Below are 288,358 nucleotides of genomic sequence, written 5' to 3' on the forward strand. Positions count from 1 at the left end.
ATTGTTATTCGCTCGCCGTTTCCTTCAGATGATCGTTCGATCTTTATGTATCGAGACACTACTACTGCTCTTGGTTGGTGCACATACTGCTCTGACCGGTAAAAATACGAGACGTAATACATACTACTAAAACATGAAAATATTTTAAAACAAAACAGACCTCTCAACCAAACATTTACCGTTTCTTGTAGGGGGGTTTCTTGTTTTCCTCCTACTTTCCCAGGGGTTTCTTGTTTTCCTCCTACTTTTACACGGGCCAACAATTACGAACGACCAACGCTTGGCAGGTTGGTTACTTAAGGTTGGGGAAGTGGGCTTACATTCGTGTTTGAAGCAAAACCAACGGGACCAATGTTTACACGTTTATCTATACTATTCGGACTGTGTTTCGATTCTGCTAATAAAATGCCTGGAGAGAGGATGGCTGGCCCGGATGCGACCAAATAGTTGATGCAATTTTTGGCCCTCCCGTATCTCGTCTGTGTGTGTATGTATGTAGGCGTTTCAGCGTGTGTTTGTGTATGTGTGTGTGTGTGTGTATGTGTGCTCTTCTCCGTGAGAGTTGTGTGGCCGGAAGTCTGTGGCTAGCTGTTGTATGCGGTATGCATTTGCTCGCTTCCGGTGGTTTGGATCACGCGTTCGGTTAAGCTCGACCCGGTGGTGGTGATCGCTTACAGTGGTCGGGTGAAGTTGGCCGGAAACATACCCCTCTCGGTTGAGCCTTCCTTCAATCCCATCAGCCAGCCTTCCTCCTGTAATTATAAATAAAAAACCAAATTTGTAAACCACCACACACACAACCAGTCGAGTTTAACCGTAGGCATTATTCGTACCTGATCTTCGGGATCCTCGTACTCAACCACGTTGATAATGTCGCCCACCTCGAAGCTCAGTTCGTCCACGTCCTCCCGGACGTACTTGTATGTAGCCTTCACGCGGTACAGGACACCTGCCGGTAGGTCTGTTGTCGTTGCACCTGCGGGTTGTGAATAGACGGATGGACCGAATTAATTGGCGATCCGAGGCTGGGTGCTTAAAATAAAGTATGATTTAACAGTCGACTGTTGCATTTATTTGGCTAAAAATAATCTTAACCTGCTTCAATTCAATTCAACTGACAATTGTCCAGTGAACAAACATCAAAACAATTTAACTAACCAAAAGCGGCATCACTGAGAAGGCATTAATTTCAATCGTTTTAAATGCTTGTTTTATACGATTGCAGCAAAAAAGTAAAAAGAGGCTTTTACTACTTTATATAATAATTATGCGCTTTTAAAGACGATGTTTTGGATAAAACACCATGAAGTGGATTTTGAATCATTCGTCCTTGTCTATTCTGATTAGAGAATGGAACATGAAACACAAATAAGCCACTCACAAGAACTAAGCTGCAACAAAAGTTGTTTGGTAACTTTTTTTTACTAGGTTTATAATAATCAATTTTATCATAAGAAATCTCGAATATTTATTATTAAACTGTTACAGACAATTTTTGTCTATTCCAAGTTGATTGGAAACCGAAACAATGCATAAAAATGCTAAACCAAACCAAAAACAATCCATAAACTCGTGTACAGTCAACCAAAATTAAAAATTATGCAACATAATTTAAAAATAGAGCTGAAAATAAGATAATGTTTTGTAAGTTTATATTGTATTTTAATGTAATGGGGTTTTTTTTAAAGCTGATGATGAAGCTAAGATGGATGATTGTGTTGACGGACAGCAAGACGTGGATTTTCGGAAGTCAAACGAGAAGAAAGGAAACCGATAGGGTGCCGATATATTAGCGGAATACGCAAGCATTCAAAAACACTGCAAACCAGAAAAAAAAAGAAATAATGAGGGAAATCAGGCCAAAAAGTGCACCACCAAATAAAACACTACAAACTCGTAGGTAAGACACACTAGCGAGCGGACATTAATAAAAATTCAACTGCGAGGCACGGCCCGGTACACTTACCGACCGGAATCTCATAGACGATATCCAGCTTTGTGTTAGTGTTATTATTAGTATTGTTAGCGAGAGGACACACTCGATAGCGATCGTGTAGTAGCTGCCGTTCAACGTTCCCCGCTGGGGTGCAGTGAGTAAGCGGATAGTTACGTTGGTTATTATTGATCAGACTGTTCAGAGTTGAATGATGCGGAGGGCGTACGAGCACCTTCGAGGGATCCGTTTCGACGCCTTTCGGACCACCGACGAACGGGTACGCTTGGTTGACCCACGGTGTCCCGGTGTCCTTTGCTGCTACCAGTCCACCGGTGGTGATGATGCCTTCGGATGATGAGGTTGAAGCTGGCTTAGATCCCACGGCCATGGGTACGATCGCCGGTGGTGTTTGGGTACCCTGGTCAACCCGGGCCACTCGCGATCCGCTTGCATGGGAAGCCGGCAGGCCGGTGGTGGTCAATGGCGACATGGGACCATAGGGAGCGTAGGATGAGGAACAGGAAGTGTTGGGCGGTGAAGCTGTCACGGGTGTTCGCACCGGTGCAGTTCGATACTGGTAGACCGGGGGAAGATTTTGGTGCGACCGGAGATAGTGCGAGTGATGGTGTGAATGGTGTGGATGATGATGGTGGTGATGATGCAGCGGCTGTGTAATGTCCGTCACCAATATCGAACCCAACCCATAACCCCCGGGGGGAAATGGCGGCAATGGTTAGAGCGAAGGAAGGAATGTTAAAGGGATAGTGGAAGGAAAAAAAAGACACAAACGCGCGTAGAAAACGCGGAAACGGTGTTACGAGATTAGTAACGGTGAGTTATTCAAAGATCCCAGACGGAAAGAGAGTGTGTGTATGCTTATTTACATTAGTATTACTTGTTTGCGAAACAGCTGCGCCCGCTGTAGGCGGCGTGGTGGTGGAAGGATCCGCAGCAGCGGCAGCATTAGCGGCATCAGCGATAGTAAGAGGTGCATCTTCACCGGCAGCAGCAGCAGCAGCGGCAGCGGTTGCCGTCTCGGACGCGCCAGTTTCCGGTATTCCCCGGGGCTGGCGCTTTTCACTACCGTTGCTGTTGCTGAAGCGACTCGCGTCCGGTTGCGATGATGGTTGATTAGTGCGTGGCTGCTGATGGGGAGGGTGAACCGTACCGTTTGTGAGTTCCGGCACTGCCGCTGCCGTTGCCGCCGTCGCCGCCGTCGCCGTAGTGGTCGTTCCCGTCGTTGACGGTGTGGATGTTAAACCGGGTGGTCCGTTTTCCGCAACACCGTTTGCGCCATTCACAACCGGACTAGATCCATCCTCGGACGGCGCTCGCTTCCCGTTAACGCTGGCGTTCCCGTTCGTCGTGACCCCTGTCGAAGCGACGGCGGCAGCAGCAGCGGCAGCCTTTACCATTTCCGTGTTCTGATACGAGGGCTCTTGCTCTTCCTCCGGTGCGACACGTTGCTGCTGCGGTGGCGTTCTCGGGGTTGCTTGCACATTTTGGGAGGTGTCTGCACGTGTGTCCCCCCCCCCGGTGGCAGCGGTGGCGGCGGTGTGTTGGATCAGTATAAGAACAAACACACACACACACATGTACACGTTACAAACACACGCAAATTCACACGCAATTGTGTTGGATCCGGTGTTTCGGCATACCGGATACGGAAAAAAGGTGAGCAACGCAGATTGCGCGGTGGGGCGGCGCGCGCGCGAAACAGAGCAAAAGAAAGAAAAAAGAAGAAGAAAAAAACATGTTGTCACACACGCATGCTTCCGCGGGATGTTGGTGGGGGATTGATGTTGTGGAGCCGTTCACTGCTGAAGAAGGTGCCCTGGAGAAGGGCACAGAGGATGCCAGGCGTTCGTCGTGTCCGTTTTGCTCAAACTGTGATAAGTTGGGAATTCGAGCGACAAGCAGCACGTTGCCGTAATTGTTTTTCGTTCCATACCATGAAGAAATCCTTATGCCTTGCAGTAATTTTTTGCCCCCAGTTCAATTCAATTCCATCAAAATAGGTTTAAGCATATATACATGTTGGGAGGACAAACGTTGTTTTCGACGCGGCGTACGTAATATGCACAAAACTTTTACAATTCAACACAAACAACACCAAATTGATTAATTGAATGTTAAATTGCAGAAAAAAAAAATTAAAAATAATCCAGAAATGCACTTTAAAACAACCCACATCATCGGTCCCAAGTCGAAAAGGAAGAACACAAGTTCAAAACCAACCAAACTACTAGCCAATAGTGTGCCGAAAATTAAAAAACAACCCACAAGTGTGCAGTTTACCTCTAATGTAATGTAAGAATAACAAAATAAATCGTGAGAAAAAAGGGAAAACCGATTTCGAAACTAAAAGAAAGCAGGCAATTTTTATTTACAGCTAAGCGGAATTCGATAAAAAAAGGAAAACATTTAAAAAAACAACAACGAGCGTAACATACGGAAAATGAGAGTGCAGTTATGAAAAAAAAGATGTTCTAACCAATGAAACGATTTCGAACATGAAACTCAATGGAATGAAAGAATAAGTATCTTTCAATTATAAAGATGCAAATCGACCACATTAACATTAACAAGAGGAACACACAAACCCCAAATTCAGCAGAGATGCTGAGTAAGGAAAATCCTACAACACGTCTTGTTTACTACCAGTTTTGTGTGTGTTTGTATGACTGTGCGTGTGTCTGGGATGGAAAAAAGTATAAGGATTTGATAAAGAAAGCTTTACGACACGAAGGAAAAGCCACAAATGAATTGATTGTCGAATGGTGGGTGAGGTTAACGGAATCCCGATGTGGTCATAGTTCGGCGTGCGATGATTTAATCGTTTGATGGGAACCAATGTGAACCGTTTAAATTTAGATAAGCCCAAACGAAACAAAAACCCAGGTGCTCGATGAAGGGGGCGGGCGGGACGGCAGGATAATGAAAAGCGTGTCACATGAATGGGGCACGAATCACATGAACGAGAAGGCGGATTTGGTTTTTGCTAGATGCATATATCAACTGATCACAGAAGGAAAACAGTCGGGAAGCACGATGAATTCTTCTCAACAGGACGACGTTGACACAACAACAACAAAAGTGGTTCGAAAACTGGTTGCTGGACGCAACAACGGGGTACAAATACTCACGTCCATTAGCATTGGCCGAACCGTTAGTGACATTGTTCACAATCGACAAATTGGCCTTCACTGGGGATTGCTGTGGGCTAGACGGATTCGAGTTAGCTAAAACGGAAAGGGTAATATTAGAAGAGAACAAAAACAGGTGTTACTACAAGACTCGGAAAGACAGGGTTCTGTGCGGGAATGGGTGTCCTTGCCCGCGTTCCTCCTCACTCCGACGTACCATTGATTTTCTTCAGCGTGTAGGAACCGCGCTGCGACTCGGTGGCCAGCTTGTCCACGATCGCCTCGAGGTCGGCGTACACCTTCGATGTTTCACTGTGGAACTGTTGCTCGCAGGCGAACAGCGTCTGCAAGTTCGTCACCAGGAACAGTATTCTCGAGTCGTACAGGGCCGGCAGTTCGTCGTGCAGCTCGGAATTCAGCATCTCGTATGTGCTCTTCGCTTCGTCGAGCTGTTCGCGGCCTCTGGTCACCTGAGTCGGAACAAACGACCCACCCCGTTAGTGGAATTGTTTTGGAATATTCCCAAGCCGCGAACTCGCGAACAAACCTACCTTCACATCATCCTTGCGCTTGGCGGCATTTGCTTGCAGGCTCTGGAACGAGTGCCGCTGGCTATCGTAGTCGACCAGCTTGCGGCCACGTTTGTCAATTTTTTTCTAAAACGAGAACGAATTCAAATTAGTAACAAAACCTTCACCGAAACTCCTTCGGCGTTTTTGTTTTACCTTCATTTCGGGAAACTGTAACGCGTAGGTGTCCAGCTGCTTGAGCACCTGATCGGCCAGCTTGTACGAGAACTGCTGGTACTGTGTGTCGATCACTTTGGTCTGACCATACAGCGCCTCCGAGCCGGTCCACTGGCTTTCGTATACTTCGGCTATGGCATCCATGAGGGTTTTCGAGGCACTTTGTACGGCTAAAAATATGAGAAAGCAGTTGTTGCATTAAGCCGGGCATGTTAAAGCACGATCGATAGATCGTAGATTCTTACTATTGAGTTAATTGATTTAAAACCTCGCGGACATTTTTTTAAGCTACTTTTTTATTTGGATCTGTAATAAGGATTCGTATCTCAAAAAAGCGAGTGAGTGAGTAAAAGTAAAGTTGCTAGTCGACACAGCGATTCGAATAGGAATTCAATCAATAAGGAATTCAAATCGCGATCAGAGATTTGAATCTCAATTAAAGAATCGAAACTCAACCAGAGATTTGAATCTCAATGAGGGATTCGAATCTCAAGTAAGGATTCGAAGCTTAAACGCGGTTTCGAGCTCAATAAATGTATTTGAAATTGAAATTAAACTAGAAAGATGTTGTTAATGTTTTTACCACGAAAATGAGAGCTTATCCGTTTATTTGGCATGCCTTTTCCGTTCATATACTGACTTCCCGAATTTCCTGATAAGGATTCAACTAGTAACTCCCTTATTCACAAGCAGGAGTACGAATCTCTACTTAGGACTCTAATCGCTGTGGCGATCTGCAAACCTTTTACTCACTCATTCGCTCCCTGTGAAGGTTTCAAATCTCCGTGCATTGAAGTCAAAATCTTGTAACTAATTTTTTACGGTTTAAATTGAATTTAGTTTTATTTTTAATTTTAATGGTACAGTCTAATTAAAATGTCTCAGAAAAGTTGTCAGCCTCATCACTAAAACCTACCACGAACGCATCTAATGTAGTTGGTGAATTCTTTCTGCAGCCGGGTGGCACAGGTGTGCTGTCGGTTGAAGTTTGTCAAATGCTCGTCGAAAATTTCATCTGCCGTTCGGTCAACTTTGCCAAGGTTTTGTAGGAGCTGGAAAGATAGGGAAGAAAAATAGATTAACATTAGCATCATTGGTACAGTTTCGGGGTTTTCGCCGGACGTTTCTCGCCAGTCGGCAGCATAACACCCGGGGGGTGAGTGACTCTAGCCCCTGGCTTGTCATCGGAAAATTCCTACCAGTTGGCAGCACAATCGTTTCGCGCACAGGTAGTGTTGGGCACATGTTTTGCTAAAAATATTACGCTCATCCGCGGCAGCATAAGCATTTGCGTGCGGCTTGTACTTTTCTCTTGTCTGTCGGCAAAAATCGCAACGAAACCGGGGGCCCGTGTTCGCGAAAAAGAAACCACGATCCGGCAGGCAGCAGCTTCGACAACGCCGAGTTACGAAGCCGGCATGCCAGCTGTATGTATGTGCGCTGATGAACATATGAAAGAATTTTTCATGAGTGGCCATTTTATGAGCCGCTGAGAAATGGGCCGAGTCGGGGTTTTTCGGCTTCTTCGGGGCATGGGCTCGCTAAATTTAGCCGCCCAAATTAATGGTGGTCCCATATGAATGAGATTCGGTGGTTTTGCACGCCGACGACGACGATCGCAAAAGAGATATCTTGGTAGATCCGGTGGTTTATGTAAAGATTTTTATTTCGTTGGTTTTTTTTATTCTCGAGAGAATGGACGTAGATTTTCGTTTTTTGATGTACCAACCGAAAAATGAATCATACGCATGCCGAGCTGCTGGCTAGTTGGCCAAGTAACGGTAGCCGGCAAAAAAGTTGTCTTAAAATTAATGAGCGATGAAAATAAAACATTTCCTGCTCAACGTGTGCGATTGTGCGTTCAAATTCAACTTTTTCGTCACAAACAAACAATCGAGCGAAGAAGAGTTTTGAGTATGCTTTCTCTCTTTGTACAGCGCTACGATTTTTTAAAGTTAATGATAACATTCATCTTTCAACACAATTATCAAGATAAGTGCTTCAAATATTGGAATAATTAATTTTCATAATATAATTATTGTTTTGACATGGAATATTCGTACATTGATCAAAAATTATCATCAAACAGATGATACAGAGAACTGTAAAGCAATAAAAAAAACAGTTTTCTCTTGTCAAACTGGTTTGTACAAATAAAACACTCTGACTTTACTTGGTTAGTAAATACATTTGTAGTTGTATTTTTTGTATGTGTTTTGATAGACATTAAAAGTAATGATGCCAAAGCTCTGCCGCACGGAATATGAAGCAAGCTAAAACTAAGCACCACGTGACCGTTAGTTTTTTCACTGCTCCACGTGACTTCCTCCAGTCACAGTTCTACGTTAGAAGCTACCACATAGAACGGGTGGATATAAGGTGTGCGGGATGCAAAGACGATAACCAGTTCAGCGTTTCAATGGAACTATCCACGATCAGTCACTGTGAAGGCTTTTAATGGGAAATCTTGTTAAAAGCAAAAAAAATGATACCCTTGGATATCGCACACGTATAAGAAGCTCGTCATTTAAGCGCCACTATCGCTTACTTCCAATGAAAAAACATCTCACAACCGCATCTTGCGGAACAAAGTTTCCGGGGATGAGATTCCCACACACCGTTAGGCGAATGTTTATTTAAGACAGGGGTCGCCAAATAACAGTCCGGCACAAGTGGTTTTCTAACTGGAGAGCTTTTAGTTTTGCTTTAAGAATTGCTATTATGTGTTAATATTTCTACTGCATTTTCTGCTTAAAATAAAGTGTTTAGGTTTTTGGAATAGTTATGTATTTCATGACCATTTTATTTTGGACGCCTCTTCGTCATACTGATCTGGTACATTTTATTAAAACAAAAATGAATTACTTTCTTGAACTCAAATTCTTTGAATTTTAACAGGAATATATTTTCAAAATTAACCATTATTTGTGAATAAATCATCACAAATATGTGTGAATAATAATAACTTTGTACGGAATTTGTAAGCTAATATATTTAAATCCCTTCCAAACATTGCCGACCCCTGGTCGAGGAGAACGAGCTTTTACTTGAAACCCGATGCACCGGTTGCACCATTCAGTCACACAAACACAAAGACGGAGAAGCGGAAATTACAGTGTCATGACCAACAGGACGGTAGAACAAACGACCACCAGCATCGAAGATGACGTTTGAAAAGCTGGTCAAATGATTCTCCAAATCTTTCGAAAATATTCACGTGAGCAACCAACCAGCACGAAATTCTCATCACCACCAAGATGTGAACGAACAAAACAAACTAAGCTCCCACCCCACGTTTACTTTCGCTCGAAAGCATCCGAGAATTCGATGCCGGTGGCGTGCTTCGGTGATCTATACGACCGATGGAAAGTTGGACATTTCGTTAGTAACGCTGCTTTGGGACACAGGTTTCCCCGTTCGCATATGTTTAACGGGAACCGGCACCGGGATGAAGGCACCGGTCGGAAGCAAAAGGTCTCCACGGCAGAGCGAAGGTAGGTCAGGCTTTATCGACTTTTCTGCCGAGGATTAGCGGAAAGAGATATGGATGGGAGATTGGTGGATACGCATTGCATTTTCTCCGACGGTTCCGATCTGCTGATGATGGATTGGATGAATAACATTTGCAAATTTTCTAACCATTTCCTAAAATTGAATAAATCTACCACGCACATGCCTTCGCTTTCCCGAAGTGGATGCTTATATTAACCCATGACGAATATGGAAATTATATACCAATTTACGGTCGTCTCTTATTCGCTGCCTTTTCCTACTTCTCCACCGTTAGCTTCCCCTGTTTTATCAATTCTTTTTCAGATTTGCAGGCTTTAAATTTATCTGCATACCTAATACCAGCGTGGTGGGGCAGTTGTTTACTGCGTACGCCATTTTGCGCGCCCGGCCACCGAATGTGGCGCAGCTGATAACCCACTTATATTTGCGTTCACCTTATTTTCCCGCTCGCTACACTTTCATACGATTTCGGGCCGCCAATTGGGTTTCCAACTTACACACCGCTACCATACTTTACCCTTGTTTGTTTTTTTTTTCCTCCGGTGAGGAATTGTTTGCAGAAACACTGCCGACATAATTACATTTCTACGGCTATATAAACATACATACACACGCACACACACATGCATGGGCGAAGGATTGTTTGCAAGTAAACACCACGACGACCCACATGTCCGCGCGTTCGGTTTGGTTCGATTGTTAGTTACACAACAATCTGCCGGTAGTTTTCTGGCATCACCAAATAGTAATCAGATAAAACAGCTGCCCATCCGTATAATAACTAGAAGCACATATACCATTGTTTTTTTTTACTTTGTTTCACAAAAGCGGAGGCAAAGGCGGAGGTGAGTGATGACAGTTTTGTTTTGGCAAAATGTCTATCCCGACCATGATAGCATGAACATCGATTAGGTACCGCGCTTGCAGGGAAGAGATAAAAACGCAGCGATATCCATCACATCAAATAGATTGCTGAGACAGTTGATAAGATATCGGTTATCCGTGGTGCGATATTTAAATTTACCTTGGCCTTTTATTTCGTACCTTTTCGTGAGGTTTCGTCTTGGTTACAAATAACGTGCATAAACTCTCGTATAAAGCGTAAAGGGCTTAGCGTAAACAATTTCCATATCAATGTAAAAAGAAAGCAATCCAAATCAAATTTTTTTATCATTTTCAAATCATATCACAGATACTACGTGCAAAAGGTGATATTTACAACGGGGCCAAACCGTTCATTCTAGTGTTGTAAATTTGATCGAAAATGAAACAAGTAATCTGATTCTTTGCATCATTATGAAGAAAATAGGTGAAAATAACACTATAATTTTAGTTACATTTTTATTCATTTGATCGTTTTCTCATGATCTATAAAAAAGTCTTATACGAACACGTGGTTTAAAGTTCTAGTTTACAGTTTATAAAACAAGCTAAGTTAATTAATGTAACACAAATACATTTTAGAAAATTTCTACTTCAACCTTTTATAAGTTTATCATTTTTAAATCGCTTATAAAAAAACAGTTATGGGGCTATTTTACTGAAACTTATTATTTTTAATAATTTTGATCTATGTCATCCTACAATACCAAACTCCAATGAGCTTTAAAGCATCTCTCAACCTAAAAAGAGGAAAACAAAAAACCGCGCATTAAAGTGTAATTAACAAACATGTTTTCCCATGCCCGTTAGTTCACCCACATGACCACTAAAAACCGGCTTGTGGCGTCTGTGTAGGAAGCACTGTACATACATACACCGTTCCGTCTCGTCCCGTCTGTTCTGTTTACCCGGTGAGCAAGTAGCGGAACCGTCAAACCGTAACGAACGGTTGCAACAGTTGTGGTTCGATTTTATGACTGCCCGCCATCAAAGAAACCAGTTCAACCGGTGCATCGAGCCCCGCAAGGCAGGGAAAACTATCTCCTATCTGCATGAAATCGAAAGTTCCATTCTGCCATCTACCTCTAAAGAAACTACTCTCGAAAGGCACTTCGAAAACGTATGACGATGAAAATCATGACCATCAGAAAATTGCAACTGCGATTGGTTCGCAGCTGGTCGGTGAAGGATTTTTCGCTTCCGTGTGTGCACGGAAAATGCATTAGGCTTCATCCTCGGCATTTCGCACGCGGCGAGTCGTGCAGGAAGCAAACGTGGTCATTTTTACGCTACTTCCCAATGACACCTTACGCCTCGACCTTACAGGCACGCGAATTGTTTTTCAACCACGCACAATGGTTTATTTTCAATGTCAAGATTTTTCCACTCGTGTGGTTCTGTTTGACAGACACCTCGGTCAAAGGCGTAAAGAATCATGCCCTGACCTAGCAAAAAACCAACCGATTTTCATACGTAAAACACAACGTACTTTGTTGATTTTTTGCTGAGCAAAACACCATTGTTGGGGTTTACATGTTTGCTTTATAATAGTTAGTGCAAGTGCTTCGTAGAGTCACTTTTGGGTTAAATAAATGTGGCGCGAAGAATGTCAACGACATGACTGCATTTTTACTTTCATAATACCATTGTGATGATTCGGCAAGGATATTCAAACAAAGCTCCCAACGGAATAAATGATGATGAAATATGTTGTTTAACACGTTGACTGGCAAGCGTTTGTATACACACATTTTTAATACACTCTTTTTTTATTAAAATGGTTCATATAGAGTATAAAACCGATGGTTTTCTACGGCTAGCTACCCAAAGAATTAGCTATTAATATTACTATAATTTTTATGTAGCATTTTCATTTATTTGTGGTATAAACACTTTTTAGAACTAATGACAACTGGTTATCAAAATTTGAAAGCCATGGCAGTCAACGTGTTAAGAAAATTAAACACACAGTATTTATGAACTAGCTACTAATGGAAAACTATATAAAGCATAAATCAAGTAAGTAGATTCGTGACCAAAGTAGCAAAATTAAATATAATTTCCTTGATTTATAAAAAAACGTCAGGTTCTGCAGAAATCCGTATTTAATTTTAACTCGTGTCTGCTTTTCAGCCCTTATCAGTTGAAGCCATGAGTAAAACAAAAATATTTTCAATGGCTGTCTTTCCCTTCGAAGTTGAAATTCTGTCACTGGGCGCTTGTTTTTACAAAGAAATAATCACAGCATTCGCCGGCGCATGCAGTTCCCGTTCGTGGACAAGGAATGTGAAAAATGTAAACTGTCCGTTCGGTTTTGCCTCCCCGAAGAAAGGTGGGACATAACTGCAAAACATAAACAAAAAGGAGATATCTACCCCGTATGCAGCGGATCAACAAGTACGTTTAACGACCCTTCGACCGTTCGTCGGTGACGGATTAATTAAGACAGAGTGCAGCGGCGGCCATAGTAAAAGCTGGCGGGTAAAGCGCCAAACAACGTCAACAAACGTAGTTTGCCGCCATTGGGGCAAAGAAAAGTTTGTAGTCAAAAAACAAAAAAGCCTTGAACCAACGACGTTCGACCAACGAACGAGGAGGCCGGCGAAGAAAGTTTGCCGTTTTGCGTGTGTACGTTGGCAAAGCCCTCTTCGGGACGCGTCGATAAGGGTTAGGTGAACAGGTTCGCCCCGTGGGGACACCCGCGGGAAGAGCCGGCCAACAGGAGAAAGTTTCCTCGCTAAACAGGCTCTCTGAATGGTTAGCCGTTTGCTGAAGGTGCGAGTCTCCCGACCTCAACCTCGCTGGGTTCCCGACGTTTTTGGCTCGCGTCAACACCGCGTCACGGTCAGGGGGATTTCTTTCCCTATTAGGACGAACGATGGTGGGTCTGCACCTTCCCCCTGCAGCCACTGCGCCTTTCCGACGACGGTTTCCATTTCATCCGAGGTGAAAGACCGCCCCGAAGACCCGAAATGGCACTGGCCGGAGCAAAGGCGGCTTGCTTGTTGGTTGGAGCCCTCCGGTACTGGAAACCGGCCTTTTCTGGAGACCTGCGTTTATTCCTTTTTCTACGCTCGAACCCGAACCCGAACCCGATTCGGCCGTAAACAGGTTTTTCTCGCTGCTTTTTTTTACCACTTGTATTTCGACCGGCCGGCGTTAACGACATTTCGATCTCGAGAAAATGGGATGTGTCCCATCGGATTGGAGAAAGGCACGAAGAAATATCTCCATACGGGATGAGTCGCTTCGGACAAGTTGTGCTGCGGTCTCGAAGTGGTCAGCGAACTCGCGAACGAGCGGTTCTTCGGTGTATGGCAGAAATTCCAATCCCCGAATCTGTTTCCGACAATCAGATACAATCAGCTGCGAGATGGGAAAAGTTTTGGAAAGATGGCTCAAAACTGACTGACATTTGTTTTGAGCAATATTCTATCAAAGGTTCAGAAAGTTGCAATGCTTCGAAATGTTTAAATTCGAAATGGTATCTTAAGTCGCGCGAAAAGGAATCAACACAGGCAGGAGATAGTAGAAAGCGAAAGACCGTGGAACAACATTCCACCGTTCACGATTTCTCCTCCGAAGGATACAAGGTTGCGCCACCGCCATTGCCACCGGTTTATGATCACGGGTTTTTATATCTTGCCCCCGGGAAGTGTCAAAACTGATGTTCAGTGCTCCAGAAAACACACTATGACGTCATATACGTGTTGGGAAACTCGGGAGCGAGAGTCCATCGGAGGCAAACTTCTAGCGCAATGTTGTACACACAACCGGGAAGTTAGGAAACGGTTGGTGCCGTAAATGGTTTATTTGTTTACTTTAAATTTAAGCACTGCAACGCAATGGGGGAACGAATGGGCGCTGGTAGGGAATGTTTTATTCGTCTTAAACTCAAACCAGATCAAAAGAGGTTTTAGACACTGACGACATTTAGAGTTATGTGCCTTGCTTTTTTCCCCCATTCAATAGCAAATGCCTCTCTGCTGCACCTGATTTCTGCTCTCTACGATTAAAGATAAATCTTAAACAGTGCGCCCGCGATTTCTACCGGGTATTGCCGCAACTTCGATTGGTTATTTTTCCATTTTTTTTTCCGCGGAAACCATTTCCGCGGATTTTGCGGCCCGAGATTGTAAAGTGATAAAACGTTGCACACGATTTTATCACGCCGATCTGGCATTTTACGACAAATCACTGCGCACGCTAGTTTGGCATGCTGCTATTTTGCTACGATTTCCGCCCACCGACCGAACCGAGGCCGGCTTCCTCTCTGCAATAAAAATGCTAGAGGATGACTTTTTTTCTGTGTGCCGTTGTTTTTTGTTATGTTTATGTCCTAACGCCAGTCCACACTCAGACGCCTTTGGTCGATTACGAGCTAAGCTCACTTGAGAAAGTGAATGTTTTATAATCTGAACCCATCCGGTGGTTTTTCTCTCCCCCCCTCTCCCACCGACCGGTTATTGGAGAGAAAATAAGTATCGTATCGCTTTCGATGAAAATCAACAATTCGCACAAAAATGGCACCATTGTGGGCAACGTGATTCGCGATCGAACGAATGCGAGGTAAACATACTGTTTCCAGTAGGAGTTCCCCGAGAGGGAAAAATGAACTTCCGATAGATATTGGAAATGATAAACATATTTTTGTTGTTCAAGTTCGAATATCATTGCATCCAGCGTTTTCACTGGAATTGAAGATGAAAAATGCTGAAATTATGATTTGGAATACGAGGAACTAATTGTAAATATCAAATGACAAACTCACAGCATAGATAATCCAATTCTCGTAAGCATAGCAATTAAACATAAAATAAGCAACAATGATTGGAAGTTGGCTTTTTACAGGATAGTTTTTTACCCGGACGATAAACGGAAGGAACGTGATGGTTTAAATGTTATTTTCAACGCTTGTGCTAACATGAGCAGAAAGTTAATTAAAAGTGTTCTCCCTATGTGAAACATTCCTCGTAAAATTATGACGCTTATGTTTGCATCTACAGTAATAAATGTATTTGTTTATTTATTTCTCACTCTTGAGTACATTTGTAGTAACTGAAATATGTCTTAACATATTTTTTATTCTTTTCCATTTTTAACACCGTTCACGTAGGTTTGTTATGAGATTACTTACATTTAAACAAGTTTAATTTAAACCCCAGATGGTCTGTACGAAACCTCTTGTGCGAAAGTAAACTCGCTGTGTTATACATTCCTTGTAAAATTATGACGCTTCTTGTGTTTGCATCTACAGTAATGAATGTTTTTGCTTATTTATTTCTCACTCTTGAGTAGATTTGTAGCAACTGAAACATGAGTTAACATATTTTTTATTCTTTACCATTTTTAACACCGCTCACGTAGGTTTGTTATGAGATTACTTACATTTAAACAAATTTGGTTTAAACTAATTAAACCCCCAGATGATCTTTATCAAGCCCCTCGTGTGAAAGCCAAACCCGAATAAGCTGGATCGGTTTTCCGTAACTCACGTCATCTCTGCGGGCCCCATATCTCCATTTCATGGGCACTATTGGTTTATTTATGTTTGCCACATTCAATATAATCAACGAAACGGGGGAGAAATACATGCAATCGAGGAAGTGGAAGGAAACATTTTTGGCTATGGTCAAATATTAAAAACCTGTCCAATACACAGGGGTTTTTTTTTTTTGCCGGTTTGTACCGAACGTAAGAAATTCGACGGGAAAGGCGCGTGAAGAAGGAAATAAACCTAAAACCACCAACTCGTCGATAGGCTCACTGTTTCGTTTTGTGATCGCGAATCATTTCGTGCAGCTTCTCATAACTTATGTGTGTGTGTGTAGGTTTAAAAGAAAATTGTTCGCAGTTTCAAAAAGGTGGATAACTAAACGAAGATAAAAGCAAACGCCAAGCACCGCAACGCAAAAGGTTTCAAAAACAGCAGGGTGAGTGAAAGTTGAACGGAAACGTTTGTTTTCGTGTGTTTTTTGAGCATCGAAATTGTTATGAAAAGCTGTGGAAACACAGTTTTCAAACGGGCGAACGCCGGTGCTATTTTTGGGAGGCTACGGATCGTATTTATCCGCCCATGAGTGGGTGTTGCCCTTTCCAGCTACCCTTCCATGGAATCTCTCCCGCAGCGCGCTTTCTTCCTCCTTCTCTGCATTCTTTATTTCTTCTAAAGACGCCAAATTAACCAGGTGAAGCTGATCGGTGCGCTTCAGGTAGCCGCGTTTCAGTCCAAAAGTGCATCGTCACGGCCTAACCTTGAGAGTGAAATCCGGAATCCACCCGCGTCTGAAGATATGGCGGGGAAAAAAAAGGGTCTACCGCTATGGTCTGGTAAATACTGTGTCTCGTCGTTCGGCATTTGGCGCACGTGGACCACCACTTCCTGCCCCTATTGGCCAACCCCGCCTGCGCTGTTCGGCAGCTACAGCTCGCCCTTCTCTCACGCCCCCAGCGTTATTATTGTTGTGGTCCGGGTTCGGGGGTACGTACCTTGGAGGCCCAAGTGCAGCTAAAACTGAAAAGAGCGGCATAAATGTTCCCGATGAGAAGGTGCGCACCGGTTCCCACCGGTTTGAAGGGGGAGGCTCATCGCGCTTTGCCGAAAGCTCCCCGGGTGCGCCGGGAGGGCGGATGATGCTCAACCACCGGAACATGGTAAACAAACCGAACGGAAAAAAAAGGTTTACGAACGCCGCCCGGCGGTTTCTCCGTGGCGTCGGGCGAAAGCGTAAGATGGAAAATGGAAGATGAACTCAAACGCCGTTAGGCTTATGCCTGCCCATCGGCGCGACTGCCCAGTGAGCATTATGGGAAAATTACACATCATAAGGCAGGTTGGTTGATTGTTTCCGAACGATTATCTTTAAATTTAATGTTCCAAATCGAAGCTTTTACGAACCGGGTTTTGAAGTATCCATTTCAACCCGGGCGGTATCGGTAGGGCACCGTCTGAAACTCGAACTAACAGCAATATCGCACGCATTTTGTGTGAGCGTATATTTAAAATTAAATTGTTTACACGATTTATGTGATGTTTCAAAATATAAAAAAGAAAGATGTCGTACACATGAATATATAAGCGATTCAGTTCAGATCGCTTCTAAAAACAAAAATGTATGCTTCAAACTCCATGCAAACAATTCGCTGACTCAGTATTTTCATTATCTAAATGCCGGAACGGATGAAAGAATTCGCAATAGGAAACATGTTGTCCAAGATACGACAACAAGAAGGACAGTACAAGAATGTGACAGGGGTTGGTGAAATAGTTGACAACTTTATCCGATGATTCAGCACCACCATTGGCAAGTGGTGAAAGTACAAGAGCATGACACAAGCAGGAAAAAGGTTGCGTACAAAGTTTTATCACATCGGATAGTTTTCGTTGATAGGGAAAATATTTGGGCAACAAACTTAAACTCCTAACACGAAACACGGCACTTTCGATGTTGGTGAATATTCGGAGTTTCTTAAGTCTCTCTCATCTTTTATCCTAACATTCGGAATACTTTCGCGAGGATACCACATTATTTCCAACCCTTCTCTAAACAACAAAAATCTCCAAACATGTAATATAAAAGGTCTTGTGTATGGATTAATTATTTATATGTATTTTCATATTGTAGTAAAAATATAATAAAATCTAAAAAAATATACTAAAACAATAAAGACACAACCGATTCGAACGAAAAGAGACATACTTCATTAACAAAAACGTTATAACTTGCATAAAATAACGACAAAAAAATATTTCAACTAGTTTATGTCAAATAGTTTTACTGTTCACAATTATTTTACTTTCTTGCTCCTGTTTATTTATAATTTGCAGAAACATCACATTGATAAAGCCACAATCGACGAAAAGTGCTTTAAAAATTCGTACTTTTCTGTACATGTTCCCTTGGGCCTCTCGAAAAGACATGACCTCCTCCGCTCCGTTCTGGTGACACACTTCAGTGCAAGATCTAGATTAACGGAGGGGTTCTTGACATCCACTCGCCACGACCATCCGACTCACGAAGGAGAGAGTTGCGTGTGACCCGAGGAGAAAGGTGAAAACTGCATCGAAGCTAAAAAAGCCCGCTGCACGCGAGCATAACACAATGGAATGGTAAGGGTTGTTCCGTTGGGTTTGGCATCGTCTTCGTAGCACCTTGCGTTCACGAAACATTCTTTCGTTTCCATCGCGTGTGGAAAAAGGACGACCGGTTGGAAGTCGGAGGATTGGTGGTGGTGTTCGAAAAACAATTGGTAGCAACATTTTTGCGAACGAAGGGTTTTTGATTAGCAAACAAATGCAGCCGGTTTCGTTTGATGTGTCACAAAAAAGTTGAAGGCGACGTTGAAGCACATCTTCCCCGCCCCCGGCGCCGGGTAGGGTGAGACAGTGGAGTGGAGGGGTTGAAAGCTTGAAATACTTTAAACTTTACCATCCAAACCATACCGGGTCTGGGATCGCGCCGGAGCAGCCAGTAGGAGTTGAGCGCGAAACAAACGACCCAAATTAGAACGTGGGAGAACCGGGTGACCCTGGCGCGGGTGCTTACGCGATAGGCAGCAATGGCAGCGCGGCTCGGGTCACCCTACAACCCACCGTAGGATTCAAGTGGCTGGCGCCAAGTCGAACGAAACTCCCACCATGCGATCGGAGCACAGACAAAAAACGCATTCCTTCATCTCACGACTAACCTTGCCGTGTATGTTGCACACAGGTTGTGGGGAGTCGATTGCATTCCATTCGGCATTTTTTTTTGTCTTGACAAACGCGTCGTGCAGAAAAAAAGGTGCAGGCAGCCTGAGATTCCATCGCAAACCAGAAACTAGACACTCAAACAAAGATTGTTTCCTGCTGTAACTACTTCTCGAAATGATAGATTAGAAGTATGCTAATACCTGTGCGACTTCTTGTACGTAGGTCTAAATATTACTATACTTATGAGTGTGTAATTCATAAAGTTTGTTTTTGTTCGTTGGTTAATGCATTTCATTGAAAAGAAATCCAGAATTTTATGTAACCAAAATTTAACTTCAAATGTTTATTACATCCTGAATCAAAAACTAAAAAATATGGCTGACGGACAATTAATCCAATTATACTGAAAAGCTTTTTTTATAAATTCTTCCAAGCTTCATATACCTAAGAAATCATGGAACTTCAAAGATACATGAACCTGCCGGTCATTGAAAAACGAAACCGAATCTTTACGGACCTTCAGAGATTCATGAACCCTAACCAAAGTTTCCGATTTACTGATACCACATAAAGATTCATTTTGACTCATGCATCATAATCGGAATTTTCTGAAATTCAAATTCGATTTGTTTAGTTTTCAAATATTAGTTTAGACCGTTACATACTCCAATACGTTACGTTACGTCATATACTTTGATTATTTTTGTAGAAGGCTAGAACCAGTTGACTCCAGAAGACTCTCTTCAGAGAAGATTTTCTAAACTCCAAACAATGTCCTTGAGCGGTCTTGACTACAAAGATGCTTTAGTGCTTCGTTCAATAGTCTGAAGATTTGAAGACCTTGTCACTCTTTGACTCATTTGTCGTCTCCCCTTACTCCTTCAATCTAATTTAGTACACACAGCTATCGGTTTTAAGTACATTCTTGATTTGCAACAATGTTCCCTCGGGTTGTCCTAATTCCTGCTGTATCTTCCAATCGAATTGGTTTTGAGCATCAACGCAGTTTCGTTCGTGCCATAGTATCGACTTTAATTTTAGCACATTCAACACTAATACCACATTCAAATACCGTAGACCGACTCCACTTCGTATTCTCGTAAGTATTCCCCTCGGACTGTAAACGACAGAACTGACAGAAGAAGCCACCGGGGTTCCCGCCCGTCTGTGCAGTGCGCCTCTCGAAATAGAACGGTTTGGTGTCTTCATCTACCAACCGGCAGAAGGATGTGTGCCGTAAATTGGTATGCCGAAGGTTACCACCATTCCTCCCACTTCCGCCGAACACCGCACCGGTGTATGTCGTGAGTTAGACCAACCTAAGTCCTATCCCTAGCTTCCATTCGGTCCCTCTGTCGAAGGGGGGACGTGCACGTGACTTTAGCTCGAAAACGGCGGGGACTGTGCGTCGAAAAGTGGCTGGGTGGCCCAGTACCCCCCCACCCACACACACACACAACCCGCGGCTACCATTTGGCGGTAGAGCTTCAGCTGTAGTTTCCTTGCGGCACGCAGTTCGAGGCACTCCATCCGAGCACATTAGCACTGGCTTTCTAATCTAATTTAGTGTCGAACTGAAACTGCAACTCCGCTGCGCTCAGGGGAACTGTTTGCGTGGATTTGGGGAGGTGTAATTATCTTCGAGTGGCGGCGGTGTGGCTTTTCGGGGTTATCCGGGGAATGCAGAGGCGGAAAGGTGCATGTTTAGCCGTTTGGGTTTTTTATGTCTTTCGTACGCAGTGAGTACTCCAATCTTAAGCCGCGGATTTCAGTCCACCGCCAAGGATTTGAAGAGGTCCATTACTCGACCATTTCATTGCAACCAGCTGTGCGGGATTAACTGCTGAAACCTTCAGCCGAGTACCTAGAAGTAGTTAAGCTGGATATTGGAAAACTAAAAGAGCCAAACGCTACTTTTCGAAAAGTATGTTTTGGATTGATTCCGTTTTGGGTTGCCCATTTTCCCAAGAATAACAACTTGAGTTGAAAAATCAAGCAAAACAATTAAGCCCCACCTGGGAAAGGTATCGATATTGAAATTAGTTCCGGTGCGTTGTGTAGCAACTTTCCCATGATGCAAACTAGAGACCTTCCTTCTCTTCCTTCTCCCTCCATCACTGCAGCCCCCTCGTAATGTGGAGTGTGACTTGCGGAATCCCTCGCTTCCCTCAAGGTGGTAATCCGAAATAAACCGAGCTTATTAGAAATTAAACTCCATTTCAATCTCTCTCTCTCGAAGGGTTGGTTCCTTCCTGCCTTCGGAAGAGGCAGCCCATCATTAGTCCACCGAAAAGCGGTCCGGCAAGATTACGTTACCCATTTCCTTGATCGTGTCTTTTTTTCTTTCTCTCCCCATCCAACGGCTCAACGTTGGCAAACGAAAGTACGCGAATTCGGACCGAACCACATGGACCCACATCTAGTTGCATACAAATGAGCAATTTTCCGAATGCGCGGCATCACAGTTCCGGACCGGTTCAGGTGCACATCACCCTGAGTTAAACTATCTTGATCCGGAAATGAAACTCGGTGACTCGGAGCGATCGTTCTGCGCCTCATGGTCGACCATGTGCTGGTGACGCGATTTGCAATGTATCTACGATCGAGTGGTTCGGTCATCGGCAGTTAGAAAGGCGTTGGAGTGTTGAACCTACACCCTCGGACCTTCTCCACTCCAATGTTTGCACTCTTCACACTTTGTTTTTGGCTTCATGGATCGTTAACTTTCGCTTTGGAAAGGGCGAGCAGCTGCCAACGTAGTTAAGCAAATGCAAATGCACGAGCAATTTGAATTAGTTCGTAATGTGACAGTTCAGTTTCAGTGACTCATGAATTCATTATAAAGTACTCCACGATATTTTGCCTTCTGATAGGAAACAAAAATAAGATATACAGATATACTATCCATTCAGTTTTGAATTTCGGTGGTGCTATTTGAAAATATAAAAAAGGTAGAAATCTACTTAAAATATTCAAAAAGATGGCAACCATGATAAGTTATATTCTCAGAGGTCGAGGGTTTTAATTTTCAAACACTATATTTATTTTTTTTTAAATATTAGTTTACCAATAGAATAAAATTTTATAAGGGACATACACAGGGAATTAAATTCAAAAACAAGCCTAAAGTTAGACATGGTTTTTTTCAAAAAATTAATATTCGACAAGATTGTTTAAAACATAAAATAAGATGAAATATATATCCAGCACAAATAACTTTTAGCTTTAATAAAAATACTTATAACGATTGAATATCCATTTAAAATTTTTCGTTTAACAATATATTTAACTTTCACAGCATTGCCTAATGTTTGACGAACTCTTATCTGAGGTAACAAGAACTGAAGCAATTACGCTGAGCAGATCGACATTTTCAACTACACCTGCCAGCCTTTCACCCTGCCATGTTACCCCATACACACCATTAAAACTCCGATTTGCCAATCGTTATTATCACTGTGAGCCGTCTAAAAAAAACAAGCCAATGTAAATGAAAAACAATCAACCACCCGCATTCTAACCCCAATGTGCAATTTCCGCTGCCGCCGAAGATCGAGACCGTCGAGATCACCAGGTGTATCGACCGCCCGGCAAACTTCACGGACGACTGAGCGGCAGATCGTGCCTCGAGCATCAGACTGCACCGACCACGTCGTGATGGATGTTGTCTGCGAGCGTTGGCACTTTTGGCACTTTCGACCGATCCGGCGGGCCAGAGATCGATCTGCGTGGCCCTCCGTCAACTCAGCCCGCCATCGCGCAAGGGAACTCGGAGGGCTTTAAACAGAATGAAGCAATCAATCGAACAGTCACGGTACCGAGAAGATGCTGCTCCCTCGACACGTACACACTGTGGCTTTGCCATTGTACACGCAGCGTGTTCGGCTTTCGGTCTGTGGCAACACTCTCTACACCTACCGCCGTCGCCTTGAAAAACTCTCCGAGGGAGTAACCGATCGATGATCGTACGGGGAAAAGTTCAACGGAACGACAAGATTTCGACAAGCGTAGAAAAAAAAACAACAGCTACAAATAAACACGTCAAATGGGAAACAAACCTGAGGATGGGAGGGAGTGAGGGTGGGAGGAAGGTAGATCGCGAATCGGTATCGTTATGAAAAGCGCTTGATTAACAGCACATAAACAACCGTACACGATGCTGCTGACTAACTGCTGGTGGTTTAGTGTTGAGTAACGCCACCGATCCGCATACACACGGGCCTTTTTCCCGCGCCGTTTCGGTTAATTGAGATGACCTGTGGATGGGGGGTGGGGTGTCGGCCCGGGTACTGCATGATGATCGAAATGCCCTTGCCGTAAGGGAAGTAAGGGAGGGTAACGGTGAGTGCGCGGTAATTGATCGGTACGGTCCCCGGGAAAAACGGAGGTGCGATATGAAAATGCATCGAAGTGATGGCGACGGATGTATGCATTATTTAAAATTTAGGACCCATCCCTCTCCCTCTTTCTCTCCTCATTATTTAGCCCCTATTACTTCACGTCTACTTCACTTTCTAATCCATCGAATTTATCGCGTACCAAATTGCCAATTTTCTAATTTGCCACCGAAAACTCTCCCAACGGAACGAAGGAGCACGTGCCTATTTCGGTGCGCCATAAAAGCAAACGTTTGGAAATAAAGGTTTTAATATTTAGACCCGTTTTCCAACCACGCAGTGCAATGACTTAAGAAAAAAAAACGTCCCCGTTGGAAGAATTGAATGGACTGAAGAACAGAACGCGACTTGACGCCACATCGGGATCGTACGCTTTTGAAGTTCAAATGATCAACCACCTACGCGATCACCAACCGACGGACGACGGGCATTAATTGACTGAAAAAAAAGGTGGACAAACGTACGAAAGCTGTTTTCACGTGGGCCTTCTTCGCATGCCCAAAAGTGAACAGTATTGGCCGAACCTCCGGGACACTACTTCAGCATCCAAAACGGGCATTGGTTCTGAAGAGGATGCCTCCGCATTGTCGTTTGTTTTTTGGCGTTGTTTGTCGGGGAGTTGTTTCTATCTAAAGTGTCATTTTTTATTAGATATTCGACCTCACATAGCTTTGGGTAGTAGATATATAGGAGCTATATCACTAGTATATTAAAAAGAAGATACGGAGGACTTGTTTGTTACTCCAACACGTTCACTTCTTTTGGGATCTTTTGTGTCCACAGTCACCTAAAACAAGAGGAACATTCTTCATACAAAAATCGTACCCGTGTTGCCGGTCCTTATGAGACCGTGCCGTTCCATGAAGACGGAGTGGACCCCCAAAGGTAACGTATTTCATAACACTGGCACACACATCGTTTCTCCTGGTACCAACCCCGGGTGTTATTGGCTGCCTACCGTTAGTCAGCGGCTTCTGATGCCTCCCTGACCTGGGCAGTTGGATCATTTGCGTTTTTGATGACGTGGGCCTTTGGCTCGTGGCATACACCACTTGTTGCGAGTGGCGGATCCTCCCAATCGGCAAAGTAGAATGGAAGTGCACGCACGTGACTTTACCGGAAACATGTCGTTCATTGCACCAACAAGTTGTTTAGGTAGTTTTTTTGCACGGTGGTTTGTTATTATCGTATTTTCGCGTGTATAACAGCTCCTTTTTCATCCACGATTATTCATCCGAAAAGAAGCGTTGGTGTGCTACACGAGAAGTTTATTTTTCTGTATCCAGTTCTGCAATCCTACTCGTTGAAAAATATCCTTTCGGGCGAGTTCTCTTTTCATAAATATCATTTGTAGAAAAAAACCCAATTATTTCTTGTGTTTAGCAGGCACGAAAGTGTTGCAAACTGTTGAAAAATGTAGAAAGCAAATTACATTTGAGTTTTTGTAAATTCTATATTATCTAAAACAGACTGCTAGTTAATTTACATTTAACAGGCATAAGGATGATTTATAGCTCTTTTCAATTTAAAGAAATTTTTGTCAACAATTTTGTAAGGTGATTGGGGAAAATATTTAAAAAAGAATTGTTACAACAAGCATGAGTGAAATTAGAAGTGGTTCAAAAGAGAATAGGGTAGTATTATTTATGTCTAAATATAGTAATTTGGTCCTTCGAGATTAATTGTATAGAAATAGAAAGGTAAGAATGTTTGGAATAAAAAATGTACTTAAACAAAATTAACAATTAAGCCTGCCATGTCAGATACAATTAAATACCTAGCATATCTAATTAAACGTTAGTGCAGATTCAGTTGTTGAATCTTGTTTTCCAATATCGTGCATCTTCCATAAGAATTTATCCGTTTTATCGTTGGTCATACAACAAATAACAAGCCACTCCCTCGATGCATTTGCACGGGGCAAAAAGCCACTGCAGCCGCTGGTGCAATCGGGTTGAATTCCCGAACACCCTTTCCCCTACACTCCTATCGAACGCCGACCGACACAACAGCTGAGCGAGCATCTCGGTGCCATAAGTTTTCATCTCCACGGTGCTCATCGTATCGAGTTGCCTGTATTCATCTCATCGTCCGCGCACGAAAGGTGAGAACACAGCAACATGATCACGACCGTAACATTTCACAAGCCCTCCACCACCACCGACACAACCACCACCTTCTAGGGATCTTGTCTCTTGACGCAAGGGGCACCGGCCAAACATCCATCTATTCGCCGATTGAAGAATGTCTGTCTGAAGTTCCCTCACTCAAGCTGCAAAAATCGCCCCCTTCCCGCAATCACCGGTAGCCATAGCAGGGGGCCATAAATCTAAGACAAATCTTCTGTCCTCAAGGTTAAACGCGATTCGGACGCACACTGAGGAGTGGAAAACACAACAGCGGCGCGTTCTTTCGTCGGCAACAACAGCAACTATGGGGGCGAAAACAAGTGTATCAAAACCGATTTACTTCGATACTGCTACTCAAGGTTTCTGCCTTGGCCAGTGGCGATACCGAGGGGTGACGTTTCCTCGGGGTCATTTGGGACTTTGGGGGAAAATATTACATTTTCCACTGCCATCGAAAGCCGTCCCCATGAGCAACTTGTTGCCAGGTTTTCTCGGGAAAATGACGATAGCCAACGAGAGAGGGCGAGGGAGAGACATCGGCACAGCCGCAAGGCTTTGAAGCACATATTTTTAGTCGAGTATGGTTTTTTCATACTTTTTTCTTCCATCCCACCAAAAACCACATACGCGTAGCGGGTCCTATCACAGCCAAAGCATATGCCCTCCCTTACGTCACCGTTCAATCCGAACCGACGAATGTTGTGGTTTCCCGCGGCAGCGAATGTCACGCGAAAATTTCAAATATCGAAAATATCTCCTCTGTCGCGGGATCGTAGAGAAGCATTGGTTGTGGTTTAGCTTTTTTCCTTCTCTCGTACTTCTTCAACAGTGGAGTTTTTATAACGTGCGTTCGTTTAACGGTTGCCACAAACACAATTTTCCTGCCAAAGGTTGAGTGTGTGTATGTCGAACGGTGATCTTAAAGACGCCAGGAAGGTCATTCCTTTTACAGTGAAGAATATTTAACACATCCACTGTTTCCTTTAGCTGAATTCTGTCATGACTGCATTTCGGGAGAGTATGTTGGAGCTGTTTTGTCGCTGAATCGTGTGTCTTACCTGAAAGAAAAAAGAGAAAAAAGGAATGTAAGCATAAATAAATTGAAAAATAAAATAAATGAAACCAGAACGTAGAATGAAAATTAGAAAAAGATCAGCGAGAAGCCCATTCGTATAAAATGTTCTCGGCAAACGACCATGAAAAAGCCCTTCAAACGGCCTGGCGGATCTAAACGATCGTCTCGTTTCAAATTTGGTTCTGCCTGTAACACGACACACGGTGTTACGTTAGGCGAAGACCGTGTGACGTCCGACATTCGGGTGACATTTATCAAGATAAGAATACGTTGTCGTCACAGCGTTCTATTGCCGCACAGAGTTCGGACGGAAAGGGTTTTAGTGCACAAATGTGATCTCGTGACTTTGCGCACCAAGTCCGTCCCCGTGGTGTTGGTTAGCAGATGTCTAAGTAGTGCCAGCTACTACACCGTACTAAACTGTTCGTTTGCATGATAGTATTGTGGGGGTAGGTAACACCTGACCCTTCATCTAACACGAGCGTAGGTACTTTCACGTACACGCCACGTCGAGTCGCAGGTTGTTATTTGATATTCAAAATTACCACTAGAACCCATTACCTCTAAAACTCACACTACCTGCGACGACATCCCCGGGGTGGGTACACTGACAAAGTTTTCCGGCTTCACAACGACCACCGTATGGCCCGACCAATTGCGCTAATTGGCCCCCAGGCCGTCGGTGAGTACGCTTAGGCCCTGCAACTACCTTATTGGAAACGGACGGATGGACGGACGGACGGACGGACAGCCGCACACGCTTTCTGTGCCCGTGCGCCATAATTTTCCATTCGCGAGTTCGAGACGGGATTATGTCACTGTTCCAGCGGTTGGAGATACGTCCGATAAACGTCGACGTACGTTGGCCCGAGACGAGGACAAACGAATTTGCACGTCGCCGCGCTGATAGCTCAATGTCGGGAGTTCAGTAAATTGACATGCTGGGTATGGCATATCTCTGTACATGTCCATGCATAGCTAACCATCGTGGGTTTGTGTGCGCGTTATACATCTCCTGTATTGCGAGTGTGTGACAACAGGTGATCTGAATTCGGTCGGTTCGCCAGTTATTTCTGTATTCGATCAAAAGCTTTACACAAAGCAGACATAACCCAGAAAAAAGGTTCATATGTCGATAAAATCATACATCATTTCATAACAAGTGATCGTTGGCTACATACGCGTAGCTGTCCCTATCGGAAACCAGCACTTGAAGAGATTTTGCATACTTAATCTCGTATGTTCAATTAGCACGCACATGTCAATGGATGTCGCATAAACGGTTTGCTACCAAGCGTGGCCCCGGGTTGTGTGATGCAACAGCCTCAACAGCCTGTGACCTGGGCATAGAATGTGAAATCAATGGTAAATATCGCGACGTTCTGCTAATATGAAGAAGTGCCGTTAGAGGATCTCGATACGAACATACCATCGTTCCCAATTTGTTGGGAAAGCGTTTGACGTGGTGTACCAACATTTGACTTTTTATTCAGCAATCAATGATTATATCAATAGTTTATATCACGTTTGATGATCGAAAGATTTTTAGTTCTCATTTCTGAAATGATACAAAAGACCCTAATATTTCATAAGGAATACTACCAGCATTGGTTCAGTTTTAGAAGACTTCCATTTGAAATTATCCAAAAAAATATGGAATAGTTCGTTCGTTAAGGATAGGCTATTATTGATTGGGAAATTTATGTAGATTTAAGTCGATGCTTAGTGCTCTAGTACTTGACTACAAGAAGTCTAAGGCCCAGAAATTAGTTCACCGTGACAATTCAAAGATAGCATGATCTTTTCGCAAAAGTTCAACCACCTGTGTATCATTTCTTTCCTTTTGGCCACTACTTTTGGCTTGACGTAGAATGTCGCCATTGTCTTTTCTACACTGTTCTTTTAACACGGAGTTCAGTTTTCGGTCGGAAGATCCTAACCCTGTTTTCTGGACCAATATCTTCCAGTCACGACTGGATGGACCGGTGACGACAAATGGCGTTTCGAATACCCGACCACGGTTAGGTGTCAACAAGCGGGCGAACTTGACACGCCGACAAACTTATCCACCGGTGAGAACTACACAACCGGAGCCGATAAGCGGAGCGTGATAATTATCTGTTCGTGATTTACGAAACGCGCCCTATCTCAATCCGCTTGGACGCGAGAAACCCCCGCTTCGTGACCATAGTCCACCCAGTCGGCTCCGGTGTGCGAAATGACACCGGAGCGAAAAGAAACCAATCTTTGTCCCGATTCTCCAGCCTCGGTTCATTATAACCTCCCAAGAAGCTCCTAAACCACGGACCAAAGTGTTTATTGACATCATTATGGCACATGGGAGATAAACAGTTCAATTATCATGCTCACAAGATGGACCGATTTTTATCACCCATCAAAAGGAAACCATGTTCGACCACGTTGGGTGGAGTATGTTCGCACATTCCAATCGTGCACACTCAGGAACTCGTGTTCCCGCGTAAAGCGTTGCTCCTTATCAAATAATGTTCCGCACAGTGTGTGCGACCCTCGCTCCCGAGCATACTACATATGATACTATCATGACTTGTGTTTTGCCTCTTTTACAATCGGTGACATGCGTCATGATAACATCACTCGGACGGTTGATCAGTGTCAAAGTCTTATCAGAGTTCCTCGAAACTTATGAATTACTTTACCTCCAAGGTACTAACTTAAAAGACATTCCCAAAGATTGGGTAAAGGGAAAATTTACCACCGAGTTCACCTATTCGGATGCACGCTGCTGCCTTCGTTAGGTCCAGGGTCCCCATTTTACCTACAAACAGGACCATTTGGCGTGAGCTAGGGTTCATGACTCCCAGGTGACTATAAACCCAAGACACCCGTTTAGCACTCGGTGATGCTGTGATGGCGTCATGCAAGTTAGCGATGTGTGTGCCGCCTGTGTGTCCCGATTGGGTGTGCTAAACACGACACCGCCGAAACCTGTCATCCGGTTTACTTCGACATTTTACAACCACATCCACGCCCCTCCTCGGTGGTAGTGCGCCATGAACTGGCGTTGAATAAAATTTAACAAAGCGTTGATTTAAAACACCAAAAAAAAAAATAAAAAAACGAGGAACGCAGAACATGATCACCAAAGCTTGAAGTATTCTTAATTCCATATCCATCGCGTCCCCATTGGATGTCCCACGCTTCGTGAACCACTTTGTTGTCGTTGAGTTGGAAGCTAAAAGTTGATTTTGCTTAGCGATGGGAGAGAATGGATTTTACTTCGGGTGGGTGAAGTAGAAGCTGTTGCGGTGCCATGGGGGACCCCATTTATGGTCTGCGGTCCAGACACGACACCCGGAGTTCGGTGGCGTTGTTGTTCCAGCCTGCCATGTGGATGACTTCCTCGATGACGTGACGCCTTCGCAGCAACGCCTTTTTGCAGGCGTAATTTGCGTATCGTAAAATGAACGCGGAAGGGTATCTTTACTAGGTTTTTGTTATCAGAATTCGATCTGATCAACCTCTAGCGACAGGAAGTGAGATTATTACCTTTTTTCTACAAAAACTAGTAACACTCCTATTTCTTATAGTACTCTAGATCGCATGTGGAACACTTAGTAACAGGGTGTACTTAGCTGTAAATGTGTGAATTACTCTCGAAAGGTATCTAATGACCCGCCAAGGGTTAGGAAGCAGGTCATAGAACACGCTAACTACTCCCAAAGCCACCGAGGACTTGCGGTATCTCCACAGTGGTGATTTCTTCATCAGCCGTAGCCACACCAAACCCGATCGTTACACCACGATCGCCCAACCTTGTGCAGCATCCTTATCGAGAGCGCAGGGCACACACACAATGGAAAGGGCTGTCCACAAACCCGGTGCAAAGCCCAACACCCATGCCAAGCCCTACTGACACGCTGCTATCAAATCGAACCGTTTAGCCTCACCCTTCCTGTGAAAGCTTACTTCGTGTCGCTAATTAAAGCGCCACGCTGCTGTCCTAATTATATTTCACATATTATCCATCCATCGTCAAGCGGCAAAAGCCGTCGAGAGGGGCCTGGGCCAATGCAGCAATGTGCCAACCCCGGGGGGGAGGAAGGGAAGAAATTAAAAACCGGGTCTCGGGGGGGGTGGTAAAACGAGAATAAAACCAACCCGCTAGGCAACGGCGAGGCGATAAATTCGAACGATATGAAAGCAAATCCTCGGTCCACGAGGGGCGAGGCGAGCGGGTGCCTTGCACAACCGAGCATCGGATCGTTTGTAACTCAACGGGCTAGGATGATGATGTGTGGTGGCCTTATTTTCCGATTCCGAAATCCACCGGCAGTTGCAGACGAATATTTTACAACAAAAGGCGACAAGTGCGAGATTAGACGAGAAGGAGAAAGAGAGTACTCTCAAACGACACTACCCACACGGGGGTTTGGTTGAAAAAAAAGGTAATAACAACAGTGGTTGGCAAAGTGTTTGTCCCCCAAAAAAAAAACATGTTTTGCTATATTCTTAGTTTGATCGATCGACCAAGGTGTGAAAAGAGAGATCTAGGTCTGCGATGAACATGACAAATCGTTCCCTTATGACACCATTTACAAGTCATAATTGATCTACATATGTCACAAGTGATCGGAAAGGTTTCGGGGGCCATAATATAAGTCATTTGAAAGTATTACAAGAAATGGTCATTGCATATTTTTAAAGGAACTTTTAATTTTTTTTGCGAAACTGGAGCTGCTTCTTATAGATTCTTATAACCTGAACTTTATTATTTTCAAATTCATGCTAATGTTAATAGTATTATTTTTACTCCTCTGCATCGATTTGGACCTTAAACTTCATGCACATTTTTGTATAAACTTTGAGTGTCATTTTGACTCCTCTGGACAGATTTGGACTGAACTAAGCATGGAAATACGTTCTTTACTTCCCATTCACAATATTTTTATGCCTATTCGTCATCTATCGTATCATGTTAGACTTGAGTTTTTAAATAAAGTGAAAACTTTGAGTGTCACTGTGACGATTTGGACTTTACTTAGCATATTCTTTACCTTCCGTTCTCTATTTACGTATCAATTAAATCTCGTCCGTATCTTACAGGCCTTGTTGTTTGCTAGAATCCAAATAAATTTTCCAAGTCGAAATGACCCCTTGGCGATGCTCTTAACGTAGAGTACGCCAACCACACTCGGAACTATTTGAATTGTAGTTCCCTCAAATCAGTGCTCACCTGATTATGTTGCATTTACTTCACTTTTTTTATTCTCGCCCCAGCCCCATGTTTACCAAGCAAACCTAATTACGGAGCTTATCTCCCCAGCGCAAGTCCATTCAACAGTTGTTGGCCAATACGAAAGGAATCCGATAACGTTGCAGAACTGAACTGCGCTGGCAATTTCCCGCGAGGAGGCTCCAGCAAGAATTTATGAATGGCTATAAAGATAAAATAAAATACCCCAAACTTAAGCCCGCTTTCCTTGGAACTTGGAACCGGCCGCGTTCCATTGCCAAAAAAGCAGCCACAACGTTTGAAGCGTTTGTGTACCAAATGTGTGTTGGCCACTCGCGATCGAAGTCACGAAGCGCAACCAAGATGGGCCATGGGACGACGAGAGCTGCTGATGCCGAAGCCGGTGCGTTGGCCGTTAAAAATATACCCTAGCGCCATGGTTGGTGGTGACATTCGTTGGCCACCGGCGGTTGTGCAGTGGCGTGCGGCTTTCCCGAAAACACATCACCAACCGAGACAAACCAACCAGGAGAAAGGAATATCGCTCGAAAGCGGGCACGGAAAAAAGACACAACGCCACGATCGTTTAACTGCAGAAACGCCTGACGCACACCGGAGATGCGAGCCAAGTGCGCCTGTACTCTCGGACGCACTTACGAACGCACAGGTTCTCGTGCACACAAAAACACACACATTAAGCTATTTAGTTTTTATCCTTGAGAGTGGAAAACCTCCGTCAACCCTAATCCGGGAGAAAGCGATGTTTCAACGCAAAAAAATAGAAGCAACGAAAAGGAGTTAAAACAAGAAGCGTGTCTCACGAGTCCGAGTCGTGGGACAAATAGGCAGAGATTCGTCCAAAATTAGAACTGCAATCCACGGTACGGTCGCACTCTCATTCTTATTCTCCGACACACACACACACACACGCACGCACATGGTGGCCAAGTCAAGAAGCTGGGTGATGTGTATTTTTCTTCCTTAGTTTCTCCTGCGATAGCTTTTCCCGTCACAGCATCGCGGGGCTCGCAGATTCTGCCTCGATCGAACGTGCTCAACGATCTCGGAGGTGATTTTCTTTTTTGTTTTTACCTCGCTGGTGAGTGGTTTTTTTTTGTTGCCGCGCTTCTACGGGGGAGGACTATTTATAGAGAAGGGAGAAGAGTTTTCCGTTCGAGTTTTCCACCCCACAGGTCCCTACCCGGTTCGGTTAGTGGTGATCGGCGTCAGCGGTGAAGCCTGATGTTGTATGGCTAATATTTCCGAAACGGCAGTTTGTATCACGGATGGTAAAGCCTCGGATAAGGGGATCAAATCGATAGTGTTATTACAACATTTAAGTAGGACGAAAAGCCGGTTGAATTAAACACTAAGAGAGTATGGTAATGTCATGTGAGGCAAAATGCTTCATGAAGCTGAAAAGGTTCATTTCGCTCACTACTTAAACGAAAAATTTCCCCAATTTGATTCCCTGCCCTATCTTCATCTACCAAAAAATACTAAAATGACATCAAAACTTAGAATGATTTCTGTAAATAATGATCTAAACAGGGCTATTTATCGAGACTTGATATTTTTTACAATTCAAAGTAGGCTATGTTAAGAAAGTTATAAAAATGTACTCCCAACGCGAAATAATAATCCTGTTTTGTTGCAGTGAATTTTACAACACATGTTTCAATGTGAAAAATAAAAAAAAAATTTATTAGCTGCGACATCCGTTCAATATTCGTTTAATACTTGAAACTTGATGCAATATTTTATTTTACAGCTTAATCTTTTGTAGGTAAATCTTACATGTTTTCAGATATCATAAACGATATCTTTTTTCTCTGTTACTAGTAAATCTTATTGTACAGCCGTGAAATTTACATAGGATGTGTCAGATATGGCAATGAACATATTCTATTACTTCATTTGGTTTTAAATGGGTTAATCTAGCTTAAAAAGGCAAGTGCATTTTACCCCTCCATCTTGCCATACTTTGCATTAACACTGAATGTTTAATTAGTAATAATTGCTGACAGTGTGTGTATCAATCACGCTAATATCCTTCACAAATGTTAATCTATACTCTTATGAAATAACTAAAACAAGCGTTATTCGTACAATTTACTCACGAAAAGGTAACAATTCTCACTTCGCGTGACTCAATCATACACAGATGTATCCCTATAATGCAGCCCATGCGTTTGTGCAGTTGTTCATATGCAATCTATAGAAACACCATTGACATTTTCTTTTCAACTTTGTCAAGTTTTAAAACACTAAATTAAGCTACTTTTGTTAATTATCTAATGGTGTAGAACATTTTATGTAAGTTTGTGAAATGTCCTTAACTTCCAGTTTACTGTTCTTTTTTTATGTTTTTATTTGAGAGACTTTGCGCCTTAAGGGCGACATTCGTGTCTAGTTTACAATCCTAATAAGTTACTGCCAGATGCTAATGCCTTATATTGAGCCATCTTAGAATCTGAACATGTAACTATACTACTTAATCAACAATCTTGTAGTTACAACATTAACAAGGCGTTGACCTCCGTCCAAAGGTAAAGACCGTTTTCACGATTTCCGATTATAAACAACTATTAGTCATTAGTCGGCACAAGAGAAAAAAAAGGCTTTCCATTTTTCTATTTCACAACCGCAGCCTCTCTTCTTGGGCATGTGGCCGGTCGTCGCCATCGCCGTCGTCGTCGTCGTGGCCGTTTCATTAGCCTTCCGCGATACCAGGTGGGTAGGAGGAGTGGGCCATCCCATATTCGGAAACCTAACCATACCGATCTAGGGCTAAGAAGATGGCGAAAGAGCGCACCAGCCCGATCCGAGCGATCCGATCATCATCTGACCAAGCTAAAAGCGACTGCAGGGCAGTCATAGTCAGAGTTTCTCTCAGGTGTACTCCGATCCCAGGCCATACGTGACGGCCTTGCGAGCATTTGCATTTGGCGCGTTGTGTGTGCGTGTGTAATGGAGTCGACCTCAAACGCCTACAACAAACGTCGAAAGCTTACTGCGTCATTTCGAGTCGGCGCTGCGAAGCACCAAAAGTGTTAAAAAGGCGCGTTCGGTCGGATAGTTTTTGTTTGCTAAAGGATCCGCGGAGCCTGTTTGAGATTTGTTTGTAGCAGTTGTTAAAAAAAAAACCTGCATAGCATCAACTCGCCTGGCGAACAAAGTAAAAATTAAAAGAACGCAAACAACTCCTGGACTTATACAGTCAAGTAAAGTGTATCACTTCCTGTGCGGCGTGGGTTCAAAACTCCATTGGCGAGATACGGATATATCCCCCTGTTATTGGTTATTGCCCTTGCATCAGAACACAAACAAAGGTGTCAAACAGAGGTGTTTGTGGAAAAGCACGAACCGTTTTGCTTGCCTTTACGACTCACCTAAATCCTAGAACTCCTGGAGTTCCCAATATTCTTATGCTTCTAAAGTTCTGGAGTTCCTAGAGATCAGGAGTTCTTAGAGTTCGGGAGTTCCTACTGATCTAGAAGCTTTCTTGATACATATGAATTGTAGGGATTACATGTTTGAACCGTATTAGTGGCTTATAGAAAATCTCATGCATGGACCATTTAAGAAATAGTTCGTTTAAGTTAATATGCATGCTTTTTAAATTTAATGCTGAAGAATGCTGATTTGATTTATTTATCTCTAATCGAATCAGTTACAAAAGAGTTTGTTTTGCTCCCACGCCTATCAACGGACAATGTAGTCTAAAATGAAATTACTCCACCGTTTAAGTACAAACTCTACGGTAAACATGAATGCTATTTCCTCTTTATACGTACGTCTTCAGTAACAATGTATTCGATAAATTGAATAAAGTGATCGCGGCGACAATGTCTGGCCCTCCGGGTAACGAAGTGCCGCTTTTCTTCGGCAAGAATGTTTCCAACCGGTCTCCTGCAACATTCACACCCCATTATGTTCTACTAATAGAGAAAAAAAACCTCTGCCAGACTGAAGGGCATGGCAGTTGTGTGCGTGTTTGTAGATGTCGGTCGCTGGCGGCGGATGCATCTAAAACGAAGCGTGCGGACCTAGAGCGTCTTTGGGTCGCGTCTTTGGCCGACGATTCGGACCACGGACCAACGAAACTCTCGCTCTCGACGACGGCACACACTGAGGCTTTGGTACGACTTTCTTTTCGAACCTCTTCCGGGCCTTTCCTTCGGGCGATCCAAAGATGCGCATACTTTCCAAACGGCGCTCGTGTCGCACCCTGACGAAGGTGCAATGAACGTAAGGCGTTCGTTATCGCTTTCGGAAATTGAATCACCCCCAAAATGACTGGGGCATTTGCGGATGCATGGACCGCGCGGTTGTGCAACGTAACAGTGAGGCGGCTCTAATGCACACTTGCTGGAGGATGGTATTACCTCGTGGCCAGACTGGGTAGTCATAAATGTTCATCGTATCGGTGGGAATATGGCCGTAACCAATTTAGTTGATAAACTTTTATAGGAGTAGGTTAGCAGTTTTGCTAAAATTTTACCATTTTAAAATAAACCATCTGCTTACATTTGTTTGTCTGAAAATTATATCCCTTTTGTATTTGTTTCATGCAAAAGTTTAACAAATTGAATTTCCATCCAAAACAAAATGCAAAAAATGTTTCGTTTAATGTATTTCTATTTTTTCAACAAAAATGTTTCAAAATGAAGTCTTGGGATTTTTAATAGGCACTTTTTGTGTGCACACTTTGCAAAATGTCTTTTTTAAGTTGTTTATACTACAAATCAGATGAACAATAATGTTCAAGATAACAGCATAGCTTCTGGTGAAAATGGAAGGCGATCTGGCCACGGTGCCCTCATCAGGTTTATCAATTGTTTTACGAAGCTTAGGGGTACACTTAACGCTGGTAAACTGAACTTTACAATACTTTTACCGACTGGAGGAAATTCTTGACATTTTTTCGGCACGTGGTTTTTTTCTGATTCCTTACACAATAACCTTTCCAGGGCTGTCAAATTTATCTAAATATTGTGATGTTAAAGATGAGAATGTATTTATTCAAATCTACTGCAAGAACTTGTCAAGCGCTCTGCGATGTGCTCAAAACTGTAGTAAGGTCAATATGCTTCGAAAATTGAAAACTGCTTTGAAGAGTTGCCTAAGTGCTTGATTGAAAGCCATCTAAAGAGGAAAATCGGCGTCGGAAATCGGATTGTAACCGCGTTGAAATAAATATGATCAATTGCTCAAGGGCAAGAGTAAAGAAAATCTATTTACGAAGAATTATATTTGTTGTCGCACACTTTCACATCGAATATTTCAATAGAAATAAATGTGTCTGTTAAACTCTATAGTACAGCCACCTCTTTTTTGATTAACGATTGAAAGCGTTTAACATCGGCCAAAATGACATAACATGTAACTTACGAGGTACTTAATGCGATTGTCCACCCTTCCATGTCCATCGGGGTTGGGACAACCGACCGAGAAAAACCCCAGACGGACGGCATGGGACGGGAACAAAAATCGTATCACGTCAGAGGCCATCCGCGCAGCCGGAAAGGTGTAGCTGTTCTATTTTCGGACACGTTGATCGGTCAACCGGCTGAAGCGGCGACCAGACGACAAACCCGACACACCGCAACGGGGGCCTCTCGTCCGCAACAGTGTGGCACGCACGTTAAGTCCGGCCGCCGTGAGAGATCGAAAAAAAAAATAGGCGGAATAACAGAATCTCCCCAAAGAGTCCTTCGAAATTAGAGACTTCGAAGAAACTGAACCTACGGCGGCCCCGGCCGATTTTTTGGCTCAGGATTTGGCCGCGAGTTCAAACGGAGACACACAGCAGAGACGCACACAACCGCACCACCGGACCGAGCCGGGTTCCTTAATTTAGAAAAACCAAACCTAATATCGCTTGCCAACCCCTCGGGGTCCCCCGGGGGAGCCAAGTGTCGCCGGGTTTTGAAGCTTGGCTTTGGGCAGCTTGAACATTGATTTCAAGACTGGTCGTGCTGCTGGGTGGCGAACAACCTACCTTTTCCTTCGCTCGGCCAGCGTGCTTCTGGACGGATTTTGCCAGCAAAATTCCTTTATTTTCTGCCATCTCGAATGCTGTTTCGCGCGGCGACGGTGGAGATATTGCTGTTGGCGGGTTGGAGGCTGTTTCGAATGATGTTCGTTTTATGGGTACGGTGCACTGTGTTGTCCTTTTCGAGATAGCTGCGATTCGGCTTCCGCTAACGAGGTTCAACTGCGCCTTTCACACACATTCACACACGAGACACATACACACACCCGCTTCCTCTTCCGGTTACCGGATGTCGTTCGGTAAGCTTTGATTTAAATAAAGAAAATAAATTATCAAAACATGAATATCCACAAACGAGACCACTTCTTTAATTATCCTCCTATTGCTCCTCCCAGGTATCCTTTCTCACCCTTCCACAAAATCAAGTTTTAGTGGATAATCACGTTCGAAGGGCGAAAAAAGGAATCAAAGGCACACTGAGATTGCTCGATTATGATATTATTAATGAATTTCATTTTTTGTTAAAGGTTTTTTTTCCGATCAAAGCAATCAGAATGTTTCATCACAGTGGCACTCGCACGGTAGGAAAAACAGAATCACAAACGCACTTTCACGCTTTTCCGAATGAATTGGCTTAACTTGTTGCCATTTTCAACGGGATGCAGCCACGCACGCACATACGAACGATGTTGAATAAGTTTTCCCTTCCCCTCGTTGTCAAGTTCGTAGAATTCCAGATGCAGCTGTTTATTTTTGTTTTGCTATTTTTCTTAGACACGCTTTTCCATCTCGTGCGCGGTACCGCGCCACCTACACACACACACAAAACGGGATTCGTAGTGTTGTGCACTACAATGGAACCCGCGTTTTTCTTAGTTCATTCATCCTGCTGGTCCACTTGTGCACTTCTGTTTCTGCGATGATGGAGGGAAACTGTATCGAAGAAGGAAATTGCATCGAATCGCAACCCCGTATGACGACCACACAAGGGTTCACTTTTGCCAGGTTGACCCGTTTTTCGCTGCGTGTAGCATTTTTCTACGCAAAGGAATGTGGTTGCGACCAGACAATTTTTTTTACAATTCCTGCCTCGTCTGGGTGTTTGAAGAACGGTGCACCGAAATGTGCCAAAAGTGGAGCAAACGGAAGGCTAATAATAATTATTATCACGGTAATCGTAGACACCACCCGCACACCCCTCGATCGCATACGCACTTTGTCAGCACAGCGGGGAGGATTGAACGGAGAAGAAGTGGTAAAACCCGAGAGCCCTATGCAAAGTAAACAGAAAACGCACTAATCGAATCGATTGTTGTAACGGAAGGGCAGCAACATGTACGAGATATATGGCTTAGGGTGGAACGAAAAAAGAAAAGAAAACAACCACACGCACAAGCTGTGAACGAATTCTGTTGGCAATGGGAAAATCTTTCTGAACAAATCAAAAACACACAACACAAAAAAGCGACTAGTACGGCAAGCTTACACGATGGAACGCCACTGACGGATAGCACGAAACTGAACGACGCGGTCTCGCGGTGACTTCGCGGAGCTTAATTCCCATCGCTGAAACCGCAGCTACACACAGCGCAATTGGCTGTCATTTCAGTGTCATTCGCAAGGTTGAGTCATCTCTGCTTTTCACGTCTCTATATCTTGGTTTTGTCAAGTCTAAAAATGTACAAATTTTGACGGTTTGAAAAGGTAGAATTTACGATTAATTTAGTTCCAGTAGATAAGAGTGTTCGTTAAAAATGCAAATTACTAATTGTTTCCCCTTTTTGAGTGGAATGATATGGTTGGTAGCAAGCGACCTACCATAATGTATTTTGTGGTTCAATGAATTCAATGTTGCAGAATTGAATTAATTTTTTTTTTTTAACAATTACATGATTGGGTAAAATCCCAAATGAAGCCCCCCCGGCGCCGCATCGTCATCATTTTTTCCACGTTTTCGCCTGAAAGTTATGCAATAGGTGGCACATCAATTCAGTTTGAATATTTGAACCGTTGATGTTCCGTTACAAGCTGTAATGATTTGAACTAATCGGTTAAACTGAGCAAGATGGACATCATAAACCAATGAGTCGGAGTGAAAAAATGAGTATGAAACGGCGGCGCGCCCGCAGCGAGCGTAGCGAGCGGACTGCGCTAGGTCTACCGAAAAAGGGAGTTTGTTATAAATTTGTGAAATAAGGGGGGCCCGTGGGCCCCCTTCATACCGCATCCCTAGGTTGATGGCGTAGCCGAATTTTCATACACTCATGCAAGTTATGCATGAGGGATATTATGTTGTACATCCTTTCCAGTATAATAATCATCTTTAATTTAACGAGATTTCAATTCAAACGGTTCACACAACGGCATTTGTTTCACCAATTGCATACCTTTAAGGTACATCTGCTCACAAATGGTGTAGCCACGACAGCGATTTTGGTGGGGGGGCTTCATTTGGGATTTTACCCATGATTGTTTTGGTATTACCAATTCCAACCAGCATCGCGCAGGTGTGCATAGTGTGTGCCAGGCTTTAGAATCGCTGTCAAAAGCCATTGTAATATAACCAAGGTTACTACAGATTTTTCGTTTTCGAACTAAAATCGGTTGAACCCAAAGTTGTTCCTGAAAAGAACGGTCTGTTTAAAATTTAATTTTGTCAATGTAAGATTTTTCCGGGCTTCCTAATGTGGTTAACCGAGCAATTCAATTAAATCACACCTCTGACTACGAGTTGACCATTAAAAAATGAATGAATAAATGAATTGGCAATAATCGATTCGCAGTCCCGCCGGTGTTGTTCCTGTGAAGGTCGTTGCTTAATCTTCATGTTTATCCTGTTATCTCATTGTTAATACTTTTAATCCTGATCCAGCACATGTTTTCTTTCAACTCTACGGTCACGTTTTAGATTATTCCGAAGTAAAACACACATCGTTATGATAGAAAATTTCTGTTTTGTTTTCTGATGATTTATTTAAACAAATATACTTAGTAATTGTAAATTTTGTTCCATGTTTGCGCACTCCTTCCGTGGTTTTTCACACTTATCAAACCCGGAATACTTGAAAGTTTTCCCCCTCGCATCCACCCTCATATTCTGATTACTTTATTTTGTTTCCTTCACAGGACCTGTCGATTCATTTCCTTTGTTTGCATGTGCTTACAATTGTTGTTCGTTCATATGTTGCACGTCACCGTCAACATATATTGCCATGTGATTGCATAAAGGGCACGTTTGGTTTCGTCCCTCGACAGAAACAAGCTTAAAATTGCATCAAAATACCAACTCTTACCAAATATTTCAACTTTTGATTGTACCTCCGAAGCAAACTTCGATGGTTCGGCCTTCAGCCAACTGACTCAGTTGGGCCTGAAAGTGTGTTTCGGGTTTTTTAAAAATGTTGTTCAAAATGATTTCCTCAACAAATGCAACAGGAATACATGCTTTCAGTAACGGAAAACGTTGCTTCATAGCGTACAGACACCAAAACACATTTGGAATTAATGTTTGGCATTTTAAGGCAAAACGAGTAACGTTAACAGTTGAACGGAAAGACGAAAATGATATCAGTCAAACATCCACGTTATCAATCGTATGCAAAGAAGACAAACGTATGTTTGCGAGAAAAGCAATGAGTAGCATTAGATCGAACTCGTTTTTCCACATAGAAAGAGAAAATAGATTGTTTTAGGAAATTCTCCAAACATTTCCACATGTTATACCACACTAATCCTATATCCTTTGCTTTGATTCTTTGATGTTTTGATCTGGCTTAAAATCCTATAACTAAGTTGTATTTAAGAACAAAATGATTTATAGATTAATTCTTTTATAAAAAATTAATACGATATAGATGTTTCACACCGGCACCCACCCAACCCTTCGGGCAAAATATCCTGCAATTCTCAATACCTATTAGCCGGCTGCCACACGGAAGCTACTGTACAGCATTTCCACCGTCGGTAGGAAAATGAAAAAAGGCGCCCGCTGTTTGTCGTACGGATCAATCTGGGATAAAAATGACTTCAACACGTCGCACATCTTAATCTCTTCATTGCCTGCACGCCCATTTCCTCCTGCTGCCACTACACGAGAGAAAGAATCATGTTGACTTTCAACCTGGTATATGAATGATCTAGCAGGCTTTGCTTACTGACTTGAATACTAACGAAAACCATTGCCTGAGTAAATGATCGTATGCTTACAAGGAAAGATTTAAAATTAAAATCTTCAACAAATAAGTTGGTCACACTTAGCAAAATAATAATAATAATAAAAATCATTGCTTCGAAACATTAACAGTAACATTTCATTGGGATTTTTATCGGGTGCTGTAGGTTTAAATTAATGCGTTTCTTTTATTTTTTGTCCCGTTCTAAATATTCAACAAGTGCATTTTGCTCGCATGGGTTTAATGTGTGTGTTTAAGCTGTTCAAATTGGTATCCTGGACGAATAAAAAAAAACAAATAAAATTAAAGGACCAAAACGTGGAACTAAGGTACAAACATAGACAAGAGATTGAAGAAAACAATAAAACCAAAAGAATGGACAAAACTTTCTTCTCATATGATGTGTCTTACATAAACGGAAATAACACTACAACATAAGGGTATTTAACGAATAATCCAGTAGTTCCTTTGCGGCTCCCCCTCCCACCCCAAATATTCAATCATTTGTGTTCCTCACGCATGTGCGAATGATTAAATGACCATTCACTCACCCCTCCCGCCTCTTCCCAGTCTCCTTACATGCGATTACAAAATATTCACAAATTCGAGGATAGAGTAGTTCCGCTCCGCTTTTCCGGTTTTTCACTCTCTCTCGTCGGTATCAGCAAACTGGTGAATTGTCGCAACGTTTCTATGTCCTACTGTATGTTTAAAGTTTTGTATTTCTTTCCTTCCTTACTCTTCTCCTCCAAGCTAGTCGGTTCAAAACGGAATAGTATTCTTTTGCTCCGCAAAGAACCATTTAAATGTATTGTTTGTATGGATGTTGTATCAGATTTGTTTGTTTGATGGGTTTTTTTCAAAGATGATTACACTGTCCTGTTGTTGGTAAAGAATGTACTGCATGAGGGTTTGGTTCTAATTTTGCAAACGATTTTGTTTTGGGGTGGTTGCCAGGAAATCATCTTAATGAATACCTCTCCTCCTCTCTCCCTTTCTCTCTCTTTCTGTGTGAGGGCAGGCGAAGCCCCCGTCTGCCTGTCCCGTATGTGTTGGTTTTGTGGCCGTGTCTCCCTCCTTTGTACCTCTCGTCGTCTTGTCCTCTACGATGCGTGGCTGTTTAACCATCGCTATCAGTGCCTTCGAACTTTCTCTTCTTTCCTCTGGTTTCCGATTCAGTAGCTGAAAAAACATAGATGGACACCATTAATATCCTACATTTGCTTTCATGCACTAGCTTTCATACCTTTCGCTTCGGAGTCTTCCTCGTCAGCGGCGGCGGCACTGGCTGCAGCTTCCGTCTCTGTTGTGGTGGTTGTTGTTGTTGTTGCTGCTGCAGCTGTGGCGGCGGTTGTTCCTGCCTCCGCTTCCGCCGGGGCATCTGCTGCCTCGGCCGCCTCATCGCCGTCCTCTCCATCTTCGCCGTCCTCGTCTTCATCATCCTCTTCCAAGCCGCTACCGTCACTATCCGGTCCGTCCTCACCATCGTTCGCACCGGCACCACCGCCATCCTCTTCGCCATCGTCTTCCTCATCCTCCGTGTCAAACTCGTCGTCTACGTCGTTGTTGTAATCACTCTCCACGCTCTTCCAGTCCTCCTGATCTTCCTCGAGGTTCTCATTGTACAGATACGCCAGTGAGACGTCATCCGATTCCTCGCACGAATCTTCCTCCTCCTCCGTGCCTGAGTCCGTATAGCGCGAAAGTGGGAAAGGAAGCAGAAAATATTTTAAATAGTACATCAATAGTTTAAAATAGGTGCCTGGCGACAATGGTTCGATATATTCTCTGCCCTCACTATTGTTGATGAACAAGCAAACAAACACACACGCACACCTGGAAAATTATCAATCACGGAACCTACTTCTGAAACACAGGATTATTATTGATCAGCAAGGCTGTTATCACTTTCAATGTTCATTATCGGATGTTCTTGAGGATCCTCTCCTCCCTCTTCGGGACCTTCACTGTCTTCCATACTATTTGCCTCCTCTAGCAATATCCCTTCCTCTAGAAGCGGCTGCTCTTGCCGATAATATAGCTGATTAATGAGAGCCAAGAGGGATGCAAATGAAAGAAGAAGTGACAGAAAAGAAACCGTGCTTCTTTCGTCCTGTTGCAGCTGCTGCCTCTGCTGGTCAAGGAGCGAATTTTCAGCCGCCTGTTTGCGTTGAATCTCCTCGTACAACTGATCGAGATCATCGTTATCGCCGGCCCGTTGTTGACCACCAACGGATGCAGAGGCAAGCATCGGTTCCTCTTCGGTAAGCTCGCGCTGGCCAAGGTTGGCATCAGTATCGGTGGTTCCATTACCACCCCCTGCCGCCAGCAGGGCAGCCTCTTGCGATCGTTTCTGTCGCACACGTGACTCGAATTGTTCCAGTTCGTCGAGATCAATTTCGATACCATTGATGGAGAACTGTGAGGGATGATGGTGCGGGTTGCGATCATCTGCAAACAGGGTGGGTTCGTGGCAGTTCGTTCTTTACAACATCCAGGTTTATTTCTAATATGGTGTGTGCCGTTTTGAGGCTTGCTTGCAATGGAAGATACCGACAAGGGGAAAGCGGTGGTAATGTGTAGGAACAGCTTAAAACAAACTCATTTGCAACGAGCATAAGGTACTTCATTGTTCTTTTAAAACGTTAAACAGATCGTATGACTGGTGGTCACATATTTACAAATATTTTAACTTGTTCGATACGTTAGAGAGCGTAGGAAATTGCGAACCTATCCGGGGCAATGAGGAAAAGCAACGTTTGATACCTACCAACACATTCATCGTCATCGGAAGGTGCTTCTGCGAAATCTTTATCAAACCTGTAACGAATGATACGAAATTAGTTAAACAATACACAACGAATAGAACTATTTATTGATAATGCAACCATGCTTACCCATCCAGATATGCCAGTGATGGTATCAGTTGGAAAATTTTGTCACGATAGTTCTCGATCAGTGTGACCTGATTGTTGAACAAGTCGAGCACTTCAAGATTCTGCAGATGCTTCAATGGCTGCAGTTCATCGAAATCTTTGATGCGATTTCCGGACAAATTCAGATGCGTCAGCTTCGGACTGCCTGTCAGGTTGGTCAGGCCATTGGATATTCTGTTGTCCGATAGTTCGAGCTTACGGAGGTTCGATAGCTTAGGGAAATTTTTCAGCGATACCAGCCCAACGTTGATAAGGCTGAGTGTTTCCAGTGCGGTTAAACTGTCCGTCAATCCTTCGATGTATGTACTCCGACAGTTGTCAAGGATGAGCTCTGTGATCTGGAAAGGAACACAATTTAGAAAAAGAAACATTTTAGCATCAGTTTGGAAAGTAGTTAAAACGAAAATTCGTTAAAGAAAGGTTTGTAAATCAACTGTACTACATTTTTTAAACAACTTTTAGTTTGAATTATCATAATGTACAAAGAAGAGATCATATGCTCGATCACAAAACATGATGGATATTTCTTATTCGATTTTATGCTTTGTTCCAAAACATGAATGAAAAGCTGAAACGATCTTACTAGGCTGATGCAAACCAAACATTTTTTAAATTTTAGTAATTACCGTTCTACTTCAACTTCTTCATAAAAACGAAGGTAGTTTCAAGCAAAAAAAGATCTAAAATTACATATTTCCATTTGCATGCATAAACCGTAACCGCCTGCCAACAATTATGAGCACGACATTGAAAATCATGTGCGCCAACTGACACGGCTAAGTGTGAGTGATTTGTTGTTGAAAAAACAAACCTATACACCTTCGTGCTGACCGGTACTGAAACTCGCACGCACACAGATTTACAAACGTGTGGTAGTATTTTTGTAGGTGTAGGTGCGACGGCCGTTTGTGTTAGTTACTATTGCAATGATCGATTTTCAACAAGTCCGTTAACTCGGATTAATGTTCAAGTTCCGTTCCAACGGATTAAAATTATAAATGTTAGTTGTTTAACTTCCGTTTCCAATAAAGTTCAGAGAGCTCCAGTTAATAAACTTTATAATATCTATAGTAAACTTCCAGTTTTTTTTCCATTACGAAAGTGACAAATTCGTAACAATAACGAAGTAAAATGAGGACCGCGAGTTTAAAGACGAATTAATAAAGATATAAACTAAGTACAGCATAAAGAGTTGCAGCAAATGAAAAACAAGGGCTAAGGATTTCAATTGTTTATCAATCAAATCTGAATTTTGATAAACTAATCAAACAAAGTGCAATAGAAAACACATCTAGCTTTGAGAAAAGCAAGCAATCCTTCATCCATAGAAAACTCGCCGAGTATATGTGAGCTACTCACTTGTACGCACACATCGATAAATGTTTTTTTTTTATAAATATGAAATCATACCACTCACGACTGAGAGGGACGAATGAATGTGTGCGCAAAGTACACGCCAGTCGCAACCAGGCGTTCACATGAGCAGGCTGTAGGTCCCCGAACAATTATGCAGGTGAAAATGTCCCAAACGCCAGTGCATTTCCGGCTGTGTGGCTTTTCCGTGAGGTCTAGAGGATCGACAAACGGTTCTTCGCCCGAATGCAATGGAGGTGCTACTATCCTGGTGCGAGTCCGTCTGGTTTAGTGATGCAAAAATGACAGTGCAAAACGCCACCGACCGAAGACCCCCGTAACGAGGTGAAAATCAAAGATGGCGGCATGGTTGAAAATTTTACAAAACCCTTCTCTCCGACCCTCTGCCGTGTTGCCCCTGCCCTAAGAGGACCACAAAAGATACTCTCACCAACACACACAAGCGCGCTCACACACACACACACGCGTGCTCGCACACATACACTCTCGCTGTTGGATCGTTGTGTGCGTCGACGGTATTGGTGTCGATGGTGAGGATGAGTTTGTGTATGAATCGAAACTTGTGTGCTATTGATGAGTCAACAGTCGGTGTGTGCGTGTGTTTGGAACGGTACGTCCGAGAGCGCGTTTGCTTTCGGAAAGTGCGTAGAATTTTCTTTGCCCAATAATTTTCGTTTTCGATCAAACGCCTTGCATGATATTGCTTATTTTAATTGATGGAATCTTGAATCTCTTCAATTTCAGTGCCTCCTGCGGTTGAAAAATTGAATCAAACAATGATCAACAGAGCACATGAAAACACACCATATGAGCGAATCGTTATCACGTACGCCAGTAGAGGTAAACCGCCGTGTTGGGCGTATGCGTGTGTGTACGCGAGCGTTTATGTTGCTTCGAAGACTGTGCTTCTTGAGCATACACACGAACAAAACAACTACACTGGCTCCCGCGCTTTCCCTTGACATTTCCTTCCACAAACTGCTCACAGAAAAGGCGCGCGGTACCCTTCCAATAGTATGAGTTTGCATGCATACAATTGATGGCAAAAAAAACTACTCGTTTGGTGGTCGCCCGTCGATCAAAGAGTTACTATTACGAAACGTCGTAATAGCGTGAAAATGGTACAAAATGACGCTTTCACGATCAGAATGAAGTTTTCACGGCAAACCATTCATCAAACGCAGCTTCCTCTGTTACGGCATTCGAAATTATGCAGCACACGGTTGGAAACCGGAAAAATTATATCAACGCTTACACCGAAAGAGCACGCGAGAGAGAAAAAGATATAGTGGGAGAGAGTTGTTCTTCGGAGGTGCAAGGATATAAGGGGCACAGTTTTTTTTTATTCTTTCTAATAACCACCTCGTTGAAGCAATATGGCGGAAGCCGGAAAGCGAAAATCATATCGATATTTACTAAAAGCTATCTTTCTTTTAGATCATGCGAAGATACTACGGCTTTGTTTGTAGTAAAATGTGGACACGGATGCGCACGGCTAGGAAATCAGCATTCCTTGAAAAGATGATAACAATCTTGTTGCATGCCACCGGGAACGGATCAAAGTAGACTGCTAAACATATTGCGATCGGGTTTCGATACCATTTTAATGTGGTCGCTTTGACTCACGAAACATCGGATGGAATATATCCAACGAACATGCAATACCCAAAACGACCTTCACAGTAGGATGAAACAGTTCATAAACAAACGAACCATCATGTTTCATGTTTTGCAATGACCTTTATAGATAAAGGTTGAGTTCCACGAGGGAAATGTACTTCAAAATTGAACAAACATCACCTACAGAAAACAACTGGTGGAAGGAAATGCTACAGTAGATTTTGCAAACCGAACGGAAGGTTAGGTAAAGGTTAGGAGCCATCTTCAGTAGGCCAATTCGTAAACAAAGGTGCACTAAAGAGAAAAAAACTACAATCTTACCTGATCATCCGAGCGGCCTCGTTTTTCCAACAGGATGCGTTTCTCCATTGTTTGTGAAGTGTTGGTTGTACGTTTGTAGAAACAAAAAACACCCTTTTTCCGTCGAACAGAACACACTTCCGCGTTCAAACACCGACCGGTAAGAAACCCGCGATTCGCACAGGACACCTCTCTTCGCTTCTAAAGTCTTGCGTCGGACTCGCGACCACGTTCCCGCTTGGAAAACGATTCCGATGTTTGTTGTTTTCCTTGCACCACCCGACCAGACTGGGTGCGATTGTTTCTGGATGCACTGAGATTGTTTTTCTGCTTGCCGTTAATGATGTTAAGCGCTTTCGCTAGAAAATCTTATCGGTATTCCGCCGTCACTACACTATGCACTCTCGCACTCTGCAGTTGGTCTGCTTTTGGCGCCTTCTCGCTCTCGTCGGCTGGTCAGCACTATGCTGCAAGAAGAGGCGCAGACGGGAGTGACATATACGTCTGTCTCTCTACAACACACCTTGGAGCATGGCATACACGCACGCACACGAGACCATGTAACGTGTCACACACATCTACAGCAGGCTACCCGCGGCTCTGAGGGACGGACCAGTCGCGTGTCGGATTTTTCGTGCTAATGGGAAGAAAAAAAAAGAACTATTTTCTAAAAATTGTCTCGATTATTATTACAATTAATGTCATTTTCCGTGCAATTGTGGCAGAAAAACATCTCGTAAAAATCGGTTTTGTTACCTATCACCTCGCGAGGACCTTAAAAAAAAACAAAACGGCTCATCAACGCCAACTAGAGCGATCCCGCCGATACAGTTGCCACCCCCTACCCACACCGCGAAGATCACACACACCCACTCTCCACTTGCGCCCTTACCTTCCGGCCCGTAGGCGATAGGATTCCTTTTTGGGGTTAGGATAGTCTCGCACTTGAGTTTTATTTTGTTACCATCTCCTCCGCTTCGATCGGCAAATAGCATGGAAACGGATGGTGTGGCTGCTTGTATGTGTCTGTGTGTGTTATGTTATGGGGATCTGCTTTATGCGTGCGGAGGAAAAAAAAAACGCGTCCCAATGATGGTCGGTTATCGGAAATGCACTCGTAGTAGAGGGGCACCTTTTTAGCAAACGAGAACGCGATAAAAAAAATTGAAAAATGAAAAAAAAAACACCGAACCCTTGCATCCCCGTGTGCATCGATTGCACCCCGCGCGGAAGAGATGAACACCGCACCGATTGCAGCCCGGGGGCTCGAAATGGAGGAAAATAAATCAAAACAGGCTGCGTGTGGTGGGCTCTAGGTTACGCAGCGTCTACTGTGTTGCCTATTTCGGACAACTTTGCGCTGGGATATGGTTGCCTTTTTTCGTGCCCTATCTGATGATTAGCGATTGGTGGTGGTTGGTTCGCGAACGCACTCTGTCGTGAACGTGTTTTCCTTGGCCACCATGCACACGGTTGTACGAACGAACGTACGCACGCACGCACGATTGCTGCCGTACCTACGTGTACTTACACTTCCGTCCAACGAATTTTGACCGGTTGCACTGGATGGGGACACACGGGAGAAAAAGACCGTTTGTTGTACCAACTATTCACCTGCTACGAAGTTCGAGTCACCTTTGGCAAAACGCACCTCTCTGTTTTCAAGAAACACTTCCAACGAATCACTTTTATTTGACGCGTCTTCTCTGCACGCCTTCAACTCGCGTGTGTTGTTCGTCGCTTGTGTGACTGAAAACGTTTGATTAATTTTTTCGATCACCTAAACTTGTACCTTCACTGCTGCTGCTGCTTCATCTGCTTCTCGAATAGTAGTATTTCATGAACGAATGCTTCTGGCACTACTACGACTGTTACCGTTCCGATGGGAACATGTTGTCTCGCTTGAACACCGCGCGGTGCAGCGGCTGTTGGACATAGTCCCGTCTCGCTTCGTCCACGGTGAAGATACGAGCGGTAACGTGTATTTCCACACCACCAAACGATTAACGAACACATGTTGCCCGGTGTATGACACGACGCGTCCGTACACACAGTGTATTGCAATGAAATAGCGCAAAATAGCTGTAAACGTACGCGTTCCTGCATTGCACTGGTGGTGGTGAGCTGCAGAAGCGGTGAGTGGTTTAAATGCGCGCGGAAGATGAGCTCCATCTTGCATACAAGTCGTTGAGGGTTTTCGTAACGATATCGCAGTGCAAAATGTTTGATAAATAGCGGAATACTACAAATTTAAAACATTTATTTGCATTAAGTGATCTGTTTGTGAACGACTTACACAGTACGAACGATATTAATCACATATATTATCAATTCGTCCTCAGGTTTTTGAGGTTACAACCATCGTCACAATAAACAAGGTATATAGAACAACTTGCAGCGCATGGACAGTGGTGGAAATAAGTACAATATATTGTAATATGTAATATGTAATATATTATAATATGCCGATTTTGGCGTCTAGATACTATTAATAAGTGCAAAAGCTCCGTGCTGACCTTAATCAACTGAATAAGAGCAATTCGCATAGGTACTAGTGATGTGCGCTCTGAGTGAGAATGAGTGAGTGATTCGAATCTAAATATTGAATGAACTATTTAAATCCTAACAGACAGTTTTTGTGACTCACTTTGATTTGAATCCTTAACTGGGATTCGAATCCCAAAAGAATGAACGAGTTGGTAAAAGAGTCGCTAGTCGCCATAGAGAATCGAATCCCAAGTTGTGATTCGAATCCCAAGTTGTGATTCGAATCCCAAGTTGTGATTTGAATCCCAGTTTGGGATCACTACATGGGCGACTAGCGACTCTTTTACCAACTCGTTCATTCTTTTGAGTTTCGAATCCCATATAGTGATTCCCAAACTGGGATTCGAATCACAACTTGGGATTCGAAACACAACTTGGGATTCGAATCACAACTTGGGATTCGAATCTCTATGGCGACTAGTGACTCTTTTACCCACTCGTTCATTCTTTTGGGATTCGAATCCCAGCTAAGGTTTCCAATCACCTCGAAGGTTAATAAACCATTTTACACGTTTTAAATCACAAAAGAGTGACTTAAATATTCGAATCATCGTTATGATTATTCACTCTGATTCAAATCTCTAGAAAGAGTTGTTATTCTCATCACTTATAGGTACCCACTTGCTATACGACATTTCGAAAGCATTTTGTATGGCGCTGCAACGAACCAAATATTTAATTCAATACATACTTTGTTCAATACATCATTTAATAAGACGTTACATTAAATAAAGTGTTTACCATATTCTCTTCACCTTCGAAAAATATTTCAATAAAGATTTATTATGAAATTTCCCAAATCCATTTCGGGTTTTAGATCACAAACAGATTTCTTAGAACTTTTAAAAAATAAATACAAATGATTTGAAAGAATCCAGCAATCTTTCCATGTTCCATGCACATTGCAAACTAAAAGAATCTCTTTGTAAAATGTTATAATGAGATGTTGTATCATTTTCGGTGGCTTACCTCATTTTTGTATTATTTAATCTGAAACCATGGTTGTCGTGTAACTCAAGCAAGGAATTAAAACACTAATTATAATGTTGGAAGCTGAATAACAATTTTTGGAATACTATATATTTAACCATAAAAACATCTGTCTCATTGTTTTTCTTAATAATTTTATACAAAACATTACAATGAAATTTTACATCGTTCGCATTTCTTTTTGTGTTCATTCAAGGTTTTAGCTGACTTAGTTTGCTCCGTATTCTCGAGGCTAAGAGGATGCTTCTATTCGTTTACGGTGCTACTCAACACACACCCGAAAGATACTACAAAACGGGTGCCTTAATTTATTTCGATTCTGCAGCTTTTGCGGATCTGCTATCGAGTGACTAATTGTTCTCTGCTTCGGCAAATCAAACAGCACTTTCCCGTCTCAGTATTATTCTGCATTCTTTTCTAAGGTTGCTACCAACGCCTGGTAAGGATAAGACAACTTTTTAAGTTTTATTTTCAAAGTTCCTCTTACATCCTTGTTCAATTATTCTTCGCGTCTCCCTTCGGGAAGCATACACTATCCTATCCCCTGTCTTCTGGTTGGTAGTTTCATAAAATGCGCTGTTCGGCAAGATTCTCGTCGGTAGATTCGTTCCATTTTGCTACAAAGATGTGATTTGAAGATTGTGTTCTGTTAATTACTAGATCTAGAAAACGGAGAGCAGACTAAAACCCAGATTCTAGTGTATGCAATTGGCTTCCTTTGTTTTGCTTTTTGGTTCCCTCGCGACCATTTAGATTGTGCGACGGAACAGGTATCCGTCATGTTTTGCTATGCATTTTTATTGTTTCATTGTTGAGTTCTCTTTGGGTTTTGTTTATTGAGCATTCAAGGTGCCTAGATTGAGCTTGTCGACTTATGTTTCAGCGTGGTACATTAAGTTCTATTTGAATATTTGAACCAATTTGCGTAATAGCCTAACGCTTCCGAACCGGTTTCCTCGCTAACCATTTTCACTGCTTTACCTTTCTCCTATTGAATTGAGTTCAGAAATGTCACTGACCGTGTTTTTATACTTTCTGTGTTCATACAAAATATTACCTGAAAATTTTTAGAATAAAACGGTTCTAAAAACTCGATTATTACGCGTCATAATAGCTTCATTCAGCGAAATTTGCTGCCTCGGCATGTTCGGCGTATTCCGCTAGAAAATTGATTCAATTTAAACACTTCTTTGCTGTCCGTTTCCACCGTTCCTCTTTTGGCACAATCTGAATGTGACGCTGCTGATCGAGTTCCGATTTTATTATTCTGAAATATTCACTATTGGCTTTGTGTAAGAGTGACAAAAAGAATTTTGTCGTAGTGTTTTGCAATCTGTATGTTTTATTTTCGAAAGTTAAAAGTCCACTTCGCGCCCGATGTGCACCAAATATTGCTGTTGTAACTCTTCGTAGCCTCTTTTCCTCTATATATTGTTTGCTAATCTTATTTTGCTGATGTTATATTGAACATGTTTCATAGTTTGGTTTAGTTGATTGTTTTTCTTTTAAGTCACAGTAGTGTACAGAGTTTGTGTTGTAGTGTGAGCGGCTTTCGAAACTATTGACAGCATAAATTCGTGTATTCCTTAGGACGTTCCTAACTCCTAATATGTTTGATTTTGCGCGTTCGATTTTTGATATCGTTCTTGAAATTGTGAGATTGCATTGCACTCGATTGTTTCAGCTTTCTGTATGCCCTGCGCGTCTTGTGCCCGTACAGAATACAAATGCTGGAGTTACGGAAAATGATAAAACACACTTGACAATAATTACGGCTTCGAGGCAAGGGTCCGTTTCTATGGCGCCACCATACACCCCTCGTGTTGATTGACCGTTGGAAGTTTCTCAGTAGTGTGTGTTTTCCCTGTTCGTTTGATCGCTAGATTTTTGTTTGTTTGCTTGTTTGTCTGTTTGTTTGTTTGTTTAGTTAATACTCATTATTCAACTGTTTTTTTTTAACATCTCACTTTCGTTTCTATTTTCTCTCCTTTTCTCCCAGATTAACTACGCAACTTTTGACATTTAGTGTGAGTTTGTGTCTAGTTTTCTTAACTAACAATTTGTTTATTTTTACGTTTAGCTTCATTCGCATACATTCACTGTTGCAAACCGGGTTAAATGTCCACTGCCACGAATTACATATCCATTAACGAGTCCTACATTATTTTTACAGTACTGTGCACTAATCCATAGCATCGTTTAGCTTATCAGTTTTTCCGGCGTTTTTTGTCTCTTTTATTTGTTTTGCTTTCGGTTTAGTTTATTGTGGGTGATTATTTTTACCAATTTTCTATTCGTCTCTGTCCGTGTTAGCTCTTCGTGTTAGTATGTTTGTTTTGATGGAGCTGTTTTTAGTGTTTAGTAAGACAAATTCTTACACGTTCATAATTGTTTGATGTAAGTGAGTACAGTAATGCAACTAAGAAATGTTCCGTTTTCTTGCCCATCGCCACTGTGCGTCCTACCGCCTTGTTTTGATTCTTTCAAAGGTATGGTTTGAATCAAACTTTTTGAGCCCTACAGCTGAGTGCGGAAATCATATGATCTGGTTCTCGTAACCACTCGCTATTGGATTAGGTTTGTCACACGTGGTTTTTCTATAGCGATATTTTACTCTCCCTCTTCGCTACACTCCGACGAGTGCGCAGTCCTACGACGTTATGCACTTTTCTTTCTTTCAATTTCCTATTACAATTTTAACTTACATTTGAGCTCGTTTCAACTAGTTTCAGTAAGGGTACCGGTATTCTCTTTCAGTCGGGTTCAAACGCCCCAGTTGATTGGTATGTCTGATTGTGTGTCAGTGTAAACGTGTGTCTGTTTTGAAGTGTTAGTTGCGTTGATTTGATTTTAAGTATGTTTGCTTTTTTTATTTTATCAATTCGTTACAAAAGGGTTTTCTTAGTTACTTCGACTTTTCTTATCGTTAGGTTAAATGGTATTATGCTCGCGTATGTAAAAAAAAATATTTTTCTGCTTTTAGTTGTATGCTTTAGTTTGTAGTTTTTGTTATTGAGCGTTTGTTACATGCTTTTATGCTGTGTTCTGCCTCGAAGTTACATAAAGTGTCTTACTATCTGCTGTCCGTGTGTGGAGCTGAATGTCAAACTTTATTTCTACTAATTACCCATACGACAGAGAAGGTTCAAACGCTCGGCCACGGTAATGTCTTTTTCTAGTGCCCCATTTTTCCTTCCCCATGCTTCGACATTCCCTGGTTCTAACCTATTAGCGGGTGCTACAAATAAACTGTGCGCGTTGGAAGATGTTGTTCAATTGAAATCCATACTAATAAAATCTGTACCGTACAAATGCGTCGCTGGTATCAGCTAACTCAGAGCTCTTCCACTACTTCTGTGCTTCCAGAAATTACGCAACTGTTGGAAACCTGGCGACACGAAGGCGTAAGGGAAAGAAGGCAAGGAAAGCAAGTGAAACCGTTTCAATTGAACTCGTGTATTATTTTGTACAACTTTTGATTTCATCCTGCACTGCTGCCCAGCCCGCAACACTCCCTCGCCAAGTTTGCTAGTTTAAGGCCAAGAAAGAAGCTTTATTAGGCTTTGTTTGTTTTGTTCGCTTTCCTACATTCGCTCGGGAGTACTCCTGCGCCTTCCCAAAGTCGCTTACCGTCTTGACAGTTGGATTGTTTTTTTTGTTTTCAGAGCCGCAGGACACTTTTGGTCTAAGAAGAAGAAGAAGAATATGAACAATACGGCAAACAACAAAAGCCGTAGAGGCTAGGAGGTCGCCGGTGTTTCCGCCGAATCGGGCTTGCACCGTTTTGCTAACCGCGAGCCCCACCTGGCCGGAAGCTCATGTCACAGGAAATTGATTTTTGTACACCGGGTCTGCGTGGTGGAGCTTGGTGAACTGCCCGCGGACAGTTTGTTTTGTCACTTTCGTGGACATGTTCGCTAATAGCTCCGCGGATGATCTGGCTACTGCCGGGAACTTTATTTTTGCGGTAGGTTTGCGGAGGTTAGGAAAGCAAATGCAGCACGCAGTTGGGAATGATGCCACATATTTATGCTACAAGTCCACAGGCAGACCATCAGACGGTTGTTTGTGATGGTGTTTATTGGAACCCAGGAAGAAGCTGCCCATGAAGGATGGACTGGTTTTATTTTTCATATCGTCCTTAATACTCCCGATGAAAATTGAGCATGCCTGAAATACTAAATAATCCAACATAATTCTAAAAGTGAAACCGTTTAAGGTCCAATATGGATTTAGTAGAAAAACAACGTAGTATACTTTTAATTAGATCAAGTAACGGAAAACGAAATAACAGTTAGATGATAACGGAAAAAAAGTGAACTAATTTAGCTTGCACCATCTCTTCAAGTAAAACAATGAAGGGACAAATAGAATTGATTAGTTTCTCTTAGATATCGGTTCTGCATTGGTTCTGGCTGTGTGAAAAGATCATAGACACATCATTACATGTGTGCTACAGTAGATAGGTATTCATATATTCTTATTTCAGAAAATTGGCTCGACGGCACAGTTCCGTTCTACCTCTTATTTTTTCTTCCTACGGACATCTTAGTTCCGAGAGACATGGATTCGAATTCTGTGTACGTGCAAGAAAAGATTCAATAAAGTAATGGACAGATCTACCGCGTCATAGAGAGAAAGTTGACTAATTCGAGGCATTTTTATTTCCTGGAAAATGTTTCCAGGGTGAAACTTTCTCCAACAAATGGTAAAGTTTGCGTGTGCGAGAAAGGAGATTGCGTTCGGCAACAGGTGTTACGGATAACTTCGTAGTGTGTGAATTCGATGAACATAGGTGTTGAAAGACTAAAGCACATTGATGTAAAAATAATTCCTAACGAAACACAAATCTCTGAAACAGGAAGTATAAAGCGAGATAGAAGAAAGAGAAGGATAAAAATCATCGATAATTTATACATAACACGAGAATTATATGCAGTTAAGTACTTACGAGAAAGAAAAAGGATAATCGAGAAAAAGAGGAGCATTATGGAAATTATGCGATAACCATGTGGCGGGATTTATGTTACGCCATGCCGACGTTACGCTAAGCATCAAACGTACGTCCTGTCAGTCCCGTGTTCGCGTTTTTTCTTTTTGCGTTGACTCAGATTGCGTCCTCGGTCAGGGATGGTGGTGGATTGGTTCGTGCGCCAATGTGTAGAAGATTTTCCAGATTTTTCTCATCATTTCTAGCTTTGCGAGATCCTCCTCTACGTTCACTCAGCGGCGGCGGGTGATAATTGGCGATTTCCAATTCAAATTAGCACCCAGCGCAACGGCCTAGGCTCTGTCCACGGCCTCTGTCTCTCGCACGGAGTTCGAAGTTGGAGCGTCGGACAAAGGATAACAATTTCTGGTCGATACTGGATAGACGACACGATAGGACACGCAGATATTGTCACGAGATATTGTCAAGCTTTGGGCAAAGCGATTCGGGCTGGCCATAAATTATTTGACCTCCCCCCGGTCGACCGAAAAATAAAGATTTAGCTTCATAAATATGCAACGGGTTTTCCCTTTCGGCGTCACAGCTCGAGCATGATCCGACGGGGGCTTTGGGCCGTTCCTGCCACTGACCTTCGAGACGAGAGCATGTACCGGGCACGGTCGCCGCTTTCCTGTTGCCAAAAAATATACATAATCACTATGGCACCGAGCTAACGCACACTTAGTCACATGCATGGGGGTCCTGCGGGTGGTGAAAATTTATCCTTTCCACTTTCCAGCAGTTCCGAGGTGACATTCCGGAACAAATGAAAGGACTTCTTCACAAGCGGGAGGAGGCATTCGTTCGAAAGGAGACAGATCGCAAGTAATGAAGTCATCGTTATTATGCTTCAGGTCTGGCATCTGACTGCACGCACATCGGGAAGCCCGTTTGGGGGCAGCACGCCGGGAAAAGTTTTCCAGTCCTCCAGGACGTCCCTGACATCAGCGACAACTGAGCGTCCCGTCGGGAGTAATGATGGATACACGTTCTTACGCCTTGTTTTTTGTCTTCTCATCCACACACCAGCATCATTATTCACCCGTTGGCGGCGAGAAAACTAGCGTAAAGTATCATTCACATTCCGACCTGACACCGTTCAGCTTTTTTTTTGTTGATGAACTTTGCGCAAAAGTTTCCGCCACAAATCGAAACGTCAAACCGCAGACCGTTCGTTGGGCGTTTTCTCTTCCAGTGAGACCAACTTTCTCGAGCTTGCCATAAGGGGTAATTACCATTTCCAAGGTTTGAGAAAGATCTTGAGGAGGCGAAAAATGAAATGTTAAATTATGAAAGTCATAAAGCTACTTGAATCACTTTAACGTTTTAATTCCGCTTCAAATATGAATCTTTTAACCAGTTTAAGAGAATTGCACATGTTTGAAAGAATGTTTCTTCTCATTAAAAAGGGTGTGCTCTCAGTTGTTATATTTAAACTAGGCCACTGGTATGGTTTTATACAATCACGCTACCACATTATATATATAGCTCGTTTTTAATAATCCATATTGTACGGGTTTAGCAGAAAAAATCGGACTTGAGATTTTTGATTTTATCAGATGCATATTTATTTTGATAGATAAACAAACTAAATTTTGTAAACCCGAAAAGGAGACTTTCAATTAGAAAAAAAATTAAATTCATTTGAATTTCTTAAGAAAGAATTATTTCTTTATTAGTTATTCTTAGAATAACATAAACACTTGCCGAGAAAATTGCGACAAAGCACTGACACTACCCGCTAAGTCTTAGCTAAAGGGCAGGTATTTTACTCGAGTGGGAAGAATTGACAAGATAAACATGGTAGCAGTGCGGATTTAAATGGTACTGTAGGATACCAATCAGCAATCTTTTACTGCAATGAAATAAAATCTGATCCTATATTTTAGTAATTTCGTGTACCGGCAATGAGCAATAATTTCATTCTGTCTATTGCTAAGAAATAATTGTTTGATTATTTTTTAAAATTATTCTTCTTTCCTTTCAAAGTTGTTTTCTTTTATTCTTAAACTACAGAATCGAGGTTTCGTAGTAACCGTTAATGGCTTTCATCAACAAGAAAACCAAACTTGTGTTACAATTATTTGTCCAGTCAACCAGTTATTAAAATTGGTTTCATCAACAAGAGAGACCTACCCCATGCAACGTTGAAATAAGTATTGCAATATGAGCAATGTTACTCAACTTTGCAAGAAATAGAAATGTCTTTCACTTCAAACATGCGTTGCACACATGCAACATGCACCAAAATAAAGGAGATTAAAACATAGAAGGATGAGGAACCAAACAGTTTAATCACATATTAAACTAAGATTTGACTCTACTGAAAACATTTCTACTTTAGTGTTAGTTGTTTTACCGTCAACCAGTCGGCACCGGACTACGGAGCTATTTGTTACTGTTTCACCTTGACCCATTGCGAACTGCGAACGCAATAATAAGCAGCATCATCAATCACGGTGTCCGAAAGATGCTCGAAAGAACAAAAAAGAAGACGTGCAAGAAAGCGAAGAAGCCACCAGAACGCGTATCCCGGTAGTTGGGGTGGAGGACGCACGCAGCAGCACGGTTTCCGGATAGCCGGAACTAGGCACGTCTACGATCGTTTCCGTTCACGGGACGTTCCGCCAAAGCCGCCCCCGGGATGGCAAGTTAATTTTCACTTACATCACGCCCAGCACGGCCCAGGGCCCGGTCCGAGCTCGAGGAATCGTGATCAATTTGCAAGTTTATGCCTTCTGCCAGTCCAGCGCCATCCGCACGGCATCATCATCGCCATCGTCATCGCTCCGGCGTCCGGCTGTTGAAAGTTGATGAAGCGGGCGATGATGTGCAAACGCCGGAAAAATGGGTAGGGTAGGGTCGGGCCCATAAAAAAAAAGTATCAAAAATAGCTAAGCCTGATGAGCTGTTTGCAGTGTGTCTGTGTGTGTGTGTCTACGTACTAAAAGCAAGTGACACCTGGGTGCCGAAAGGACACGGTACCGATGGACACAACTTTACATCGGGGAGGCTGGAAATTTATCCCGAGCGCTGATAGCGCACCCGGGCTACCCCATGCGACCATTATCATTTGCGAACCGTTTATCCGCATCTCCCACATCCTCCCCCCCCCCTCTCTATCAGGGGTAGGGAATAAATTGTCCCGACACCTGCGACATCCCGGCTGTCCGGTTTCGGTTTTGGGCTGGCTGGCTGGCCGACGAACAGGACTAGCCACCTTCCGGACCCTTCCGGAACAGATAAAAAAAGAAACATAACTAAAGTGGATAAATATGAATAGGTGAAAACTTTCCCGATGAACCCAATCTAAAACACCAACACCTTTAATGCTTGCAGGTGTGTCTGCTGGTGTGTACGTGTGTGTGTGCGTGTTTTTCTGTGCGTGAGTATAATGTTCTGGTCTACTCGGCTGCCCGAGCCAGCGGACGGTTCACAGCTGGCGCCGGTGAACGATATCGATGTGGAAGGCCAGCTCGTCCTCTTCGTCGGGGTGATGGGGAGATGAAACGGATCAGCCTAAGGACACGGGGAAGGAACGGCGCTGTGAAACTATGCTGACGCGTGGGAATGAAAGCGAAATGCATCCGGAACCGCAGTTGTTGGAGTAGAGTTAGGAAGGTGCTGCGTAGGGCGGGCATTATGGTTGGGCTTGTTTCAAATATTTGTCCATTACCGCGTGCGACAGTTGGGAAAAATCGAGTAAAGCGAATGTTGGTGGTCGAACTACGTGACGGAAGTGAAAAATTGGCTGACTTTTCAGTTTTATTTATCCACATTTTGGTGGCAATTGAAATGCCTCGGCCCTTTATACGAGCCGACGGGTGGATTATAAGTGTTGGGATGATTGTCACCTTTGATCACCCGATCTTTGCCCCGGACTGTATGCTCCCGCAGCTGTTTGAAATATTAAAAAAACTGTGGAGCTGGTAAATATAACCTCAAAAAGTGGTTTATAATAGCTCAAATGCGTCCCGAAAAAACCATTAGATTGTTTTACTAGTATGGAAAGGAACGCCATGCTCGGCAATGTTGAAAATTTATCGAAAGAGAATAAGCGAGCAAGTTTACCAGTACAACACAAACATTTTATCGTAAGTTTGACCCTTTTCCAGGCGATTTTTCAGCTTTGTCATATTGCATTTAAATTTTTTCGTTTACCGAAAGCGAAATGGGAAACTTTCAACCGAGTGGTAACTCATTGCATTGCCTCTCGGCGATACCCTCTTTTGTAATATTAAACTGATGGTTAAAGAAAAACCTTATTTTGCATTATTAGTAACAATACGGCTCAGGGTTGTTTGTTTTTCGCGCAGTGGCTCAACGCTCAACATATCAGCTACTATATATAACACACCACAAAGTTTTGCTTAAAAATTTCTTATACTTCTAGCAACAATTACTATCATCAACACAACAACATTTGTCTGCCTACCATACCGGCTGTATTTCTTTTTCTAATTCTCACATTGTTCTCCATCGCGTTTGCAGGGTATTTCATGTTTTTTTATGCCTTTGGATTATTCAAACTCATTCTGCTTGCTTATTCTGTGGTTTGCGCCTACGTCTAGCTACGTTGTGGTTATCGGTTGTGATTAGTTTGGCTTTGCCGCCGGTTTTTATTTTTGGATTAAAAATTGTAGGAATAAAAGTTGTAATTTAAAGTAACTAACATTGAGCAGCATTGTGTACTGTTTTTGTTAAATAAAAAAAAGGTTAGCGTTACAGTAATTTAGCTACTAAATGTCATTTTCTATCTGGTTATGATTATTTGAGCAACGTAAGTGAAGTGTTAATAGAAAATAGATAAAAAGTGAGGCTTAAGAATTTTTATAAATAAACAAAATAGCATGTTTTGTTCTAAAATATGATAGCAAGTGAACAAGGCAATTTCAGTGAATCATAAATCAATCCATTTGGACCAGCAGACTTCAATTGTGCTTGATGGGAGACATACACTATCCAAGGAACGTAAAATAAATAAATGCATATGGACGAATGAAATAAACGTAAATAAAACGTAATATCTGGAAAAAGAAATAAATAAATAAATGAGTTTCTATAATTAACGCATCGTGTAGAAAGAATGCTGGGCTGAGCAAAAGGACCAAATTTGAAACGAAATAACTTGACAACTTCGGGGCAACATTAAGTTTAGCCTGAAGAGAGTGCCCTCCGCCTCTACGAGTTTGTTGAGCTGTCGAGCACGACTGTAGTGATACCGGGAAAAAGCTTTCTAGCAGAACGACCCTCACAAAGCGCTTGTTCTTCGTAGCAGATTGCCGTGAATTCAATTTAGAAAAACATTCACCGGAGAGAAATTCCATCGATCAAATATTGAAGCTCTTTCTCAAGTTTGACTTTCGCTTTTGAAGCTATCGTGTTCTTTTAAAAGCATTCCATGAACTCATCTGACATTGTGTATCCAAAACTTAAGTAACAAGATGAGCGTCGGCCGTGAGCGGGAACTGTGTTTGAACGCTAGCATGGTGAACGCTGTCGGACGTGGGACTAATAAAATAGGGTGTATAGGGTGGGGGGGAGGACAAACAGTCGGCGGGAGGTATAAGGGAATCTTGGGCGAAACCAAAAACACCACAGGAAAATTCTCAAATTGAACACCGCTCAGCTTGATTAGTGACCAGCGACGAGCGCCGTGAATCTCTGCGAGTACTTGTCTCTACCGAGAATGCCGTTTTCCTATCACTGCCTGCATCTGGATCTGCCAGATTGGTGAAGCTGTTCGCCGACATTCCGTTGAGTGGACTTGCAGTGTACGTTTGCTGGCGACGATGCTGCTGCAGGCTGGCGATGACGAAGCAAACACAAACCGGCAGGGAACCGTTGGAGTTTCCCTGGTGGAGACTGTCCTCGGCTGACGGGCGGGGATGGGTGTCAGCGGAGTGGGTGAAGGCTTGCAGCGCGGGCGTTCCGCCGCATTTCGGGCCGAGCATAAATCGTTAAGGAATTTCATCGCCTCCAATCATCCGGTTGTACTCGGTGTAGTTTTTAATCATCTTCGCCCTGTCGAGGGACTCCCGCATGAGCCGTTCGTTCTCTTGGCGTACTGAAACGGAAATCGGAAAATGTAGATAATGTGTATAAGTCGGGGAGGACTAGGAGAAGAAGCACGGCAGAGCCGGCGTGAGTAAGTGTAGGGATGTAAATGATGGATAATAAAGGGATTGCCGATCGACGATAAATTGCACCGAGATTAAATACTAGAACCAATGGGAAACATACAAACTAGTTAAGACGATTAACCCTTGGAAACTTACAAGGAACACAAAGTAATGTTCAACAACAAATAAAACTTGAACGTTACAACTTGGACTAAGTACCCAAAATCGTAATAATGGTCGATCGGTTTTCGCTTTGAATATACATTTTTAATACTATTTAGTGGAACAATGTTTGATGGATTATTCTTTTTATCTTGAAAATAAACTTCAATGAAAATTTGAAGTTTAATTAGTCAAGTTGTAAAATACTTCCTTATTGTTCATACGAAGAGATTATTTTAATATTCAACATGTATTTTTGACCAGTAACTACACGAAACAATTATTGTTGGTTATAGAAAGGTTGTTGATGAACAAATTGTTCTTATTTCTAAATCCAAGACAGATTCCTTGTACTAGTGAAAATTTTGTTAAGTAAAAACACTAGTTAATGTGAACAAATTTCTTCATGTTTAAACTAATGGTTTTTTAAATTAAACAATAACTTATTCAACATCGAACATGAATAATTGTTGTTTTGCTGATGATTGACACTATAGTATGCTTTCAAGGGTTAGACAAGATTGATGGACAGCGTCTGCCGTGGTTGACCGAGAACTTACTGATTGCCCGATAAGTCTTTGTTTTGCGGGGGGAAAAATAAAACCTTTGCGCAAACAGTTTCGAACGGACAGTATTACGCCCGGAACAACACCAGCCGTGATAACGCTGTGTCAGACGTAGAGCAATAAGCATGCGTATCCCTAGCCCTGCCATAACCATTAGCTTGTGGTCGGCAAAGGAAGCGAAAGCGAAGGAGAGCTGCTGGTGTCTATCCACCGTTGCACATTGTTCCTTCACCGTGGCAAACATCGACGAAACACGACGATGCCAACCGGGTGCGTCTGATGATATCTGATAGAATCCTTTCGTAGTCCCAGCCATTGACGCACCGAGTCTACCGGGGACACTATTTCTCCCTGATAGGACCGCGTACGGAATGTTGTCTTGTTTATTGGATTGGATCAAACCAATATCAATCTTGTTCCTGCTTGCTTTCTTCTGCTCGAGGGTGAGAGGAATTTTTTATTTGTCATTTGGAACCCGAGAAAGACGGAAGTTCACATTGATCATGATCCTGTTTGCTAGTTAGCTTCACTAAGAAGTCCTTGCTGTCGCTGGTTAACACAAATTGACCCTTTCAAACACCCACTGGAATTTCTTTGATCTAACGGAGCTTCCCTGTAAGGTGATTTGATGCTATTAACTTTTCGATAATGAAGGTTTAGTCAAGTTTACTTCAGAGCAAATCAAAGGATTGTTGAATGATTTGTTTTTAGGAAAGGGAAGTTAAGATGATAACTTTCTGAATTTTTTTTTAAATTTATGTTTCAATTATTAATTTACAAATGTACACGTCACTTTAGAAACCAAACATCAAGGAACATAATAGATCTATAATCATCGCAATACTTATCACTTTCTTTTTACAGCTGCTTATCGTAAGCGTGCACAAAACGGGCCCTTACCTGAAAGAGAAAAAGACAGAGAAAACAATACAGTTACTATCCGATGTGCCGTTATTTATTGAGTAATCTTTATAGCATCAAGCAGCCTTTTGAAAGACAAGCTACCGATGATTGACTATTTTAAGATGGCCCCGTATTTTATGGCACAAAAGCAATTGATCGGGCACGTTAAACTCACATTAAGATAAGTTAAGCCGATGGGCGTAATAAAGAGGTCCCAAGCCAACGCGACAACGCCGTTTTATTTACGCGATTGCAAATCGCACAAATACGCTTGCGAGGCACAAGCAGTGTGGCAAAAGCGTCAAAATCTGGCCAGAAAAGCCCTTCGCCGGTGGAGTTGATTTACGAGATGAAGAGCCCTGGTTCTGCGAAGATCTTCTCCGGCCCTTGAAGTCTTTTGCTCTTACACAATCGCTCGCACCGGCAGAGCCATTAGGACGGTAAAGATGGCATTTTAATTTGAATTAAATCAGATTGCCTCGGAGGTTAATTTTTAGTCCCTCCAGGAGGGAGAAAGAAGGGAAAAGTTTGGGCAGCGTGCAGAAAGGGCTATTAGATCATAGAGATTTGATAGATCACAAATACACACGCATACACACACACATTCACACACATTCCGGTGTATGAGTATGACGCACTTTAACAACTGAGAAAGTAGGAAAAAAAAGGCAGCATTGAAAAGGGAAATACCAGCGCCCGGAGGGAAAACTCGTTTCCGTGCCATTTCGGTTTCGGTTTCGTCTTTGAACCCGGATCGAACCCGAACCCAAAGCAGCTGCGGAGCCGGGGTATCCCACACTGTCGCACCGTTGGTGTTGAAATTTAACGTTTCACGGGAAATACGAAACAATGGAATTACATGGAATTACCATTGCTTGTTTTATGGGGTTTGGCTGCCCTTACGTACGCCGTGCGGCGTAGCCCGTGTGTCGGTGCTGGTGCTGTGTGTTTCGTTCTTCCCCATAGGAAAAGGTTCCCCACACTCACTCCCCCCACCGCACACTACCCGCCGGTAGCAGTGCTCGTAAAATGTCAAAGACAGACGATGGTGCGATATTTTGGGTGCACTGGCAAGATTCATTCCCAGCGTTTGCTTTTTCTTTGCTCTCTTTCCATTATTCACCACCAACCTAGCGACCATTTCGTACACCCAACGCCAACCTTCCCGGTCGGAGCGTGGAGCAGGGGAGGAAAAAAAAAACTAACCTTCAAACAAAACAAAAACGGAACATTAAAAAAAAGGGATCCTTTCAGCGCTTCGGGTCTGGGAGGTCCGGAGCCGTCGGCCGGTGCCCTTTGGCTCGTAGCATATTTCCGAGGCGTAGTTCCCTCATGGTTATTTTATAATTCGCCCACCATCTCGACCCTGGGCGAGGGAGCTTCATTGCCTTGGGAATGACATAGCGTTCGGATGAAATGTATCGAGATTAACCGCCGAAATCGTACCATTATCGGACGCAACCTTGTCCCGGGCGGTTTCTTGAGTTTTTTAAGGGCCCGTCTGACGGCGGCGGTTGGAGGTGTTCGCTAGTATCTATTGGCAAGATTGAAAATGCTTGTACAATACATTGCGTTATTCTAGCAAATAGTCAACAAGAGGAAGAGAATGTGAAAACAAACATAGCATGAAAGTTTAAGTAACATTTGTAGAATAAAAAGATCTACTCCTTTTAAGATCAAATTCCATCCAGCTACTTTGTTTTCTAGGATTGGACTACAGAATATTCTCCATCAAGAATGGTGTAGTGTATTATACAGTTTTGCAAACAGAGTTTGTAACACGGACGAAAAGTACAGAGCGACAATAACGGAGACAAAAAATTATCGTGTGAGCTACCATGCGCCTCCATAACGTCTCGAATTTTGACTAATTTTCATAAAACCGAGAATTTTTCAATTTCGGTTTCCGAACCATTATTAGAATGAAAAAATGTTCATATTCGCATGAAATAAAGAGAAACAAAAATAGGAAGGGGTTTTGAAAAAATTCCCAACAGATACTGGGCGCCTCCATTTGCAGTAAGTAAGCTTGCAGGAAAGGAAATGACGAAACATCCTCGATAATAAAGGCTGCTATCATTTTAGTTTCCATTTATTGTTGAAAGAAAATAAAATTAAACATAACTTTCAACGACAGTTGGTAAGAAAAAAAATCTTGTAGGTATTTTTTTCTGAGCTCCCAAAAAGTACCATGCGCCTCCATTTGTTTTAGAGTAGGCTCAAAAGATGGTTAGTAAAAAATTCTGCATAAGAATGAAACCTAGTTTCCTCTCTCGCTATTCAGCTAATCTTTTTCCGTGATGGAGGTTTTTCATAGGAAATGGTTTTTGCCCGGAAAATTTTTGTCCGGAACAGTTCTCATGAACCACCATGCGCCTCCATTTGAAGAAATGCGTAAGTAGGCGTAGAGTTTACGAAAAACACATTTATATGATACAATACTCGTCAAGTAGGGAACACAAGGCGTGTGTTTGATGCGTTAAAGCAGCGTGTAGCAGCATAAATAGCACAATTTAGGACAGCTTTTTCTGTTGAAAAACTGGTAAATTTGGTATTTGAATATAAATATTTATGGACTGTATGCGAAGTAGTGAAAGCTTACCTTTGAAAACTGCCCCTCCTTATGCTATAACTAGTTTTGAGTTGCTTCTACGTACAAAAGGTTCTCCACTCTATCCACCATTCACGAGCGAGGTGCGTCTTTGTAGTGTGTTTGCACGAATACTTGCACAAAATTAATCAACGAATCAACGTCATCCCGTCATGCCCACACACACACGCACACAGTAACGGACGTACAAACTCCGCTCCGCACTCCGCCGGTTGGGGCGGGGTGGTTGTACGTGTTGTCATGTTTGTTCTGGTCAGTTGCTAACTTTGTTTGTTCGCTTGCTTCTCTCTGTTTAAGGCCACTGGCGTTGAAGAACTCGTATAATGTGACGATACAGTAGGACAGTGACGGGCACCGAGCTTTGCCGCGTGGGAGTGTTCGGTTCGGCGGAGGTTTTGTGGGTAGAATGTAGATCAACAGGTAGCGTTTCCCGGTCCTTCCCATCGTCACCGTGTGAGCTTATTACTAGCACCATTGCGATCTCGTATCTCTGTTCGTGCGCTTGATTGTTGTATCAAAAACCCTTTTCCTGCTAGCCGCATTGTTTGTAGCGAAGGGAAGCTGCCGCAGGATCGGAATCCAGAGGTGGTGGAAAGTAGAATGCTAAGCCTCCTCCATCACAAACACCAACAAGACAGTTCTGCATGCTGCTATCTCCCTCTTGACGCCTTGTCCTTTAACCATGCCATTACCTCGTTACATAGGATTCCGATCGAAAGATGAACATGAACCGATGGGGGGTATCGGGAAAGAGGGCGTTGAGAGGGGGGTGGCTATCAGTGTACAAAGGAATATCCGAGGCTTTGCACTTCCATTCCACAGAGGGAGCCAGGCGGTTTACGTCCAATAAAACATCCAAAACGAGCAGTATCGCCGGTGATCATCAACTTCATCGCTACGAAAACCCTCCAAAACACGGGGTTTATGCTTACGGGTTATCATTTTATATATATATATGTTGGTTAGTATATGTTATTTCACTTTGCTAGTTTGATGTTGGTTTGCGATTAAACTGGATGCTTTGCTTGTGTTTACTTTTCTTTTATGTTTAAATGTTTAACGGTTACTTTGAGTGACTTTATTTACTTGTTGCTTTGCTGTCGCGCTGTAGTTTAGGGGTTAGTTTGGTTGTGGTTTAAATATTTCTTTTTTTTACTGTACTTCGCACTAGCTGTACCTGGCCGCGTCTTCGCTGGCGTCGTTTGTCCCTCATAACTATATTCGTTTTGTTTTATGCCATTACTTTTAAAATGCTTCCGATTAATACGATATACTGGCTTATGGGATTCGTTTGTTCTTTTTTTTTTGTTTCCTTTGATGCTTCCTTTAAGTGTATCATGTTTTGCTTTGTTCTGGTTTAGTTTGATATTTACTTTTACATTATTTGTTTAGAGATTTATATTGTTTTGTTTTCTTTTTTGCATTACTCCTTTAACTTGTTTGTCTCTAAGTGTGTTTTAACATCGTTTCGCACTTCACTCGCTTTAGGTTAGCTCCGTTTGGCGCTCTACGCCGTTCGTGTGTCGCCAAACGGGAAGTTTATTCACAGGCCTTAGTAGAAGATTCACGCGTGCTAAGCTCCGGGTCTGCGTTATCGTGCCGCGACGTCCTTCGTTGCTGCTACCGGCGCGGCACCTTCACCCTCGTCGAACGTTCGAGTCAGTGCTGTTCGAGTCGAGGGGGGGAGGTGGGTGGCCCCGGTGGGAATGCTGGTGGTGATCGATGACGGTGCTCTCACCCGCGTTCGCTTCCGGGCCCTCCGTCGTCGTCGATTGTTGTGATTGTTTCTAAAAAAAGGTGGCCGCCCTCGCGCGTAACGTGCGTAACGCTTCGCCGGGGTCGTCCTTGGCACTTCGTTGGATATTGTTATGTTGCTGTTCCTGTTCCAGTTCCGCTCGCCGCTCGCCGGGCCGATCTTGCCATCGCCATCGCTGTCGCTGGAGTTTCCACCACCAGCGTTACCATTGCCACCATCGTCACCACCACCACCACCACCACCACCATCACCACCGCCACCAGTGTCCGGGTCGGTGGACACGTTACGGCGACGACGCCGCCGCCGACGACGACGGCGGCGACGCCGACTCGGACGCTACTAACTGTGCTGCTCGATCAGACAGATGACCGCGTCCCCGGCCCCGCCGCCGCCACTGGCCACGCCCCGCGCCTGCCAGCGGGAGACGGGCGCGTTCAGTGGCCGCGAGCGGCTGACGTTACCGCATCAATTGGCGCCGTTGTAGTGCTTGGGCGAGTCCTTCGACACCATGTAGGTCGGGATGGCGTGGATGGGCGTGTCGCGCGCGAACGTGTACTGCGTCTTGGTCTGGGCGGGCGACGAGCCGGCCGCACTGCCGGAGCTGGTGTGCGTGAGGGTGACCAGCACCGCCAGCACGCTCAGCAGCGCCAGCACGAGAAACACGCTCATCACGATGCAGACGATGCGCTTCCGCTTCTTGGACGACTCGGTGTCGTCGTCGAAGCTGCTGCCGGCCGCCAGCTTCTTGTCGGCGAACTTCCGCCGGCCCTTGCGCGACGCGTTCAGCGACTTCTGGCGGTTCATCTGGTACGTCTTCATGATCACGCCGTAGTTGATGTCCATGATGTCCATCGGGATGGGCGAGATGTCCGTCCGGCCGAGATCGTCCAGCATCAGGCTGGAGGACAGCTTGCGGGACGCCTTGTAGATCTTGTCCGCCTCCTCCGGCGTGAACGCCATGCTGTCCTTCCGGTACGGGCTGCCGGTGGCGCTTATGATGGCCGGCGGCGCCGGCGGCATCGCCGCCCCCTCCATGTCCACGATGAAGCTTTTCGACTTTTTCGCCTTGAAGTTGTCGCGCGCGTCCTGCCGCCCGTTCTTGTACCGCAGCGAGTACGACTTCTTCTGGTCGAAGATGGGCGACTTCTGCGGCTTGAAGCCGCCGTCGTCCATGAACGGCGGGTTGGGGCTGAGCAGGTGCGCCTTGTGCTGGATGAGCGTCCGCCGGAAGCTACCGCCCGCCCCCGGCAGCGCCTGGTCGAGGCTGGTCGTGCTCGCCGGGTACTTCTTGCTGTTCTGGCGCTGCATGAAGTCCGAGAACGATTCGCCCTTCTTGTCCGTGCGGCTGTTGCTGCGCGAGCGGTAGATCTCGTTCTCCAGCGACGCGTTCGCCGAGCTGAACTTCTTCGCCTCCCGCGGGCTCCGCTCCACCACCTCCGCCGGCATGTCCTCGCCGAGCGAGTGGAACTTCACCGAGTCCCGCCGCAGGAAGGCCGCGTTCCGCTTCTGGGGGTCGTTGAACGAGCGGTGCATGTGGCAGTTCCGCCGGTTGGTGCCAACGTTCGGTGAGTGGCTCCGGTAGCCGGCCGCCATCGCTGCCGCCGCCGCTGAGGCCGCCGCCGCCAGCTCCTCGTCATCGTCGTCGTCGTCGCCCGGACCGCTGCTCGCGCCCCCACCACTATCCTGCTTCACCAGGTACTCGCGCGGGTAGATGTGCGTGTGGCGGACGCTGCTGTGCCGGATGATCGGCGCGGCCACGATCTCGTCCGGGTTCGAGCCGCCGCTGTTGGTGCGCGAGTGGAACGAGGTCGCCTTCCGCAGCTGGTGCATCGAGGGCGAGTAGACGTGCAGCGTGTCCGAGCGGCGGAACTGCTTGCGCGCGATGCTCCACGGGTCCTCCACCTTCAGCGACGTCGGCGACGCCTCGCCGCGGAAAAACCCCTTGGAGGGGTCGGGCGAGTGCTTCGGCAGCGGGATCGGCGAGAGCCGCTCCACCTGCGGGCTGTGGTGCACGATCAGCCCGCTGGTGTCGAGCAGGATCGGGCTGCTGCCCCCACCGACCCCCTCGCGGCCCCCGCTGCCCCCTCCTCCACCACCGCTGCCGGCGCCGGGCGAGTAGTTGTCGATGCGCACCGACACCGTCCGGTCGGCCGTCTTCAGCTTGGGCGGGCGCTTCTTGCTGATCTCCAGCATGTCGAGGATGGCCGGGTCCTGGTGCGTGCTCGCCGACACCTTCGCCATGATGGCCGGCCGGCGCTGGGCCCACGAGCCGCTCCGCGCAACCGGGACGTGCTGCCCCCGGGGACTTCGACTGCGTATCGACGCTATCGCGCTGCCGTTGGCGTCGGCGCTGCTCAGCCGCACGCCGCTCCCTTAGAAACACACACACACACCCGCTCGCAAGCAAGCGATGGACTGGGGACCACCGAACCACCGGTGCAAGCGACACACGACCCCTTTTCACCAAGCGCCAACTTCCACACCGTGAAACCGGAAAACCTTCGCGCAAACGGACGTGCTTTTCTCTCTCTCTATCTCTCTCTCCCTCTCTTGCTTTTGCTTTCTCTCGCGCGGCCTGCAGCTCACAAGCGCCCTCTAGCGCACGGCTGTTGTACTGGTAGTATGGTGGCCGCGCCGGCACAAGCCCGAACGCCCAGCCGACCTGGTCCGTAGTGCGACGGCGTAACGGCGGCGTAACAACATCGGAGCACGACTGGGGCGCACGACCTGAACCGGTCGCTCATCTGGGCGGCTTCTCCTCCCGTGTCGCTCTCCCCCCGGGTACACCACTACAGTATCACCAGCAGCGTCACGAACACGACCAGCACCACGTAGATCGGTATGATTATTGTCACCATGCGGAAGCGCTTGGCGGGACGTGACGGGCTGGGGCTGGGCAGGCGGGGTACGGTTGCTGGCTGCTGCTGCTGCTGCTGCACGATTCCACTGCTGGTCCCGTGCTTGGCTCGCTTGACCGATGCTTGACGCTAAATAACCTGTTTCGTGGCACTTGCTTTTAAGCGGAGCTGCGTGAGTCGACTACCCGACGGAAGATGAAACCAAACTCGTGCCTTTATATCATATGTGATTGCTGCCCTATGTTACAGTGCACGTGTGTGTATGTGTGTGTGTGTGTGTGGGTGCTGGAAAGAAGAGATCGGACCATGTAGTGCTGGTTCGGGCAGTATATTGCTTCATCGTAAAGAAACGGATCACACATTCCCCGCGTTCCATTGTTCGTCGCGCTGGTGGTGGTGGTGTTATTTTCGTAGTATATTTTATCTTGCGGAAATGGCTTTCCTGAGCATAACGTGTCATTACCTCCCAGTGAAGGAAATGATACGAAATAAAAACACTACCGCATTCGTTGGTTCACGACAGCTTCGGCTTTGGAGGATTATTTTATGGTTTGGTTTCGTTTTCTATATCTGTTCGTCAGTTGTAGTTAAAAAACGATCAGCAGAAAAGATGCCATCCGACCAGCTAATCCGACCCCGTTAGTACGCGTAATTGAGTTGTTGATAAATATCTTGAGGGTAGACACACGAGCAATATTATTGTTATCATACAAACAAGTTGAATTGTGACCAAGAAGAGCCTTGGGAAATCAAGATCAAGATATACCCTCTTGGTGTTCAACTAAATCTATGGTTCGTTTAGAGATTTTAAAAGTTATTTCAATACACACTTAGCGGCATTAATCTATGCAAACTCGAAGCCACTGAAAGTCGTTTTGATGTTTTCTAGAATAATCACAATGCAACTTTTGACTTTCCGAGACCGAAAATAATGGTTTAATCATTAGGATTTACAACGACACTTCTTTGCAACGACACTAATTTTTAAATCATTGAGAATATTAATGTATCAAATTTAATACCATTCAACCAAATGTTGTGTTTTCAATTGTCTTGAAAAATGTGTGTTTTCGTCTTCGTCACATTGAGGTACAAAACGTTTTTATTAGGGAATCACATCACTCAGGGTGATTTCTTCAGTTTATTTAACCCCTTTACTGTTCCGCCATGTTGAGAAAATGCCTGGAAAAATTGTCGCAATGTTTTTTTTCTACATTTTCATACAGTTTTTGGTCTAGAACCGAAGATTATAGAAATAAGAAATTGCCTATTTCTATAAACAGCAGATGCCAAGTTTGTTAAAAAAAAACATTTGAGTGTTTAATATTGTTTGTGACATGGAAAATATGTATGCAAGCTGTCTACTCGGAGCGAACGTTCATTGCCTCTTTCCAGGATGAGGAGAATCTAATAATAGCAATTGATCACGATCATCCTCAACAACATTATGTCCTGCAACATCGTACCGTAAAGATGTGCTCAGTATGAAATGTGAGATGTGACATACCGTTGTTGATTATCGTTGTACTTTTGCGCAGGTGTTTAATGGATATTCGATAATCAATCAATCTTCAGCCGCGTTGGTGCGAAGACAGTTTATGTGGTTTTTTGTGTGTGCAAAATCATCTTCACTACGTTTGTTTATGTTCCAGGTTAAAGCCAATTATTGGATATTAAATTATTTATTTTCTTAGAAAAATACTCCCAGCTGTTAAAGTTGATCCGACTGATTCCATTCGTGGAATTTAAAGTGTCGAATTTCTTAATTGGGCAAATAGATCTGTTCCCATTATTTATAAACCTGCGAACCTAAGGCTTTAGCTAAACGGTAGAATGAATGAGTAAGATATTTCACAATAATGGCGGAAGACGTTCGCAAATGAAAAATGAACGTAACGGCTGCAGAGAAAAAATAACGCAAAAGGATCAGCGGGAACCTTCTGCTTTACAGCCACCTTAAAGCCTTTTGCTAGAAAGTGAAACATGCAAATGTGAATGCAAAGAAAGGCGAAAGAAAAAATGGTGAACAGAAAGAAACAAATCTTTCGGGAAAGGCATGATGATGCATAAATCAGCGCGGCGAAGACATTGCACCGTGGACTGAGGCGTACAGCGGGACGGAAGCGCAAGGACAGGTCAGAAAATGTCTCCGGAAAGCTTCCCGGAATCTTGCATCATGATAAATCTGGGCGCTAGCGTTTGACTGCCACGCAAAAGTCCGCGAAGAGCGCATGGATTATCATAGTTGTAGATAACATTTGGCGGTCGCTTCCATTGGCTGTCAGCGTGGGGATTCACAAGTTACGGGACGTTTTAGGCAAGATTGCAGAGATAAAAAGGTAGCGGGGAGCCACTTATCAGAAGACACCGGTGGTGGTGACTTTAATAAACTTGTCTGGCATTTGACAGAGTTATGTGTACGAATGATTTATAGGAGGTTGCGGTTTTGAATGAACAATTTATTGTTCAGTATACACCGTGTCCAATATATGCTCATACAAATTCAAACACTTCATACCGGTCGAATTTTCTTGGTTTACTTTTTTTGTAGAAAACTACATTTGTATGAAACAATACCCTTACCAATTTTTGTTACTACCTTCAAACGTTTTTCAAAACCTTTTCATCCAGCACGCTCGACTTCCATGGCTTTGATGGGTTGTGGCATTGAACTGTGCTAAAGTGAACATGTTTTGTTTTTTTCATATTTGATAGCATACACTGAGGGAAACAAGAATATCACCACCCTAGTTTTTACCAATTTTGTTTTAAAATTTCCATAAAATTTAAGCTTTTTCCTGAATGGAACGTTATTGCAATCGGTTACAATTTTTCAGTTGGTTACGAACGTATTAACGCGTAATTTAAACATTTAACCATAATAATTAGTAAAAATGGCATGGAAATAAGAATAGCACAACTTTGGGTTTTTGTTTAGTAATTGAAGATATTCATATTTATGTATAAAATAGTCAGACAAATTTACCCGTTATCAGGTATGGATGAAATATACAGTGTTAAAAGGCGCTTAAACACCTTATCATCTTTCGCCTACATTTGTTCTGTGTATGAAGTGTTTTTTTTATGTATAAAAAACAAATTATAGAATTTTTCTATAAATAAACGGGATATGTTTGGACCTTTGGCAAAATAATCTGTCATTTTGACTAGTCTGAGACTACTACAGGATAAATAGCTTTCATTGAAAAAGACAAACGCACTGCCACCTTGCCATCGAAGTGTTTTTCCATCTCATCCAGGTCTATTTAATGGTTCATTAAATATGAACAATTAATGAAAATTTCCAAACAAACATTTTTATGTTTTGTGTAAACACATTAGAACTTTTAAAAAATATATCCTCTGTCGTGAGAATTACGGCTCGATGAGAAAACTGTACGAGAATATATTGGACATCGTGTACTGTTTGATAAAGTACGTGCCATAGCTTGTTGATAACGTCGAAGTCTTAAAGAAGTTTTAAAAAACGTTACTCCTTTTGTGTCAAACCATTTCAAGTTAACTTAGGTCCCGAGCAACGAACTCACCATCACCGATTGATTGCATAAATAGCTGCGTCCTGAGCGCTCAATTGCCAACATTCAATGGATTTACCCACTCTGGCAATATTTGATATCCATCCCTTATCAAACGCTGTTGGAGGACGTAAGTCACACGGATCCGAGCTCGCACTAAGCCCTACTACCGTGTAGCAGAGCACTTCTTTTAATAAGTAATTTATTATGCCAGCTAGTATTAATGCATTTATAAGCCGTGCAAGTCGTTGCACAATGCACCGGCGTATCAAGAAGGCAACCGAGTGGGTGTGGGATCGGTTATTCAATCACGGCTGAATCCCTACACTCTAGCCCGGAACGACACTGCTTGGGCTTGTGTGCGTGGGCGTGTGTGTGTGTGATTGTTTGGCCCTGTGAGAGCCAACCACAATTACCGAAGTGCACGGCAGGGCGCTTAGTGTGTGGTTTGTGGCGACCGGGGCGACTTTACGATCTCTTCGAAAGAGATTCAAAGGGAGAACTAACCCCCCCCCTCCCCCCATCTACCCTTCTTTGCTCCACGTTCCCTTGTGGTCTTGGTGTGTGCCGCGGGGAAAGAAACAATGGGCCACCTCCACGGGCACCCCGACAATGATGTGAAGGAAATCGTTTATTGATATTACGTAAACCGCATAGTTCACCCAAATTCAATTTGAGGCTGATAAAGTTCAACAAAAGCGATTTCCCTCGTAAGCTCGCCGGAGCCATCGGATCGGGGTTAAGCTTGCCTCATGTCTCAAACTAGCTCTCTCTAGTGTGTGTGTGTGTGTGGGGCTGTGTGAAGAGTAGGTGAATGGTGGGTCTGGCCGTACCCGAATGCGCTCGTTTGCATAGCTTCTGCCCGTGCTCTACGTGGGTTGTAGTCATGTTTCCGAAAAGGAGTAAGTCTTACGGCTGGGGACGTTAAAATAAACGAGACGTCGCCCTCGAGTCGCAGCACCACTATTGTGCGTTCAAAGAAGCGAGCTCCCGGAGCGGGTGACAGCGATGGGCGCAATCTGTTACACGGCGCACTTGCGGAGTTCCGGCTAACAGCACTCCACAGCCTTCGGTCGCATGACAGAAACATTGCACAAAAGGCTAAACAAAAGGGCGTAAAGGGAACAGATTAAAAGGGCGCAAAAAAGCACCTCGTTAAAATAGGTTAACGGGCGTATAATGCCCCGTTCGGTTGGGAAGTATTTCCAGCGTGCCGGGGGATTTGATTCCCCGCGCCAGTGGCGGGCGGGCGGCTGAGGGAGCTGTTTGAGCGCCGGAAACTATTGGGAAAATTCTATTTCCAGCGTGTGTTTGCCAAGTGAGCTGCTAGTCCATAGAGCTTTCCGTTCAAATCTAGTTCGAATAAATGACTCTTGCGAAAATAATGTTGAAGCTTGTCTTTCGGAAACTACAGAGTCCTATTTCTCAAAGAACCACCTATTTCAATTACAACCACCAGAAACGCCGTAATGGCGTACGCCCAGTTCGGCAAACGAGATATAGCAAGCCCTTTGTGTACCTTACCAAAGTATATTCTGCAACATGTATAATTAGATTGATTGGCTGTTTATAGCCATATCGTGGTTTGTTTGCCATACAGATCTGCTTCGATCCATCACCGTCACCACCTACGTAAGCAGCACACCAAATAACGTCAAACGTTCTCGTGAGTGGAGCTCGAATTGAGTAGGGTTTAATGCTGTGGGACTCTATTTACTTCTTTGCTGTCGATGTCAATAATTTACTTTAGCTTTCATCACTTGGACAAGTTTTTACCAAGGCCTTTTGTTACAGTTATAGTTTGTTTGTATCTTTTCTTGAACATTATTAGCATGCTATCACATTGAGTTTACTAAAGTTACATTTATAATATTACTGCTTTAATTTGCGATTTGCTTTGGTTTTCTGTGACGATGACTGGAACAAGTTTAAGACAAGGAAAAATGTGAAAAATACCCTCCGCCTATTAATTTGGAATTATATGTACAAACTACCTCTTGTTACTTAACTTGGTGTACAAAAATCTAAGACTAAATTAACAACTGTGAATTGATCGATCGTTGAGTTAGTGAGAGATTCGTCTTTCTATGGATATTGTTGGCACTGTGCCAGGAGGGTTGATTTAAAATTCTTATAGCAGTCTTGTTTTGAGACCTTTGAAGCTTAGATGGATGGACTATTGGACAACTCGGCCACACTGGGCATGCATAAACTTTTCTATTTAAGAAACAATGGAAATATTTTATTAATTTCATTTCGCGTCGATGAGCTTACTAGAGGAAAGTATTCTGTCTAGCTGGATTGCTTGACATTTTACCTCACTGTTCCAACCAATGGTAATATTATTGATACTCAGTTGACGACTGGAGAGTTTCCCGAGGCTGATGCAACGAGAGAAATAAATAGCTTCTGTTTCAGCGTTATTGGTTTTAAATTTACAATATTGGCAATAAATGCTGTATTTGAGCATATAGTTCAGATGTTTGGCTATTGATTTTGGGAATTCACCAGATGAGCTGATAGCGAAGTCGTCGTTAAAGTCGTACTTTTTACAGATTTTTTTTTGGGAAGATTTATTGTAAAAACGATAATAAGTGTAGGAGTGTGGACACTACCTTGTGAAAAGCCTTGAAGATATTTCAAGGCCTCACAGGTTGTGGATGAGATATGTATAGAGCATGAGCAATTGTGTGATCTCATAATATTCAATATGAAGGATATAACTAAATTTGTATTTAAACTCAATTTGTTCTATCCTTCGGCTTGTTAGTTTAAAAGTAAGGCATTATGTAATCTAAACTGAGTTCATTAGGTTCGATTTAATCACGACACGTCCCTTTTTGTATTTAAAGGGACTTCATTCTTTCACTGCAAATCCATATGGGAGCAGAAAACATCAGCTTATGATGCGGATCAGACGATCATTGAAAAGCTGTTTCTTGATGAAGTCCTCCCGGTGACGTTAAACGGTTCGCTACAAAAGAACTCCTAATGATATGCAGTCCGGGTGCGCGACCCTGTGAGCCCGGAAGTGTCGGTGAAGAAAAGTTTTAATGTAAAAAGTTAAATGAAAGCGATGGTGAAGCGGATTAATAAAATCTTCCATCCAGCAACGCCCGTGAAAACCCGTGTCAATGGCGAGCCCACGAACCGGAAAAGGTTTGGGGTTTGCTTTTACAAGCGGTAGCTGACCACCGTCACGAAAAGGGAAGAATAAGGCTGGCGATAATATGCGTTCGTTTCAAACTTCTTCCCGTGCATTTTTTGTTGTTGTTTTTGGCGAGAAATTATTTGCGCTGCTTGCGGTGGGATTTATTTTCCAAACTGCCGGCGGGTAGGGCGGTTTCTTGGCCGTTTGTTGCATTGGATTGATGGATGGATTTTTGATTGAATTTAATTGCGAACGTTGCTCGGCGTTGGCATACTGTTCGCAAAGCGAACCGGTCGGATGATAAACGGTCGGAGTATAATATTTGATCTACCGATAGGATGATAAATGTCTTCAAAAGCGGGTTTAAATTCACGACAATCCTTTACTTTGATGCTTAATTAAAAAAGGGCCAAAGATTTATGCTCAGTTTGTATCTGTTGGTGTTATCCAAGGTGGCTTTGTGTGGAGAAAGGGAGTTGTTGAAATTTATGAAAATTGAACGGTAATTTTACAAAAGGGTGATAAATAAAAGGTCAAAGTTCACAGAAAAGAATTAGATGCTAATTATTGAAATAATTCTCAAGTACTTCAATCACAATAATACAAAGATTAGCCATATCATAAACAGTAAAGACCTAAGTACTGATAAATCACCGTAATTGTACCAATCAACTAATTTCTGTGTAATTCAACTCTTAACATGGATAAACCAATCAATTCCGAGTAGACCGTGCTACCGGTTGCATGGTGTTGATAACGGCAATAGAAAATACATTATTGGTTGCCCGTATCCGGTTTTAAAGGCAAGTTAGATGCTTCTCAATCCCTCCGCCCCCCCTTCCACCGATGATACTGCCGTATGAAACACTGTTGAAAACCCACGTCAGCAAGCGACACTGAAGGCTGCCAAGATGGTCGATGCCAACGTTAACCCGGAGCGTTATCGCGTTCCCGTCGAGCGAGCCCCATTTCCGGATAAAGTCCCACCAGGACTCCGCCTTCCGGTGGAACGTCCTCCCAAGCCCGAACGCCTGACATGACTGATGGCTTCGCATTTGAACCAGCCCACGTGAGAGCGCTGTTTGTTTGTTCATTTATCTTTAAATTGAATCCAATTGAGAGCAAACGATACCGATTAGGCGGGAGGGTGGGCCAGGAGGGGAGCAGGTGAACGGAAGCGGCAGAAAGGCCAACGGCTTGCGGCCAGACGGATGAGTTGGGCATGATGGGCATCGCATGACCGGAACATCGGTAACGGTGGTGCCTTCCGTGCCTTTTGTTAATGGCGTTCGTTTTGTCGAAAACTGGCTGTCAAATGGTGCTGCATTAGGAAATGGCTTTTGATGTTTGCGCATGTTAAGAGCTTAGCCAATACGGTTAGATTCGAGCTTTTGAATTTAATGTGAATAAAGCTAGTTAATTACGGAAAAGTTTCAATTAACGGCCAGCTAGAAAGTAGGTACTTTAGAGGGTATTTATAAATTTTATAAATTTCACAAATTAATTTCATATAAACAGACGTAAAGTTCACTCGAGTAAAAAAGCTTATGCAATACATTGCATCACAAATTGCCGATGGCAAAGTGGCATGCAGTTTGTAACTGACAGATTAAAACGAACAAAATCGATCGAAGTGATCGAGAAAAAGGCAAGTAATTTGTTTGCGTTTATGTTCCTTCCGTCATGGAAACCAGTTTGGCTAGCTTCCGAAATGCACTTTTTGATTTCATTCTTAATGTGTGTGTGTATATGTGTATGTGCGCGCGTTTGTAGGCAGCAGGATGCTTTCCGACGTAAATGGCTCTCGAAATAGCGATAGTCGATGGTTATGGTGCAGCTTCCGCCTGCAGAACGATAAATATCTGACTGAACCACTTCTCCGCATGTGAGCAAATGGGTTCTATTTGTTATCGGTGTAAGACTTCTTCGTTCAATTAAGCTGTTTTTTTCCTGTTCAGAGAGTATTGCGTGCTTGCGCATGGTTTGCACCACAATTTACTTAAGTAAAAACAAGCATTTGATATTGATATAATGATTGTGTTTGAGATTTGAAAAGTAGATAAATATCTACAAACGGAAGTCAGGCAAGGATAAACATAGCTGCAGTTAGCAATAGTCCTCATCAATCTTGCCAGAAATGTTTTACTACAGCTTTTGGGTTGCTAATAATCAATATTTATAATATAGAAGGTTTTGCATTTACCCTCTCATGCTTTTAACTGTTAAACAGCTGTTGTTAAAGAACTTGTTATAAACCTTGATATGATCAAGAAATACTGTTTTGATAAATCTGAGTCGATATATATATAACATGTTTTATTTGTTCTCTTGTCGTGTTTTATAAATCTTATTTAACTTCGAAGAATCAAAGATCAACTTCATGAAAGGAAAGTCATATTGGTTTTAAGCAAGCGATTAATTTTCAATTCAGTGTTCAATCAGTTTTGTATCTGACCATTTTTGATATTTTTGATGTTTCAATAGAAAATACTTTCTTTACATAAAAATACCGTCCAAGAAAGTTGACAAGACAACAAGAGGATATCAGTTGACAGTTCGCAAAACAGCGTACCGTCAGAACGTCCAGCTTCGATGGAATGTCGGCCCCATGTCGGCAGAAGTTTGAAGTTTTCATGGTAACGTGACTATCGGTGATTTGTTTTCAATCTACAACTGACACCCGTACTTTCTTTCACTTGTGACCTGTAGGTTGCAACGGAGCGGAAGGCAGTTGCTAAGCGTTCAAATCATTGATGTGTGTGGAAAAGTTATTCTTCTACGAGTAGAACCTGTGCTCGCATATGCTCTGTTTTTTTTGGAACGTATATCGGCTGTTTAGTTCTTACTTCCGCCTTGGGACCGGTTGTCCAAATGTCACTTACGATTTATGGTCCCCTGAACATTGGCCAGGAGCGAACACTAGAGATGGATTGCCGAATGCAAATAAAGTGGAAAAGTTTGAGCGTATATGAAAGGTGGTCGTCATTTTGACGAAGCTTATAATAATTTCATGGAAGGTTTTTATAAATTCTAAACAATATTAATTGCTAACTTAATAGCGTAAGTTAAAATTTGGCGATAAATGTAGCATTCAATCAACGCAAAAGCAGAAAGTGATTAAGAAGAGCGCGATAACTCACAGCATGGTTTTAAAAGACTGGGGAGCCTTTATGCTGACGGCGTAATTGCCGTGAACGGAGGGTGTAAAAGTTTTCCGCACAAAAGACATAAACAACTCACTGGAAACTGTGGACAGCAAGGGATCAAATTCAATTCTTTTCCCCATTCTTGCGTTTCAAGTATTTTTTTGTTCGTGAAGTGGCCTGGGAGATCAACCGATTTTCGTTGGGTGGCTGAGCAACTTGATGCGCAACAGGAAAGAGAAAAGATCAAAAGGGAGGAACTTTTTCAAGATGGTATTATTCGAGAATAATGAGGATTTTTTTTTCTGCACGTAATTATTACTCTGCATATTCTGGGAGCGTTGTGAAGTGTTGGATTTTGTTTACGAAGGATTGTCGAAGCAAAGATACTGATAATCCTCTTCTACATCAGGCTCACTTGAAAGTGATTGTTGTAACTCTTGAAGCAAGAACACATACACACGTCGATAGTACATAGCAACAATCGTACAGCAACTCAAATACAATGGGACAAATAATCGCACAAATATGGACAGAGCGGTATGAGTGACATCAATCCTGGCATTGTGGCTTTTATCATTTAATATCGATTTCTAGTCGGTCGAGCACGAAGAAAACTCAAACAAAAAATGATTGATCAATAATACTCACAATACCCAATGGAGATCACATGAAGCAAATGTTAGCTTGAAAGGTCTACCGAAGCCCAATAATATTTCTTTTCCCCAGCGGACCACTGTGGAATGGTTGAAGAGAAGTCTATTGTAATGAAAGTTTTACAGTCAGTTTTCAAACCGTGACCGGCTTTGCTTTACGTCATCAGGGGGGGTTGTATTGTGACATTCTTTTTCTTTCAACTTTATAACAGGTTAAAGTGTGATACGAGACAAGAGAAGAAACACCGAAAGGTAGGCTCAACCTCAAGACTGTTTTAAATTTTTCTCCTAGATGACGTAAAAGTAAGTGTGTCACGTTATGAAAAGTGAATGTAATACTCCACTTTAAGATTGTTGTAAAGGTAGAAACATTTCATCGTACAGTTCTAATGTTGGAACTTTTATTAGATTGAAAAACGTATGCCTTTCTCAAGATTTTATAATTATTGTTATTTTGGTTGAATTTGTTTTCTGTCCATTTTAATTTTATTGTAACCAATTGCCCAACTCAATTTTAATATTTGACATAGTGGAAAACCTTGAGGACGAGTTCAAAATGTAAAATTTGTGGTGGGACAAGCAATTATGTTGATAACTTTTTTTTTCATGTATGCTTCGGCAGCTCCGTTGAATCATTTTTCACACAAACAGCACCAATCATATGTTATGGAAATACGTGTTCGGCACGCAAACCTATCCATCCAATTCGGAAATAGTTATTGATCGGGGAGAAAAGTCGTTACGGTACTCTGCTGACTGCGGAGTGAGACGGTTGGGTCCGTTTGATGTTAATTGGAGCCCCTTTTTGCGAGGTGTGTGTTTTAACATCAAAAAGCGGTCCGATATCAAAGGGTTTCGGTGATTGCCGAAGACATCGAGGACGTTGTCAGTCGAAGTCATACACAGAGCCGGTGGTAGATCAGTGGAATTGCCGAGCAACAGAGCTGGTTTGAACAACCCCGAAGGTTCAAACCAGTAGTTCTACAAATTTAGATGCTGTGTTGGAAATCAAGTTCATTTTTAGTTCCATTTCAATCTGCTTGCTTCCGAAGATGATTCTGTCGATGGGAGGGGTTGTGTTTTAATCATCACTAACTATCTTCGGACAGTTTTTGCTGAATGTTATGAAGGTCAATGTAACATATTGCTTTCCACTGTGAAGGAAACAGGTATAACATACTGTTACAAGTGGAGTTTGGGTTTGAAATAAAAGTAAACGTTTTAAATATTTTATTTCGAAGCGAGAGTTTAGAAGAAGATTCACTAGTCACATCCAAGATTAATATACTAAGAGAAACTGAAAATAAGAGCATTCCTCTCAGCATATATGTATCAGAAAACGTAGTTTAAAAAGTGTTTAATACCATAAGAATTTAACAATGACGAATTGCAACAGAGTTCCTGTTAGGTGGTATATTTCGACATAACGACTATCAATTAAAGTTTACTATAGGGTAACGGTTCCAATAGTGGTGCACTTAGTAATATAACTAACAATATTATGTAATTTATAACTGTTAAGAACACAATATTTTACAGATTTGTACCAATTATGATCGAAACACGACGTTTCTTCTGGAAAACATATATTTTCACCGTAAAACATTAAAAATAGACGAAAAAAGCGTATATTTCTTCCGAGTTGGTTGCTCCTATAATGGCGGTATGGTTCCTATAGTTGTGGTATCGTGTTCCTATAGTGGTGGTAGTACTTGGAAACGACTGAATATATTTTGACTGGGACTTATTTTTGAAGCAAATTTAAAACAGAATGGCCAAAATACTCATAGACCAATGTATTGTCTTGGTCATAGACCAATTGATTGGCCTCATAGACCTCTCACAAACCAATGCAATTTGGCAGTGATTTATAGCCTTAAAGAAATCATGGCATACCTAATAAATTCTTAAGAAATCCAGCATATTGGTACGACCTGAAAATATTGATGTTGGAGCCTTAATTTATTACGGAATGGGATGGTTCATCGTTTGAATACTCCGCAGAAGATCAAAGAGCATTTCATAGAAGAACAAATGTCTTCATTGTATTTATTTCTTCGTAGAGCTAGAATTTTATTCCACTACATCCGCTATTGGTACTAGCACCACTATAGGAGCACTTACTCTAATTAATTTACCAACAAACAAATAGAAAGATGGTGACAGCCATGACATGTCGAAATTGAAAAAAAAACAGTAGGACTTTTGTAACTAAAATTTAATAATAAATTGATTAGCTCACACCGAAACAACTCTGTTACGAAAGAGGACAACACAATTCCACAATATGCAGTATTTCGCAAGAACCTTATGCAAGAAGCGATTGCCATAAGTTGATGTGTGTTTGTGGCTCATTCGCAACTTATGGTCGTGAATTGGCACGGTACGAGGTGCTGCCTGGTATGTCCCGGCCCCCGTAGTCCCAGGAAGTTTACGTTACAACAGCGCCAACAGAGCGCTATATCATCTCCAGAGTGATTGGCACATGAATGTAGCTGATACTCGCCGAGTGTTTGTGAGTTGGTATAAACACACTAATCAGGAACGGGCGGGTAGCGGAACGAAATGGTGCTCCAAAGACCAGTTCTTTGGATTCGCAAATGAGTGTGCTTGTGTGCGTGTGCGCGTGTGGGTGTGTATATTTAGTGTAACGATGCTATTAATAGCACTAAACGCCACCGATGGTGGTTTTTCAAAGTCCCTCGTCCGAAGGCCCAGTCGAGATGCAGGGCAAAGAAAGTGTACGGCTTACCCATACACCCGTGGCGTGTTGGTAGGTGCGCTTCTGGACAGCGCACTGTATCCGGCATTGATCCATAAAATACTATTCCGAAGCAGCCAGCTCACACAGGTCCATATCCATTGCTCACCCTCAATGACGTTGGACAATGTTCCTTTCGAGATAGAGCGAAACGGGAGGGGAGGTAGAGAAGTGGGATGAGACTGCTGTTCTACGCCATGGCCACCCGTTTCGATGTGCAGCGACGGAGGCTGTGCGGTTTCGCTGTGTGTATCCACAATTTTCGTCGATTACAGGCTGTCACTCCGGGCTGTTGGCGTGTCAAAGCCCGCCAGAACGCTCGGGCCGGCCGTTTGTTTGCGTTCAGTTCTCCATTCGCTCGCCGCCCTGCGCACACACGTACGGGAATGCATCTCACGGTCACTACTTATGCAAATGCACCGAGGCCTTGGTTTGCCGGTGTTCGGTACGCCGCCCCCTCCTTTACCTCCCGCAGGCGAACCAGCAAAAGTGTGTCAGATGTAGATCAATAAACAAACTACTCATGGTTTCGTCAAGGGGGAGAAGCGAAGGAGCGTGTCAACCGGGAGGTGGCTTCGTGGTGCAAGCAAATGCACATTGATGCACAAACTAGCTAGTCCTTGGTGGGCCTTGCACGGTGCTGGCGGTTCTGCTGGCGCTGGCCGTGTTTATGCCCCGAGGAGAAACCTTCCCATCAATGGCGACTCACCGGAATTGCTTAGGTTTCGTTTCTCCGTTGCAAATTACTTAGATGAAGAAAATTAACGGGAAAAACATTGTTTTTAAGTACCTGTACTTGGTTTCTTTTGCAAGAACTCTATCAAATAACCTTCCTAACGTGAAATTATATCGCTAAAGAGTAACGCTATCAAATTCCCACAACGCTCAGTGGAACGAAACGAGGCCAGCTGCCAACGGGTTGTGCTAACGTCTGGAAAATGCAAGACATAACCTTGCCAATCCAACCCGAGACCCCAGCACCAACCCCCGGCCCAGTTACCAGTGACGTATTGAAGAGGATTCTGATTTTTCTTCAGGCTTTCCTTTCCGCTCCAGTCATTCATCCAGCCAGGCAGGGGGTAAACAGGCATTTCTTTTTCGTACCCTACCCCGCACGTTGATGATTATGAAATCCTTCCGAAGGGCAAAAACTTCACCACCGCAGCGCGATGACGATGATTGAATGAAATTGCATTTTTACTAATGGAAATGCTTTCGCTCGAATAGCGACAGGCTGCGGGCAGCTGCAGGGACTGCATAAAGCCCAGGGAAGGGTGTGTGTGTGTGTGTGGAAGGGGGTTTGGAGGGCGGCAGAATTATGCTAGCTACGCCAGTTGCGTTCCACAACTTAGCCTCGATTCGCCACAGTCAGCAAATATGCTGCTGGAAGATGCTAAAGGATGAAGTTTATTGTAAGCGCCGGGAGAAAAGTATGCGAACATGGAAAGAGCTTCGGGTTGGAGCAGACCCGGCTGGAGTAAAACCGTTTCGCTGTGAATGAAGAGCGTATTTGCTTGAAGTCGGACTAAGACAGGCAAAAGAGGCACGAGCAGCAAAACTTTCGATGGATATGATTTTGGATTGATGTAACATGCAGAAAACTTTTCTTAGCCTCGGCCATGTTTTGAGAAGATAAACAGTTAAAAATGAACATCCGAATAGATGTGTGAGTCTAAATGTTGGCTTATCAAGTTATAAACGATTTTCTTTGATTTTGTGATTAATCCAAATGAAATATTGATTAAAACAGGGAGTTTTCTTCAACATAACTCCATTCATTGGAAAATAAAGTAAGCGTTTTAGCAAGTCGTATTTGATTAATTCTTGTTTGTGACGTATGTTGCACTGTTATAGACTAAGTAAAATTCTGTCAACTTTTTTGTAAAATTCACCTAATATACAAAAAAGTTGACAGAATTTTGCTTAGTTTTGAGGCAATGTTGTTAATATTGTGTTACGAAAATTCAGAGTTACATCATTTAACAGTTTTTCTTCTCCAGCTCCATGTTTTCACGATACAAATGACATGTGCATGCATAAGTAGAATAATCTCTAGAACACCGTCCTGAGCGAACATAACACTAGAAAGCTTGACAGTTCTTTTGGAGATCGGGTTTGGAGTACCGAATGGTATACAGCAAAACATAAGTATGTTCTGCATCTGATGCGAGTTTCATTGTTGTTCAATCTGACTTGTTTTCCAGTGTGGAGATTTGGAATATTTTGTAGCAAAACTCTGGTGGCGCGGAGATAAATAACAGTGATGAAAGTAGTTTGTCCGTTTAATTCCCTCCGTTCATAACACTTGAAACCTTATGCATGATAGCTATGTCTAATGCAATGTTGCTGAAGGATGTTTTGCGATTCTTGGATACCAAAAAAGGATTTTGTTACATCATAATAGCTTTATTTTGTTTTCCAGTTGCCTTCCAGCTACCAAAAACCTTATACGGTTCGTGAACGTGAGAAGAATTGTTTTATCCATCAAAGAATCCACCGGATCGTTAAGACGTAAAGGGTTTAGAATGGGGCGTACTATCCCTTGCAAAGATTGTAGCAATATTGGATGGGTTCTCCGTAATTGGACTGGAAAATATTGGCTGATACGGAGATTTGTAAAAACAGGCCAGTAGGAAGGTATGTATTGGCCATGTTATTAGTTTTTTAAAGCATTTTCATCCTAGTGGAATCTTGGTTTTGAATATTCAATCTTACGCCATGTTTTTACTTAATTCTGTAGAGCCACAGAATTCTTTATTTTGAATTAAACTCGACCCTTATATTATTATTAATATTTTATGCCTCTACAAACACAAGTATTGATTTAATGCGTGCAATGTTTGTGTGTGAGTTTGAGAAATCAGCAACATCTGCCTTGGACCAAACATGCATTTAAATTGAAATACTGTTTAGTGATCTGATGATGGTAGTGAGAACTAATTTATCAAGGAATTGAACTTTTGTCAAAAGTAGTTTTGAATACAAATGATTACAGTGGAGTATGAAACTCATACCAAAAAAGTCGCAATTTATTGATTTTACTATTATGCGGATTTCAATTAATATGATTTCGTTAAAGTAAGATTTGACGGTTTACTTATTGCTCAAAGCAAAGCACCACATCGCTTCGCATACATAAATGATGAGAAATTATTTGGTAGACATATGAAAGCTTTATCGCGAAACTCTTTATCCCTCTGATACGAAAAGCTCGTTTAATCCTTCCCTTGCAGCATTTCTTTAAAAGTATTTTGTTGGCTGTTGGCTTTTAAGTTCAACACTTTGGTAGGGCAGAACATTGTAGATATTGTGCTTAGATAAATTGGAAGGATTAAACGACGCAGAATTTCGAGAAACCTAAATTTACATGAAGAAAGAAATTTTTCCATTCAAATAAAAATGATAATAAAACCAATTGTCATAAAAACTGCTACAAAATATACATAAACTTTGTCAGGTAAAACATAATGCATTAGACGCAGTAAAAAAAAAGTTCGTACTGTACTCAGCGATCACCAAATCGTCTAAAAATAAACATTAAAGAAGACAAATTGCGCCGTTTTCAGGAAAAATCTTTCGGCTAATGTATCGATTCATTCGCTAATTCGCGACTAGCGCCTATCAAATGATCCGAAAAGTGGCATATTAAGAAAAAGGACTTGAAAGAGCCGCATTTTGCGGAAATCAATCAACCGGAGACTGTCGCTCGGCAAATAAAACAAATTCCTCGTCACATTATTTTATTTAGGGTTTCAGCCTTCAAACGAACATCGGCGCATCTCGAAAAGCGATCTGCCCGGTCGGATGCGGAGGTAGTATTTCGATGAAACCGCTTATTCTTACTCATTCAATTTCAATCCATCTTGGTTTTCCGCCGCCGAACGCCCGGGGCCCGGCATGGCGACGTGTGCGGCACATTCCATCAATTCTTCAGTCATGTGAAAATGTATTTGATTACCCTGACGAACCGCGGCCCATTCGTATCCCACCCTGGCATTTGCGGCTTCACGACTAGCACGATAAATCGATCGAGACAAGGTGTGGCCAAACAAGTGGTGTAGAAAAGATAACGCCTAGCAAAAGGGCAAGGCGTTAGAATTCCGACAATCAATGCAAGCAGAAAGATCACCAAGTCTAGTGGGTAAATTACAAGGCGGTTTGAATTTGTTTCTACTAGAAAAGCAAGTTGATGTAATCGGTTTGATAAGTGAACATGAGGTACAAAGGTTAAGAAGAAAAGGATTGAAGATAAAATATAACATTCAAAAATAATGTTTAAATTTATTTAAGAAGAATGTAAATACCAAAATTATCAAATCGACAATTGAATAAAGCAGTGTAAGTTAACTCTTAGGTAAATGTTACTCCCTAGCAAATCTCAAGTATATCCATTGATCATGTTCGTTGATCTCCTAAATTATGTAACCTTGTTTGCAACCTACGCAGTTTTGATTAAAAAGATAATTTCTTGCCTCAATTTGTCTTTTATACCGTTATCTTATTTTACATAAGAGTAGTCGCAAAGGAATAGCGAAACATTATATCGTCCATCGTTGGTTTGAAAACTCCGTTTTTGTGTATCTGCGTGGAATGTTTAAAGCATTTTCCCCCGTAAGCGCTTTGAAGATGGTTCAGCGTGGACTGTTCTTTGTTCCTCTTTCAACCCTTCCATTCAACCGTTTCCCACGTTCCGCCGTTAACTACAAAAATGTGCCATCCAAACATTTGTTTTTTTTTTTTCGTAACAAAATGTTGTTATTAACTTGGGTAAGGTTCTCATTGTGTTGCGCTGGAACGTCGTTGCTGGCGGTAATGTACGTGCACACCGGTTTACCAGAGCAATGTTCAGATATTATTCTTACACGTGATTTAAAAGATGTGCACATTTTTCACGTAAAGCAAATGGTAATATTTAACATCTCATTTAACACTTCATATTGTGTGAAGATTTCTGATACAGTTTATTCTAATGCACAATTATTCGTTAGCAAATCCACTGCTATTGTAATGGTAATAACTCATGTTTTCTATTGCAAAATAAACATAGAGCTGTACAATAAGTTGGATGAATTAGTTCCATACAACTTGGAATTCCGCTTCATAAATTTTTCTATCAAATCAAATTTATATTGTCTTTTATAAATTTTGGTAAAAACTTCCAACTATGGTGTTAACAAAATTGAACTAAATAAATAAAGTTTTTACTTCCAATTTATCATTTTCGCGACAATGATATTTCACAAAAAGCAGTGAATGGAAAAGTATGCATCGTTTCAAAGAAACCTTTAAAAAAACAAGTTTCCTTCATCAAGCGAATTTTAAATCCTGCTATCAAATACTGCGGTATCAAACTGGTAACGGTTAAGCCAGCGATTGATGATAGTGCAAGCGTTTATGGTAGTTCGTGGATTAACTTTTCTCAGAAGCGAAAAACGAACCCAACCGAATGAACGATTCCTGGCAGCGCGCCGAAAGACGATAGCCCCTTCGTGGCGTTCGTTCTCATTCAAATGTAGTTGCAAATTGTGTTTGCGAAATTATGTGCTCCATTACTGCCACCGCGCGGTATTCTAGGGCGTTGCCGGTTCGGGGTTCATGCCTGTTCGTCCTGCGTCCTACGCCATCCGCTAGCTCGCTAGCGCTTCCTCTCTGTTCGTTTTTGCCACCCTGGATTGATACACCTTATCTAAATCGTGCTCACGCACTCTAGCTCTCCAGCGAGCTCGCACTCTCTCCCTCTCTCACTCTCGCGCTTTCCTAACCCCTGTACAGATCATTCGCAGCGTCCCCGGCGAACGCTCCCTTTCGGTAGTTCGGGTTTCCATGAAACCCGCACGCGGCCAGATTATGGCGGTTTCGGAACGGGCGCGACAGAACAAAGAGCATAGGTCACCATCGCCAGGTTTGTGGCCCGAAATGTTTGGCCTCCCCGCCCGGTGTGTATACATAGGATAATGTATCCCTCCAAGCTGCCGTTTTTTCGGGGCGCCAGGCATTTCCCGGGCGCCGGCAACTTGAGCAAAAGGCGGCGCAAGTACGTTAAACCTACCGGAACGCCGTTCCGGGAATGGGAAACCGAAATGGTTAGTGTAACGTGCCCAACATACACGGCCGGCCTGCTGGGCCGCCTATTTTCACCACAAACCGGACCCCGTCCCACCACTTCGCTACGATGCCAGTTGTTTTCCTTCCCCGGCGAACCCTCCGATTGCTTGCCGTTGTGATAAGAAAACTTGAAACAAAAGCCGATTAGATTGTTTCATATTTATTTTGGGCTCCCTCTAAGAAGTAAGCAGATATGTGTGTGTGTGTGTGGGGGTGACCCGAATGATGGTGGGAAAGTGTTTTCGCGAACGAACACGCGCGCTCGGTCGGGTATGAACTTGACCAAATCGGATTAGGTCCCAACGAACTCCTGTGAGTCCGGCGTTTGGGTGGGTCCTCAAACTGACAGCCGGCACACAAAAGGCAGTGTGTTCCGAGTCCAACTGCTATAATTGTGTGCGTGCGTGTGTGTGTGTATGCGCGCGGTTGTCGGAGGAGCCCGCAGTGAGTGGTGGAAGTTTGCTGGAGAAAAGTTGGTTAGTAGTGGGCACACTGTGTTGGACAGGGATAAGCTCGGGGCGGAAAATGATAAACTGGTGTACGGCTCAGGGGAAACTGCACCCGCAAGGCAAGGGGACGACCGAGGGGAAGCCGGCAAATCAGGCGGTGATAATTAGACGAAAATAATGTGATGGTTTTCCCAACAGATGCTAGCTGCTGGGACAAAATGGGAAAACCGGACTTTTTGGTTGACTTGGTTTGGCCGCCGGCGAAGAATGGCTAATTGAATACCTCGTTTCTGGTGAATGGCGGGCATCAGTTTGGAAGAATGATGACCAACCTGTTGGCAGTTGGCGCATTTGTTCCTTCGATGGGCGGTTTTGGAACATCCGAGTTTGTTTACGTATTGTCATGTCGTCAGACTGCCCGTGAGCCGGAGATAAAAAAAGCTCGTTTTTATGACATACTGTTCTTGGTTAAGTTGATCATATTGATATGAAGCGGTAGATGGATTCTCACAAGAGGATGTGGATTTGTTGATAACTATTCTACTACTTGTGCACAGTGAAGGCAACGATTATAAAATATTATCGCTAGAGTACCTAACACACTATATAACGCAGTTTTTAGTAACATTCGCTATGTGTAGTATAAAGTAACCATTATGATACTTTAGTCTGTTAGGAAAACTTGTAAAATACACCTGGAACAACTGTTTTTCAAACTCAACTGAACAGTTCTCTGTTGCTGGTAGAATTTGTAAATAACAAAATTCATGATAATAAATTTTATTGTATTTAATTATCCAGCAAGCAATTTTAATTTTCGTCTACGTAAAAGCCCAAAGCCAATTTGAATACTGCCTAGTATATTCCATATTATTATTTTCAAGCAGAGCTATAAAACACTTCCTTGAATGCTTAATTTACTATTGCTTATTTAAAAAAAGATAAAACAATTAGTGGATGCTGCTGCAAGGACTGAAGAAATCTAGTTATTGAAAGATGCGGTAAAACAACACATAGAATCAAAATTGTGTGTTCGTTGTAGCTCAAACATTTGTAAACAAAAAAAATCGAATCTATCGTTATCATCACGACGATACGAATCAAAGATGGTAAATCTGATATCCGTTCTAATCGATAGAAACTTTCACTTAACGGTAAACGACTTTTTAAATGATTAATGGAAAATGTTAGTATCAACTAGTGGAATCGTCTTCGGATCAAAACTGCGCTTGTGAATTCTATACATAACATCAGTCATATAACTAAGTTAGTCATCATCAGTCAGCAAACAACTATCAGTATTTAATGGGAATACAAAAATATTTTATGTTAAATTAGCTGTTACTTGATGTTGTGCATGGAATTACTGGTAGATTAAAAAATAATTGATCGAAAGCAGCGTTGATTCACGTGGACTAGGGGTGAATAAAATCTACTTCAGAAGAAATCTCATCGCTGTTCAAAGTGGATAAGCCATGAAATGAATTAGTGATATCCGTTCCCTGTTGAACGTGGTCCTTGAAGAGTACAAATATGCCCAAATTCTCAGTTTTAATGCACACGTGCAACATTGACACCCGCGTTACTCCATATTCAGTGCGCATGGGTGTGGAAATGTAATGAGAAAACCGGGCAATCATGGCACTAGACAGCAGTCGTCAGATAGATATTCATCATCATCCCCGGCTGGATGTGGATCCGGTTCCATTTCAACCGCGGGACACGGCAAGGCAAGCGGTGAAACTGAGAATGTATTCACAAAAAGAAGAAAAACCCAGAAGGGAAAACAAAAATGCAGCACAAAACCAGCATCAGATGGAAAATAATCTCTTCTCTCCGGCCTGACCTTCCGGACGCCGTCTTCGGCTGATGTGCGCCGACTGTTGGTGGATGGGAGGGGCCGGCTTGAAGGTGGGAGGGGTGAACGGATCGTCGAAAAAATTCAACTTATTCTTTTCACTGGCACAATGTTGGGTTCAGTTGTTAATTCTCGGTTTTGTTGCCGGTTGTTGGTGTTGTTGTATTCGGAGAGTGTGTTATTTCCATTACTCGTTCCTCTCGAGTTTTCGTTCTTCTTGTCTTCGTTGTTTCGTGACTATTTTCGCCTTTTTCCGGGTCATGTTGTTTGCAAGCTACTATCACGACATCACCAGCGCTTGTGCCGTAGTGGTTGGTGTCGTAAAAATGGGCTTCCAATTCGAGAGTCCACGGGAGCGTGAGCGTTTGCTAATGCCCGGGATCCCCCTCCCTCCCCTTCCTCACCAGCCAACCTGTTCTACCCGTGCTTCCCCGAAAGGAACGGCCGGTGGTGGGTGAGTTATGAAAATTCTTTGATGTTTTTGTTCGGCGAGAATGGAGCCCCCCCCCACGAGTTTGGGTGGAGGGTGGCAGGGAGGATGAAGGAGCCGGAACAGGCGAAAGGCGTTCGCCGCGGGAAGGCGGAAAGAATGCACAGGCAGTCGGCTGGAGGAGCAGATTTCCGGGGCAGTTTGTTTGAAATTATCCTTGGCGGAGGGATATTTATTCGCTTGCATGTGGCGCTGGATTACTGGCTGGGCTTAGGCCGTTGCCGTGAGTTTTCCACCCGAAGCCGGACGCCGAAGAGATTCGCAGCATCTCGCACCGTTTCCGAAACCAGTTGTGCTGAAGTTACAGCAAATTGTTTTTGTTTTCCCCCATCTACTGTGTCTCACCGGTTTGCGCAATTTATTGAGGAAACGCCAACTTCGCGGGTTGGATTGTTGTGTACGTAGACAAATTTGGAAATATCTACGCGCACAAACGCCACAATTTATTTGACAAAAAGAAAACCTAGGGATCAAGTAGATCAAATTCATATAGAAAACACATGGAGAAAATTTATTCAGCTGCTTGCAAGAGATTGAACGATACTTGTCATGCTTTATGGGAGCAAACTATACACTTGCCCCTCCACTTGACTACTGGAGCTCGCATCATAACACGCTCGAGTTGCGAAAAGTTTCGCCACCGTGCTGAAGTTTGACGCCACAACGCTGGTTGGCGAAAACCCGGCACGGGTTAGGCAAAATATTTCCATTAACATGGGAATGTTTAATATACCGCTCGCTGGGGCGGGAAACTCGCGCTGCTGACGGATGCTCAATTGCTCACCTCACCTCGGGCAAGAGGGTGGGAAAGTGTTCGATGCATATACAGTCGCCAACTTTGCATACGTCACGGACCCCACGGAGGGTAGACATAAGAAAAAAAAGGAGCAACCTTACGGGACGCTGTTCCACCGTAGTTTTTCCCGTTTAAACGGTGGCATGCGGCAATGCCAGAAACGGGCGATTAGTCGACACGGTCTGCGCGCTACGGTCGTATGCTGGAGCACGTTTTGCACCTTGGTCCTTGCTCGCTAGGTGTATGTGTGTGGAAAATAGAAAGGGTGATAGCTGGCCAGATGGAGGACATCTCTGCGCGTACCTCGCCCATACGGTCACATACCGTCACACACGATCCAGTTCCAATGGCGGTGGCTATTTAATGTGTCGGACCTGGTCTACCCGCACGGACACGGCTGGACGCCGGTCGGGGGAAGCTCAAGGGAGCTAGATTGTCGGTGGTTTATAGCATCACTTTAGCATGGGGTTATCGTTGTAACAAGCAGCGTGCAGTTGCATCTGAGGCCACCGATTTCCTCCGGTGTGGAGACGGTGGGCTGGGGATCGTTCCGTCGTGTACGTGATTAAAAAGGACTTTAATTCTCGCACCAAAGTGATATGGTTTAAATTATAAAATTACCTCAACGAAGCTTCCTCCGTTGAGATAGATTAGTTAAAGGGTATTTTTAGAAGATGCACCCGATAGTGCAGTTTTAAATCTTCAATCGAATTAGTATTTGTTGTAAACCAAATAAAATAAAAGTATTTATTCGAAATATACAGCTCTTTTCCTATTTTTCAAATCCGAACTTTTTAAAGATGCTAACAAACTCGTAGAATATGTCTTTATCAATTATAAAATTTATTAAATTGTTTATGAACGATGCAAATTATGATAAGAAGTTTTGCGTCATATGATCGATTTTGTATCGGTGAATAAAACTAAGAATGAAAGTCTTTTCTTTTGTTTAAGTTTAAAATTCTCTAATTGTTCCATTGCGATCCATGAACGCATTCAAAAAAAGTATTTAAAAAATTCAAGAATTTCAGTAAGATACCTTAATATACAAAACTGATATCGCATCAAATGAGATAGGACAGTTGACACATAGGTTTTAAAAAAATTTATGAAAGTAATTAGGTATTGTGATCACATGTCTATGGCATCTTTAAGTATTTTTTTAAGGTCCAAGTCTTAAATCAATTTAACAAAAATGTATTAGCTAATAATGCTGATGATAGCAGAATTAATATATTGAAAATTATTTTCAACTGAAACAATATTGACTCTAAGTACGCTTGCACGCATGAACTACAATGTGCATACCCTTTATTTCTTAGAACTGTTTTGCTGGGAGCCCTTTTGGATATTTGAACTTTGGCTTCTTACCATCAGTTTGGGTTGTACCATCGCTATTTTTTGCAACACAATGATTGAAAGCTCAGAAGAGAAGAAAGCTAAGGTCCAACAATATTGCATGCACAACTTGGGGTTTATCCTTAGTTTACCCATTCTAAGAAGTCAATCGTTTTGTAATGAAAATGTGTACAGCCCTTTACCAAATTCTTTGCCCATTTGTATATCAAGTACGTATTGTACCCCGAAATGTAACTTTAACAAACATGTTGGTCCATTGCAAGGAGTGCTTGTCAAAGGTTATCCGGTATCGACCCCGTGTTATCGATGCTGAAACGTTTTGTTCACTCTGACCATGGATCGATCAATGACGGCAATCTCCGGTAATTCTTCGGCTTTGCGGAGGTCAAAGGTTTCATTCCTTGTTCGCTCCCTCAGCTCATGTTTCAACCAAGATCATGAACTTGGCTACCGGTACGTGCAGCATGGTAAGGGCTGCTCTTCCAATTTCCGCGACATTTTGTGGCGATGGGAGTCCTTCTTGCCAGTGAAGTACACTTGTGGTGGAGTGTTCACTCTTTCGCTGACGGCGTGCGAACGCATTTTTCTTTGCCCTTTTTGTGGGTTCTTTTAAGAACTACACTCTTCGTTCTGTTTTGTTGTGCTTCTCATTCGCTCGAAAACCTCTTAACAGATATATAAATGTGTGGCTGACGGTTTGCCGGTGGACAAGGTGTATTTTTCGAGTGTACCAAAGCAATTATGTGGCTGGGTTTTATTGAAACATGTTTTAGTACAAGTTGATCATCTTTTCACTGCAAAAATAATGGGATGTTTTCAGAAGCTACCATTTAAAGCTCAGGTTTGCGTGCGGTTTTCACGTGGTGAATATACAACAACTCACTTAAACAACCTTTCGTAGTGCAAAACAATAATACCAGCACGGGTGGTTAAATCTAATCACGAGTTCTAAACTATCTGAGCAGTCGAATTGAAGGTACGTTCAACAGATTATCGACTGCTGGTACGTACACCAGTCGGTAGCATCAGGTGCTGCTAGCTATCGCACATGTTCGGTGACCGTACGGCAATTTAACAATGGGCACATTATATCGGCAGCGGATTGGCTTGATGGATTTCCAATTATTCCAGCCATGGGATTACAGCAGTGAAGCAGCTGCCGTGAAACTGTCAAGTGCTCACCGTGCGCAGGTGGGTGGCTTCGAGCTATTTATGGCATTCGCCGCCCCATAGTCAGCGACGTTGACGTTCAGACCCAATAAATCAATCATATGTGAGTGGAATCGGTTGAATTTCCCGAACGCGGTGCATCGTTTTCCTAACCTTGGTGTGCCGTTTTTGCTTCTATGGGAATGAATGCGTCTGTACGGGTTGGGTTTTATATTCACTAGTTTCGAATTGCGGGTTGCTTATAGGTATAAGCGAGTTTCGGGCATATTAATATTGAAAGCAAAGAAACCTTCCCAAATCCGACCGTACCCATCAGGACCCATCCTTAGTAAGTTCGGATGCTACGTAACAAAGACATCGAGAAAAGCTCGGGTTACGACAAAAAAGGGATAACAACGCGGCGAAACCTTTGCGTTTGGGCAGATGTCAGTCACACAGAATCTCTCAAGGAATCTCCCACCAGCGCACCGAGCTTGTGGTAAATGCTCAAGCAAGATTGATAGGATGAAAGACGTTGGGAGATCCAGCTTTTTGCCTTCTTTACCGCCATATTGTGAATTATAACCGCCCGAGTGTAAACGGGTAGTTCTTCCAACGATTTAACACAATTTGCTAAATATCTCTTTACGGGAATGAAAAGTGCAGATGGACCACCTGTAGGTTCTAGCCGAAACGTGCTTACATAAATCGTCCAGTGGAAAAAGTGGCTTGTTGCTAGTTCATTGTGATGTGCTTGGTGTACTTGTTTCTGTTTTTACCTTTTTTTAAATGTTTGACAGAGCTGTTGCATGTTTGTAGCATATATGAATACCGTAATTGCACCACGGCGGGATGCCTCATGCATATTCAATGCAATTCCAATGCACTCATTTTACACGTGTTCTCAAATGAGTGTTTCCTTCGAGATAAAAGGAAGAACGGAATTTTTATTTCTACGTTGTACTCCAGAACATATAAAGTGTGGAACTAAATGAACAGTTTTGCAAAATAAAACGCAATTAAAACGGTTCACATATTGGCCTGAGATTAAAGTCTCACGTTTAAATGAACTGTGAAAATAATTGTTTTAAATGTTTCAGCTATTTCTGGCAAAATTTGTTTCAAATCGCTCGACCTCTCAAATGACTTTTAGTTTTGATAAATTAAATTAAACTTATTTCGTTTGAGAGATTTCAACAATCTGTTCTAGCACGTTCGATCATTGTAATTAACTTGTTAACTTAAGTTAGCAAGTAAGTAAATAGTTGAGAAAAAGTGTCACGCATTCAAGATAAAGGGACTTTCAAAAGACATAAACATTTTAAAAGACTGAGGAACTAATTTCTTGTTCCGTTTTATTAATGTAGAGGTAAAATAATTTACGCAAAGCTCATTAGTAAAATGCTATCGATGTTTAGTTTTGACAATTGAAATTTAATGTCTCTTATTAAAATGTCAGTCATCCTATTTTTACTTGAATTTGAAAAAAAGATTTGTTGCAAAGTATTTACAATCTATAACAATGATGCAACATTTAAATAAAACACTGGTTATTATAGTAGATTTTAATCTTTAAATTATTTTACGAGTAACATCCGTGTCGATTTGTAAAAACTCAGATGAATAACCACCATTAACGGCTCTCAGTAGAAGGAGATACTAGAACTCGTTACGTAACCGATCTTACGAGAAAATCTGATCTACAAACGATGGATACGATTGGTTTTCAATTTTGTTTCATGCATTCAAGGATTTGTAGCTTATTTTTGTCCCCTTTTTTCCCTCAACTTGAACAATAAGTTTCTAATCCACCTCATTCTTGCACGTCCCCAAAGGAGGAGTGTGAAAAACACGATCCTGTCGTTTTCTTTTTTTTTGTCTCCCCTCTTATCTTGGCTAATCGATCACTTTGCCGTGGAAACCAGAAAAGAATCGCTCTCTTCACTACATTAACCACGCCCGCTGTCGATCATTACCAACACCATCATCACAACCACCACCACCATTCACGACGAACAACAACACGACCAGCAGCGCGACGAGCGTCGCGCCGGGAAAGCGTTACGTTTTCCGGCGGCGAGAGTTTTCCATTCGCTTCTTATCGTAGGAGATTTATTTCTTTCGCACGGTTCTGTCATTTCGCGATAAATCATAAGCACGCGGGTGGATTGTTTGATCTATCGGCCGCGGCCTGAGAAAATCTCTCGACCAGCACCGGCCGCGGACACAGAAACAACGTTTGCACGGCAACCAAGCCGACGATGACGACGACGGTGGCCAATACGAGGGAAAGCTGCTGCTGGCTGTCGTGGCGTGTACCTTCTGTGCGCTGATTTCACGGCTCCACCTTTTTTCCCTCCCGGAAGGGAGGGAGTGCGAGATTGTGCTAAACCGTAGGCCGCAACAATGGCACACAATGAACGCCATCCTTCGGGGAGGATAATTCGGACGGTTCTGGTCGTAAGTCCGCCGCTCGAGGGCCCACACGTTTCCCGAACCTCGCCTATGCTTGATTTATGCTTTCGCTCGCCCTTTTTCCCTTTATTACAAAATTCTCACCAACCTACACCTCCCTCCCAGCTCTCCTTCTCTTCCTCGCTCACTCTCTCACTCCTCCAAGTCTCGATCGTCGCCGCCAATGTTCGCAACAACGGCCCAACGGGTTTTGGTTTGGTTCTCAAATCCTGCTTATCTTATCTTTGTTTTCGTTGGCGATTAAAATAGCTTCCAACACACTCAGTAAAAATACATGCACACACACACACACCAGCACACGCGCGCGCACTGTTATATTCAAACGCACACATAAACTCACACACACACACACACAAGCTTTTTCAAAAACACGCACAAGCGGCGCCTTGCGCGGTTTGAACACACAATGGAAAACTTTCCGTAAGTGATTTGCTCACTTTCTTCTGCCCAAAACACGCATGTACCAGTGTATCGCAACAAGGGTGTGGAAGGGGGAGGGGTAGAAGGGGGTTATTTCTCTTTGGGTTTTGTTATTCACCACTAGCCTGCCGGCAACTTTGACAATATCATTTTTCCATAATCCCGCACCAAAAAAACCCTCACCACTTCAAGGCCCGCCGGCGATCGTGAGATTTGCATTCGCTGCTCACCGAATTCACGAAGAAAAAAAAAACGAGAAAAATAACATAAAACACACGAAACATCTTCTTTTCGCAGACCACCCGCTGACGCATCACAAACCGTTGCAACGGTTTCGATTTCGGAAGTATTTCAGCTCCAATCAGCACTCGCAACTGCAATCACTCGTATAATCTCGAGATGCTGGAGCGTCCGGTGGGATTGTGTCACCAGGGCGGGGTACCTTAGCATCGGTCCCATTAGCATCGCTTACGGGTTTCGCAAGTGTGCGCGGCGCAATAATTTGAAAATTCACCAGGAACACACCCTTTGCCGTTGGTGCGTTCGGGTGTTTTCCTCTAAACCACTCGCAGATCGTTTCTTGAACGGTTAAATCGTAAAGTTTCCACTGTTTCCACCTTCCATACAGGCGTGTAAACCATTCGGGTACAAAGCAGACGACCATTTAGAGGGGGCTTTTGTTTTCATAAGCATGGAAACCCTTCGGAAACAAAGCGTTATGCCACAAAAACCCGTCGTAGTATGTTTTTCACCGCCCATTCCGAGCGACGGTTGGGGCGACCATAGAAGTCATAATCACTGCCAAACGCGACGCATCGCTACGGCAACAGTTTTCCGCACACGAACACGCCTTTTTTCTCGTCCCATTTCCGCCGCTGGCGTCGCTTGACGTTGCGGGCAGCAATGTTTGGCGTCCGATCTTCGATCACACGATCGTCCCGCGTCTCGGTTCGGCTCGGCTCCGTATTTCACGGTGGTGGTTCGGGTTTGGCCACACGCGCGAATCATCCACCATGCTCGCACACATTCCCGGTCCCATCGGTTGGTTCTATTTTCGCTCGCCTATTTAATAATTTTTTAACGGGTTTGACACACTGCTGTATGCGATTCGAGTTGCAAACTCTTTCTTTCTCTCCCCCCGCCCGCTCGCCACCCCGGCTCGCGTGGGTCAGTTTCCAATCACGACAATGTGCACTAACACGATAAAGGATAAATAAAAATACACCGCGACCGAAAACGGAAACGGTTTGCGCCGCGGGAGCGGTCGAGGCCAAAACCCTTCCCGACCTGTCTTACATTGCGATCGTCTGGAACGCGTTATCCGTACGCTGCCAATTTCAAGCTGGTACTGAGAAGCCGAAACCGTCGGCCCGCTCGGTGAAGCAACAAGCAACATGTTGAATTCGCACGTTGAGTGCCGCTGAGTGTCGCTTTGGCCCGTTGCCGCCCTCGGCCACGATGAGCTCGCGCCGTTTCCAGTGAGCTTCCAGGATCGCGTTCTTTGTTCACTCGGGCGGACGTGGCGTCGTCGGACGATCTATCTGCCCGCTGCGCCCCGAGATCTGCTGGTCCGGGAGTGCCACGTGAGTTCCCGGGCTGAGGATGAGGCCCCACGTGAACATGTGACCTGTTGACCGGCGGTTAGCGCGTCTGCCACTAGAGAAACATCGAGCGATCCAAGGAAGAAGTTTGAGCGGAAAAAATAGTGTGGAAACTACTAATTACGCTGGTCAAACGGGAAACATGTCCGTTCAAAATTGGCGCCGTTCGGTCGTGGTCAGATAGCTTTTTCGTGTACGTACGCGCTCGTATGTGGTTGTGTGTAGAGTGTTTAAAAAATATGTATGCTTCTCGTTGCTAATGGTTTGTTTTTGTTGTTTTCATTTTGTCCAGTGGCTCCCTCCCACAAAACTCCACAACCCTCCCGCGGGGGGAGTACCAACCGATGGGCACTCAGCGGACACGCACACAGAGACGTGCGCAAACGCACTGGGGACGGTTTTGAAAAAGGCGGTGAAAAATGAGCGTGATTACGTTGTGACCGCCGACGAACGGAGCTGCCCGTAATTGTGCTCCGTCTTGGCCGCAGGCTCAGGTAGACTTTATCAGGCTCGCCGTTCGATGACGTGCTTTGGCGGGCGTTAGTCTAACGCAAATCTGTCCTATTAAAAAATGCTCTAATCTCTGTCCTTAAATGTCCATCAGCGAAAAGAGTTACGGGTTCCTTCGTCCTGTGGCTAATGTACTGGAAGACGTTGGCGATTAAAAATGTCGAAATTCGTACGTAAGCGGCCCGATGGAGGCGCCCGGTACTTTTGGTCGCAAGTGTTACCAATAATGGAGGCGCCTGGTGTTTTGTAGCGCTGCCCGAATCGACAATGCCCGGGTGGCAGGGCGGTGCGTGGGTAGATGTCTCGTGCAAAAGGTTTGACTTTTGTTTGCTTTCTTTTGCGGCCCCGAAAGTGGGTGTGTTCCAGCAACAATAATTGCGCTGCTGTGCTGTGCAATTTGAAAACACGTACACATACATACAGGGCGTCTGTGTGGCGTGCTGGGCGTGTTAACGTGTTTCGAGTTGGTTTTGGCCGTGATTTTGTTTTATGGCTGCGTAAGGCAATAATAATGCACAAAGGTTTGAGTTTATGGCATTCTATATAATACTATTTAAGCCAGGTTTGGTATTTGCTTCAGCTCTGGTCTTTACTTGTTTTAGGCCTGCTTATGAGGATATTTTCATTTTCATCTTAGCTGATGGAATTAGTGAAATAAAGTGGCAAAGTAGCCACGTGAACATGAAATTATATAGTACATTTAAATTTTTTGGACATTTGGAAACGAGGAACAACTGGAGTTTATTTTGTAAATTTGGTTTGTTTCTAAATTTACATTTTATCCCAATCCGGTTCAAATATCTTTTTTCTATTATTATACATCTAAATTCAACTAAAAAAACACATAAACTAAATTCTAGCTTATATTACACCGCAGGAGTACTTTAGATCGAAAGAAGTTTATATCACCTGCGAATTTTTCAAAGAGAAAATCTGTGTCTTTACAAATATGATGTAAAATTTTAAGAATCATGAACGGATAGATCAGAATACAACATTCCTGTAATGTAAAATGTTTAACAGCTCTTGTACATTTTGTACTGAACGGTGTTGTTAACGTAAATTCATTGGAGATACACTTACAATTTATTGAATGTAAGTTTTTACGTTGCAAAATGAAAAGAACACTATGCATTGCTTGTGAATCACTGCATGTTTTTAATAATTAAAAACACATTACTTATCGTAATTGAACTTAATCGTTTAACTTCACGCTGTTTTAAATATGTACATGAGCTAAGTGAGTGAAATTTCCATACATAAAACTGTTGAACAGTAATTAATAATGTAGCTGCATCAACAGGTTTCACTCAGAGATAGTCTCGTTGCGATGACCTTTCCGATGAAAATCAAACACAAATGCTTTAGATTTGATAAAATTCATACCATTTGCGGTGCGGGGAACAAACGATCACCACACTTCACCGATACCGTTCGCTAAATCGGGGGGTTGGGAGAATACCATTCTCTCGGGCCGAAAATGGCCAGTCCGCCGTACCGTGGAATGCTCGAAACAATGTTTAAATTGAACGCAATTTTGAAGTTCCACCGTTTAATTGGCATTAGCCGTCGTTAAAAAGTGGTTCCGCGAGCTGAATGGCATATCGAGGCACTTTGTTGTGTTGAAGAAAACATTGTTCACTGTGCGAGGTCTCCCCTCGAGGGGGGAAGGATGAGAGTAGGAGGTCGTTGATTTCAATCACGGGTTGGCCCGGTGGTCCGAGCCGTGAGTGCCCTCGTGGGACGTAACAATCGCAGGGTGCGTATAGTTTGTTGTGTGCCGCCGGACCGACCGACCGACCGGATGCAACAACTTGCCGAACGGAAAATGGATCGGCCCGGGGGCTGGCGGGCGGTCGTTGCATGTAGGTCGTTGCAACAGCAGCAGCAGCAGCGGCACCACCCAAACACACCCAGTTTCACGAGCACGGCGTGAGTGACTTCTCACGTGACTGCCGTTTTTGCGAAACGCTTGACTGGCACAGGGTTTCACTGGAAGTGCTCGTGCCGGCTGGGTGCCCGGGACTGAGTGCCGGCCTGTGATTACATAAACTGTTGCCGAGCCGAGGTGGTGGAGCCGCCGTGAGTGCACGTAGCGTTTCGTGCAGGGTTTATCGGCGGCAGGTTCGGGCCGACGTTTTTCCCGAACCGGGAACGCATACCCGAATTGGGCACAGGTTCACCGATGAACTTGACACGTGGGTCAATCAGTAGAAAATCAGTGCATTCTACCGCCCGTCCGACTGCCTCAATGTTCCTCCCGCTCGCCACCGTCAACCGTAGGTCAGGTGAGGTGGACCCGATGTGCTTTTTTCCCTTTCTCTCTCTCTCTCTCACTCTCGCTCTCACCACTCTGCAACGGTTCAACATTTGATTGTTTTAATTTTCCCAGGACACCCATTCGCACCTTCGCTGCGGTACTTACACAACGATTATCTCCGTGCCGAGTGAATGCAGAAAATTCTTCTTGTACTGGATTGTTCCCGAGTTTCTGCAAACGGCCCGTCGTTTTCGTTCATGCCCTCCGGGCGGATTGGCTCGAGCGAAAGGAAGAGGCGAGTGCCTCCGGCCGGCAAATATTTACCCGAAACGATACCACCGCCGCCGCCACCGCCGCCGCCACCCCCCACCGAGCCGACCCTTTGGGACGGAATTATGCAAATTTGATTCGGTCGATGATTTATGGTCCCATAGCACCTGTAGCAAGGCCGGTTTGCCAAAAACACAAGGTTCCCCATACCCCGGGGCCGGGAGGGGTTTTCCCGTTCGCGCACTTTCGTTCCCAGCACCGCCCTCACGAAGGAAAAGTTTGCCGAACGGTGACCGAACGGGCCGAGTTCATTCAGCGGTAATTAGTCTTGTGAGTGCCCTTGAAAGGCGCTGGATGGTGGGCGTTAAGACTTTTCGACGACGACAACGCGCGACGATTACGATTTCAAATCGGACCCTCGGTGATCAATAGATTCCCTTACGGAACGGAATGGAAACACCAAAAGAAGCCGAAACCTTCCTATTCTTTACCGTTTTGTGTAGAAGCAAGCAAAAGAATGCAATCCGAACTGACGGTTCGAACGAACGATTTGCTTTTCTTTTTATGGTTTGAGTTATAAAAATGCTCCACTGGGATTTCGCACTCTACGAAATCTTTCCACACGAGTTCCCATTTGGTAGCGGGAAAATCGCTTCCGCACTCCCGCGCGTGGCCACGTGACACGGAATTCCTTCGCGCAAGCCGACACGAAAAGCTTCGCTTCGAATCGAAAGTACGCTAGAAATTTGCCACAAAATAAAAAAATAAAGAACGGAGGGAAAAAAACCCCACGCGACTTCACGAAAGTCACGATTTCCGCGCGGTGTTCCGTTCTAGGATGAATTTCATTCCCGACCCCGCGCCGGTCCCGCACCCCTTATGTTCGCCTGCTTCATTTCCGCCACTGTACAGCGCCCGTCGGTAAGCCTGACCGGGACAATACGCTCGCGAGGGGTGTTTCTTTGTTCGCATTTCGCTACAACGTTTCCAACCCTTCAACCTCCCGCTTCCTCCCGGTCCCCTGTTGACCCGCACGGCGGTTTGGAAGAAGCAACACTTTTACACCCGACGCAGGAAGCACCGTAACACTTATCATCGGCCAGGTTATCCGATGGCGGCGTTGCTGGAACTTCTCGGAAATCCTCGATTCCGGGCGACGGAATGTGTGCATGGAATTCAATACATCGAACAAACGAAACAAGCTTCGTTTGTAAGGAAGTAAAAAAAAACACACACACAGCTGTGGCAGGTTTTTATTTTATCTCAAAGGCAACTGTCTAGAAAATATTGATTATTTGCATCACGTAGAACTAGCCGAGCAAGGAAATTATTCCGTTTTTACTCAACCTTTCCCGGGGATGAGCTTGCACTTTTTTGGCCAAAAAGTTTCAACAAAACATATTTCGAAAACATGCCAACATAGTGAAACCCTTGACATTTGAACAGGTCTTCTAAAGTTTCAACCACACCACTTGTGAGGTTTCTCAACGCGTAAGTAATCACGTTTTAATGCACTTTTAGTCTTGTCAAAGGAAATTCAACAGTGACGATTTCCTACCCTTTTTCCAACTCCAATGCTTCAGCCAAGTACCCTTCCCAGTTACGGTAGGTCCGAGCCCCTTTCGTCCATTTCCACGGGGGCCAAACCCGCAACCCTAAAGACGGAACTTAAACAGAGAGATTCCAATAGACAGGCTTGCCTTTCGGATGAGACCTTCGTGAGCGAATAAACAAAATTAAATTCATTAAACTCTACTTTTATCTTCATTAGGTGGCTTCTCGCATGGCCTGGGGGAGACACTGCTGGCCTTTACTCCTCCTTACGGTCGCAGCTACTTAGCCTCAAAACTTAAGCTTTACGTTACGACGCTGGTGTCGTAATAGTAGCGTGTGCCCGCTGTTTGTCTCAATCTATTTCCTTTGCCAAGGACATCTACTTTCGCCCGGCCTCGGTGGGATAACGGAAAACGGCAGCGATGGTAGCTAGTTCCAAACGCTAGTTTTGCAGCTAAATTAAATTTATCAACTATTTTGTGCTCGTTTGTGGTCTTTCACTTTTGCCGCGTAGTTTTTTTTTATTCTGGTAGATTTTCTTGAGAAATCCCGTCATTACTTGACATTTGAGAAAATTAATATGTACAGCATGATCCGTCATGATAAAACAATTTATGGGAAAGAATAGTTTGGTGCGAAAAGTCACATCATGAATGCTGTTTTAAACAATTCTTACTATTTTCAAAATCAAGAGTGTTTGAATTAAAGACATCAAGTGTCAAAATATTTCTTCAAAATTATAAACTTTTTTTGCTCAAATAAACAGTAGAAAACAAATTAATTTGACTGTCTTGTTGTTATTTGCCAGATCCTAATGATTGCAAACATAAATAGCTATTACTCTTGCCGTAAGCATACTTTAGAGTCACTTGAAAAAGAAAGCAATGTTGATCTCAATTAATACGGCATGCAACACGGCCGCTCGCCATGCTAACCAGTGCGTCAACAGACACGGGTCCCTATTACCATCCCAAAATGCCCACATGATCGCGCACCTCATCACGTATGCAGCACCGATACACGACGCCGTCGGCAATGTTTGTGGAGCGGCTCATCAGCATGCATGAATGTGTTTAACTTCGGTGACGCCTTTCCCTTTGGCCCGGTTTTGGGCCCGGGGTAAACCAGGAGATAATGCAAATGTGTCAACCTGTTAAACCTTTGGAACCGTATGGTGGCCGTCGGTATCCTCACGAAAATTCCGCGACGGGGGAGTCCGTTAGCATTTCGAGCATCATTTCTATGCGCGCAGGGGCGGAAAAGCAAATGCTGTAGCGAAAGAAACTCCACGCTACGTGGTAAACTCGTTCAGCCAGCGAGAGGATCTCCAAAGTCATCGCGTGACAAACGTGAGGAATGCTTAATGGGCATTTTTCTTATTGAAATGGTTTTGGGTCCGGGCCGAGGAAATAGCGCTCGCTCGAGCGTTACAAACCGATCGACTTTAGACGACGGCACAATGCTACGCGGCATCAGATCAGACGGACTGCGTTTGACTGATGATTTTCAACTTCTTGGTATATAAATAGCAGTATCAGTTTGGAATTGACTTTACAAGTTACGGCAAAGTTGTGGCCCACGCTGTTCGCCTCTGTTCTTATCCTATCGGCCCTTTTATGTTCTGCCTATTCAACCCTATTGTGTAAGCAACCTCCAATAACGTCCCATGCTTTATTTACAACTCACTGAAAAGGTTTGGTTTTGTGAATTAATTTCCTAACAATTTGAATTTTGAAATGTTTTAGGAAAATTTCCTAACATATTGAACAAAGAAAGTTCAGCCTGTAAAATGAGAAGAAAGAGAAGAATTAAGCCTTAAGGTATGCAAAATTAAAGGCTGTCGTAGAAAACGAACAACTCTAATAACTTAAGCATTGATTCTTTTATGATCTCATGAAAGCATTATGATAGTAATAATTTATATCGGAAAATGAAAAAATAAAACTTTGTCAAAAACGAATAGCAATTGATAATTCCAGTTAAATTTCTTAAATTGACAAGAACTAAACAGTAGTACTAGTGTAAAGTGGTTTTCAATACAAGTAACAAGATTGTTATCGAAATATAATAAAACTCCTTGGAAAATAAAACACAAGCTTCTTCAACTCACGTGTTTAAATAAATAGAATGAACATAATTAGATGAAATTTTAGCTGTTTTATGTATCTTTTTCACGAAATGAAAATACTGTAATAAAAAAAACATATTTTGAACAGACAGGCTGGTAAAATATTTAGACAACAGTTCATTTGATGAATCGAGTAAGACAATTTTATCGATCTGCTGCTGTGCTTATCCAAAGATGACGTAAGAAAATGGCAGCCCTAGCCCGCCCCATGCTTAAGGCTACAGTGTGCCGATGCCAATGCGTAGGTGTTTGCGTTTTACCTATAGTAGCCCGTGGCCGGTAGCTGCTCGCTTCGTTACAGCAACCCATTAACTCGTGTTGAGTCGCTATGGCTATACACAGAATGTCTGCATACGCAGCTTAGTGATGTGTACCTCCTTGAGGCACACGTATCGACTCAACCGTATGGTGTTTGCGTGACCGAAGATGCCGAACTAGTCGACTGGTGCGACTTGTTGCTTCATTACGTTTTAATGTATGGCTCACTTCCTTTCAGAGGCTGAAATCAGCTTTGTGGTGAAGCCTAATGGTATATCGTGAAAGCCACCGAGGCGATTCAAAATGGTTTATGTTTGAAGTTAAATTTGGTTAAGAGATGTGAGCATTATTTAAGGAGTTAGTGTTTCCAAGGACCAAGGACTTACTATTTCCATCACTAGAGTGAGCAGTGGATTAGCTGAAGAAAGTGTCCAACCATAATGGTAAGATGGGATGACTTATTCAACGGTTTCTAGCTAAAATAGTTACTGAACTTCTTCACGAACTTCAAATGATGCTTGTATAAAAATTCTTTGGTTTAATTTATGAGAAAAATTATGGTTTGTTTTAGTAGCAAATAAGCCAAACGAATTGATTCAGCGTCTTTTGCAGATATAAGTTCTTTCGTTGAAGACATAGGACATAAAAATGTCTTCAACTAAATTTCCAAAATATATTCCAATACATTACTATTATGAACCATATTTCAACTATGAGCTGATCATAGCATATCTTAATTGATAGAAAAGATGCAAACATAGCGTCCCCCACAACCCATATATGATTATGTGGTTTATGATCATTGACTTACCAAAAATGCTTCAAAATAAATATATGCCATCAAGAGTTTCGTGTTCGAATCCACTTACCTGAAACGAAAAAAAGTACTCAATAGATTCAATTGAATTGCTTCGGTATGCTGTTAATCAGAGATAAAAGGATCATGGCCGGTTTGATGAGGTTTGAACAAAATTGAGTTCCAATTGTGCTGACTGCTTTGGTAAGCATGTTTTTGATCTCTCTCTGCGAGGTCATTTATCGAGTGTAAAGGGCGACAAAGCGTATTGAAATTCATCGGAAAATTGCTTCGTCTTTCCTGAGACGAACGTGGTTTTTCGCAATACTAGCCTAATTGGGTTAGGTTTTAGGGGGCTTTTCAATGGGTCTCTTTAAATTGTATGAACCGGCAAGTGGCGAGATGAAGGACGTTCGGGGACACAAATTGAGCTGACTGTTGAACGATCTTGATTTAACGAAACAACCAATTGTCCTCGATTTGCCGTCAAGCAAAGGAACGGCAGGAATTTGTCCTTTGATTCTTGTCCACTGTAATTGATAGACATCTCGTAAGTTTACTGTTCAGCCGTGTTTTCAAGCAAATTCCACCTTCATTGTGTGCTGGTACGATTACTTGCAGCCATCCTACGTTTCCCACATGATCGGCAAGCGCACATCAACCGAATCGTGTGCTGGCGGAGACGAAAACGGACAACAAAACCCGCGCAACAACAATACGGGCAATCAAATTGATTGCAAAGATAGCTGAATCCAGCGAAAGCAGCTTATTTACGTGCCCCGCCCCGAAACGGGTTCGAACTGCGGGGGAAATGGGATGATTAATCTGTTCGCCAGCGCAGCGAAACGGCGGCGAGAAAAACAACCGACGAGCGAAGTCTTCCGAAGTGGGCGCGCTCCTGCCCCGTCTTTTGGGGGCCAGACGCGGTCGTTTCCCTCTCGGCCAAGACACACTTTTGCGGACGGTTGCGCACTCGGATGGACATGCTAGGCTGCGGGAGCGTCTCCACTGCGGCCAGGTTTGTTTGTGCATGGAGTTGTTCCTTTTTAGGATCTCCGAGAATTTAGCATTCTTTCTTCGGCAGGTATGCGCACATTCTTGCTGCCTTTTTGTAGCTGACGGCAGGGTAGACATTTTTCAGGACGCTTCAACCTACCTGCACCACGCGAAACGAATGCCTGCCCGTTCGGGAGATTGCGTTCATCGTAGTACTTTTCATTCGTTTTATTTTTGTTCCAATGTATTACATCATACTTTTCTCCTCTCGTTGGTTGTACGTGCGGATAGTCCTTTTCAAATTTTGTGTTCTAGTTGGTTCAGATTTGTTTGCAATACAGATTACATGGTTCATATGGGGGTTTGAATTTATTACCATCTAGCTGGTTTACCTGATTTCATCAGGGAAGGCAAAATTTCCAGATGAGATTTAATTTCATTCATTATCTAAAATGTGTATCTAACTAACGCCTTGTTTTGAACCGTATAAGTTAAAATTGACAAACAGTTTTGTTAGTTACTATTATTTTAATTAGCAAGAAATGTAAAAAATGTAAAACAAAAAAGGTTTGTTCAAAAGCTTTTTTAAAAAACTTCAACTTTAGCTAGACTATTTGTTTTTTATACTCCCACGTGCACGTAGACTGTTGTTGCTCATTAGTGGGAAAACGAAGAAGCCAGATAGTAAAGGCGTGTCCGACTAAGCTAACATATGCTGATGTTTTCAAATGTTTTGTTTTTTTTAAATTGTTTTTGTGATCGTTCTTTTCAACAAAAGAGATTTTATTTAGTTTTCGAAGTTAAATGAAGTAAGGAGGGCCAAACGAGTTGTGGAATAGATAACCACAACGTCTTTTTACTTTAACTTAGGGGTATGAAAGCTATCTCTACAATCTCTCCGAGGGAGTTAAATTGTCTTCCCATGATACATATGTACGTTGTTAAGCAGTATATGCGCCTGCTTTTTTTTAATCTTTCCTTGTGATCGAAAGGGGTAAGATGGAAATGGAATATCAACTTAAGAAATTTAAAAATTCAATCGTTGACAAATTAACTTGCCTTTAGATGCAAATTGAATGGGAAAATGTTTTGTGATGCAATGACATAAGAATTTGAGCTTTATAAAGATAGAGGATAGTACTGAAGATCCCTTTCCCCCTTTACCTAGGTTGATAAAATTTTACCCATGCTCTATGCCCCAAGTAAGTAGTATGTGCTCCAAGTTTTGTAAATTTAAATTCGTCTGATAATCGCAGAGTTAATTTGTTTTTAATCAATTTTAGAGGGTTGATGTTCAGGAGGGGTAGGGAGATGGAAAAATATCAGCAAATTAAGTTAAAGAAACTCATCGTTTGAAAATGATTTACCTTCCAGCTAAGTGTAGTGTCAATCGTGTCGGTAGATTTTGCGTGATATGTACAGACAGCGTTGACTTGTTTAGTTGTCAATGTGTTGGGAATTTTGTTATTAAAGCAATACATTACACCCAGTTTCAGTGATTCCAATATTCATTTATTGTCAGCATGCTGTAATTTAAACCAGCATTTGTAAACGTCATCTACCATGGCAACAAAAAAATTCCTTATCACATCTTTTATGACATTTAACACTGCTTAGTTTATGATTATGTTAGTCTGCATTTTTCAGGATTGAAACGTTCTCCAAATACAACCATGCGAATAAATTCATTTATAATTATCGCAAAATAAACTACTTTGCAGTTGTATTGTGTTTTGATAATAGTGTTTTGTCATGGCAGGTAACATTTTAGTATTTTCTAGTGAGTTTGAGTTACTTACTAAGCACCTCACTTGCAGAAAGATGTGCTAAATGATTAAAATAAGTGATTTTTATGGAATTTTAGTAAAGATGAGAAATATTTGCCCACTTTTTCGTTATGTTCCAAACGTATTTTGAATCAAATTCAACATGTTTTAAATGTTGGCGGACAGGCGATTTTAGTTTTATTTCCAGCAATACAAGTTGATGAAGCAAAGCCACAATAAACAAAATGTTCTTGTATGAGAATATAAACATTCATAGGCAAAAGTTAATTGTGTTGTAGTAATGAATTTCTAAATTAAGAAAAACGAACCTTCTTAACAGCAAGTAGAGTGAAAATCAATGAAAATAGCCTTCCCCTAACGTCGATTTTGAGCACGTGATAGAATTGTTGTAAAAGGTGGGTGTAGTAGCTTCAAGCAACAAGTTTTCCGCCGCCACTGTTCAGTAACGCAATCAACTACTTCTTCTGTAACTTGCTTTTCCACCGGCCGATGGAAAAAGCAGTTCAAACAGGTGGTCGATCATTTCGGCGAAAACTGTAACGGCAAGGGGTATTATGCTGGCGCATTTTTTCTTCGTTAACCGTTAAGTTGCGCCCCTTTCCGGAAAACCCATTCGGCCCGAACCCCGTTCTCCGACTCTCTCCTCCCAAGGGAATCGAGGGTGAAAGGAAAGCGAAATCACGGTTTTTCCACCGAAAAGCGGGTGCCTTCGGCGCGAGATATTGAAGGTTTTTTTTTTCGGAAGAGGGAACTCTGCATGTGATTGTTTTTCCCCCATCCCCCTTTCCCCTTTCTTCACCAACCCACTTGAAACCCACAGGGAAAATCACGAATAGCTGAATGAAAAGAGAAAACCTCCCAACGCTGGCCCAGTAGGTGGAAAGTGTGGTTCCAGCGGTCGATTGAGCACTGGCTGGCTTCCCGGTGGTGTTTTTTTCTTCGCCCCGGTATGGCTCCCCGTGGGCTTTCTATTACCACCGTACGCCCCGGAGCCTGCGAAACACTGTTGCATGTGAATATTTATAGTGGTTTCGGGCTGAAGAGGTTCGCACTTCTCGGAGGCGGTTCGCGTTTGCCGGCGATGATGCCGATGGTGATGATGATGATGATGAAGACGTTTGGTGTCGTTTGTGTCGAGAGGAGCGCTAGGAGTGCGCCATGAATTTTCCGACATCATTGTTTACTATCCATACGATTATCGGGCGACTGGAGCGAACCCGCGTGAAAAACGTCACCGCCTGCAAATTCATGAGTGATTCAAGCGATTGCTCTTCATTTGGAGCTTTCTTTGTGGACGCCAAGTGGTCTTAAGCCTGCGTGAGTGTTAATGGGTGCCATTTTCCTCCACCCCGTACGCATGCCTCTCAATGCCCGATGTCCGAATTTTCCGTGCGTTTGTTTGGACGAAAACGCATGTGTGTCACTCCGCTCCTAATGAAGATGGATCCGGGATGACGGCCGGCTCGCCTGTCGGTCTGGATGGTCAACAAAATGGTCGTCCACTTTCGGGGCGAAATGGGGTTGGCGGTGAGAGCGATGGTAAGGGAAAACAGGACTCGGTCCTTCCCGGAAAGGGTGTGGGCTCCGTCTCCGTGAGACACATTAGGGGGCAATCACGACGGGCTCCAGGAGCGACCTCCCTGCGCTCGGCGACACGGAGCACAAAGTGCCATTAAATTGCTGCTGTTTGCCTTTGTCCACATCCGGAGAATTAATGTCGGAAAGATGAAAGCATTATCCTCCACCTCCACGGGCCTCCCGAGCGTTGACGAGTGTCTGATGTCCGTTCGGGGCGGATGAGGGAAATGGTCCGCGCTTCGCTCCACCGACTCGACTGAAGCGAAGAATGCTGATGGCGTATCGTTCGGTTCCAAAAATTGGTGTGTCGGTTTGCGGGCCCCGTTTGCCATGGTTTGCCCTCTGCGTAAGGACACTTATACGGCCAACGCTATACATCAGGGTGGGGCCGCTCCGAACAAGGTGTTTGGAAATTTCAACAGGAAATTGGAAAAATGGTTTTCCGAAGCATGCCGCCACTGCTGACGACAACTTCGTCTTGCAACGCCCGGTGGAATGTGTGGGTGTGCGCGTGTGTGCGTGTGCTTTTCTATCATGTTTATTTACCCGAGCCATTTACCCCCCCGGGGGATAGAATTCGAAGATTAAATGACACCGAAAGCCGGTGCCGACGATTGCGATGACGCCGGATCGTATTTCATCCCGTGGTACAATATTTCAAAATTACTACCGCGGTAGGAAAACTCATCCCAAGCGGAGCAGATGGAAGCTATTCTTCCCCACTCCCCTCTCTCCCCCTCGCCCCATCCGATATTGCTTTCTGTGGAGGGAAGTTTAAGTCTCGCGTTCTTTTCTATTCACAAAACTCGAAACTGGAATTATGAAAAACTGAAGACCGTTGTAACGATGTTGAAGTACGCTTGACAGTTAAATGCAGCGCTGGGACGTGCGGGCGAAACCATCCACAGTGACATCTCGATTTCCCCATGATATACGATCGGGTGCACTGGGATGGAAATTTACGGGTCACGTGCTTGCGAATCTATATTTGGGATTGATACGTGGGCCCGGTGCTTGGAAGGTTGAACACTTGCCCGTGCTGCATGGTGGTATGCAAAAAGGAAATTTTCAAGGGAAAATAAATCAACCTGGTGCGATCATAACTGGAAGGTAAAGAACGGGTCTTGATAGCATGGTTCTATAAATAAAAAGCAAGGTGGAGAAATAATTTGAGTTTATTTATTTTGAACACGCGCTTCTATTTTTTTTGTATTTTTATTTATTTGTTTTTGTCATTTCATTGATTAAGTTGAGTAATCTTAGAAAATATTTAGGTTTTTAACAGGAAATCAGGGGAGAATTATAACGTGAGGTTTATATTTTTAATTAGAATCTCTCCTTGTTCTGTTGATCAAAGAAATAATCCGAACAAAACATCATAATTGTTCTAGGAACAAAATCGCCCGGATGCTTCCACTTCCTGTTTGAAAGACAGCAGTTTTCAAACAAATGTTTGATGCTCACCGTGGTTTACAAATACAGATTCTTAAAATGCAATTTAATTCCAACCGAAAAGATAATCTACCGACGCTTTATGATTTAGAGAAAAGAGGATGAAATTATGGTGAAATAGAACCAAGCTAGTGAAATTTTAATAAAGTTAAATAAAAAATTCTTCTACCACGAAAACAAAACACAATCTAAAACTGTAGAAAAAGTGATACAGCTTAAGGCATAAGAGATTTTTGTTAATCCTTGATTTTTCCTTTTAAAACAAAATAAAATGAGTTATTCACACTTCCACGAAAAATCCAACTGTTAATCTCAAAACATCAAATAATACCATCTGTAGCAATCCCAGATAATAGCAATTATAATCATTTGGTTTCCTTCAGCCACATTTATTGCACTGATCTTAAATTTTCATGGTACGACTTCTTAAAAAATGACTTGTAACTATAACTAATGGAATTTAATGAAATTTGTCAGAAAAGGGTTAGCAAAACCCACGACAAATAACAGATTTTCAAGGGGATTAAAAATGAATTAAATGATATAGGTAAAACCTGATAGATGTAAAGCTCAATAATGAACCAAACCGTGGTGTTAAATGGAAAATGAAACATTTTGCATTACCATGGTAAATTGAAACTGAGGTTGGGAAAGTGGACAGTAAGTGGATATTACAATCGTACTCGTAAATCTAGTTTCACAGACATACAGTTCAAAGTACGAATACGTATCGTTGTAAAAACAACAGACCTGAAGCATAATGTTTGTTCCGTTAAACACGGTACAGGTTTTCATATCTCCAGACTTTCGATTATGTGTTACTGCAATTGGTCGCAATCAATATGTCGCCAGTTTAGCTACCAAATATAGAAGTTGTATTTCGCTGAACAAAGCAGGACCTCCCCGAAATCCAACCGAAACAAAAACCCCGGGACTGTAACGTATCTTTTTTATTGACGCTCTTATCTCGTAAAAGACCGGGCGCCTCCATCGTCTTCCGACTCGTCGAACGATACTGACGCGCCGTGTACTATCTCGAATCGTAATTGGGCTGTTTAGCATAAAACCTCATTCGTTTGCAGCTTCCCCAGCAACGTAAGCTCCCACGGATTCTCACGGATTACCCGAAATCCTTGCTATCGTTCTCCGCGGTCTCATTAACCGTCGGTACTAAAGTTTATACCGCCTGGAGAGTAGTAAATGCGTGATAATTTTCTCTCCACGAGAAAAGGCGCGTGAAGTTGGGTAATTTTGAGGAGCTAGTTTTTCTCTCATTTTCCCCTTATTATCGAGTTTTTAAAGTAAGCCTTAGCAAGGGAAAGAGGGAGCAAATGAAGCTTTGGTGCACGTGAAAAGCGACTTTCACGAAGCAGGTCGAGCTCGACAACATACGCGCATGTGCTCGATTTCTCTCTCTCTCTCTCTCTCTCTCTCTCTCTCTCTCTCACACTCTCTCTTCTAAATTCTCAGAGCAAAGGGATTAGTATACCCTCCCTCTCTTTCTCTTTAGTATATTTTCTCTAAGTTTTTCCACTCTCCCACGGCGAGTCGGTACGTTTCAACCCCCCGACAGAAAAGTGTACGAGTCAGTCGGAGTATGGCCTCACCGGGCGAAGGGTGGACGTTTTTTGATACGACACCACGTCAGGAGAAAAGCTCGCCCTCGGAGGAACGCTATCAAAGCCAATATACTCACCCATATCGTCGATGATGGGCGCCATCCGCAGCGTGATTCCAACCAGCAGCAGGCACATTATCAGCAAGAGGCAAGCGGTCGCTATGATCGTCCAGCGGGCACGTTGCGGCAGATCGTCCGGGTCTATCACCTGCAAGTAAGCGGGTATACGAGCTTTATTATCACAAAATGCTCGGCTGGTCACTCCGGAGCGGGCCGCAATTTTCATAAAACAGCACGTCCGGTGCGACGTGACCCCCTGTTTTCGGAAGCTACAGGTTTTGATGGCGTAAAATCCCCCGTCGTGTTTCGTGTACGTGTAGGGGACACACAAATCTGAAAAGCCCTCCTAAGCCGGCACGGGATAAGAGCCGCAGAAGGGGGAGGTGGAAAAGTGGGGCGAAAAACGTGACCCCTTTCTTACCTTCACGCTCTGGTCGTCGAGGTCGTGCACCAGGATCTTGCGCTTCTTGTGTCTTTTCTTCTTACAGTGTCGATGGTGATGATGATGATGTCTGCTTCCGGGATTTGAGCACCGGGCCCGACGCACCACACCCAGGTGCCAAGGTGTTTGGACGGTTGGAGGCAAAGAAAAGAATGAACCGTGAGATAAAAGTTAATTGATTTTGCTTGTTTCTTCGCTTGCGGTTCGACCTCCGGGGTTCGGGCGTATCGGAAGGCGAAGCTGCGCCGCCCCGTGCCAGTTTTTATTAGATCCCTTGTGCTGCCTTGAGGGGTGGAAAACCGGCTCGGAGGGTGATCCGTTCAGCAAGAGTTGCCACCACCTGAAGTAACGTGACTCGGTTAACCTTTCCCTCGCTCCGCGGGGGATGGGATTTCGGATTGCGCCTTGAGGAGTCGGGGGAGTCTACGGGGAGTCCTTGTTGTTTTCCAACATGACCTACGACGGCGATGGTGGCGAATGCTCTCGGTCTCTTGAGTGAAGAGCCTACCCCTCCGTCCGGAGCGCTAAGCTAAGTCAGTTTCTCAGCCTCGCCACTGTATCGATCTTTCAGGCATGATGCTCCATAGCAACAGCTCCGTGCACTTTTTTGATACCGAGACGGGATATTTTCCGGGGGACGCGGGGATGAAAAGCAGCCGGTTCGCTCGTTATCTCGGGCCCAATGCTTACCTGTGTTTATGCTTTCTCCTATGCTCAGGCACTATTGAATCCAGCTCGCCGTGACGGTCGGATTCAATTTGCAGCGAAACGTCGTACATGAAGTCGTCGTCGTAGGGGAATTGACTACGTTTGGCACAGCGGGTTTTGCCGTGCGGGTTTTGCAGGAGTTTTTTTTTGCATCAAACGTGTGCGACGGGTATGACGATGCAGGCAGGCAGGCAGGCAGGTAGGCAGGCAGGCGGGAGAAACAGATAATGGGGTAGAAATGTGAGAGAACGTGGGAAACACATGTGAGCTTAGGTTGGGGTTTGCTTGCTGCTGGCAGAAAAATCAAGAAAAGAAAACCAGCTATCACGAAGCTCTTTGCTCCATGCGGGTTTTGTAGGTCTTTGTTACAGGCGAAATCATACTTTATATATCATGCGTAGGTGTCCACTTACTTTTACCAGCTTATACACACAAACACGCACACCTACTACTATCCGCTGCACGTTCGTACATAAGGTTCTAATACCTAGTGAACATTCGTGCCCTATGTGCTGTGCAGTACTAAAAAGATGATGAATATGACGGTAATGCGTTGGAGGTTCATACGAACAGAGAGCTAATTTCGCTGCTGCTGCTACCGCCCGATACCAAACCTTTGAGCTGGCGGTTTATGGATCGTGAAATCAGTGCGAGAAGGTCGTTACGAGCAGGCGGAAGGGCTTCCCCGTTGCTCGGGTAATGTATCGAATTGATAGCCTCTTCACTAGCGTCTCCGGGAACATCTCGTTCGAAATGGGCGCAAGTACCTAAATTAATCTGCTTCTGATTGTAATTAACCCAAAGGGCGTTACTCAGCACGTTCGGTTCCGGATAGGGATCGGTCGCAGACACGAAGTGTTAGATTGCTCGCGATGGGATGGGAAGTGGAGCGGCCAGCTGTTATAACAAGATTTTAATTTCATACTATACCGTCCCGCTTCCCACGTTTGCCGTCGTACGGTGAAAGTGTGAGCTAACGTATTCTTCAATTTACATGATAGCTCCTGAGGGCGCATTAGGCATGCATGACGTTAGAATATTTTATTTCCTGATATTTTCATTTAATCAGTCCCCGATGCTTTCATCAGACCGAAATAACGCTATAGTTGTGTTAATGTGTTTAACACTAGAACATATTGCTTTAGAATTTTGCCAGAACGCTCTTAAGCGGCGATTTTTGACGCTCTTTTTAAGACGCTAAAACTTCTCTGTTTCTGGAGTGATTTTCAATCGCTAAAACATGACTTTATTTTTTAAATTTTGCTTAATGCATTTGGTTTAATGTGTACTGTTTATTATTTTTTTATTTTTTGTAAATATAAAAGTTGAAAAGTTCGTTCTTTTATGTTTCACACCGAGCTAGCGGAATGGTTGATAGGTGCATACAAAAAAAAGCTGAAAGACTGTCAACAAATATACTAAAATGCAACCGTTTGCACATCAGATTTGATAAAACCTTCTTAAAAAGAGAAGTTATAGCTTGTTCAAAAGATCAGTCAAAAAGATTGCTAAAAGTATTTCAATATTATTTGGATTTTATAAAATTCCTGTTTTTTTATAAAATAAATATCAAAAAACCGCAACGCAGGTCAAATTGACCGCTGTTTGTATTCTAGTGCTAAGACCTTTTTTATTTACGTTAGTATTTAATGTTATGAACAATTTTGTTTAGTTTTACTGATTACTGCATTGCTGAGTGGCTTAGTTCTTTTGTCTATTTTTAACAATACACGTGACTTGTTGCTGAAATAACTAATAATGATTGTTCAGCTCTGTACCAATCTTTTGAATCAGTTTTCAAACCGTTGAAATTATATTGCAAAAGTGAAAACGAACCATATACAAGGCTCAACAGTATTTATGAAAACAAACCGGATAATAACATGAAACAACTCAAAATTTTTTATCATTCATTGCAAACTTCTTTTTCAATCGTTGATAAATACTGGAATGTTAATCATCTTGTAACATTTGTATAATTTAAGAGCTGAGCTTACTAGTAGAAAACGAAAACAACTTAGTGAATTTAATTTATGTGTAGTTTCGGTTTTTGGAAACTTGATATGGGGAACAAATAATAAATGATTTAAACAACTCATTTTTCTGTTTAAGATTTCCAAGGGAACATTTGTCAAACACATTTTGGGTTAGTACTAGACTAATCAACTATATCGGTGCTTTAGAGGTCTAGCTCTGTGGTTCAAAGTGGCGGAAAATACATTGCATGCAGAAGCCTTGTACGTATTGCATTAGTGCTAGGTTTACGTATTCGTTACTAGCCGCCTCTGGCTATCGGTTGACAAATCGGTCTTTCACTCGCTCACCAGACGCTCCCATCTGCATGGGAAGCGATGCAGTACTTACAGTGGTTGATTCGGTGGACGGCTGAGAATACAATGCTGCAGGCCACTGCCACCGCTGCCGCCACCACCAGCCGCCCCGGCTCCACTGCTCGTCGACGGGAACACGATGACCGGATCCGAGCATCGTTTCAAATATTCTAGAACAGGAGGATGAGTAGAAAAGTTACTTTGAGAACATCGACCGTTCCAGTGACATCGATCTTGTTGGGTTTTCGGGTGCAGGATAGTTTTCCCCCACCTCGGTCCAGCGGCCGAGGAGAGGTGAAGAAGTTTGTGTGGGTGCAGACTGGGCGCAACAAGGAATGGAACGGTGTCTACTAACGTGCTGGTACACAGGATGTTCCTAAAGATACACACACACACACACTCAAACGAATAGGCGATGGAATGATTGATGGAGCTTTCGAGTATTCCGGAGCTCGCAGTGCTTACGCCACATACTCTACGGAAAGCCGTCGGATTGCTTCTTCTGGTAGCGATTACTAAATGTTGCTAAATTTACGGTGAGTTTACAGAGGGATCAGATGGAACCGCATCAAATTGCACTCTAAGGATGGGAGTTCGCAATTGCAACACCAACCGAACCCAGACGACCGAAGGGATTACTTTGCGTCGAAGACTTTACTTAGACATATTTTGCACCGTTCAAAGTGTTTAGTTTTGATTTAAAAAGCTGATTAAATTATCTTCAACTTGGTGTTTAAACTTGTTTAGTTTTTGCTCAATATTGTCACAATATTAGATAACATCGGGATGACATTAGTGTAATCGTTCTAACGTTAATAAATCGAGAGAGAAAAGTGTAGAGAAATAGGACTTGCAGTAGTTGTAAAAAATGTATAACAGTTTTGGAATGGTACTTCATTTTGTGTTGCTTTGGCTAAATTAGTAGTTGAAACAAAAAAGGTATGTTGAAAAAGAATTGAGAGTAAGTAAAAAAATAATTTAGAGAAAAATTATAGGAAAGTAAATAAACTAACCTCTTGTGATATATTTGTACATGGTAGAGCCTAACGAAATACTCTCCGTAGTACATTTTCATAGTTAAATTAAATGCAACATTGTTTTAAAGCATGTTAACGATATTTTCAGTGACACTTGAGTTGTAAAACTTGTAAAAGTGTGTATATGTGATAGCAATTTATCTTTACTTTATCTTTCATTGCCTCAAAAATTTAGTGTTATGATATTTTGAACTAAATTATACTTTTTGGATGTGATTCACTCGACATAAAATCGTTTTACAAGAACTTGTATCACTGATTTACAATTGCTTTCGTAGATTGAATGGACAACTTTGTCAAATGATACCCCAAATTTCCCTAATGTTTTGTGCGTTTTTTTAAATACGCCGCTCCCAAAAATCACCATTCGGTCGTGGATCGTTTAGTGTTACCGTTTTTGCGATCAATTGAATACGGTTCGATGCAGTTGCTATACACTTTACTGTCATACTTACTGTACTTCCGTTTGTTCAGCTTCTCTTCGTCGCTCTCGTTGATGTCGTAGCCCATAATGTAGGACGAGTAGTCGTCGCCGTGGCAGCCGTAGCCGCTGCTCTTGCGATGATGGTGATGGTGCTCCTTGGCGCTCGAGCGCCGATTGCCACCGACGCAAACGGTCGGCCGATAGTGCAGCTCCACGTCGCAGCTGGATTGCCGCAGGAAGCTGCGCTGTTGCTGTTTGCGCTGGCTCTGCTGCTGTGGGAGATGGGCCGCTCCGGTTGGCAGTTGCGGTTGCGTCGGTGTCTTGAGTAGGGCCTGGTCTTCGGTGGCGGCTCCGGCCGACGAGCAGGAAGCCTTACGGAGGGCCAGTGGCGAGTGCGTGTCTGGGTGCTGCTGGGTGTGCGATGAGGCGTCGTCTCCCGGGAGAAGGGTGACCGAGGAAGAGGGTCGACGATGGTGCTGCTGCTGCTGCTGCTGAAGCTTGACCGTATCGCTGACCGGCGGAGACTGGCGAGCGGAGTGCATTTTGGCGGATATCACAGGTAGATTGGAGGCCGTCAGCTGGTTAAAGCTTTCGATGAGTCCCAGCGGCGGCGGCGAGGAGGATGAGGAGGGCGGCGGCAGCGGCGGCGGCCCGGCCGTCCCGTCCGCGCCCTGCGTGGTCCCCCTGGTGGCAAGGTGTTGCGATAATTTGTTCCTCTTACTAGCGCTACTACTACTGCTATTGTCGCCTAGGGCTAGGGAGGCCGACTTCCTGCCGCCATTTTGGCCGCCGGTCCCTGCGGCCGACTTGTCCTTCACTATCACAGTGGAGTGGTGCTGGTGCTGGTGCCCCGAGGACTGGCTGAGGTCCACCACGAACGAGGTATCACAGTCGATGGTGCACGCCTTGGTCGAGGCCGGCTGCTGGTAGGTGGCCGTGCTGAACGTCAGGTGGCGACCCTCGGCGGCCGGTTTCTGGCGCGGCAAGATCGGACTGTTCTGCGCGCTGATCGACTTTGCCTCGAGCACCCGCAACCGGTTGGCGGCGTGTCCGGCCGACAGGAACGGCCCGTGCTGCGCGCCGGCACCGAAGCGCGACCGGCTCGAGTTCTTGATGATCGAGATGGGCTCCGAGGCGATGCTGCGCCGCATGTCCGACACGTCGCTGACGCCGTCCAGCTCGATCGACACGTTCGTCGCACTGTCCAGCTCCAGCTCGACACTGAGCGGATCCGATTCCGGTTCGATTTCGATCGAAACCGGCTCCAGCAGGGAGGCCTTCCTTGGGAGCGTCGTGACACTCCCGCTGCCTCGCGTAACATCCGACGCTCGGCGCGACCCGGAACTCGCCCGCCCCACGCTGGCCGCCCGCTGCCCGCAACCTCCATTGACCGGGTGACCTCCACTTCTGACGCTCCCGGCCGCATCCGCGTGCGTCGTCACAACCACGTTCCCATCGGCATCGACCAGCGACGACAGGTCACCGATCTCGACAATGACCTCATCCACTCCGTCGCTGATGGTGGAGTTTTCCAGCGCCGCTTCCGGTCCCCCCGTGTAACCGAACGCGCTACACCCCGGACCGGAAGGTGCCCCACTGACGGCGCCATTGTGTCCGTGAGTCCCGCTCCGTGATTCCGGATCCACCGTGGGTCCACCATTCGTCGTGAGCTCCCCGGGACAGCATCCGGTCGGGGGCGCACCGCCGGAAACCTTGCGCCCGAAAAGGATACGTCGCAGCAGGCGCGTCTTCTTGTGGCGCTTCTTCAGCTCGCACTCGCGCTTGATTGCCAGTATCTTGTTCTCGACCAGCGTCGAGAAGACGGCCTCGAACTGAATGGCCCGGTTGAGGTCCTCCAGCGTGCCGTTCGTGCACACCGCCTTGTCCACCTTCATCGTACCCACCGCTTCCGCTCCCTAACCCCACGCTCTCGCTTCGCACAACGCAGACGCAACGACGTCACAAGCTGCTGACCGACTTTGCCAGATTGTTGTGGGTCGTCGCTGCACCGTCACAGATGAACTCCTCCGCGCGAGAACCCCACCCTATTTTCCCACGGCAACTTCCAACCTTCGCTCCGGCCGTGTTTAGTTGTGGGACGCTTTCTTTCCCGCCTCTGTTATTCTAGCACATAATTTAGCGCCCGTAGCGCTCGCACGGGACTATAACGATGTCCCTCGCCGCGACCGTCCGCGTGAAACCTGGTTTTCTTCCTTGATGTTGCCGCCTGATGATGCTGCCGCCGACATAATAATCGGCCGTGCCAATCCGCACGGTTCATTAGGCACACGGTCGGTTGAGATGAATGTTTCGAAGATGCTCGCTAATTAGCATTGCGCTGGTGTGTCTCGGTTTGACGACGTCGCTCCAAAGTCTACTGGAAATTAACACCCTGAAATGAGAGAAGAAAACGTACTGTTATTGGTGCTGAAGTTTTCCAAAAACACGAAAAAAGTTTTTTTTTATTTTCAGTTATGTCGATAGATTGAGAACAAAAGATATGACGCAAAGTGTTGATTGATTTATTATTAAATAACCAAAGCTTTATTGAAAACAAGATCGCACTTTTGGTGAATTTGTTGGTAGACTTCCAAAATGTCACTCTACTTCCAGCCAAACAAATTTATAAATCGTTGCTATTGATTCATTGACTCCAATATGGTCATGCAACGATCAAAGTAATCATTCTTGTGCTCTACCCTGCAGTGTTTGTATTTCAACAGGATGCTTTCCCACTTGAGAGTGTGTATTTACAAATCATAGAAACGTAAATTTATCGTAAATAATGGCGGGGGGCGGAAATTGTGCTTCAATCACTGGACAGGAAGTCCCGCGCAAGCAACTGCTCGCCGGTGTCGACTGGTTTTCCCGGCTGAGTGTGTATTTATTGGTTTATTTCACCGCACATTAAATAAACACCAGTTATTTCGCTCCCACTGATGAAGCTAGTCACCTCGAAGGTAAATTCCTAAGCCAATGTCATACTTTTGGAATGTGCGGCCAGGTCTTTGTGTGGCGAAGGTAATGTAAGGGAATCGAAGGGAAGCTGACTTCCAAGGAAATTGGGGAAATAATGAGAGAATAATCATAACATCGACATCGGAATACATCCCCCACGAGATCGCCATATTTCCCGAAGGTCACCGAACGAGGCAACGACTTTCCACGGAACGCATGACCCGCGCTGACACTGATTGAAATAAATTAGGTGGCAAAACAAATACGGAATAATTGCGCCAACAGCTTGATAAACATGCCGTTGTGATTGATCCCGGGTGATTCATTTAAGGTTTTCCTTCTGGCCCTGCTCAATACCCCGGTCAGTCGCGTGCCGTTGCCGTTGGCGTAATGGCGAATTTAATTAAGATTTATAGCAAGTCATTTGGAGAAGGGTGGTGCCCACGGAGGGTGTGGGAAATGTTTCCTTTATGGCAAGACTTTCATTTTGGGAGATTGTTAGGAGCGCGCTGTTGCCTTTAATTTGTTTTAATTTACTTTACCACTGTAGAAAAAGGAAGGGAAAATGTGTAATATCTGGATGAATAATAAAACTACAGATTCCATTCAAGTGAATAGTGGACTTATTTTAGTTTAGCATGTGTGAAATTCTTCTTTTGCGACAAAAGTAATTTCCGGAAAATTGTATGGCGAAAATTTCCAATTTGTGAAAAGGAAACATTTAATTTTTTATATAAAATATTTGAAAACTCTTACCAAAATCATTTACGTATGAAACCACAAACAAACTTATAACAGTAAATAGAAAAGAACTAGAATGGAACTTTCATTGCAATAAATTACATCTCGTACGTTGTTCTAACAAAGATAATCCTCTAAACACCATTTCTTATTACTAATCAACGTCAAAGGAAAGCTTGCTTCGAGGTGAAGGCTTCTTTGATGCGAAAATCGATGTATTAAATATGAACTCTTTACCTAGTCGTCGACTTCACTAGTTTCTCTCGCTGCAAAGCATGCTTTGAGTGCCGATAGTGCGGAGTATGTGCTTGGGTATGTATCTCTTCACACGTCGAACCAATTAGCGGTTGTACTACGAACGACGCTTGTGCGTTGAATAATCAATAATGCTTTTAACAGTATAGAAATAATATAAGTAAAGGTATGTTTTGTACAGTGCATACTGTTTTTTCTTCTCTTAAGATTTTATCTAAGATCACTTCACTCAAAATTGCTCTACATTGACTGCTTGCGTTTTCTTTTCATGAATAACTGTATGATGGTTTCGCAGCGCTTTCGGTAGCTTTAAACGGAGATCACTGTGTCTTTTGATTGATCCTAGTGGCTCACATTTGCCGCATATGGCTCCCACATGAATCTCGCACCATCCACTTAGCGCCCGTGTGGCAACAATGTTACACACTCCAACCAAGGAGCGCTTCTGCTTGAAGTACTGCTGCGAAAGTGTGGAAGCAAGAGTTATTAAAAATTCAACCACTTTCCATCTTTGCAAGCAGCCGCTCGCTGCTGTTGCTGGGAATTGAATTCGTTACGTCGACTCTACGTGCCACTACGGATGGCACGGGCTAACTTATCGCTTATCACACTCGTGCACCCGGGAGCCGGGCTCTCTTTACGATCGATTTATTTTTACATCCGCCTCACTCGTACGGTGAGATCATTTTTACCACTCTTGAAGGTACAGCTTTGTTCTTCCGAGTCTGCATCGCCTTGCGAGCCACGAAGATGTCGCGCCCGGCCTCCTGCTTTCGGCTACGCTTCTGGTACCGGTTTCGGTACTTGCGTTCGACAAATCCTTTCTGCGTAACCCCGCAGCGTCCTTCCCATCGCCGGATGGCAAGTGCGTCGCAGCGCGGCACGAACCGACTGCTACGGGGAATAAACATGTGCTCATAAATTTGTTATGAACGAATAAATTTGACAGGGAAATGATACGCCTTGCGGCGAAGACAAAGAAGACATCCCCGACGTTCCCCGGCGCCGTAGCGATTCCGGCGTTAAACAAAGTGAGCAATGCGTTGATATTGATTGTACAAGGAGCTTGCCGACTCGCACGCGTGGAGCAATTGAGCAAAACAAAACGAAAAAGGAAAAGTGGAAGTAAGGGCAACATATGCCAGGAAAGGATAACAACACGAACCAACGGGAGATGAGACGAACGCAGCCGAAAACGGAAAGCGAGCTAAACATGATTAATGTTGCTTTAAGGTCAAATAACGAGTCATGATTTTTGTGAACGCGCAGCCTCAAATGCTACAATGGAAGTTATAGAAAAACACAAAACAGCTGCTTTATTTGATATGCAAATAGCGATCCGATGGTTGCCTTCGTCCCCGGCTGACATGGTGACAGGATGGACTTAAGCATATTAGTAGCGATTTTTTTTATCCGGTTCCGGTGCGGTTATGTCACTTTGGCAAATATATGGCTGGTGTGGGGGTTTTGTAACAAAATGAAGGGGTTATCATGTGCGCATTGCGGAAAATTGAATGACGGATAAAGGATAACGCTTTTTCACACTGTAATGGGTGGCTTTTGTTTGCTATGCAAATGAGTTTTGGAATCAATGAAATTTAAACTGATCGAAAAATTGAGCGTTATAAACATGAAATCCCATGTCTTTGGAAATGGGGATCATAAGCGAACGCTTGTATATGCTTTGAAGTATTGCTTTGCATCAATATCGAAAATGTTTTTGTTCATGCAAGTTGTAGCTCAAATGTGAACACATTAGAATGAAGCCTGTCTAATAAATAATAATTTCATTCATCTTGAATATAAGATTGTTCAAATTTTATATAAGATATTCAAACATAAGATGGATGCTGTTATCACTTGTAACGTAACATAGTTTGAGGGGTAAATTTATCCCGTATTTTTATTAATCTAATTATAGAGCGAAGTGTTAAAGCACGTTGAAAGTAGTATTAAATCCGTTGTGGAATATTATCTTTTGATTGCAACTCACAAATTTTGCATTCCACAACAGCTTTTGGGGCTTGTTTCTCTCTCTGTAATATGTTTTTAATTCTACAACACTGGACAAAACGGCATGTTTGAATAGTGTGGTTAACAGGTGGTAATTGATTTAACTTCGAATTCTTGAAAATTGACTCACCCCACACCAAGAACCCCACCCCACCTTGAAGATTGTCTTGGTTTGTTTTCATTTATCGATTGTCCAAAGTTAAATTGGTTCGGTTTCCTTGGATTTTCGCTTTTCTCCTATGCACTGCATTGGCACGGCTGCATGGCCTGATTGGTTAATGGAAGTTACACCTGGTTTCGTAAAATAGCGGACTGTACATTCGTTTTCTTTTGCTTTGATTTCAGTTTCTGTTTTCCCGCGGTAAATTCACCGATTTCCATCCAAAAAACCGCAGAATGCGTCGGCCAAGCCGTACCCACCTGACCTACATCGATACTTTGCCGTCGACGTAATCGAGTCCATCGAATGCGCGCGCCGGCAAGTGTTGGAAAATGTTGGCCCTCGGCCACGGGCGCACGATTGTTTACATTTGCGGGCGTGGGGGTTAGAATTTTACCGGATCTCTGGAAAATAAAACAGAGCGCCCCAGAAGTGAGCGGCTCAGATGTATCGACGCCTTGCTGGCCTTTACTCCCAGCTCCAGTCGTTGTTTGTGTTTAGCATGTAGTGTCGAGGGATAGGTGCGGCCGGCGGGGAAGGAACCACGGAGGAAAATGTCGAGTGAGAAGCGCAAGGTATAAATAATATTTTCCGCCCTCGGTACGATGACAGGGTGCACCATCTATTGAAGGTACGAGTTTTATCTTCGGTTTGGGTAAAATGGATTTTGCATCATTTTTATCTATTCCTCTATCTGGAAAGCTGATTGAATTCTAATGAAATTTTATTTTGGATGGAAAAGTTTTAAGGGGCTCTTTTATTGAACCAGTTAACATTTGAAAGATGTTTGAAAATATTGTTGAAAAGGAAACTTTTCCATTGATTCGTAAAATAGAAAACGATTGTAACAAATTCATTTAATAGTGAGATCCCAAAATTACAATCTTAATGGAAAGAGTTTCGAATAATGTTGGATTCAAATTATTAGAATTTGCTTCATTCAAACAACTATTGGAAAATTCGTTTGAGATTTTCTGTTTTGTGGTTTTTAGTTTGTATTTGTGTTTTTGTTGTAACTTTTTTCCCAAGAGTTGATATTTTACAGTTGTTAACACTAACATTTGTTCGATATAAACGCTATTTATAGAAAAACCGATGAAGAAGGGAACTGAAACACTTGTTTCTTTTGTTGGAAACGTTAGTCGGTGGTACTACACTTGTTGGACAGGTGAAACAACTGAAAAATAATGTTAAATTAAGGATTGTTGCTACGATCTTTCTCGATAACGAATATACATTGATCGAACAAAGTCAGCATTGTGATTTTCGATAGTGCGGATATCTAACTCTCGATATATTTCCAATGGTTCAAGGCCTTTAAACTATAAGTTTATCAGTGTCGATTTTGATTTAGTTGATTCACCCGGTTGTGTGTTGTTTGCAAAACCGGGTAAATTTATTCATCCTGACATGGATGCTTTACTTTCCAATCCATTCTGTACCTTTCCTAACGTCTCAATATTGTGCGCACCAACGTATGGCTCATTTATCGAAACCCCCAAACACCTTAATGCGATACGATAGGATATCGATGTCGGCGGGTACATCGGTGTAGTGCTGCCGGTGGAAACAGATGGTGCAAACATCGTTCGCCCCGTGCCTGGCCATCTTGCAAGCCGCACTAGTGGGCGTGCTTGTTGAGTTTTCCTTCTGGACGAAACCTCTCAAGAAGCTGGAGCGCCTTATTGGCATTTTTATGCATTCGATAATCCTTTCCGCTTTGGGTTTCGGTGTGCGATGGCCATTTTCGTAATAGCATTATAGCGACGGAGCGATGAGACGGGAGCGTGTGTATGTGTGTGTGTGTGTGTACTTTGCGCAAGTACCATCGTAACGAGATGGGCGTGAGGCGAAAGGAAAAAAGGGCAAAACCAGGAAGTGCCGATGATTGGCAGCGATGATAATGGGGCGAACGATCGCTTAACGTTCCTTAAAGGACGAGAGTGTCGTCAGTTTCGTTTAGATGATGATTGTTCTCGACCCTCTGGTGGAGCCTTTGAGGGTTGTGGTGTGCCTGGTGGGAATTGATATTCGTTTCGATTTTTCCTGCCTTTGGCGCAACATCTTGCACGGACCGAACGGGTTAGAGGTAAACATTGATTTATGTAGGATGTGACGGTCTCTGCGGTACGTTTACGATATTGCGCCTCAATACGGCATGCAACGCATGTGCGAGCAGCTCGATAACAGCTGGAAATGATTAAATTGCCACCGAACCGGTACGAAGACGCGACCCTGGAGGTTTCCCATTTTCCCAGCCTCCCCGGGGGAAATCAGTCGAGACAGGCCGGTACCAGACGAACCGACCGAGAGGAGGGCCACGTGCGAAACGGACCGGTTGTCGTCATACCGATAACATCTGGTGCGGGAGTCGCGGGTTGGACCTCGATCGACCGACCGGGTGTGTGGGTGTTTTTGGGAATGATTGACGCCGCGTCTTGCGGTGCGTCTGCCAATGAAGTAGTTAACCTCTAATGGTACCGATCACGCACAGTTTGATTTTCGGGGAATTTACATTAATCCAATCCGTTTGTTTACCGCACAGCCTTCAACGCACGATGGCAGCGACGGTGATCATGTTTAAATTAATCGCTGCGCTACCGCATTTGATTGCCCGAAGCGCAGGCAAAACAATTTGACTTTTCCGTGTCCGTGAATTCCCCGCCGGTCGTAAAACATAGCATGCATGCCAACCGGTCATGGAGGCAAAGATGTTTTATCGTGATCGCAAATATGATTGTTTTGAACATTTCGCATGCTCCATAAAATGGTACTATATTTCTTTGTCATTCTGCAATGAAATTTATTCAGCTGGGAGTGAAGAATAAAACAAAGCAAACAAATAACTAAGATCATAAGAAATTTGAATCGGAGGTTATTCAACATGAGGTGTTGATATTTGTATCCGATTAAAGCTACTCGAGATGGACAATTTCTGTACTTTGCAGTACGTTTTGTTGGTGTGAAAGAGAATTTCCAATGTTTTGTATCCACGTTCTCATGAGAATTTCCTAAATTTTTGTTAGATGTGTCATAAGGCCTGATTTAAGTTAATTTAGGTAATAAACTAAAACCGAACAAGAATTCAACTAAATCCAATTGTAACCTATTGTAATCCAAACAAATATAACAACCAAACATTGTTAAAACGATCTTTACGAACGCTTAAGGATTAAGGATGTCAGGTGATTCAGGAAATCACAACATTTACACTTTGTAGGAAGTTCAATTGGAATCCATTGGTTTACCCAATTATATCAAGAAAACGATTCGTGGCATATTGTATTGGAAATGTTTAATGAACAGATTTGAAGGACCTTGTTTAGAAAATGTACATATTCAAAACTTATAATAATAATTTTACAATTTTTTAATTTCTGCGCTGGTATATTCTCTGAACTACAAGTAACATAGAAAACATACACATGATGGTCCAAAGTAAAAAAATATTCTCGCTTTTGTTTCCCAATTTTATGATTTCATTTTAAAGTAAGACTAATGACTTCCTTTAAAAGGATTCGATGTAAATATTTCAAGAGTTTGTACGAGAAATTGTAAAATTCGCTTGAGCTTGGAATTTAGCTTAAGTTTTATACAGTGACCGGCAGGAAAAAGTGCCCACTTCGAATTTTGTTGATTTTCGCTCAATATTTTTTTCTCAATCCAACTAAATATACTGCAAGTATTTTTCGTATATTGATTTACATATTTCATATAAGATCCACTAATGAGTAAGCGAAAACAAATATATTTTGATTATGAGAAAAATATAATAAAAAAAAGTATCTAAAAAACAGTGACAAGAAAAAGTGCCCACTTTAGTTATTCTTTATTATACATAAAATAAGAAATAATAAATGCATTTTGATATTTTATGTGTTCTCTTTTAGCTTTTAGAACCTGCTGAAGGCGCTTTGGCATGCTTTCTACTAGGATTTTTAGTTTTTGGGGATTTTATTCTTCTCAAGCGCGCATTAGAGCTTCAAAATTGTCGTTTTTATTCGATACATCAGTTTTGTCCACCCTGGCATCGAGAACTGCCCACAAATTCTTAATCTCTGGGCTCTGAGGAGACCATTTCAACAGTTTTGTCCGACAAGACGGGAAGAAAGATTTCGTCTTCTTGGCAGTATGTCGAACTTGGCCCCGCCGGGCTGCGTGGAACTTGCCCCAGCCGGGAGAACGAACTTCTCTTCAAGGCCCGTCAGGATCAGTGAAATCTCCAGATTTTGTTGCAGGATGTTTATGTTGTAATCTGCACTCTTAACACCGTTAATGTTCCCAAGGCTCCCCACTCCACTGGACGAAAAACAACACCAGACCACCATATTGCCTCCTTCATGGCATACTGTGCCCTGGATGTGGCGAACCTGCAGCATTGCCTTCTTCGATCTGCGCTGTATACGTTCATGCCATCTTCGATTAAAAAGTTCAAATATTGATTAGTTAGACCACAGAACCGTTTTCCAGTACTCTAGAGGCATAGCAGCATGTTCCTCAGCGAGCTTAAGACGCTTGGCCTTATTGGTCATGCTCATATAAAGAAGCCTCCTAGCAAGTCTGCTCTGTTACCCGTATGCAACAAGCCGACGACGGATAGTTCTTTCGAAAACTGATGAATGAAGTGTTTCCATGACCTCTCTGACAGTTACTTTTGGATTTTTTTGATCTCACGAATGATCTTAGTGTCCATGCGTGCATCTGTTTTGCACATGTCTCCCCTACCAGGGCGATCCGCCTACTTTTAAAATTTCATTGTGATTTTTCCTACCGCTGCCTTGTGGATTTCGTGCTTTGAATGAATTACTTCAATGTAGTCGTAGAGTGTAGAGTGTCATAAAACATATTTTATGCAAGGCAATTTCTTGTAACACTTTTTCTTGTCACTGTTTTTTTAGATACTTTTTTTATTATTTTTTTCTCAAAATCAAAATATGTTTGTTTTCGCTTACTCATTAGTGTATCTTATATGAAATATGTTAATCAATATACGAAAAATACTTGCAGTATATTTCGTTGGATTGAGAAAAAAGTATTGAGCGAAAATCAACAAAATTCGAAGTGGGCACTTTTTCCTGCCGGTCACTGTATAATGCATGGATCGAAAAATATTAAATATTGATTGTATTTTATGTATCCGAAACCAGCTCCCATAATTAATTCATTTCATGCGACTTAATAAAACTCGAGTTCACACCTTGGCCAGTGTTTAATGTCAATAATCTGTGCTTTCGCGCGAGGTTAACATACGATATCTATATGTTAAACTTCTCGCAATATTTCTCTGGCTGTTTCTCGTAACGTGGTCCACAGCTTAGCATTAATCTGGGCGTGAACATAAATATTTATTCCGTGACGTACTGTTCAGAAAGCTTAATTTCGTGTCTTGAGCTTCCCGAGCTTTCGACTACGAAAAACCAGTAATCCATTCTTTACGACATGACAAAGTCAGCAGCACATCCTATAAACCATTGAAATAAACAAAAACTCGATCAACCGACAAACATGGACGAGCGCTCCTCTTATCACTATCGCTATTTTCCCCGGGAACCGCCGTCAACGAGCACTACCGAGCGGAAGCTTAATAGACATAATAGGGATTTATGGGAAAATGGTTTTATGACGAGCGAACAAACAAAGCGATGATAGTTTTCCACGGCGGTGCTCGATGCTCCGGTGGTGGTCCTCCCCGGTTCGTTGAGCAATGTCGTAAGTCATACGAGCCAGCCGAGAGGAAGAAGTGCTTTTATTGCACTCACGGCTCGAGCGCGCCTCGTTTGATGGACGTTTCCCGCCTTCAAAGCGGGAGAGTTCGGTTACCCGAAACGATGATGGGTTGGGATGATGAGCCAACCCTGTGTGTGTGTGTGCGCCATACCCAGCCTTTCATGGCAACATCTCAATCATGATTATCTACGTTTTGGCGTCCTTGCGTGCTGATGACAGCACGATGACAGCAGACGCGGAAGGACAAAGGCGGCAATGACGCCGAATGACTCATGCTAAATAGGCGAAACGTGAGATGGGTTTCGGTTCGGCCTTTGACAGAATGGGCGGGCACGAGCTGGCGGGGTTGCGTTTTGCAAAACGGACGTTTGATTGACTGTCGCAAACGGCTTTTAATGCCCGGCATAAAGAAGTCGTCCTGGTCGTAAAGTCGACTTAGGAATTGTTTTCCTCTCACAGGCCCTTATGAATGGCTGACATTGTTCAGTGTAATGCTGGTGAAGTTCGAAGTATTTTCCTTCGACCATCGAGCCCCGGAAGAAACGGAAGCATAAGAAAACTTGTTGTTTGAAAATTGATCACTGTTGCGTTGGTTGGCATTTTGGGAACATTTTGTGTAACATAAACTTTCGGAGTTAGCTTTCCAGCCTCGGGCCAACATTGGCGGCGAGCTGCCGGTTCGGTTTCGGTACCGCCTGTCAAACTGCCGCTGTCTGTTTGCCCAGGTTTGAGGGCAGGGAGGGATAAGGTAAACAGCATAGGAAAATATTGGCTTTGGTCGTTCCAGCCGACACAGTTTTCTACGGTGAAAGGTCAATTTCTGTCGAGTGTCGCACTCCCGCTTCAGTTTGACCCGACCTGTTGTACGGGCACGTTTCAGGCAGATCTTTCAACCGGAGAAACACCCGTTAAGAGTGTCGTTTTAAACACAGGCAGCAATGCGGTGTTTGTCAACAGCCGACAACAACCAGAGCCCCGGTTGGCATATATTGTAAATATATGTGAATTTGCAGCCAGGCAAAGAGTTTGTAGTTTGTTTTGTTTTCGAACCCAATGACACCAACAAAGTCCTCGCCCTCCAACGCGCGCGGGCGGGAAAAACCACGATCGCCGTGCAGCGGAGTCGTAAAAAATTGATCTCCAGCAAAACTCGACCGGGCCACAGCAGTTCGTTAATCTAATTTTAGGTCCATGTGCCACTCCGGTCCAGTTTGCTTACGGTTCCCACCCACACACATCGCCACCGTCCGCTGGTTGGGGGTGGAAAATCAGCGCCCGAAGTAGATCGATTATTTACCGGTGAGTGAAAAATTTATTTTCTTCCCTTACGTACACACACACGCAGACACATACACATATGCATGGGAAGACACTGGCCTTGCCAGACTGCGCGCAAGACGCATCTGAAGGAAGGAACGAAACTGCATGGAAGAAAGATGGCGGCGGAGAAGTTAAGCTCGCAAACTGAAGCCAAAGAGAAAAACAAAATCGGACCCGAACTAGCCACTGTCGAGGCAGAGTCCACCGTGTCAGAACTCGAACTGCGGGGTGTGTGTGTGTGTTCATGTGTCCGGGTCTCAGATGTTTTCAGTGTAAATATTTTGCCATCTCGAAGTTTTTGCGGCTCCACCGGACCGGGTTGAGCCGCAAGGTGTCCGGCGGCATTCTTCCGTCCCAAAAACCACTGCTTTATGCACTGGCAGGAAAAGCGGGAAGATTTATACTCATCCGCAAGCAACAAGCAAACATGGCTGGGAATGGAGGGGGCGGTGGTGTATATCGGACTCAGTCCACACGATGCCAGGTATCGCAGCGATATATCACGGCCTGCACCGGATGAGCAGCAATTCAGTGGCAAGCGGTTGTTTGCCGCTGGTTAATATTGTTCCGAAGTGATGCATAGTGGATGGTCGGAAAACCGGATACGAATGAAAATTGCAACCATGCAATTTGATGGTAATGGAAGTACTCTGCTGATGGTTGCGGAAAAAGTGAAAAGAAATGCTGTTGTTATTTTAAGGCCAAAATTTGTAAACTTTGAAAGTTATGTTTTGCATTCTTGTGCAATGAAATTATGAATATGCTTATGATTTTCTGTTATTTAGTTATATTTGCTCTTCATCTCATGTATATATGTGACAAGTCTTCTTATGCATGTAACGTTACAATACTATGTCTTAGTTTTTCTAATTAGTCTTAGTTTTTAAGTCTTAGTTAAAGTGTTTTGAAAATAATAAATCCTTTAAGAGACGTTCTGCTTCTAAAAATTTGATTTACGCTTACTTTACTTATTTTAACTTCTAAATAATTAATTCTTGACTGCATAGAATTTTTGCTGCTGTTTGTGGAAGGGTCAATATTTATATCATTGTGTTCATGGGAGAATCGCATTTCTTTGACTTGTTCCAAATTTTAAAATGAATTTATTTTAATATCAAAGGAAATGCATTTTACTGTTTAAAAGGTCATAATTAGAACTATGTTCGATTTGGCTAATGATGTTAGATATAAAAGTAGTTTTTTGATTTGTTCAATTTAGGGTCATATGTATTTTTAGTTCCATATCATTGGAAAAAATATATTGTTTACCGACATGCTAAATAAGTTTACCTTGGGTATTACTGTATGCAATTGAGGCGGTTTCTTCTAATTTTTCACATAGTGTTACATAGTGAACATGTCAACCAATATCCTTTGATTGTAAGTGAGATATACTAAGGCATAATCACACATAATGATGCACCGTGAATTATTTAAGTAGTATTGATAAAAACAGAAAGCAAAACTTATCGAAATGGGAAAGCACTTTAGTGACTTTAGTAATAGTTTAAAATTATTGAAATTGATCAGGGGCCACAGTGATTATCAAATCGTGTCAGTGCAAGTCGATGGTGTTTCTTGTCTAGAGGCTAATGGATGTGGCTAAATAAACCTCGTTGAACTCAGTCCAAACAAGACCAAAATCTCAACAAATTCACCTCCAACCCATAACTCATCCTTGTAGTGGTCTCTTCCGATCTGTAACCGGTATTTACGATGCACGCTTGTTGAAGGTCAGCCCCGGATCCCGCTATAACACAATAATCACCCCAAATTAATCGCCCATCGTAACGTGAGCCGAATTAGCGGGATGCATTGCTTGGTTGAATGAGGTCATAAACCCTTAGAGATGTTGTCCCACTTCTTCCCAAAAGATGTGAGCACGAGCATGGTGCCTTCGGGTGGGTTTATTTCTGGTACTTTTTGTTGTGTTCAGCCAATCGTCGCACCGCTTGATAAGACTGTGCCAAAACCGAACCGCGGGTTATCAGTCTTCTTTCGACCGGGCATCCGATCGAACGTGCGTATGGAAGTTCGTAGTTTGTACTGAAGAGTAGTTCTAGGGCAAGTTAATTCGGAGAATATAAAATGGTTCGCAATTGCGCAGGGTCGGGCCGATGTTGGATACTGTGGATCGTGTTAGTAGGCTGCCTAGGCCGGTCAGTGTTGGCGCAAAGCAATGGGACTATTTTACGCGAAGGTTTCGACCTTCAACGGTGTGGTGTTCCACGGCTCAGCGGGCTTCGCAGCCGCATCACGGAAGGTGAGCTGGCCATGGAAGGACATTGGCCCTGGCACGGCGGGTTGTTTCACCTGGACGAGTACCAGTGTGGCTGCACGCTGATCAACGAACTGTTCGTGCTCACCGCCAGCCATTGTGTGTACAACAGTGGCACGGGATACAAACTGAATGAGCGCATTCTGCGAATCAAGCTGGGCATGTACCGGCTGTCGGCGAACGACACCGACCGAACGCAGGTGTACACGGTCCGGTCGATCATCTCGCACACGAAGTACTTGACGAGCAGCCACAAGCACGACGTCGCGCTGGTGCGACTGAACGACACGGTCCAGTTCACCGACTACATCCAGCCGGTCTGTCTGGACCTGACGGAGTCGATCTGGGTCGAGCACTTGGCGGACGTGCTGGGGACGGTGGTCGGCTGGGGCATCACCGAGAAGAATCGGGTTTCGGATCAGCTGGTCAAGGCGGAAATTCCGATTATCCGGTATACGGACTGCGTCGAACAGGATCCTTCTACCTACGGACCCCTTATCTACAGTGGCATGTACTGTGCCGGCATTCTGAACGGTAAAATTGTTAATCTGACGCAATGCAGGGATGAATAAGTGCCTTATTTTTATATAATCGGATTCAATACTTGGTGGTTCAGTTTGGCTACAGAGGCATTCGTATCAGTAATTTTCGTCTCTCACCAATAGTGTAGTTATATGTTTCCAAAGTGTTAGGATGTCGATTTGAAAAAATCTGTTATTATGTGCTAGAATAATTTTTCTTTTCAATCGGGGTCTACCACCTTCCAAGTAGCGATATTTCCTTACAGTTTCTAACTTGTTCATTGCATCCTCATTAAGGCTATTCATTCGCTATTTTTTCGAATCCCGTTTTTCACTTAAAGTTTATTTGAAATAAAAGCATGCTGAACGTTCACCTTTAAATAGTAAAGTTCATTGTGGATTCATGTTTGTGATTATTCGCGGTCACGTTTTTTGGGGTATGCTCACCATTTGTCAATTTGCACACAATTCATTTGTCCCTACTGTAACGCTCTTGAGGTCAGCTTGATGCTTGGGTGAATAACTGTGTATTTTGTGTAGGTATTTTGAAAACTAATAGTTAGGAAAATAGATCAGAATGCAATAATACGCCAAAAACAAATGGTTTCCTAGTTATTTTTTGAATCTATATTTTAAATGCATTTTTATTTGGATTATTTGTCGGAACACTTCACACACATTGGCTTTAATTTGATGATTAAATACTTTTCATGCGTCCGTTCTCCGCTCTATCAGTTCGGTGCTACGAGAAGTATGTAAAATCAAGCTCAACTGTTTTCAGTTTATTACGTAAAATACAAATTTTACAGCTGAAAGAAGTTTAAGACTTCATATTTTGGATTTTTGTGCACAATTTAAATGGTTATCCTATCTTTAATAGACGTTAAATACAAGTATCTCGTGTATGCTTAAACCAAAATGCATAATGAAGCAATTTAGTGGTTCGGGCGTATTTAGACTTACACTAAACCCTATTTCCTGCTTACATCTTATCTTTCCATCTTATTAAATTTTTACATTGTTTTTCATCTAAAGAACGATTAAAAAAAATCTCTTAACGATTAAGTGATCATAGCACTGGACACATTCTTTAAATACGGACCAACAAACATCAAACAGGTACGCACGTAACCCCCAAATGTGGCACTCTGCCACGGATAACCCCAAACAAAATCCCTGTTTAATCCCATGCTTAGGGAAAACCTCATAAGAAAGAATGGCAACAACATTGCACGTACTTATCGAGGTTTAATTTTGGTGAACCTTTCTTGAAGGGGGGAGCATGATTGTGTGTGTATGTACGAAACGGATGAAACAGACTGTTTACGAGCCCGTTGTTGTTTTTTTTCGGGGTTTTTTGGTGGTTTGTGCCTCCTACAGGTACGAGCCCGTGCAACGGTGATAGTGGTGGTGGAATGTACATCTTCCGCGAGAACCGCTGGTTCCTGCGTGGCGTCGTGTCGTTTGCGAGGATTCGGGCGGGGACGAACTTTTGCGACTCGTTCAGCTATGTGGTGTTCATGAACGTGCCGTACTACACCAAGTGGATCTCGACGGAAGTGGAGGCCGCCCGGGAGAGCCTCCGGTTGGAGGCGACTACTCCGTCACCCAAAACGAACGTCTCCAGCCGTTGGGGTGAGTCGTAATAGTTTTTTCAGTTTAAAAGCAATACCCCAAATAACCGAGTTTGTTCTCTTTGCCTTTGGTTATATCTGTTCACTTTTAGACTCGGAACTCGCCGAAAACGATGCCTTGGAAGAAACGTTTTTCCCCGTCGCTAGGATGGACACGGAAGGTGAAAGTTCCTCACCGTTTCCGAGGCGGACCGCACGCTGTGGACAGAATGTGACGCTTTCTTGCGTGAGACCTTCGAACAGTATCTTGTCTTACCGCAGGGATGTCCGCTGGTATAAGCGTATCAATGGGCGAAGGGAGTTTTTGGCATCGAAAGTACGCAAGTGTAGCCATGAGTTGGGGGGAACCTTCCAAATTATATTTCAATTGGTGTTTTCAATTGCATTTCCAGGCTCTGCTAAGGCTCCAGCCCGTCCGTCCTCAGGATGCGGGAGAGTACTGGTGTACAACGACGGCGCGATCGGGTCAACTGCTCGAAAGTGGAATACTGCTCGAAGTGTCCGATGTACCGCTGCGTTTTCGGCAGAACGGAGAGTCCAAATCGTACGCCAGCTACGGTACACCGACGGGGACAGGGTTCTCCATCACGCAGTTCAGCTTCGAGATGACCTTTAGGACGACCGAAGCCGATGGGCTCTTGTTCCACAAACCGGCCCTGCCCGAGCTGGAGAGCTGGAGCTACTCGCTGTCGCTCGAACGGTCGCGACTCACGTTCCGCATGGTTCCGCCGGGGCAGGGTGAGAAAGTGTTCCGCACCGTTCGATTGAACCTCGAGCCCGACCGGTGGATGACGGTGCTGGTCAGCTGCTACGATGGGCACGGTTTCCTCGCGCTGGACGGCCAGTATCTGCTGGGCTTCGAGGGTCATCTGCTGCAGCATCGGCTCGATCGGTACTACATCGCGAACGATCCCGACCTGCTAGAAGCGGTCAACTCGGGACTGAGCGGGTGCGTGAGCCGGGTGGCGGTGAACGAGCAGGAGCTGCGGCTGCTGGAGGATGCCAGCGAAAAGGTCGGCGTGGAGCTGTGCGATGATTGTCCCACGGGGGGATGCCGGGATGCGGACGCCACCGTCTGCCCGGTGGAGCAGATCTCGTGCATAAATTACGCCTGCAGCGATGGGAGATGCGACCGTACGGATGCGTTTTCCCCCGAGAGAACGTGCGATTTCCGACCGGGCACGTACGCGGACGGGCTGAGGTTTCAGCCGAACAGCTACGCGTCCTACCGGTAAGCCCATCGGTGTCCAGGGACATACGCCTAATAACTGTACAAACACACTCCTCTTCTCTCCCGTCCCGTCTTTTCCTTGCATCCGGTGTCCGTCTGCCAGGAGCTTCCTATCGGCGACGCTGACAGTTGAGCTGCAGTTCCGCCTCCGTAGCCTGCAGGACGGGATCGTACTCCATACGGCCGAGCACCGGCGCGGGTACGGGAAGTTCATTACCGTCCTCTTCAAGGCGGGCCGCATCGAGCTGCGCTTTACAACCGACGCCCATTTGACCACGACCTTCGTGGAGTCGGAGGTCCCGTTGGCGGTGGGACGTTGGCATCTGCTGAGGGCGGGCTTCGCGAACGGTTACGTGTATCTGCAGGTTGACGGTGAACGGAAGGTAGAGCGTAGCGTCGCCGGAAAGCTGGTCTCACCGGAACGGCAGCTGGTCGTTTTTGTCGGTGGAGTTCGCTGGAAGGGCTTCATCAACCGTCACAGGGACGTATGGAGGGGTCTAGACGGTTGCATTAAGGGGGTGAGTTAAATAGCATGTGGTCATTTGTGTTTGTTGGTTCAACGTCGAGATTAAACTAATTCATACTAAATGTGTAAATATAAGATGCACCGGGTTGGATATTTTATTATCATTTAAAGCAGCTTGCAACATTTTAGGTTATAAGGATATAGGATAATTCTTTTTTTACGTTGATAATTGCTTTTTTCCATTCGTTGCTCACTTTTTGTATGGGGTTTCGATAGGTCCAAAAGCAATAAATTAGTTAAACAAAACCCCCAAAAGCAATAAACCAATTAGCTTTTTTCAAAGATCTCAATCATTTCTCGAAACGCAGAAGAAATTCTTATCGGGTACTTACACAATGAATATATGTTTTGAAAATCAGACTTAATAAAAAATCTGCAGATTTTTGGTTGGTCAGATGTCAAAAATCGATTTTTCTGTCTAAGTCGACCGATGCATGTGTGGTCAGAAAACCTTTCACTTTCACCCTATGCTTTTCTTCCCTCAGCTTAAAGTTATAAACTGAGCAATGAGCAGTTTACTGTTAAATTTGGTAATTGGATGTAAATTAAACAATAAAATTTCTTCTTATTTCATTAGAAAAATATACTTAACAGGTAAAAGGCCGTACGGTCTTTAAAGACGATGTGAAACAGTAGTTGTCCGTATACTTCTGATGTCAGCCGTACCAAATTGTACCAAATTAAAGAATTGATGTTTCGCGAAGTTAATTTAGTATCACATAAAAGTACATCCATTGGAGCTTTATTTGTCTTGTATGAAGTTCATAGTAAAATTGTTTAGAAATACCAAAAATATGAAATTCAAATAAGAAGCTGAGCACATATTTTTATAACAAAATTTGGTTTTAACATATGAAGTTTGTTATCCAAACAGGAAATAAGAAACCAGTATTTCGAGTGTTTCTTTGGGTCATTGGTCATAGTCTTTACTTTGAATTGGAATGTAAAATAACAGTTTAAGCTCTGAATTTATTCCTTTTCAAATCCAAAGTGTGTTAGTCTTTCTTAAGAAAATCTGTTGAATAGAACATATTTTCATAACTATTTAGAGGTATCGGTACAACTTTGGATATTTGTCTTATAATTGAAGAAGAGCAAAACAGAATAAACTGCCTTATACCAGTTTATAATCATAAACAGTTAATAATGTCGCCGCGGTCGTAGTGCCATCCGATCGGCCATTCAAAAACGCAATCAAGATCGTTTCATAACCTCACAATTTAACCATAAAAATAACCACCACACTAACGATTTCACCCGCAAACGGGTTGCCAGCAAGTCAATCGTACCCGCAAAATTCTTATGCGCATTGAATCACAATCAAACGGTCGATGGTCTACCCCGGCCATCCGGATAACTGACCATAAAACAAAATTTCGTCCAGCCAGCCCCTGTTCCTCCCCACGTGCACCCTGCACCAGTCAACTTGGCGCCACGATCGCAACGCGCGTTTTATGGGCACTTAAAATCTCAACACCACTTCACTGCAACTTAATCACTCCATATTTTCTCTCTCTCTTTCCTTCTCTCCATTCTCCCGCTCGTGTGCTCTGCATACATTCGTGCCAATCCCCGTCCGGCCAACTGTCGTCGGGTTCGGTGTGCTTGCGGTCCGTTAAATGCTTGCAGCTGAAACTTTCCGGCCTTCCGGTGGATATGGTCGACGATATGGTGGAATCGGCCAACGTACAAAGATGCTGAGGAGGGTGGCAGCATTGGCAGCATACCTGGCAGGGCAGGTACACCATCCCATTGGCCTCGACCCCACCCAAGCCATCGCCTGGCATGGATCTGCCCACTTTCGATTGTAATTAAAATCCCATTCCATTTATTGCAGTTCGCAGTGCAGCTGCAGAATCTGTCGTGGCAGATGGGGCGGTTGACCAAAGTTTCCGCTTTCGGGATGTCGATGGTCAATAAAAGGAAACCACAGAATGAACCAGCGGCATGGCAAGCGGATCGAGATGGACTACGCGTTTGTTCACAGATCATCTGAATGAATCGTTTCTTCCCAATAGAAAGGACAGTTAAAACTATTTAAAAATGATTGTTATTTTGAAAAAGTTTTCATAAAAAGAGAGAAATGTCTTTTTAGTAGTTGAATGACAAAAAAATGGTTACTATAATAATTCAATTTTTTAAGTACACTGATTAGCTATATTCAAATCATTAAAATATAATAATCCGAAAACGCAACCAGTTGCAAATAATTTAGAATGAAAAAATCAACCCCAACATTTGCTTTTGAAAAGAAAAAAATACATTGAAATATTCAATCCAAAACATTCAAATAAAAAGAAAATGAAACTTATTACAAACAAAAGTGGTCCGAATTAAAGAGTCCGTTTTGCGAAAAAAAGGACATTTAGCATTCCGTAAGTTCATTACCTATGCATTAAGCATGAAATGGTATTTTTAATGGTGTTAATTAATCATTTCCATTGCTGGATTGTTACGTTCCGCTAGTGACCGCGTCTTTTGTTCTTCGGTGTTCGGGTGCACCCGACTTTCGATGTATCCTACCGGTATGAAAACTTTCCTTACGCTTTCTCGAAATGATTATTTAAGCTGGCGAGTACAAAGGAAAAATGGAGTATAAAGCACAAGATACCCGTGAAACTTGGCCCCAACACTGAACGCGGTTTTTTGCTTCCTCCTGTATTTAGTGCATTCCATCTGTACCGTTTTCAAGTGTTGATGCCTGCATTCAGGCCGGAAAAACTGCCAGTTTTATCGATCGTAAGCGACCGGGCGCCTCCATCGCGCATCAAGTCCACCGAACCGACGGACGGACCAAAACGAGAACGCAAAAGTGCGCCATTGTCAAGTTTTCTCATTTTGCTGAAATCGACGTTAATGGGACGGCTTTATTGAGGTCCGTATTGGTAATCATTTGGTGCGGAAGTTCGTCCGGTTTTTTGTATGTCTGTTGGGTGAAAGTTTTACGACTGACCGTTTTCTATCATTTCCATCTCCAAGGGAGTTGTGATTATTTCCTACGTTTATTTTTTATGTGCTGGCGCTTCCTCAACGTGAAAGTTTTCGCAAAAGCTTCAATTGAAATTAATCGCTCTAGTACAATGCAATTATTCAATATCATTTAGTTGAGCACGAAATTGAAAAACATAAGTATCCGCTTTCGGGCGTTCGACGGCATATGTGTACACATTTCGGGGCCCAACGGAAAAGCGAACGAATAAATACTCCCATTGGATGATGGGAAAGTTTTCCTTGAAGAACCTTTTACGGTTATGGTTGTTTGGAGTTTAATTAATTTCACAAAAGATGACCCCATTCCGTGCCATGAAATCTCGCATGTAAATATGCTGGAACATGCTTTCTTCAATTTGCTGAAGCGAAGGAAAAGTGTATAATATTCCTCCCCTCCGTAGTAAAGATGTTAGCCTCCAAAGAGCCGTTAGGTTAGCAAAGCGAAGCCAACAAAAAAAAACACATTTTCAATCCATTCAGTTTGGTATAAACAGCCTCCCATAAAGAAAAAAACAGCAAGAGTGGGAGGTTTTGCAAATGAGAATGGCACTGAAAGAACGGCTATCCGGTTGGGCGCCCCGGGAGGCTTTTCCATTCAATTAGAAATGGTATTTGCTCGGTTTTTTATTCCCTTCTTTTCATTACCATTTGCGTTCGCCTTTCGGACGCGTGGCTCAAATGACACCAACTTTTCGGTTCGCTCTGTCGCGTTTGCTTAAAACGGCAGAACAAACGCATCAGTTGATAGATGACATGGGTTTCTTGGAGATTTAGACTGCAAGTAAATAATTAGAGAACAAAAAAAAAAAACTGCCAATCCACGCCATTTTATGTTGGCTATTCCTTTCAGCTTTCGTCCAAATGCAAGGGATTATCTAGTCCAAACTAATCGGCAATTTGAATTCGACAAAAAATGGAGGATTATTCAATTTCGTACCCAGACGTAAGTAATCGATCAAATGCTGACGGGGATGGACGGGAATTTTGAATTCGGTAATCCAATTAAACATTTTGAGAATAACTGAGACTGTTGAAGATTATTTATAATATTTAGCTAATTTATCTTATTTTATTGTGATGGACTATTTCCCTGACAATTAAATATGATAATTGATATGAGAATAATTCGTCCCGTAAGCTTTAAAATAACCTTGGTCCTTTTCTAACCATCACTATCAAACAAAGTTACCGCAAGTCCAGTTCAAATGGTAGGTAATACTCAACAACAGTAAATGATGCATAGTTAAAAAATACCATGCCTGATTTTAAACAATAGGTTTAATAAAGCTACCCAATGTCATAATGTCAATAACCTTTTTCAAGTATCATAGAGTCTCTGCAATGCCGCAGCTTTTCGCCCTTTATTTTTTCGTTGACCTCCTACCGAGTCAGCAACCTATTGTTCCGACAGCAGTGACGAAGATCGGACCTTCGAGAAAAGCAAAATCGTTGCACCAACGCTCAGCCCATACCATCAATGGACAACGTGGTGGCATCGGGCGTCGACGCTGTAAGTAAGCAAGTTGCCCGGAGGGCAGGGACGAAGGGAAGGATTGCTGAGTTGGCGTTAGTTGGCAATTTTCTCGCCACCAGTGCGGTGAGAGCAGGAGATAAAGTGAAACTCGATTCTAAATCTGTTTATTGTTATAGACCATCCAGGCGAGATTGAATTATTGCCAGCGCTTGGCGGCATGGGCTGTAGTTCCCGGGCGCTTATAGCTGCTTGAAAGATGACTATAAAGTGAAGATGTAGAAAGGAACGCTAGTGCGAGCGCTGCATTGAAGAGTGAAGAAGATAAAATGATGGGCAAGGATTATTTCAGGAAAAGCATATGGCAGAGAAGTTTAATGAGTTTCCTTCGCCAAAACCTCATGAATAAATTAGAAGAATGGATAACGAATGAGGAAACAGAGTGATATGAATCGTTTTTATAGGATGGATTTAAAAACACATACCTTAAAACACAACATCTTTCACTTTTGGTTAGTTTACTATATTTTTTTAAGTTCAACACTGGTTGTTAGCTCACAAGAGCTTCAGTACATTTGTTTTGTTACAGTTTGACATTTCTGTATGAAATGCCTGTTACATAGCCATAAATTTGAGTTGCCACATTAAGCCGTCGTTATAATGAAACGATTTTTATATCAGTAAAAGTAGTCAGTACCACAAAACAATAAAAAAAAAACATCACATAGCCCCATTTGCTTCGACACACCTATAGTGTTATTCTCCATTGTTTTTTTCCTTTTTTATTTTACAAATACAATTTTTCTACGAACCAAACGATGGCACCGAACGGTGAAGTTCGGTTCACTCCGACCGGGCCAAGGGGTTGAGCAATGATTTACTTGCATTCTGTCGCCTGCTAATGGAACCTCGTAAATCCCAGTTTATTTACGAGCGGCTGCAGATAGCGATTACAATCCAACCCGTTAAAGGTTTGGTGGCTGCTGCAGGGTTTCACAGTTGACAACGCAACCCCGATGGCATAAACATCCGTGGGCATTAAAATTACCACCGAGATCGATTGTTCGCTTGCAACAATTCGGGTTGTTGTTTTTTTTCCCGCTGGCCAGTTTCGTTACTTTTATTCGGAGGGTCGTTGGGGTCAGCTTGTTTTGCTGCGTTTCATCCAATGATATCGATCATCGGGAAATTGATTACAGATTTACGCTAATGGGAGGACAATAAATATGTATGGTCACAATGAAAGCGATTTTCCGTCACGTTGGAAGCAAATAAAGTTTGTAAAAGGATCATTCACCACAAGGACACCAAAATTGGTTGAGTGTACTTTGAAAGCGTTATTTATTCGTGATTTGAAATTCGTATTGTGACGAATGGAATGTTAAAAACCATTTACAACACATATGTTTTTTGTTAAGTTTATTAAACAAGTGGATTGCTTTTTGTTGTTGGTTTTTTACTCACCTATATTCCTAACGATTCGTTTTTAACCGCTCTGTCAGATGTCTACTGGATGAACATACATTTTCACAACAAATTTAACAGTTGATTAGACATTCCGAAAAATTTCGATAGAATTTCGCTACACAAACACAACAAACACTACCAGCTCTTCCAGGAAGTCGCCTTATTTTCCTCCCCGTTCAGCTTCGCCACTTTCAGCTTCGCGTCACTAACTCCAACAAATGCGCACACAAGCGGACCACATTAAAAGCTTGCATAAGCTTCACTCGCTACAATTTGCACGTAAAACACCATGCGTCTCCACCGTACGCTGAGTTCCACGATGCGCGCTGCTGTTCGAAGGTTTTGGGGGGAAAAGGAGGCCTAAATAAATTCCACAACACCGCTAGCGATACCGGGGCAGTGATTGGTATTTCAATTCAACATACACTTCAGCGAAACCGACAACAGTGGTCACACATCTGCACCTCTCACTCACTTGCTCCACCGTTGCCGGAACCTCGGGTTCTCCGTTTTTTAAACGTGGAAAAACTCTCCGGGCGGCCCTCCCTTATCCGGCCCGGCGGTGTCCACTGTCAGAATGGTGGCCTAGATTATTTTCCGAAGATGTGTTTTTTTTTCTTCTTTTCGCTCTTGCTCTTCACTTGCCTTTGCTGAGTCGCACGGAAGGAAAAAGAAAATATCACGTACGGAATGAAAATGCTGCCCGTTGGGCTTTTTCCCGGCCCTCGTCGAACCACGAACGAACTCGATGCTGTACGCGGAAGGTAGCCTCGGAGCACACACTCTCTCTTTCTCTATCACTCTCTTTACGTTTGTGTGCATGTGTGTGTAGGTAGGTAGCGTGAAATGGTGGAAAAATTCAATTCCTGTCTCGAAATTTGTGCGAAATCGAACAACAATGGTCCCCATGATGGATGGTCACCGTTTCGATACATGCCGTTCGGAGATGCCCTCCGGAGATGAACCGGGTCGTCGTGGGTCGTAGATGCAAGACCTGGTGGGACGCAGTTGTGGAAGGTGGGCAGGGTGGGCGAAATATAGCTCCACTTCAGGGAAGAATTGTGATCCGATTTCGCTGCGTCCGGGCTGGATGCAAACAAAATGACAACACTGCCTAGCTCTCAGCATCAGGATATTTTTGTGTCGTTTTTGTGTGCATGTGTGTGTGTATGTATGCTTCGTAGTGCGGGAATGTAGGATGGGTCAAACCGCTCGCTGTCAAGCAAGCCCGCTTTGGGCAAAACAGGAGCGATACGAATGCGTTATACACATCTATCGGCCGTTCGTGTTTTTATTTTGTTTTGCTCCCGAGCAGATACCCAGCGTCAGCCGAATCGGGCGGTGATAAATGGATATCCACTATCGGGCACATCATTTCGTACAGCCCCCACACAACGAGCGATAGGAAGGCAGCCGAAGAGGATCGATCGTTTCCAAGCACCTCACGCACGCATTATAAACACGACTCGGTGCGTTCGTGCGCCATTTTAGCCACCGGATAGCCGGATGACTATTAATTTTATGTTCGTTATTCACCACCTCCCACAGGGCGCTGGTATTCGGCTAATTGCATCTATTGTTTCTTATTTTCGCATTCGTGCACATTCACTCGTCTGCTTTATGGAGTGTTTATTCGCAAGCGAACGGTTATGGAACGGCAGTTTGTGGACTTTAAGTACTCTTGGGGCTGCGAATTTAGGAGATTTCTGCTCGAATCCTCAACACCACATTTTGTTTTATTCACTTTGTAATCTATTTTTGTGGAAAATCAAATCCCAACACATAGAAATTGATAATGTATTCCAATCAAATCAGTTTTCCTTTCTGGAATGTGTATGAACTAAGGCAACAACTACAGAAAGTATTTTCTACTGGATAAACACTTTAGTGTAGAATATCGATGATATAAGGCACTAGATAACGATGTATTTTCAAGCAGCTCCTGCCCTATATTTATTGCATAAAGCAGGTGAACCATTTCGAAAATTGAACACTATTAATTTCTTTGCTTTCCTTCGCGCATAACTTATACGATGAGAAAGCAAAAATCGATAAAGTCCATCTATTGATTATTCAAGAGGAAGGAAGTGCAAAGTCGGGCCTGCAAATGATGTTGTACACAAATTGATGTAGTGTACTTGTAGTTTTTGGTTGGGAATCAAATCTCTCTTGGGAATGAGTTGTTACTTGGTGCGTTCGTAAGTAAAACCGCCCCATGGGAATACACTGAATACTGTAAATAGTCCGGCAAAATGAAAAACTTATTCCCGAGGGGAAATTGCTTCAAATCGATACATGATAATAAAGCCTGAATCGCGGAAAACAAGTATGAAAAAGCAGTTGACGAAAACGATACATAAATCCTCAAATTACTTGCACGTAAACCACCTCGCTGAAATGGGGCAGAACACTCACTCGGCTGCCATTGTGTTCGATTGTGACGGCTTTCGGAAATAGGCATTCGATTGCGAAATCGATTCCATTGCCAATGGCGGGTACTGGCGCTTCCATAGATCGGGAAACCCGTTTTTCAAAGGCCTGCTTTGTGCCCGGCCGTGTTATCAGCGAGTCGGAAAACTTTTTACTCTTCTTCCTCCCTGTTTTCATAGACTCACACACACACACATGCTCGCGTACAGTGGAGGTTTCGATGTGATACCGTCCGCTCGCTTGTTATCGTTCACTCGGTCACGCTCGCGCAACCGTTTCACTCGGGCCCCTCGGCCTTCGGTTCCAATGTGTTGTCCTTTTCCCGTCCTTAACTAGTACGCTTTCTTTCGCTCAGCTCTGGAAAACTTCTCCCCTTTTCACTTTCTCACCCGGAGTCGGTTGAATGTGCACGTACAAAACGGAGTCTTTTCAACCGCACCGAATCGTAATTCGAGGCGCAGGGCTCTACCGGCCGGGACTCGGTACACCGCTCCCGAGGTAGTATCCATCGAAAGTTTCCCACAATTTTCCCATGCTTTAATGGTAACAAAGACATATCCTGTTGCGTCGGTGGTGCAATCCGCACCACGAGGTTCCATCACAGCTTGGTTTGCTTGTAAGCAGTGCAAAGGACATCGTTCTGGTTTGGGGTCAATGCGCGGAGGAACAGGGTCTAAGACGTTCGTTTAACATTATATTGTTTTGCCCGCGATTGGTTATTGATCAAACTTTGTTTTGTTTGCCATTTATGTATTCATCTATCTGTTTTTTCATGTTTGTCTATTATTTCTCAGTCAAACTTTTATCTTCTATTATATGTGTATTCTTTTTTTCATAATCTTTAACTACCTCTTCTGTGTTTCCAATTTGTATTTTCCAGTTGTGGCGTCTCTCTCGCTCACTTTATCGTTTACTTTCTCTTTTTCTTCTGTCTTTTTCTAGCTTACTCTTTTTCGCTCTCTCGCTCTGTTTCTCCCGGATTCGTCCTTCCCATGTATCTTTCCTTTTGACGTTAATTTATCCTCCGTCCCTTTCGGCAACAACGTGCGTTACGAACAATCATCGCTCGACGGGTTCCGTTTCGCATCAGCCTTTCCGGAGTTCCTTTGGGCAGCCTCCCGCACAACAAGCCACATACGTGCACACGCACACACACACACAATCACATCCGGCCCGTGCCAACCTCCGTTCCGCGCTTCCGGCAGGTGCGTTTCCATCCGCTCGGCAAAAGTGGCCCCCAACCGAACCGGTGCGACTGCGGGAAAAAAGACGATACAAAGAGGCAACCGTCAGCGTACCTTTCGCCATATTCCGTGTTATCAGCATATTCAAATGTTGCTGGTTTGCCGAGCAAGTGCAATGTGTGTATTGGATTTTCCTGCCCCGCTTTGGCACGAGACCACGGCTTCCTAGAGGAAGGTGGTGCCGCGCTGAAGGGAACGCTGTAAACAGCGAAAACACGATGCTTGGAGTAACGAAACGCAAATGAGATGATTTTCTTCGAACGTGTATGAAGGGGGAAGCCTATTTGTGCCACAACAAGAAAACAAAACAAAAGCAATATCCTTACGTCGTTCAATATCTTTAAGTTTCGGTTGGCAGAATGCTCATATCAGGCACATGAAATATTATTCTGCCGTTATTTGTTACTAAAACTATTTTTCATCTTCTTAGGCATACATAACGACTTTCTTCCTAAACTATTTGTTGATAGAGGAATTAACAGCATTGTTTCAGCCAACATTGTTTCAACAAACTGTCGAACTAAATAAAACTTTCTTTATAGTTTTCTTTTAAATATAGCTTAATAGTTAAATAATAATTAAAATACGTTCGCACGTTTGTGCTGTATATTGTGCACGTTTCGCTGCTAACCGACATCGTTAGGGTTCAAATGCTTGGCTGAAGGACTTTCCAGTCATTAAAAATGTCCTCCTTTGGGGCCTCGAGAGTACTTCACCGGTCGTGGGGTTACTGCTGCTGCTGCTGCTCCTCCCGTTCCATCGATCCAGCTCCAGCTTCCTCTGGGGCAGAACGCAGAAAAGGACCGTCCTATGCCGCCTGACCTTGCCTTCACCCTCCCCGCCAGCCAATGCCCCCAAATGCCGTATGCTAATTAATATCAATAGACACTCGGTGCGGTCTCGATTTTCCATTCTCGCCCACGCACTGGTGGCAGTTTTCCGATGACCTTTGGAGCCCTCGTCTGTGCCGTGCTCAGTCCAGGCCGTGTGCTCTCCGAGGTTGCTTCGGTTGCGTCTCACGTACTTCCTCCCTCTCGCCACTGCTCGTCGTCGTTGTTGTTCCATTTGTTGTTATTGTTGGTGGATCAGTTGTCATACGTTTCATCTCCGGCGTTAGCTCCGATCCCCTTGATGTGTGCATGCGGAAAGGGAACCCACCTGGGGGAAGGTGCGGGACGGCTTTTTTAGGCCACCAAGAATTTTCCTATCCCTTTTAGACTAGCAAACGGAGTTAATTTCTCTCCCTCTCTCTTACGCACACACACGCACATACTCTCGCACTCTCCCGTAGCTACTCTCGTTGTCTCGTCGCACCATTTTGCTTCTGAAGTTGCACCTGAGTAACGGGAGAGGGGAAACCGGTGGGGAAGGCCTTCTAAGAGTCACTTTGGTGGCACAAGGCACCTGCCGCAGGTTAATGAGGCCCCAGACCCCGAAGAATCGGGTCCCTCAACCTAACGAACCAATCGATCGGCCGACAGTTGGATCGAACATTAGCGTCCATTTCGGGAGCTAACGAGCGCGGAGGCTTTTCCAACCGTTCCACCAACACTTTTCCTACCGACGGAAGCAGTCACCTTTGCGGGGGGGGAGGCTCGGGGGGAGGCAGCGGGTCAAAGGCAAAGATTCACGACGACGCACAACGGTACCAGTGGTTACTTTCGTGCAAGGCACCTTTCCGTTCGCACACACCTTCACGTACGCACGCATCCGACCTCGCAGGTATTTCGGGCAGGTATTAAATCACACACTCCGAGCACGTTCCACTCGGTTGACACTTGAGCTTCGGGTGGCTCGAACGGGATGCCAGGAGTTCCTGGGACACGCAAGTGAAGCAACTGAGAACGGAGTGAGGTGCTGTTAAAAAATCATGCATCCTGATCGCCATTAGCGTGATGGAACCATTTTTTGAACCACGTTGGACAGCAACCGTTGCGTTGTGGGTTCGATACTCGTTCACTGGACCCACAAAAAAACCACACACACACACACACATTCCCATGCACTTACGCGTGACGCGTTTCCTTTCCTTCCAACCGTTTGGGCGCCCTTTGTCGTCCTGCCCGTCGCTGTTGAACCGTTTCGTTCGTGGGATGTGGGAGCAAGGGAAAGGGCCAATGCAGCGCGGGGAAAGGGGAACACTGACACTCTAGCTGTCTGCTGCGCAAAGCAAGCTGCAGTTGGGCTTGCAGTGGTTTTGGAGCACGCGATAACCGTTTCGGACGCGCGGTCCGTACGCGCCACAGTTTCCGACGGCACTGAGCGAAGCTGCGTTCGAGCGGGCTTTCGACTCCCGAACCGACTCCCGGTCTGTGTAGGGATGGTGGAGCACGGCGGGGAGAGGGTGGTGGAGGGTTTCCATGGTGGGGACATGCGGTCCGGGACGGTCTCGGGCCAACCATGGTGGTTCGTTCTCCCCTTCGAGCGGCTCTCCGAGTCGTGGCGAGCGAGAGAACAAACGCGCGTGAAGGACCGAAAGGCGTGTGAGATGAGTCCATCAGGCGATACGAACATTCAACGGTGAACCGATTCTCATCTCCTCCGAACTGCACGCGCAGCGTGGGATTGCGAGAATTTCTTCTCGAACGCTTGCGGATCTTAAACCCTCACGCACCAGCGAGCAAAAGTGAACGGTTGTGAAACTCACCGAGAGCCAAGAACGAATTAGGACAACGGGTAAAACCACCTACCACCGTACACGATGTAGGTGATGGCTGGGAGAGCACGGAGAACAACATACGTAGGGCAAAATAATACTCGAAACCGCGAGTCGAGAAATGCTTTCCAAAGCAGCCGCAGAGCAGAGACGGATCGACGCACGTTTTTGCCAGGTCGCAAAAGGAAACCAGCTGCTTGCCGATCCTGTTGCTTTGTGAAACACGCTACCGCCCTCCACCCACCCCGATGGAGGCGCCCGGTGGGTGTTTTGATTTGCGCGTGAAAGTGAAGGAAAAAGCTTTAAAGTGGAACCACCAGCGCGGGGCGATAAGTGGGCGGAAGAAGCACGCTCTATTGTAAAGATCGTTCAACAGGCGGAGAAAAAGCACTCCTGCTTACGAAGAGGTTCTTCCCAACGGTTGGGATAGTAGCTACATTTCTTGGCGTTCACGGCAAAGAACTGGTTATTTTGATCTCGAAATGGAATGGTGATAGCTAATAAAATTGCAATCTTTTCCTAAACGAACAAACAAACTCAAAATGAAACTTTTAAAAATAAATCTTTTCAATTAGGTTTATGTTTTACAGGGGATTGAATATTTTAGGCTCTTGATAATACAAGATTGGAATGGGAAAAATGAAATGTGAAATTCTAATATAAATTGACAAAGATAGAATAAATAGATACAATCTGATAGACAGAGAATATTTTAAAATTTCGAAACCAAACATACTTCAATTATCGGAAAAAAACATCCCGCAACGCGCACTGTACAGTACATGCCTGATTTATCCATTTATACATTTCTTCTTAATATTTGGAAAAACACACTTCTATATTTTCTGTTAAATTTTACTATAATTGGCAATTAAAAATTCTACATCCCAAGAAGATTCGAAATCTTAATAAAAAAGAGTACAATAGACGTTGCATATTTCACAATTTCACAAATAAATAAAAATAAAAAAAAAAATAAATTATTCACACATAAATTAAAAAAAATAAAATAAAATAAAAAAATATTTATCTAATTAAAAAATATTTATCGAAAAATGAGTTGTAGGATTTTCAAATATTTTTATGTTACATAGAACATACCATACTATACCATTAAACCATAGAATTATTTCATTCAAAGCAAAAAAATATGAAAAAAAACAAATTATGATTTGCAGACTATAATTTAAAAAAAAAAACTTTCGTTTGTTTAAAACAGACCTATAAGAAAGAAGTAAACAGCTTAGGAATAGAATAGGCTGTGGTGATGGAAAGAATCGGATCATAACAACTATTGATTCTCTAAAAAACCATTGTAAATTATGATGCTTTTTCAACCAGGATCCTTGAAAAAGGTAACATGTTTAGTTTATTACTTCAAAACGGCAAAAAGGTGGCGAATAATCAGGGAAACTCGTTCCATCAACACAATCGTGATACGTGGCCAGTCATCAGAAAAGATTGTAAACATGCTTTGCACATTGCTGAATAAACAATGAAGCACAAACAAAACACCAGCCTAACACAAAGGATAGTTTCGGTCGGCGGCGCTTTTATTTCGAACACCGCGGTGCTAATTTGGTTTGTCTGCCGCAAAACATGTGCCTCGCCTTTTCGTGTGTTCGCCCGCTCGCACACTGACGCTTGTTGACCGGCAACGGCCATGTTGGTCGGTGGCGGCCATACAAGGTAAAATGGCACGTCGTACGAACGACGGTAAGCCCGGTCAGTGGAACATGCCAAACGGAACCACACGCCCGGAAACGACAATTTGAGTCGGAAATGGTGCTTGCGTTGCTGCTTGGTCGAGCTTTCTCCGGGCCGCAATGTAGCGCCTCACAGTATGCAATCGTACCAGCAGCGCTCGTTCGAAACATTGAAGTACACTAGGTGTAGTATACCAGTGCTGTTCTAGCAAGCGTCGTGTTGTGCAAACAAGAAGGTGTGTTTTTGCCTTCTTTTATGACCCACCGGACGATGCAAAACAGCATCACTAGCTCGGGGGAGGCCCTGGGTCGTTGTCTTTGAACACTCTTTCCGTGCCTCTAAAGGGGATAGTTTCATGGCGCATTAATGCTCTACATTTCCTTGCCAATTTTTCCATCATACCGCACACGCCGGCAAGCCTTGTTCGTGAATGCTTCAAACATCCTGAGCCAAAACCGCGCTCATTTCCCTCCACGGTGAATGGGCTCTGCTGATTTCGGGTGGCTTTTGTGCCCGGGCACCGCTCCAGCCAGCTCCCGGGGTGGTGGGAATGAAAGTTCGTTACGAATTTAAATTAGATTTTCCACACCTTCTGCAATCGCGTCCCGGTGCCGTTCCGTTGCAAGGCTCGCATACTGAAGTGAGGCCACTTTCGACGCGAAAAGCTAGCACATCCACAATCGAAACACGCACACACAAACACAGCATAAAAAAAAGGAAAAGCACACCATCTGTGCCCGGACCGGGCTTGGACGGAACGGTGGAGAACACTCGGACAGATATTGCGGTCATGCAGGGTTTCGTGCGAATGCCAGCAGCAGGCCAGGGAAATGGGGTCATTTTTTCCTTTTGGACAATGCAATTTGCACTTTCGTTTATTGGAACGATGCCCACTAAATGCACGAGCTGTCTCGGCTAAGCCGCGGATTATGCCAGTCGGAACAATGGACTGAAACCGATTCAACAGTTTGAAAACTATCGGTTCGGCCATGTCGTTATCGTCGCTGTTCGCAGATGGGATAAGAGCGGGTGCGATATTTTCGTCTAACAAGCGTTGTCCGTGTTGTTGGAATTCAGATTCACTGCGATTTTCTAGCATATGTTTGAAATTGCTGGATAATTTTCTTGTTACTGAAAATTCATCGCCTGTTTCCCAACTTGCTAAACGTCGGATGTGCTATTAACCTGTATACATTTAGAGATCATTAGTTGGTTCGAGTTCGGAATTGGTTGGTTTTGTCAAATATCGTTGGTGATTGCTTTTTAACAAATTTGAACTATTTATTGGACCTGGTGAAAGTAATTTATAAATCGATTTTATTATTGTGATGCATTTTATTCGTGAAACAAACCTATTCCCAACGGTTCGGTTGTGTCTAATAAAATTAATACGTGAATTAATAAAACCCTCTAAAATCCCCTGCCGTCCGCAAAATGCAACAGATGCCAACCCGGCAGTGGCTTTAATGGGAACAACAAGGGAATAGACATTCCGAGCGCAACAGGCTCGCCTGTCCGCATAGAACTCCTCTGGCACGCAGGCAAACTATGGCTGGTAAACTGGAAACATCCGCTGCATAACAAACAGCCACCATCGTTGTCGCGCACGCTGTCTTCCTGTATGGGGTGGAAGAAAAACGAGCCGCTCAGCTTCATTGCATCCGCAGCTGCTGGGAAGACACGGACAGGGGGAAACAAAGACGAATCCAGGGCGAGCTACGGCGGGTTCGGCCCGGAACCGTCATGCCCGCCCGAACCAGTGCATATTTACCGAGTAAATCCAGCGACTTTCGAAATCATGCCAACCAGCGTGGGTGGGGGCTGGAAGGAGAAGGAGGAAAATGGAGTCCAGTACTGTGTGTGTGTCCACAGTTTGCCTTGTCCTGGCACATGCCAGAGTGCATCCGCCATGCTGCACTTCCTAGTCGGTTCACGATGCTCGATAGCTTTGCCCACACGGACGGCACGAGTTGATTCCACTCTCGGAACACTCCATCCGATAGTCTGCCCCTGCTCCGGCATTCCGAACACGGTTTGCAAGGACGAAGGCGAGAGTTCGGTTCACGCGACAACACAGGACCTGAACACCGGACTGGATACACTGCAAAGGAGAGTTGTTAATGCTGATGATAATGGGAAATAAGCAGGCCCTTGTCGTTTGCTTCTCGTAGCTCCACGCTCGCTTGTCTACACCTTCTCCACCCGGAAGCTGCTGGCTTCGTCGTTACTTTTACGCTATATCCTGGCGTTGCTGATGCTGCAGCAATTCTTGCTCGTTGGAGCATCGCGTCGTCTGTTTGATCAGGCGAAGCTGTACGTACTACCGGCGTGCCCGGGACGCTGGGTTTCCGGAAGCGGGGCATTTGTTGCTCTGCTTGTCCACCATGTCCGGGGCCGAGTAAACATATTATATTTCAAAAAAGGCGGAAGCAAACTGCGACAGATTTCCGGAGAATCTAGGGTGCGATCTGTTTTAAGTTTTGCAGTTGCTGGAAGGCAGTTTCAGTGTTCTTTGTAGGAAAAATCGATAGTTACTTGTTGAAAATTATTTTAATTCAGCTACACAAACTATTTGCATAGCCTGCATTGTATAGCTTTTATTTTGGATTTTTAGTACTAAGCGAAACGTACAAATAAAGGGCATTGCATCCTTATTGCAAACTGTACGAATCGTGCTGGAATGATTTCATCAGTGGTCAGTGCATAAAACTATCGCGACATCCATCCAAAGTCTGTGTGACCAAGTAGAAAACAATTGAGATAATGTCACCGAGATCAATTGGTGCCGTTCTGCATTCCTCTCCCCTCCAAAGTATATTAATTCAATTAAAATTGTGACACACAGCGCTTCTTTAGGCGATCCCAATTGCGGTCAGTCATGAGCAAGAGTGTTTATTGTTTTCCAGCTAACGCAGACCACCATCACTTGAAACTGTTGTTCATCGTGTCGATCTCGTCAAATAAGACGTAAAATATTGTCCCAGCGAGATCCAGTGTGGTAAACAAATTTATCTCACGTACGTCTATGTTTCTTTTCACGTTCGTTCTGACCGTGAGGCAGGGAGACGTTTTATCTTAATTACTCACTTCGTCAAGGTGCAAAAATTACTCATCTTAGAAAAACGCAATCTCTTTGAAAGTTAGAGAATATGTGGAATCATGTGGAGCTATTGTTCTAATATTTTTGAGTATTTTGTGTTAAACAGACTTGTACTCTTCGCAACTTCTTAGGACAAAAATAATTAAATAAAAAATAAAAATATTAAAAAAAATGAAAAAATTATGACGATTCAGTATAATAATATTTATTGGTAAAATATTAATATATACTATAATTGCATGTCGAATGAAACATGCTTGTCAATTTCACCATTTAACGTGTTAATAAAAATGGATCAAAGCAATTAAAATATTGATATTAATTAAATTACTGGTGTTACAATCAGGAATCAAATAATAAACGATCCGTAAAGTTGAAACCAAATTTGCTAGTCGCACATTGCTGGAAAAGAATAGAATGGAATACTTGTTTTATTGTTCAGTACTGTTGATTTAACATTACGCTAATCTAATTCAAAACAGTAGTAGCTCCTAATCGTCAAATTATACTTCAAACAAATGCAATCTGAAGAACCAGGGCAAATAAATTCTACAAAAGCTTAGCTTGATAGTCTGAAATCGTCGCTAGCCACCTAAACGAAATTGAAATGGAAAAATGGTAATTGAAAAATTATATGGCAAATTGAGGCTTATCCAGCGTTCACCCGTGTGTGCATGTAATTAGAGGTCGTTGGTATCGTTTTTTTTTTCTTTTCATTACGAGTGCATATGTGAGTTATGTGTTCTAGGTCTGGTCGGCTTGGCGGGTAGATTACATCACTTACCCACCACCATGTGCGCCATGACACCGTGAGCCAGGGGAGGGGTTTTTTATGCTATCTGTGATGCTCACCTGACCGTGGTGTGAGAAAGCCTTCAGTAGGCGTTGCATCGAACAGACAGCGTACATGAGAGTGCCCGTGAATGTGAAACGGATTGAAATGTATGCTGATGTGGTAGGTAAATCAGGTGCTGGTCAGAATGGCAACCGTGCCGCTTTATGTTGCACCAGCAGGCGCCCGGTGGTTTCCTCGACCGTAAATGTGTGCACAATGCTGTCGTTGTTCTGTTCTCATTTCTGGTATGCAGTGGAGCCTTCAGCTGTTAATTCTGCAATTACCATTTCGCCACTCAATGCATCGTTTTATCGTGGTTTTACACGTGCTCCCACCGAGGTGCTAAAATGGAAAACTCGTGGAAATTACATACGATTCTCGCCATAGGAACAAGTAGCTACTAAACTGCACGATGAAGATGGACGAGATTAATTGACGGTAAATGCACTGATTTCAATTGCGATACGAAACATGACGAACAAAAATACCTTTCCGGCCACCAGCAACGATCACGGTTGGAAAGGAGGCACAAAACGGCACGGCGGTTTTAACCGGTGGAAATCATCGAAATGGACACGATCGTCCATTTGCAAGAAGCGGGAAGTGAACGGTCTGGCTGGCGGTTCAATGCAGCCGCACGAAATATTAACCTTGCATCTCACGGTTTGCAATTAGCGGTCGCGATTGCTGCATTTAATAAATGATTATACCCTACATTGTCCACGGTCACTGTGGAATCGATGGGGTTAACCGCGGCAAACCGTTACAGGTGTTGAGGATGTGGCAGCTTTTACATTTTTGCATATCATCGGCTTGAATGGCAGTTATTTTTGAAAGCAGTTTACGTGTAATGTGCGAACTGTGCTGCTGATTGTTTGAACATTTCCTCAATGAAACACGTTGCATAGCTCCAGTTAAAATAGTAGGGTATATACTAAAAGAACAATTATTACCAACCCGACAAACTTTTTTTTTCTTGCAAACAAAGGTAGGAACCGTTGCAATAACAGCAAACTTAAAGAAGATAAACAACGTTATCAATTGTAAATTAGTTTGTTAGTAAGCAAGTGAACCAGTACTGCAAAACAAATGCTAAAAATAACCGTTCGCACGGAATCAACAAATATTCTCTGCGAGTGATCAATGGGTGTTTTCGCGTAAATATGTTTACATTTGTAAATTCCTCTGTTGATTTACACTTTACTACCCACACACACACACAAGGTGGCACAGTGGGGTTGAAATCGATAAAAATGAGCAAGACTCAACAATACACCAATTTCTTTTGTTTAAATTTAAATTCATCCAAACTAAATGCATTTGTAAACACAGACGGCAGCTTCCGATGGGTCACTGGAAAGCATGGATCGCTTTCGCTGTGTCGATGGACGGATGATCAGTTCAAGCTGCAGGAACGAATACGATCGACGATGATCGAACAGCTGTTCGAAAACCAGTTTTTCATCGTCACGAAGATCGCGTTCATCGGTTAATCTTTGTTCGGCACAAGGAAAGCTCAACACACGTACGATCGATGCAGTTTGGCGTGTTCGAAATCTGACCAAGAAAGATCGCCCACAAACCGTGGCACAACGATGGCGTGCAGATGCGAAAGACGACACCGCAAGGCTTCCGCCTCTTGTGGTAACCTTTCACGGTTCAACGCGCGCGTTGGCTCGAGCTTGGCGTGGAATGAACCGTTACTTCGAAGGGCCGCTTCTGATCAGCGCGTCGACGGCGATGAACCATGCGGCCGAGATGATCGTCATCGGCATGCGATCGCGGCTTTCTGCTCGCCTATGTCCGTGTGTGTGTGTGTGTTGGTGGCGCAGTGGCCCTATGCGTGTCCAGCTTGCCTCACCCGCACCCCGTCCCGCTCCCATAGGCTGCGGCTCTTGAATTCCAGCACTCGGAACCGCGTTCACCGCGACCGGCAGGTTCATTGCTGGGTCGACCGTCGTGTGCGCCGCTTGTGCTAGTGCGAGTGTGGAACGCGACGACGCTTTGTGCATACAAAAACGATCTTCCCGCGAGCTTGCAAGACCCTAAAGTCCAGGGCGCAGTACCGCCGACAGTAGAGATAAAGGCAACAACATAACAACAACGACTGGTTTTGTGTAATTTTGCTCTAACGCTCCTATCAACAAAGTGGCGCATCGGAAGATTTATCTCTCGAAAGATATCGTCGGGTGGCTCGGGCGCCAAGTGAGACTTCTTGTGCGTGAGGCAGCAAGAGTAGAAGCATGGCTTCTCTTGTGGGGCTGTCTAGCTCAATTGTTCCACCATTGTTCGATGTGTAAACTGCTTTACCAACGATTTGTTCGTCTTCAAGTGCGCTGTTAGTTAAGCATCAACGTTGACGAATCAGGGTCAAGGTGTGAAGTTTGTCAAGCAACTATAAAACCGAAAATCGTCCAGTGCGTACAGTACAGGTGATGTGTGACGATGCCACTGGCGCGGTAGGAATGAAAATAAAGCAAAGCCACCGAAGTAAACAAGTGAGAGCGTAAACATCGTGCCGAGCAGCGGAGCGAAGGAAAACGATACCCCCGGGAAAAACAGGCCACACCGGTTCAACTGGCCAAACCGGGTGCGTTTAGTAGGGTAGTGAAAATTCCTCTTTTCTTAACGACAATCGGCAGCATCGCTATGTTGGATCCGACGAAAAAGAAACGTCCGGGGTAAGTTGACGCTCTAAATAAAAATTCCCGAGTTTGCCCGAGGTGATCGTGTACTGGAAGTGTTCTGAATTCGATGCGATGTTTCTTAAAAATGTGGTTTGTTAACAACATGGTGCTAAATATTTAAATTCACTTGCAATTTTTTTGCACTTTCACCATCTAAAACATCTTTTCTAGCATAAATCCTTCATTTGCTCGCGAAAGGTGGCTTATGTTGTAGATAGTCAGAATCAAACAAGTGTTATCAGCTCCGATGAATAAACTGACAACGAGGGGGTGGGGGGCAAAAAAACAAAACGATGCCATACGCAAGCCGGTTCGAAGGAAAAAGTTTACCGACGTAACTTTCCTCCACCCGACCGACTTGGCGCAACAATGAGCCTGAGATGAGTCTGTCCCGATAAGAACACGTTACACGATTCCCATACTAAACATGCTTTGTTACCGTTTTCACGTGGCCATGCAGTTCGATCGAAATGCTCGGTCATGCCGGGTAGGGTAATGAGCGTAATCGTATCATTTTCCCTGCCTTAGTTTTGTCCTACTCGCGAGCTGCATGAGTTGACTATTGAAGACACCCCCAAGTCCGCTGGCTCATGGAGAAGAAAACATTGTTTGATAGTACGGTCAGGTCCGGTGTGTGCGTGTGTGTGTGTGTCGAGAAGCGTAAATCACGGCTCAACGTTCCGGATAATTTACGAGAGGATTCCCATTCCGGTTTGGAGCACCGAGCAGCCAACGGACGGCATTCCCCATCAAGTACCCATCTTCACGTCGTTCGTGAGTTAATGATCAGCAAAAACCCTTAAAAGGCACGTCTTGGCACGGCAAGCGGCGCCTTTCGGTTGTTCACCATCTCGACGGGTGACAGCGTGTGCTGCAGACAGTCATCGAGGTGGGTTGCAAAACCCTTTCGCCGGTGGCTTTTCGACCTTTCTTCGCCAGTAATCAGGCACATTATAGTTTTTCAATTAGCTACAACCGTGCCATTTCCGGTTCGATAAGCATCAGTTCTCTGGCACCTTCTCTGCCGTAAGCACTCGAGTATGCAAAGCGACGCCGTAGCAAGATGCCTTCGAGTGTATGTTTGCGTTCCGCTTTACGTTCTGGCATCCGTTCAAAAGGTGTATTCAGACAGTATGGAATGCAGTATTCTTTACCAAAAAAGGATAAATACCCCCGCACGTACTGGCACGAAGCAGAATAAAAATAACAAACCCTTACGAGGCGTACCAAAGACTCGTGGATAAAGAATTAAATCGAATGACACGCTTAGTGATAGATGTAAGCTGAAACTTGGAGCAGAGGATTAAGCAGGGATGAGCGAGAATATTTTTGAACACAAAAACGCACGACGGAAGAAACTGCACAGCGGCAAGAAGCGAAACGCTCCGTTCAGCTACAGAAATCTTCCAAACGCCTTCTGAATCATTAAACAGCAATTAAGTACTTTTTTTCCGCCGTGCCGTCGATGACTGCCCTCTCGAGCCCATGGTTTTTGTTTCGTTTTTGAGAAAAAATTAAGCCAAAGGGCCCTTTTCTACATGGAGACAGGGAAATTCAACCGAATTCTTGATATCTTGCGAGGAAGATTCAACGGAAGAATGGGAACGCGTTAGAACGCGGAGGTTTCCGGCGCAGTTTCATTGTTTTTAAAGTGTTTGGATTAAGGATGTTCCTTTTTCGGTGCTGATTTTACGACAAATTAAATGTGGCATAAACGGCACACGGCAAACGGCGGATGCAATCACACAGTTCAATATTGTTTCATTTAAATTCTACAAAGAGTGCCTTATGACAAAAGTTTTACCAAGTAAGATTGTGTTTGATTTTGCGCATTTATTTCTTTCCTTTGGTTTGGTAACACTTTCAATTGAACTAGTAGCAACGTATTGAAATATCGACGTTAAGATCACCTTTCCTTACACTTAATCCAGAACAATCCACATGGAACAAGTCTGAACTTGTACAGATAGAAGAATGGCAGCAATTTCATAACTTCATGTAGCAAATTTTCACCGTGAAATCCGACCACGAAAGGTTCACCTTGAATGGAATGTCGCAAACGGAATGCAGGGGTTTGGAATTGTATCGCCATGTTGTTTGGAAAGTGTGCTGTAGGGTTTTCGAAGAAAATGGAAAACCAGTCGCTCGCCATTTGACATGGCCGACTGTTACAGAAGAATGAGAAATAACAGGAGGAATGGTAGATAGATGGTTCCGAACGGGAATTGATTGGATCGAAGGCGGCGGTCCGCACTTTCCGTTGGAATGGAACCGAAATCACTTAACCGGATTAAATCGTGTCTTTTACGCCGGACCGAGCCTGGGACAGGCAAGGGTTCGCTGCTGGTGCGTTTCGGTAGTGATATAAAATTGTGTGTAAAAGTCAATGTCTGTGGGTGGGTTGGGTGGACAATATTTCGTCTGTGATCGAGCAGCTCGATTTGACAGCGACATAGTTTCAAGGGCAGCAAGGACATGTCTTCCACCAGCGATGCGTAGGAAAAGAATGGAGTGAATAGAGCCGATTCGAAAATATTCGTCCGTTTGCCAGACGCACATAAAATGGGTTAATTTACTAAGTGTACTATGACGTCGGCGGGTTGAGTCGTTTGGTGCTGGTAATGTGGTTCATACATTAATCCATTGAATGTTTACTTGCTATGCGAACGACATGACTATATTGTGACTAATTGGATTTACAAGATTTATATAATCAAAGTAAAGAAACGAGTAAAATATACAATTGCTGCATTTCTGTCAACTTCTGCTTTCTGTATAGAATGATGTTATCATTTATATTAAGTTCTGTTTTGTTCAGCACTAAAACAGAAGTGAATGTTTGGAATCAATTTAAAGAAAAAAGTTATAGTTATAGAAATTGATTCCACTGAAAGTCGCGATAAATGCGATAGCATTGATTGCACTACTGACAGGAATGCATTGATAAATATATTATTTTGAATCAAAGCTTTTTTGTAACCTAGGTTAAAATAACAAAAAAGAAGCGTCACATAAAACATGTTTTTTTTAAATGGGATGATAAACCTAGGGTAAGGTTAAAAACGCAAAAATATGGTAGTTATATGATACAACAGAATCGATTTTTATCAACTACAGCATTATCAAGAAGTTCTTAAAGGTATTTCGTATGTAAAAAAATTCTTACCCTATTACCACAAAATTTGTGGACATTTTCATTACAGCATTTGTTAACAGAAATTAGTTATAAAAAATTAATTACCCCTACAACCTATCGTTAAGCTTGCAATGTAGCACATTGTTCCGGCGATTCCCACGACCCACGGCATCGACCGCCGTCGCCGTCGATGCTGCTTACCCCCCTGTCAGTGTTGCGACATTTTCACCGATAATGCTGTAGCTTATGAAACAATGTTCACCCCACTAATTGTACCGACGTATCAGCACGTAGCTGAATTAATAGTCATTGCCACCGAACGCCCGGACCCTTTGCCGAAACGCAAATCCCTTTCGGAAATGACTGGACGGGGACACATTGACAATGGCTGTCGCGATAAATGTGCCTATCCATCGGTCATAGCAACCACCAACGGAACCAACGCAAAAAGTCGTCAAAACCGGTCACATGTTAATAAGCACTTTCGTCTATCGAGGTACTTAAATCTTAATCTTTTTGCGCCGCCCTAAATGAACGATGTGGTGAACTCCCGCAGCGATCGGCCAACCATTACGGGAAGCGAATCCATTTCGAGCATAATTCTTTTGCGGGGAACCACGGGAAAGTGCGAGCCAATCACCCACCACAGGCGAGCTCCAAACGTACTCGAAACGATCGGTGAAGCACGTTCGACCCCCCCGACAAAAGCCCTCGACATGTGGACCTTGGACCCTGTAGGAGGGTGCTGGAGTTCACTGGAGATGTAGTCATTGCTCAACTTCACCGACATCATCATTCTCCGTCTCCGTTCTAGTTGTTGCTGTGTTGCTGACCTGTCCCTGGTGAGCTATAGCCAGTTTCTTACGGCGCTGACGGCGTCTATGTTTTCTTCCGCTGTAGATGTGTATTGGTAAACTGTTACTTCTTCAAGATCTGTAAGGATTGGGAATACGGATTTCGCTGAACCGAGATGAAAAGTTAATTTTTTCAACCGGTTAGCCGAATTCGCTTAAACTATTTTCATTTTTCAGTTAGGTTCTAAGAAAGATGGCTCTAACAATTTGCAACCTTTATTATGTACTTTGTTTGAACAGCTCTTCAGCTCAACTTTGGTAAAATCTGTTGTAAACAATGTGTTTTTTGGTTTATTTCCCTTTTAAATTACACTTTTTTTTTGTTAATCCTACAGGAGAAATGTAATTCATTTTTACTGCAACAATGCACTAATTTTTACCAATTTGAGTAATTTACTAGTTTTAAATAGTTAATATTTTGTTTTTAGTTTCTGCTGATTTGGTTTATTCGGCCATTATGAACGAATCAACAATTTGATTTGCAATGTTAGTAGCTATTTAATTTTTGTTCGTAAGGATTCAAAATTTGGAAGTGGCTTTTCATGTTTCAGAAAGCTTTGGTTTTTTCTATACCTTTTATCAAACTGAGAATCATCTGCAAAACCATTCCTATTTATAGTTTAATGTTTATTGTGACATACGTCAAAGATTTCAATTTGAATAGGAATGTGTTATCCACAAACTACTTTGCGATTTCAAATTTAGATGGCCACAACCAATTAAGTTTTCAAAAGTGCGTACCGATCTTCCGCATTTATTGAGTTTGAAGCCAATCTTGTCAGGAAATGTCACTGTGGGACGGATCGCGGTGGTCTTGGCAGAGGGTCAACTTACGCATAACAAAGGCTTGACCCTGGAGCAGGCAGACGAACGTCGTGTTTTTTCATCAGTGAGGCGCCAGTCAGCTGTGCTTCCCAGCGTTGCAAGGCGACGCTCGTGGCAGATGCGACTGCGGACGCGGAGTTGTCATCGATGAACGCTGCCGCCAGGCCAAAAACACCCGCAATGCGCCAAAGTCAGTCTTGAGGGCAGGAAACGATCCACCATCCGGGTGCGATTGAATTAGTTCCCTCATTCCGGGCGATGTCATTCGACGAACGACGAACGGCGGGCCGCTGCAGGCTCAAACATCCACCCCGCGGGCTCCCAGGTTCGCCCAACAAAGGAACTAAAACGCATGAAATTTAATACACTTTATGAGTCTCGCGGGAGATGCAGGGCGTGAGATGACTCGGGCTGATGGTATGCAGAGGAATAAAGGCGCAAGGCAGAAGCGACCCAGCGCCGGGACCAGGGTGTCGTTGATGGCGTTGGCTTGTTGAAACTTGCCGATGGCTTTGTTGAAGGGTGCGTTTTACGCTTTCGTCAATAACGACAGCGTAGTAGAGGGAGCGATGGGTAAATGTACTGCAGAAATATTTCTTCCTGTTGTGGCAGAGTTCTTCGTTTATGCTTGACGAAACATCGCCCAAAGCCTGCGAGATTTAGAAAACGAGGAACTTTTTGAAAGCCAAGTGATTCCATGAAAGTGATTCTGTTTTTTTTTTGTTACACATTCTCATCAATCAAGCGTTGAGAGACGTTCCTGAGACTTCAAATTTATGAATCAGAGATGGTAATGTTTAGACTAATTTTGTTTCCAGCGAACCATGGCACTGTGTGCCTTGTTTATTTATACGATTTTATTAAAATTTTACATATTTTTAAAGCAAGCTAAAATGAGCTCGAATTCACGAACTTTCTTTTTCCATCTTTTTCCTATTTATATTAAATTATCAATCCAATTATTAATATTGAAAATAATGGTATGATTATTAAGCACCCAAATAGCCGCAGATTTTAATACCCAATGAGTTAAGTTTTTAAGTTGTCAAAGAGTTTTTGTCCTTGCAGTGCATTCTGTCAATTAATTTCAAACATGAAACTAGTGCATAAAAAAGACTCATATAAAAAATAAAACCAATTTCAATTTACATGACACGTGCCTAAGCTACTCGGTACCATACTGAATCAGAATCTGCTTGCGTCAATAGAAGAGAGGACTAGCAAACGTATTGATCGATGGCACAGTCCCACCTTCGCACGGCTTATAAGCCGTTGCCTTCGGGCTACGGGATGCAACAAGCGTGTACACCAAGGCCAGCCAGGTCGGACGCCCCCGCAGCATCCACAGAGGGGTCTCCTGGCCGGTTCAGTTCTGCTTAGCCGGTTTCCTGCTCCAAACCGATCCGAAGTGAACCAACTGGCCTCGGGCTAATATCTGCATCTCATCCAATGCATCTGTGGTAAATGGTGGCTCGGCGTAGATAAAGAAATAGACCGGGAATGTAGATTACCACGCCAATACCAGTCCCGTGCGGTGATGCATAAATTTGCGCGAGCCTAAAGACGTCAGCAAAATCTGTCGCAAAAAAAAAACAAATCTCGACAAACGGTAGGGCGTGGGCGACGTTGTGGAAACCGCTCCATTAACTCCATGTGGCACTCGGGTTTCGTAAACAGATTCCGAACGGTAGCGTTCCCGATACGTGGTAGGCTAGAAAAAATAGTATTAGTCGATAATGTTGTTCATCGCATCCCAAAGCACCCTTTCCATGTCACGTGTCGTCTTATACCCATTTGACGGGGGCCGATAAGGTGCCGTTTGTCGTCAGCACACTTCGTTCCAGTCCCCTCCACGACTAAAGGTGAGGCAACCCGGTCTCGAAAGATCGTATGGGGAGACTCCCTGCGGGATCGGCGATTCTCGGAAAGCAACAACTCAAAAGTGTCCCATGCGGCGCTAATGCGCTACTTCCTGATCGTGATCCACCACGAGCAGCTGACCATTCAGCTTCCATTAGGGGCCACTTCTGTTCGAAAATCGTGACAGATAGCACTCCCGGTACTTCCACGTTTGAGCAAACGGATACTAAACCGCACGCCATCACACGTACTACACACCAATGCTTCTCCCACAACTTTTCTCCCGTGGAAATCCCACCCACCATTGCTATTTCACTTCTGAGAAAAATCTAAGCACATGCTAGATACACAGAGAGAAATAGAGAGGGAAAGGAAAAAAAAAGCAGTAACGAACTTCGGAACGGGTAATCAATTGAACTTAATTGCAACTTCCCGACTAGGATGACACAAACACGTTTCACTCCGGAACCCGCGGAATGCATGAGGGAGACGGACACGGTTCATCATCCATCCACGCCTTGGCGTTCTCAGAGTACCGCGCTTCTGCCGACTGGAATTTCTAAGGTTAAAAATTGCTCCACCTGCGGCTTTAGTTAATCTGCTCAGATTTCCAACACGTGAGTTGGAACGTTCCTTGGCAGCAAGCGGTTTAAGTTATAGAGCGGCTTCGATAACCTGTGGTTTCGACGGGATACTCAATCAACGAGATGTTAATAATGTCAATCAATCTTTATTGGCTTTGAATTGAATTACTTCATTACCATAAATTTTCCAAATGACCATTTTTGTAATGACCATTTTAAGTTCTTCAAACATACTATTTTTATTTTTTGATTTTATGATCCTTTGATTAAAATAATTGACTAATTTTTACCGTCGACATGCAACAGGATTAGCCTTACAAAGCAACATGTTCCAACATTTTTCCCTCTTCATTGTTGATGAGTCCCGCAAACCGGACATATTAGCTAAAGTTGGCCGCCGTCGATAAGCTAATCGCTAACCACATTTCAGACCGCAGAGAAAATGGTGGCGGCGTGGGATATTTAAATTACCTAACTTATGTTCCCTCATCACGCAGCACCCGGGGCATGGGTTCTGGGATGGGGGGTTTTTTTTTTGTGTGTTGCTGTTTGTTTCCCTTCAATCATTTACTTTTTATTTGCACAAACAGCTACTTTGGCGCACGATTGTTTCGAGGAAGGGCCGTCACTCATCCCCCATTCCAACTGGCGTCGACGGCAGGTCGACGGTACTTTTCGTGAGATAGCGATCTTAACAAACGAATGCGCACCGTTTAAACACCTTGGGACTCCCGGTGCGATACTCGTGCGTTTGGCCAATTCCGCCTGTACCGTCCGCAGCTCATTTCTTCGACCACGTTGCGATGACATGGACCCATTAGGCGGTCCTTGATTGCTAAAATTGTTTACATCGTGCCCGTTTTGTCCGCACCACTGTGCACGATGCAGCAGTTATAGGTGGTGATGATTTGCTTTTTGGTAGTGACTACAAAGCTAGAAAGCTTTCAGAAGTACGATGTGTTCGACCGATTTGTTTAAACAATTGGCCGTAAGGTGGGCTTCATTCCCTGTTACATTCATGTAGCTACTGTCAATTAGCTAGATTACATATCCAACACGTGGGATTAAACGGAAAACCTCCAAACTTACTCCTCTAAAACGAGTACATACATACTTCCTATTGAATAAAGCGTGCCATATTAAAAATAATTGCTTACATTGCTTTGCTTGTAACAATAAAACAATACTAAGTTCCTTCAATGTTTTATTGAACTGAAATATCTCATCTATGTTTCAGTACATGGTAGACTGGGTTTCTCCCAACACTTTGTATTCACACCAGGCCATACCAGGTAGATTGGCAAAAGCTGTCTAGCGAGAATGAACCAGACATTGTAGCTCAAACAATTCAATTTATGATAATGTACAATCGTTTCATAATCCTCACCACATTGAACGATCGTGTTTTGCCACAATCTCTATCTCTCAGTCTCATAACCTAATTTGCAAACATATTAGCCCAAGGGGTAGTGCTCATCGAGTTCTACGATTTTCACGTAACTGCCCTACCTCACAATGCGTCTGATAAGAACCATTACAACACCTGTTGGTCCGGTATTCGTTGGCAAAACGACGCTCGTTGCTTGATTGTTCTAATGTGAAGCAAAATGGAATGTTTTATGCATATCGACATCAGCGTGCGATCAGAACTCGAACTCGAGGATCATCGTCAGCTGACGGCGGGAGATTTAACTTCATCAGTATAAATTAGTTTCACGGAATACTGCCGCACAACGGCACCTCACGTTAATGAGGTAGAGAAAAGTCCCCGACAGTCTCCGAGCCAGATGGAACCAGGTTTTCCTGTGCTGTTTGCACTGCACCCCGCTCACAGCTGACTTGAACGACCGGATGTCGTAAAACCTGTTCAAAGACAGAAACGCTTTCGTTTTCTACAAACTTGTTTTCCGCTAATGAAGAACGGGGTTCAATGGGACACGTTCGATGAAGCTTCTACACGTGTATGGTACGTGTTAAAATGTTAAAATGTTTTTAAATTATCTGCAAAGTCGTGTACTTTGAGGTTTCGATTGGTGTATGGTATACATGTTTTTTGTCATTTTAAACGTACGAACTTAGTCACATGCTAGATTATCAATTATATTTTTGCTGAAAATAATGTGCTAAAATTTAAATATTGTAGCTTGAGTTGCCCGAACCAAAAAGGACTTATCTATGATGATCAGGTATCGGTTACAAATTTCGCAAATAAAGAATATGCATGGGTTATTGCTTCTTTCTAGAATGTTTGTGTTGGGTGAATGAATGATTTTAATCCATATTTATTTGAAATTAAACCGCTACATTTTCTCATGTTTGCTTGATGTTTTTGAATCGAGAATAAAAACAGCTTTCAACAGTCACCTTGATAATACGATATGTACACCTTGGCCTAATGATTAGCGTGAATCGGATCGGAACGCTGGGTTCATTTCAGTGGGTTCATAAAATAACTCTATTTATGTCAATTGGACCATCCATTCTACCCAGCGTTCGATTTGAGTAAACTGAGATCAAACACATTGTCTCTAGATCGACTCGTAACTTAACTAATTCTCACATCAAATTCAAATAGATCATTAAATCATAATCGAATCAAATCAACGTGAATCAAATCTTTAGAATCCGTCAGATGGAATTCGAATCTATGGAATCCGTATAGGGATTGAATCTTCGAATCTTCCGAATCCTGATTCTGCCAACACTAGGCACGTATTCGGTACGTAAACATCACACCAGTTTTACATCAGCACAATTTCAGTTAGTTTAGATTTCTTTATTTTCTTGCCCTTTTGGTTCCGATTTTAGATGTTGTGAATTTAATTAAGGCACTACGTAGTTGTTAAGAATCTTCAGAACATTCCCTACTTTAAGTACACGACCACCGAAGTTTATTTTGTTAACTTCGCCTCGAGCACGGAAGACGAGAGTCAAACACAAAGCAGCCAATGCAGTTTCTCGTGAATTCCCCCCAGCAATAATGGTACAGCAGTGTCGGTGTGGAGCACCAGTACGGCAGGAATCGACACGGTACTAGCGACAACACTTGGGACCGCTCCGAAAACCTTCAGTACGGGCCAGCTTCATCAGGCCGGATTGAGCTATCTGCCGAACGGCACCGGAAACGGCAACCATCTGAACGTGGGCAACGGGACATCGCTAAATCACACGCACTCCCATCCGAACAGCAACGGAAACAGTCACAGCACAGGCAGTATCGGAAACAACAGCACGCACAGTCTCACGACGCACGGTCACGGCGCGGTGAGCTGGAACAACCGAACCAGTATTTGCAGTACACACAACAAGGTGAGTTTTGCCGGATTTTACCTAACCAACCTAACCAGCCGGGAGAAAGGAACCAATCACTTCGCACAGTATGACGTAGCTCCCCCGTTCGCTGGAAACTTAATGGTTGCTACGTTTTTTACGAGCGCTTCGTGATCGTGATCATTCATCAAATGTAAATATTTGTTTTAGTTATCCCGCCTGCTTTGGAGGCACTGCACTTGTTTACTCCGATGCGACTCTCCAGGCGCAGGTGGTTTTGTCGTATTAGCATTCGAATTTTGTTTTCTCGATAACAGAACATTTTTCATACGTTTGTTTTGCGAGAAACGCCTTGCACGTTGGAGTAAACTGTGTAAATAGCCGGCTAAAAAATTAAGATGTTTATGGACGCATAAAAACGGTTGCGATATGTGCATGGGCAAACTAATGGCCACAAGATTAACATATTATGAATGTATGGTGAGATTTGCAACAGGATCCACACGAAGAGCATTTAAATACCAAATAATCGAAGCAAAGTAGGTTTTCCTTCTTACTTTTGAGTTGTTCAAGATTCATATAAAGCATATCTTTGGCATATGAGTTAAAGAACATAACGAAAAAAGTAGCTTTTCTGCAGTTGTAAAATATTATAAAATTGTGTTTAACCTATTTTCTCATAGATGGGAGCCATATTTATGCTCAAAACTCAATTGTTTTCTATGAATTTATGGTATAGTTATCCTATTATCGTTAAAAATGTATTCAAATAATTTTGAAATGTTTACCGTTGTGAATTCTTGTTTTTCACTTTCACAGCCATAGGGTTTTACTTTTTATTTTCAAACTATTCAATTTTTTTCTTAAGTATTTTGAAAGTTCATGAGTAGAAACATTTTGTATGGATAATATCTGCACCTGTTGAATTTATTTTAATTTGCTGGTCAGCTATACATTTATACTTGTGTGAGCCGTAGTTCGATACGTTTATCGCAAGGTTTTAACTTTTTTTAAAGTCGTCATTTTGTACATATGTTCACCACTAAATACTAAAAGTGAAAAATATAATTTTTGTTCTGTTTTTTTTCTTCATGTTTTGTCATGTATACTGTTGGTTTCAAGGACATTTTTAGCTAATAAACTATTACATTACCATGAAAACAGTCCATTATGTCATGTTCCGGTAGAGACGGCATATGTTTATTGCTGAGGACAAGTTACCATGTAGCTACCTACGGAAGTTAAAGGTTAACCAGCGACCAAAGAATGTCCTTTGTTACGTATTCCTCGGTTTGTTTTTTTGCACTCAAATCCCAACATAAAATGTAGGGATTCGACGTTTCCTGCGGGACCGTACCCAACATAGTAGTAGGCGTTATAAATAGCGACCCCATCCAACGTCGGTTGGTCTTGTCCCGATGGTCCATAACGGTGCTGTAATAAATTGTAAAAACAGCTTCGCTCGTAGCAGGTGGTCCGCATGGAAAGGCGGGAAAACGAATTCCGGTCTCCGGAGGGTTCACCAGAAGTTTCGTCTGTGGTCGGTCTGGCGGACGACGACTTCGGTGGCCGCCGCTCTAACACATTTTTCGTTCCACCACAACTGGGCCATCTGCGTGCCGATGGGCAGCAATACGTGATACGGGAAAAAAGCGGGGGTGGGGATTTTTTTTGCCACTTCTCGGGGTCATGGTCGCGTGGCAACCACGGGAAGTTGGTCCCACCGAACACTGGGTACAATTTTACATTCGGTCAGTTAGGGAAACTATCGCGTTGACTCCGCTTTCGAGGCAGTGCAAAACGTAAACGTCCTGCGAACAAGTTCAGGGTGCAACTGACCATTCGGTTGTGGCACCCCCCTGCGCTTGGCACTACACCCGTACGAGGGGGTGAGGCAACCCGTGATCGCAATCACTCCGTCGATTCACCACGGTTGTGTGCGTGCGCGATGCCAAAAGCGGCCAAACGACCCCCTATCAACGTTCGAGCACGTGAGGAAAGGGCATTTGCACTCGCGCTCCCACAAACGTCACACCGGTGGAGGTTTTGACGCCGTTTTTGACCCGACGTATATACGCGAACCGCGACGAACGAAACACGCGAACGAATGTCGTCGCCCCTTCTTCCCCCCGCTTCGGCCCACGGGGGCAACACCAGAGTAGACGGACATATGATAGTACGTCTTAGGGTTCGGTTACACTATGATTGAAGCTTCAGTTATATGTTCGTATGCTCTGGGGCCCGACGTCGTTGGCGCGAGTATCGGATTTTCCCCCCGGCAGAGCCGAGAATCGTCAGTCACCGAGGGACTGCCGTTGTGTGCTAGCGGGGAGCGTGCGAACCTTGGACCGCCCGGCAAGGACGATCGAATATTAATTCACTCCCGCCAGTGACTCGTGCGCGCTGGGTCGCGTTAGAACGTCACACCGGACGTGTGATTCATTGGTAGATCCTTCCGCAGAGTAGTTTGACGCGAGGGAACCTAATACCCATCGAACAGGAAAGTGTGTAGGTCAGATAAACCATGTGATTGAAGGCCGAGTTGATTTGAAATTTGCAGTGGATGTGAAAAAGCGATTGATAAAACACGTGTTCATTGTGAGAGGCATCACATAAGCGATCAACATTCTCTGTTAAAATTCAAATACATTTTCAACCGTGCTGATCGACAATCGGTTCAACCAATTGGTTCACAATTGAATGCAATTGTGTTGGCCGTTGAGTTTTATTGTATTACAAACAGACTAAATGTTTGCCAACTCGATAGCGTGGCCATAATTTTCCTTCAAAATTTCGTGCACAAATATTGACTCGTTTGTGGTATTTTGAACCCGCGAATGTTATATTCTTATCTTTAAAAAAATCCCCCACCCCCCCCCCAAAAGAAACCATCGAACGTGAGAAGGTTGTGTCTGTTATCGCTCTTCATTCGTGTTCCGATTGACTTTTGAAGCGCTAGAATATTTCGTGAAAAAAAAACCAAAGTTTAAAACGAGCTGCAACCGTAGAACGGATCGTCGTCCTCGGTTGAGTGGTTCTTGGCAAACGATCCCAGCACGGCGCTGCCGCTCCAAATACAGCTGACATCCCAGATTAATGTCCGTCCCATCGCTGCCGAAGCACCATCCCGTCGCGCACATCTGTTCGTTCAATCGCTTTCGCGTCGGATCGCACGAAACCGGGAAGAGGAATTTCACGGGTTTTTGACTGGCTGGAAACTGGCTTGGCTGATGGTGGTCCCAGTGCCGTTATGTCGTTTTTATCGCAGTCCATTAACAACTCGCATTGGTCCGGGCGTGTGTGGTAAACAGTGGCCAACCATCATTTGATGGTGAAAACTAGAAAGGAGAGAGTGTGTGTGTTTGTGGTTTTATTTTTCCCGCGCGTTACCGAAGAAGTGTTGTTGCGATATTTTTGTCAACGCCGTTGCGGCACTTCATATTTTTCTCGGTCGGGTTTTCCCCTTGAACCTGGGCGTTGTACACAGGTACACGTTGACCAGGTGTCAACCGGATATACTGTCGTGTTCGTAGGCGTGATCGTACCGTTGCGTTACAGAGACAGTCGGACAGCAGTGAGCGGGAGATCGTTGCGCAAATTGGTTGGCCATTTCAACGGTAGAAAAGTAGAAGGTTGTTTTCCGGGACGAGCGGGTTGTGTTCTCACGTGAGCGGAAGATCACGCCGCCGCATCGTTACACTACCTGAGCACATCCGGCGTTTGGCACTTTATGTACCAGTACCCGTGGGAACCGACTCGGATCGCGCTAAGGTATCTTGGGCGAAGATCGCGTGAGAAGACGAGAGAACAAGAGAGACAGTGTGTTGCTGTGAAAGTCACGCGCGCACGCTCACACGAGAACCGTCCTCCGGCGGTCGTGTGATCGGCTTTTGTGGTCGTGCGGTTGCGCCCCGTCGTGGCTCGCTCTCGGTCAACCCGTGTGCCGCCGACTCGAAACAATGCATTTACATCCAAGCTGCTCACAGTCGAACCTGTGCCTCAACTCGCCGCTGTACCGGAGCTTCAACCATCCGACGGTGGCCGCATCGACGCCAACGGCACTCCTCCGGGCGAGTCCGCAGCCAGTGCCGAAGATCCGTACGGGCCGATCGCACTCGTCGACCGCCTTCGGAGGCGGTGGTGGTGGTGGTGCACCGGACTACTGGGCTGGAAGTCATCCGGCGGCGGCCAACTACGGTGCGAATACCGCGCTGCTTGGCGGGTTAAACGGTGCGACCTCCAGCTACCAGGCGGGCGCCGCGTCCTACTTGAGCCAGGAAGCGATCGTAAGCTCCATGTGGTTTCCTTTCAACCCTAGTTTAACAATTTCCTTCACTCACTCTTGTGGAATGTAAAGCCGTTCCCTTCCACTAATGTTGGTTTATTTTTTTCTCTTCTTTCAGCGACGATCCAACTTGAGCACCATGTCACAGAACGGGGAGGACCTGCACACCCCCAACTATCTCTCCTGGCGCAAGCTGCAGCTGAGTCGGGCCAAACTAAAAGCTTCCAGCAAGACGTCGGCCCTGCTGTCCGGATTCGCAATGGTACGTATGGCAGCGCGGATATATAACACCTCGCGAAGGATCGGTGGGTGGATCATCGGCCGTGTCATTGTTGTGAACAGCCAGCCGATCGTGTCGGTGGAAATTAAAACAAACGGAACAACATCGTCGTCGTCTTCGTCGGGTTGTGGTACCCCGGCGCGAAGGGTCAGTGTCAGTGTCGTTCAGCGACATTCAGGAAGGAAAACACTTTCGCATTGAACACCCAGGGTGAAGCGGGCGTTTGTATGGGGCAGGATAGTGGGGAGGGATGTACATGTTGAATAAGACAAGACTGCGCCGCGATTTCGTTTATTTTAAAAATAGTTTAATCCTAGCCATACCATCGCTTGATCACGGTGTTCCGTTGGTCATCAACCGTGCCGTTGCCCGTGTCGTTGGATGTTTAGATATTCCGAGCCTCTTCCCCGCGCAGTTATTACACACACACAAGCGCGGGAAGGAAGGGGCCTCGCGAAATTGCACGATTTCATTAATTTTGCTTCACATCAGCCCGAAGCATCCTCTCGTTTCCCTTGGATCGCGCGTTACATGTGAATCGGTCGGCATCGTCGCATCCTGCGGGACGAATTGTTGTGGACCACCAAGGCATAACCACGCACCGACACAAATCACAGAGCATCATAAACTTCTTGAACGATGGGTTTCCGACGAAACGGCGCGCTGGTGTTTTGGGGGCTGGTAGGGCTATTTTTTAGCATCCGTTCCTTTTTTCCCACCGGCTAAGAGAAACCGCAAACATTAAACCGTTAAAAAATAACTCCCCCGCCGCAGCCACCCCGCGCGTGGTGATCGCCGACCAAGGTTAAGGTTCGGCGAACGTCGTTGCCCGCTTGCGACAGTACTGTTCACGCGGGAGGGAGAAATTCCATCCCTCTCGACGAAGAAGAATGGTACAAGTTCGAGGGTGGGAGGGAGCGAGGATTATGATTAACGAGTTCTTGTAACATTCTTCAGTGCTACACTTTGGATTATTTACGCCCGAAAGGAAACATCATGCTCATGTTATGTGAGGTGTTACGTGGTCCCGGTAAATCCGCGGTACATCCGCTTATCGGTGAAATATATGCTGAGAGTTGTTTTCCTTCAGCCCCCGTGCCGTAATGATGTTGCCTTAGAACATGGCGATTTTAAGAGTGGAACAGGTGGAAAGTTTATTCTTCGTTCATAATTGAGTTGATAATAAACCGCATATGATTTGTGGAACATCTACTCTGCTAGGTTTACGGAATGCCCTTTTCATTTGGTTAGAATGGTGTAAACAATTAGGAAATATCCAATTTGGTAGGGCAGGTATCAGGAACTGAAAATAAGCAAATCTATCTCTAAATACTCACATTTTCATTTGTATTGCAGGGTTATGTTACAAAGATTTTTTTATCTTTTAATGCTGATACTGTATTTGATGAAAAAGCTTGAGTAATGCCAGTTTCTTTTGGAAACTTTTAAGAATGACGTTTCATTTTGAAATTAGCAATCCAACTCGAATTGGATACATTCAAAACAATCGAAATGATTGACGGAATAAATTTAAAATGATTATATTGAAATAATTAACCGAAATCGATTACTAATTCTATATTAGTTCAGTTGTTAAGAGTGATGGAAGATAAATACTAAATCAATTTAAATTCTTTATTTGGCACTTACTTGAGTTCGATCGATTTGAAAATGCTTGGTTTTAAAATATGTTTAAAAAACATAATCCCCAGACTTCACTAGGGAAATGCAGGGAATTGCAGAGAAATGCGAGTGAAATGTAAAAAATAGTCCTTTGTTAAAATAATGGTTGACCTTTTTCTATGAATTGAGCAAGCTTAAACGAGTTAAGCGTCTCTGTAAACTCCGGTTCGGGATCGTAAAACCGGAATAGGGCGTCTTGAAACCTATCTTGGTTTTTTTTGCAGCCAAAAAAAAAAGATGTTACCGTTCACAAATAACACCCACATTTTGTATCAATCGATTAATCAATTAATAAAAATAGCTAGTTTGGAAATTGGCCTGGTTCCATGATACGGTACCGGAATTTAAAGAGGCGACCTTTAAGTTTGCTCTATCCATAGAAAGTATATCAATTAACTAAAGCATAAAGGTCCTTTTTTTGATGAAACCTGAAATGTTTTTTTATATAAAATAAAATCAAGAGAAAAATTATGGATCTTTCTTACGACACCTAAAAATTCAAAAGATGAATTATAAATATTTAAAATACATACATAGTACAAAACCAATCAAACTACTAATCTGCTAAACTATTTCTTCCAGGTCGCTATGGTTGAGGTCCAGCTAGACGAGCACACCAAGGTTCCGCACACAATGCTGATAGCGTTTGCGGTATGCACCACGCTGCTGGTTGCGGTTCATATGCTCGCCCTGATGATCAGTACCTGCATCCTACCGAACATCGAAACCGTATGCAATCTACACAGTATATCGCTCGTACACGAGTCCCCGCACGAGCGACTTCACTGGTACATCGAAACGGCGTGGGCATTCTCGACACTGCTAGGGCTGATCCTATTTCTGGTCGAGATCGCCATCCTGTGCTGGGTTAAGTTCTACGACCTCAACACCACGGCCGCCTGGTCGGCCTGCATAGTCCTGATCCCTGTGCTGATAATCTTTGTCGCATTTGCGCTGCACTTCTACCGATCGCTGATGATGCACAAGTACGAGGTGACCGTGTCCGGCATACGGGAGCTGGAAATCCTTAAGGAACAGATGGAGCAGGATCACTTCGAGCAGCAGCACCATCACGGCCCACTGCACCCGTCCGGAATGCAGATCGTGTGATCTGCAGCTGACAGTCGCATCGGGCATTTGCATCACGACTCCACTACCGACGAATCTTAAACGTTTCATATGCAAGCGTATGTCAACTGTGATTTATATTTGAAGATAACTTTGTTCAGTTCTCGAGCCTCGATCGGGCATGCTTTTTAATTTCTCTTGCATTGTACCGTTTCGCGCGATTCCAGTTCCGAACCGCACACGCGAAACTACATTGACGGAGTGGCGAGACGATAAAATGCTAGCGTTCTTTTCTTTTGTTTAACCAATACCTACTTCCATCCCAGCGTGCAAAATCATGATGCTTTTTCGTTCTGTTTAATTCACAATTGTGAATAATAAAACGAGATAGCGTGACGATTTCGCACGCTGGGATACAGCAGAATCGAAATTCGATTTTGAAAAACACAGTAATGTGCAACATAAAAGACATTCGATAGTGATGAGTGTTTGAGGAGGGCACTCGATAAAGTGCGCTTTATGATAATAAATAAATGAATAACTCTACTGAAACCATGTATCCAACGGGTTGCGGTGCATCAATTGTGTTGGTGCACAGCGGCACAGAAAGGCTCGGAGAAGAGCGAAAGCTCCCACTACAAGTACCCAAATAGTCGATTAGTTTTAAGTTGTAATGTATTGTTCTAAACGACTTCTTGAGAGGAGCAATTTAATAAACGATTCGAAACAAACAATCTTGATATGTTGTGATCTCTGGAGTGATTAATGAGAAGGTAGTTTGTGAATAAAGAAAATGGAATGATAACAGTAGAAAGCAACTCTTGCAATGGTTTGATGAGGAAGTATTTTCAAACATGTTCTATGTTATGAGGCTGGACAAAATAAGACAAGACAACGTCGGTTTGAACAACGATAAACGATTTTTTTAAACTGCGCTTTATGTAGTTTTATTAATTTCCATAAGAGCGCTTGTGTCGTTTCTGAACTGTGTTGGTTTCATTTGAAACCAGTTTGGAAAATGGCTTCAAACTACTTTGAACCTGGTTGACATTGCAGTATAAACGGAATCGAAACTTAGTCAAAAGCGGAATAAACTAGTGGTGGGAAAATTGAATCCCTTCGGGATTCGAATCTTTTGATTCAAATTCATTCTTCTTCATCAAACAATCCTGAGACGATATAAACCAATCAATACCGGTCTGGAAATCGTTTAGCCTAATCTGAATTCTTATCAAATCATAGCTGATATATCGCTTTTTCGTGATAAAAATATGCCACGTATTTCCGATGTGAGGTTCACCGCTGTAGGTAGTTCTGTTGATCTTGAAAATCAAATAAAGTATGGAAACGATGTTCTTCGTAGGCATTGAAAACCAGATACATAGATTTCTTTCTGTAAAACTGTATAAAGAAGTTTCTCAATGGCGCCTTCTTATCCCAGATTGAGTCCAGTCCATTTTATATAGCGTTCGATTTGAGTAAACTGAAATCAATCACATGAACGACTTGTTACGTGACTAATTTGACTCACAGCAGCAGACTCAAGCCCGAACCAAATCAAATCGAGTCCCAAACAAATCAAATCTGATCCGAGTATCCGAGTTGATTCTCAAATCTTTAGAATCCGTCCGATGGGATCGAATCTTCGGATCATTCGAATCCCGATCTGCCAACACTACCTTGGGAAGTAAACATACATTTCAGAATATCCCGCTCAAGCAAACAGTTTACCTGATGAACAGTGCACTAATTATCGGCGAAAAGCAGCCAAAACAATAGAGAACGATGGATGAAACACAAGCTAACGCTATGTCGTCGGATGGAGAAGTTATTAGCGACAATAATTCGGCCGACAGCGCTGTACAGGTAATGGTAGGACCAGCGGTCGCCGTTGAATTCGGTCCACAACCTCCGGCGATTTCGGAAGGGCAACATTACTCGCCACTGCTTACTGTACAGTTCCGAAGTAGCGAGCTTTACCAAAAACTTGAGCTAGACGTCGCCACCGCCATCGAAACAGTTTTGCGTGCGCACTTACCGGACCTATGCGTCGCTGTGCGGCCAGATCCGACGCGCCAGCACACGTTGGCCGCCTTCGGAATGGAAACCCAGGGCGATGAGTCCGAAACCGGGGAGTCCCTGTTCGTGGAAGATTCTACGCCGATGAAAAGCAAAAAGATCGACGGTCCAATACCGAGCTACAAGAAGGTTATGAACAAGGTGTACGAGGGAAAGACTCCGGATGCAAATTCGACCCCAAAGCGAGCAAGGGCGAAGCAAAACTGCTGGAATTGTGAGGGCGAACACGGGCTGAAAGATTGCAAGGAGCCACGGAACTACACCCGCATTCGCCAGAAGAAGGAAGAGTTTCAGAAGAAGAACGATCGCTACCACGTCGACCTGGAGCAGAAGTATGGCCATTTCGTGCCCGGCCAGTTGAGCAGCGAGCTTCGCGATGCGCTGGGGTTGGGATCGCGCGATCTTCCGCTGCATATATACAAGATGCGACAGTACGGATACCCGCCCGGTTGGCTGGAGGAGGCGAAAATCACACACTCCGGCCTGCAGCTGTTCGATTCCAATGGCGACGTGGTGCAGCATTCGGACGAGAGTGACGGCGAGGTCGACAGCGAACGGAGCAAGTACGACGTGCGCAAAATCATCGCCTTTCCCGGTTTCAACGAACCGGCGGAGGGCAAAATGTTTGACGATCACAAGTTCTACAATGTGCCACCGTACTCCGAGGAGCTGAGCCGCGAGCAGATGATACGCCAGCTCGAGGGCACCCTGGTGCACGGCTACCGGCGGAAGAAGCTAAAGCTGTCAATCGAAGAGAGCGGTACGGCAAACGTTGTGGATTTGACGTCCAACATGGAGATTGTAGATATGGATGCGATGGAGAGCAGTCCACAACCTCCGGAACCACTGGAAATTTCGGAACCGTTGCCACCGGAAGGGCCCCAACTACCACCGCCATTACCGTCGCCACCACCTCCACCGCCACCACCACCACCATTCCAGGAACCCCAGGCACCGACAGTTCCTAAGAAGGAACTGGAAGATGGGGAGTTGTCGGAAGAAGATGGAGAGAATTCGCGCCTAAATGCCACCGTCGATGATAGCGTGATATTAATTGAAACACCAGTGGAAGTGATTACATTGGATGTAAGTTAATGATAATGTTCTCCTAATGGAATTCTGGATAAACGATTTGATCTATTTTTCCAGGACACAGTCGTCAGCGCAGCGCGCTCACCTTCGCCATCTTTGGACGATCTACAGAAAAGACAACGGCAACTGGTTGAGCAATTGAACGACAGGCCGGGAAATGAAACGAGCACGAATGACATTTCCTTGGAGGACATTTCGAGCGCCACGCTAGTGTTTGATAACACGATGCTTCCACCACCGCCATCAGATTTGGTGCCGCCCAAACCGGGTAATGCATTTGCACCGGAAGGATCGGATGAGCCACCTCCTCCACCCCCACCGCCACCGCCGTCGTTCGATCCGCCCGACACCGGCTCATCGGCAAAACCGCCCGAGCCAGAGGGCTTAGATCTGGGCGAGATCGCGATGACTAAGACACCGTACCTGGATGATCCGGGCAGCATGGGACTGAAGACGATGTCGCTCGGTACACCGATTCTGCGGCCGTTCACACCGTACACCGCGCTGCCGACCGGGGAAGCCTTTTCCAAGGGTGTCAGCGATGTGATTAACTTTGAGAATCTTCCCAACTCCACCGGCAAGTACGACCAGATGAAGTCGCTGCTGTCGCGGGTACGGCAGAAGATCAGCGAACATATGAGCAGCACGGACGATGGATGATGCGCGTAGGCGGGGCGGGCAGGATGTTGGGAAAGTGGGGATATTTATGTATATAGTTAGCGCTCCACTTGAGACCTCAGACGGACTATTAACATTTGACATTGCAAAGGAATTAATATGACTTTTGTGCTTGGTCGGTTTCTTAAACATTTGCTTCTTTACTGCGCACGAATTATCGCAGTTTCCCCTTTTCTTTTCGAACTGTTCCATGAATTAAATTTGGTTGCCCTGATTTCATTAGCTGATAAACTCAACCTTAACAATTCCTTATTGTTCTCTTCATTTTTATAAAGTGAACGAGTTGAGTAAAAAAGCATGGCAAACAAATAGAACATCTTTCTGAGGCAGCTCCAAAGGCGAAAGGCCTTGTTTTTACATCCGGTGTATAGAAGACCGCTGTCGTTGGGACTGAATTTTTTTTTAATAAAAATAAGGAGATCTCCGGGCGTGACAGAGTTATCGAAATACGGCAATAAATGAATTTTGTACAGCTTACAGAACTCGACGGCTGACAAAAGAAAACGAACTAAAGTAGAATTGTATGTTATTTTCTTTTATTGATCTCCTTAGCAGCAGTATTTAAAGACGTCAAATCAATATCCTTATATCTTCTCCATATATTCGTGTCCCAGTGGTATTAAAAAAGCATGTTATGCTTTTCTAGCGCCTATATTGGTTTTTTGCTGATCATTGAGGTAGGAAACAGGGGTTAGAAATTACACCCCGGAAGAAGGTTTTTACCATTGGGAATTAATTTACAACACTTACGCTTCCATTTGCGGATGGACAGTATTTACAATCATCCTATTGAGGATGGAGGTAACTCTGTTGACTGAGAACCAAAAATATTTAATGTGTCTCCCGAATGTACGGTACGAAACGGTAAATGCGACCACGACTGGATTCGAGATATTAGAGACCTCTAGCGTGCTTTGACAAACGTTTGAATGGAATTGAATAGCACGTGTTTTTGAAAGTGTATTTCAAAAAGTGTTGAAGATTTATATCACAACCAAAATGCTATCTTCTCTCTTAAGAACGACAGAGAAATAAAAACAATTGACTGAAAAGAAATTAGAGTAGAGTAGTAATAGTTGGCAAAGAAAGTGATAATGCATATATTTCAATACGATTTTTATGTAATTTTGCGAGGCTTACGAAGTTCCAGAACAATTAGTGACCACGAACTTTTTTTTTTCCTAATCGTAACGTTTTTACCTAAGTGTTTTAAACTTTCTTATCTTTAATAGCCCTAGACATACTTATTTCGTAGGTCTATCTCATTCATCACAATTTTAATAGATTATCGATCGATAATTGTCAGCTATCAGTAAAAAAAGGTGAAGAATAATAACCATATCCTGAGATAAAACATGATGGAGGAATAGAACCGCCTTTTTATATTCGGCCGTTTTTTAAAAATAATATTACAGTTACTAAAGAACGAGGGGGATCTACTGTTAGAGGCACAGGTATTTTCCCCCTCGAATTAACCCCCTTTTACAACACGTGTCTCCAGTTTGTTAACCATCCGACATATACGGACACTACCGTCTTAGATTTGTGCTTTTATGTGCTTAAGGATGTGCCGGTAAATTAACCGTGATACAGATGCTCGCACTACCGTAACACGCCCAAGTTATTACTGGGAGGTGGGCGTGCTCTGTGCACTTGTGGCAACGCAGCGCAGCACTGCAGGACATCATTTCCCATCCCGGGCGTCGTAAACGGCGTAAAAACCTTTCGAAAAGCGGTACCCCAGCCGAACCCGAACGGCAAGCTGGGACTTTCATGAAAAATTGATTTTCTTATAGCAGCGCGTTTCTTCAGCGGTTATCTGATCGTAAGGCGCCTTCCACCAGGGGTTTTATACCTTTGCAGTGTGCTCCCTGTCGCCCCTCCGCTTCCTCCCGTTTAGCCACTTTTCGGGCATGTTTATTGTGCATTTGGTAAATTATATTTACTACCTTTTCGTCGCAATAAAATAGCCATTCCTCCACCCCAATGGGGGAGGTAATCATAATTTTTAGTAACAAATAAAATATAATTTAGCAGGCGCCCGGACTGCACCTTTCAACGCAGTTGGCGTTGACGGGTTTTTGGCCAGAAAGCACGGCACACTGGGACGCGTTCCGGTGGATTAGGGCCGGAAAGGAACCACCAGGGGAATGTTTGGTACACCGGGTGGAAACCTGTTAAAACTTTTGTCATCCTCGAAGACAGGTAAGTGGAAGGGGACGGTCGGGTCGGTGTTTGTGTTGTGGAGGTAAATTTATGTTGCGAAGGGATTAAATTTTACGCTCGGTGAATACTAAAGAATAATTAATGACCACTGGCTGTTAAACGAAAACGGGCTGAAGGGCAGACAAAGCCAGCCTCCTGTCCGGGTGTCGTCGTCGTCGTCGACGTCGTCGTGCCGTCAACCGTAATGCAATAACGCACCACCACCGGGCCACCGGTGAATGGGCGGAAAATTAGCAGGTACCCTCCGGTCCCGGATACCCCGTGCCGGCAAACCGTGAAGTGAATTGTTTTATTGTTGCACATTTTACATTCCATGCAGGCGAGCGACCAGTTTCGGGAGGCTTCGGATGGGCCTAGTTGAAAATTGGCCCTGGCCTGCAAGCACCGAGCCTCATCCGTTTCGAGCGTGGCTCGGAAAAAGGCTCGGTTTGGTTTCGTTTCGTGACCCCAGGGATGAAAGCACGCGCGGCCACCGGATGATCCGGAAATGTACGACGGGGACGACGATGGTCCACCACGGGCGGGTAAGCGGTAAGAATGATGTCAGGCCAATGTTTACTTCAAAAGCTAATCCCTTTTCCCGTGGCACTCTCCGTCCCGGGGCGGGCGTTTTACTGCACTTCACCGGCTTTCCACGCGCGGGACACAATTCGTACATTTCCGGGTCGACCGTCCGGCGGCTTACGGTAGGACAAATTCTCTTTTAATTCCGTGGCATAATCTGACAAAATAAATCTTCACCCTCCACGTGTTGTTGGGCATACCAGCCCCCTCCCCTCCCCTCCCCCCTCCGGACTACTGATCTCACTCTCACGTTTCTCTTTCTCTTTTTAGGATGGCATTGATTCTTGGTGGAGGAAAAATGGTATGTGTGTGTGCCGAACGAGCTTTCCCACGGCGGCGAATGGTACGAACTCGAATTTACTAGGTCGTATTGGTATAAATTCCGATTTAAATTATTTATAGCCTTCCCGTCGTCATCGTTGTCGTAGCCGTCGTCGTCGTCGTCGTTGTTGTCGACCGTCGGCCAGCGCAGAACCAAATCGAAAACCATTAGTTTGACTGTCTCTGCCCGCATTTAATCCGTGGCGCTGGGACACACTCAATCTCGCTCGTTCGTTCCCTCCTCGAGATGGTTGGCGTTCTATGGGGAGGATTTTAGGGTAAGGTTTGACTAATGCCACCGTGGGTGGCGTAAGTATCGACCACGCGGCGGTTTGTGCGGGAGGCTTTTTCGGTGGCAGCGGAATCCTTGCGTGAATGTGCTCCATTATTGAAGGCAATTGGCATCCTCCGGTGGCACCGAGCGAGTACCCACCGACCGACCCAACCAGGAGCCGGCTATTTATTAGCAGCACAGAAGTCCGTCCGCTAAGAAAGAACCAAACGTTCGGCCAATGGTGGGGGGTGTGTTTGAGCTTTCCATCCGGCCCACCCTCCGATGGCGCCCAGTCAGTCGATAATATTTGTCTCGAGCAATTTGGCCAATTGAGCTAACCACCAGCCTCTCCAAACCCTCCTGCCAGCCCGCGGTTCCCGTCACCAAACGCCGAGAAGGCAAACAACACAATGCCGCGTTAAAGATTTATGCAGTACTTTATCATCGTGGCATGCTTATTTTGCGTTCCGCCCGCCTGATTACGAGTGGCGAAATAATTTTGCTACCCCCACCCCACCCACCCACCCAGCGCACTTCCTTGTCGCACTTTCTTAGGGCGGCCGGTGACGGGCCGGGAAGCAGAAGCCGCCAGAGTGATAGAGTTGTAAAAGCGCGCGAAGTCACAAGCAGCGACGGCGGCACGAGCCTAAATGGGACTCGTTATTAGAGGCGCTCTAAAACATTCGTTTCCGGTGTCCCGCTCCGAGGGTGGGTTAGGTTTTGAATAGGGAAATGCGAGGGGGAGGGGGAGGTGGGAATTAGGGGCTCCGGGATAAATCATAGCCCTTTTTCGCCGCACGCACAATGGTGTGGTGAGTAATTGAATTTAAAATTTATCGCACTGTGGACCGAAGCTGGGGTGCCCGGGGAAACGGAGGAAAGGTTGTAAAGTGCTTGTTTAATATTAAGTTGCATGATTTTTAACACGCGCGACTTTCGCTTTGATGAATCGAGCCGGATTTCTCGTGGCCTGCTAAGCTGGGCGGGTTTTTCCTCAACCAAAGGCGCCCGTTGTTTATTTGCAATCAACGGCAGTTGTTTTGGAATAAAAGAAATTAATTGCTGTTCATTTTCGCCTGCAGAGCTGGGTAGTTACGTCGCTGTTGCTGGATGCTTGCTTCCCATTAATTTAGCATCCATATGCGAAAGTCCCCGGGAAAGCGTTGTTACCATTCGCCACTCACGTGTTTTTGGGGTAGGAGAACGTGTAGTAATAAGAAACGTGTGGGGCAAAAGATATCCCTGAGGTTATTAGCAGGTTTGTGCAAGTGTTAAAAAAAATCAGTAGCAGAGCAAAATTAAAACAAGAACTCTCAAGAAAACCAGTCTGTGATTCTGTATGGATTGGTATTTTGAGCCATTCGAAACGTTCTTGAAACGTTGCATTGTTGGACTTTACTTCATTGAAGCTAAAGAAAAGAAGAAGAAGAAAGCCTATGTATTTACTCTATTATGTTAGTTTGGGAAGATTTGATCTTTGATGGAGCGTCAATTAAAATTTTAATAAGATTTTTCTGTTTACAGTATAATCTTAATTATTTGCGGTAGGATTATCAGTGATCCTTTCATGTTCTTTGTAGCTGGTTTAAGGTGCAAGAAGATCATTATGTATAGTGGAAAAGGTGTAATCAAATTTATTGACTGTTGACAAATTTAGCAGCCGACTGGAAAACATTGCATCTGTTAAGAGCTGATCACTGATTTGTTTTAAAATATGAAAACAAATTTCAACATATCACTTTGCAACTCTCAATCCATTTTTTAATTCTCTAAATAATTCTTTGAATCTGTTGATTTTTCATATGTTATGCAGATTATCTGCGGATTTGTGTCGGATAATCGCGATACTACTGTTTAAGGATTTTGTAAGCTTTCATACATTTGTTCTAAAATGGTAGCCTTACTATGAACTATTAGAACTCATAAAAGCTCCTTTTTCCATGTTAGTAATCAAATCCGTTAGTTGGAAAGATGGCAATGAGGGTTAACATGATTTGTGCTATTTTTTATGAAAATACGATTTTCAGCAATTGATATTTTGGACTTAGATGATGCTTTTGGCAACACTTTCCCCAATGTTACCACGCAAACATTTGCTAGGCGTGATCGTTTTTCCATCATTAAACAGCGCACGAATTGACCGGCTCCGTGTCGTGGCATGCAGGTTCCATGCGAGTTGCAGGAAGCCATTAATAAATGGTATGAATTTTTAAAAAGAGTACATTTGTACGATATAATTAGTTCCATAATCCGCGGGCGGATTCACATCTGCTCGAGTGCGAGAGCACCAACAGCAGCGGAGCAGATTAATGTCCCACGCATTAACGTGGCCCCGGCTGCCCATTAGTATCCATCAGTGTATAATCCGACAGGCGGGACGAAAAGATACAATCGTAAAAGTTTAGCTTCTTGACTAAATTAACCACCTTCGAGGAACTCCCGGGGTTTCTCCGGCGGAACCAGTCCAGCGCACCCGGTCGGGATTTCGAAGCCGGCCCCACCCGCCCCCCCCCCTGTCGGTATGTCGTGGTAAACTTTTAATGGCACATCATGTGCGCCGACACAGACACCGTTTCCGCCGCCGGTGGAAAACACACGGCCACAGTTTCCGCCACCACCAGCACCGGTGTCTCGGGATGCGCGCTGCATGTGAGATATGTGTGCGACAGTTTGAAGAAGATGGATTAATTGAAAAGTTTCTCGCGAATCTGGCGGTGTTGTGCGCTTCGCTATACAGCCGATCCGGCCGGGAACGCGGGAGCTTGCCAGGAGCAGCTTGCGCTTATCATCGGATGGATGAAGGCTTCCTTGTACCGGCAGTGATTGCCAGCCCTACATCACACGTTGACGTAAATCTGTTTCATCAGTTTAATCTTTGCATCGTGCCGGCACGTGGAGAAAGTTGGCAAAAGATTTATTCAGCTTATCGCAGAAGTTGAACGGAGACGCTCAGCTGACCAAGCATTGGTCCGGTGCTAAAACCATCACACGGTGTCACCTCACATATGAGACTATTTCCCATGCCGGACAGTGACAGGTAAGGGCTGCGTTGAAGCAAAAACACCTCCATTGTTGGGGGAGCTTCCAACTTGTTGCGTACTGTTCGTCGAGGTGGCCAAATGGTTGGCCTAAGCATCGAAGTATCCATTTTCTAAATTAAAACACATGCTTATCGCAGCACATTCAGCTGACTTATCTGTTTGTTACGTTTTTCGCAACGTAAACGATATCGTGCACAGTGTAGGCAACATGCCAGAAGCGATTGAATGCACGGAACTTGTTTTATATTGTGCAAGCTAATTTGATTTCTGTATAGACCTTTTAGTGTTTAGCAGAGGAAAATATGTTTAGTGCAACGTGGGACAAGCGTGCTCATTGGATGTTCCAATGAGAACAATGTTTTGTTAGTTAGCTGTAGACTTTCTTGTTGAAAAGTTACTATTTACTTTTATATATTTTTACTGATTTGTTGCTTTGATTGTTGCAATAACCTTTTTTCAAAATTATTTCATCTAAAAAATAACAGGCATTAACGATTTCTACAAACTATATAAGATTGTATATAAAATAATGCCGAAACAACTACTAATAAACAATGGTATATTTTTAGTGTGTGTAACTCTCATAAAAAAACTTTAGGTTTGAATACAGAAATGCACCGCTGTTATATCATTTAAAAACTGTTCATTTACACAAATTATGTGAGTTACTGAAATTTTCGGCAAAACAGGTATTTCCCTATCTATCAATGATCACTTTCAATGAAACATATTTATTAAAACATTTTAGAAATATTGAAACTTTGGTAGATGTTAGAAAATTGTGGGACGCACTTTTACCCCATTTTGCTCTACTCTACTTTACGTTGGGAAAGGATGAAATGTCATTTGACTCTTCCCACAAGAGAACAAAAGAAATAATTCAAGTGAAAAAGAGAGTACCGTTTACGAGCCATTGGGAAATGATTGGCCAGGTACTAGTGTGCAGGTTAACAGATCACCGCCATTAGCACGGCTGGGTATCGGGTATTTGTCAGCATAGTTTGTTCCGAGAAATAACACTTGCTCTCGCTGGCTTGTTTACACCCTTTCAGTACGGTTGTGTGTTTGATCCATAGGGTGGCATAGAATTCTTGTGAATTTTTCTATTTTAAACGAAGCGCACCGAACGCATCTGTTGTCTGTATTGTGAAGCTGTAAATGAACCGCTCGCGCCGAAGTACTTCAAATGGAGGCGCCTGGTGGCTGGTGTGGTACAAAGCGAGGGTCTTCTTCGTGGCACGTACGCATAGTTCGAGCCGAACTTGATCCAACATAATCTATCCACACGATATTTAGCCATTAGTTTGGATGCATGTGGAGTTGCGAGGGAATATAAGATACGGTTGAACCCATCAACCGGCGTTCCTATCACGTAACGTGCGGTTTTGAGCGTTCGGGTGCTGTTTGCGGTTTTGCATGGTACAGGTAGCAAGAATCATATTGGAATATTGGTCAACTTTTTGTTTGCAAACTCACGTAAGATCGAATGACGGTCGGATTGGCTATCGAGTGGATTACACCCAGTGTGTTGAACACGTTCCAAACCTGGGGTTCTGTGGAATAATATGCACTCTTTGTGTGCCCTTTACTGTTCAAATACCAATCACACACCCCGGGGAGTGCTTAAGCACGCTTTTTAATTCGGTTTCAATTAAATTAATCATAATGTCAATCATACGTGCCCTGAATTGATTATACAAATCACAAACGGTTTAATGATAACTGGTCACTCATGTTATTAATCCAATATTAAAAAAAAAAATCTGGTGCAAATAAGCTTAAATAGTTTTATTCAAATTATATAACCATGGCTATTTTTAAACATGTCGCTTTTATTATTTTTGGTGTTTTGAAAATTGTTTACATTAGCATCTTAGCATTAGCATTAGTTTTTTAGACAAATACCCTCCAACTCTCTCTTCAAATGTCATAGCAGAGGTCGAACTGTTACAATTGTTCAGACAAGATCATTTATATAGTAAACAAAAATTATTAAGTTAAGTTAGTAAATGTTGTATCTTACATCTTCATACTGCATAATATTTTATCCTACCTTTAACGTTACACATTACTACGCAACAGTCCATATAAAACTGTTTTGTATCATATTAATTAGGGGTTTCCATTTGTTCTGCGTACCACAACCATTTAGTGAGTGAATGTACAATAAAACTGTGCTACTTGAACACCGTCTACCACAAAATAATGTACAATTGTAATAAAAAAAGTGCAAAAACACACCACGCCGATGCTTCTTCTTCTTCTTCTTCTTGGCGTAACGACCTCTTGGTCATGCCTGCCCGTTAAGGGCTTACGAGACTTGTTTCCCTGGTGTACGTGGATAGTCAGTCCTCTCGTACAGGGGAGGGTCCGGTCACGGTTGGGATTCGAACCCACGCCGTCGAGGTGGTGAGCCCCGGCGCTCATGGGCCGATTTTCTAACCGGCGCTACCGCTCGGCTGTCGCGGACCCGATGCTAGTAAGTTCGAATTTTGAGTCTGGGAGTTTTAAAATCTGTTTGTATGTTTGTGTACCTTACTGCAGTATCATTAATTCAATGGTCTTGGAGCATTGTAAGGGCTACTGTAGGATACTTTAAGTTAAATTAAAAAGTTAAAAAAAGGATAATGTAAGTAAAATTACTTGTAAGCTTCAAAAGATAAAGGACAACTTAATTTCAATGTCAGTTTAGTGTGAACTAGCAATAATTAGGTTTTTTTTGTAGTTAACAGTTTCGAAAAACTGCTTTTAATAATAAACAAGTGTTTTGCTGCAATGTAAGTAATCTTTAAACAATTTCGAAGAGTTTCAAAGGAAAATGTGAAGTGAAATTTAAAATTAGTCAATATATCATTCGCTTACCGCTTCGATGCTCATTTGTGAGTGGTTGGAAGACATGGTGGCACCACAGCGGGCTAGCTGGTGGGTAACTTTATCAAATCCAAATTGGTATCAACCATGCATGGGTGCATTCACTTGGAGACACCGCATGAAAAACCGCGCCGGCGTTAGCGGTGAATGGTGCATCAATTTTCCTAAACAAGAGCCCGATTGGTGCTGCCGGGTTTGCGGTTTTGACGGTCCCTAAGTCCCAGCTCATCGATAGCCCAGGCGGGCGGACTAAAAACCGGAGGCAGCGCAAAAGCAACAAAAAGAAAAAACAAACCAGAAAATCAACAATCCCGCAGGAAAAGCCAATAACCCAGGGAAAATCTTTCCAATAGCCGCGCTGTCATGTGCCGCTAAACGGACGATCAGCAATCCGAGCGACGCGCTAGCTCCTGGAGTTTGCTTGTTTTGAGGTTCAGTTTGTTTGCTTCTACTCGGTCTAAAAATTTCCGCGTGCCAATGGATGTGACATGCCAACCGGGGAGGTTGGAGTGGGGTTGCCGTTTTTTTTTTGACGTTAAACAGAATGCGATGGTGTTTGGTTTAGCGTCGAGCAGCATTCCGCTCGGCGCAACATGCACTCTGCACTTTCAGCGGTTCCGCGCGATGCATCGTGCATCGCTGGTATGGAAAATTGTGTTTGCGAGGCGGTCAAACGAAATAGCTCACTCACGGTCGGGGGACACTCCTCGTCGTTCGCGGGTGATCGTGGGAGAAATGTGTGCTGGAGCGTGGATGCTTTGATTTTCAGCTCCGATGGCGAATGGCGCAGAGGTGTGTGAAAAGTTTTAGCCTGCAACGGCACGCAGCACTGTACTTCATCAAATACGGCGTTATGTTTGCTCATTACCACCTGCTGGCGAAGTGAGAGTCACCGAGGGAAAGATATTTCTCGTTGGCAGGTGTTGACGGGCGAATGGATTTGTTTTGGGACATTTTTGGCGACACAGATAGCTAGTAAAATTTTTCGTTTGGATTAATTGGAATTACATTTACACGACTGGGAAGGAATAGAACTTTGGCTTTTTTAAAAACTGTTGTCGTTGTTTGATCAAAATTTAACTGTATGCATTTTAATCCATAAAACTTGTCTGAGAACACGAGGTAAACATAACATCAATCAATCACCAGGAAGGATTATCTTCCGAGCAGGCAGTAATTATCGAACCAATCACGAGTGGCCTACTCCCATAAGTTTACGTTTGTCACGATAATTGAAGAATCGTTAAGAGAAAGGTTACTAAAGCCACAACCCACAATGATAATGGTTAACTAGCGGACAGGTAATGAGAGAAAGGAAAATTAGCTTTAATCTGTAATGTTGCTCAGCGTTGATAACGAACAGCTTTATTGAGGACATTGCATGTTTATAGAAAAACAAACTTTTGAGTATTCAGAACTGATTTGTTTGTTAACTTATATGAACAAAAGTTTATATGTAAATTGTGTTCGTATTTGTACAATAATGTTCTATTTTTTGTTGTTCTGTTTGTTGAAAAACATCGAGTTGGGAAAAAATATAAAGGGGACGGGAAACGAAGCGTAATCGCTAGCGTAATCGTGGTATTCTGCTGGTCAATCTGTCAAAAAGAATTTTGGCTCACCTACCCTATAATCGCATGCGTAATCTTGTCAGAACGTAAACAAACGAATCAATAGTTCATTCATCCGTGATTAGTTATCAAATTTCTATGATTATTTAGCGTAGTTTTTGTATTTATTACAATAAACAACAAAATAATAGCAGTAGCTTCAACAAATGTTGCCATTTTTACCAAATCGCAAAACATAAACAAAGCAAAGATGACGCTTGGCCTGAATATCGACGATACACGAGAGACCAGCGATTACGCTTCGTTTACCGTGCCCTTAAAAATAATTTTCAAAATTGTTAATTTGACAAAAAACTTTCTAAGTATTTGAACAAGACAACTCAAAAATCGGCCCATGAGCGCCGGGGCTCACCACCTTGACGGCGTGGGTTCGAATCCCAACCGAGACCGGACCCTCCCCTATACGAGAGGACTGACTATCTGCGTACAACAGGGAAACAAGTCTCATAAACCCTTAACGGGTAGGCATGACCAAGAGGTCGTTACGCCAAGAAGAAGAACTCAAAACAAACGGTTTTTCAATAGCTTGCACAGTTCTTCAATAGGTTTGACAAAAGCCTGCAGCCTTTTCTTAACGCTGGTAAATTGAGAAGCTCTCTTACGTTTAGCCAAATCGATGAATAACATTGCATTTTTCATTTCTTTATTTTTCTCACTTCGTGAACACAAAAGAACCATTTGCTTCCGTTCACTTTATTTCCGATGATAAAAAAGAAAACTTCTATTGACTTGAAGGAATGATGAAATTATATTGCACTTCGTACTTTGTAGTTGTTGCCCTCTTTTGTTGGAAGGTCCTGATTGAGTGTTGGTTTATTATTTTATTTACTTGGGTAAATTTGCTAGCGGATAAAATTACACATCTTAGTGCTCCGCTATAGTTTTCATTTGTTTTCTTTTGACGTTGTGATTTTCCTTTGAACTCAATGCAGATACAAAAAACAAGTTTGTGTATACTACATGAATTCTGCATCTACAATTAAAAAAAAAATGTTTATTTGTGTTTCCTTGTTTACCTCATTACTACTTAACAACATTTTTGTATATTTTGCTGAAATGTGTGCTTAGAGAAGATTTCAATATCTCATTGCTTATTCCTTGTTTTTAAATGAAAACTTCAATGTCGCCAAAGAACGCCACTTGTAGGTAAATGTTAGACATTTGAAAGACAAATTGGATAGCTAAACGATTTGTGGGAAAATTATTCACATTCATTGCTTGTAACAATTACTCAACGGTCTTCTGGTGATTGATTAATTACGGTATCCACGGTTTTCTTCTTTCGATGCCGTTCGTTTCATCTGCAAGGTTTCTACACGTGTATACTATTTAGATCGGGAAAGTTATTTCCAGGAAATTTATAGAGCAAAACATTGTTCGTTTTTCCACGTGACATCGATGAAGATGGCATGCTATTGCTGACAATTTCCACAATCTTTCATCTCGTAACACTCCGAACTTTCTGCTTTCCACGGCGATCGGCAAGACTTTGTTACGTTCCGTCGACGCGCACAATAAAGTACCAATGTTACCCTTGTATGCAATTACATTCCCTCGTGGTTGTCTCGCAAAGGTGGCTTCGGAAAAGCGGCGGTCGTGTGCTGTGAAAATTTGCATATAAATTTGATAACGAATTTATGTGTGTACACTTTCCATCGCCTTTCCATCGGTGATACCCTCCCCACACTCGCAGATAAAGTACACGCACGTTCCGAGACCCGTGCACCTTTGCGGCGAAAGGTTTCGGCATCAAGTCGGTCCGTCTTCAAGGTGGCACACGTCGTTAGCACACGGGACCGATGTTTACTATTGCCCTTCCTCCTCCCACCGCCGCTTTGAACACGGGAGTGAACTTTCCCACAGCCAACCCTCGGGCCCCGCCAGAAGGCCGCCGAAGGAAAGTAGGTGAGGCCCCTGGGAGTCGTGTTTCGTGAAGTTCACCGGAGGCGCAGATCGTTAGGGCCGCTCTGATTGAGTCCCATGGTGGGACGCCACACATACGCACACGTACGCGAGGTTGCTGGCCCGGGATGGCAGCCGAGGGACACATTACCACCGGTGAAGTTTTCCCCGCTGTTTGCCGATGAGTTTTTGATTTGTGTATCCGATCCCGGTGTGATTGCGAAATATGGTTCTTTAATTGTTCTCCCGGAGCAGTGCTGACGTGCCCGGTGCGCGCTGGAGGTAATAGAAATTATGAAGAACATAATTCGAAAACTTTGCCTCCTTATTCGGGCATTAAGCATAATTGTTAGGGCATCAACAGTTTGCTCGATGATAGCATCAAGGGTTGGACAGGGCAGCGAATAAAGTTGGAGATTGTACTCAAACTTACCTTATGCTCAACAAGAGACACTTGATGTGTTGCGATGGTAACAAGTAAATAAGGCAATAGTTTTTGGTAAAAGTTTCACCGGAGTTAAGAAGATACAAAACAAAATTAATTAAAGCAAATTTAGAAATTAATATTAGGAAAAATGTGTACGTATTTGATTTTTATGATCATGAAAAGAAAGTGTTCAATTTTATGTTTTATATGGTAAAAAGTGAATTTTTAATCTTTCCTATCTGTCATTATATTTTAAAGTTTTCTAGTTTATTCTTTTCTGTTGGGACGAATTACTTTGTCGATCTTTGGTAGTACTGAAGATAATAAATGAAAATCTATAAAAAGGGTCTTTCTTTGCATTTAGAGCAGGGGTCGGCAAAGTGCGGCCCGCGGGCCAAATTCGGCCCGCCAATTGATTTTATCCGGCCGGTAAGAATATTTTAGTGCTTCATATAAAAAACCCATCCCAATTTTTATCGGATTTGCCAGGTTTGTTTTCTTCCCAAAAATGAAGATGAAAATTGTTACGAGGTGTTCTTGATATATGTTTATATATTACGTTTTAAATACTTTATCTTTTCCCACTTTTTATGTAACTCTGATATTTAGAAAGTTCCTCTCTCCATTACAAAGGGTTTGAAAACATTTAAGCATCGTTTAAAGTATCCGGCCCGCGCCTTCGGTTTCTCTTAAATCATCTGGCCCTTTCTGGAAAACGTGTGCCGATCCCTGATTTAGAGAAACACCATGAATTTTTAAAGAATAAAATTGAATTAAAGAGAACCCGTAGCTTCAAGATCAATTGAATGTACCAAATTATCAGTTAAGTTTTCAAGTTCTTTCTCTACCACTTATTCCTTTGCACAATATTTTATTTCGTTCATCAGTGTTACGTTCAGGAAAAAGAAAAGCAAAGTATCAAATAATTTAACCTTGGAGTTGTTTGAATTTTTAACGAGTTCTTATATATTCTACGATACTTGTGTGCCTTTCGAGTACCATTTTGCGCTGGTTTATTGATGTCTTCTTCTATAATTCAATAAAATTCGCCAATCCAGTCAAGGGTCTCGGTCTGCTTGCATTAAGCTAGTTTGATTTGCATTAAAAAAAATCCTTCCCACACGATTCGAAAGGCGAACAACACGACGACTGCTCCAATGATAAGAAAGGACGAATTTTATTTCTATGCTATGTTCGAATGCAAATCCACTTCCAGTTTGCTCCATCCGGGTGTACCTCCGAGACGCTTTGGAACGTTTCGAAAGGGCACTCGCCGCATTTGCCGTGATATAGTGTGCGTTCACCGAAGGCACAAATTATAAAAGAAAAACTCCACTATAATCAAACGGAAGATCGAGTGCAGGAAATTGTTTGATCTACTTTACGGTGCCGGGCAAAGGGAAAATCGAATGTATGATTCTTGTTCCGTCGGTGTCGCGTTCGCACCGAACGTTCTTGGCTTGGGAGTGGAAGAAATAAAATATGACTACCCTTTTGCAGCTAGTACCCCCTTTCCCGGGGAAGTGTTCTTTTCCGAGGCATGCTTGCCGGCATGATTATTTGCCCCACCCGAGCGACCGAGCAAACGACTGAAAGCCATCAAGCTGAAGATCGAAATTCAATCACTGCGGGAAAATTAAACAAAATCCGCTCCGCAAAGTTACACCGCGCGAGTCCGGGCCTGCAGTCGGAAGCATAATTTGCACCAATTTGCATTCGCAACCGAAGCCCGCGTTGAACTTAATTTGCAATATCCATCGTGAAGATGTTCGATTTCAGTTCAGATTGGGAACGCCGGTCGCCACTTAACGACTTGGCTTTCGCATTTATTTTAATCAGTTTTGCGCAATGAGCCAAACTCTCTGGGAAGCAACGCTGTCGGGTTTCAGTTTCTTTTTGTTTTAGTTTTACTGACTTTCAAATGGGGTTTGTTTTCAATGCTGTGTGTCCACAAAAAGTGGTTCGCCCTCCATCGTTCCATCGGGGCACAATTTGCAAAATCAAACCGAGTTAATCCGAGTTGTACCGGAAGGACAAACAAACAGCATGGCGTGGATTACAATTTCTCGATCCGGTGGAGTTCGGTGTAGCTTCTGGGTTTGTTTTTTCCCCACCCCCACGCATGCTGAAACCAACCGGATTTTCATTATACCATCCACACGCATCCATTTCCCTGCGTTTTTACAACGTTTTGCATCCGATATCCCTTGGCCTTCGCTGGCGATCGGTCAAACAACGGTTCGGAACATTTGATCCAACCAACCTCCGGCCGAACTTCAATCAAGTAATTGAAGTGTAAAGGTATCACGCCATAAAACGGAGCCACCCGCCGACCTGCACGTGTATGCGTGCGCCCACGTGTGTGCAAACGCTCGGGCAAAATAAATCATGTAGGTAAACAATCGTTCCGGGCTTAAACTGTTTATCAATTAACAAGGGTTCGGCTGTTTATCAATTAACAAATGGGTGCAACGGTACCCGGGTAGCTCGTCGTTTTCCACCGACTTTTCCCAAACAAGCTGAGCCCGTAAACTTCGCTGGACGCGCAGCTGGGAGCGCTTTTCCCCCCACTGGCTGCTCACGGGTTTCGGTGGCTGGTTGCCTGAAGAAAAGTACCTCCGTGGACTTTACAGGGCTCACAGATGGATACATGTACACGAACGCACAAACACACACACACACCAACACCCACACATTGGTATGACTCGCATAATCTCTACCAACCGGTAGCGGTTAGCTTTTTCCCAACGACAAAATGAAGCTCGGGGTTCGGGTGGTACTCGTAGAAATAATAATAGAACCACCGGAACAGCACACTACAATACACACAGCCACACACACACACACACACACGTGCTTCGGTGCGAGTAGTAAAACTTTACCACCACCATCCAGTCCCGGGGAGCGGGTATGGTACGGTGGCTGGCTGGCAATAACGAGCGAAAACCCAAACATCTAAAGTTCGCTGGAAACTTACGCCGAAGTTAATAAATTTTACTTTATCCCACAGGATTTCCGTCCGGGTGGGTTCCCCGACCCTTTGTGCAGGATGTACACCGCGCAGGAAGGACCGGCGGTGAAGGAGAACGACGGGTAGATGGACGAAATGAGTCGTTAGCCCCCCCAAACCTCATACATTGTTTAGGAGACGCCAACCGGACGGTCGGTTCGGTTTCGAGACCGATCAGGCCGCCGGGAACGGGGTGGGGTGGACGGTGTGGAAGTTTGGGTGCCACATGTGATCGTCACGTGGGAACTTTTGTTACGCTCCGGAAAAAGGAAAACGTCTTTCGATCGCCCCATGCGAAGGGGAAAAACAAAAGAAACCGAAAACCGGTCCGTGGGAAGCTTGACGCCGGATTGACATTTTGCGTGTGTGTATTTGTTTGGGATCGCATGCGGGTCGGGAGTTGGATGGTTGCGAGACAGCCTGGGTCGGGCAAGGAACTGACTAAACAAACATCCACCCACCAATAGTGTCTATTAGAGACCCAACATCGATCCGGTCGGCTGTGTTATTGTTCCAAAGTGCGCGTGGTTCGGGTGCGTTCGACTCGGTCGGGTTGGTTAGTTTAAATGATGGGGATGTTTTGATTTCCAAATAGTTTTCCGGATCCTTTACGCGAGAGGGGAGAGAAAGGGGGGGGTGGGGTATCCCGTTCCCCGTCCCATCGACTGTCGATCACCAGATGAGGCAATCAATGTGGGATAACTATCGGCAGCTTCGATACGAGGTTTCCAATCAATAAGGGGGAAGGGATGGAAGGGATTTTGTTCATTACCGCTTGAGAAAGAAAGGGGATGTTCTGGTTAAACAAAACAATATTGTTGCTTCTACCTTTGACCCACGATCTGAACCCTCTAAAGTCCAACGCTTTGATGAAATACTATATTTTATAGAAAATTCATTTTGTGATCGGTTTTTAGTTTTCTATTTCAAAGAGTTCATTTTTTTCTACAATATTTTCATTTTCAATTCATTTTTGTCTTATTTTCAACTATTCAGTTTATTTATTCATCCAATAAAATACAACGGACAACACGATACCAGTGAGTGTCTTATAAACTAGTTTACTGTAAGTAGAACAAATCAATCAAATTTAAAAGTACCTGTAGATATGTTGAAGACGCCAGTCGGACAAGCGTTATTAAATGCAGAGGAAGATCATAGGGTAGGCAAACCAAGCAGTTGCTTGCGGCCTCAAGCTTTCAAGGGCTCCATCAGTTTTGCCTATTTTTTTTTTATTTTATTGTTTGAATTATTTTTTTTTTATTTGCAACAAAGTAGCTTGTTTTATCAAACGCGTGATGAGCTTTTAATTTACTTTTGAATGAAAGTCAACCAAGAATATGCGTTCTGCTTTAATGTAGAAAAATGCTGTGTGTTGTTTTTAGTAAAAATCTGAGGTTGATACACTACTGTAAATTAAAGAGAATAGTGTAAAGATTTTATTGAAGAATTGAAAAATTGTCTGAATAGTTTCAGGATAATGGACATGGATAAGCAAAAGTTATGTGCTGCACATTTACAAATAGAGCAATTTTGCTTAACATTATCTTTACTTTCCTATTTTTCAAACATTTCACAATTATGCGTTTTAAATCGACTAAAATAAACTCAATTAAAAAGTAACAACTATAAATTACTTTGGTCAATTTAGTTCATAGAAAATGATATTTGTCGAAAACGAGTTTCGTGAAATGTTATTGATGGTTTCGGACGAAATTCAATGGAACATTTTAGTTTGATTGAAATTTGATTCTTCATTTAAAATGTGTGGTTTATTCAAAATTGAAATTTTGGCTCCTAGAACGCTTAATCCGCCTTTGATTAAACGCCCTGCTAATGGTGGTCATCGGTACGAACTGAACACAATGAATCCTGCCAAATCTAGTCCGTAAATTGAGTTGATCGTAACTGTCGGGAAAGTGCATTCAATTCCACTAACCCAAGCAAGAATGGCGCGGCAATTTCTCTTCAAATTAGTGATGCCACAAACGAAAATTGAAAATCCTGTCAAAACGATAACTAGGGCATCTAAGTTCAAAATAATTTCATAAAGAATGTGATTATTAACGTATTTTTGTTGCAAAGACTTCAGTTCATAACACAAACTAAAAATAGAAGAACAATAAACCTGAAGTACTTTCCCTTGTTTAGTTTTTTCGGCTTTAAAAGGGAACGATCACGGTTATTTTGGATATATGTATGATTTATTTTTAAAGGGAAAAAGAGCTATATAAGTTCTTAACTGATATAGAACTGTGAAAATTGAAATCGGCATAAAAATGGTGTTATTTTAAAATGTCGCTGCCGTTAGAGGGTTAAGGCGATGGTCCAGTTTCGGGGAGGAAAACCATCGTTGACATCTTGGGAATGGCGGGAATGGCAAAAGTGTCGGCAGAAAAATTGCCGATCCAACCGAATGGGGGCACCGGCCTCCAACTGGGAGCACGAACAATAGAAAAGAAAAAGAAAAACAACCATCAAGATGGCCACATACCGGTCCCGTAGGTGTTTGTATGTGTGTGCCTTTTTGTGTTTACGTGAACGAACTCCTGCCTGCCTGCCAAATAATGAATTCTCATGACTCCATTTCACACCCTGAAGAGGGGAGGGGATGAGGATGGGTGGGGGTGGGATGGTGGTGGTAGTGTGGCAGAGACAGCGCGCATATTTTGACGCATTTTTGCTCCCTTCTGACATCCTCGACGAAATGGGGCCCGAAATGAACCTTGGTGGCACGAAGTCAGCGGTCGGTGTTTGTTTTTTCGGTTTTCGGTTCCATACGACGCTGTCCGGTGCAAATGAACGCGGTGTGGTTCGGCTGCAAGGGATGATTGTTGCGAAGAATTTTTAGCGCAGAGAGACAATAGAAGTCAACATTCTTTCGCGAATGCTCGTGCAGTTTGGGGATTTTTCTTCCCTCTTGTTCGCTACCGTTTCCTTCCGCCCTTTGCGCCACGAGCATACAGTGGGGGAGGGAAAGCATACCAATTTGTTGCTGCCAGCGCCCGGTTCCTCCCCCCACCTCTCCACTCGTTTCCGAAAAGGGTCCTGCCATCGTTCCGCCCGGTTGCCTCATGAATATTGAACGTCCACGAAGAAGGCACAAGACACTCGCAAGCAGTAATGACGCGGACGGAGGCTCGTGGGCTTAGACAGGAGGCCAGGACCAACGCAAGAGGCGGGCAGTGTGTGTGGTGTTTCTCCGTTTCCCTCCCACGTGCCGGTGCCAGCACTGACCAAAGCGTCTCCCCGAAATGAACCACGGACGAAACGGACATGCGAACCACTTCGGCGCCAGGGCATTTCGGGCCGGGGGGGTGGCATTTTCGGGCGACGGATGTCCGTTTTTCCTCCGAACGCTGACACATTTATGCAGCACAAACAAATGGACGAACACCCACCGTCGTGTGGGTGTGCGTTCGTTGGGGGTGGGTGCATAATGGAAGCCACTGGCGTTGCGGATTGTATAAGTTAGCTATTTGTTGCCATTCGGCCGGATTTTGATGGCGGAGCAAAGAAAAACAAAAAGCGTGGCAGGAAAGATGGTTCGAACACGAGCTCCGAGCGTGCGACGACTCGAACTTATCTCGCCATCAGTCGTGGCAAATCCGGGGCGATCCGGCTCCCAACCCCGTAAGTAAGACAATAGCGAGAGAGATCATTAGTTAAGATTCGTGAATTTATTGTCGAGCGCGTACTGCGAAGGGTTTTTGACAACTCTTCTCCGTTGGCCGGTGCCGTTCGCTCGAAGAGTGTGCTTGCTTTATTCCGATGCAAATTGATCCGGACTTTTTACCACGCGCTCCGAGTGCCTTCAACATCAATTCCGGCTCCGGTTTTTTTGTTTGGTTGGCTTTCTATCTAGATGTCGGATTTGTTGAAAGATTATTTCTCATTTCGGAATAATTTTCAAAAGCCGCTCCGGGGCGGAATGTAAGCAGCAACATCGCTCCGGCTTTCCGAGGCCCGGTCCCGCGTGAACGTCAATGCAATCACATCGAAGCTGGCAGCTGAGGCATCTATTAACCTTCGGGGCAGGAAATTGTAAAGCGGCCTACCTACCGTATCGTGATATCAGCCCCCCCCCCTCCCTCCCCCTCCGGACAGGCTGTTGAATATTTCAGCAAAGGTTTTGCGGATTCTAAACTGTGCGTATGGCGGGTCGGCGATTCGGGCTCGGGAAACGGAACGCTGTCCTGTCGGACCCGAGGACATGGCACTGGGATGTCAGTGCATAGAAATTGAGATTGATCGAAGGCAACACAGGGTTTCACTTCAATTACGGGCGAAACAACGCACGGAAGGAAAAGCTCGGGCTGCTGCGCTGTGTGGGTTTTCTGTTTGTTTTTTTTGCTCGTAGCGCCTACACTCGATGAATTAGTGGAACATTTCGCTTCGAGTATCATGTTTTCACTTCGGGCCGCTTTGTGAACAGACATTTCAAAGAGATTGGTAGAATTTGAATTGTACCTTTCAACCGGCTTTCACATGGGATTTTTATTTTAAGGAAAAAAACGTCGTTTGGTCAGGCAGCTTTTACAAAACACAATTCCATGAATTAGTAATCGCACAAGTGCTGTAAAATGGTGTACTAGTAAATAGAATCATTATACTGTTTTCATATAATTCCATATTACTCCGTATTCCTTATAATGCTTCGTTTCAATTCCTCATTAAACACGATGGGAGAGTGACCGGTGGTATTTTGTACACCATACAAACCTGCGCATTTAGTTCGTGGCTTTGATACTTCCCATTCCCTTTATAAGCAGGAGTTCGAGACTAAATCAGAAAAACAAAACACTGCTTTACAAAACATGCTTTCGTCCCATTATTACTTACATAAATTCAGTTTGGAATAATTGTGCACGAACGTTCATTAAGAAACTGCAAACAAAACGGAACAAGATTCTCAAAATATTACTCAACCTGCCACCACAGCACACGGTAATTACATGTAAGAACTAATTTGCCTATGATAAGTGACTTCAACTGTGACAAGTGAAAACTATTGTAACAAGCGTGAAATGAGTAGAATGAACGTTATAAATCAACTTATTCCGCATAGGAGATTAGTTAATAAGTTAGGTTAAGTTAAGATTTAGGTTTAAGAAATGTATTTTGTGTTACAACTATGTTATGAATGATGTCAATCAACAAATTATTAATACAAAATAAATCATATATTACTACTAACAGTGAAATCCACTACTAGTTCGTAACTTTGAAACATTTCCATTACTAACTATTTGGTCTAGCTGGCTACCTAAAATACTAAGCGGCCGCGGGGGGCCCCGAGCTGTCTGGGGGCCCCAAGGGCAATGTAGATCACAAAAATAATAGCAGCATTCAAAGCTGGATTTCAGCAAATCAAGGAAGCGTTAAATAAAATAGTTACTGCTGAAAATGAAAAACAGGGTACAATTTAGGAAGCAAAATCATTGTTAATAAAAATGTCTAAATGGGAAATTTATTTAATGACCATAATCTTAAATAGAATTTTGCAAAGAATGAATGCGGCCAATATGTCACAACAATCAGTAGAATGCGAAATAATAAAAGGGTCAATTTAACTTCGGATTCGGACATTCGGAACGAATTCGGAAAGGAACAAAACATTTTTTAATGATTTCAGAGTCAATACCTTCTACAGCATTTGCAATAATATAACTACCCAAATAGCTCAAAGAGCAGACAAATACGAAGAAACCATTGAACCGTTTGAAATATTTGTTGACTTGAATTTATCAATAGAACAAAAACTACAATGCTGCTAAAAATTAAAAGAAGTTTACTGAAATGACATTGATATATTAGATTAAAGAAAACAATGTAGCAGTTGGTTTGCAAAATTTACCAGAAAAATCAAACGAGCTTCTTCCTCAAAATAATATAAATTTAACAAATTTATACCGTGTGAGTGAATGACATGTCCTGCACTTTCAACGGGGCCTGTAAACGGGTCCTGTAAACGGGCACTTTAACCGGATCCTGTAACTGGGTCCTGTAACTGGGCCGTGTAACCGGGCCGTTTTACCTAGTTTGATAAAAAAAGGAAGAAAAGAATGAAATTATATCGAGAAAAGTATTATAAAGAGTAGTTATCAATAGAAAATTATCATGACGACTCGGCTAGGGACTTGGATGCCGACCACAATGAACAGAAAGGTTCAGATCTTAGAAAACTATTTCAAAATTTAAGATTCCTTAGTTGAATATGAAGAGTTACATATCAACAAGCAAATAAAAGAAAAGGAATAAAAACACCAAAGCGGCTTTATACTATAGCAATCGGGTACAGCACGGACTACGATCGAATAAAATCCGTTCGAATCGAGTTGTCAAAGGTCACTCACGTTGAAAAGCGCGGGCAAATCTGACAAACAAGTTCAACTTTGTTCAATGGTATAGAAACATGTAGGGCAATGGAAGTATCTGTAGGGCCCCGATTACCATACCGCTTGGGGCCCCGGAATAGATTGATCCGCCTGTGCCTGTATTGGATGAATCTAGATCTACATAGTTTTAATAAGAATGTTGTGCAAAACAATGAACATGTGTTAGCTTCTTGCTGTTTAAATAAAATGTCATCTCTAGAAGCGACAAAAACGGTAAAATATTTAAACGATGTCTCACGAAAATTTGTTATCACTAGTAAGATGGCTTTATCACACTGTTCACCAACGGCGGTATGTAGAAGACACTGAACTGCCAAAATGTATGCCTCTTGGTAATGTGATAAGGTGTGGGAGTTTATGTCATTCACTTCATACGCTTTCGGTTTATACGGTTCTCGGCAGCTCAGAACTAAAATATTGAAAGATTATAATTTAACTAAGCATATAATTGATTGCTAGCGAAACAAGAATCACTTTCAATTGATTGATTGATTCACCAAACATGAATCACTTTCAAGTCAAGTTAAACACGCGATAGACAGGAAATTCCACACAATGACAGCTCAGTGATATGAGCAAACTCATTTCTCCAACAGATCCCCCTTCACTCGAACGCAATAAATGCAATAAATTTATGTTGTCCTGGTAGAATAAACATTTCCTGGCTATAGCTGGTGGTTTTATTGAATATTGTGTTTTCTAATCATGATGTCAGAACTTTAACAAACAGAACTTTAACAAAAATCAAACACAAGGATGCTTTCCAAGTTTTGTTTGAGTGGTTTTTGTTAAAGGACGTATTGTAAACTTTTGGTCGATTCCAATATTTAATTAGATAACGTACGATAGTGCACAAATTGTAATAAATAAATTTGGAAATAAAGTAACTTAAGAGTGAAATCCATTGATATTCTATGGTAAAGGGTGTAAAATATAGTTATAAAGAACTATGGTATGTTGTAATTTTGGTTTATTACCATGCTTGATAAGTACATGTTTTAGCCAGGAGGTTTGAACAAGGAAAATAGTTTTATTCAGGACTTCTAGTATCAGTAGTTAGGAACTCTCAATAATTCCTTCACAAATTTTGATTTTGTCGGTTAGCGAGAAAACCCTGGCAAATTCAATGTTTCCCTGTTCTTATGGCATAACTCTGCGTAAAATAGCAAAAAGCTAACTATTTCCAAAGCTTCATTATGGATGGAAAAATGTTTGGAAGTTTTCTACGCCAGTGCCGTTGCGGGCAAAATTCGTCGGCTGCACCGCAACCGGCATCGCCATCGTGCGGCTAGAGCTCGGAACACTAACTCAAAACTCATAAGACAAATTGGCCACCACCGAAGAGCGGGTCGAAATGCGAGCATAACGATTTGGTGGACCTTTCCTCCGGCTGTCGGGGAGGCCTATTGATGCGTTCACTTTTTCTTTTTTCCCAACCGCCCCCCGAAAAACCCGTATGTCGATATGGGCCCGTTCCTTCCGGCCGCACTCAAAAGTTTATCTTTGTCGCAAATGTGAATGTGCAGGAAAAGGGGGGCACAACCGCAGTTCGGCTTCGATTTGCCGACCTGGTTTGCGCCGTGCAATATTGGCCCCGCTCGCAAAGGTTATCGAAAAAGGGTATTTCTCGGCGAAAGATGCACTTCATGCCGTCCGGTGCAAACGCCGGTGGCCCGGAAGTATGCACCAATCTCCAGAAGTATGCCACCAGAAGTACCGAACGCTTTGAAATGTTCCGAGACCTTCGGTTTCGAATTTCACCGACGGGCAAAAAGAGTGAAAAGAAAAACAAAGTAAAGCACTTTTCTCATACCCATTGCTCGAATGACCTTTCCTCCTACTCTGCCTCGCCGAAGTGAAGGTCATTGGGTGGCCATCGGTTTCGGTGGAATTTTGCTGGCAAGGATTTAAAGCTCCGCCAGTTCTGGGGGTTGAGCCTTAAATATGCATGAGCCCTAACACGGTCGTGCTGTTCCCCGAAACTCCAATAGATAATCTCGAAACTCCTCAGAGTCGGATAGTTTGAGAACAATTTGAGCAGCCGAATTGGTCACCACCCACCGTGCTGGGGAGGGGTGAAAAAAAACTTTCCCCAGAACAATCGTCTTTATGGAGGGTACCATTGCGAAAGATTTGCTTTCCGCCTGCGTCTGGTGACCGGAAGCATCATTCCCAGTCGCTCCTTCCGCCCTTTTGCCACTCCGTTTGCTACGGGGTTTTTTTTTGGCGGCGGGCTCACTTTGTCGTCCGATAATGCTCACTTCCTGTCACGACGAGCAGCAAAAGGCGGTCTACAGGCGGTCGAATAAAGCAAAACCAGTGTTCAGTACACAGCAGCACGAGTTGGAATTATTTATTCAAGAGGACTAACGCGGACGCGGCCAATGTCAAATAGCGCCGTGGAAGGTGGTGGCGGGAGGATGTATTGAACCGAGAGGATATTTTCGGGTTGAAATTCTTTGATTCCATCCGCAACGCCGCTCGCAAATCGGAACGGAAACGTAAACAAATAAATGCAACTTTCGTCCGAATGATTCGACCGATTCCCGTCGACCACCCGAGACGGACGTAAGCTTCCGGACCGTAATGCCAGTGTTCGAGTTCGGCCAGTCGGGGGTTCTTACACACTGGAACACTTACCACGGGTTCTCGAAAAGGTTTCGGATCCGAGAGGGGGTTAAAGGGGGACGGCGTCGAGGACCCCCCTTTTTCCGACGACGGCGACTGGCGACGGCAGCGCCATTTCTTTCCTATTTATGGCGATAAAAAGTAACTGCAAATATTTCACTTTCTCTTTGTTGGCCGTCCCTGTGTTTCCTGTGCCCTTCCCACGGTAACACTCGCCTGGCAGTTGGTAGTAGCTTCCCATTGACAACCATAAACTCCGCCGACCTCCGGGACGGTTTTGGAGAACTTGCCTCGTCAAAGGCGAGGCATCGAAGGCGGCGAAGACGGCGAAGGCCGGGGTTTTATTGCAGCAGTGGAACTGTTTCATGGTTGGGTTAGCGTTCGGGATATTTACATCGTGATCGTCGGTACTTTGCCCATTCCGATCGGTTCCTCCAGTCGTAGCGCAAATGAGCTGAACAAGGAATGTCCACACTTTTTCCTTCGTCGCGTTGCGGTCCCCCTTTACGACTTTTGTTTGCTTTTTCCCGGGTGTTCGACGTTTGATGTGCGTGCGTGTGTGTGTGTGTGTGTGTGAAGGGTTTTTCCTGTTTTTGTTAACAAGCCTGCTTTTGTACAACTTTGCCGAAATACGCTCCAATTCGGCAACGGAAAATGTTTACCATAATCAATTCTGCTTGAACCATTCCAATCTTCTCCGTCCATCGTCGAGGCCTTCTATCATTGAAATTGTTGTTGTTTTTTGTTGGTGCTGATGCTTTTGTTGTTATTTTACCTTCTTTCGTACCATCCACTGCCCTTTTGACCAAGGGCGCCCGGGGAGGGTCATTTTCGGGGTCAACTCAGCCATGCGAAATGGGGGGAAAAAAGGAGGGATCAAACATCCTTTCATTTTCAGCGATAGAAAGTTAGATAAATAAATTATGGTCGCAGTCGAGCATGGATGAGCAGTGGGTGCTGCCTTCTTTTGGGGGGAGGTGGGTTAGTTCGGAGGGCCGTTTGTGAAATGCTTGCGTTTGCGTCTTTTGGGCCTTCACGTTGAAAGATTGCTCTGCCGGGTGGTGAAAGGATTGGGTCAATTGAAGATGTGTTATTAGCTGAAGCTGTTTCTGTTTTTCCTAAGCCCGCTTAAAAACGACATAAAGCAGGCCAATACATTGACTAAGCAACATGTTTTTGTGGGCAGGAGGAAGGAAAGAAGAATTAATAAGTTGTTAAAATTGATCGACATAATAAAATTTAGTTGAAGAATGGAGAAGTGACATAATTTGTAGTCAATGAATCTCTGGGTGATAAAATAAATTTCACTCTTGCTATCACTTCACTAGAGAACCAGAATGAACATTAAGTGTTTACGGATAAACAAGCCATGAACATTAATTAATTCTTTAGCTGGGAATGTCAAAATTTACTCTTGAAAAAATTCTATGCGCCGATAAACAGTTTTTGTGTTGGTACAAATGGCTGCTTTAAGTACATCTAAAGCTCCTGTTCTCGTTATATTTTTATTTTCAAGTTAAGTATAATTTTGAAATTCCAACATTCAAATCGAGTAGGTGATGGAGAGTTGTTCAAAGTATAATTATAGTTGTAATGTGCAAACATTGGCAAAGTATTTGATACTACAGTCGACTCTCGATAATTCGAAGTTGGAGGGACCCAGAGAAAAGTTGGATTTATCGAGAGTTCGAATTATCAAGAGTGGTAGGAAATAGACGGCTACGGTTGCTGAGTTATGAACTGGAAATAAGTATGCGTGTCGTGATTTACGCTATGCCTTTACCTACCGTTTTCGCTACAAAGCATGTGTGCCCCAAATATGGCCGTCTACACCATGTAGTCTAGTTCGGACGAAAATCTTCGTCCCCGTTCAACAGAGTGTTACAAGGCACCTGCAATGAGACGAGATCTATCACGTTTCAACTTGCTCAGAACTTCGAATTGTTGCGAGTTGAGTGGATACAGCTTCGAATTATCGCGTGAAGAGAGCAACCTAGCTTTGAATTTTACTTCGCTTTATCGAGTGTACCAATTCGTATTGGTTTTGTTCGAAATAGTGAGAGTTTTCCAAGGGACTACTGATATACTTCGAATTATCGAGAGTTTAGAATTATCGAACGTTTGAATTAGCGGGAGTCTACTGTATTTATTTTGATGTTCTGTTAAGGTTAATTTAAAGAAAACTATTGAAGTTTTCGATTTAACATGTTTTGGTTATGAACAACTATTGGTACAAATGGTATCCAAATGCCATTAAGAAACATATTAATATTTTTAATGTACAATAGGGAAACAGTTGTAGTTGAAACAATGAAAAATATTATGAAATAAATAATGAAAACATGAGATCGGAAAGAGAGAACTTTAGTCAAACTTGATAAAACGCAAGTTTCCATCGAGACAGATGTTAAAAGTTAGATGATAAACAGTAGTTCACTTGTTCAGTACTGTTTGCTCGAAAGGCTCTACAAATTGTTCACAACATTATTGTCTAGTTTGAAAACCACAACAACCCTAATCGTTTTCCACCAACGATGAAAAGCTAACCGTGACCGGCTGGATAGCAACTGTACCATGCACATAAGTTATCTAAAAATATCATCGCAAATATCAACTAATAAGTGTCAGGACGCGAACGAAACAGACAAACAATTTCGACAAGCCTGGCGCCGATTGGGCAGCGGTAACAAAAATGGTTAAATATTACCGATAGCTTACCGACTTTACTTGAACCGTCGGGAGGGAGCGCAAAGAGCAAAAAAAAAAAGAACACACTGCACTCAGCCGCAAGTTAACCAGGTTTTCGGTTAAAATTCGGTGCACATCCTGTTGATGGCAATTGCGTTCTGATTTTTATTACTCCCCGTGCTGCACAGCGTTGAACCGAAAGTGTTATTTTATCTGTTTCGTTCAGCGAGGGGTTTTGTTTTTCACCTTCGTTTTCTTTTCCTCGTTATTATGCCTTGCCCGATCCGGGAAAAAGTGCCAGTTAAGCCCCGGCGTAGTGGTGAAGTGTCGGTGCAAGTGGCGCCGAGTTTGCAGGTGGTTGAACCAACCGGGCGAAACAAGCGGAACGCTGCAGAAAAGCAGGGCGGAAAAGTGTCACCGGAATCGATTATTTGCGAGCGGCTCTGGCGGATCTGGTCGATGCGCCCGGCGGAGGTGAGATACCAATTTCGGGGCGAACGAGTGTCGCCGGGGATATGGCGACATTACTCAATTATGTAAACGACATCTCTGGGACCCGGGATCACACGGTTGGCCCCGTTTGGCTGTGGTATAGATTTCCGGCCCGGGATGAAACTCTTCGATGGGCCTAAGGATCCGGGGATTGCCTGGACGTGGTCGAAACGCTCGAACAGAACATGGTCCGAGCTTTGATTTTGAGTCACCGAATGCGGTAAAAGAACAAAACCGTTTGCCGGCAACGGTCGATGCCCTGGCGAGGGCATCCAGGGGGAAGGAGAGGTGCTTCATGCTGCAATCAACCCGAGTGGATGCTCCGGCTTCCGCCGACGCCCGAACGCGAGACGAATGAAGCGTGAACTGTGCAACTTTATCATAATTTAGATGAGAATGGAAAAAGTTTAAATGTGATAACTTTTTCAACGGCCCGAATTAATTGTGGCGAATATGCTTCATCAGTGCAGCGGTGTGTGTTTGTGTGTATGTATGTGTGTGTGTGTGGTATGCGCATATCCGTGAGCCACGCTTAAATTAATGAGTGGAACCGGAAACATGCCCTGAGCAGGGCTTTGTGGCTCCAGGTGTGGGAAAACTCCCGCGATTCCCATTCCCGTGGTTCGAAATGATAGCAGCTGGACTTTGCTGGTTTGTTTGTATCAGGCTGAGAAAGGAGAAGCGAAAAAAGAAGCGCAAAAATCAATATGCCCAATATCTTACAATTATGTTTTAACTGCGCAATTCCGGCGAGCATAAGTGCCATTTTTGCGGTTTAGCCATTTTTGATTATTACGTTGTAACGGGGCGGTAAATATCAGGGTTGAATTTGTACCACTGTTGCGGAAAATAGGAACGCAGGATTTGAATGTGGAATCATAAAATTTGAACAACAACTTTTCATTAGTAAAAAATTGTAAAGATGAAGATAAAAAAATACTAAGCGTTGTGTCAACATGGTGGCATGTTTTTCTGTTCTTTCGGGGCCTTTATTGAGAGACATTTGGAAGATTCGCATTGTTGGGTATATTGATTATATTTTAGCGGTGCAACTCCTTCGTCAATCTTTCGGCATAATAGATGACCGTGTTTGGCATGAGAATATTATTAATACTCTTTATGATATTTTCCGAACAAGTTAGTCAATTCCATAAAACGCAAGTTTTGACATAATGAAAAGCGACTTGACAATTTCCTTCTTGTTTATTCTTTACCACTATATAGCTTGTTATGGGAATGTTTGTTCGAACACATGCGATATTTATTGTACTAGTTTTTTTTTACCACTCGTTGCCAATCAGTTCCAAATATGTCACAACATTCATGATGGTCATGATGTCGTGATTTTCCCAAAACATGTCCATATTTTCTAAACTATTGGCCAGATGCAGCGACAACTTCGATTTTTTAATCCGAAACCAAGCATTCAAATTAATTTGTTACCTATCTACCTAAAATACATTAAACTAAAAATGCAGCTTCGTTTAGTGGACATAAAATATCTCTCATTATCCAGTATTGTTAGTTTTTGTTCTCTAAAAAAATCCAAGATTATCCTCAAAAATGTGCAATGTAGAAGATTTGTCACATTCATGATACTCAGTATTGTTGTGGAGTACTAATGTTTGTTTGGATTCTGGTTAGATCGAAAACGAATATCAATTTGATTAAATTATCTAATCCCCCTTAGTGAGACAATTTTGCCTGTATTAACTTTCCCTCATCGAATACATTTGAAGCTTTAGGAAGTGGAGGGTAAAAGAAGTTATAAAGTACAGATGAAGTTTTTATTACAAAACTCACTTGAAATAGATTTACTCACTTCTGTGCAATAGAATGGGGCTAGATCCTGACAGTAACATAATTCAGAGCCCGGTGTGCGCTGGCTCGATTTACATAATTCATTTGACATGACAGAGTTCCACCAGCCTCTCGGCATCCCTGTTCCACCCAACCCACAATAGCTGGTAAATGAAGAAGAAAAAAACGATATCTAAAATGCCACGGTCGTGCAACGCAGAACATTCCCGGGGCGCTTCAGAATAGAAAATAATATTTTCTCCGTCTACGATGTGTCGTAAAGTGTGCGCTAGTGCAACCCCTGCGATGCGGGTTCAATGCAGGTGAATTAAATTTGTTCTATTCCTTAGCGATGTTGCAGCTGACGAGCCGGCATTCTTGTTTGCAATGCGGACCGCCGCTTGGCGGCGTCGAGTGGCTTCACCGGAGGCAGGGTTTTTGCAAACTATGTCCTTTTTGGCGTGCGACGTTTGTCGCGGGGTAGCAATTTTCCTCGTTAGCAGCGGCAGAAATGGAGATGCACTGGAACTCTTGGAACTCGTGTAACCCGGGGTAAGCGGGCTCGGTGGCGTTGGTGGTGCCTTTGGTATACATACATGATCTGCATTGTGCCGAGCGCGCGAAAGTTGGCCAACAATGCTTGCCGAAATAAACTTTACGAAAATTCCAGGCTCGAGCTGTGGGTTGAATTGGGGAACCCGGGGGTATTTACATACCTTCCATAAGTTTAGTTAGCAATTTAAACTCTTACTGCAATTGAAAAAAAAAAACACTGCAATAAAGCATCGTAAAATTGGAAACGCCTTAATTGTAGTAGAGCTCGTTTCATAAAATTAAACTACCTCTCCTTTAATTGACATACATCAGTCATAAATTGGAAGTATCTAAATGACTCCATGTGATCGTTACCTTGCTCTTTAATATGCCATCGAAGGGATTTACTCTCATTCTTGGGCTTCGCATGCCAATGGCGGAAAAAAGCTCTGCTCCAACCTTTGTACGCCCACGATGAACCGGGTACTTACCAAACGATTGATACGTGAAAAGAATGCACATGTATTGTTGCGGTCGGATGAAATGGATCCTAATTCAATCGAGCCCGAGTCTATCTGCATTCTTCGGCAGCTTTTCATACACTCTCGCGACGGATCCGGGGACCAGAAGGGACTATCCGGCGGCTCAATAAGAAAAGATACAACGCATTCATTACATGTCCAATAAACGACCCCATTAGCTGTCAAACTGTCGGAGGGAGCCGAGAACATGATAGACAAAAGAGCAGAGCATATAAAAGTGATAGGAAAACAGAAATATCACGACAAGTTGGAACACACACACACACACGCGGGCATACGCGGTCACGAAAAACGACTACAACCACCAAAAAGGACACACAATGTAATCCAATTAATCCGGTCCCAATGGACGCTCGGCACGCATTACGATTTTCGCCTAAACGATGTTATCTCATTTTATTTTGACCACATTTTTCCTCCCGCCGAAAGCGGACTCTTGTTGTCGGCATGTTTCATCTGATCGGAGCCCCAACGACACAATGGGATGCCTGCCCGGCTCGGCTCGGGGAGATGGGGTTGTTTGTAAGTGGTTTTGTTTATGGGAAATCTTCTCTTTCATTGATCGTGAATTTTCTGGCGTCAAATCTGGTGGTCGGGGTGTTTGGTTGGTTCACTTTGCTATTTGATAGCTGGAGTTTAAAAACTCAATTAATCAAGTGAGCTCGTTCCCGAGGCAACAGCAACGAAAATGTAGCATGAACCTTTTTTGTTGTTGATTAGCCCGCATGCCTGTCAAGTGTCAAAAGTCATAGATGAAACAGACAGTGGAATACGATCGTTGCTTTTGTTTCAGAATTTAATTTGAATCCAAATGCTTTGTGCAAAGAACTCTATATTTAGCATTCCGATTTAACATGCTCTTCAAAGCATTTGATTACAATTTGAGGTAGTTAATCACATACGCCTGTTAAATAAATGTTTCCAGGGATTTTAGAAACCCATTCACATTCTCATAAGCTTTCCTCGAAAACATTTTAATCAAGCCTGCATGAACTCGAATTAAACGCTAACTGTTTGTGTTCCTTTTTTTTCAAACTTTATTGTATAAATGAGTGATTATTGGGAACTTTATTATGGAATAAATGAACAACCCTGCTTCCGGAAACTCGTTACGTGAATAACAGAATTGAGTTTTTTTTTGTGTCGCTTCGTAGAAAAAAAAAAACATACCGTTTTTCCACCACCCGGTGCGCAAATTGGAAAACGAGAAGAGAAACTTTTCCCACCCCGAATCTGACTTGACTGCACAACTAAATATTGCAGCAAAGTTGCATCTCCGCCTGGTTTGGATTTGCTGGCACCGGCTTTGACTGCAGTCTGCAGTGGAGAGATCTTACCAATGTAATCGTTGCGGGGAACTAGCTAGAAAACCGGGAAGTAAGCGCACTCCGGGCGCTGTTGAGAAAGGACGAACTTTGTGGGCAAAACCCTTAAAACATACATGATGATACAGACCACGTTTGAAATTTGCAATCGCGCCGAGCACGGCAAAGTTTTCGGCTGGTTTCGGCTCTTATCGTCCTTTTAATTGGTAGGATGGTCCGTGTTTCATTGAAGAGATTTCCGGATAAAGGTAAGCTTGCGATTTGATTTGCAACCTCGGGCGGGAAGAATGGTTTTGGCACAAAGCTGAATTTTTAACAAACTTTGATGAGATTGTTTGACTTCGGTTCGGAAATGCAGATTTGCTTTCTAGTGTGTCTGTCAAACGCAATAGACTCATGTAAAGGATGTAGGTTTTCCATGATGGTGTAATTTGTTTTCGATCACTTTATTGACCATTCAAAATTAATCTATACGTTTATTATCAGTGTCGGATTTGATGAAGTGTGGACTGAGCGCCCGCGGGAGGCCCCAAGCACGCAAGGGACCCCGAACTTCCAAGGATCAAGTTCGTATAATTTATAGTTAAACAAATTTTCTGTAGAATTCATCGATTTTCCTTAATTTAGACAGGTTCGAACGGAGTACTATATTGTACTGTATTCTATAGAAATTATTGCTTAGAACCATAAGGAAATAATATAAGAATAGTTCGGTTTATATTCAGAGTTGAAGAATAATGAACGAAAAATGTTTTATAACATATCAATTAGAAAAATGCATGTATTTGTATCAAAACAACATGGTTTTGGAATATATCAGGTATAGAACCAAAATAATGCGTTGAAAATTTTTAATAGTTTCATCTATTTGATAACGAGCAATGCTTTTTTTCCTATCCTGTTAGATGTTGCCATACTTATAAAAACACTGCATACCATTCCAAGTGAAAATCCTTCTTAAAAGAGGTGCATGTTTAAACGAGTACTCAAGCAGTTCTTAAATAGGGAAGTATAAAAAGATAATTTTTCAAAATTTTATTTATTGAATAAGAGTTGTTGACCAAAATTTATAAAATCAAAAATCAAGAAGTCTACAGAAAACTTATTATTTGTAGGAAAAAAGTAATTGATAACATTGGTTTGATGAAATGTATATAAAATAGAAGAAAATTTATCACATTTTATCGTACGGTGTATCAATAATGATCTTCAACCTACATTCAATTGCATTGTATAAAGTTATTTCTTCCGTTAATTTCTTTTATTTTTCACACAAAACTATAACGACATTTGTCCTTTGCTATCAGACCTGTTTGCCCTATCAACCCACTTTCACTTTCGATTTTTCAGACAAGATCGTGCACTATTTGATTCGTTTATAGCGATTGAATAATAAATTTCCTGTAATATCGTCCGTTTTTGTTCTTTTATTACTCTGGGGACTATTGCTGTTCCGTTTGTTTGTGTTTTTTTTCGTTGCGTGAAAGTTGTTTACCATATTTATCATTGGCCCTTTGCAGGGCGGGGTTTCGGGTTTTGCGATTATGATATTGTTCGACAGTTCGCAACCACCACCGAACCACCCGGTTTGCGGTTGCCATTTTCCCTGTCCATCGACGATCCTGTCACAGCAACGCGGTGCGGCCTGGGGTCGGTACAGATCACACGGTATAAGTGTGCAGTTTGTCCTTTACATCGCAGGCACAGGACAGCATCGAAGCCATAACGTCCCCGAGAGCGGTTGAAACCGTATAATTTTATTGCACGCGGAACGATGCTATCAATTCGCCTTTTTGCCGCCATTTTCGCCTAACTGCTGCTACTAACATTACCGAGCATGGCCGGGCGACGATGCCGGCCGCCTGTCCGTCCGCCCTGCCACCCCCAAAAGCCCTCGGCCCGGGGTGGAGAGCCGAAGTGTTATTGAACTCGAGCCACCACGAGGCAACCGAGGTGCAAGGGTACCCAGCTGCCAGTGGTTGAAATAAATCAGCTCGATGAACGATCATTCGGTTTCGTTATTAGGTGGTTTATTTGTTGGGCAGCTTTAGTTTGCCGTGGGTTTTTTTATTCTGCGCTCCTCTTCCCTCGATTTCACCCGTTGTCGATTACAGCGCCTCGCGAGCAACCCTCTCCGCTGACCCGAATACTACCGCCGGGCGATGGCTTTGATGCGGCTTTGAGGTTGGTGGCTGTTGCCATCACGTTCAATGGCCATTAATCATGCATTTTATTCGACTCGATGGAAGGGTTCGGATCTAATTAGAAACCCTCGAGAAAGGGGTTTCAAAATTCGAAACTGCTCTTGAAATTCTCGAAAAGTGGAGATAACTGACCGCTACTGGAGCCCACGAGCAAGCTCACATAAACACATACAAACACACCCAAGGGCTTGACTTGAGGAGCAGATGCACGGCTCGTAAACTCGCGCAATATCAACCATGGACTTGTGCTGTTTTATAAAAGATGTAGTGCCATAAATAACATTTATTGGGTTAGGAGAATGGATGACTGAGTAACGGGCTTTGTGTCGGTGTATATTATCAGTTCACTATGTATATTAGACGCTACCCACGACCCTCGTCTATCGAGCGATTTATGGTCTGCCGGGGGCCGGGCGAATATCTTATTCTTCGAGGGCCTCAATCCGCCCGGGGTTGACCATGGATGGCCGAGTCGATCTGGCTGCCCTTATACCCGGGCTGTGTTGATAGTTAGAATCAATTGGCAGACAAATGTAGAGAAATAAAATTGATAACACATTATTAGCTGCGAAATGCTACCGTTACTGAAGGATCCATAAACGATGGAACTTTACGGTCTTACATTTTTTTTAAATATATTCTTATCATAATTTGTTAATGCGTTGTGTAGCGGTGTTGATTTGGTAATTGTTTAAACAAAAGCGTATGTATTAAAACAATCTTAACAATTTAATTCAAAATAATTTTAGATTTTATTTTTAGTTTGTTTCAAATGCATTCTTATAATATATCGAAAAAAAAAATTAACGGTCCTTAAACGAGATATTCTCCAAATTATGCTGCCGTACACTAAGAATACATCATAAAAGTGAGTCACAGAACAATATTTTATCATGCTTTGTAATGTTTGTCTGTAATGTAATGTATTTTGAGTTTGATGATTATGACATCAATTGTGAACGTTGTAGTTAGTTCAACTGTGGTTGGTACCAAATTTATCTGTTGAATTATTTATTTACTGAAGAAAAACAGTAATACGGTAGCTAGAATGGTTTAACGATAGAAAAACGTGATCCGTCTTGGAAATTTAGCAAGAACCGATTGTTAAACCGTCATATCGAATCGGATCGAACCGAATGAATTTTTAATTTTTGTTAAATAATTGTTCCTCACAAAGGAAATGGCCTTTGAACCTGTTTTGGTTCTAAGTGTACTTACCTTTGTGGTGTAGTGTATGTCAAACGTATGTCCAAAAATGTGGATCAAACCCTGGACAGGAATATACACTTCTCCGAATGAGAAACGAGGCATAGTCTCAATATGACTCAGTTTTGGTTTGAGATTAAATGTCAATGTTTGTTAGAAAATGGTTGGTTGTACCGGAATTTGCAATTTAAATTAGTGCTTGATGTTGTACAACGTCGTAGCGATATCGTCGAGAACACGTTGTTGCACAGAAGCGGAAGCAGCAAGTTTTATTGTCGGATGAGCTGTGTTGTAAAAACTCAACAGCTAGTTCCTCGAACAGGAGCAGCAAGTTTTGTTCAAGCTGTGCCCCGTTCTACATTTCTAGGACAACCTTCTCTTGCTCTTCCCACGGGGAATCCTCTATCAAAGCAGCACCCAGGAATCACGTTTATGTTCTTGGGTACCCATCAGATTACGACATCCAATCACAAAGTGAAATTGCACGCTGCAGCAGTCGGAAAGGGGAAGAGAAAAAGAGCGAAAGAAGTCCCGGACGCCGCTATTCTAGACATCTCTTCCGGCGATAATTGCTTTCACATCCATCCGTCAGCCTGCACCGTACACCGTTACCACTGAAGACGGACGGATCAGTCGGTGTCGGATGACGGTTAGGTTGAACAGATAAACAAAAAAGAAAAGAAAATTGAAATCAAAAGAAATCCCTCCATTCAACTGACATTATATTAAATTTCAACTACAACTGGATCAGAAAGAAATAACAGGATGGTTTTGCTTTAACTTGCAGTGTTGCTTCGGGAGATAATTTGTTGAAGCAAGGAGATAAGGATTCGTGACGAGAGCATTTGAAGATGTAATATGACCAGGTGGATGGACTCGTTAGAAAAACACTGCAGTCTTTTAAACTTACCAGGAAATGCATTTTTTAAAACGCTCACCAAACCGCTTTCGTCGTTGACATGTTGAAATGAACGTGTTCGCATATATTTTACAACCGACCAGGCGTCTCCATCGCGTCACAAATTCTACAATGTTTGTTATTTGCGCTTCAAATAATATAAATGCAAAATCAAAAATCTGTCAAACAGAGTACCTTTTCTCATACTTTTTTATCGCAGGTATTATCGGACGTGTATATTTTGTTACACATTATTTACTGAAGGTACGTTTGCATTAAAGTCCCGGTCCTTTCGCTCGAGTACCATTTGCAAGCAGATTTGCTCATTTTACGAGCAACCAAAGTGTATGGAGAATTATAAATTCCCGATGGGTGGTGTATTTCTTTTGTCAATGTACGCTAACGAACCGCGTTAATTGACCCTTGATGAATATGGATAAATCTCCCACCGCTCCCAGACAAACAAACCGAACCGATCCGGGACCGTGCAATTAGAAAAGTACATACACCCTGGGCGACGGCCGGGAGTGGCTGGAGTGTCGGAGGGGTATCCATTTCATTTGGATTTCCGACCTCGAAAACCCAAACCCGACCGGTTCCGGTCGCTCCGTTGACCGGTGGGACCCCCCCACCCTCTCCCCCATCGGAAGAGAGGATAATCTGACAGGGGTCATGTAATTTACATTCGCCTCAAGTTGGTGATTAGCTTTCACTCGTCAGCGCGAACCGCGTGCCCTTTTTGGGTAGGTGGCCGCGGTGAGGGTTTTGATTAGTATGCGTTCGGATCGCAAATTAACTTCTCTTCAGCGAATAGGAGGATTCGATTTCAAAAAAGGGTTCATCTGCCGCGAGGACTCCGCCATGTCAAACGGGACGGTCGTGACATTCATATCGCATTACCGGCGGAAGGCAGGCGGAAGGGTTCGTGGACAGTGAATTAATCACCGTGGCTAATCCCTTTCGGGAGCTGTCGTTGGAGATATCAAAGAAAATAATTAAACCACCACCGGTTTGTTGTTGTGGAATTGAAAGTGGACCTTTCTAGACGAAATATGTTTTTATTCGCCCCCCTGTTTATACGTCGTGTTCCATTTTGCAACAGTTTAGCAAATTAGTTTTGTCGGAGAATGATTTGGTTTGATCTTTTTAATTAGATGCAGATTAAAATATTGTTACAAATTTGCTTTTAGTTGTGAAAATCACTTTTGTGGGTAAACACAATATAAGTACGTCAATCTTACCATGGACATTTTATATCTAGAGTTGTGTAGCTCGCATTTGGGTTCATGATTCTGAATGAATCCTACAACAAATTTTACTGAGCAGAATTATAGAGTGAAGGATTAATGAATTTTATGAGATTTTTGAAGATTATTACCAATTATTTATGCATCATAATCGATCTATGAACCGCGTCTCTCTAATTCAAACAATCTATGGATCATCGAAGATGGAATTTCCAACAAATTTCCCAAAATTTAGAATCGGGATGATTTTTAAAACATACATTTTCGTATCGTTTTGCTTAATTATTTGTGATTTATGAAACGTGTATGATTAAGAAACGGCTAATGAATCTTGCTTCATTCACAAATAAACTTGTTTAATGTTTCTTTTCGTTCTTCAATGTTTTATTGAAAGTTTTATAAATAATACTGAGTAGATCTTGCATGAAACTTTCAATTGAATGACTGTCGTCAAAAGACTCGTCTATACCTAGCTTATAATTCTGCAAACGAACTTGATGAGCTATTCTCGTTGGAGGTTGCACGACGCAGCCAGTTGTCACTTGAATTGGGTTTCTTCGTTCAACTAGTGCGCCTGCGATGTACGTGCTCTCATTTCCCTGCGCCTCATCACTGTTTCCAAGACAGCCGGTGGGGAATTACTGCGTTCAAATTGCGCTGGATTGTGACTGGCATTTGATAGTATACCTCAGAGAATCCGTTATCTGGAACGAACGGGTGCATTGTGTAGTTTATTGGGAAACATAGTGCACAATAAATCTATTTATCTGTTATATCAATGACTTTTACTAGTGAATGACTGTTTGTCCTTTGGTTTTTGTGCTGTTGCTAGTATAGATGTTTATTTCTGTTTGACTTTAGCTTTTCAAGTTACTTTCTCCGTCAACAGGTCAATCCTCAATAAGCGTTTTTTGGAATCCTATCTCATCCTGGGAAACGCGGTCGGTAATTTCATGGAACTGAAAAATCTACTTCAGATAAACGAGATTAGGCCTTTATATAGAAAGAAAAGGGCAATGTTGTAAACAAATGTACCATTAGGTGTGATTTAAAATTCAGAAAAGCACTGCTAAGCTCTCTCCTGCCCTCGCACATGGGCATTTTCGTGTAACCGAAAATGTCACATTAAATTTAAGTGATTGGCACCGAGGACCACTTTTATTCTCTTTCACTGAAATCCATCCATCGACCATATGTGACGAAGGTGTCGACAACTGTGGATTTGCTGCCTGTTTGCAATGTTTGCAGAAAAAAGTTTGATTCATTGTTTGACAAAGAACGGAGAGGAGGTTTAATTGAATCTGCCCTTCAATCCGTTGGTTTGAGATGTAACTCTCTCTCTTGAATAAATAATTCTTGTACATTTACTAGACAAGACATTGGAATACTGTGGTAAAGCATCCGGTTGGTATCAGCTTCTGGTATCTGCTGCTATTAAACTTATATTGTGTGCGAATTTACCGCTCATACCGCATTTGTTCCATGCGAGTGTTTCATGGACAAAACAAATGTATTTTACACTCATCTTGAAGTGTATCGTTGACTAGCATCGTATGAATCCTTAACAACAAGAGCGAACGAAGGTTGCACAAGGGGGAGGCGAAATCGCCACTCAAATAACCCGGAAGTCACAAAACCAGTTTTGCTTTCCTTACATCAAGAGGAAAGCATTCTTTTATCGGGCCGTAAAAAAGAAAACTACGGCACTCTGATGTTGATTTATTATTCCACAGTAACACTGTCCAAACAAGCTTACAGCACCCAGAGCATCCGGATGGTCACCGAGCGGGCCAGGGATTCGCGCTTGGATCTCCGCTGGGACGGCGGCTCCGGCACACAGAGACCGAGGGAAAACCGGGAAAAAAACCCATGGAAAACCCCGAGCCGTGAATGAAAAAAAAAGAAGAAGAAAGAAGCAAAGCAAAAATCTCTAAACAATTTACGGCCGGCTTACAGTCGGCTGCGGGTTGCCCCATTGTTTCGTTTTCAAACAAATGGACCGCCCAGATAGCGATGATGAATGATTATGGTTAGAAGTGGTTAGTCCGAAACGTGGATCAAAAATTAATTTGGCGAATGTAGCGCCAGTGCGTGGACAATGGAGGCCAATGGCGCAACCGTGTAGCTGGCACGCCGAATCAAGCGAGATGAAACTGATACGTTGGACGAGTGGCAATTTTTTGGCAAAAACCGCCAACCATGAGAACACGCTCCCGGTAGAGGGTCGGTGATTAAACACAATCTTAATGAAAGGTTTCTCGAAAAAAAAAATTCAAAATAGTACTTTTTTTCTTTTCCTGGAGAAAGCTTACAAACGGCCAAAAGAAAACCATAAAATGTGAAGGAATTATTCTAAAGTGAAAAGGAAAAAAGATATGTTATCAAAGATTGTGCTCGTTAGGCATAAGATAAGTGATCCATGGGATTAAATTTCCAAATGTTTTTACGAATTTATTCTCAAATTGTATTTTTTTGAAGTGATTTTATTATAATTTTTTGCTGGCCATGTTTGAGATTGAGCAGTTTTAAAGTTGATATATTGGAATAATACTCAATTTAGATTGACAATCTATTTATTTGTATATAACAGTTGATACCGTATCGTTAAAATTAGCCATTTTTTCAAATTCATTTTCCGGTACTTTTAACCGATGCTTATTTTCAAATGTTTGTACGTGTTCTTATCTACGATATTGTTGACTACTTTCTTTTTAAGTACAAGCATTATGAACTGTTTTTTGGAAACAGAATAAGGTTGTTAGTTTTCATTAGAAAACATTACAAAATATATTGTTTTTTATATTTAAATGCTCTATCTTAAATTTGGGGAACAAAAACCATGCCTTGCGAAACCAACAAACTACAATTACACTACCTAAAAGTCACAACTCAACAAAGGCTCACGGTTCATCAGGTACTCGTCGTGAAGAAATCAATAAATCGACGAAACCTTGTTAGGTCCAACGCGCCACCAGTCAAATACAGCATTTTTATTGAGTTTTCCAAAACCGTGCTCCAGCGAAGGCATCGATTGAAGGCTGATGAAGTGTGAAAAGAGGAAATTTCTGAACGATATGTAAATATGTGCTCATTACCGTCCGCCCTTTCCTCGCCAGGGGAGCGGGGAGCAAATGTCAGCTTTCTCAAGCAGACCCTTTCTGGCCCGCCAGCCAGAGTATCTGCGAGGAATCTAAATGAAGTTTTCCGCCAGCAAGTACCGCACGTAAGATGGAGTACTTCTTGCTTTTTGCCTTCAGCGCGCAATCAGCAAAATCCCAATACTAAACAACCTTCGGCGAAGCATGTGCTGCCCCTTTCGCGCCCTTTGCTAATGCCGTTCGGTAGAAGAAGACCGGAGCTTCACCGGAGTAAATTACTGCCACCGGTTGCTATTTTTACACGCTCTGTTCCACCTTTTTCGGCAGTGAATGTTTAATAATAAATACGTAGCTTTCCCTTTCGCCGTCATAATGTGATGCAAATGGGCTTCCGTTGCAAAACATTCCTTCACTTTAATGCCACGTATTACACGAAGATGCCGCGCCGGTGATGCTATCAGAAGGAAAAACGGAATGAAAGTAGAGCCTATTAGAATGCAAAACGGTGATTATGGGACTCTTCGGTCCCGGGGTTTTCCCGCGGCAGTGCCGGCTACAGGTAGGCCGAGGCGTTATCGTGGAACAAATATCTTGATTCAGTGGAAAACTCGCTCACGCCCCCGATGATGGATGGGAAATTTCCGCATTCGCTAATGAGCAAAAATATTCAAAGGCCCAGGTTAAGTCCTTAGACCTACGAATGTGCGTGGTTTATTTTTTACTCGAATGTTTTTGAATATTTTTGAATGGAGTATCTTTTTCCGTAGAGACCGAGCAAAAGTTTACCGGCGGGATGTTGATTATTTGCCAATAATAATAAACCGTAGCAATGACAAATGGTGTTCAGAGAAGAGTGGTATAAAAAAAAAAAATACAAATAAACATGAAACAGGCCATTTTGCAGTTGTTAAGCGTATTATTGATAAACATTCTCCCTGCTATTGAAAATATCCTGCTTCTTTCATTGTTACTATCAATTTTTAGATGTTTAATTGAAGACATTTTAATTCTTTGAACATGCAATATGTTGTCTTGTGTCGTTGATCTTAATTATTTAAATGTGAAAATTACCTTTTCGTGTAAAAAACACTTTCATTTCGCGTATGATTTTATACTTCGCATAAAAACAAAAAACAAAGTTGTTCTATTTGCTGTTCTTACAACTCGCGCGAATAAACGTAAGGCCAGCACGTACTCTGTTCTTAACGCTAGCCCAACCCAGGCTCATCCTTCCGAGAAGTTTACAACTTTCAATTAACGCCAAGGCTGAACGTGGTCGGAAAGGGAATATCTATTTTATGTGGCGTTCGTTAAATAACGTTGTTTACGAGGCAACTACCTACTAAGAGGCGAATTTATCGTTTAATTACATATTAAAAATTCGGCGTCTTTTGAACTTCTCGTTTGGTTTGGTTTGGGAGAGGATTTTCAGTTCGATTGCCAATAGGAAAGATATTCTACTGAAATTTGTTTAACTAGCCGAGGCTTGTTGTGGTTGTTTAATGGTTTGATTCAAACAGTAGCAGATATGTAACGTTAATCAAAACTTTGGTTTGTTTCGGGACTGTTATAATAAGTTTTTAAAAAAATCACTGCGCTTTGATAGGATTTTCTAGCATTTAACATAAAAACCAAAAACCATTAGAAATTAATCTAATAGTAAGCTACCAGCACCTAATGCGAATGTTAATTAATTTGTTAAAAAGGTCAACGCCAAAAATCTAGGCCACAAAACTGCTGCTCGTTACGGATTTCCAATACATTCCCGATAACAAATAGCGACGATCGAGAAAACGGTAGTTCGTTTAGTTCTTGGCGGAAACAGTCGCATTAATCAAAGAGATAATTAATTAATTAGCGACGTATATATTGCTCTTATTTTCCTGCTCACTGGCATCAGCACTATTAAATTACTTGCTCGTTGCTGGTTGCTAAGCCGAGTCGTCGTGGAGTTTCCAGTGACTGCATGCCATAATAACCTACGCTGGCCGTTATTTGAGCGTATCGTAGTGGAAACCTGTCGATGGATAAATCCGTTTGTAACGCAGAACCGACGCACGGCTCGCCGGGGCCATGATGTAATTAGTGACAGAGAAACAAGCCAAACAAAATGTTGATATTGTCACAGGCCGAAAGCGAAGTTCGCCCCGGGCTCCACATACTCAGCACAAATAGGCTGGATCAGGAATATCGTGTTTTCCTCCCGCATGGCCGATCGTACGGCGATGAGTAATTATGCGCCTTTGTCTGGCGCTTTCCAAGACTTTCGCTCGGGTGGCAAAAGAAAAAGTCCGCGCAAGCATGTCCTTGCGTTAGCGTCCCTCTGTTTGCTCTCATATTGGTCAATCACTTAAGCACACAATTGTGTTGTGTATTAGCGCACATGAATAGACACTTCTGTCCTTCGCTTTCCATATCATCGCGGGCGCCACCAAGCGGCTGCCGGAGCCGTTCGCACCGACCGGATGGATCCGACCTTGAGGGAGAAGATTCCTTTTCTAGCCAAACACAATTATTTCTATGTTATCTTTGCTCAGCGATAGCAGCTTCAATGGCTGATCCGGTGCGAGCTTCGAGCATGGGTCTTTTATGTCCAATACGCAATACATATACGGGGAGGGTTCTACCGGCAAGGGGGGGAGGATGGCTGAGAAGAGTATCGTTCAGCGAGTCCTATTTTATGTGCCTTCGCTGGGAACGTTCGGTGTATCCTTGGTTTTGCTGGTGCTTTGCTCTTGTGTTATGTGAAATTATATATTTTCAAACCTTTCGCTCCCTCTGGGGAGCACCAGCAGCAGCTTCTTGGAAAACATCGCCAACGACGTAAATCAATCACTTACGGAAACTTACGGAAAAGCTATTTCATGCCACTCAATCAAATGATTGGCATGCTCTCTATTTGTATACGGGAACGGTATCAGAAAACGCTAGGTGGCACCTACAGCTTTTTATACTGTATCGTTAGTTCCCTCTTTCACGGTTTCTTTGCAATGATTTGTTTAAATTTTGTTTAAATAAATGATCTATCAAAGAAGATGTTTACCAAGCAAATAATTTGTGTACTGTTGCTGTCACTCTGCAAAACGATGTTATATTAAGCCTGTAAACTTTGAATTGAAATGATGATAGCAATCGGTAATCTATTTTTAAAAATACCAAAAATTGGGGTAGGTTTGAAAAACTCAAATTATGATGATTCTCTACTAATAAATAATTTAAAATATGATTTTTTTTTAACCGTTCGAAAGCATTGTCACTATTTTATTTAGTTCTTGGTCTCTTGTTCGTTTGATTAAATTAAGTCAATAATTGTCTTTGCTTGTGTCTCATTTTAATCTAAGCATCAATAATATTCGTTTAAAAATTTAAAAACTGTAAAACTGTTTTCTTTTAGAATTCTACCAGTAATTGAATGCGTTTGATTTTTCTCATTGACCCACTGGCAGAGTGTAAACTAAAACGTTTGCAAACGGACGAAAGAAAACCAAAAATGAAAAATTTCGAACAATCCGAAACTACTTCCGATTTTTAAATTAATCGAACCCAAAATAGTTTCTTCAAATGCTGAACTTTCCGTTCCATTCGTCCCCGAGCTCCTGGCGCCCAACGCTTGATGGTCACTTTGTAGTTCGGCCACGAAACTTTCGACCAACTCACTTTGCCAGAGCACTTGGAATCTTTCTCCCGGTATCGGCGAAAATCTCGGAAGCCTCCGGTCTTCTCCACGAACCAAGCGAATGGAAAGCGCACCGTCGCTCAATCCCTTTTGGCCGTTAAATAATTTCCGATACACCGATCCCTATTTTCCCCATCAATTACGTCCGCACCGGTTGAGCTGAAGGTTTCGGAAGCAGTCGCACGGGAATGTATTTCTCGTGTACACACAAACACTCCACGTGCTCCTCGCAGCCGCCGACCCCTACGAATCCGTTCCTTAATTTATAGTTTGAACTTTCTGATTGAAATCCTTTCGTCGCCGATGCACGAACGTTTTTGGTCGGGAGTGATTTCCTTTCTTTTTGCGTGCTTTTCTACGTGTTTTCTCCTCCCTCCTATGGCCTCCGAAAAAAAACTTTTCCCACTGCGGGACCGGGCACAAAGGCAGTGCAGCTTTTCTCGGAAAACGTTTGATTCTTCTATTTTTACTTCCGTTTTGAACTTTCGCCCCACTTTGCTTACTAAATGAGAAGATTCCAAGTTAGCCAACTTTGCGCGAAGACAGAATGACGCGCGTTGGGGAACAGGGGCCCTCGTGGTGCGGGCGGTGGGGCGAGGTTCAAATGAATCCTTACAATAACAGAGCTTTGGGCAGATTGGCGCAAACAGGATTTGCTGGGAGCTGCGCAAAATTGAACAGACGTGGGAAGCAAACAACTGTTGCAGGAAAGGACTAATTTATTAGTTCCGTCTGAAACTCTCCGCCCGGTTTTCGGAGCGAACAATAATAGGACGCGGGCGAAAGATGGAACGGATGGAAAATTCAATTCGAAGTCACGCTAGCTCCGTATGAGCGCCTCGTGTGGTAGGGAAAATCGCCGCCATTCACAAATAGTACAATAAATTTGGTGCATTTCGCGATGTAATGAGAAATAGTCTTCCTGATCATGTTAAGACATTGCATTGATTCTTGCAACACCTTCGGGTAGATTGTGCTTGTTTCTGTGCGATTGTACAATTGTGTATATGTGTATAAAATGTTTAGTGCACTCGATTTTATTATTTATCGATGTATTGAACGCTAATAAATTACTTGGTATTATTAAACTAAGTTTAAACGTAATAATATAAATAACTACCTTGGGTTACAATGAGTTCATTAAAACTTATATAAATGCAGCAAAAATTCGTTGCTTTCAGTAATTTTTCTTCAATTTTTATAAAAGTAGGAAAACACCATGTTCATAGAATTTAGTAACATCTCTCCGGTTGGCAGAAAAGATTTCCACATTCGTCGTCTGTGAACGTGCTTTTCTTGCGTCTAGTTTTCGGCTAGCGTCTCGACGTTCAATAATATGCATTTCCTTCCAAAGTTCCAATGATCCATAGTTCTACCCATTTGTAAGCAGTTTAAGCTTCAATCGCTACAATCGTGTCCGAAAGCTTCTCTAATCACTAAAGTTTCCAATGAATGGTTCTCCGATTCGAGCAGGGCTTATTTGCACTTGCAAGATTCCTAGGCGTGGTCCTTATGTACTGCTTTGGATTAAAATGGTGGTTCGAGGGAAAATCTGAATACAATGGCCAGTTGCTTTGTTTTTGGGGAAGCATTTGACCACTCACGCTTTTCCGGTGATTTGCAGGAACAGAGGAGCAAATGGTTTTGCAGAAGCAAACACCGTTATGAAAAGATCGGATATAGCTAGGATGGCCATGACCAAGTCTGACGAACGCAAAGTGCTTTCAGTAAAGTGGTTGGAAAAGAAAATAAATTCTCGGCACTGGCACGGGATGATCCAAGCGCAAAATTAGCATAATTTTAATAATATAAAATGCAACTTTTTCCTGTCTCTCGATGGTTAACCAGCACATAAAAGAGCATGATTTTTGAGCTGAGGGATAAAGAATACCATTCCGGGAATAGTACACGCTTCGCTTCACAACCCAAAACGGCCGGGCCTGTAATCAATGCTGGAAAAATCTCTGCCAGCGCACGAAGCCGTAAAAGCTAGCAGTTTCCGTCGTTTGATGATGCTACTGTTCGTTTTTTTTCTGCCCTACTCTTCCCTGGCGATTTGTGCGCTGCCGGAGTCTATTTCAAATTTATTTTCAGAATGCTGAAGGGAGAAAAAAAGCATCGGACCGGACATTAGTTACTTAATTTCCTATGAAAGATTTACTGTTATGAAAGAAAACAGAAATATCATCAGCCGAATCTCCTGGGCTGTCGTGACGCTGTTCCCTCCGGCGTAATGCAACCGGAAACATTCGCCACAGGTTTTATCGCTGCGTAGGATCGCTGCCCGTCAGTGAGATACCGAGCGGTTCGATTGGCTTTCAGCGTGTGCAATGACCCGGAAGTAACTAGGTTATTTGTTTTTTTTTTTGCATTTTCGGCACGGTGTAACTCTTTTCATGTGAACCGAACGCCCGGGAATGGGTTCCGATTTTATCGACCGAAGGCTAGTTTCTCCCGAAAGGGATGCAAGGATGGTCGCTTGCTGTTCAAACGAAAACCGGACACGGGTGTTTTCTGGCAACGGCGGTTCGCAACCTTTGCTGCGCTTGGGTAAGTAATGGTTTTTCTCGTAGTTACTTGCTACAAAGTAGCATAAGGCGAGCGTCACTAAAGGCCGAAGACCGCTTCGCTTCGCACGGCTTAGGCGGTCGTCTTGCGAAAAAGGGCACTTTTTCCCTCTGTCACGTTTGCTCTATAAAAAGCTCATTATGGCAATAACGCAACCGCATGGAAGCAGGAGGTGCAGTACAGCACCAACAGCACACGATGGTCGAAAGCCATCTTCTAGGTACGAGGTTTTCCCTTTTCCCTTTCGCTATCGCGGGCTGACCTTTGCGATGGCTGCCTGCTCGCTTCTTGACGGAGTGAGTGGTGGCGAAGAAAAGGTTGGCGTTGTACCTTGACTTGACAAGAAAAGTGTTGATCCTACCTTGAACCCGCCCGCTTTCGCACATCTTACCCCGGGGTTTCGGGTTACGGGGTCTGAAAGCCATCCGTAGCACCGTAAGCCCGCATGAGCCGCCTAAACGACCGGAGTTAAAATGGGAACAGGGGGGAAAAAAAGAAATCACGGCCCTGCCAAAGTGTTCCGAAAGAGTGTTGTGGGTGAAAGAAATGTGACCGTCCTACGATGCTCGGCGCCGACCCCGGGTTTGGAACGAGAAGACTTCCGAGGATCTTGATACACACCGTGCGGAGGGAGGGGGACGCGAGACGAGGGGAGCGTTTGGGGTGGATAATGATGATCAAACACAGCCCCTCGGTACGTTTGACACCATTGTCAAATGGCGCAGGCTGCCTGGGGGGGCGAAAGGACTCGGCGCGAAAGACAAACAGGACGACGGAGAGGCAAGAAAAGTGGGTCGTGTTAATGTAGGAGCCAACGAGACAACAAACAACAGTGAGTAATGCAAGTGTTTGCGAAGTGTCTGTTGACGGCGGACTAACTTCGAACCGTCAAAGAGCAGCTTTTCCCCGTGATTGAACGAACGATGTCGCCGGAATCGGTGGAGCTTAGCCTGGCATCGATGGCAAAGGGAGCGAAGGGCAAAAACTCGGTATGCCACGGAATGTGCCCATATGCTCCCGAATGCCATCGGTTCCGTGTAGGATTCGAAGTTCGCAGAAGATTCACATTTCATGGCGCAAGGCGAAGCATGTTTTTTGTGTCTCTCCTTTCTACGATTCGATCCTCCGTGAAGAGCTCGGTGTATAATGATAAAAAATGGCTGATATTATGGAGATTTTATGGTGTTGCTTTTGAACTGCACTGTTTTCAACCGATCTCGCTCGGCTTCGGTTCCTCTAGTTGACCCACTTGTGAACAGTGCCGATCATTCAAATGTTGTTTAAAACGACTTGCCAGCATTACGAGTTGTGTCCTTTAACATGTTGTCTGCTATCAGTTTTGATGAGCTCCGTTGTGTCTGATTAGCTCAAATCGATTGATCGGTTGAATAACATTCGAAAGTGTACAACAAAACATTGTTTCACACTTATGCAACCTTTAATCTGACAAAGGAAAGATTTGATGTTTACCTAATTATTAGAATTTGTTCAAATAATTACAAAGTCTATCTAATTTAGTGTACGCTGATACGTTCAAATTAAAAATGTACCTTTTGCCTCTATTGGGTTAAATTCATTTATATGAATCTTTCAACCAAGATTCATTCAGATTGATTTATACGCCTTAGGAGATCAGCATTTCAAAAGGCAAAAAGGGGGGAAAGTTTTTTTTATTTCTCTGGGCTTAATAAATTTGTTATTGAAAGGTACACGAATCTTTTGGATTCAGGAATTTCTCATTCAGAGGTTCAAGAATATCACAACCGAGGTAACGATTATTTCAACTGTAACAATCTGATTCGGAATCACCCAACTCTAGTTCACACGTTTTACACAAAACAGAATTGATACAGCACCATCATTATCAAATGTTTTCAACTTCAAAACTTGAAGTATATAACAATTTCATCTGAATCTGAAGTCCCAACTTTAGCCAAATTGAATTCGAATGCACTGAATTTGAATTTGATTACTTTCGGGCAAAAAGTTTTTTTTTCCTGTTCGCCGAGGTGGGAGAAACTCAATTACACTCGATGCAGTAAAATTAACTTTTGCTTTGCTCACAGAGTAATTTAAATTTGATTATTTCTTTGCGTGACGCTTTCCACTTGAATTGTTTAATCTTCATGTTTTAGCGTCATGTGTTGTGTAAAGCAACCATGTTGCTGATGTTTACTTTACTCAAGCAATTATACGGGGAACGGGGATGGAACTTTCTGCGTACTTCAAGTACTAAAAATAAATATATACGATGGTAAAGCTATAACTGCTTTAGCTTAATTGAAAATGATACCGAATACTTCGCCTGGCGGTGAATCTATGCTGTAAAGGCTAGCACGAGTGCTAACACTCAATTGCAGAGCACTTTAATCGCGCGGCATGCAGATGATTTATTGTGGTATGCAAATGACATATGGACCTCGGTAATAGCTATTTCCACTCGGTACAAGTGGAATGTGGAAGGTCTTTAAGCGTATCGTTCGAAACATTTATCTTGTACTCGTAATGTTTTTGCAGTTTGAAAGTTTAAATTATAAAACTCATTCGTTATATGTTGGATTAATAACCTAAGCCACTAGCAACTCGCCGTGCAACACGTGGTTCATCTGCCTTTGGTAAACTCATTCCCGTTAGTATCCTAACAAACTGCGAGTCATAGAGGTCATTTTAATTTTTTGCCAACTGTCGGAATTATTTACTCGCCCACGGCGCACGGCCGAAAAACACGTGTGCGTCCCAGTGCAAACACATCATTACAAGCTTTCCACTACATCTTTCATCCACAACTTGCTGCATTTTCCGTTTGTTCCTTTTGTTTCTGGTAAATAAAGCTCCCGTATGAGTATTTACTCGTCGCCACGAGTTTTTCTCTCCATTTTTTTTTATTGTTCCACCCCACATGTGCTCGTGCGTTGTGTGTGTGTGCGTGTGTGGAGTGGATTATACTGGGAAACATTGGCCTACTCGCTTGCCCCAAACGTGTCTCATTTCCCGCCCCCTTGCCGTGGTTATGCTGCCTGACAAAGGCTTTTGTTTGCCGAAGCTAACCAATGCTAATCAAGAGCCAGCTCGTCCTCGGGATGGAGTCGTTGGAAATTTTCAGACACCCCAGCTACAACCGGGTGGGTGGAGAGGTGGGAGGAGGAGGGGTAGAGAGATGTTCTTGGGTAATGATACCAGCATAATATTTTCATTTGCCGTGATATTTATTCCGACTCGCCGGTTCAAACGAGCCGCCGGTTTGCAGTGTTTGGAGGTGTGTGTGAGTGTTTAATTTACGTGTGCGCTTCATAACGATTAATGTGTTTCACCCGAGCAACAATTGGGGAAAGGAAGAAAAAAAAATCATCAAAAGGATATTTTCCAATAAAATGGAAAGATACTGGTTTTTGCGAGTTAAAAATAACTTTTTTCCGTTTCAAGAAATGTTGACAGTATCCTAAAATGTGTAAACTGTTTGGTTGGTACTTTCCCGGCACGATAAAGGGTACGATGTTTTAGGGGCGCCCCGAGAGATTTAAATGACAGGGAATAAATAGACCGTATTTATCACGAAAAATGTTGACGCCGTTCGCACCGCATGCGCCGCCCTGGCCGTCCCGAGGAAAGGAAACCCCATTTTTAAGTTTTCCCTTGCATATCAAACGTGTCTGCCGTGTCACGGCACAAAAATGATACACATTTTCATTTTTCCACCGGAAAAGGGTTGCCTGCCTGGGGAGGCCGGGCCTGGAAAAGTTCCCACCAAAAAAAACGTTGGGCATTGTTTATTTTCCCACTTGAGTCGCACTTTTCTGCGAGCATAGTTGTCGTAAGCCACACCGCACTCCGGAAGATATGGGGCTGCTCTGGGAGCGTGCTATTCCCCCGCCGGGAGGCAACTGGGGGACAGACTTTATTGTGAGTAGTGTTCCGGCAGGCACCGTAGCTCCCCTTTCCCACGCCATCTTGCCTCTGCTGCGGTCAAATGTGGCAAATGTCGAACCTAATGGTACGATTTAGAAACAATCATCAACGCCACACCGTGCACCCCCTGCCTCTACCCCAAGCACGGGGCAAAGGTGCGAACGGAGAGGTCTCGAGAATAAATCTTATGGTCTCGCCGGGTCTGTCCCCATCGGTCTGGGGTGGCATTACGGGAAATCATTCGATCCTCCCCCGTATCAGCCCGGAGCAGGCTGCTGACACTACTCTCTGGGGCTCAATTTTATCCAAGAATGAGGCTCCCAGGAGGACACGCTATTGAAATTCTTCAAATCAGCTCCGTCAGAACGGAAGGATGGGATCTTGATGGTGTGGGTGGGAGTGGAGGGAAGGATGGTTGCTCGATCGAAGCGAAACTTATCTTTCCACACACAACTCTCGCCAGCTGGAACCGAGGAAATATTTCCTCAGTGTGAGAAATATGTTGCTTTGCGTGGCAATTCCGAGACCTTCAGGGAAGCGACCAACCGTAGCGACACTTTTAAGAGCTGCTTCGGCACAAAATGGCCAAAAAGAAAGCTGTAACTATCCGGCCGTGGACATGACAACCCGGTAGCGAAGTTGTAAAGCTGGCCCGGGGGAAGGCCGGTTCCGTAGCACGAGGTGTTGATGGCAGTTTCAAGCAGTTTTCGTAAGCGGTGTGGGCACCGCATGTCATAATCGTTGACAGGAGCGGAAGTTTACCAGTAACGTGTCCGATGTTCGTCCGGTTACGGCGGGTGTCGATGGAGTGCACTCCATCCATCCACTGGTCTCGCATGCCGCAGTCGATGAATGTGATTTATGATGGCAAATCCGAACGGATTCGAATAGATTCTAGTAAACTTCAACCTACTGAATTCTGAAATTGTGAAGTGTCACTAGTTGAACTGGTGTTTAAACGTTCCAACCGGACGGTATGTTGAGGTTATGTAGCAAGTTTTCCTTTTTCATTACGCAAATAAAGTCACATGCTGAAGTGTATTGCATTTGATTTGTTTGCAGTACTCAGAAACTGCTGCTTGTGGTACGTAGGAAAATGGAATTTAATAGTCTGAAATTCTAGTTTAGTATATTGCTAATTAATAGATTTTCTTCATCCAGCCCAATAAGTATTCAATTATTTTCAAAGACAGTGGAACGCATTAGATAAATGATAAATGAAATTCAAATGACGTTTCTCATTTCCTTCTACTTTTCAACAAACAATCATGCAAGTTTATTTGTAGCCTATCATCCAATCGTTGCACTTAAATTTGCAATACTCTACTTTAAAAGCCAATTCCAAACCAAGAATTGATTGCATTATTTTTGGATAAGATTTATTTTTGTATTTGTATTGCAATAAACAAAACCCCAAATAAAATCATCGTTATCTTGAGCCATAGCACCGCTTTCTTTCGGTGGATGAAATAATCTGCAGGATCATTCGACGCGCCGCCCTACTTAGTCGGTAATTTATAATGTGGTTAAGGGTTGAATGTACAGATTCATCGTCCCGAAGCGCAGCAGGCTGACGGTTGAGCGGAGTTTTAATTAGTTTTATAAATGGTTTATTTATTTCCCGCCGAGCGAGTGAAAGTAGACCAGACCGAGCAGCAAAGCCACAACGATGCTTCCGGCTAGGGCTGCATTCACGGGCGACGCTTCTGGTTCTAGCTCCGGGGGCGGCGCTGACGGCGGTGGCATGTGGGTCACGGTCGGGTTTGGCGAGCGTAATCCGCCGATGTTTGACCCGCTTTGACTTGCAGATTTGGTCTCCTCACGATCCGGCCGGCTTCGGTTGTTCTGTCGCTGCTCTGCATCGATGTACTGCCGGAGCAATTCCAACAGGGGCGCGCGATTTTGATCCGTCACGGGAATGCCCGGATAGCCGAAGAGGATGAGCCGTTGACGGATTTCGTCGTTTGAAAGTGTTTCTAGGATGTCCGCCACCGCTTGCCTTCTGGTAGTCATCGCGATGTGGCAATTCAACGCTTTCCACGCAACAATTTTTCGCACGAAAATTTGATACCGTGAATCGTTGCGGACCGTTCTTGTTGTTTTGCTACATTGGGAATCGCAGCATGCTAGATTTCACTGTATTGAACAGGTTTCAAAGGATAATTGTTTATCCCCGTCGTATTTGTCAGTTGAATTTTTTTTTTGGTGAGTTAAAAAACGAGAGTATTTTAAACAAGATCAATGGAAAAGAACGCAGCATACCATGTAACGAACGAAAAATCGTGGGAATATTTTGATAGTTGGTTAGAATTTGGTTTACCACATACGAGCAGCCAGGACAGTGGAGTAAAACTACAATTTTGGTATGTTTCATCAAACTCAAGCAATTGAGTTGTTCGGTATACGTTATGGAGGAAAGCTGCGCGTGAAGAAGACCATCGCACATAATTATTTTCGGCAATCATGGAGACCAACAGGATCCACATCCCATAACTTCACACGGACGAGCAGTATCTATCCGCGAGACCATGGGACACTGTGATCCAGAATTTTATTATTATTTATTGAGGTATGATGGACGTTGCCGTATTGTGTGATCCAGAATTTCCGATTACCTATTTCGCGTAAGAGGTTTTTGCGAAGATCTCCCACATAGTGCAGGTATGATTGAAAACACTTTTCCACAACAATAGTTGACCAGAAAATAGTTTTGCCCCGGTCTCTCTTTTTCTGATCTTGATTTTAGACAAGAGAAGAAAAAGCGCAAGTCAGATGAAAGAAGACTGTTCTGAAAAAAAAATTTGATTGGTTGGAAAATGGTTAGTACTGAAACAATTCTTGTTAGACGCTTATTCCGAACTTATTCCGTGGAATGAAACTAAACAAATAGGGAACCTTAATCGACAATAACCATTCGTTTTGGTTATTTAATTTAGGCATCTCAAAAAGCAGTCCATACTAAATAGTTAGCTTGAACTCTTATTGAACTTGAAAATAGCCATTAATTTAGTTATTTATATCGAGCACTAATTGCTTTGCACATTAGAGTATTTACCTAATTTCTATTCAATATGTAAAATGTAAAAAATAAAACCACTACCCAAATGAAAAATCTAAAATAGCTGGGTGTTTTCTTCTATATACTTCATTACATTTCATTTATTGCATGATTGATGTCGTTATCGCGTTTGTAACATAAAAGAAGATGAATGAAGCAGACACAAGACCATTGAGTCTTACAAAATTGTGGCTGAAGACTAGTTGGTTTGGTATTTCACTGTATTATTATGCAAGCTGCACTGAGACAGTGGTTACTAGCCACATTTTCTTGTTTCATTTGGTGCATTCCAGAATACGCTCGATGTGTCGATGGAGGGATTCAATTTAGTCATACGTATTGTTACATGCTGCGTTGCGCTCGATAACGCATCATGAAGCAGATATTACATTATCTGGTAACAGCAGGCCACACCGGACCATCACGACAGATGTGGTAGGCGTACTGCATCCTTCGATGAACGATAGATGAAGATTAATTTTCTGTTCCGTGCATTCGAGAAGCTGTCCGACGAGGAGTGGTTTTCGATTGCGGATATCATGGGGAGAAATCATCTTGATAGTCGGCGGGAAAAACTGAATTTCCCAGAACCAGATGAAAATGCTCTCATGCAAAGGGAGCCTTATTATTTGACCGTACACGACGTCGATTTGAACCGGGCTTTGTACCATCGTTGTCCAAGGGACGCTGCTGCTAATCTCACAGTGGCGTGCTGGGACCCGTGCTCGAGAAGCGTATTTAGATGCAGCTCAAATGCTAATTAACTGTCTTAGTGACTAATCGACCATTCTCATCGACGTCCGGCTATCGAATATTGGCGACCGTAGTAAACGAGAACACCGGCGACGTTTCATTCTTCCCGGGAGATTAAGTGACTCAGTGGCGAAGCCCCCACGGGGAAGTACGTGGCTTTTACGGGCAGGCGTTTCGGGAATCATCGATACGTGAATGCTAATGGGGGCATAAGTCCCCTAGGCAATGAACGGACGATCCCCAAATTACCTTTACTGGTTCGGAAAACGCTGCTCGTACCGGGGCTTAACCAAAGTATCGATCGAGATCTGTTACTCGTCGAATGAAATTTTGGTAAATATGCTTCGAGGTCATGCGAAAATGGATACGATACAATAAATGGTGTTATTAGTAGAGTGTCCGCAAGGCACGTTAGTCCAAGCAATCGACAACCGTAGTAACTGGATACCGTAGTGGACCAAAACCGAACTGCATTCTAACGTCACTTAAAAATAGTGGCGTAAAGGGGAAGAAGAACAAAATAGATTTAACTAAATTACAGTAACGTGAATTAGGATCCTATTCACCGTAAAGCTTCTAGAAAAATCCTGAAATGGTTACGTAATCCACTTGAGTGATTTCATGTAACTTTCAAACAATAATAAAAATTGTAAAAAAGTCGTGGTCAAGCTACTAAAAGTTGCTCGGATGAAAAAGTATACTGGCAAAACATAAACCGATGGAAAGTGTAACTAACACAAACTACTTTACCAACACGATGCAAACCATTTTGTATCATAAATTTCAAACTTTTGTTCGAAATGCAGTTGCTGGTTGCAGGCTAACGCGTTTTTTATGTAACCGTATTCCAGCGCTCAAGACAGGAGTTTCAACGAGCAAAAACATGTCTGTATAGGGTTCTCGTAAGCAAGCCCAACTTTGCCCCACCATCGATTAGAAACGATTATAGGAGTTAGGGAAAGTTATTGCAGTGTTAGATTTGTGCATCCATGAATTTTTGTAATGCTTACTTTTCAATCCAATTTACGACGTAGAGGATCGCTGTTCGCTGTTCGCTGTAAAAAGTGATTGCTGGTAACGTAACTGCAACAATTAAATTTAAAGTGTATTGTAATTCAGGATTCAGTTGTAAATGATGCAATCTAATGGATAGAAGAACTACAAGTAACACACTTGTATGAAAAGCATATCATAACAGTTCCAAGCAACAATTGATTGTGATAATAATCATTCAATCGTCTGAATAGTGGCTGTTAATTTAAAGATAAATACACCAACTGTCAAGAGTTGTATTGATGCTCTGATTAAACGAATGCAAATTGAATGGAAATTTACAGATGAAATAGAGGAAATAGATAATAAATAGAATTCGATACCGAAACTAAATGCTTTTCCTAGTGCGGCATAGGTAATGGAAACTTTTCATAAGTTGTTCCGTGAAACAGTGCATGTTCAACAATTATAAAGACAATAAAGACAGAAAACAACAAGTTTTTCAACATCAACCAAATTAGTAGGTGTGGAAATTTTTCCACATCCAAACAGACTCTCGTACTTCATAAATAAAATAGACTCGAAAAAAAGCAATCCAAACTCAACCATCCATTCCAACTACTCCGTACCCTGAGACGAAGAAGGACGCAGAATACCTTCAATATCAACATTCAGATGTTTTGAGAATTGCTGCTAACTGTACCCAAGTTCTAGGAACTCAATTTTTTGCTGCACTTGCGGTCAGCTACTTGAGTGAAAATATCTAGATAATTTCCGAGAATGGACAGATTGTTGAATAAAATGGGCGTAACTTGGAAAAGTATGGGGGAGGTAACAAATTGAAAACATATTTGTTCCTCGTTTTGCCTACGTGGTTGGTAAGCTATTTTTGACATTAAGCTTTTGTATCCTGAACTAACGTGAAATCAATTTGTAAACCTTTTTTTTTCAACAAAACCTCAGGTAATAGCATAGCAACATCTAGTGTTTACTGTATTCTATAGTACGATATTCGATAAACAATTCTACGAATACGAGTACAAACCGTTAGCTTCCCATGGGAACTTATTTCCAGCTGTATGCAGATTGCACGACCATGTTAGGCTGGTTTGCTATGGGACGAGTGGTGCGTATTGTAAATGATTTGTCCGCATGTCAGCATTCGAATGCGCATTGATATATTACTGATGTTTATTCCACTGTGATCCTAGTTACATCCCTGCACTGTTTAGAAAATGAATTTCATTACCATAACAAATAGGCATTTACTGCTTTAGAAGCTGCAGTGAGTTTGTAGTTGAAATATAGGCTCAAACGGGAGTCTTTTGTTATCCTGCAGCACATGCGAACATTTCAGGAGTAATACTATGTATTCCCATGCACACATTTCAATCCATGGTGCACCGTTTCCTTCGCATGATGATTCATATGGATCAATCTAAAAGCATTCAGTGTTACCTGTTGTTACATGTCACAAAAAAAAAAACGCTTTTTACGCAACAAAGTATTCTTTGAACTGTTGTTTTAAATAACACTTTCACTGATTATTTCCACCCCTATTTCCAAAATGCCTTTTGAGTATGATCGATTGAAATCAACTTTGTAAATGTGTTGGCACTGATTTGAACCTAATGAACCTTTGTGTTTCTATTCTCAAAATTGGCCAGTTTTGATGTTCATCGTAGAAGATTGCGAGGGTATAAGAACTGTGCGCTCAATGTTATTTGGTTACCCATGTTAATACACAGAGAATAACTAAAATCAGATGAGTTTCATTCATTTTGGCACCTAGTCATATTGCTCATATCTGCATTTAGTTGTTTAAATAGGCATCCTACCAATGATAGTAAATTCTAATGGTAATTTAGTAGCGTTTGTTAACAGTTATCAACAGCAGAATGTAAATTCAGTTACATTTTTAAGCAGATGTTTATCAGTTATTTATATTAGGTAGACTTGAACCTACCTACCTTTTTAGAGGCAATTTAAAATATGATATTTTTTTAGAACAATCTGTAAGAATCTCTTCTTTGCTGTTCTGAAAATAGCTTTCGTTTAGGTAGAAAAGAGTGCTGGTTGACGTGCACTGAAAAATAACAGAAACTCATTCAAATCCCATTCCACTGTTTCTTCTACGTCCTGAACCCGTAGCCTTTGATGATGATCGTACGGAATTCAGCATCGTCATTCCTACTCCAACGGGAAAATGCACTGTTTCTTTGAGGGGAGCTCTTGTTTAGTTAAGGTCTGGCAGGTATGTCGGCATGGACAGTTTAGTGATGGGAATTTCACAGTATGAAGAGGCTGCTTAAGTAAACACTAGCTGCCATTGGTTGACCCGAGAGGCCAGCTTTCACCTGAGTGCCGTCGCTGGTGTGCTGCATTTTACGTTTATCAACTATGCTGTGTAGCAATGCCTGGCTGACGGTTTCTGCTTGAAAAGCATCAAACAAGGTGTGACAAGCATGCATTAAAACGAGCATGGATGAGAATCTTAAGGTGTGCTGTGGTTTGACATATTTATTGGAGCTGAATGCTGTTAAATGACGCAAGAGGAGCTCTTTTGCACTCTGTGCTTGTGGTAAGCTATGTTTTAATCGGACACTTAGCACTCATCGTTTTTCGCTTTGTCCATTGCAAAATCTGTGTTGAGTATTATACAGGAACCCTTTTGAACTTACATTGAGTCACAAGCATTTTGTCAAAAAATCTATTCTATTATCCTGATTTCCAGCAATGCTAGTTTCTTACCTCATAAATATCTTTCCTTAGACATCGGTCATTTTTTCTTATTACCAATCTTATTGCGAAATTTGTTGGAAACTTTATAGTTTGATTCTGTTTTGCCAGCTGAATGGTGGCAATCCGTGAAAGGAATGGACGCAAACTATTATTTTTAAGAAAGAAGTTTCAAAGTTGGTGTTAAGAATATTTCTTTCCGTGGTGAAATTTTTTTTCTCCTACGTCCTACATTTTATTTAAATTTCTTTAACTTATCCCTGCTTTAGAATTTATTGCCTGAGTAGGTTTTGCTTCCATAATCTAGAGCGTTCTTGCATAACATAATAGTATCGAGACAACTTGATACTTTTCTTTATGATTTTTTTTTCAACATATTTATACAAATATTGAAAAAAAATCATAAAGAAAAGTTAAGGGCTGACTAGAGTCTTAGCATTTGTTTCCGCGATTCTCCACACAAATATCTTGGAGGTATCGTCACTTGAAAATATTATCCCATGGTAGAAAAACTTCGAGTGAAGCGAGTATCAACTGCCCGCTAGCTCACGGCGCGCAGAAGCGTCGAATTTAGTTAGCTGCAGGAAGGTGAATTTATTTCATTTTCTCAGCATCCGGGAATCATCTTTACTTTTCGAAGCAACCACGAAGCACTACCTTGACGTTTGATTTATCAGCCAACATCGCGTCACGTAAAAAATTTGACCAACGCTCGGTACTGTCGAGCAGAGGACATCCAAATTTGCATCTGCTTATACTCGGGTGGGGTTTTCCGGTCAAATAATGACGCCGACGGAGGATGGAAGCGGGAGCACAATATTTTAAGGAACTTAATATCCGCAATGGGAGTAATATTTTTCTATCTTGAGCTGATACTCATTTCCGCCGGAAACTTTTGATTTACTTTATTTTCCTTAACCTGTCTAGGGTTGGGTTTACATTTTGGGTAAATGAAAACTTTATGGCATTCATGTAAACTTCCGCACATTCATGTAAACAAAATCTCTTTTTACATGTAAAATGCATTTAACAAAAAGTGGCATGAACGCTTTTCAGCATTTTAATAATATCTGTACTCTTTTATAAACCAAGCATTATATTTTTCCTTTTATTTCATTAGAGTTATTAGTAACAAGAATCTTTTAGTGCTATCTCTTGCCCATCCTGCAGTGGTTGAAAAATCAACAACACAAGCGGTGTTTAACAGACAGCTGCAACACAATGCACAGAGTACACTAACTTCTCACGCCACAGTTTATGTGCAAAGCCGTTCATGGTACAATTTAATTTGTAATTTCGAAATCAGATTACATTGCCCACAAAAGCTGTTGAAAGCCACACCAATATAAACCGCACCGAAGGTAGTCGGTGCCCAAATTTCTGTGCTTCTTCTTGGAAAGCCGTTTTACATTTAAAAAAGAAAAACATTTTCAATTATTCCAGCATAATCAGCGAGGCGGAAAGTTCTTGCCTACCCTTTTCGGGGAGGCATTTCATACCTTCGCTGAAAATTATATTCCTGAATGTACCACTTAAAATAGCCCTTTTCACATAGCGATGCTTCAGCACGAATAGGTCTTGAATAGAGTAATTGAAGTGAAAGACAAACATTTATCTAAATAGTATAAGTAAGCTGAAAATAAAGTTGCTGATAGCGTAGATACTTTGATAATGTTTGCATTAGTTTTTGCACCAAGCAAGTCGTCAAGCTTCTACTTATGTTAGGTGTAAGCCATTTAATCTAATTCAATCATTCCAATCGCGGCTTAACGGTGTCCCAGTCGGACTTACACTAATTGAATGCGGAAAAATGAGTCGTACAGTTTAACTTTCCGCCGACGGAGAATCATTCAAACGCCGTAAGTTGTAAGCGCACAAGCGAGCAGTTACGAGCTCGCCGGGCGAACGAGACGCGAATCTTTGCCGGAAAAGTACGGTTTTAATTGAAAATTCCCCATCAATTAGCTGCGGAAGAATGTTCAATGATTACGTTATTGGAATTAATTTGCTTCAGAATCTAATTACTTGTCACGGACTCGGGCGGTTTCCTTTGACGCCTTCCATTCGCAATTTTTGCTCGTGTCACTAGCAGCGATCACAAGCAACGATAATGAGTTTCCAGAGTTACTCCAATTGTCTGAGATGGAAGTCCGGATGAATGGGATGAATGATTCGATGTTTCCAGTGGAGCAACATTTGCAGAAATTCGATGGTGGGTCGGTGCTGATGCGGTGATTTTTAAGATGAAATGATGGAATTTTATTTTTAGACAAATCGATGCCTTTGGCCTGTGGTTGATATTTTTAAATTAATAAGAACTCTTTCGCTCTCTCTTACTCTTGCCAAAATAAGAGATCGGCGAGGAGCATGTTTATTGCCCTCAACCGGAATAAATCTAATTAAACCTCATTCATTACGAATAATTCTGCCAACGTAAGCGTGTTGGCGTTGGTAAATGTGACGAAATGATTTACATCCACCAATTACATCGATTAGGGCACCTTTTCGCTCGATTTATCGAAGAACCGTCCTGTGGAGGGAAATTCATCTGTGGTGTAGCCTTCCTCCTCTCTTCTCCCTCCCATTTCTCCATTAAAGCAGAATGTGTATCTTGATCCGGTGTGGCTCATATAGTAAGTCACATTTCTCATTTTGTCACTCCTCTTTGCCGGGAAGCAGCTTTCCGAATGCAGGCTACAATGGCGCAACCGGTGCCAAAGGCGGGGTGGAGCGGCTTGCTACTTGTTTTCTTCAAAATGGCACCGGATCCAAAAACTCAGAGTTGACGGTTTGCACGCTTAAGTAAATGTCTCGCAAGAGCACCGGGTCCGGGGCCTTGCGTTGCGGAAGCTACGAGATGGAAAACCAGCGGACGTGTCGTCTACGGGCGAAATATATATCGTGCAGAACTGCGGCCGTACGTTACTGGCGCGCCCCGCAAAGCGACGGAAGCCGTGGAACTCGTCTCTACATTGACTGTAATTAAGAAATATGTTAATGGATGCTTCAGCGAGCCGTGGAGAGGCAGGAGCAATCCTAACCGAGATCAAAGATACGCAAACGGCGCGTTGCTTCGGGCGCCGTTGGTATGTCGTTCGGGCGGGAGGGTTGGGGTGGGGGGAACGGGGGAAGACATGATGCCTTGAAAAGAGCATTAAAACAAAATGCCTGCGGTGGAGGCGCCCGGAGGTACGGGTTGATCCACGTGGAAGACGGCTCAAGTGAGCACGTAGCTTGGTTCGAGTCCACATTTAGGGTAGCTCTTGTGGGGCTCTTCTTGCGACGAAGTAGTTTTTTCTCTCTCTCTCTCTCTCTCTCTCTCTCTCCCCTTCTTTGTGGTGCGTTAAGCTGCCATCCGCAAATGTCACATTTTAAAACTCGGGAGACCGTTTTTCCATTGGCCGCTAGCTACACCATCCGACAAGCACCTGCGAGGAAAGAATGGATTGGTGCTTCAGCTTGTAAGCTTCCGCACGGCACATGGACGTGCGATGTTAACTTTACGCGTGAAAAACGAACGTGTCCGAGGATGCAGAGCGGAAACACATTTGAGTTATGACCGTGTGAAGAGGTGTTGATGATTGAATCCGGAAATTTACTTTTTTTTGACTTCATTCTGAATGTAGAACTTGCGTCGTAAAGTCGGGCCCTTTTTAGCATCTACTCATTGCATTCTCTGGAATACTGGTGAACTCCAAACAGAAAGTGACAATTTAAAACTACTCTCATAGGCAAGGAAACTGAATAGTATTCTAATTAACATTTGCATTGAAAACAATTGACAAGTTTTCGTCGGCGATAAGAAAAAAGTTAACCAAGCTAATTCAATGAAATAAATTTTGTTGTAAACGTACATTATTTTAGTACTTTGAAAAAATATTCCGACAGCCTGGAAAGCGGCCTTACGGTACTTGGCCGGTTCTTTACCCATAGTCGGCAAAACCATTCATGTAGGGATGTTTTTCAGTTATTATGTGGCCTTCGTGAACAAATGCTTCTCTGTTTGGGTTTTAAAAAGTTGGAAAAGGTCCTACCTTTGAGAGTTGTCAATGTTTTATCGATTGGTTATAGTTGAGAGGCATAAGGAATAAATCATTCCCAAAGATCATCGGAGCAGTTGATCCAAATATAATTAATATACCCAGCACTACGGTTAGTAGTGATGGGTATATTAATTACATTTGATCGACCCAACTGCTCCGGTGATTTTTGGGAATGATTTACTCTGGCCAAGTATATTAAAACCACTGGATTGTACTCTTTATAGAATTTTCTGATAAAGTTGCTTGATTTCTCAAGACACTGCACACTATACACTTCTCCATACGCCGAAAGTCTTGACAGAATGAACAGCGGCTTAGTGTAACGCCTTCTCGCTGATTGTCTGTCACCATATGGCGTTCTATGGGAGTTTAGGGATCGCAAAACATTTAAAATATACGGTAACATGCTTCAAATAGAAAATGTTTCCTAGGAGTACCATAGCACGGCCCGTGGCCGGACCAAGGCTTCCTTTTAACACAAATCAGCTGAGTTTCGTAGACAGGAAATGTTTCATAACATCAAACAAGTTCGTTCCGCGATACAATTGGAAGTTCCATTGTATAATCGAACGTAGTTATTTTAAATGTTTGGCCACGCGGATTCATCTTAAACTTATCAAACTTGTTCTTAATTTATACGAAATGCAATTCTTTATTTTGTTTTCAAAAGAAAGTTGCTAGCGTTTTCCGTTTTTGCATGTTAAGTCGTTAAAGTTTGTCTAATTTTTTTCATGCATACGTTGAAAGGGTATCTAAAATGACGCTTAATCAGTGAAAAATTAAAGATAAGTGCATTTTTTTCTAATATTTATATGTGAGGTATAAAAATATAGCAATGCATCCTTGCTTGGATTATTAGCAGAAAAGTTTACAAGAAATCTAATAAATACTAGCAAACATTGAAATTTTCACTTTATTGTATTTGTTAATCTTTGAAAATGACAAAAATCCCTCCGAAATAGAAGATTATATATCCAGTCACTGAAATCAGCTCAAAAGAAATAACTGCAAATCTGGTAACCTTGATTAAAATACTTGCTACGTTAAGCTCATTTCGAAATACATTCCACAGCATGTTGTCATGCATGAAGAAACGCCCTATAATGCGCCCTAGCTGAACGTCTCGAAGAGGGTGTTTGAAGACGTTGTTGGTAAAGAAATGAAATAAGTTGTCGCTGACTGCAAGAAAACTTCATCGAAACTATGTATTGTTGTGCAAGTTGCAATACACATTCTAGACTCAGTTCATAGTTTCCATTCGAAGAGTGCAAGAGTCACGCACTAATTTGATGATGGTGTTCCGTTTCCGGCGTGTTAACAATAGCCGATGATGATGATGATGATGATGGTTGGCGACAGTTTCCACGGCACCCTTGAGTGGGCCTTGAACCCCGCCGGGTATTGATTGATTGTCACTGCTGGTGTAACCTTCGAACCGAAACGTGCGAACAATGTATGATTTTCGGTCCGCCCGTTCTTGGTGTATGGAGTGCGGATTAATTTGATGAAGTGATTGTTACAGCCGCTTCCGTGAAGCTTTGGGCGTTTTCGCATAGTAAGACCAGCATGTTTTACCCCGATGGATTATTGAAGCATGATTTTCATTCACCCTGTTCAGTGATTAAAATTTAAAGTTATCCATCCGAAGCATTACATATCATACGGTTTGTGAACATTGCTTGGTAATTAGGATGATGTTTTTGTTTGAGTGAGTGTGTGGGTGAGTGTGTTTGAAAACATATCCGCTACAAATAAACCTTCCGGATACTCCGGTGTGAAAACACATCCATCTACTAACGAGAACCTCCATGCCTGTCTAAATGTTAAATGAGTAAAACGTGCCGCCGAGAGTTGGAGGAAAAACCATCGTAATCAGAGTAATTGAATCGGTCCGATGGCAGTGCGCAGCGAAAGGTGATTTAAATGAAACCATTCACAGTGCTGACTCCATGGAGCCGCCAGTAGTCAGTTATCAATTTAACCCAACCGGTGGAGGAAAAATGGCACCGAAGAAAAGGCACACGCGCGACATCAGAGAGTTGTGCGGGAAACGGAAAATTGTTTGTGGATGGGATTCAATTTCCCCGCCACCGACCCAACGGGAAATGTATCTTCGGTGGAAGATGCAAGGAGTGGTCGGGAATCGGTCGTCGGTTCTAGCGTCCGCGGCCACGACGGGCAGCGAAGCAATTAGTCGGTTTGGTGAGTGTCGAGTGCGAGCAAAAATTTGCCGCCTTTCTCATCAGAGATTGAGCAGGCTGCAAGCGCGCGGCTGGTCAGCGAACTGAAAGAGCGTACCGACACGTACAAGAAGTGAAAATCCTATGAGGAAAAAATGGCACCAAAGTGGAGAAACCCCTCTCCCCCCCGTCCCGTCCCGCTTCCTCCCCGACCCTTTCAAAGCACTTTCATTAAGAGCTTTTAACCCGTTTTTTCCGCCGTCTCGGTCGCCGCAAACTTAAGCCTGGGACATTTTCCGCCACTTGAGCGGAGACGGCAGTGTACGGTGGACGTTAGGATCTCGATCTAGATTAGCCACGCCATCCAGTGATTATCCTTTTCCGATGCACACGTGCTGAAGCGATGGCTCACCGAACGTGCTCTCGTTACATTCTCGGTGTTTTGTTTTGTATGATGGAAAAGTTTGTCAATTCAGTTTCTGTTTTGTATGATGGAAAAGTTTGTCAATTCAATGTTTCAACCAATTGTTCTACCGGAAGGCTGCTGGAGTTAATTTTCCCATGGTCATAAATTAGTCAGACAACAAATGGGTCCACCAACTATCGAGAAAGCACAAATTAAAGTTCTTTTTCATGCACTCCAGCATGGGATGTCGTTCACCTAATAAACGCTGAATGTGTTTCAGTAGTTCATGCTTCTTCACGAACCATGATGATAATCGTGACAGAAATTGTTTGCTGGACATTTCCCCTTTCCATCGCATTTGTCCGTGTGTAATGAAATTGAGTACGATGCTGCCCGGGCGGATGTGAGCCCGAGCATGGCGAAGTGAAAATGACAACTGCAACCTATGAGTAGATTTGCCAAAAAGGTCATCGCTCAATCGAAATGCTGTCGGCTCTCGTTACGAGGAGTACCGAAATCATGCTTAAGATTTTCTGTTTGCTGCATCACGCACGGTTTTTAGGGGACCGATGATGTTGCCAGCGAGGTTTACGCATCAGCACGTACAAGGGCTTCGTTTCCATCAGGTTCTATCAGGATGCAAGGCAGTAGGAGACGTGAAGGTAGAGAGGGTAAGGGAACGGAAGGAGTTTCCTGATGGTCACGGGTCAAACTGACGAAAAATGTGCACTTACATTCTGTCGCACTATTTCTACGACGGTTTTATTTTTATGTTCATATCTAAGTGAAACGCATATTCTATTTTAGCTGTGACCATTTTTACAATCAATAAAATTCTGATTTAAATAAATCATCCTTTCCTTGCATGTCACATTTATTGTAAAAACTAAATGTAAAATTTTACAATGTGTTGCGAAATTAAATATTTCAACTGCAAACGCTTCATTCGCTTAGTTCGACAACCTTCAAAACGTCTAATTGATGTTATTGGCGAACGAAACCGAACTTTTCGGAAGGGTTTGCCTTCTATCTGTGAACGCCCCACTGATGATGATGTTGGTGTCCTTCTTTATTATGGGCAAATAAAAACCAATGATGGTATAAACATTAATTCAGCAAACGAGCACCCGAAGGAAGAGGTGTGTCCTGTGAATTCGTAGACAGTGTTTTAGACGGTGATAGGGAAAGGGAGGGAGAAAGAGAGTAAAGAACGGGGAAGAATGAGCATATAAAATGGCTTTTTCTTTGTTTGGTGTTAACTGCCAGTTTGGTCACCCTGCGCCAAAAGAGGTACCGAAGAGTGTCTGGCTCAAGAAACGAGTAATTAGTTCGCCTCTTGATTGTTTCAGTCACATCCCTGAACTGCTCTTTTTTGCGTTTTGCGTACCGATAAACGTCGGCCAAAGCGAGAAAAAGGAGGGATAACGTGAGATGGTTGTTACATATCGTGTAAATGGTTTCGGGAGTAGGTAGTAGTGAGTGAAATAATTCCATCAGTTACCTATGTAGGTTAAAAATCTCATTAAACTAATCGTTCCATGGAGGGGATTGAATCGGGCTAATTGATATTTGATTGTTGATTGCTTCATTGGAAGCGATTATTTTACACTTTTATTGCCAATTTCGCACCTTCTAAACGCAACCAGTTAATAATAATTACTTCAATTGACGGATGTTCTCTTTTGATGTTTTAAATAGATAAAATAGACAAATTTGTGGTTTATTCACGGATTAGGAACGCTTTTCGACTATTTTTGTTTGGTTGTGATAATTTCAATTATTTCTTCATTTTAATTCACCTTTCATAGAATATAATGAGTTAATTCAAATATCAGATATTTTTCTAGTTTATTTACGATGTAAATAGAGTTGCAGACGAGATAGAAAATGTTTCAAAACTAGTCCTCCAAAGTTAACCACTTCAGTTCAATCTTCTAAATGGCACTGGCATGGCCGCCACATATGTCAACCATTTGCAATAAGTGAATCCGAGGTACAACACGGACACGTAACGCTTCGTTGGAGTTCTTTATGTTATTTCCTGCACTATGGCAGTCTTGTACATGTGACTGAACTTTTTCAACATTCACCACCGTACTTTCTTCCTGGAAAGTTTGAAATAAAGCACGGCAAGACAATTTTCAATTTTGCCGTGCAAGAAGAGATAATAAAAAGTGTGCTTCAGACATGCAGGAAAAACTGTCTCCTCAGATTTCGATCCCGATGGGCGTTTTACCGAACTGGGTTGGGGAGAAGTCTTTTGGATTTTCGTTCGTTCGTCTTTTCTTTTTCTTTATTGCCAACCTCCCACAACCGAAACGAGCTTGTTCGTGTAATATGCAAAACAGCGTTCAACTTGTCGTTTCAGGGCGGATTTTCTAGGGCCATTTCGAGTAGGTTTTATTCGTACCTGTTTCCCAGTTGGGGTGGGGTTTTTTGTGTTCCGTCTCTTACTTCACCTGTGTTGAAAAGTGCAATGAAACACTACTATGAAAAGCAGGAACTGGCGAAATATGATCGAACTAGTTCGATATGAAGCAGATGCTTTGAAAAAGCTTAAAGATGGCATAGAAAGTTGCAGAACACATAGAGAGAAAATTGTCTGTAACGATGAATGCAAAAAATGTGATGATGGTAGCATATTAAATTTAAACTTATGATCGGGGTTATGCCATGCAATAAATCATAATTTATGAAAATTTCCAGGAGAACCCGCATTGGTAGCATACTGAAATGCTTACTCATTTGATTATCACTTTTTTTCAACGTTTTTATGTCATCACTTTCTTTCTACTATGTTTTGAGAAAGTATTTTCATTTGAATGTTTCTCTTCTGCACATATCACTTTTAATTATAAGCTAAGTTCCAAGCATAGTGTCATGCGTATAACTCGGTATTATTTCTGAAAATAGAAACAAATGAAGGTCTGGTTCAGTGGATAAACAGCGTTATGAAGGAGAAGCACGGTCCCAGCAGTACATTTCATGAAGCATGCTCGTATTTTAACATATCTTTATGGCACCAATATCAGTGAAGCAGCGGTACCGTGTAGCGGCCACAGCATCTGGTGTATGTTCGTGCAACAAATTCATGGCAACACACGTATTTGCAAGAGAACTTCTCGGAGCAGGAACCAGTTCGCCTTTTTGTGGCACTTGCAAAGTGTAGGTTTCGTGAATTGTCCTGTTACAGCCAATCATAAATGTTCTCTGTGGTTGTTTATGGTAATTCTGCGCTGACAAAAGCGATACCTTCTTGTTATATGTTGTCGCATATTCGACCATGTGGATGTGAACGACAAAGAAAGGAACGTAATTAGCTCACAATAATAAACACCTATGTTTAATTGTGTATTTTGGCGAAATAAATGAGAGATCTGTTAGTAAAATCACCATCCTTTCATAGGATGTTGTTGGTATCAGAAAAGATGTTTACTAATCGGTTTTTCCAAGTATTCAGTAATTTTATATGTTATGCCATTTGAAATTGACTCAGTTTATATCAATAAACACTGCAGATTTGATTCATTACGTTGGCATTCAATAAATTCTTTGAGAAAAGAGATTTAGAAATAACAAGGACAATATGACAAAGCCAATTTAGAAAGATTGCGATCGACAATAAAATTTGACTGACAAGGGCGCAACGTTGGTTTTTTTTATGTTATGATACGCTGTGGGTGGGAAATTTTCAATTTTACATCTCACCTTTAGGCTGTCAGTCAACAAGGATGGTTTGAATCTGTCATCCTTAGCAGTAAGGTGATCAATCAAGTTTCTTTCAATTTTAATAATCATCTGGCAACTGTTTGCACCTTGATGTGCTTATGTTAAATCGTAGGAGTATGCTTGCAATGTCATACAGTTCTTTGTGTGTTGCTATTTGAATTTTGTTCGAGTAACGCGTTGTACTTCACATGAAAAATTAAGTTCGTTATAGCGAGATGGTTGAGAAGGTTTGTTATGGATTAAACAGATCTAAAACAAATGCAGTTTTCGATTACTTTAGGAAAAATAAAATAAATTAAGAACCGTTCAGTAAAATATCATATTATAAATTTCAAGCTGGAAATCAAAATCAGCATCAAAAGTAAAATCTTTTCTATAATATCTTTGCTACTGCAGGCAAGGTAAAGACCTTGAACCGTACTTTTGGATAACCATCGTTCTGAATTGGGAGATAAGTTTCAACATCATCATAACAGAAAAACAGATTTTCAAAACTTTATAGCAGCTTAGCAGCATTTCATGTGGTTTCTGTCATGTTTACCTCAAAAACTTTTAGCATCCTTTTTGTATGTGTAAACTTTTTCTGTTCATCTCTCTGCTGCATAAGGGAGGAAAATAAACTTCAAGCAGAATTCGTCTATGATAAGTCACAGAGTACGAAAAGTTGTTACTTTAGACATAATTTAAATATAAACACCGTGAAGAATGAGTACGTAAAGACACGTTAATAATAATTCGTGTAATGTGTAATAATGAGGACTGTTAAGGTAACTTCTGACGGGTATCGTAGCAAGTTTGATTATGGTAGTGATCGTGGTATTTTTTACAAAGGCTTCAGGTATGGAATCTTTTACAAAAACAAATCAAATCATATGAGAAGACTTTCAGAACAGATTATTGCTAATAAATAATGAGTTCGCAACAGACTTAAGTTTTCTTACAAACTATGTGCAATAAATGTTGTCACTAGTTTGGTTGGACCTTTAAAAAGAATAAGGGTGCGATAACGATTGGGTCTAGTTTTATTTGATTATCTTTAATTGATTAACGTCAAACAAGTTCCGAGATGCGAGGTACAACCATCAGTCTCTTTCTTGTTGGTTGTCGATTCGAAACAAACGCTAATAGGCGAGTGAGCTTGATGCGTTATACGATGTATGTTGGGAAAACTAGGTCACGGGTAGATTTGGGACGTAAATCTGCTTCTGAGTGTATCTATGTTCTTCACTAATGGACCACTATGTTCCGTCTGAGCTTGACGTTTTTAATACGATTCAGTTTGATTGCTCTCGGCTATTAGGTTGTTGCGGCAGTCGTAAAATATAAGTCTTTAACGAATTAGTTCGTTGGGTTTCGGGTGAGGTTCACCCGGACCCTATAGTCTCAAGGCCGCGACAATTGACGCTTATAAGATACAGAAACAACACGTTATAACCGATTAATCAAAGTCAGTTCTTCGAATAAAAAAAACACGATTTTTATTATATATTAGTAAACATTGAATATTTTTAAATACAACATTCTTGTAGTAATTGTACCATTAAATTATTCCAGCTTCAAACAGATTATGTTCTCTTTTTCAATACCTAATACTTTCATTGAATTCACAATAAAAGTAAATGATCCTTTGATATATCCCTATACATTTCAAGCATATGAGAGAGTTTATGATAAAAGCTGGAGGACATTTATTGTTTTCATTTCTACAAGAAAAGTAAAATCACACTTAAAGCTGTAAAACAAAACTAGGGACAAAGATACCGTAAAGTACAGGACAATTTGTACATTAGTAGCACACAAACTATCACTCAACACACCGTACGTGTCGGTACAGCTCAATTTAGATGCCCCGCAGCAATAAATATGTCACAGCGCCTTCAATGCCTGGATGCGCTCATGGTTGATGGGATGATGTTTGCCCCGCCGTCGTTCAACCGGCTCGTTCTTGTCATTCACTAGCCCGGAAAAAAGCCACTTGCCTACACAAAAAAAGCCCTTTATGCTGCAACCGACTACGTTGCGGGTTGTACGGGCGCCATACGGGGGCCCGATTCGCTTTTCACGCAAAACGGTGGGTAAAAACCGGCAAAGTGTAGCTGCAGTCTCAGCATACGTATTAAGTCGATGCCGTAGACACCCGGATGATGTTTGCTTTTACCGTCCCTTTTTATGCTAGCGCTATGTATAGACTTTTGCGGAAATATACATCCTTCGCTGGATTTGAAGGATTGCCTGTTGGGCAACCCAACAACATGCAAATGTGGGACGTACAACGATGGCAAGAAGAAAACAAAAATGCTCCAGAGGACACAAAAAAAACACACACAGAAAAATCCATTGACATGTTTAATATTCATAAGTGTATCCAACATCATGATTTGAAGGATTTCTAGTGATCCAGAACTTTATTTGAATCAGGGAAATATGTTTGACTTCTCTTGGCGGGATATTATAGCAATCGTAAGCAATGCGTACGAATAAACGTCCTTGTTATAATACAGCAAAAATCATGGTGAGGTCTATGAAAAATTAGATTTTATCAAAATTTTTGTTATTCAGTTACGCCAAGTGTGTTTAAATTCATCTTAAAGTTAATCGATATTACCACATCCATGAAATAACAACACGTTTGAGATTTACAAAACACTTTAATACGTCACCACGTAACAGACTGGATGATAAAAATTCATCCTAAAAAGGGTATTAGTGATGAAGTTTGCTTTTCATTTACAATCCTTATCAGCAAAAAAACACAAAACGCTTTCAACATGGGAATGGTTAGAACCGCACCTTACCCGAAGAAAAAACACATTTAATTACCGTCATTAGCATTTACCTCCCAGTCACATTCAAATCATTAGTAGGGACGCGGACAGCAACAGTGGGATGGAGAAAAAAAAGAAGCATCCGGAAGTAATTAAATGTAAATCATTATCGACAAATAGAAGTAATTTTGACTACAACAGATTCGCTGGAAAAACCCACGTGTATTTGATAAAAATTCTAACGTTACCAACATTGAAATGATTACAAACTGAATGATTTGACGAGAATGATTTCAGGACTAATCAGTAACCAGTAATAAAGCCAAACATTCTTTAAACTCTCATAAAGAAATATTATCTTGTTTTACCATATGAAAATAAGTAGAAAGTAGGAGTAGCAAAAGATAGCGTTATCATTTCATTTGCAAATGAATACCCCATCCAAATACCCAAAGTCCGTGTGTTCGTTGCTGTGGATTTAATTGTGGATGCAACGGTGGTTGTGGTGAATAGCAACGGTTTGTGGATGCACAATACACGCAGTGCGCTAGTGTCGCATTACACGACCTACATATTCTGCTCTGTATGCCATTGGATACCGGCTGGGATCTGGTGCGGTCGCATCGGAACCGGTTCCAGCGACGTACGCACCGCAAACCATCTCACTCACATTACTCTTCCCAAGTCTCCCCGTCATTGCACCTTATTGAGTTAACACAACTTTCACACTTCAGCCGCTCGCAGTCGCAGTGAAATATCATTTAAAATCCATGCGTTGTTTTACAGAATGTTTATTCAAATACAATTCCTTGCGCTAGCGGTAGGTCTGACGAGTGGTTGACGGTGATCGTGGAACGGCGTGCGTACTGCTTCCAGGCGTCCGATCCAGATTCGCGGCCACCACCGGTGTGCTTTTCCCCTCCAAACGCACCTCCAATTTCGGCTCCGGAAGGTGAGGTATTGATGTTGACTATGCCACAGTCAGAGCCACTCTCGCCGATCCACTGTTAATTGTAGAACGTGTGTTAGTACTTAGTGTGAGGTGATTCCGAACGTAGTTGTGCTATCTTACCTGGAATGCGGACTGAATGTTCTTGGTGAAAAGTGAGGAGGAAAGTCCCTGATCGACCTCGTTGTTCCATTCGATCGCTTCCTGCAAGTTCTTCGCCTTGAAGATGTACACAATCGGGGCAAATGTTTCCCGCTTCACCACCGGGGCGTCGTGGGGTAGGTTGGAGATAATGGTCGGCTCGACGAAGAACCCGGGCCGTTCCATGACCTTGCCACCGCATTCCACCTTGCCGCCTAGGGCCACCGCTTCCTGCACCGTTTGCTTGTAGTTCTCCACCGCCTGCTGATTATGCAGCGGCCCGTACAGGGTGGCGGCTTCCAGCGGATGTCCAACGCGTTGCAGCAACGAACTGTACCGTTTGACCAGCTTCTGCAGGAAGCTATCGTACAGGGACTCGTGAATGATCAACCGCCGCGTGCTGGTGCAGCGCTGTCCAGCCGTTCCGATGCAGCCGAAAAAGGCCGCATCGAGCGCCATCTCTGGCGGTGCGTCATCGTTGATGATAAGCGCGTTGTTGCCGCCGAGCTCAAGCAGACACTTGCCGAAGCGACGCTGCATCTCAACCCCGACCGTTCGACCGACGGCGGAGCTGCCAGTGAACGATAACAACTTGACGCGCTCGTCGCTCACCATCCGCTTGCCGACGTCCACGTCGCCCTGGCAGAGCGTCACCACGGGTGGCAAATTGTTACGCTTGATAACGTCCGCGACAATCTTGGTGGTCGCTACGCTGACCAGCGGCGTACTGGGTGCGCCCTTCCATAGCACCGAATTGCCGACCGTCAGCGCAATCGCTGCATTCCAGCCGAACACGGCGCACGGGAAGTTAAACGCCGAGATCACACCGACCACCCCGAGTGGGTTCCACTTCTCCAGGATGGTGTGCTGCGGCCGTTCCGAGGGCAGAATGAGTCCGGCGAACATGCGTGACAGTCCCACGGCGTAGTCACAGATGTCAACAAACTCCTGCACCTCGCCGATGCCCTCGGGCAGTATCTTGCCCATCTCCAGCGAGACCAGCTTGCCGAGCGGCTCGCGGTACTTGCGCAGTTCGTCACCGATTTGACGCACGATTTCGCCCCGGAACGGGGCGGGCAGTTTCTTCCATTCCTGGTACGCGGCCACACCAGCCGTAAGGCACTGGTCGACGTCCTGCTCCGTGCCGGTGGTAATCTCCGCGATCACACGACCGGACGCAGGGTCGATCGACTGCACCGACTTCCCCTTGCCGGCAGTCCACTGGCCATTGTACACACCGTGATTGACCCGTCCGAGCCCGAGATCCTTCAGGAACGCGTACTTGCTGTCCTCCACCAGGTAGGTCGCCATGCTTCTGGCCGCTTGGGGGACAAGTTTGCCGCAAACCACACTGTGTACCGTTGTTCCGCTGCGCAAAAGTGCTCCTAACATGCTGGAAAGACGAGACGAAACGCTCTGGTTAGGGTCCGGAGAAAGACTACCGGCCTCGGATGTGACACGATCACATCGAACACCACCGAACGATGATCGTTGCGGGACCGCGTGGACACACTTACTCTTACGCTCGCGAACACAAAAACCAGACCTGCGGTCGCTAACAGAACCTGTTGGTAACTGCAAGCCTCTCGACCGGCCTTCAATACGCGCACGGCACATTATCTTGCAGCCGTAATCGAGGTTTCACCGAATGTTGCCATTGGACCAGTCGTGTTACCAGCCACTTGAACGAGCCTCAACAAGCAGCGATTAAAGCGCTCAACGCGATAACGGCGCTATCTCGGCCTCCCGCGGGTTCGGACCAGCGGCGCACACAAACATCGAACGTTGGCGCGATAAGTCGAGTTTCGAGACGACAGACATGTGATGCGCAAGGATGGATGGTGCGTTGGGCAAATGTATGGATTTTGAATGTGACAATGAGGCTATCAGCTGCTGATAGCTATCTGTTTTGGAAATTGAAAGGGAGAATAGTGTTTGCAGTGTTTTTCACGTAAATTTAAGAATGTTAAACTTTACACATCACTGTTGGTGTGTATTTTTTTAACTGTTTCGTGTTCAATTTTTTACACATTGTGTGTTGGTGCTTCACATAACTTTAGTTTCTTACATATTTTAACATATTATGGAGCGCCTTCGAGATACTTTCACTATGTTTTCTAAACATCTCATTTGAAGTGTACATTTAACATGTATGCAACGGTCCTAGTCACATTTGAGAAGTATTTGACGTGGTGTGCACCTTAAAACTAACCATATTACATTTTTCTACTTCAATTTTCTAAACAGTATAAAACATCTTCCTTGTCTGCCTGTTGAACTGAGTAGAAAGTACGTTAAAAGCTATTAAAGCTATTCACCTTATATCCGTGTGTCTAAAATAATCCTTGTACGGGGTGAAGCAAAATACTTGACGACTAGAAATAGCTTCCAATTAGTGAAACTTAGCCAAAATGAGATGAAATTGGACTTATTAGAAAAAATAAGAAATCACAATGATTTTTCAAATCGTCAGATTTTCCTGCTTCACAATGTATAATACATAAGTTGATTAGTGTAGTACAAAAAAAAAAGTATTTAATAATAAATCTTCTTTTCACAGTTTGTGCTCTGCTCGTTGCACAATCTATTATTACAACTCCCTTCGCAAGTGTTCAACAATCTGTTTTACTTTAATCAAAATTTTAAGTGTTCTTCAGTTTAAATAAAGTTTCGACTTCACTGGTTTTTTATTCCTGTGTTTAGGTTTCCTTTAGAGCATAGCATTTATTGTTATTTTGCAGTGCTGATTCTATGAAAATTTTGCGAAATAATAATGGAATAATGTTATTTGTTACTTGCCAAATAATAATCAAGTTTTTGATGTTTTCAAGTGGCTTCCATTTATTGTAAGTCTTGTAATTATTTGATAAAGTAATTTTACTCGCCGCGTCTTATTGGCAATAACAATAAGTATGTGTCAATCCAACTTTAAACCGTGGTGGCAAATAACTTGGAGGGGTTAAATAACACAGCGTAAACCTTTCTTTTTTGTTTATCTTACCTTGAGCTCGTCCTTAAATGAACGCTAAATATCCGCCTCAGGCGGCTCCACCGAGGAACATTTCGCCAGCCATGTATTCTCGGAGGACTTTGCTTTTGCTCACAATTCTTTGGAAGTCGCTCCCGAAGTTATTTACAAGTGAAGCTACAGCAACGTGCTCGCTCATCCGGCTTTTCCTTTGCCTTCCAGGACCGGAAGGGTCGTGCTTTCTGCGTGAAAAATGAACGTAACCGAGGATGAAAAATGGTAGCACATTTGAGTTATCGTGCTGTTGGAAGGCGTTAATGAATGAAACCAGAGTGCTGTTCCACCCTTCACGCATCTATTAGCCCTGGGGGATAGGGCGGTGGGATTGTGTGCCGACCTGCACAGCCGTCTGTCACACCGCCGGCTGGCTCGACGTTCTAACAAATGGAAAATTCGACTCACAAGAATCAGATTTCAACCGACGCCAACGAGGCCTTCCCTGGGGGGGAGTAATTCTTTTTTCTTTCCGTCGTGTAAGTAAAGCTGGTTGCACGGTCTGCCTTCTGTTTGCTGTGTATGAGTTTCGGGAGCAGAGACGAGCGATACTCTTGAATTGTATTTTTGTACCTTCCCTGTACAGAAAGGGTGGGGCAGTTGCATTCATTCTTATTTATAATCAAGCCCTACAGGTGGAATAGCTCACTTTATGCAGATTAGCATCCGTCACCTACAAGAGCAAAGTAAACTGAAGGGAGCAAATATCCTGCGGGGTTTTATGAATTTGTGATAAATGCTTGGTAAATGAGGTACATGCCGTTTAAAATTAATTTCGTAATGTTTTCCTGGGCTCATTATCCCCATCGTGTTCATTACAATTAGTGAAAATTCTTCATTTATCTTATAATTCTCGTTAAGTATATGTTATGACTCTCGGTTGTATTTTCCGAACATGCTGTACGAACATTTCTTTCATTTAAAATTTATATTGCTTAATATTTTTTCATCATACCTGACCATACCGTAAAGGATTCAGAACGAGCGCCTGGTTTAAACCAGGTCAACTTTGCAACCACCGTCCCCTTTTCGTTCGAACACAAACAAGACATGAAGTGGCATGGCATTAGAAAAAAAAGAACAGGCGTTGAAATCGTGCCGGTCGAGAGGCAATGTTTATTTTGCAGGTTCAATTTCTTTCCTGCCCGGTGATAAAGGGGGCAAAAAAAAAAAGAAAATGGCAGTTCTCCCGTTCGGCCTCGAAGAAATGGCGGACGCTGCTTGCGGCTGTGCAGTACGTTACAGACATCACAGGGATGAAAAGAAGGAAAGCAATTAGTCTCGTGCTGCCGAGCGTGAGCTTGCATTGGCGACAGTTTTCAGCGGAAAAGTACAGCAGCATTGGCCCGGGTTTTGCTTTTTTATCCCGTCGGCGGGATGGGTTCTTGCGTTCCCAACGATTTGTCATTTCGATGCAAGAAGCCCCGAACGACCGACGGTCCAATAACTGTATCTCATTAAGAACTTTTAAAACTCGTTTTATATTGTGTTTGCACAGCTTTCGTCACCGTAGATTAGCCATGCATGCGATTAGCAGTGAGTTGCACTGCATGCATGGATCATAAAGCAGCGCAGGGGTGCATCGTACGCTTAAGTAATCCATTAACCATGCTTGAGGGATTCTTGTGAATTTTAATGTGAATTACAGCAACTTTTATCCACAGAATTATTAAATGTGAGTGAAGAGAAATTGTAAACCCGTTTCAATCAATCTTTCGTTAATCAAATTTTGAAAAAGGTTTTGAAGAAAGAGTTGTTTGCTTATTTGTTTCACACAATAACGTCAAACAAAAAACCATTTAAATTTTACTTAAGTTACTACTGACACAGAATCCTTTTTTTTCACTCCGAAAGTCGAATGCTTGCCCCACGAGGGCCGAGTGTTGACGCAAAAGTATTAAAGTATGTTAAAATATGTACATCGCTTTGCATACATGGTCAAGTTTAAGCTTCATTGGCTGCTTCTGAGGCACATATGTGCGCCACATCAGCTGAAAGAAAACTTCACAGCAAGTGCCCTTTGTTTTTGTGTTTTGTTTCGTTCTCCATGAAATGCATCTTTAAAATTGTACATGACTGAAACCATTATTCAACACCGGGCACCTCCCACCGGTAGGCCAGCCAGCACATTCGGATGCTGTTCGGATGTTAAGTTGCACGTACTCCTCACTCACCACGGGCTGTGAAACAGTGGTTTGCGACTTGTGGGAAAAGTCTTTATTTGTGCCCTGTGGTACAAACTGTGGGCTGCGCGATGCGAAGAAAGTGGGTGCGATAAATTATGCATAGTTTCAACAGCCAGCCGAGCAAATTGGTCGTCACAGCATATGGTTCGTGTTATGCTTTTCAAACTACTGCAGATAAGTTTTGACTGAAAGGTGTTTGCCGAGGGAAAAGTTGGTTCATGCGCGTTTGTCGAGATAGTTTATTTAAATTATGTCTAGATTTTCTTCTGCACATGCTTTTCATGTTTAAATATTGTCTGCTGTAGAATTAAATGAAGCATTTCAACGAATTTCTGAATTGTATCATACCTAAAGCTCACATGATTATAGGAAACGAAAATGTCGATGATAGTGGGAAACGAAAATATCGAGGAAATTATTAATTGTAACCGATTCATGAGTCATAGTGCAGGCAACAAGTCAGGATCTATTCTTCTCTTGTTGTTAGAATGTAAGCATTCCTTACCAAATCTTATTCCAAATTTTCAAAAGGTGATTTATTGTCGCAAAAGCTAGTTTTAAGTATTCTAAATAAATAATAAAGCTTCTCTACAAGTAGAATTGATGGGAAATATCATTTCCATAACTTATAAGAGGAACATGCTTTGTTGTTGTGCAGGCTTCTTGTTGTTGCATTTTAAATTTTACGAAAAAAAAGATCAAATTGCATGAAAAAACAGACTAAAGCAACATATATGTTAATTTATGTTTTAAATACAACAATGCTCTAACACTCATTGGAAATAGATTAAAATTCCCACGAACACCAATACAAACTTTGAGAAGAGGTTCTCACCGATACCATAAATTGATTGCTCTCATGATTCTTGTTTACCTGTGTTACCACTCGGAATCGAAAACTTTTCAAATTCGTCCTCATCCAGTGTGAAGAGTGTTTTGACGTTGATTGTTGATAATTTAAAACTTTCCCATTCGCTACCGAACAGATTCAATTTACCATCCGTTCATAATTTATACCCTCTAATAGAAAATGGTTTGTTTTCGGGCCGTGGAAGGCCTACCTTTTCTTCGAGGGTGTTCTTATCTTACCTGCCGGAAATTGATAAATTATCTGCCCATGGCATCTTCCATCGGGGCTGGCCGTTCCGCTCCGGTGCCCGATGCTGCGATAAATTATCGAATACTTTCGACCGGATGCGAACCAGGCTCGTTTCGGTTCGTCGGTTGAGCTGTGCAAAAATCTCAGCCAACCGTCAACTCGCCGAATGAGGCGATTTTGTGTGAAGTGAAATGATTTCCAGAAACGTTGAAAACTTCAGTTCTTCGGAATGCCTAAGATATCCGCTAGAAATATCATTCCGGGACTGAAGCCTTCGACGAGGACGGAACGAGCGAAAATATGTTGATGGATCATAGCGAAACTAATCATCTACTTAATCTTAGCTTCTAGCCGAAATCCATTCAATTTTGTGCGACGTTTTCCGCGAGATTTCGCAAATCTCTTCACTGATGAATGGCTTTACCATCTGCTGCCCGCGTGGCTAGCAAAGCGACAGAGCAGCTCTTGTTGGCAACAATGTAATTTTAGATCTTAATCCGTTTTTATCCGCCAAGCGTTCTGGTTAATCAAAAGTGAGACATCCTTCCGATCGGGATGCTGTCATCAGTGCTTTTGAAGGCTATACTTTTAAGTCGCCCTCCCCCGGACAGAACTGAGTGAGTGATATAAATATTTGTCATAGAAAACATCTTTCTCTTTATAATCTACAACTTCGCGGAGCTAAATAAAAGACGACAAAAGCAGCTCCGAAACAGGTCTATAATATAATCGATTTTATTCGTCTCAGGATGATTCGATTAGTTGTGTTGTACAATCAGTCACTTACATGAAATAAAAAATAGTTTGACATAACCTTTGTTTAGCGTATCATAATGGATTAACCTTGCTAAGAATTTCAATAAAAAAAATAGGTTCCATTAGAATAAATATAAAAAATAATTACTAATCCGTGAAACTCATTCTAAACTCAATGCTAAATTTTTGTTGAAAAAATTACTTACGCTTCATATTTTATTTCCCAAAAAATCAAATTTTAGTTTTGCTTTTCTCTTCATGTGTTTAAAACAGATCAGATTTTTTTGTGATTTAAAATTAACTAATATAAATGAGAAGTATTAACATCGCTTGCATTGTTTCGGCTTGTTCATCATCTTATGGTAGTAAATAAAATGAATTAATTTCCGGTAGTTTCTTCACGCAGCGCTGAATGATTCTACAAATAAAGTTGTTGCTAGGTGCTCGAAACGGATCCGTAAGTGGATTGTTTGCCTTGAGTGTCTACCGCGGTCAATTTTCGGCGATCACGAAAACCTATGAATAGTGCTTCCTCTGACTGTGATGTATATTATGTGGAATGGATTTTTCTGCTATGAACCATATCTTTGTTCGCTCTAGTCAACTTAAGGTATGGAACCAAAGTTGCCAAGCTCATTGTTGTTACACGTTTGGCAGATTCTACAGCGCTGTATCTACAGGAAAATTAATTTTCTTTTCTATCTTAATTTTGTAGCTAACCATATTCTGTCCTGTTTGTTTGACAAACCGTGCTATTCTACAATGATTCGCTTGCTGTTTTCTATTATCTGTGTATGTGTTTGAGTGATTTTGTTTGCCGTTAGTAACTATATTACATTCTTGCTCAATTTGCAATGATCTTATAAAGACAGCAAATCGGCACGTTCTCCTGTTGAAGGAGTAATCTTACAAATGTACCTTTATTCACAACGTTTTAATACAGTTTACAAGAAATTCGTTTATCACACGTCCTCGTTTTGCGTTCCATTCGATTTACGGTGAATCGTGTCGTCATTAGTTTTATCTACGATAAATCAAGCCTTTCTATTGAACAAAACATGTTTGTGTAAAATGTTTCGTACTCAATTGTATAACCACGATTTTCGGTCAGCTTTACATGGATTTTTTGTTTTTCCCTTCATTTAACAGTCTAGCAAAGATCTTAACAGAACTATTTTACATAGCATAGAATTGTTCGAACTAGCCTTGCACACTTTTCCATTTCTGTCCCAAAAGTAAACCGATTTTACTATCTCAACCATCATACATACAGAGATAAAAGATATTTTCATTTTAACACAAAGGATAATGCTATGCTTTAAAATAATATAGTTTTTCACAAACATGGACGGACACATCACCAAATACTCCAACTTTCGCGTGTAGAGAAAATGGACCACAAACCACATCCGGTGGCATGCGACCACATCCCCGGCTAGGGTCGACTAAAAACCTTTCTCTTGTCCATCTTTTATAATTTCCGGTCTCTACTCCTGAATGGGCAGCTCGGTTTTACGAGCTAGGAACAAGGTCTGAAAACAACCAACTTGGGAAGGCTCAGCGAATAGATTTCCCACAACATGCGAACATAGCCATATGCTTTTCATTCTACCGCACCAAGGGCGGCCGGGTGGGTTGACACTGAAGAAAACTGCTTCTTGTTGCTCACCGATCGATCACCTGGAGGTTCCCGGAGCAGCGTGAGGGGCCTCGTTTTCAGTCTATCCATTTCGACCGTGTGGCCACCTCTGCCGGGAGGGCTTAATTATCTCATGCAACAATAATAAAGCATCCCGTAGCGAATAAAGTTTGCGCGAACGGGCCGGTTCGATGTGATGGCTCCCAGGGAGGCATCGCATCAAGTTATTTTAAATACCGGATCAAACTTTTCAACAAACTGAAGATTATCGGTTCACCCCGGGAAGTAGTTTACCGGGCACTCCGGGGAAATTTGATGACAAATTAATTAGCAATCTCAACAAAGCGTGGCCGGTCGGCGTAGAAGCGGTCTGCCCGGCCGTCGTCGTGCAAGATTAAAACTTCTTTGGCGCAACTAGCAGATCCGGTGGTCTCGAGGTGATGCCTGGGGCATATGGGAGAAGCTTCCTTGAGGCTGTTTTCCCCGGTATTTTACTCGTCGGCAGACTTATGTTACTTCCGCTGCCGAGGCCAACAATTTATCCTTTTATAGTACACAGCGTTTGTTGAGCATGCGGGACGTGTTCGTTGTTTAACAACGGTAGCGTTGCTCCGAGAGCAGAGTTTGGGAAACTGAAAACTTGTTCCGACGCAGTTGTAGGAAAAACTAAAGCTCCAACTCCATTACGAAAATCAATTTCATCTAAACGTTTTCATTATCTCGTGTAGGTTCGTGTGTATGTACATTCGTTTCCACTCCGGAAAGATATGCGTATTGTAGAGTGTACTGTTTGAGTTTGCAGTGTCAAACTTTAAAACATGTTTGTGTTTGTTTTTCATTTCTATTAACATTTGATGTTGCTATCGGCAAGACTGTATGAAGATACGAAATTACCATGAATGCAAAATCGTTAAAACATTATGTTTAAACTATGAAACAAACTTCTGTACACATTTTCTATGGAAAAACTCAACAACAACGCTGGTGGATGAGGAAAACATCCACACTCACATACCCAATTTATTACCATGTATGATGAGATCTTGTAATAGAATGTTAGATTTTACTAGATGTAATTTAAATCTACATGCCCTGTTCACTGGTTGTTTCTCCACTACAACTCGGTTGCGAATTCTTTTCCATTTAATGACGCGTTGTTTTAAAATGTGACTATATTTTCTACATTTGTTCTCACTTTTGTACAAGCCTTTAGCACATGGTGGCATTCTTGAGATAGCTGCCAGTCTTGATCGGTGCACAATGTGCAGAGATTTTGGATGAGGACAAGAATTGGGTGTCAATGGAACAGCAAGTAGTAAAATAAATGTACGAGAGGGTTTCTGTTACCGTTGGTCAACACTTCAACAAAAAACCCTGCATCTACGGCACACATCCTTCCGCATGCATCGTTTCGTATCTTTGTTTTGTTTTTTTTTCACGAAAGATATCGCGATTCACCCTCAAACAGTAAATCACACATCATGCTCCTTTTCAAGCTCATCACGTAGCGTTACGTGTACCGTCGTACCTGTTCTTATGCAGGGTTATGCTTCGTTTCATCTAACCTCTATAGAATCGGATGCATAGAAACATGCCTTCAATCTAAAAAAGTTCAACCGCAGTATATGCTGTATCTGACCGAAGAGAATAAGAATATACAGCGTCTGTAGCAGCAATGGTCGTGAAAAGGTTGCTGCTGCATTGTGTTGCATCGCCGCCGGGTGCTCCCCTGTAAATAGAAATGATAGGGATAAAAGAAAACGAGGTATGAGCGATAAAATATTAGGCTGTGTTGGTATTTTCCAATTATTGAAACACTCTTTATTAAAACAAACGTTAAACCTACTAGAATCTTTTTGAACTAAAACAAAACATAATGATTCTCATTGCGTTAATGCACCTGCACATGTTTACAATTCATATGAACATAATGTAAGTGGAATGGAATGCTCAATGTATTCAAATGGCACGGTTGGAAAACGAAAATAAACGCACATGTTATGTTTCGCATAACAAAGGACTTCAAAATACAGACAATCCTTGTCCATATAGGAGTAGTTACTGCGAAATTTCGCTTACGCGGCTCAATAAAAGCCTTTTCCGTGAGTGATACGCATGGGGGCGATATATGCACTTTCTTTTCCTTTCGCAAGCATGAGAGTTATACCGTCCACGTTTGTTTACTCACTAAAATATGCAAGCACAGAAAAACGCTCCGTCCGCACAAAGGCAAACACAGAAAAACGACAGTGGAACAGGCTTGCAAAATACGTTTCCTTTTACGGTAGTATCGTCTGCTAACGTTCGTTCTTGCATTGAAAAGACATCGGTACTTACCGCTTATAACGTGGGCATAGACGCTGGCAGACTTGGCCATCGTTGGCACGCAGGTGTAGTTTCCAGTATCGCTTTGTACAACCCTTTTGATTTTGAGCCTGTTGAAAACATCAAACCAGAAGAGAGTGGTATTCGTTATACTGCTTGGGAAAATAATGTTTTCGTTTGAAAGAAAATAACATAATGGCATTCACGGTGAAATACTTCAAAAACACCGCATATTCTAAGAAACTATTTTAACTCCATTCAAAATTTATCTGCAAGGTCGATTGTTTTAAAACTAATTGTAACAATTTCTTACTAGATATTTTTAAATTAAAAGCTGTCCAGTTGGAGGTATCAGGTGGTTGAAAAAATATCCTACCAAGAAAATTCATTCTTCTTTCCCCAACGGAGAAACGATTTTTTTCCTGAAAGAAAGCAGCATGTGCCGGAAATCTTGTTTTATCGGTATCCAATTTTCTCAACGATAATCTGTCGAGGAATAAATTGGGCAGATCGTTTGTAACGGATGAATAATAATAAACGTTTTTGTACCGCTTCGCCTTATCAAAGAAAAGGCCCTATAGCCTCTTGTTATCCCAGGAGGAAGTTAGCCAATTTCTGCTGCTCGGCGAGGTGTGAATTTGAATGTCAGGTTTTGTTTCCCTTTCAGCAATAATCTTTCTCGCAAACCTCGTTTATGCGTCTACCTTAAGGAAAATAAAATGATAAAAGTAGCTTGTTTTTCCCGTTACCTCGACGTCAAAACATCAGTCCAATCCGTTTCAACGATGATCCGTCGATGTTCACTCGAAACAATGTCGTTTTCTTGGTTCGCCGGTTCTATCAGCGTGTTACCTGGAAGAAAAAGGCATTAACGGTATTGCCAGTCAATAGTGGTTGGGGATGGTTAAAAATAGATCATTTCAAATCGTTGAAAACAGGTTAACCTGAATGCTTACCTTTGTACCAAAAAACTGTCCCAAGCTCGTGTGGTCCCTGTTGGATGACGCATGTCATTGTGATCTCACTTCCAGATTTCACAAATATATCCGAAGGACCCAATACCCTCGCCCTTAATTCTGTGGGTGTTAAAAAATAATTGTTTCTAATATTTAATACTAGTACTTGTAGAACTTGTAGTAATCTTTAAAACCGTTTTTGATAATTTAAAATAAAGAAATAAAAAGGCTGAAATGCTTTTAAAACAATTTCGATTAAGGGATACATATTTATCAACGCTACACGTAGTTGGTGTTCGAATAACTATCACCCAAGTGACAGAATTCACAAGGGGTGTCGGAACAAAACGAAAGTTCAACGCCTAATGGACAAAAGCACCGAACTTAATCTACCATTAAGCGTCAAAACTTTGTTCGTACTTTATTCATACCGCCGGTTATGGGACCAATAGAAAACAAATATCTTTTTCAATCATCGGCTTCACCTCGGGCAAACGAAACTTTACACGATTTCACCGATACCAAGAACAAACAACTTTTACCTCCTCAGATATCTATGCAAAACAGATTTCATGGCTACTTAAGCGTGACCCATCCCAAACGTAAAAACTTTTTCTTCACTCGCACACGAACTTTTTTAAAACATGTGCCCGATCGAGAACAAAAAACCCAAACAGTGTTAAAAAACAAACACGCAGTCCCTTCAGTCACGTTCACATCTTTTGATCTGGGAAAGTTGTAGATGTAGGGTACTTTACAGGTGGTTTGAATGTAAAAAAAAGAACAAAATTCTAGGGAATACGAACGTCTCCAAAAATTATCCGTAAAGGATCAGCTGCAAAAGGCTCAATTTAATTCGCGTGTTCTAGCAGTATCTTAAAGCTCTAAAATTTAAACATAAAATCGGTTGACTAAACCATGTGCTACGTTTTACGCACCGATTACATTCAGCCTGTAGGACAAGGACATTTTGGGCTCGGTGTTAATCTGACACTCGTACACCCCCGAATCCCGAACCTGAGGATACTTTATCTGCAGCGTCCAGTTGACGGAATTCTCCTGGCGGATCACCTTGGAAAAGGGAGAACATAATATCGTTTCAATGATTTTGATCCCGTTTTCCTGGAAAGAAAGTTCATACCAACCTGAAATCGTTGATCCGAAGTATACGTAGATGCCCCTGTCGTAAGAATGTGCAAATCTCGTTGCCGAATCCATGCCACCTAATAAAAATTCAGTTGATATTTGAATGAAGGGATACACATTTAACACATGATGGTTTTTTTTTTTTTTTTAATGGCACGGCATCCCCTAGTGGGACAAGGCCTCTCTCCGAAGAGAGTTTGTGTGACCGAAAGACGGTATATTATAGATCGGTGGTCAGCCGTTCGTAATACCGGAGGGTGCCAGACTCGAGATTCGATCCCACACCTGTGGTGTGGTGTACACATGATGGTTGGTAGTGTGTAAATCGTAAAAGTTTCCGTATTTGTATTTATTGTACTTTAAAAAGGTTACTTTTTTTTGCTCCCTTTTGTAAACGAATCATGAAAAGTTTGCTCAATAAAAGAAGTTTCACGTGTGGTTTAGAAATTGAAGATTTTAGAAGCAAAATAAAACAGAAAACATAAAAGACTGTGCTAGCGGCGTACGGAAACCCTAACCAATCGTTCTTAACTACCATCGTTGGGGTTAGCATTCAAAATACCTCCAAATCATAAAACAGAGTTTACGGAAGCCAAAGGTCTTACGGCGACGGAAAACAAATCCAATGCTTGATCCCACTTTCCTCCCCGGGACTAACAATACCTTTTAGAACGAAAAACCAATTTTACCCACATCACCGGTGCTCGACAGGAAATGGCAATCGATTAACCACGTGCAAAACCCATCAGCAGTAACATCAGCGCCAACAAGACCGCGGCTACGTGAACCCTGAGAAAAGTCGGACCCCGGCGAGAGCGTAGCGCAAGCAGACGCAAATACTCACATCCTTATCGCCAAGACGTTCCACTCGGCAGTGCAGGAAACCGGTTTGACCTACGGTTACGGTGAGATTGCGCGGTACGTCAAAGTCAAAGTATGGCTGTAGGGCAGCGGACTCCTCGGTGGTGGTGGTCATCATGTTCGAGCTGACGGAAACTGGAGAAGAGGATGAAAATTCAGCGCAGGTAAGATTGGCGTCTTCCAAGCAGAAAAGTTAAGTATCAATCCGGTGGACTGGCGAACGTGGCAGAAGCGAGAAGTCAAGCAATCGGTTCAGAAAATGCATCAGTAAAGTTGAAATTGTACGTGAAACGCTGAACAGAATACCTGGGAGGAACCCCTTGAGCTTTGAACATAAGATTGAAGTCTCAAAAGAGGGAGAAGAGTGTTTCCAGCGGCTGAAATTGATCCTTGGTCCTCGTCTGGTAAATTTCATTCGCCTTCAGATATTATTGTTTGAAGAAAACTCGGAAATGAGCTGCAACATCAAGCTTCCGTACTTCTAACAACTTTTCAAATGAGGTAGAATCGTTCTCTTGTTCGATATTTCAATAGATTGTATGTCGCTGAAAACAGTTCATTTCATTAAAAAAAACCTTCTTCTATAAATATCTCCTCGTAAAGCTATCAGCTTGCTGTTTTGCAAAACGTCGAAACCATTTTGTATCCCATAAAATAAAACAACAATCATAAATGTCAAACACGATAAATTTTATGAGCATGCTGTTTTCCTGTGATAAAATGGTACCGAACAGTTTTATTATCGCCCCGGAAGGTTTTATATCATGTTCGTTCATTCATTTAACATAAACATTGCCGATGTGTCATTTTAATTTGCGTAAGCGTACAGCATCCGGTAAAAGGAAAGCTTTAAAAATTTGAAATTAGCAGCAATCGAATCAATGTTTTGCATACATAGTATGTTTTACAAAGAGACGATGGATAATCATCTAAAATAACTTCTTGTAAGGTTTGTTCACCTAATTTTGAAACATTTTTCTGTTTTAACAACTCGATCGACATCAAAACTCCTGTTCAATGAAGCCTCAAAGTTGGACTCAAATGGAGCTGTTAGCAGAGCACAGCATGCTGCATAATTTTCGTGGAATAATCTCCACAAATTGGTCGATAAAATTCTCAATCGTTCACACCTTACCTTGATTTCGGCTCTGCAACAGTAGTAAATAGGTTCCAATATAGAACAGTAATTGATTAAACATCTTCACTAATTAATAATAACTGTACACAAATGGGTTTTGATCACTGCGCAACGATGTTTAATGCACCAATTAAACGATAGCCGCTCTGGGATTCATTCATCTGGCACATCACACAGACACACACACACACACGCTCCAGCACACAGACGCTGCACTTGTTAATGACGGTCGGCGGGTGTTGGCGCACGAGCAAGTTTACAAAATTCTCGCTTCGTTGTTGAATATCTTTTCGGGTGATCCCGTGCATCTAATTTGCGTCGTGCGCAGCGGTTGTTTCCGTTTTTTCCCCCCGTTTTCAACCCGTTCCCCGGCGCTAAAGCAGCTGAACCACACGTCCACCCGTTGTTTTACCGACGTACGGTAGCACTCGCGAAAAGCACTGCGCACTCGCGTCCCTTCCGTACGCCGCACCCAGACCGCGACCGTGTCACCAGGGGCGCTAAATTATGCTCACTCTTGTGCGTCACCACCGACGGCCGACTGGCCCGCGAGAATCGCCGTGGCTGCGCTGCCGGGCCACCGAACCGGCCAGTTTCTCCTGGTTGTGGGCCACAAGGGTCACGCATATTTATCACTGCCACTTTGCGCCCGAGCTGCTTTTTGGGTAATTTGCCCCGCCGTTTGCAGTCCTGGGCTCACGGTTTGGGCTCACTCCGAGGCCGAGGCTGTCACGCATTAATGCTACCAACTGGGCGCACACTTCGACTGCGGGTTGGAAGGGCCGGGGTTCACCGGCACCATCCCGACCGATCCGACTCCCACCCAGCAACTACTGCAACCCAAACCCAAAACGAGAGCCTGGGCGGATGGGCCTCCCACAAGTGGTTTTCCGGAGCGGATGCAGCTTCGGCGGTGCCTACAATCTCATTACACGAAATGCATTGTGTCGTGGCGGCGGCGGCGGCGGCGGCTGGGACGGTGGCGTCGACGTCAGCTGCTGTGGTCCTGTTTTTCGTGCATCCATAGTGCGCCTGACGGAATACGTTTAATTTAACTTTTAATTAATTTTTACGACACCGACCGGATGGCACATTTTTACAGCGCCCGATGATGGTGGCGAAAAGGTTGACTGGCTTGCCACACACCAGCACTAACGACGAACCCGCCCGGGGGGTGTTTGTACCACTTGTCATGTGCACCGTTGTTTGATGGTATTCCAAGTTTTGACGACAACCGTTCAGCTGATTCGATTGATTTTAATTTGAACGTAACAACGCATAACAAATTGGCACTTGTGCTGAAATTCATTAACAATGTTTTGACACAGTTCCCGTCCACGCGATACAATCAGATTTTGATAGATATTTCGCTAGCATGAATGATTAAAGAGGGACATTTATTATTACTACTCTGAATTTCAGATGAGAAGTAAACTACCATAAGAGAAGCACAGAACGTTTATTGGATGACGTTGCACTGTTTAAATCGTGTATCCTTTTGCGTCGGACCAACAAAATTCGTTTCATGTTTTCAGAACGTTTGAAGATAACCACAATCATAGCCGTAAATGATAAAAAATATTGATAACAGCGCACTTAATTTATTTGGGTAATAAATTTTCAGTTTACATAGTCTTTTGGAACTATTGGAATTTCATGGATCCGACGGAATATGTAGCGTGCTTCGTTTTGAAATCCATGGCCTTTTTTCGTTTCCGTGTTGTTCAGCCTTCTTTTCGACATTGTATCCAAAGTGTATCTTTCCAAACTCAACACAGTTGTTTAACACTTTTTATTTTACAGTCTTTAAACACGCTGTTTGTCTATTTTGTTTATATCACCACCTTCTAAGAAATGGGTTATTGTTTTCCAACGTGCTCACATAATCCAAATCGGTTGGTTTACTCGATCACAGAGCCTATCAGTACTTGCAATCTATAGCACAATCACTTTATTAACGAGAGATGGTTGTTTTCTTTATTTTCCACTGTTTTCACATTCACCAATAAGATAAACCAGTTTAAAATCACTCACTTGAACCTCATCTGTTCAGATTGTATTTTCACAACACGTTTGTCGTGTTGTTAATAAACATTTCGAATAATTGCTTAATGTGAAGCACGGTTAACCTTGATAGCCACAAACCATTTTCCACAAATGCAAACAAACCCGCACCAAGTCGCCATGCGGGTGCTGCTCTCAAACTGCACTGACCTACCGTACGGGGCCTGCGGTAAGGGTGCAGTGCCCACCGTGGTATCATTCGACCGCTAACGCACAACACACACTCTCGACAGCATCGACCGACGGCACACTGAAAACTAAACGGTCCGACGTGCCGGAGCAGTGTTGCTTCCGAACGGTGGTTTCCCTTTGGCTCGGGAAAAATTGACCCACCGTTATGGCGCCCTGCTCTCGGATGCTGCATCCCGATTCTCTCGCGTACTCAATGGTTCGTCTCTTCATCTTCCGTGTGGTTTGAAGGAAAGCATAGATCTGCTCTGGAAGTTGCTCTCACGTGGAGTTTGCGAGTTTTCTCCGTTGCTCTGACAACTTGCCGGCATCCTGCTGGAGAAGAGATGCGAGTTCCAGGTTTACGGAAGGTGGTGAATTTAATACGCTAACGGTGGGTTACCTTCGCCTTAAGTCCCAAACTCACCACAAACTGCCGAGCTTCGCAAAAGTCCTTGGTTGTGGTAGGTACGGCATTGGGAAAATCGTTGCCCTCCTCTCGAATGGGATGCCCTTCCGTATACCTCCACATATCGCAATTAAACTAGACAGTGCATCATGTCGTATTACGTATTTGTCCATTTTAAATCAACCATTTTCACGCCCAGGTATCGGTGATCGACGGCTTTAATTTTTAACCAATGTCCCACCGACTCATAAATGTCCAATGAATCATTCATCAAGCAAATGAATTCAACGAGTTGGAGTATATAATTTGCGCAAACGAAGCGACGATTCTTTCCGCGCGCCGCTTTGTATCTGTCAACCGGAATGGACTGCCATCAGTCTGCCATATCATCCGGTACAATTAGCGAGCCGCCGCGGGGATCGGTTTCGCGTTGCGCTGCGTGTGTTAAAGCATTTCCACTGTCCACTGGCGCGACAACTGCGGGAAAACCGACCCCTCCGCCCACACCCGATCCACCCGCATTGATGATTGATTGGTCGACTAGTACACCTTCGTTTATAATTAGTTCGATCGCATTCATGCGTCCCGTTATGTGCTCGGCCTAGCGGCAAGATGGCCTAACCACCATCGCGTGGTACCTATTTTTCATCATTAATTTTGCGCAAGCATCAATTTTGAGCGGCAAACTATTCGATTCGAATGCACGCACGCAACCCGGGGTTTAGGGGACACGCACGAATAGGCAAACCAGAACCTGGGCGTATTGATTCGAACTGCATCGGTGCGGAATTCGGGAATTGATTTGTACAATGGAGGAAATTGTTAGAATCCAGAGGGTGGGGTGGGAATGAAGTGGGCCTACAGAAGCTGCTCATTATCATTTGGGGAGGCGGAAAAAATGCCCCCAGCCAACGATGCTAATTAATTTGGTTAATCAATTGTGAGTGGAGTTTTGAATGCTGGACCATAGAAGATACCCTCGAGAGATTACTCCCTTTTTGCAAACCCGTCATAAGTTGTTCCATAAAAATGAAATAACCCTCAAAAATCATTGAAACATGCTCGCTTCCTATTCGGAACCAGGCAAACTCTACAACCCTTGAGCTTTACCATAAAGAAAACTCGGGCACTCGGTGGAAATCTAAAATTTCAAAACAGGAATTATGCTTATCCTGCCGTTTCTTATCGGTCGTACTGGCTTCAATATCTCACAACTGCAGGCTCGCTTCGCCGAAAGCATAAACCCGTAGCTCAGCTCTATCTCTAGTGTACATTCGTTTTGGCAGAAACGGGCGTGCTTCTCCATTACCCATTCGCATGCTGTTTTCTCGTCATAACTTTTACCGCCACTTTTACCCACACCGCCACCCGTTCTCGTTCCAGCAAACTTTTATGCTTTAATCTAAAACTTTGCACTCGATGCTGGAGATTGCCCACTGCTCGGGTGCGATATTTCGGTTGATTTGTAGGCATGTTTGCACAGTGGTGCTGCAACGACATAAACTATCATTAGGAAAACCTTGTACGGTTGCTGTCCACTTATACCAAAATGGGGGCAGTAAGCTAAAGTGTATGCGAGAGCTTTCTTTTTCTCAACGACATATTTTACTATTTTTCCATCTAAACAATTCGCTGTGAAAATGGAATGCGTGATGAGTTCAAGCATCGATTTCTTTGAACTGGTAACCAGGAAACTATGTGATTTACACTCTCAAGCAGTCTGAAAATGTAAGTTAAATGAACATAACATAGTTTTGAATATTTTACTCCACCTAACCCGACAGTCTTCTTCCAATCAAATATTTATCTTTCGTGTACCAAATCACCTGAATGTTGTACTCAATCTGGAAAAGTTGTTTTTACAGCGATTGATATGTCATCAATTTTCCATTGCAGTATACATTATTTATGAACACATCTTTATTTATTACTGTCATCGGATAACAGTAGTTTCCAGCGATTAATACATATGCGGAGTGAGAGTTATTTTTATTAGAATCATGTAACATTCTATCATTGTTTTATTTTCATTTGAGTTGTCTTCCCCAGATGGCTTACAGCACCTGAATTTTCAAACTTGAATAAAAACCTACACTAATCTAATTACGATGATCCTGCCTTACAGTGTTCACTAAAACGTCATGGATTTCATGAGATAGCGCGTACTTCACTAACCGATGAACCAAAGTCCGCCACATTTTCTAAATCTTATTAGTTGGATGAATGGATCTTGGCTACCATAACCTGTTTCTCGGAACCCGGAACAACAAGGCTCTGAGCCGAAGGTCTCGCTTGAGGCTGACTCATCTAATACAGCCAGTGTTAATCTAAACATAGTTGAATGATTACGAACAATTCGAAAATGCTACGAAGTTTACTGCTTAAAACCGACGGAAAATTGTAGACAAGTTTTAGCTTGTGCAATCCAAATTTTTAGTCAAGAAGTGTTGAGATCAATATGCTTGCGATATTTGCTTGTGTTTGTAAAACTGATTAATAATTTAGATGACTTTGAAACAAATATTCAACCATATCTGCAGATCCTAAACGTAATGTGTGGAAAGTATTAGAAACGACGGAGCAGTATTTGTCGAGTTTTTCGCTTACACAAAACTCCAATAGATTGCCATCTTCTAGTAGGGCTCTGAAGAATTTGTGTAACAAATCGTTGCATAATAAATACAAATCTTAACCTTGACTTGCTTGTCTGGACCACATTATGTTTATTAAAATTGCATAACTTAACGGTAGACAAGTAGCGTGTGGATAAAAAGGAAAATCATTCGACGCTTGATTTATCTCGAGTAAGCAAAACGAAAAGTGAGCGACACGAACACATGGGCATCCCGTGAAAGGTCAAATGAAAAGCATGCCTGGCATGGAAACTACACGCTTTTTCCGCACACTAACCCCCCCCCCCCCCTCCCTCCCCCGTCTCCTGGATCCGGGTCAAGTGTCAAATCTCACTGTCAACACCCATGTCAAGGCCTTGGTGAAAACTTGTTGTTAGCGAAGCCGCTGTCGCCAATTCCACCATTACAGGCAATCCGGAAACATGTGCTTCGGTTCTCACTATCGATACACGCTCAGCAGGGGGGGGGGCGAGCATCGTTTCGGGTTGCGGGCTTCTGTTGTCGAGCCACATCATCCATTATGCACATACGTTGATAGAGGTTGGATATGTTGTACGGGTGGATCATCGGAAGCGAGCGTTGAGATTTTCCGATTTCGTCGTTTACTAATGAGCCCTGCATCAGGATTCCATTTTGTAAGAAAGGACTTCGGTTGCCTTGACGGTCGTAGATGAGCTGGGCGAAGATATTACTGGGAACGGTGTACAAACTGCCAAGGAAACTGTATTTCTATTCCTGGTTATTTAAAAAGACATAATATACACGTTAGTACCCATGTAAGTATCGTCATATCGACTCCTACATTCCGAGCGATGCTATTAGGCAACATCTCGCATCCCACTGCGAACAAAGGACCGGAGACTATCCAAACATGCCATTCATACCGTTGTACCGCCACCCAAGCAATTTGACACATTGCACGAGCGAACATATTTCTGCTTGGCAAATGCTTCACTTATCGAGATGAAGCCAGGCATAATGTAAGTGATTTACGTTGTCTCCAAAACGGATCCTGACCGAGCAGAACGCCGCTAGGCACCGAAATGGCACAGTTATCGATACGATCAGCTCACGCCGTTGTAATTGAAATTGTTTACATGCAGCAGCCGGGACGCAATCGATTGCAAACTCTCGCACACGGCCCATCGACGGAGGCAGCCGTCCTCCGTAGTGTAGCTTCGGTGTATGGGAATCGTCCACCGACGACGGCAAGATGGTAGTCTTCAAATGAGCCGGAAGGCGACAAAGTGGCGACAAACTTGATTACTCGGTGTTTTTTTCCTCCTCATCCTTTCCACCGCCAGCGAGCAAGCCTCAGCAATGCTGCGGTGGTCTCTTTTACAAGGTATGTTACCATCGGTGCTGGTTCCGAATTACTGTACTGCTGTCAAAAGTCCTTTGTGCTTATCGGGAAGTTATTTGAGGGAATCGGTTTTTCGTTGCAGAGATACCACACAAAGGACACGTGATAGCGTACTCGAATTTAAATTCAACTAAGATAATCACATATTACAGTAGTTATATTAGAAAAAACAAGGAGAACAAAAATTTCTTCATGGATAAGAGACTAATCAACTTACAGAAAGTTTTATTTTGTTACAAATATGGTTTTTGCCACACGATTGCTGTTTCTTGTCGTTAATTTTTGCCAATATGACAAGATTTTACTCTTTTACTTTTACTTTAACGTCATGAGTAAGTATTGTTAAAAATCATAGGACATTTTACATTAAAAATTGTTTCAACGATCTTAGAATCAATTGAAGAGGTCAAGGTTATTGAAAAATGAAATAGAACTCCCTGCGGTGTCACACTTTCCAACCAGATAGGTCTTTATTTTCACAGAAATAGTTAAACATTACTGTACTTTATATGTCGAAGTGTCTTTACAATGCTCCTTTTTTTCATAAAACATACGAAGCGTTTAGCAATTCCCAATCTACCGACAATGACGATAGCTAAAACTCGCTGTTGAGTCTGTTCCACGTAGGTTTAAAAAGTGATCCGGAGTAGTATGAACGGCGCTGATAAACATGTTGAACAAACTAGTTGTGAACTTCTTTTCCTTGGATTCCAGCCAAGCGAACCATATGAAGAACGTAAAACTGGCGGAATGCCGGCACATGCCCCGTCTTGACATGCTGCACAACAACGCAGCGTACTATAAAAGGAATTGTTTTCTTGATCTTTTTTCTAGCGCTTTTATTTTTACTCGAGTACTATTTACGAATACACCAACGTTTATGTTGCCTTTAAGCGATTGCACAGGATAAAAAGGGGGCAACAACCCAAACGAGAACAACGATGCAGTTTTCGAGATTGAGCTTCTTGCTTCGTTCGGTTTTCGGAGTGACAGTTCCTTATCTGGCATTGCTCAGCAAGAAGTTTAATGGAGGTGTCTGGAGTACGATTGTAAAATCCCAACCAGTGAAGCTGATGGATGTAGCTTCTTGATGGAAGCTCATACCTTTTTTTTTAATTTTATTTTCAGTTCGGATTTCGGGTTTTTAAATGGGAAAAGAAACAACGGAAACGTTTAACGTGTTTCAACCTCTACACGTTGCATTCGAAAAAGAAATTAAATGCCAGAAGCAAATAAAACAAACCCCAGTTCAATATTCCTCGTTAGTTGAATTTTAGTTTCGGGAGTACGAGAGAGCGTTGCAATGAAAACGAATTAAAAAAATTAAAGCATGTTGCACTCTTCCCTCGAATTGATTGATCTTTCAGGAGAATAGAAACACAATCTATACCATTTTTTACTTATTTCAAATGACACAAGACTCGCCTCTTGTGGATCAGTCTGAACCCTCGTCCACTGGACATTCCGCTAGGTCCGGATGCTTGTCGGATATGTGTCAATATAAATAAAACAAACGTATCGATCTACTCGCTCTGCTCCCCTCCCGAAAGCCGAACAGTGCGTTCCGTCAATTGAATCATGCTCCATGGGATTCCCGTTCCGGCATTGATACGTTTGTATCGTTGACCCGCTCCGAGATGCTTGCGGTGTGTAACGTCGAACTAAGCACGTTTTGATGCTGATAGAGTCATCGAGCCTGCGTCCTGGGCATGCACATCGGCGATCCCGGCACCGAAGGCGCGTGATGAAGCTGATGGCAAACTCGGACGGTACCATCGGTCCTGAGAACCTGGGCCCCGGTCCGCTTGCAGTGACAATAAGTACGTTCGGCTTCCGGTTTATGATGCAGTGTACGTGTCTCCCGGCGGGAAGTATGTGGCAAATTATTTTTCTGGTCCGTGATTTATGGGGTTGTGATTTATAGATAAATTTTGGAATTTGACAGCATGTCTGTGATGCATGTGGTATGCTGCATCGATGGTTGGCTTTGTGAATATGATGCCGTATCGTACGATCGTGGGCACAGACATGTGTTTTATGTTTTATTTTAACTATTCACACAATAGAGAGTAATGATTGATGGTTGCTTCGTTAGCTGTATGTTCATTTGTAGTTTTATGGACTTGTAGAACATAAAGTAGTTTCAAAAATGTTTTGGTTGAGAAGTCAAAATTTTGACTTTTAGTTTGTGCTTTGTGTGTTAAGTTACTAATCCAATTTTGCATCCCCAAATCATATGCTCTGAAGCAAAGTTGGAATGAAAAACAAAACTCCTAATCTACCCTAGGATCTTTTAAAACCTTCGGATCCAGCCACACCACACACGGACCTTAGGGAGGTGCATTTCGTTATACGGTCACGTTCGCTCACGTTCCACAGTGCCGATTATACCGTTTTCGATTACCGAGATTGATGCGAGATTTTGAAGTGTTGGAATTACGGGCCTACTTCAAGCATGTAATTGGATATTTATTTCGTTTTTCGGTAACACTGTTCAGCATTGCGGATCGATCAAACGAAGCGTAGCGCCAGCTATCCACGTTGCTGAGCGTTGCTGGTATTTCAGGCCGGCAGACGAGCCCTCGCCACCCCCTCAGAGCGTGCTAGGCCATCGGCGAATGGCTTGCATCGTCAATACTAGCCGGCTATGAATACGTTAGTCGCGGCTAATGACCAACGCCAGGGGCCCTCGCCCCGTGTTGGACCGTAGACAGAAGCCCGTCAGCCAACGTGAAGGTGCGAATTCTCGTTTCACGATCCACGAAGGGCCTTCCGAACGGCCCAACGGATGTTACATGAAAGATGAGAGCGCACGTACACGAGCCCAAAAATCGATACCGACGGTGCGCGGTTTCCTTGGGCAACTGGTGGTGGGCTGATCGATCTCATCTGGACCGCGCTGGTATCCGTCATGGCGTAAAGATGGGACTGTTACTGAACCGCATCGAGGCATACCGACACGCCAACGAATCAAACCGTTGATTGCTAAGGAGGTGAAGTATTTTTGCCAAAGCAATCTATCGACGCACCATGCATGAGCAATTTTATACATATTGTTTTTGTATGTTAATGTCGCCGGTGTGAAGCGGATCGTGGGAAAACACATTTGTCATTAATCAAAATGTATCGAACAACACAACCCATCGTATTCGTTTGATGAATATAATATTATAATATTAGTAAGTTCCAAGCACTTTTTACCCCACGTACCATGTAAATTGTTTAAATGTAAAAACATTTAATAGCGTTTATAATGTTTAGTCAATAGAATAAATCATATGAGAGAGTAACATTCACCATCGAGGCTTCATCGGTGTCACCGAGCATCATGAAAAAGTATAGCTTAACTGTCTTGACACAAATGAAAGAAGAGAAATGATGTTGGTATGTATTTTATCACTTGATAAAATGTGGAGAACTGTAATTGTGAAGGCAACTCGGTTAGAAACGAAACGTATGATACATACAAATGTTACTCATAGGTGTAACTATTGGATTAAAAAGCTCAATTTTCCAAGTTTTGGTTGTGCTTCATAAAGTGAAAAGTAATTATTTGGAAATAACAAACAACACAGAATCGTTATGAATAACAACAAACGATGAACAATTTCGAACTGTGTACATCCCATCGTGCTAAGCCGTGGTAAAAAGGTATGAGAACAATAAAACATTTCTATGTAGTTGAACGTAGCGGATGTTTTGTCATCGTTCGGGTTTTGCCGTAGGTATCTGATGTTCGCTATTTCGACACAATTTTCTCCCAAATTCGTCATCTCCGTCAGTTCGTTCGGGCGGTTCAGCTTTCGGCGCCCCGGGTTCGAATGTGGCGAAAAGCAAGTGACATATTTTTTTTGTCCTACGAAAATCAATATGTTTTATGTGACCGTTTTATTCCATTTCAGTCTATTGTTTCATTTTTCAATCCATATCTCGGGCCCGGGTGTGCGCCCTTGCGCTACGTACACGGATGTCAAGACGATGCCTCGATCGGGCGAGTGAGGGTTTTTCTTTTGGGGCGAACCGAGCAATCCTGCCGACCTGCCAAGGCGGCGGGCAATAAAAGAGCAAAGTAGGAGGTCGATAAAATTGATTGCTCCTCAAGGCGGAAAACGGCAACATTGAATTCATAAAAGTACGTAGGCCTCCTATTCAACACGCTTTCTTTCATCTTGCTACCGACAGTGGGTGGGCAAGTGCTTCCTATCCGCTTTCCCGATGGGCAGCGGGGGTGGGGGTGGTCTCTTCAATCAAGTGGTCAACCGTACTGAAACCATAAAACCTGTTTCCCACCCTCGAGGGTAGTAAAAGGCTGAAACGAACATAATCAACAGGAAACACACAAATGTTTAAGTTTTCCCATCGACATCATAACATGTTTATTTTCTAACACATATCTATCATTCAAACATGTTTTCGTTTCATACAGTTTCTTGCTGAAGTTGTTAGCAATGGGATGTGCTACTTCAGCAAACTTTTGCGAGAGAATAAAAACTGAAATTCAATATTATAGTTGATGATAAGTCTGAGGCACATACGGGAATCTTTAATGGACTGAGTTGAACACTTCCATTTGAAGCTTTGAATTGAATTTGTTTCACTTCAACACATTCTTTAACTAGACGAACTAAATGTTCGAAGCTTATGCTTATCATGCCGACTACTAAACTCATTCATTTGGTCATTATCATATTCTCTATCGGGTTGGATGGTTAACGTCTTTTCGAGCATTACATTGTCGGTTCATGGGATGGTTTATTTTAGTTACCGAACGATTCCTCATACCCAAGAATAAACTATCATTTTTCACTCGCATAAAAGGACCAGCATAACGCCAGGGTTGCAAATGGTGAATATTGTTTTAGCTTCGCAGCCTCCCAACACTTTCGAGACACATGATTTGTTGACAAGATCCCGCACTGCAAAGGCGAACTTTCGTGTCGAGGGCGAAATATATTAACTCTCGTCCGCGCACCTTCGCTTCGTACGAGCAATCCTTACGAGGGTCCTTTAACCTCCGGGGGCGGAAATAGGTCGAAAATCCGACACCACCGCCAGCCCCGAGCCGGGGTGAGAACGAAAACAAATTGTTGCATTAAAGCTTCTTTCTCACAGTTAACACCTGCCTCCAAGTTTAGCCGTTCGTCCTGTAAATCACCTGGCTTCTGAACCATGCTCGGAGTGGTGTTGTTACGCCATTCGGTTTCCGATGGAAAAATGTGGAAAGTATCTTCATAAAAATCATCACGAAAAACTGAAAACTGTTTTAAGATTTCAAGTATAAGTAAGTCAGTCTATTTGAATAATTAATCATAATCCGTAATGATATCGTGACAGAAGCTATTATGACGAGCAAAACAAGGTTTTGCAGAATTGCCTTTGTGTCAATATATTGAACCAAGATTTGAATGAAGTTTACGGTGAAGCAGGGAAATTTGATGATTTTAAATAACCGTTAATTAGTGAAACGTAGTCAAAATAAACTTATTTTTTTATGTAGAGATTTCCGAAACTTGTTTTCACACAAACCACATGTTGTCTGGCGTTTGACACGTTTGGGTACGGGATGACTGCTAAACCTATATTTATACGAACGCCTTTTTCCGTTGAGAAAAGATGTACCCTGGAAAATATGTTCCATCGTTTTGACTTCCTGTGACTTCTCTGTGACGAGACTGATTACATTCCTGTGGAAATATTCGAAACAGTGGAGGAAAATGAAAAAAATCAAACATTTTTTTATGAGGGTCGTTTCGCTCCGTTCTTTACGGACATAAAATAGAATGTTGTAGAGTGTACTACAAGGAAAACACAATTAAAACTAATGTGATATGTTTGAAACTTTCTTAGGAATGACTTTTCAAACCATCAAACTATCCTCCCTTACCCTGTATAAAGTATTACATATTTGCAGTACTTGCATTAAATGCGATAGAGATGTTGTTCCTTTAGTAGCATTGTTTATTATACATCATGCTACTTGCTTTGTAGCTATAATAATAAATGTGATAAAGGGAGATTATTCCAGCTAATAATTTTCATTTTGTTTTGATGATAAGTATTTGACATGTGTAAAATTTCATATTAAGCAAGAATTAAGGCACCCGTTTGCACATATTTTGTGTTCCCTTCTATGAATATGCTCAAATATTATCAGACTGACAAACTTTTAGATTGAACCGCAGTACCATTCTGAAAAAAAACTCCATTCAGTCTGGTCTATTTTGGTACGATTGCGCCCCAAGGGAAACTCGCATTGAATTGATATATTCGAAAGTAAATAGATAAATTGAAAACGAGTAACAATCGGACCGGGATCCAATTATTCATGACGCGCGGGAGTGAGCATAACGGCGAATGAAATAATTTCACGTGCATTGTTTTGGTTTTTATCTGACGTCCCTCCCGGTGGAAGCCGGTGAGCGGCATTTCGCGTGCGAAACCGGAAACGCATTCAATCCGTTATGCGCACCAATCCAGTGCAATACCCAATCGGTTCGAATATTCAAAACGTGATGCATATTGAAAATTGCATTCAATATTCGCCCCGAATGCCAGACTGGGTGGAGAGCAACAAAAAAAAAAATGAACTGGTCACTCCTTTGACCCCAACGATGAAGGTCAGCGACAATCCAGAGATAATGAGATGCAGGAATTCGGCCAGAAAAATTATTAATTAAGGTTTACGAAATCCATCATCAGCTCGCAGCAGCTGAGTGATTGATGAGGTGCATTATACAAATACAATGAATGCCAAAATGGGCCTTGAGGGCTACTATAAACCATTTAACATAGCTGGGATATTTGTCCAAATGATTTATTACCAGAATGTCTGTAGCATATCAACAACAAATAAGTAAAAGAGGATGCGTGAGGATTGTTTGCAATATTTTGTATTTCAAAACCTGAAGACACTACATTGTTTATCATTTAAGAGCATATCGCCAATAAACTGATCTCATTTAAGACCAGCTATAAAGATGATAGCAAACATGGAGCTTTGTGAGAACGAAAAGCGTAGCTTCGCCACTCTATGAGTGGGCTCATAACAATATACAATAAACGAAAATTTATAAATCAGTCAGCTTCGAGAATCTCGAGATGTAAATTATTTCAAGCCCTCTACTGTGGCAAACAGTTTGAAAAATACTTTTTACAGAACCGTTCAACCTTATTTTAGGGCATCATTACAAATCAGGCTTAGGATTAAAAGCTTTTATAATCCCACGAAAAAGGCTCATACATTATGGCTACTATATGAGGGAAAAATATTGGCTGCTAATAAAACCGCAAACAGTACACAAGACAATAGCGCCAAGCCTGCGAGAGGGAAAGGCTGTGTTTTAGTTCCGTTTAAGAGCATTCCGATACTTTTACGTATTATGTTGCTTCACACAAACTTCAACCATGTAGGGCCATTCGTTGACACCAAAGTATTGTAATCAATCTAAAATGTCTGGAACGGGTTTTAACGGCCTAACAATTTACGGTTTAAATTTACGATGCATTCGGCAATTTGGAAAGAATTTTGGCGTCGTCTGGACTGGCTGGTAGTATGGGCCAGTTTTCAACCGAAATTCTTTATGATCAAACTAGAATGGGTGAAACTTTCATAGAGATTTTCATTTGGAAAACCAATGCCTACTCTAGGGGAAGAAATCAGTGAGAAATTATGTCAATTTATTCAGTTGAATAAACTGTTTGAAAAATCATGTTGTTACTTTGTTTGATTTTAAATTTGATATGGTATGATAGTGTGCACTACTTTTAGTTTCTGTTTCAGCGTTCTAAATATTTAGAGAATATTCCACTATCGCTTCGGCGTCACACTATCGGGTTTCAGATTCAACCATCACAGGTGAAAGGTATAGTTCGTTCAATTAACAAAATAATCTTGTGTCCGGATCACAAATAAGACAAGACAAATTTAATTTCCCGGTGCCTCTTTTCACTTCCACTTGTAACACGCCGAAAGGTGCTGGTGAAAGTTGCCGGACCGTAATACAAACGGTGACCGAGCCGAGGGCGGGAAACTTTGCCTCCAGAATTTCGTCCCCGCGCCAAGCACGGGATAGCGGGATACGGAAAAGATACATTAAAAATGGAAATAAAGTAATTAGATTCAAACTTCGTCATGGCCGAAAAGAGCCTTTACACCCTCGGTGGCGAATATGAGGCAAACTTTATAGAATCTAAAACGCCTTATCTCGCAAAGTGCTCAATTGTGTGGCGGATTACGGCGGCCGGGGTGCTTCAGAGATTGTGGCTTTAATGGTTCATGTCAGGTCGAATAAGAGATGAGGGCAAATTAAAATGATTGTTTTCGCGAAGCAATTTACGATATCATTTTACACCAATTTAATGGCGACCACCATTAACTTCTATCCCTCGGTACGGCGCGAAGGGATCGGGACGGGCGAGAAAAGTTTCGGTAAACAAGAGGACACTTCTATTCCATCATATTCTTTCACTCGCCTTTCTGCTTGTTCTGTTTGTTTGAACTAACTTTACCATTACTTACAAGAAATAAAACAGGAGGTGTCTTTTTCCTCGTCTGTTGCAGGAAGTGGAAAAGGACAATGAGAATGTGTAAGAAATCCTTTATACAGACAACCTTGAACCTGCAATGACTTTCTTCAAGGTTTTGTTGAATGGAAATGAAATAAAATCGTACTGCCTCAGATGTGGCAGCGCCAGAATTGTTCATATGGTTTGCCGATACCCAACACAACAGGATAATTGGAATAGCAGATTAAGATAAATTATTCAGACGGCCCGTCTCATTCGCCCTTGTATTGTTAGAATTCTTTCTTATCGTAACGCTCCCTGCAAACCGTTCAGATCCTTTCTTGGGAAACCGGATGACGAAGCAGCAAGACTCGGAGAATTCTTTCAGAAGCCATGGCGAACCGTGGACCGGTCTCCCCCTCGGCCTGGTGATTTACAGGACGAACGGCTAAACTTGGAGTCAAGGCAGGTGTTAACTCTGAAAAAGACGCTTTAATGCAACAATTTGTTTTCGTTCTCATCCCGGCTCGGGGCTGGCGGTGGTGTCGGATTTTCGACCCATTTCCGCCCCCGGAGGTTAAAGGACCCTCGTAAGGATTGCTCGTACGAAGCGAAGGTGCGCGGACGAGAGTTAATATATTTCGCCCTCGACACGAAAGTTCGCCTTTGCAGTGCGGGATCTTGTCAACAAATCATGCGTCTCGAAAGTGTTGGGAGGCTGCGAAGCTAAAACAATATTCACCATTTGCAACCCTGGCGTTATGCTGGTCCTTTTATGCGAGTGAAAAATGATAGTTTATTCTTGGGTATGAGGAATCGTTCGGTAACTAAAATAAAACAACCGAGAGCATTTGCAGAGTCTTAGGTCATTTGTTTTATTCTAGGGTCCTTCATCTGCTGCTTGAGATATGGTTTGAATGTATAATTTCTTGGTAGATTGATGCAACTAACAGTTTTGGATTTGTATTGTTAAATCGCCATTTTTTTGTAGTATTTATGTGGGCAAATAGTTTTCTCAAAATGGCCTTTCATACATTTATTAAGTTCATCCTCATCTGTTTGATTGGGATACGTGCATTATTGTGTTATCCCAAATATGTAATATACCTTGCAACATTGTTTTCATTTATTTTGAACAAAAAGCTTTTAGATTTCCTTTATCAAAACATTCATGTAGATTCTATGAGTTTTTAAAGTGTTTTTAATAATATGGTATATGTTAATAATATGGTTATATAATTGAAAAGCTTTCCCATTACCAACAATCTACGAGGAGATATGATATCAGATGAAAAACGTCCGTTATGCTGATGGAGTCTTTCGACACTTATCGCGCTGCATAATATTTTAACGGATAATAAATGTAAATTCAGTGGAAGAAAAGTTACATGCTTGAACGGCTGGAGGGTGAGGTAA

The 288,358-nt window shown here is 43.0% G+C and overlaps 9 protein-coding genes across 10 annotated transcripts; 3 read left to right on the forward strand and 6 right to left on the reverse strand.

Annotated features, from left to right (window-relative positions):
- Positions 1–215: 215 nt before the first annotated feature.
- On the reverse strand, positions 216–37,960 carry LOC131291751 (myc box-dependent-interacting protein 1). 2 transcript variants are annotated; one of them, XM_058320743.1, is made up of 8 exons: positions 37,736–37,960; positions 6,745–6,880; positions 5,808–5,998; positions 5,634–5,738; positions 5,300–5,552; positions 5,083–5,178; positions 834–976; positions 216–752 (listed from the first exon to the last, which is right to left on the reverse strand). In XM_058320743.1, the coding sequence occupies exons 1-8, from the start codon at positions 37,802–37,804 to the stop codon at positions 672–674; spliced, it is 1,074 nt and encodes a 357-aa protein (XP_058176726.1). In that variant the 5' UTR covers positions 37,805–37,960; the 3' UTR covers positions 216–671. The 2 variants fall into 2 exon arrangements, with proteins under 2 accessions (XP_058176726.1, XP_058176727.1); XM_058320744.1 differs by lacking the exon at positions 216–752 and having other exon boundaries at positions 759–976.
- Positions 37,961–42,890: 4,930 nt separating this feature from the next.
- Positions 42,891–49,922, reverse strand: LOC131294295 (acidic leucine-rich nuclear phosphoprotein 32 family member A). The gene is made up of 6 exons (XM_058322345.1): positions 49,663–49,922; positions 48,153–48,768; positions 44,799–45,175; positions 44,672–44,721; positions 43,148–43,585; positions 42,891–43,083 (listed from the first exon to the last, which is right to left on the reverse strand). Exons 2-6 carry the CDS (start codon positions 48,198–48,200, stop codon positions 43,022–43,024), a joined length of 975 nt encoding a protein of 324 aa, XP_058178328.1. The 5' UTR covers positions 48,201–48,768; positions 49,663–49,922; the 3' UTR covers positions 42,891–43,021.
- Positions 49,923–62,618: 12,696 nt separating this feature from the next.
- LOC131281831 (uncharacterized) lies at positions 62,619–123,688 on the reverse strand. Its single transcript, XM_058311187.1, has 6 exons — positions 121,825–123,688; positions 120,367–120,502; positions 117,985–118,098; positions 117,274–117,367; positions 116,871–117,000; positions 62,619–62,725 (listed from the first exon to the last, which is right to left on the reverse strand). The coding sequence occupies exons 1-6, from the start codon at positions 123,686–123,688 to the stop codon at positions 62,619–62,621; spliced, it is 2,445 nt and encodes an 814-aa protein (XP_058167170.1).
- Positions 69,244–71,019, reverse strand: LOC131281833 (uncharacterized). The gene has a single exon (XM_058311188.1). It carries the CDS (start codon positions 71,017–71,019, stop codon positions 69,244–69,246), a length of 1,776 nt encoding a protein of 591 aa, XP_058167171.1.
- A 13,367-nt stretch (positions 123,689–137,055) lies between the features above and the next one.
- LOC131294253 (uncharacterized) lies at positions 137,056–160,551 on the forward strand. Its single transcript, XM_058322297.1, is given in 7 exon segments — positions 137,056–137,779; positions 139,147–139,401; positions 139,493–139,716; positions 139,793–140,631; positions 140,735–141,149; positions 142,787–142,964; positions 160,391–160,551. Coding segments are annotated over 7 exon segments (2,796 nt in total).
- An 841-nt stretch (positions 160,552–161,392) lies between these two features.
- On the forward strand, positions 161,393–180,266 carry LOC131294705 (calcium release-activated calcium channel protein 1). Its single transcript, XM_058322753.1, has 4 exons — positions 161,393–161,739; positions 171,980–172,313; positions 176,678–176,821; positions 179,105–180,266. Exons 1-4 carry the CDS (start codon positions 161,708–161,710, stop codon positions 179,630–179,632), a joined length of 1,038 nt encoding a protein of 345 aa, XP_058178736.1. The 5' UTR covers positions 161,393–161,707; the 3' UTR covers positions 179,633–180,266.
- Positions 180,267–181,320: 1,054 nt separating this feature from the next.
- LOC131284292 (zinc finger CCHC domain-containing protein 8 homolog) lies at positions 181,321–183,611 on the forward strand. Its single transcript, XM_058313149.1, has 3 exons — positions 181,321–182,546; positions 182,640–182,755; positions 182,819–183,611. The coding sequence occupies exons 1-3, from the start codon at positions 181,376–181,378 to the stop codon at positions 183,419–183,421; spliced, it is 1,890 nt and encodes a 629-aa protein (XP_058169132.1). The 5' UTR covers positions 181,321–181,375; the 3' UTR covers positions 183,422–183,611.
- Positions 183,612–256,373: 72,762 nt separating this feature from the next.
- Positions 256,374–258,218, reverse strand: LOC131280985 (putative aldehyde dehydrogenase family 7 member A1 homolog). Its single transcript, XM_058310237.1, has 3 exons — positions 258,190–258,218; positions 256,655–258,065; positions 256,374–256,586 (listed from the first exon to the last, which is right to left on the reverse strand). Exons 2-3 carry the CDS (start codon positions 258,062–258,064, stop codon positions 256,374–256,376), a joined length of 1,623 nt encoding a protein of 540 aa, XP_058166220.1. The 5' UTR covers position 258,065; positions 258,190–258,218.
- An 8,712-nt stretch (positions 258,219–266,930) lies between these two features.
- Positions 266,931–271,861, reverse strand: LOC131294254 (zwei Ig domain protein zig-8-like). Its single transcript, XM_058322298.1, has 8 exons — positions 271,798–271,861; positions 270,646–270,797; positions 269,801–269,878; positions 269,594–269,726; positions 268,656–268,775; positions 268,449–268,551; positions 267,712–267,809; positions 266,931–267,103 (listed from the first exon to the last, which is right to left on the reverse strand). The coding sequence occupies exons 1-8, from the start codon at positions 271,859–271,861 to the stop codon at positions 266,931–266,933; spliced, it is 921 nt and encodes a 306-aa protein (XP_058178281.1).
- Between the last annotated feature and the right edge of the window lie 16,497 nt (positions 271,862–288,358).

This window comes from Anopheles ziemanni, chromosome 2 (assembly GCF_943734765.1).
Source record: "Anopheles ziemanni chromosome 2, idAnoZiCoDA_A2_x.2, whole genome shotgun sequence".
In the NCBI taxonomy this organism is placed as follows: Eukaryota; Metazoa; Arthropoda; class Insecta; order Diptera; family Culicidae; genus Anopheles; species Anopheles ziemanni.

Bases quoted from the DNA above. Each gene is read 5' to 3' on its own strand.
- LOC131291751 (XM_058320743.1), bottom strand. From the start codon at position 37,804: ATGGCAGAAAATAAAGGAATTTTGCTGGCAAAATCCGTCCAGAAGCAC. The intron at 5,999-6,744 runs GTAGGTTTTAGT...TCATATTTTTAG, and splicing joins CTACATTAGATGCGTTCGTG to CCGTACAAAGTGCCTCGAAA. The intron at 5,179-5,299 runs GTACGTCGGAGT...TTTCCGTTTTAG, and splicing joins CACGCTGAAGAAAATCAATG to CTAACTCGAATCCGTCTAGC.
- LOC131294295 (XM_058322345.1), bottom strand. From the start codon at position 48,200: ATGGAGAAACGCATCCTGTTGGAAAAACGAGGCCGCTCGGATGATCAG. The intron at 44,722-44,798 runs GTAAGCATGGTT...CATTCGTTACAG, and splicing joins TCACTGGCATATCTGGATGG to GTTTGATAAAGATTTCGCAG. The intron at 43,084-43,147 runs GTATGAAAGCTA...ATGTTTTTTCAG, and splicing joins GGAAGACTCCGAAGCGAAAG to CTACTGAATCGGAAACCAGA.
- LOC131281833 (XM_058311188.1), bottom strand. From the start codon at position 71,019: ATGGCGAAGGTGTCGGCGAGCACGCACCAGGACCCGGCCATCCTCGAC.
- LOC131281831 (XM_058311187.1), bottom strand. From the start codon at position 123,688: ATGAAGGTGGACAAGGCGGTGTGCACGAACGGCACGCTGGAGGACCTC. The intron at 120,503-121,824 runs GTAAGTATGACA...CTCCTGTTCTAG, and splicing joins GCTGAACAAACGGAAGTACA to AATATTTGAAACGATGCTCG. The intron at 118,099-120,366 runs GTAAGTACTGCA...TGCCAAACGTAG, and splicing joins CGTCCACCGAATCAACCACT to TCAATTCCCCTACGACGACG.
- LOC131294705 (XM_058322753.1), top strand. From the start codon at position 161,708: ATGTTGGATCCGACGAAAAAGAAACGTCCGGG. The intron at 172,314-176,677 runs GTGAGTTTTGCC...CTCTTCTTTCAG, and splicing joins TTTGCAGTACACACAACAAG to CGACGATCCAACTTGAGCAC. The intron at 176,822-179,104 runs GTACGTATGGCA...TATTTCTTCCAG, and splicing joins TGCTGTCCGGATTCGCAATG to GTCGCTATGGTTGAGGTCCA.
- LOC131284292 (XM_058313149.1), top strand. From the start codon at position 181,376: ATGGATGAAACACAAGCTAACGCTATGTCGTCGGATGGAGAAGTTATT. The intron at 182,547-182,639 runs GGCCCCAACTAC...CAGTTCCTAAGA, and splicing joins GGAACCGTTGCCACCGGAAG to AGGAACTGGAAGATGGGGAG. The intron at 182,756-182,818 runs GTAAGTTAATGA...CTATTTTTCCAG, and splicing joins TGGAAGTGATTACATTGGAT to GACACAGTCGTCAGCGCAGC.
- LOC131280985 (XM_058310237.1), bottom strand. From the start codon at position 258,064: ATGTTAGGAGCACTTTTGCGCAGCGGAACAACGGTACACAGTGTGGTT. The intron at 256,587-256,654 runs GTAAGATAGCAC...TACAATTAACAG, and splicing joins ACATTCAGTCCGCATTCCAG to TGGATCGGCGAGAGTGGCTC.
- LOC131294254 (XM_058322298.1), bottom strand. From the start codon at position 271,861: ATGTTTAATCAATTACTGTTCTATATTGGAACCTATTTACTACTGTTG. The intron at 269,727-269,800 runs GTTGGTATGAAC...CCCTTTTCCAAG, and splicing joins CTTCGGATCAACGATTTCAG to GTGATCCGCCAGGAGAATTC. The intron at 267,810-268,448 runs GTAACGGGAAAA...TGTTTTCAACAG, and splicing joins ACTGATGTTTTGACGTCGAG to GCTCAAAATCAAAAGGGTTG.